General features: G+C 39.8%; 3 protein-coding genes and 2 long non-coding RNA genes across 10 annotated transcripts; 3 read left to right on the forward strand and 2 right to left on the reverse strand.

Moving 5' to 3' along the window:
- Window positions 1-3,526: 3,526 nt before the first annotated feature.
- LOC141933224 (uncharacterized) lies at window positions 3,527-8,114 on the forward strand. The gene is made up of 2 exons (XR_012626041.1): window positions 3,527-5,869; window positions 7,125-8,114. It is a non-coding gene; the product is annotated as an uncharacterized LOC141933224 (long non-coding RNA).
- A 17,346-nt stretch (window positions 8,115-25,460) lies between these two features.
- On the reverse strand, window positions 25,461-29,060 carry LOC141933227 (uncharacterized). The gene is made up of 2 exons (XR_012626043.1): window positions 28,942-29,060; window positions 25,461-27,461 (listed from the first exon to the last, which is right to left on the reverse strand). It is a non-coding gene; the product is annotated as an uncharacterized LOC141933227 (long non-coding RNA).
- Window positions 29,061-41,277: 12,217 nt separating this feature from the next.
- On the forward strand, window positions 41,278-134,627 carry ROCK1 (Rho associated coiled-coil containing protein kinase 1). 2 transcript variants are annotated; one of them, XM_074821089.1, is made up of 33 exons: window positions 41,278-41,417; window positions 71,829-71,910; window positions 75,637-75,737; window positions 76,574-76,711; window positions 77,936-78,111; window positions 81,491-81,575; window positions 83,418-83,562; window positions 83,848-83,986; window positions 85,183-85,274; window positions 85,463-85,622; window positions 88,217-88,283; window positions 92,335-92,423; window positions 94,008-94,056; window positions 94,634-94,769; window positions 95,224-95,315; window positions 95,444-95,690; window positions 98,811-98,917; window positions 100,022-100,172; window positions 101,067-101,227; window positions 102,059-102,243; window positions 102,879-102,948; window positions 104,350-104,444; window positions 106,282-106,447; window positions 107,743-107,836; window positions 110,706-110,794; window positions 111,129-111,317; window positions 111,840-112,005; window positions 119,746-119,816; window positions 124,255-124,343; window positions 125,758-125,836; window positions 125,956-126,217; window positions 127,000-127,207; window positions 133,096-134,627. In XM_074821089.1, the coding sequence occupies exons 1-33, from the start codon at window positions 41,325-41,327 to the stop codon at window positions 133,097-133,099; spliced, it is 4,077 nt and encodes a 1,358-aa protein (XP_074677190.1). In that variant the 5' UTR covers window positions 41,278-41,324; the 3' UTR covers window positions 133,100-134,627. The 2 variants fall into 2 exon arrangements, 1 of the variants encoding a protein (XP_074677190.1); XR_012622878.1 differs by lacking the exons at window positions 125,758-125,836; window positions 125,956-126,217; window positions 127,000-127,207; window positions 133,096-134,627 and adding an exon at window positions 119,187-119,235.
- Window positions 134,628-139,829: 5,202 nt separating this feature from the next.
- Window positions 139,830-160,792, forward strand: USP14 (ubiquitin specific peptidase 14). 4 transcript variants are annotated; one of them, XM_074821128.1, is made up of 16 exons: window positions 139,830-140,075; window positions 142,688-142,833; window positions 143,479-143,511; window positions 145,301-145,405; window positions 147,655-147,758; window positions 149,856-149,914; window positions 151,826-151,956; window positions 152,263-152,349; window positions 153,115-153,194; window positions 154,740-154,854; window positions 156,151-156,216; window positions 156,546-156,638; window positions 157,575-157,703; window positions 158,762-158,822; window positions 159,829-159,936; window positions 160,062-160,792. In XM_074821128.1, the coding sequence occupies exons 1-16, from the start codon at window positions 140,060-140,062 to the stop codon at window positions 160,211-160,213; spliced, it is 1,485 nt and encodes a 494-aa protein (XP_074677229.1). In that variant the 5' UTR covers window positions 139,830-140,059; the 3' UTR covers window positions 160,214-160,792. The 4 variants fall into 4 exon arrangements, with proteins under 4 accessions (XP_074677229.1, XP_074677238.1, XP_074677247.1 ...); XM_074821137.1 differs by having other exon boundaries at window positions 152,263-152,343; XM_074821157.1 differs by lacking the exon at window positions 139,830-140,075 and adding an exon at window positions 140,099-140,495.
- Window positions 160,793-163,149: 2,357 nt separating this feature from the next.
- THOC1 (THO complex subunit 1) lies at window positions 163,150-185,915 on the reverse strand. 2 transcript variants are annotated; one of them, XM_074821106.1, is made up of 22 exons: window positions 185,791-185,915; window positions 184,778-184,851; window positions 184,612-184,672; window positions 183,835-183,901; window positions 182,640-182,758; window positions 181,331-181,379; window positions 180,724-180,819; window positions 180,348-180,430; window positions 179,777-179,850; window positions 179,067-179,175; window positions 177,833-177,964; window positions 176,400-176,500; window positions 174,479-174,545; window positions 174,263-174,313; window positions 173,584-173,654; window positions 172,123-172,146; window positions 171,606-171,701; window positions 170,644-170,709; window positions 167,621-167,704; window positions 167,243-167,390; window positions 165,612-165,690; window positions 163,150-163,623 (listed from the first exon to the last, which is right to left on the reverse strand). In XM_074821106.1, the coding sequence occupies exons 1-22, from the start codon at window positions 185,881-185,883 to the stop codon at window positions 163,328-163,330; spliced, it is 2,040 nt and encodes a 679-aa protein (XP_074677207.1). In that variant the 5' UTR covers window positions 185,884-185,915; the 3' UTR covers window positions 163,150-163,327. The 2 variants fall into 2 exon arrangements, with proteins under 2 accessions (XP_074677207.1, XP_074677216.1); XM_074821115.1 differs by lacking the exon at window positions 172,123-172,146.
- Between the last annotated feature and the right edge of the window lie 19,472 nt (window positions 185,916-205,387).

Below are 205,387 nucleotides of genomic sequence, written 5' to 3' on the forward strand. Positions count from 1 at the left end.
GGTCTTTTATGATTCATTATACCTTTATCCCTTTATTATTGTGGTGTGAATTATTCTTTCCCTAGTTGTAATACTGCAAAGTTGTATTGTGTCTGTTTAACATTGACGCATCTGTGAAACATGTACTATCTAAATACTTAAGCGCTATTCCCTAAAAAGCGTTTATTCTAAATGGATGAAACATGTGGATAGGATGAAATGGGAAGCAGTGCTGGAGATGGGGAGCTGAAGTACATGAAATTAAATGCTTTTAATGCAGACCCTCTGAGGAAGAGCTAGGAACTGAATTTAGATCTCCTGATGCTCAGATATTGCTGTAATTTCAATGTCATTATATCTAAGCTTTCTTATCTCTGTTCTTTTACTGAAATGTTCTTAAAATACATATTTTGGCATCAGTGTTTTTAGCATGAAAATTTAGCACACCTCCTGCAAAAAAAATTGATAGTGCACAGTAAGATGAAAGAGACAGTGTTTCTTACAACTAGTCAGAACACACTTGCTTTATCTTTCTATTACTCACTCCACAGAAATTGATCAACTAATCAGCCAGCTTTCCTGGAAGTTCAGCAGTGGCACATAATCAGTGGCACACATATACTTTCTATTCCTTCTTGATTTTGATTGGGTTTTGCAGAATGACCACTGTTATGAGATAATAATTTCCCCAAAAGAAACAGACAGTTGTATAAAAGTCCTGGAGCTAATCGCTAGAATCTTAATTGCCCTGAGTGTAGAAACTATTGCCAGATTCTCAATTTTTTTAGAACTTTCTATAAAATACTTGATATTGCAATGTCAGCTCTTGTTTACAGGTTGGCATCTGTACTTCATCTATCATGCAAGACACGTTAGGATGCCGTTCTCTTTGCTAAGCAGTATGCCCTTAACAGCAGACTCTATGCCAGCAAAAGGGAAAATGCATTACCCTGCCTAAATCAAAGGTATTCTTTGAACAGGAAGAACTTCTGGCACCTGTATAACTGCGCTGCATGAGAGACTGTCTAACAGTGTTTCTCTTTATAATTTTCTAAATAATTTGTGAAATTCAATTTTGTTTCAGATAAGGCAGTGCAAAGGACTACCCTTTTTTAGTGCTATCAGAGCTACTGTGAAAAAGTAACTTCTGTGTTAAGGAAAACTCTGTAAGCTAGCATATGCCAAAGCTGAGACTCTACATAGTTTTTATGGGTTTTTTTTCCTTGTATGAATTTTGATTTCATAATTCATTTTCAGAATTCCCTAATCTTTCAGTGGAATCCTTTTTAGTAACTAATCTGTGCATTACTTGGGACTATGGCTGATTGAAATGAATCATACAGTGTGAATTCAGGTTTTATGATTGAGCCTGGTTTTTATACACCATGGAATCAGCACAGTCCATTTTGACCTCTTTCAATGGGAAGATACGTTCTGATTTTTTTACTACATAGTAAAAATGTTATCAATACTCCATCATTTTTAAAAGGAAAATTAAAAGCATGGTAACTGATTGCTTTAAATGATTCAAGAAGAGTTTTCAGATTGTAGTTGGATTTGTTCATTTTAACTAGATTATAAAGAATTTCCATGTGTCTTTGAAAGCATGGGTAGGACACTCATGAGATCTGTAGATCTGAGGGCTTTTTCCCTCCAGGGATATCTAGATATAGGTTAGTCTTTTGTTCATCAGGAGCTATTATAAAAAAAATAATTTTGCCATGGCTAATTAGGTAATTGTGTGTAATAAAAAGGAATACTACCTTCTGTTTAAATGTTTTTGAAGTGCAAGACCATATGAAAAACAACCTCAACAAAATGGAAAAGTATGCATAGTACTGACTGTTCTATAAAATACTCAGCTATACTCTGGTTCTTTCACCCTCCCCTGGGTTGCCTCCTCAGAGACACCACTGAAACTGAGGTCCATTACCCCTAAATGACATGTCTCCATTGCCAAACACATAATCTAATCAAATTGTTGTATAGCCTAGAGTGAAATAGTCCTTTTAAATAGGGCTTACTTACAGAGGAGGTAGTCTTGCCTAACTTTAAATTGTCTAAAATTTGAGCTCTAATCTATCTTTATTTATAGACAGTGAAAATAATTTGGCAGCTCCAGCAGGCAGTTTCATCCCATTCTTAAATGAAGACCTTCAAAAGGCAACCCTTCTCGCCTCGTTCTCCTCATTGACTTTTGAAGGAGCATAGAGACCTAGATTAGACTGTACACCATCAACACTGGGTGAACTCGGTCCCTCTCCTTGTGATCACCCAATCACTTACCACAGGGATATAAAAAAAAAATCCCTCCACTGTTCCCATTTGACATGCCCAACAGAACCACTCACAGGCATTTTAAGTCCCCTGGTTTGTTAGTCATACACAGGAAAAGGACAAGTGGCAGTTTCATATAAGCAATTAAATTTAGAGCTTACAAAGGTGGGTTTTTCATGGCACTGACATGGTTTGATGAGTGAAGCTCAATGGAAAAAGTTTTTTAAATTCCAGATTTGCAATGTTTCCTGTAGCTGTTATCAATAAGAGCAGTGAATCTCAGCAAAGTCAGTATGTCAGTGCTGGCTGATGTTTGTTGGGATATTTATTCTGATCTCGGCTGGGGAATGGCAGTGAATTCACTCACTACTTTATTTTTGCTGCCTTTTTATTACATAGTTATTTGCTCTTCATAAGAGGTGCTGCTCATGAGCTAACAAGAATGTTAACAATAGCAGAGAAAATGGCCCTGAATCCATATCGCAGACAAGCCATGGAAATTGGGCATTTTAAAGGTGAAAAACAGACATCTTGCAATTAGAGTACCCATGGCCTTAGTGTAATATTTGTAGTGCAAGGCATTTTTAGTGTTTTTAAAATTGCTTTACATTTTTTCACTACCTAGAATCTATGGAGGTTTATCTATCTAGGGTATCAAACTTTCATCTTGATTTGTGACTTTGTTTTGGTTTTTCCAGAAAGTCATAGATGTGTTTGAGCTTTTGGGGTTTTTATAAATGGAAAATAATTTTTGAGGTGAGGTGGGTAAGACTGCACAAGCCCTAACCATTCTTGGTTTTGTCACTGTTGCCTTTACACAGTCAAAATTCCTACTTAAAGCAGCTTATGGTAAATTCCCCAGGTTTGTGTAGCTGCCAGAACTAACAGTCACTCCCCTCACAGTTTTCCTGCCAGGTCCACACGCATCATGGTAGACCAGACTTTATCCTAATGAAAAGCTTAGCTGCTAAGTTAGTCCAGCATTCACTGTATCTTAACAGGCTCAAGTTCTGTCAACAGCAGATCTCTTAGTCCTGCGGAGGCAAATCTCTGAGCCTACAGAGCTATCTTCTCTCCTATTTATAAATTCCCCATCTTCTCCAAAAGAATTTATGGAGGTATGTGAATGCAGAGATGGCTTGGCTCAGTTCTCTCAAAGCATAGAAAGAAAAGTAGGTGTGTGCTGTGGGGTGTGACCTGCCAGCTGGCTTTTCCACACTGAAGGTTTCCCACAGAGCTTCAAAACACCTCTAATAGCCACCACGCCTCCCTTGGGCAGCTTCTAGGGTCTTGGTGTTGAGCTGTCTTAACCTGCACTCCGCAGGTGTGCAGACAGAATGTTAAAGCTACTCATCTCCCAGCCGTTTCTCTTTTTTCTGAAAGAAAAGAAAAAAAAATCCAAACAAGTTAAATGCTGCAGTATCTATATGCCTACAAAACTCCTTGCAAAAATACATTTGTATATGAGTTGTAATGTATTAATTACAGATACTTTTGTCTAACTACCCCCCTTCTTTTTCTTTCTCTGTGTGTAACTTTCCTGGGAGATTAATTTAGATTAATGTCTCCTTAGGCTACTGGTTTTAATACTGAGTTACATTCATCTAGGTGTCAGGGAAGTTGATTGTTTTGTCAAGATTATTATCATTTGCTGTCTTTCACTATATTACCATCTCTCCAGCATATGATACTACGAAACGCACAGTGAGTTATGTTTGCTAACAACTTGCTCTACAGCTTTTGCATTTCTGCGGGTCTTCTGGTGGCATCAGTGAAGGTGGAGGATTCCTACTTGCATTTTGAAAGCAATCTGGGCTGGGATTTGTCAGCAGGGAAGGCTGCTGCGCTAACCCCCCCGCATCGCTTCACCTTGGAACCCGCAACAGCCAATATATAGCCCCCAGTCCCAGCTCAGACAGGGTTGGATCCTCATGACTGCAACGTGACGTTTCAGGTCATGTTTTATTTACATACTGGTTTTTTTGTACAGGTTTCTCGGTACCTCCTGCCAGTTAAACAGACAGGATTGTGATTGCTGTCAGGAGGGAAGGAAACCTGCCTGCTTGCACTGCAGGTTAGAAACAGTTCCAAAACCAGCTACTGTCCAGTCAGCCCAAAAAAGAAAGAAAATCTTGAGGGCTACAAAAACTGGATTCATTCAAGCTGTGGTTTATTTTTAACACAAAAATTGTTAATCTCCATTAATTTCCATTGTTACGTGTTTACTGCATAGAATGGTCCATGTCCCAGCAGCTCCAGAGAAGGGGTAGGTCCAGGTTATGCAGAACAAATCCCTCTGGGTTTTCTAGTTTCTTGACAAGAGTCTTTCTTCATCTGAAGTAACAAAAAGCCAGCTAAGTCTCTTACTGTGTTCGCTCATGACACTTAGCAGTCTATGAACTTGACATAAAATATTAGACCACATAAACTGCTTCCAGAGCAGTGTTTTCAGGTCAGTAATTCTATGTGTATGGTATCTCTGCCCTCATTTGCTTTCTTTTTTTTTGTTTTGTTTGTTTTGTTTTCCCTTAGCTCTTGAGGAATCGTTTTCCTTATAGGCAAATTCAGCTTTACGTAACATTTTGTAGTTGAAAGTCAGAAGATTTCTCTTGGGTTTTGACACCCAAAAATTAAAACAAGACATACTGCTGTCTGGCTCAGCAGGAACCTCCTCAAGAGACCACCTGAGAATAACACTTTTCCTAAAGTATCAGATGTGCTGTGTGGCTCTAGCTGTGGACAACTTTTATTGTTGCCAGACATCTATACTCTTGGTGCTTGGGTCCTGTCTACATCTGCTGCAGAAAGTTGAATATTATGTAAAAGTAAACTTGAAAATCACAAGACTTTGAACTTTTCAATTTCAAACTAAGTTGAGGGTAGGAGGAAAAGCCTGTCACTTGTGAGTGGAAGACTTGAAGAAGGAGTCCAGTGCTGTCAGCAAGCCAGAGCTGAAAGCAGACGGGTATTAGGAATGGTTTATAAAATCCTTCAAGAGATGCTACTAGAGACAGACCAGAAATTACTAAAACTGACTTGAGAAGATGGACATGAAATGGAAACACATAAACACAATGATCATTAAACTACTGCTCAAAACAGAGTCTACTTTGACTTCATCAAACACTTTGGTCAACTACCTGGTCATTTAGCTGCCCACTGACTGGGAGAACAATGTTGCTACTCAAATCTTATCTGGTTTCACTGGAGACAAGTTGCTGAGCAACCAGTTAGACCGAGAGCACGCTGAAGAATGTAAATGCCATCTCCCTGCAAAGAAGTCTGTCCTTCATCACATCACCACCAAGCGTACTGCCTTCTCCTGTAAACACCAGTTGACACATGCCTATCAGGGAACAAGAAGGAAAATTCCGCCACGATGTTAGGGAAAAAAAAGCCTTTCAAGCACTTGTTGCCCAGAGGGACTGAGGAATATCCATCCTTGGGCATATTTACAACTTGACTGGAAAAGACCCTGACCAGCATGTGCTAACTCGGCCCCGTTCTGAGCAGGGTGCTGGAGCAGGTGCTCTCCAGCAATCCCTTTTTTCTGTCATCAGTGGATAGATAGCAGCTGCGTACTGGCTCAGTAAAAAAGAACGGACATTTTTAGGTACTTTTAACTTCCCAGTAACATAAGCTGTCCTGCTGTAGCTAACATGAAAAAAAATAATACGATGGTGAGGTGTTAAGATGCAGGTAGCTTCCATACATGTAAACCTGCACACAGGGACACATGCAAGTGCTGATGTTAGATGCTCTGCGGGAAAGCATTCCAACAGCAAAATATAAGGGTGGAGGGAGGGGTGCTTGAGGTTGAAGAAACCCTTGGAAAAAGCATGAATTCTTGTTGACAGATTTTGTTTCCAAGATGCTTGAATTGAGACCCAGTAGCAAACTGAGCTCTGAATTACTGGCAGGTAATATAACCAGCTGGTTGCACAACTCAGTTACACGGTAAACCCTTTCTTTCTGCACCTGCTTTCCAAGAAGTGCCAGATGGATGAAATACATTCTCCTGAATGGGGGAAACTCCATCAAGTCATTTAGTCTAGTATTTTCAGAAGTCCAGTAAAAGAAATGGTCTTGCATTTACCCTCAGAAACGTATAAGGTTTTCCTGTTTAAGATAACTATTTAGAGGACATAATTCTGTCCCCAGTCACAGGGAAGAAGTATGCAAACCTTGACCTCAAAGGTATTTACTTCCATCTATGAGAAAAATTCAGTTATGTTAAATTATTTCAGTTCCAGGAAAATAATACCTGATAACTAACAGAAAACAATCTTTCAAATATAAAAAGCTCTGCTTTCACGAATGTTATCATTCTGGTCACTATGTCACACCATTTTCTTGTCTATAAGTGAAGTCCCTGGAGCATTAGGAGCTCTTTCTCATGTGCTCTGGGTCTAACACAGCAAAATGAGACCGACCTCTCCCCCCACTAATGTGGCAACATCCTCCCTGACCCGAGTCTAGAAGAACTAGATCCAGCATTTCAGCATAATGGCAAGATTAGTGCCAAATCCCAAAATACTGTAACTTCATTAGCCCAACCTAAGACTCCCTTGTCTGTATGTCTGAAGATTACATTACCCCTTTAGGTGCCCTTTCAGTGGTACCAACTGCTGTCCCCCTCTTTTCTGAGTCTTTTACAGAGCCACAGCTTCCAAGTATAGTTTCCCATCTTACTACTGTGGCCTTCATTCTGTGTTCTTAGATACATAGCTTCATGTTTACCTGTAATAAAGTAATGTATTATATGCTTGCTTTCTGTTTACCACCTGATTACGTGAGTGACCTATTCTAATTTCTGTTCCTCTGATCTGTTGCAATATGATGAATTTATGTTTTCTTCTGTATCACAGATCGAAATGGAAAATAGCCAGGAGACAATCCAGGTGAGCTCCACCAGTTAACACCCCTGCACAATGGATGATACTGAACAATGATTGTTTAGCATTGAGACTAGCAATTGAGTTAACCACTGGATTTTGAAGTATCTGGTATATTAATTTGCTGTAACCTCTCAATCAAAGAACCGTGCAAAACTAAAGCCTCATGCTTTATAGTAGTTTTATATGAAAATAACTGCCTTTGTGGATTAAGGTCTTAGTCTTCTGAAAATGGTACCAGATTATCTCAGCAAAATCTACTTTCTGTAAATCCATGTCAGTTGACATAAATAACGTACTTCCTTTTATTTTGGTATTTATTAACACAGTCATTTTGGGCAGCATGCATTTCAGGGTATGGACTTCCATCAGGCCCATAGCCAGAAGAATCCAGACAATGTCAGGCTACAGGCCGGACACACAGCGTGAATTGCCCAGGTTGTTCTGTACACCTTTCAAAATACTGTTCCAACGTGAACTTCTTTCCCACCCCCTGGAGATCCCCTGGACTTCCAGTTCTTCTGAAAGTGAGTTTTAGTGACTCAAAGCACTCTTCTGTCAGCTCTTAGAAAGTTCTGGGATGATAACAATACACATTTTCTGATGTTAAGATGTCTGGTATCAGTGGCTGGTTTTTAGAGCCTTTTGAGGCACCTACTGTTTCCTCCGCAGTAATGACACCACTTGCTTTTTTTCCCAAATACAGAACTGGGGTATTTATTGAAATTCCTAAAATAAGTCCACTGCCAACCTTTGTTCATCTCATGGTTTATACTGTGCATAGGTAAAAATCCCAGGCAACCTTGAGTCAAAACTGAGAGTTTTAACAAATCCCCTTGAAGCGTTTTCTAACTAGACCACAGTTATGTTGGTTGAAGCTTCTCACCTGTCTACTCACTGATGGCATCTCTACTGCTCCTATATAGTAATTAATACATTATTAAAATCACTTTGTTCCTGTAATTTTAGAGCTGCATTTTTCTCAAATGGTTATTATTCATAGTTCTGCTGCTCTTCATCTCTGCAGCATCCTTGCGCTTCTGTAGTTCTACATGACAGCGGGCTTTTCCTGGCTGCCCACAAGCCATCCCTTCTCCTGTGTGCTGCTTGTCATTCTCTCCTTTCTGTGGAAATCTTTACTTACCCTCCAAAGAGTTTTGGTTTTGATCAGCACAGCCTTAGTGTGGGAGACATATTAAAGTGTTTGTACAGTGCTCCAAGGGGAGGCCCTTGGGAGCCAGGAGGGGGGCCAGTAATGCAGAAGAATGCAACTTTGCAATGGCGAGGACCTGCAGGAGGAAGAGACTTCCCCCAAAGCCTGAGGTGCCCTTGCAGAACTGCTTCACCACTCTGCAGACTGAAGAGGAAAGACCCGTCACATCAGGAGAGACACTGGAGCTGAATAAGGCAGCCCGGTCTGCTCCCCGTATAACAACCAGCACAGCTAAGAAGAGGTGACAGGTGATAGTAGTAGGGGATTCTCATCTGAGAGGTACAGAGGCACCCATCTGCTGACCTGACGCACTCCCTAGAGAGGCGTGCTGCTTACGGGGGTCTCGTATCAGGAATGTCACCGAGAGACTACCGAGCCTCGTACAGTCTGCTGACTATTGTCCACTGCTGTTGTTTCACATGGGCACCAATGATACAGCCAGGAGCAGTCTGAGGAGTATTGGGAAGGTTTACAGAGTCCTGGGAGCAGCGATAAGGGTCTCTGGAGCTCAGGTAGTTTTTTCATCAATCCTCCCAGTCAAAGGGAAGGGGTTTGAAAAGACCAGTTGAATCTGGCAAATCAACAGTTGGTTATAGGACTGGTGTCACAGCCAGGGGTTCAGCTGCTTAGACCATGGGACTCGCCTTCAGAAACCTGGTCTACTGAGGGCTGATGGGGTCCATCTGTCAGAGAAGGGGAAGATCATCTTTGGCCATTGGCTTGCCAAGCTGGTGAAGAGGGCTTTAAACTAAGGTTTCAGTGGGGAACCTCAATCCATCCCACTCCTACCAGCTTGATGCCAGTGCCAGCAATAGATGCCCAGAGCCTGGAGAGGGGTCACAGGTCAGCAGGAGAGCACCTGAGGAGCAGCACAAAGGAATTCCAGACAGTAAGCTTCATCGGGGGCCCAATTTAAATGCCTCTATGCAAATGCATGTAGCATGGGGAGTAAACATGAGGAGTTAGAGACATGCACACACCCGCAGGGCTACGATCTTACTGGCATCACGGAGACATCGTGGGATGGCCCCTATGACTGGAGTGTTGGAATGGGGTGATAGAGGCTCTTTAGGAAGGACAGGCAGGGGAGATGAGGAGAGGGGGCTGCCCTCTATGTCAATGACCAGTTGGAGTGCATGGAGCTCTGCCTGGGGATGGATGAAGAGCCGACCAAGAGCTTAGGAGTCAGGATTAAAGGGAAGGGAGGGACAGGAGACATTATAGTGGGGTCTGCTACAGGCCACCTGACCAGGAAGACTGAGTGGACGAGGCCCTCTATAGACAGACAGGAGCAGACTCACGTTCACAAGCCCTGGTCCTCATGGGGGACTTCAACCATCCCAATATCTGTTGGAGGGACAACACAGCAGGACATAAGCAATCCAGGAGGTTCCCAGAATGCACTGATGATAAACTCCTTCTCCAAGTGATAGAGAAGCCAATGAGAAGAGGTGCTGTGCTGGATGTTGTTCTCACCAACAAGGAGGGGCTGGTGGGGAGTGTGAAGCTCAAGGGCAGCCTTGGCTGCAGTGACCATGAAATGGTAGAGTTCAAGATCCTTAAGGCAGTGAGGACACACAGCAAGCTTGCTATCCTGGACTTCAGAAGAGCAGACTTTGGCCTCTCCAGGGATCTGCTTGGCAGAGTAGCATGGGATAAAGCCCTGGAGGGAAGACGAGCCCAAGAAAGCTGGATGATATTCAAGGATCACCTCCTCCAAGCTCAGGAGTGATGCATCCTGGCAAAGTGGAAGTCAGACAAAAGTGCCAGGAGGCCTGCATGGATGAACAAGTTGCTCCTGGACAAACTCAAACCCAAAAAAGGAAGCCTACAGAAGGTGGAAGCAAGGATGGGTAGCCTGGAAGGGATACAGAGAAATTGTCCGAGCATCCAGGGATCAGGTTAGGAAGGCCAAAGCCCTGATAGAATTAAATCTGGCCATCATCAAGGGCAACAAGAAGAGCTTCTACAGGTACATCAGTGGTAAAAGGAAGACTAGGGAAAATGTGGGCCCCCTCTGGAAGGAAACAGGAGACTTGGTTACCTGGGATGTGGGGAAGGCTGAGGTACTCAATGACTTTTTTTCCTCAGTCTTCACCGGCAAGGGCTCCAGCAACACCACCCAAGTCACAGAAGGCAAAATCAGGGACTGGGAGAGTGAAGAACTGCCCACTGTGGGAGATGATCAGGTTGGAGACCATCTAAGGAACCTGAAGGTACACAAGTCCATGATGAGATGCACCCACAGGCCCTGAGGTAACTGGCGGATGAAGTGGCTAAGCCACTATACATCATATTTGAGAAGTCATGGCAATCCAGTGAAGTTCCTGCTGACTGGAAAAGGAGAAACATAACCCCCATTTTTAAAAAGGGAAAAAAGGAAGACCCAGGGAATTACAGACCAGTCAGTCTCACCTGTGTCCAGCAAAATCATGGAGCGGATCCTCCCAGAAACTATGCTAGGGCACATGGAAAATGAGGAGGTGATTGCTGACAGCCAACATGGCTTCAGTAAGGGCAAATTGTGCCTGACAAATTTGGTGGCCTTCTATGGTGGGGTTACACTATTGGTGGATAAGGGAAGAGTAACTGACATCATCTACCTGGACTTGTGCAAAGCATTTGTCACTGTCCCGCATGGCATTCTTGTCTCTAAATTGGAGAGACATGGATTTGATGGATGGACCACTCAGTGGTTAAGGAATTGGCTGGATGGTTGCACTCAAATAGTTGCAGTCAACAGCTCAATGTCCAAGTGGAAAGCAGTGATGAGTGGCGTTCCTCAGGGGTTGGTATTGGGACCAGCGCTGTTTAACATCTTTGTTGGTGACATGGATAGTGGGATTGAGTGCACCCTCAGCAAGTTTGCTGACAACACCAAGCTGTGTGGTGCAGCTGACACACTGGAGGGAAGGGATGCCATCCAGAGGGACCTTGACAGGCTTGAGAGGTGGGCCTGTGTGAACCTCATGAAGTTCAACAAGGCCAAGTGCAAGGTCCTGCACATGTGTCAGGGCAATCCCAAGCACAAATACAGGCTGGGTGATGAGTGGATTGAGAGCAGCCCTGCAGAGGACTTGGGGGTATTAGTGGATGGAAAACTGACTACAAGCCAGCAATGTGCACTCACAGCCCAGAAAGCCAACCATATTCTGGACTGCATCAAGAGAAGTGTGGTCAGCAGGTCGAGGGAGGGGATTCTCCCCCTCTACTCCACTCTGGTGAGACCCCACCTGGAGTACTGTGTCCAGCTCTCGGGCCCCCAGCATAAGAAGGTCATGGACCTTTTGGAGAGAGTCCAGGGGAGGCCATGAAGATGACTGGGGGCTGGAGCACCTCCTTTATGAGGACAGGCTGAGAGAGTTGGGGTTGTTCAGCCTGGAGAAGAGAAGGCTCCAAGGAGACCTTATAGCGGCCTTCCAGTACTTAAAGGGGGCCTACAGGAAAGATGGGGAGGGACTCTTCATCAGGGAGTGTAGGGATAGGATGAAGGGTAGCAGTTTTAAACTGCAAGAGGGTAGATTTAGACTAGATATAAGGAAGAAATTCTTTACCATGAGGGTGGTGAGGCACTGGAACAGGTTGCCCAGAGAAGCTGTGGATGTCCCCTCCCTGGCAGTGTTCAAGGCCAGGTTGGACGGGGCTTTGAGCAACCTGGTCTAGTGGAAGGTGTCCCTGCCCATGGCAGGGGGTTGGAACTAGATGATCTTTAAGGTCCCTTCCAACCCAAACCTTTCTAGGATTCTGTGATCCCTCGGCGGTACCTGCCACTCCCTGCGAGCCCGGCTGTACCCCCACCGCCCGGTGTCCCGGGGGAAAGGGACGGGGGTCATCGGGGATTCAGTTCCACATGCAAGCAGCACCAAGGACGTTATCCTCCCACGAAACGTTTCCTCCGCGCCTAAAAACATATTCCCCGCCCCCCGCCGCCAATATCGAATTTTTTTTTAGTAGATTTTCCCAGCTCCCCACATGCGTCAACGCCTCACAACCAACCCACCCCCCCACCCCCCCGACGCGTCACCGCTCCGCCGACTCACCCGCCCCGCGCGCGCAGCCCGGCCGGGCCCTGCGGCGGGACCCGCGCAGCCGCAGCGCCGCCTAGCGGCGCCCGCACGCCATGTCCCTCCGCGGGCGGTCCGGTCCCGGGGCGGGGGGGGAGCTGGGTGGGTGCCGACCCCCTCCCGCTGACGGCTCCGTGCAGCCCCCCAGACCCGCCTGCCTGTGCCGCGGTGGGGCAGAGGCCCGGCGCACAGGTGACCGGGCTGCCGGCGGCGCTGACTGCTCTGCGAGGCTGCCGTGTGGGCTGCCGTCACCCCGGGAGCCGCGGGGGCCCAGCTGCTGCCTAGCAAAGGTGGTACCGCTTCTGCTGAAGGTGAGGAGAGCCGTGGCATTGACGGGAGTGAGTTTCATTCCCCTGAAGAAGCTGGTTGCACTCACCCCCGCGGGGGTTGCCGCAGGAGCGTCCTGGCCGCTGCTCGTGGGTTCCCCGAACAGAGCTCCACTGTGGGGACACGCGCCTTCGCTGGGCCCAGTCCTCCCTTGACCCCCCAGCTGCCTTGTCCTGCTCCCTGGCTTTCATCACTGCAAATTTATCACCTTTTCCCTGGATTATACGGCCCTGTCCTGGAGCACTGTTGTAAAATTTAAGCAGTTCTTACTTTCTCTGCTACACAGATAAGTAATTCTTTTCCTTTCTGTTTAGACCCTTGCCTCGCTAGTTTGTTCCTTCCCTGTCCGGGCCAACCCTGGTGATAGTAAATGTCTGTGTGTGGACTCCTGGACTAGTATCTCCAAGTGAAAGGGTGTGAAATGGATGGACATCTGATGGATGGAGAAGGTGAGAGGGCAGTGTCAGTGGAAGGCGATGGTCTGCAGGTGAAATCTCTGGCCTGCTGGAGAATGTGACAGTGACCACATTGTTTCTCATCAGCTGAAGTCCCTTGTCATTCAAGTCAAAGTATGCCACAATATAGCAACAGCAAATGCTGCCTGAGAAGACCCTCTGAACCTGATCATGAAAGGCGCCTGTGTGTGTCTGGGGGAACATCTCTTCTCCTGAGATCTGTCCAAATGACACAACAATGTGACATCAAGCTACAGCTCATTTTATAGCTGCTGGTACACTAAGGTCAGTTCATGGGAGAAATGCAGGTTGAGCCTAACTTCTCTTCACCAAGAGCTTAAGATAAAGTGTGCTTGATGGTACACGCGGGTGTGTGTGCACACCCCGTTCAGGATAGGGTGGAACCAGGATGTTGCCTGCCCAAGAACGCAAGGCTGCCTCTTGGCAAAGCACACAACCCCTGGCAACGTGCCCAGAAAACCGGAGCACCCCACAAAAGAAATAAACAAACAAAAAAAAAGGCAAGCAGAAAAGAGCTCTCAAACAGGCTTCCTTACTTGGGCCAGAGGCAGGTTATTTAATTTTTTTTTACATTGAAGTCCTCCTGTAAGCAACACCCAAGGAACGAGAAGGCACTGCCTGCCTACCCTTCTCCCCTGTGGCCGCATCTCCTCGGACAGTCCACTTATCACTCTTGAATCTCTCTTTTTTCCTGATAAGAGATCATTTAGGTCCAAACAAAGGGAAGTCTGCCTTCAAGTTCCCAATCTACCCACTTTGGATCCAGGCTGTCTCCTCAGGAACCAGAAGCACTCTACTGCATCAGGCCATCTGTTCCCGACGCTAGACTTCTTGTAGTCACACTTAAAAGCTTTGCTCCCGCACCGCTCCAGTCTCTTTGGTGTCCACCCTGCGATATCTGCATGGAAATGGCATTGTAAACTTCATCATGATGTACGCTGCCATGTGTCCTGCTCCTCAGCTGAGTCCGAGCTGGATTTTGGCAGATGGGGCTAGGGAAATACGAAGGGTGCACGTGACTTCTAGTGTGCCTCTTTACTGACAGAAACCCAGCTTTGGCTCTGTGATCGTCTCTTCACCATCTTCATCATATGAGGACGGAGACAAAGGGTGAATGCAAAAGAAGAGGTCCAAAGCAGAGCGTGCAAGGCATCTGAGGCAAAGTGGAGTAGGTAGCTGGGAAGGGCTGCAGTACAGAGATTAAAGAGGCTCTGACTTGAACCTCCAGTTGAAGGACATCAGTGACTAGTAACAGTGACCTGGAGATGAAAAAATGACAAATCAAGAACTGGCTGATGAAATTTGTTCTGACAGTATCAGAACAAGCCCAAGATCCACCTGCACAAAGTTAACATTGTTTCAAACAGAATTCAGCTAAAATCAGGATTTTTTTACCAAAATGTTTTACAGCATGTGACTGCAAACTTCTGATCTGATACTGGAAGTCCTAAAGCCAAATTTACCGTGTCCCCAAACTACAGCTCCTTGAAATATCCTCAACTTGTTTCTTTGCATATTTCTCATCTGACTGGTGGTCTGGCACTATTTAGGTTATACAATTCAAAATAGCCATTGCCTGAGGTGACTGGATTTTCAGGGAAGTGTTTCATATAGGGTCTAGCTGCAGTCTTTGTACATGACAAACAGTCCACATTGAGCTACTTGATCGTACCGATTAGGGTCATTCAAGAAATGTAATTATAGCACAATATTTAAGCTACTTTTTTAGTAACAAAATTCAAAAATTAAAATTTAGAAATACTTGAAAAGGTAAAGGAAGAAAAAAAGATTATGGCACTAGTTTTTTTTTTTTTTTCCCCTTTAGCAGGAGAGTAACAGACTTTAGCTTTCCCAGTAACAGACACAAAATGAACAATTAACCTTTATGTTGCACTTTTCAACCACAGATTTTGAAGTATTTAACAAAAGTGCTCAAGTCTCACTAGCAGAAAAAATGAATCAAACCCAGTGGAATTACTTGCTGCAGCTCTGCCAAAGAGGCAAAAGCAGAATTAAATACTATTAACTGTCTTGCTCTTAATTCTCTGTACTAACTCTCACTGCTGTAAACTGTGTTATGTATACTCCAGACAGAAAGGTGAAAAAATGCTCTCTATGCACTTAAGACCCTAGTGAGGATCAAAACATATTACTACATTAATCAAATGGCACCGCATAAATCAAATGCACCGTTCCTTTTTAGAAGTTATCTTCAGCATTTTAAAAACATGTAATAAATCTATATTTGACTGAGCCTTTAAAAATTATTATTTATCATAGTTTATATACTGCAGACATTTGTTTATAAAGGAAAAGGGATTTTTGCTGAAAGGGTTCTGCATGTTCTGGTCAACTCGTGGAAATCTCAGGAACACTGGAGAAGGCTCCCTTTGGTTTTGTCAACACCAACATGAGGAGCTACTGTAAGTTGTAGCTACAGGGTATTCCTTCCTGGTATACTCTTCCAGACCACTGAGGTCTTTTTACTTCAACTCCTTATACCTGGGTTTTTCTCCTAGAAACAATGCATGGTCAGTGCTGTGTAAGTTAAAATATCATTAAACATTTCTGTGATTTAGTAAGGCAACACATTTCCTGACAACTGAGGAACTGTGCACATTTCAGAGGGCACTGCTCAACTATTTGGATGGCCTGAGACTAAAGATTTACTAGTGTCCGGTCTGTCCACTGATTGCACTCTACAATTACATCACGAAGAAGCTCATTTCTCAAGGACTTTGCAACATCACTGCAGTGTACCAAAGTAACTTCTGTTCTGTTATCAATGGGACAAAAATGCTCTAACTAGAAAATGTTTGTAACATTTCACAGCATCTAATACAAATAGCAGATTTCTGAAGTGTCGAGTTGACTTAGTTGGAAGATATTTAAGCCTCAGGACTTGGTCTTGGGTCCACTGTTGATACTAGCAAATGCTTTGAAGGTAGGGAAAGGAGTGCCTTATTGTTATAATTGCTGTCCTTTGGCTGAAATACTTAAACAAATTGCATTTTCGTCTGCTGAGAGCTGTTTATCCCAACGTAAATGTAGATACAAACAAACAGAAGATAGCTGGTGTTTTCAAAGCCTGAATGTCTATCCCAGCTTCCCCAGTTTGGCTCTCAAACTACAGAGGCCAAGCCTTTCCAGTTCCAAACTATCATTACTTCACTCAGTTGGAAGCCTCTTAGGATTTGTTTGAGGTTTTTTAATGCCATTCCCTTACTCAAAAACTATTGAAAAAAATGAATCTACCCTATGACTTGCCAGGAGGATGGCCAATAACTTTTAGATAAATGTGAAGTGAGACCCCGTTGATATCAGCAGACCTGAGCGACAGCTGACAGATCAAGAAAGGGCAGAGTTTCACTCCAAGGGACTTTATCTGTGAGCTGGCCGGTACTCAAAGGTGTGAATTCAGGCTGGGAGTCCATCCTTCAGCTAAACACATTGTAATGGCAAGGACAGCCTACCTATCTATGCTTGGGTTTTTCACTGTTTTGGGGTTGTTTGGACATTGGTATAAAATGTATGATCTAAAAATCACCTAACACACTAGCTCATAAAACATTTGTTCTATGAAGCACGTCTAACTGTCCAATACAAAACAGTCAGGAAACAAGGATCTGTTCTACTCATGTTAAATATTCAAGGGGGTCATGCTGCTGGAATGTGGCTTTTCCCCCCCTAAATCTGAAGACTTTGAGCTATATGTTATTAGGGAAAGGCTTTGGAGTTCTCAGCACCGATGGTAATGCCAGAAAAAGCTTGTACACTGTGTGGCTCATAGCCTCCTGCTGCTGAAAGGTGTTTGTAGCTCCTGTCAGTCTCCTGTTGACACTAGCTATCGAGTGACAGTCATTATTTAGCAAAACCTAGTCCTGCACTAGTTATAAATACTGAGCAAATGCATAGCTGAATTTCTGATAGTGTTTCTCTTCCCTCATTAATATTCTTGTACACCTCTGAGACCGCTACTGCTACATATTTTTTCAGTTTGTTCTTTCTTGCAAGGAAAAGCTTACCTTTTCATTTATAACCTCTTTTCAACAATAATAACATGATGAAAGCTTTTACTGGAAAAGAACAAAGAGTTAATTCTTTTCTGGCTGGCCCCAAGTGACCCCTTGTTCCCACTGCCTTTGAAATGACTGGAGTTTGCTTAGCCTGAAAAATTACAGCTATAGGAAAAGTTATGCTTCACTGATCTATTTTAAAAAGGAACAGCAGAATTTTAAAAATAGAAACCCCATTTTTTTTTTCTGACTGTGGCATCTCCAACCCAAGTATGTTGATGCAATTTCCAAAGCACTAAGAAATGTCTTAGGTCACATTTAAGTCAAGTCAGCCAAATACAGGATCAGTGAAAAAATGAGTTGTTCATCTGGTCTGGAATGAGATCTTTCTTCCCATCATTCTTAGTTATAAAGATATCTTTTGTGTGGTTGAAGCTAAATTTAAGCCCAGGCTGAGTGCATTTGTGTACTATCTATGCGTGTTTTATGCATCAGCAGCACACTGCGTTACTAGTAGTCTACATACATAATTAGGGCTTTATGATCTTTGAAGTCAGTTAATACAAAGATTTACATATTTGCAGCAATAAAAGTCTGGGAAGTAATAGGAAAAGATGTTTCTTAGAGCTACAGTCTGATTCTCCTTTGACTTGTGTTGGTTTGGCTCCATTGTCTTCAGTGGAGTTAATCCTCACCCTGATTTGAGCACCAGAAGAAGAGAAGATGAAAATCCATCCCTGAATGTATGCCTAGGGAGGTCTGCTTTTATAGAGCTTGCTTTTCTTTCAGATCATAGCCCTGCGCAGGGGGAAGCACCAAAAGAGAGCGCAGACTGTGCCATGGAAATTAAACCGTGCAACATGGTTCTTCCACCGAACAACTCACTGCAGCATCTTCAAGACGGGGACTGAGCCTGGCTCTGCCCTGACGAGCAGCTCCCGAAGGGGCCGGTTTGCCCGGGGGGCTCCTGCCTGCTCCCTGGTGATGCTCCACCAGGCAGGCGGGAGGGAGGTCACTCGTGGGCGCAAGACTGAAAGTCACAGTCAGAGAAGTGTGGATTGAATGAAGGAAATGGTAAGGTGAAAACATACCGATTTAACATGTGCATTGCTATTTTGTAAAGAACCGTAAAGGCTTTTTCTTTCTTTGCCAAAGCATTCAGCTACTGCAATAGGATTTAAAAGTAAAATTAGTTGAACTTTAACAGATCTATAGTAGCAGTTAACTAGCAAAGGAAAGTCCATGTCTAGCTATTTCCTGCTGCTATAATGTTTTGATAATAACGGTACACAAAGACTTGTTTTGTTTAGCATGCGCCATATTATTGCATTTCAGACAAAGTCTTGATTCTCTAACACCAAGACAAAGTCTCAATTCTCTCTGTTTGAGACAAAACCCCAGGATGAAATATATGGGTTTGAATCGTCCCAAACTACAGAGGAGTAAGGAATTAGATTAGCATCAATTTCTGCTTCTAGCTACAGTGAAAACAAAGATAAGGCAAATATATATTTTCTAATTGAAGGAACAAATTTAAGAAAAATGTTGTTCCTCATCATTCTCTGTCTAATTATGAAATCAGAAAAATGAAAATATTCTTCCCATTCTCTGCACACACACCCTATCCCAGGCAGAGCTGTCCTTTCTGTGCTGAGATTTGCTTTCCTACACTAGCAAGTTTCCCTTCAAGAGCTCACAGGCATGGAGAGCAGCTTTGTTTACCACCCCCAGGTGCAAACCTCATTAACTAATGTTTACTTCTTTTGTGTTTTCAGCTTTCAGTAATGAGCCGGGTTAATGGATAGTGAAGATGGTAGTGGTGGGGAGAATGGTTAAGGAAAATTCAGGAGCTGGTTTTACATCTTTCAGTTTTACAGGCTCATAGGCAAAATGGCTATCAGCCATTTAGCTATACCCCCCAAAAAAAAAGAAACAACCCTTGGAGATGATGAACCTCCTACATAGGTTTTGGTTTGTTTGTTTTTTTCAGTATGGTGGGAAACAAAGCACAGCCAACCCTCCGACTTTTTGCAAGTTATAAATACTGTAAAAAATTCTACTTTTGACACCGGAAAATGCTTTCTCCTGTTTTCAGACTGACTCCAGATGCTGATGTACTTAGTACAGAGTGCAAATAACCCAACTGGAATGAAAAAGGTAATTGGGTTTGCGTTGGTCTGTCAATATTCCTAAGGGACAGACTGTTCAGCCTGCCAAGTTTGCTCTGCTGATGCACGCATAGCAGAGCATGAACTTAAACTGACTGGAGATTCCCACAGTAGATTCTCCCTGGTGAATAGGGGATCTCTGCTGCTGTAATCTGGTGGAGGTGGTGCAATTGCTTCTACCCTAGTTGTTCCCCCATGTCCCACAATATCAGGAGGCAGGCTGAATGTTTGCCTTGAAAAGAAAGAAAAGGTTGTGGTAGAACTGAGTTTTTCTGCACCAGATTTTCCCCTGACTCAAACCCCATTTTCAAAGGGCAAAATATTATCTTATTCCTAGGCTCTTCTGTACTTCTCACTATTATAATATCTGGGAGCTTCACATATACATATATTTATCTTTCTAATATACTAGTGACGTGAAGGATTGTCATCCCTATATGTGAAACAAAACATGGGGATCAAACCAGAAAGTTTCTTTTAACTTTGGATGAGAGGTCTTGGACAGTTAGGAGTGGACTTGGCTATTTTATACTTTAAATAGCTATGTATTTGACTAACCACTGTCCCTCATTTAAGATAGTTCCATGAAAAGGGATCTCCATGTACCATAGTAGCAATGTCCCTCTCAAACACAGGAGCAAGTCAGTGCCCATAGCAGAGCAGACATACAAGACACGTGTGAGAGAAGACGCGACTATGGCCGATGTTCAGGGCATGTTGGAAATATATGAAAGAAAAGCAGAAGAGACGGGAGAATCTGCGAGATGAAGCAACAAGGGAATATTCGATCCTGTGGTCGGAGGAAACCAGGGAATGTGTCTCTAGGGAAAACTGAAATTAAGAGCCTCTTCAGCTGAGCTCTGGGTGACAGGAGCTGGTGGGGACAAGCAAAGGAACTGCGTCCTGCTGTTTGTCTTCTGCTGTGTCTGAGGAAACAGTCTTGTAACTTGCCACATTAAGGCACAAGTCCACAGACAGAAGCATCAGGCTCCCAATTGGAAAGGCAGGCCCTGACAGCAGCTGCCAGTGCACAACAGGTCTGATGATAGGTGGGTTGGATCCACGGCGTATACACTGTGAAGCTGGCATAGACAGGCCCAGCAAATCTTATATGTCAGATTTAAAACTGGGAGGGCTCAAAAAATGCAAGCATGGGGAGTCAGGATCCTTTGCGCATGCAGGTCAGAGTTACCTTTACACATGTGCCATGCCCAGGGCTACTTAGCTGGGCTCCCCTTCCTGTGCTCTCCTGCTGTTGCTGGCATCAAGTGTCTTGCTGAGGAATCTGGCCTGGCCGGTGGCAAGCTGTAGTTTCCCTCATGGTCCACTGTGAGGACCTGGGGTTTCACCATGGGTGGTAGTATTTGTGATGAGTAAGGAACCTGGCAGATATGCAGAAACCAGTCCTGATGAACCAGAGCCCAAGCCACTTCACCCAGTGTAAGCAGGACTAGTTGGCCCAAGCCACCCAGTGTCCCTGCAAAGAAGACAGGCAAGACTGAAAAAGAGCTGAGGGCAAGCAGGAGGAGGCCAGACACCCAGAGAACGGCAAGTCTAAGTGCCAACAGCTGAGCCCTGAGACCTTCTGAGCACAGGCAGATACAGGTCTCGTTGCTGCACCTCTTCCTTCACTGCTTCTCCATGAATGAAGGACACTTGTTCTGGCACCAGCACAGCTAGGACCAGAAACCACAATTAGAGACCTTCCTCTGCAGGTATCCATAGGGGTCCTCTGCTCATATCTCAAAGCAGTGACATGGTGGTGGCAAGAAGGCGATCAGCTCCGGCTGTGCATAAGCATGCTGTGCAGCAGCACCTGGAAGTAAATGACAGAGTGCCCTAGGCAGGGTGGGATATGTGTATGAAGAAGGCCAGACCATGCAGTGGCCTGGCCCTGTGGAGATCCCTGTGTGTAAGGGACTTTGGGCAGGGGTACTTTGGGCATGGTAAGAGGACCATGTAACAAAGAGAGCAGATTTCCAAGGGTCCTGGGTGTGAGGTGGCCACTCTGTGGGGCTCAGCATGCCCATCCCAGTCTGACAGCCATAGCAGCTGTGGGATCTGCTGGTACTCCCATGCCTCAGGCAGCCATCACCTCCAGTGAGAAACAGGGAAATGGGAGAGGCAAATGAGAGAGAAAGGGGTAAACAGTATTTTGCTCAAACTAAAGTGGTAAATGTTCTTGCTCAGCAGTTGTTCTCAACCACCCCAGTGTCCCAAGCTAAGCTCCCTTCAGAAGAAGCTTGTCTACACAGAAACTGACCCAAGCCAGCATCTTCTGTAAGAGAGAGCAAAGAGAAGATCAGGATGGGAGAGCAGACAAATTTATCCCTTTTCAGGCTGTGTTCCTCAGATTTTGTTGCTCATCCTCAGTTCAGCCCAAGGGAATAGTCACCAATGGTATTTTCCTCACCTTGTACAGTTCAGGAAGACAGCATTTGGGTCTCAAGCCTTTGGTGATTCCTCTGAGGGTGGATGTATACTTTCCCAAAACAAGGATTCTTCCTCCCTAGGAAAGCAAAGCCAGCAGTCCAAATCAGAGTTAGAGAATCAAATATATTTACATAAACTACATAACACCTTATAATAATAAAACAAATAATGAATGCAATTTATGATTGGGTAAGTTATAATAATAAAATATGAACTATTTATGCAAACCAAAATTCTTCACCTCCCAGAGGCAAGTATTTAGTGCATGGAGAAAATCTTTTGAGGTGCACAATGGGGCTGACAGCGAGCAGCAGCTCCACACCTTTCCCCAGGAAGGTATAAGAGGAGGATAGGCCAGAAAATCTGGAAGCACATCAAGAAGTTTTCCCAGATGTTAGTGTGGGTTACTGTGCCCTGGCTATTATCCCCAGCTCCCGGCAGAGTTGCTGGTCACCATGCCCCAATATGCAGGTTATTGTTTCCAGTTTCTGTTGTGCATTACTGTGCTTTGCTGCCGCAGTCGCTTCTTCCCCCCTCCCACATGAATTGCTGCAGAGTAAGGAGAAAGGCAGCAGCCCAGAAGTGGGCAAAATAAAAGGCAGACAAGGAGCCTTGTGGCCTGCCTGCTTTCTTTTTCTTCTCTCTCTAAGCCAGAAAGTTCCTCAGCATGAGCAAGCCAAAATGTCACTTGGCACCAGTACCAAAAATAAATGTCAGTATTTTCCCTGGCAGTTAGAAACAAAATGTTTCCAAGTGTTCAAGGAGATTTTTCTCTTGCATGAGGATGGCCTCCCAGTTGTGTAGGTTCCTCACCAGTCACCCTTTCTGCTGGCTGTGCATCCCTCCCTGTCCTTATCTCGATTCCCAAGCCTTTTCTTTATTTTCTCCTTCCCAGTGCTGGGGGGGGGGAAGGGAGCATTGAGCAGCTGCATGGTGCTGAGTTGCCCTCTGAGCTCAAATCATGGCAGTAGGTGAGCGGGGTTTTCCTCCTCTGCTCTTGCAGCAGGGGAGCCCTGAGAACTGCCCTGATGCTGGGGGTAAAGGTGCTGCCTGGTACGTGCTCCCCACGGGGTGCTGAACGCAGGAGTGTGCATGCAGACAGGGAAGGGCAGGCGCAGCAATGTCGCCTGCTTCATAAAGCCACCCCGAGCTCCTTGGTCACTATGGGGTACACTTACACAAACTACAGCAGGCTAATGTGATTCAGACTAATCAGAGGAGACAATTTACAGTCCTGTGTCTTTTGAATGCTGCAGAAAGAAAGAAAAGCCTTATGGCAAGTTGGAGCAGCCTGTGAAGTGTAGCAGGATAAATACCTCCTTGCAGGCAGCAGTCGAAACAAAAACAGGATCAGCAGCTGCTTTCCCCACCTCACAACTTGTCCAGCCTACTCCAGGTTGAGCTCCAGGCTGCTGCCAGGTTCTTTTGCTTTGCAGGAAAATGCTTAACAGTTTCATCAATGGAGATCACTGGACAGCATCCTTTGGAGACACACAGGGATTTCAGGAACCAGTAGCAGTTATGGAAGGGCCATGACATGACTATTACTTCTCATCATCGATACAGATGTACAGAGCTTTGAAGTACACACTATTTTTAGGTATCTGGATGTATTCCTGATGAAGATTCAGCTTTCAACCACTACAGTAATTCTTCTGTTTTGATATCTTTATTTTTTCTCAACATTATTGTTATTTGATCTTACATTTGTTTCCAAGAACTCTGTCTAGGAATATCATAGTAAACATAACAGTATCTTCAGCAAAGAAAGTAATTCATGTATCTCATCCTGGATCATTTTTTTCTGTGTAGTTTAATACAGAGAGCAAACTAAACCAATCATGGATATAGGCTGTGGATGAACCTTAGCTACCAAATTTTATTTCAGAATAATATTGGTAGGAAATTGAGATTATCACAGGAAAAGGATGTGACATTTTACTGGTGCCCATGGGAAATGCTGATCACCTACATGCCTCAGTAATCCAGCGTATGTGTGATAGCTCTTGAGTAATTCTGAGTATTCCCTTTGCAGTCTAATCTTTTTCAGCCAAAAGCAGAATCCAAGTCCATATGTACAATTTCCACAGTAACAACTGCAACAAATCAGATGTTTTAGCATATGCTTAGAAGGAGTCTTCTCAGTCTGGTGGAAAGGAGAAATATCAGAGAGAAAGGTCATATCACCCACCAGTGGACAACAGTTACTTGGCTGGTATGAGGCTAGTGCTCCCTCTGTGATCAGCAGATCTATGCAGATAGCAATTAGTGTGGTCAGAATTTTCTTAATATCTGGGAAGAAATGCTAACTATCAAAGAGAGAAAATTTTCTGTCCTATATGGAGAAATATTTCTTCTCATTATGTACGCTACTCAGCACTGGGGTGATGAATAGCAGGCTTGCTTAGTAGAAGTCAGATGAGAAGAGTCTTCTATGCTTGCGAGTAGCTTAAGTCTTTTTAATGAACTGTTGACTGACCTCTTTGCTTCAGAAAACAGTAAACAAAGTCACCTTTCATTTGTTGGCTCTTACATCTGGAGTTGAGAGGTGACAAATGACATCTTGTAACTTGCAAGATGCAAGGTTTGCAACTTGCAGATTTCCATGCAAAGACTGTGAAACACAGCCTTTGAGTTGTTTTACACAAGGAGGACTTCACTGTGTTACGTGAGACTGTCTCCATGATGCAACGTGACATTTTCAAAACTGGGAAGAGTTATACAAAATTACATGCTCCTCTAGAGTCTGAGTTAGTTTCAAGCCGCAGTTTACCTTGGAGCCTTGTACTAACTCCACATATGGAAGCTATGGAGTTACGCTTCCTATCTCTGCAGCAATCCTACCAATAGCTACTACTTGCAAGCAGATGAGATTTTAATTTCTCTCAGTGCTACTCACTATTGCACATTCAGCTAAGACAAGCAGTCTTTGCAGCTGTCATAACTTTCATTCCACAATGAAACTGAGGAGACGTTTGTTAAGCATCAAACTCCAGTGCTTGGGACAACTAACATCTTGGCAAGTCTCCTGCAGCAATATCTGGTGGACAGTCATTAGTATATCAAATTATGCATGCTTGCAATTTGATCTTGACCAACGCAATTTCCTTTCCTTCTTTAGGAATTCTTTCACTGCCTTTATGCCCAAGGGATAGATGGAGAAGATAGCTGTACACAAACTGCTTCAGCTGTGAAGCTAATACTGAAAAGATAATTCTACTTCTGTTTATAGTGATACTCTGCTCTACAAAGCCTATCTTAACATTCTGTGAAATTCAGCATTAAAAAACCCACAGGAAAATGTACTGGCCCTTTTTATAGTTTATGGCCTATATGAGAGACAATGGCTTATCTGTGGCAGAGAGGCAATATGACACGCAGAGCGTTGTCATTTGGTAGGATTTGCATCCTATAATTTAGCACTATTTAAGCATTTAAGAAAGCAGATTTGAATTAGCTGACTGTGGAAATTTATATCTTAACTCTATAAGCAATTTCAAGGGGCAGGAGAGCACACAGACAGGTTTGCCTCTGTCCCAAGTTACAGAGCACTTTAGAGTTCAGATTATACAGGCCAGGGTAATCTTATTAAATCAAAAAAAGGAAACTTCTAAGGAAGCAAGTAGAGCTTTATTTTCAATAAAAACATTCTGCTTTAGATTATTAGTCATACTTGTATGATATCTGTAGAAATATTTTTTTAGGTATTTGGGAAATTTGACATCTTTTGGGAAGTTTAACATCTCTGTTGTTTTCGGCAGACCTTTGTTAAGTCAAAGTCATTCATCTCAGAGACAAAATTTTTCCTGTGTTCTGTGAATTTCTGTGTGAGATTCATTGAAATGGCAACATTTCTCTTGTTCATTTCTTCAGGAAAGGCCAAGGCAGTCTGCCAATATAGTAGTTGGACAACATCATCGTTTTAAGGACCTGAGTTCTCACTGACACTAAAACAGTAACAGGCAATGGAGCATTAGAAGAAACTGTACAGCAAAAGCAGGATGAAATTTCTGGATCAGATTTAATAGAGAAGAGGGATAGGAAGGTTTAGTAAGGTAGAGGAAACAAAACCTGATTTCTAATAATCAGTCTTCCAGCTCCAAGATCTGGATCAAATCACTCCTACTTATGCCTGACATCATACCTCCACTCAAAAGTTGACAAAATAAATGCCTGCAATGACAGCATGTGTTACTGAATAAAAGGCAAGAATCTGTGCTTTTCTATACATGTCGCAGAAGGCTACTGTCCTCTAGTTTTTTCTCCCTAGAAAACAAGCTAGGACATCTGATTCCCTGTGCCCTAGTCATTAGTGTCATTTAAGCTACAGCATCAGTTCCTGATACATTAGAAAACGGCAGATTTAAGACTCTCTGGGTAATCTTCTTTTGTCCCTGCCCATGTGCATATGTTTTCTTACAAACCCTTCCATGATACAGCCATATTTTAGACTTTCCCACAGGATGCATGCCTCATTCTGTACAACACAGGATAATCACACCCAGTGGCAGAAATAAATTAGCATAGCAATCTTAATCTGGTATTTCCTAATTTTCCTAATTTCCTCATCCTTCAATGTTCAGCTGCGCTAATCTAAACAATGCTCTTTTAACGTAATTTTTTAATGTTATTTAAATATATGTATGTGCATTTGTGTATCTCTCCATCTATCTGGATCTGTTAATGTATTGGTAAACACAAAAGAAAAAGATAAAAGTTGTTTGTTTTTAATTCTTTCGGAACCGTTTGATCTCTCCTCGCTTGTTTTAGCAGCTGCCTGACTGTTTTTCTTCGTATGTAAACTTCAAAGTCAATCAGAGGTCAAAACTCTGGACAAAGACAGAATAACGAAAACAATGGTGACTGGCGTATGTGATGGGAAGAAGCGGAGGAACTGGGTTGTAGAATATTGCCTGTTTCTGGACTCGGCGGGGGGGAAATTATCTACCTCTTGGACATAACTTTTCTTGATCTGAGCATTTGATGTAGTTGTCAAGGCCTGTATACTTGCCTGGAAATGTATCTCACAGAGAAATGAAGGGTACAGTCATGTACTGGAGAACTTGACATTCTCTGGCTATTCTTGGTTCAAGCAATCTGGAAATAGCTTAATGGATTACTGTAAAAATGCTGGAGAAAAACAGCCTTTTACTGCTTTCTGTTGAATGCAGAGGGCTTCAGGGGTGGGTATAAGTTTTGATTTCCAACTTGCTATTTGCTATTTCTGGTTGTAGGAAAATCAAAGGAAAGGCAAACCCCAGAGAGGCAGCTTCTGTAGCAGAGTAACGTGGAGCATTTTCTGTAGGCATGTGCAGTCATGGTACGGGATGTGTCTTGAGTTCAAGCTTTGTTTTTTTTCCTTCGGGAGAACATCTGCCTTTCCCTCCTCCATCCGTCTGCGGAATCAGGCCCCTGCTTGTGCAGAGCCCGGCAAAGGGCCACGAGCAAGAGAGAGTCCCCGAGGCAGGGGGTTGTAGCAATGCAACTTGCCTGGCAGCTGGTAAAACAGCCTACAGAAATTGGGAACACCTTAGTGATTCACACATCCTCGCAGCAGCTCCTGCCAGCGGAGCTGCTGGAGAGGCCCCAGCAGAGGCAGAGGTGGATTTCATCCTAGAGAGAGAGAGAGAGAGAGAGAGACAGACTTATATATAAGGCCATGGCAAATCCTCAGATTTTGTGTGGAGATTGTGGGAATTTGATTTGGGACTGATATGGGAAAAATGACCTACAAGTATCATCTGTTCTGCAAAAAATAGTCTTTTCCAGTTTAACCAACAAAGAGGATGGAAATGGGACCAGTGTCACCCTGTCTGTGGAGTGCAACTCCCTCAGTCTTCCTTGCTTTCATAAGTTGTGGACACCTTCTGCTTTTCCTACAGAAGGTTTCAAAATATGTGATCTGTATCATATGGGCCAGAACCAGGCATCCTGGAAGGCATAAATATAGGAGGACCCTTGTTAGTGTAAATCATGACCAATATTTCTGGGAGTCTGAAAATGCCAAAGCAAACCTGATGACCCTTCTGCAGGGTACTGGTGTCAAAAACATCAATTACAATATAATTTAAATTATTTCAAGTATTTCCCTCAAAGATATTAGCTTGTATCTGCCCAGGTTCTAGTTAAACTAAAATCCAGGCTGTGAACCCTGGGGCTGTGAGCTGTGCTGAGCGACGCTGCTCTTGGAGTCTCAGGGAAGACACTTTCTTGCTCAGGGAAGCAGATGAGCTTTTCTCAGCTGCATGAATAACAGGGAGAGGTGTAGCCTGCCTCTGGGTGGGAAAGAAGCTGTAACTGGGCTTCCTTGTGGCTTGTGGGATGGTAAATGACTATAAGAGTAACAGGAGGAAATGTTACAGGCCTGCCTGGCTGGCGTGATAGGAAGAGCACACCTTTCTCCTACTATGGGCTTCCCTGAAAGGACTAAGAAGAGTTTCAGACTTGAAACTGCTCCTAATTCAAGGAATATATTTAACATGTGGCTTACTGTCCCTTGCTAACATGACTAGAAGCAAAATAATTCTCTGCAACTTTTCTTTCAGCAACCATTTCTACACAGTTGAAGGCCATTTAACATCATGCTTTCCCTTAATTAGCTTTCTACCAGTTTTTGTTTTAGCTGAGAGTGTTAATTTTCACATCAGTTTCAATGAGTTTTCCAAGAATTAAAACTTTACTTACTTTCTCTTTAGTGACTATTCATCACAAATCTGCCTAATCTTTACCATTAACACCAAAGTGAAGAAGAAGAAAAAAAAAAAACAGCAGGAAGTTGGTGTGAGAAAAGAAAGAAAAAGTGTGAAGTATCTCTGGGAAAAGCCACATAGGAAAGCCATATAAGTGCTGTAAAGAGAAGCTAAAGGGATGCAGGAGAGACCAGCTGGGAAACAAAAATGGAGAGGCTGCTGGAGAAAAGCAGGCTGTGGGAGGAAGGGGAAGCGGGAGCAGAAATAGGAGCTGGGAGATTATGTTTGGTCTTTAAGCAGAGGGTGAGGAGCTTGAAGTAAGGAGTTAAGAGGCAGGAAGGAAGCCAGTGAAGGCAAATAAAGAGTGGAGGGCGATATAGTTTATATAGTGAGAAAAAGATTACTTGAGCGGTAGAGCTGAGCATCGTGTCCTGGTGGTCTGCATAAAGTATAATCAGCTTGAAGCAGTAGTCGTGATTCTTCAGGAGACGACCTAGAAAAGAATATGTGGCTTAGTTTTCATCCTTTTTTAACCCAGGGTCTCTCCATATAAAGGATGAGCATTGTGTTGCCCTGAGCACTAAGTGGAGTGTATTGTGTTTTGTGCATTGTCATTGATTCTAAATGCCTTTTGTGTTTTGGGGCTCTGAAAACAAAGGTCAAGTACTAGCAAATTCTGTTTTCTGTGAGAGATTTAATTAAATCCTAAGGATAAAGGCAGACTACTAGAAACAGCTATTGAGTGTGGAAGATGTGTAAATTTGCATTACCATTTCTCAATATAAGTTTGTACATAGCTTTGTAATTTGTTTTTTGAGCAATGACAGGTGAATAAACATTAAAAAAATCAAGATAAGTCTTACAGATGTTATTTTCTGCATGTAAGGTAATTGTCCAATACAGGCTTGGAAAGAGATGCTAGGAGACAGAGTGAGGAAGCACATGAGGTAGGATGGTACAATTTCTGAATATAGTTTTGGTCCTAGTAATTTAGTGAGTGTAAATTGTAGGGCTTGAAATGGACTGGGATGCCTAAGATATTTTTATCCTTTATGGACAATAGCAGCAAACCAGAGGGTTTCAGCAATTAATATAGTACACTGCTAATCACAACTTCGTCATGAATAATCTGAGTAAATTGCCCGGGTAACTGTCCTGTGGAAGGCTCAGGAGTCACTGAGTGGAAAATATTTTTCACTTGTTCAATATTGAGACATTATTGTATTAGCCTACTATGCTTTCGAGTGTTTGAATTTTGCCATACCAGCCCATTTTTTTGCTTGTTTAAATAACAAGAAATGAAAGAACAGATTAAGAAAAGCCAAGTTATTGAAACTAAATGCAGTTACTTTACTGACAGGTAGAAACCAAGAGATACCACATAGCTTCTCCACTTCAACACACACTGATGCTTCCATTTAGCAGGTGATAAAGAAGGAATTCTTGTTCAGCTGGTGATAAGGCAGCATGGATCTGCCTCTGAAGTAAAGAGGATCATCTTATAAATCTATCCATGTTATTACATGAAGTTGGGAAGATAGAGAGGATGAAGTCATACGTCTATGGGAGCAAGAAACCATCCAGTTTACCCATAGTTTTGAAACTATGTATGAATAATGCAGCTCCTTCTCCCAGCGTAGGATTCAATGTACAGGAAAAGTCTCACAGACGGTGGGTCTAAAATCAGACAAATCAGAATATGCCATAAGCGAGGAAAGGCTGGGGTCCCAGAGGTGTGGAGCAGATCATGTTCCAGTGCCCCAAGTCTCTCTGGAGGATTACCCTTCAAGAGCAGAGCTTCAACTCTCTGAAGATGTGAGGAGGAACATATTTCACAGGGGGGCAGCCCCCGTGGCAGCCAGGCCTGCATGTAGGCCTTTGGGGGTCACAATGAACCCATTACATTTTACCTGGAAGCTAATCAACAGGCAGTGCAGACCCGTTAGCCCCTCTCTGTTTCACTAAGATGTTCTCTCTAATAAATAAGCTGTTGTGCTGTGCTAGGGTGGTCTCCCATGCTTCCCACACGGCTCTGCTCTGTGCAGAGACATCTTGCAGACATCCATGCCGGCAGACATGACTCATTTTGGGGAGTCTGAGTATGGGGTTTTGCAATAGTCTGATCAGGACATGAAAAAAGACAGTAACAAAGCGAGTGCTCAGACGTACAAGGCACCCCAGCACGTACCCATAGACGCTAGAGAGGTGACTGCTGTGAAATGATCTGCCTGCTGCTGGGGCTGGGGTGGGGGGATTAAAACCTCCACCCAGATGAGAAGAATGGTGGCTAATAGCTGATCATCTCCCCCACTGCACAAGACAAATCTTTCTTTCCTAATTTTCCCATGGTGTGGCGTTACCTCCAGTACATTGCAGACGGCTCCTGCTCGGACTCGGTCCAGTCTCAACAAGCCCGAATGAAAGACTGAATTGCATGGCTCATGTCAAACGAAAGGGGGGGACTTCAAGTTGGCAAGACACAGAGTGCACACCCTTCTGGTAGGAGATGCTCTGAATGCAGGTTTGCAAAACTGATTTAAAGACGGTTGCAGTTACTGCTGTCTGAGTGATAAGACTGTGATGTTTCAGTGCCTTTTGGGAATGAGTCAAGGAAATAGTAACAGCTAACCAAAAATACTCATGTGGTCATCAAATAGTAGAAATATTGGCCACAAGACATTCTTGCCATATTTACCCGCGGTGCAGATAACATCAGTGACCACTGACTGTTATAATTGCATGATTTTTTATAATTGGATGGATTTCTATTTGCAATTCCTATATTCAAATTACTGAAACTACAAGTACCATCTCCAAACTATTACAGAGTCCGGGCTTGTTTTAGTGAAAAAAGTCTTGTGTTTTGAAGTAGTTTCCAGCACTGCTTTGTGCTGGCCATGCCATCATTTTATACTCCTATGAAGGTAGGAGCATCATGCTGCCTGCGCCGTAAAATGCCCACAGCAATTCAGACCACGTCCACACTGTGTTCGACAGATGTGATGGCGTAATCCATCTGGCTGAGGAACAGCTGCACGAAGCTGCGGCAACATGGGCTTCAGGGCCTGGGCAAGTAACATGATGGTTAGTGGAGGCTCATTTTGCCACTGTGGATACATCAGCTAGCCGGCTAGAAACGGGCAAGTCTGAAGATGCAGAGTTGTACATCCCTTTTCTACACGCCCATTAACAGGCAAAAGGACAAACTTCTGGTCTTACAACCTGGGGCTAGTAGGCAGCTCAGGTTTGGGGTAAGAGGGTGCAACTGCTGCGACTTCAGCCAGCTGGATTACACCATCATGTCTGCCAGCATGCTGTGGACATGGTCTGAGTCGCTGAGGGCATTTTATAGTGCAGGCAGTATTATGTTGCCACCTTCATAGGAGTATAAAATGATGGTATGGCCACCACAAAAGAGTACTGGGAACTACATAAAATTAGGTAAACAAAAGATATTTTCATTAAAACAAACCCAAACTCCATAGTAATTTGGACATAGCACTTGTAGTTTCAATAATTTGTTTAAAAGCACTTACTCTGCTTCTGAATTATTCCATAGTTTCACAAAAGTTTGGTGTACAAAGAGGGGTGATTGCAGAGGTGTAATAATGTAACTCTTTACAAACACTGCTTTTGCATATGCATTTTCACAGCTATGTTTTCATTTTATGAGACTCTTGAGGGACAGCTTTGCTCGCCACGCTACCTTTTGTTTCTATGGTAAAGGTGCTAGAACACTGTCAGGAAGCAATTTTGCAAGCATTCATACAGCCACGGGCCATGAATGAGTCAATCACCTTGTACTTTTTTTAATGCAGTGCTTTACAGAGCGGCCTCATCTGTTCTTATGGTGCACTATGATATGTTAGGAGTGTCACTACAAATCTCCTGTAAAGGGCAAACATGAATTTTCAGGAGGTGGCAGCACAAGGCTTGGACACAGGATTTTAAATGTAATTCTGACCTTTAAAAATCCTCACTCTGACACAGTCACTCCAGAAAGAAGAGATTACAGATGAAATGTAAGACACACGAAACCAAGCTCATATAAATATTTTAGACTGTTTCTAAGGAATTTTTTTTTCTTTCTACTTGCTTCCTCCTTATTTCCAAGCTCACAATAATGCCTTTCATCCACACACCCATCCACCCCACATACTCAATGCACAGTTACGCTTAGAGGGAAATCCCACAGTTCATTATCAGGTCTAATAATACCCCTAACAGAGCTTGCTGTGGATTTTGCATTGTGCACAGACTGTGCTGGGTTCGCAGGTCCAGATTCTCTGCTGGGCTGAAACCCTGCTCAGTGGGGAAAGAGTTTGTCGTGCCGCTAACCATGCTGGAAGCTCTCTTAACCTGTGCCAGGCACCAGTGCTTGCTCAGAGGCAGTTGAGGATGATCCTGCCATTCTCCAGTCCTGGTGGATGAGCTGTATTTGACTCTGCAGAAGAAGTAGGCTGAATTGGTTCTTTTTTCCCCTCTGCCTAAAAACTCACCATCGAGAGGTATTACTTTGGGTGTACCACACTTCTGAAATGGATCTCAGCAAGAGACCTGTTCCCGACATTTAGTTTGTCCCTTTGTCAGGTTATTTTTGCTCTCATCAAATTAGGAGTCTGTGGGCCCTCAATTTCAGACCAGTTCAAGGCAGTACTGCTGACTTGAAGTAATCAGCATAATAATGTGGTAAAACTGATATAAAATTGCCACCTTCTGAGTATTAAGAGTTGAATTACCCAACAGACCCATACAGCATTTTGCAACAAGAAATAGGAAGTTTAGTGTCTTTTATATTTTGAGGAGGGGAGAGAAGAAAGAAATTAACCCTTTGATTCTAGACCTGAGAAAGAGCTTGCTCATACTTTCAAACATGTAGTTTTCTTTCTCTGATCACACCTATAAAACTTCCGTTTGTGGGTTTTGGGTTGTTATGACCAAATGAAAACGGAATTATAATAAAAATAAAATTTGAATCCTCTCTGTCCTCTAAGACTAGACTCTCAAAGCTTACAGGTGTGCCCTATGAGTAGTAGAGATCTACAAACATAACAACAGTGGTAGTTTGGTGTAAAATAACTGTTAGTCGATCGTCTAGTGGCATGAGATTAACAGAAGAATTTGAAAATATACTGAGTGTGAACAAAATCACTAATTCAGCTTCTGTGATTTATAAAACCCACCAAAAATTACTAAGATGGCTCATTTATAATTCCTGCAGTTGCAATGAATTTGTATTCTTTGTTGATGACTAAAGTTTTTTAAATAATTTTTTTTAATATCTGGAAGATAGTCATATGAAACACATGGGTTTTAAAAAACTGCATATTTAGTGCCATTTGAGTGCTTTAAATGTAAGACAGAAGCCATATAAAATCACATGAAGATTCATGATATAAAAGTTGTCTATAACTTGTGTTGCAAAATTTTACACTGTCAAGAACGGCAACTTCTGCCATTCTGCCCAGAGAAGGACCATATAAAGCCTGCTCCGTTTATTCCAGCAAAGTTATGAAATGTGCCATTTAGAAGTTAATTATGTGTTAAAGTCTGAAACTGTTAAATATTTCCCAGGCCCAAGATAAAAACATGGCTTTTTATGGATTTGACATGGTCTTCAGCAGAGCAAAGCATTTACAGGGAGTGTAGATATTTAGAACAACGTACATAAAACCAAAGCCAGGAGAATCAAAGCTAGTTTACTTTTAAACTCAGCCCAGTTTACTTTTAACTTTTGTCTTCAGACGAACAACTATTTGAGTAAGGACTGCAGAACTAATCCAACCACAGAAAATGTGATATGTGTATGTGGAGGAAATAGGAGCAAGGTGGAATGGGAGAAATTTGTTCTGGGAGAGAGTGCTTAGGGTTAAGAACTGGAGAAAGAAGAAGAAAAATTCTTACTCTTGTAGGTGATTCATAGCTAACAAATTAATAGCAGAGCAGAATGTCAGATTCATGATAGCTTAATCTGCAAAGAGGTCTGTAATGATGGTAATCACTCTACTTATAACGTAAATAAAAAGACACAAATAATATATTATATATGTTTTATATCCTGACAGATGATACCATCGGGAGATTCATTTTTAGCTCTTGCTTTAATATACTCCTAACTTTCTGAAACCTTAATTTTTTTCAGGCTAATTTTTTCCATGGCTTTTCTTTGACTTAGAGTTGAGTTTGTTTGGGTTTTTGAAGATTTCAGGGAAGAAGTACTTGGGCCATTTTTAAGCTCTGGGATAGTGAAAATAAAAAGCTTTTTCCCAGGGTAAAAGAAGAATTTCTGGCATCTTAACATATTTTGTACCCACCAAGTGGCTTCAGTGGGAAAATAGTATTTGCCACGGAAATTGTCCTTATTGAGGTATGAAGCTTTCAGCATTCCAGTGGAATTTTGTTTTGATTTGATTTTAAATCACTTTGTGAGCTTCTGCCATACATTGGTCACAGGCTTTTTTTCTGCACTTTAAAAGCAAAGGGAGATTGCACTGTATATGCAATCGTGGTTGATACTGGCTTGAGTCATATGGTGACCAGATATTTATCCTGTGGATTGCTATCTACCTCTGGGCTTACAGCTCCCCTCCTTTCCAGATACAGCAAAAGTTACTCTGGGAGTGCCTACACTGCGCTGTTTATACAACCATGCCCTTGTCTGCTGGCAGCAAATGCATCTGTGTTTGCACTGGAGCAGACAATCCCATCCAGTTTACTTCCTCCCTTGCAACAGTTTGTTTTCAGACCTGACCCTCTCCATCAAACGAGTCTATTGCAAAAGTTCCAAAAGGTGATTTTTTTTTTGACTATTTCTAGCTCGTTCAAGAAAATGAAACAAAGATCTGTGTGCCCCATTTCTCATTCATCACTCACCACGTGCAGGCAGCAGGAGCAGTTTCTCCCCAGGGTTCCAGTGCTGGATGCAAATAAAAGTACCACAGTGCCTGAAAATGTGCTGTGCCGTAAGAGGAAACAGTAACTGCCCTTTGTCAAGAAGCTGGGATACACTAGAACATGCCATGTCATGTGTCAGGAGCCTCACGTCTTTATTAAAGCTAGTGACAAGCAGGAAATACATACATATATGGGTATGTGTATGTGTATGTGTATGTATATGCATATGCATATGCATATGTATGTATATGTATATGTTGCACCGTTTCAGCATTTACAGATGTTTGAAAGATACTACTTTTTTTGAGTACATCCATGACAAATTTTCTTTTTGTCTGATTATATCCAAATTTGTCTTCTCTTGCTAGTAATTATTTATTGCCTAGGTCATTGTTATTCTATTCTATTCTATTCTATTTTTATACTATTCTAGTTCCTACATTTTGCCTCATCCTGGAAGAACCAACATGCCTTTTCTCAGTGTAATAAATGATATGACTAATACATCACATTTCTTTCCTTTCTCTCTCCTCTTGGTAGAGCATTTTAATGTGTTCACTACTTGGAGCACCTTGCACCTCAAGCTTACAGTCTGTAATTCCTTGGGGAGTTTTTTCAGTGTGTATCTGAGCCCCCAGGGGAGGTGAGGGGGCTTCACTGCAGTCAACAGAGTGACTGTGGCTTTAAATCAGCTGCCTACAGCCAGCAGCATTCACCACCTAATGCAGCAGAGTTTTTTTAGATTTTGCAAGTACACAGAGGTCAATGTTGGTCTGACTTTATCATTACCTCAAGTCAGTTCAGGTATGTCTGCATGAGCAGCCATCATCCCATGCCTGAAGCAGGGAGCTTCTGCAAACAGCCTTTCTCTTGCACAGATGGGCTTTAACAATGGCAAAATGTTTTGCCCAAGGACTGGATTTGTTGACCACAGTCTTCATCTCAGAGCTTCAAGCAATACCGGCCTGTGCTATTAAGTGTCCAGAGGACCAGAGCTGAGGCAGACCTGAGCCGGTTTTGTATGGCAAAGAAGGAGAGGGTGGTGGACCAAAGGCAGGCTTAATGTAATGTGATTTAACTGCTGTAGGTTTCATGTTGACTAAATAGGAAGTTGAATGTGAAGGTAGATCACACATTACTAACTTGGCCTAATATGGTGAACAGGATACAGTCTCAGTTCTGCCTTGTGTAACTCTTCTGAAGTCAGTAGTTACATCAGAAGCTTGCATATCCTAGCCTGTTCTCTCATTCTGAGAGCGTATGCCTTTTAAAGATGCACACTCAGCAACCTAAAAAAATCTAGATGGCCTTTGACTTTATTACAAGCTCTTTCACTTAATTTTCTTAGCTTTTCACAAGAGGATGGGGGTAACAGTACCTGCTCAGAGTGGGCTGAGCTAATACTTGTCGAGTATTCCACTGCTCTTGTGTTTGTGCCATTTGCTCATTTCCTGAAATGGGCACTACTGAAACCTCTTACGATGCACAGTCTTATTACTCTGATGTACAAGAATACTATCTATGTGATAAACAATATTACATGTACTTTTTATAAGTATGGTATAATGTTTTAAAGGAAGACAATGTAGTAATTCTGCAGTTTACTGACTTTCTGTGTTTAATAGGAAATTGCAATCTCTGGCAAATAATCAGCTCTTAAGTCAGTGTCAGTTTGTCTTATTTGTATCACACTAAAAGCAAGAGCATTTAAATATCTTATAAAATAGGCAAGACAACATGGATATGAGGTCTATGATTCCTGTTTTATCCAGGCTTATAAGTCCATTTGTTTACCAAGCATGGACATAAGCTCACATAGAGACACTTTCAAGCATTAGACTACATGTTTTTGAAGAAAGAAAAAATTATCTTTCAGGCTTGCATGCTTGATCAGCTCAATGTTATCAGGTCATACATATGTTGAGTAGTTTCCATTTCACTCAACAAAAGCTAACTCAATTCCAAAATATGTGACACAACAAATGGAGGAAGAAGAAATTACACATTTTTAGTTTATTTGTTATCAGGAAGAAAACCCAAACTAAAACATTGTGTTCAATGCACTGATTGGTCACTTAGAATGGAACTTCATATGATTTCTAAGTGGCCAATGCTAGAAATATGCAAGTTCCTAATCATGTAGATACAAATAGTTCATGAAAACGTGCTTCAAGATCCAAGCACGTGAATGAGCGTTCACTGGATTAGAAACTATTACATTACACTCTTGAGTTACAAGATGAGCACTCTTATCACACCACACACTTAACCCATACTTGCTTTTAAAATTAAATTTATTTTCCTTTTTGCTCTTTGTAGCCTAAGCCTCCTTTTTCATTTTCAAAGCAGTACTCAAAGTTTCCTAGACAGCTGGGTGAAGTACCTCCCACACAAATTCTATCTGAGACAGACAGACAAGCACTTTTACTGCACTACAGTCGTGAGAAAAGCCCAGTCTGACAGACGTGTTTGAAACACACCGAGTTTGCATGCAGCTGAACACATATACAGCAGCTTCCCTCGCCACAAACACTGGAAGAGGTACTCGGGTGTACTGGTCTAGAGGCAAAATCCTTCGCTAGCAAGTAAACGTGTGAGGCTGGGCCTGTCTGATGCCCAGATCTCATATTTCAGTGAATTCTCCAAGCTGCCAAGCCAATGGGATGGCGCTTTTTTCCACCTACTGTGTTGAAGCTGGGCCAAAAGAAATGTAAAAAAAAGGACTGCAAAGATGCAAAGCGCAAGTGGAGAGTAAGACGAATGTAGCTTTGTGGCAGGGAGGCCTGAAGGGGATGGAAGAAGTTTTGCATTTCCAAGAGTACCTATATGTTTTCCCATAAGCATTAGATAAAACACACAAGCGGCATCAGGAGCACCGCACAGGACTTGTGTCACAACAGGGTGATCCTGCCCACTGAGCTGCAGATTCATGCTTCCTCTTCCTTACTCTATTACAGGCCTCATGAATTTTGCATCCTTTACAGCTAGGTGCTTTGAATCACCCTGCTGAGCCCTGGCATCATCCCTGTATATGTTTTAATGCCTAAAACAGGTGCCCAAGAGCACTGCAAATCAGGCTCCGTATCTCTAATGACAATTTGCTTCTTGTTTAATATGAGGACTATAAGAAGCGTTTTCTTTGTATTTTAGGAATTACTTGCTGCATCACATATGAAATGATCCCAAACCTACACCTTCTAGCTTGTGGAGTACACAAGATGTTCTCTTTGGACTGTGGTTGTTGAAATGGAACATCTGCATTTCAAGAGCGACCAAACCCTTCGAATCAAAGGGCTGTGGTAATAGCCAGCACAAAACGAGTGAAAGTAAACATGCGTGTAATGTTGTTGTAGCATGTATTTTTGCTTTAACCGTATATACTTCTCATTAGAAAACAAAAACAAAGATGCAGGCAGCTGTGGACAAGAAAAAGCTAAATGCAGAATTCTGTTTCTTTTTTTTTTTTTTTTTTTTTTTTTCTCTGAATAAAACAAGATAGCAAGTAGTGAATATCCAATATTGAATAGCTCAAATACCCTAGCACTTGGCAATAGATCATTTGTTTCTTAACCATGACTTTGAAAATAACTCATAGTGCTAGTGATTCAGGTTTGTTACTGGCAACTGTTCAATGATCAGAGATTAAGGACTTGACATTCTCCACATAATTTTTAGTAATCTTTGTAAAAATGCCATTGCCATTTCTAGAACTGTAAGGGGAAGTCACAAGAACTGAACCGGTACAGCAGCCTCTGTCCGAAATTATTTGAAAACATTACATTACTGGAGTTTCCTTATTTGAAGAAATGGTCCCTGCTGGAGTTTGAGAGTAAGGTTTAAACTGGAAACACCAAGACATACTGCACGGGTTACACGTTTAGTGCTGTATCTCTCTATTCTTCCTGAGTTAGGTGTGCTACCTTGCACAGGACATAAGCTGGAATGCTCAGGACTTGCGGTGCTGGGGCAGGCAGCCTCTCCTTCCCGGGGCACACAGGATCGCAGAGTGCTGAGGTTGGAAGGGACCTCTGGAGGTCAAGTTCTCCAGCCCCCCTGCTCAAGCAGGGCCATCTGCACTCGGCTGCCCGGGGCGCTGTCCGGCCGGCTTTTGAAGATCTCCACGGATGGAGAGCCCAGAAGCTCCCTGGGCACCCTGAGCTGGGTGACCCTCGCAGGCACCTGCAGCGAGCCGAGGCCCGTGGAGCGCGAAGCTGACGGCAGAGCCGGGCCCGCCGCGGTGGCGGGGCAGGGGGGACCCGTCCGCGCAGCTGCCCGCAGAGGAAGGAGCGGGCAGCTCTGAGGCGCCTGCGGACAGCCGGGGCGGCAACGTCCTCCCGCGGCGCTGCCCGACCCCCGTCTCCCACGGCCGCGTTCCCCAGAGCTGGCCCGTCGGCTCCGCGCACACCTCCGCCTGCGCGCAACGCCCGCCGGAGCCGCCACGAGGGGCGGGGAGGGTGCGGGGACACACACAAACACCACAGAGACAACGGGGACGCGGGACGCGGGGCGCGTTGGCCCCCGCCGCGCTGTCAAACCCGCCCACAGAGGGGCCGCGACCCGTTCCCAACGCGCCCCCCCGCCCCGGCAGCCCCTCCCGCCCCTTCCTCCCCGGGGCTCGCGGGTGCGGCGCGCGCGCGCCCCCTCCGACCGTTGAGCGGCGGCGGGTGAAAGCGGAGGTGGGGGGGCCAGAGAGGAGTGGCGGGCGCGCGCCCCCGCCTCGCGCGCATACCTCCCGCCTCCTCCCCCTGCCCCTCCCTGCCCGGACCGGGGCCGTTCGCTCTGCGCATGCGCTCTGCGCATCCGTCCCAGCCGCTCCCCCCCTCGACTGTTCAAACAGGAAGGCGGACATGTTGGTGTCTCTCGCAGGTTTCCTCACAGCCGCCGCCGCCGGACCTTACGCTCTCCCCTCCCCTTAAGCTACCTCCTTCCCTCCTCCTTCTCACGCTGCAACCTCGGGTCGGTCCTGAAGTGGTCTGGGCTGCCGTCCCGTACGTGAGGCGGAGGAACAGGGCGGGGGGGAGCGGAGCCGGCGTTGGCAGCGGCGGGAGGCAGCGAGGAGCCGCCGGCGGCCGCACAGTGAGGAGGAGGGAGGAAGAAAGATGCTGTTGCCGTCGCTCCGCCGCTGAAGTGACTCGTCCTCTGCCCGCGGGGGGCACTCGCCGCGGGGTCCGGGGCGGCCTGTGCGCGCAGCTGGCAGCCCTGCGCCCGCTCGGAGAGGAGAGGGGCAGCCTCATCCCCCAGCCCGCCCCGGGCTGCCTCGCCCTGTGCCCATGGAAGCGCCAGCCCCACGGCGCTGAGACACCGCCGAGAGGATTTTCCTTTTTTTTTTTTTTTCTCTCATTTCTGCCTTCTTGGTGTGCTTGCAGGCTTCCGCCCCCCCCCGCTTTTTTTTTTTTTTTTTTCCCCTCTGTTGTTGTTGCCTCTTCTGATTTTCCGGAAAGCTGCGCTTCGGAACCTGGCACCGACCCGCCGCCGCTCCTGCAGGACGAGGAGGAGGAACCGCTACGCTGGCTCCCAGGGCGGCTTCCCCGGCTGGGAAAATGCGGTTGCCGAGACGCTGGGGCCCGAGTAGAGGAGGGAGGGAGAGGAAACCTGCTCCTGCGGAGTTGTGAGCAGCCCAGGAAAGTGCGTGCGTGGAGAAGGGGGGAGAAGCAGCCTCGCCCCCCCCCCCCCCGCCGCGGACTCTCCTTCGGTTTTCTCTCCCCTTTGGCGGGGCAGTGTGGGGGACTTGGCCTCAGAGACTTCTGTGATTGAAGGAATTTTTCAGGAAGCGCTCCTCAGCCTGGTATAGGCTGTGTGGTTTCTCTTTTGTGCTCGCTTGTTCCTGTTTTTTTTTTACTTTTTCATTATTTTTAACTTTACTCTGGAATAAGGGAAACTTCTCTCCGGAAACATGTCGACGGGAGAAAGTTTTGAGTCTCGGTTTGAAAAAATCGACGTGACTTTAAAGGACCCCAAATCCGAGGTGAACGTGGACTGTTTGCTGGTGAGTAGGGAGCGCCGGTGGGCCCTCTGTCCCGTCTCCCCGAATTTCCTACCCTGTGGGACCGAATCTCGCAGTCCTGGCTGAGTCACCACTCTGCTTAACTCCGCGCGAGTGTTTTGTTTACTCAGCGTTGAGCTGAGGGTGCGTGAACGTCTCTGTGCAGGGAGAGCGGCTTTCATGCCAAGGAGGCGCCCGCCCGGTCCTGCCTCAGACTTGTCATCTCTCTCGCTTCATGCATCTTTCTCCTCTTCGCAGACTGTCATAAGGGGCGGTGGACACTTTGTACAAAGGCGTAATTCGTGAGTGCCAGTCCTGTGTGTGAGCAGAAGACTGTAAATAGCTTTGACATACCAATTCCCTCTTTAGCAACTATTTTTTTTGTGAGAGTGAGGTTCTCTTATCTTGTGGTTAAGCACTGCAGCACTGACTTCAGCCTGTTTATCGTAGACGTTTGCGAATGCTAACTAATCGTGTGTAAAACACAGCTCTAATATGCCCTTACAGGTGGGGAAGTAGTCATGGCAGGGGTTTAAATGCATTTTAGACTAGTAGGTGTGCTAGGCCTGGGGTAGAGGGCTGCTTGCTTATTGTTTTCCTACTTGATCATACCCGATGGTTCAGTGGATCTCTCCAGTGCTGTCATTCTTATATTGCATCATAAGAAAGAAAACCATACCACTTCCTGACAGAAAACCGACATCATTTGGTAGCTGCTTGACAAAAGTGGATGGTATTTTAGTACTGGTTATAAAAAGTACCTCAACGCAGTGTATGCCAAATCAAACTAATTCATTTGGGATGTGGCTGGATACTTGGATATGCCCAGAGGTGCCCTTCAATAGTAGCAAATTGTAATTTGTGCGTTTATGCTGAAGAGAATTTATTTTCTTTGTAGCAAGTGATAAAAGTTCTTCAGTGTATTTTTTTTTTTTCCCTGGCTTTGTGTTGTCAGAGAGGAGAACAAGTAAACCGGGTTTGTTCCTACTATGAACTCTGACATTTGGGATTGGGGGAGGAAGGGAGGTGTGGGGGTGGAGATAGCTCTTAATAGTCATTCATCCGCTGCATGGCTCTTAGCAGAAAGCTTGCCTGAGCATAGGGTGGTGGAGAGGTGAAAATCTAATGAAACAATCTGTACAAGTTCATGATATTGTGTACTCTTTTTTGGTTATTACTGATTTGTGAGTTTCTGAAGTGTTGACAGGTCAAACCTGCATCCCTGGGTAAAAGCGGAGCCTTGTAGATGTTGCTGCCACGGGGGAAAACAGCACTGCATCTTGCAGTTAACTTGCTTCTTTTGATCTAGTTTATATATCTGTCATCTTAGAACCACAGCTAATGAGAAGAGCTCTGATGCTTTGGATGTACTGTGTCAATTTTGATAAGACTACTGTAAAATCTGACATTTTTACACCCAGATTCTATTGATAGATGTCAGGACTATAGATCTGATTAAGAGTCCAGGGTTTTACATTAAAAAATGACTCAGTTTTCTAGTATGTGCTTTAATGCTGGCCATACTATGGCAACCTTCCTACAGTGATTGTAAGGAGGTTACAGGTATCAAACATGCAGTTGATAGTTTCTTTAACTGTCTTCTTAACCTTTCAATCAGTTTAAGAATTTGCCCCTCTTCAGTTATTTTAATTGTGATCTGGAGCTAAGCTGTAGTCAGTTTGGGAGTTAACTTGTTGGGATGCTTCCTGTCATGGTTGTGTAAAGTTTTAGAACATGTGTTTGCATCTCAGATCTTAAGAATGTCCTTTAAAGTGACAATTTTTTAGAAATCATCTGAGATTTTTGGGCATACCTTTGCGTATTCTTTTAAAGGCAGCTTCTTGTGGTATAGTCATCAGAATTGTGTGTGGTGTGTTTTTTTTAGCTAGCTCTAGTTACAGATACTATTAATTTAAGCTAATACCAATTAAAAAAGGAAGTGTTTCTTCTGAAGAAACAGCTGGTAGGTTAACTTTGTATGTGTTTGGTCACTCTTATCAACCTCTGTGTTGGCTCAACTTTTACTTTGTTTCTCTCATCCCGAGCTGGTTCTTGGTCTTTTCTCTAGAACTTAAGTATTCTAAAACTTTCTAAAGAGTTTAAATATTTTACACCAGTTCTCAGTGTGATGATTCATAGTACAAGCATCATTCTTGGCCCAAGGTACTCTTTATATATCCAATCCATTGATATGTGGATATGTTCTTAAGGAAGAAATGTTTAGGTGTAGGTGTAATTGATCTGCACTTAACATATCTTCTAAGATGAGCACCCTATTCCCCTCCCTGCAGCCCCCAGTTAGAGGGGAGACCTGTCAGACTCTATGCCTGCTACACTTAAAAAGATAATAAAATCATGTTTTTATGATCAGACTACATACAAAACGAATCCTTTTTTATAAAACCATTTAAAACCATTTTTTCGTTTGATTTAAAGTTGTTAGTTGATGATATTTATAATTGCTTTCACTTTTCCTGAGCAAAGGTGTTAGCTAACTGTGTATCTGAGTGGTATTATATGAATAACTGATACACAAACACTTTAAATTCGGCATCTGATATTCTATACATGTAGGCTTAAAATGCTTGAATTCCTTCAGATTCAAGAAGTATATTTTTTTTTTTGGCTGTGTGATGTCTCAGCAAGGCCCTTGGCTTCTCTTAGGATGGTTTTATCCTCTTAAGCTTTACTTTGTTTCTCTTCTATTCTTACTCTTCTTCCCCATCTGTTTGTAGCCCCTGTAGACTAAAAGGTGGACATGGAATAACCTTTAAACCAGTTTTGTAACCATTTTGGGTTTTGTTAGCTTCATAAGCTAGGTTCTGTATGCTTGAAACATTCTAAAGTTATATGTGAAGTAGTATGAGAACACTAAGAAAAGAAGATGGGGTGGGGAGAGGGGAGGCTAATAGAAAGGAAGGCATGTTACCGTTTCAGGAAGGTGTGGGAGAAGAGTGCTGACAACAGAGCAGGCGGAAAAGACACAGAGGACTATGTAACTTCAGTTTACATGCTGCAGGAAGGAAATTCATAAAGCTGAGGTGCAGGAGAGAGATGTGTTTATTTTGCCTGTTTTCTCTTACAGCTGTAGTAAAAACAGAGTAAGAAAACAGACTAAGTTGCAACTGTCTGTAACTAAATTTTTTTTGTTTCTTTTGGGCTTCATGTGCTTAATTTAGGACTAGGCTGGGAAATCATAGACAGGCTGTCTGTTTTGATGAGCCATGAGGAGGCCAGAGCCCAAGTTCTGTGTAAAGCATGTATCACAGCATAATGTAGTTCTTTTTCTCAAAATACTAGGTACTAGTTACTAGGAGTCCTACAGTCCTAAAAAGATCTAGTAAGACTGTGAAGGCTGTATTAGATAGGTAGTCACATTCTAGGGCGTGCAGTGATCAGATACTGGTGAATGCCATAGGTGTGCTAAGTAGAGCCAAAGGCAATATAAGTAACTAGCTATTAACTTGCGCTTAGTGTCTCATTACTGATATTAAGCAGTGGAAAGTGGTATTCAATGAGCATGCTTCTACGATTTCAGAATAAAAACAGATTTCTCGTTCCTCTGTGTTTCTTACTAAATCCTTGGGGTTTATGGGCTTCCAGTTTTTGGAGGGAGGGCTGTAACGGGTGAATGGATGGGGGCCATCTTGACCTGAAGCAGCCTATGGTTTTGATTCAAAAATAACCAGTAAATTTTCATGAAGATGCTTTTTGGTGCTTTCTCTGCTCTGATAATAACTCACAAAGAGTCTTTTCATGTTTTATATAGACACTTGAGTAACTCAGTTATTCAAGTACGTCGTCAATTACTTAAGTAGTTGATTTTTTTTTTTTTAAAACTTCAAACTCTTGATGGTCTTAATCTTCAAAGATGTCAGATGTTTCATTTGTTCAGCATTTTGGCTTCAAATTAACTGACTACAGTAAACACTGCCTATGACAAACTTGTTTTATCTAGTCTCAAGAGGTTTTCATTTTTGTTGCACCGAAAATACAGAGGTACAGAGCATGATTCACCTGTATTTCCTAGGTCTATTTCGTATTCAGCTAGAAGAATACATGTTCATCTGTCTTGCTTAGGAACAAAGTGAGATGATCTCATAATCTTTAGGATTTGGAGTTCTAAATCTCTTTGTCACTAGACCTCTTTTTCACTTCTGCTTAACTTGTTAGAAAGCACTTCTGAAGACCTTGTGGTTAGGGATTTGGTAAATAAATAAAATAAATAGAAAGTAAAGAATATAACTCGAAGTACCTGTACTTCAGGAGTTCTTATCTATCAAAATAACTGTTGAAAATCACCTTCATTGAAACCACATTAACTATACTCTTAGAATCTGAGTGATAAAACGCTGGAGAAACTTGGTATCTGAGAAGCTTATTTGTTTGCTGATGAAGCTCATGCATAGAAAAAGCAGAGTTTGAACACTTGCAGATTGTCAGCTTCAGAATGCTGTAAATTGTCTGGAGTATTCAAAGTAAGGGGAAATGTCATGACTGACTAAATCTCCTTGGGCACGTTTCTACCATTCTTTAGACCCAGGTGCAATGTCCTGCACTTGGGCTGGGACAGTCACCAATATCGGTACCGACTGGGTGTTGAATGGATTCAGAGCAGCCCTGCAGAGCAGGACTTGAGGATATTCTGAGAGAATATCTGAATATATCTTCTGACAGAGAGCCTTTTTACCAGGGCCTGTAGTTGCAAAACAAGAGTCAATGGTTTTAAACTGAAAGAGGGTAGATTTAGATTGGACATAAGAAGGAAGTTTTTTTACTATGAGGGTGGTAAGACACTGGAAGAGCTTTCCCAGAAATGTTGTAGATGCCCCCTCCCTGGAAGTGTTCAAAGTTGGGTTGAACAGGGCTTTGATTTAGTGAAAGATGTCTTGCCCATGGCCATGGAGGTGGGAACTGGATGATCTTTTAAACATCCCTCCCAACCCAAACCATTCTGTGATTCTGTAGTTAGATCTAACATAAGACTTCTGTCTGACCTAGAAGTATAATTCTGTGTCTCCAAGTTACTATAGCCAAGCTTTATATGCAAAACTGATTATAATTGCAGGTTAATATGCCTGCTCATCACTGAGAATTAGGAAATATATAGTTTGATGTGAAATTAATGATAAAATATGTACCTTGGTATGTTAATCAAAGGTAAAATGCAACTGTAAGTTGACTTTGGAAATGCAGTAACTTGGTGGATTCTCATTTCAGGTTGCACCTCTTGGAAGACTTAATATTCTGTAAGCCTTAAGAGAGTTAACAGTAGAGGTGGTGGGGCTGTCAAAATGTTAGCGTATTGTATGGTCCATTTTCTACAGGAATAGCAGTTAACTTAGCCAATTCTTCTGCTCATAAAACTAGAGGCTGTAGGAACATAATTATTTATTTTTCCTATAAAAAGTTTTAATCAAGAATGGTAATAGAAAGCTGATGTTAAGATACGTTTCAACAAGAGGAATAAAAAAAACCCCAAACCAAACTGTATAGTAGATTATAAATGTTCTTATCAAGTAAAAATATTTGTAAACAATGTTCTTTTCCCTGGCAACTGTGGAGTGTTTTGTTTTTTTGGGGGTGGTGGGAAGGAAGAGGGAAACACCTGGAATTTGTTTGCTGTACAAATTGAAAATCAACCTGTTGGTCTGTAAATCTTTGAGGACAATGATAGCTTCAGGAGCCACTTACTGAGAACTTGATAAATGTTTAGAAGCACTGTGAGCAGATGATATTGGTAGCCTCACAGTTGCTGTTAGTAGAATTCCCTAGGACATACTTTAGTACTACTTAAAAATAAAAAGGTTTTTTAGGTCTCTTACCAAGGAATACCAAGATATTTGTCTCAATACAGAATGTTTATCTTGAATTTGAGAGGTCCCAAAGCATGTTATTAAAAACTTCTATTTTTTTGTGGATATTGCTTGATGCTATTTATTGAAACTCCTTTGTCATCAAGAAATGGAAGTTCCAGATGGAGATACTGAAAAACTGAACTTCCTTCTCTGAGAATGAAATATGAGAATGGTTGAAAACTATTCTGTCTTTGCCTTAATTTGTCCAGTCATTCAAGCAGCAATAAAGCCAGAAGGATGACGAGACAATATTGGTAAAACTGTAAGCACTGTGCAGACAACACCCAGTTATAGCTCATTTAAAACAAATGCAAATAATACCATCTTTTAGCTTTCTCAGTAGTCTGCTGAAATAAACACCTGCATTAATGGTGGTTGAACAAGAGCTGAAGCTTGATCTTTGTAAAGAAGAAAAGTGGTTTGGAGCTGCTCTTGTCCATAGTGTTTTGCTCTGCTGAGATGATTTGATCTCCTGTGGAGTAATCTCTAGCCAGGTTTCTTCTTGGTCTTTTCAGTATTGATGGATATCCAGACAACATCAGCAGAGTATACCATGCTGTGGGGCAGCTTTAGTTACAGCAGTCTAGAGCCTGGCTAGACAAGCAGCAGTGGCTTGGCCTGGTTAGCTACCGTGTTGCTAGGGGAGAACCGGCACAGGAGCAGTACCAGCTTCTAACTGGAGCACAGGTCAAAGTCTACTCTGATACTCAAAATCTTGTAAAGGATTGGCTTTAACTGAAAGATTGCCACTCCCTGTAAATATTTATACAGTACAAACTGTCATGGGGACAGTATGTGAGATCTCTTTATTAATAAGTCCTAATTTAAATCCTACAGCGGATTTCTTCATCTCAGCTTTCCCTCTAAAATTTCTTGTATGCATTCATTTTTCTGTTTCTTTTATAGAGTTCAGAACTGTGTGAAAGTTTGTTATTGTTTTCAGTTACATGGTCTGAGGTGATGCAGAGACCTGATGCTTGGAAACCTCTGTAGAAAACACTACACAAAATAAGGCTTTATTTTGGACTGTAGGCTGGAACTACCTAAATGTGTTTCTAGCTTGTGTGTGTTTGAGCTACAGAGCTTATAATTGATCTGGAAACACAAGTGCAATGTGCACTTGTTTTTTCCTACAGATCTCAATGAGTCGTAATATTCACTTTAAAAAAATATAACTAAGAAATCCTTGAATTCTAATAGTTATGCAAATATTGAGTAATTATGTCTTTATCTTTTTTCTCATAAAAGCTGCATAGTACTCAGCTAGTGCTGCACTGTATTCTGGTGTATTAAATTCTAAGGTATGAATATATTCAGAGGAAAACTGATACTTCCTGATAAAGTCTATTGATGTTAGATATCCACACAGAAAATGCATTAATATGTGATGGCTGTTTCCCATGTAGTCACTGACTGCTATGAAAATATTGCTTCTATGGAGGTGAGGAGAGAGGAGACACTGCCTGTGGTAAAAGCTGAAGTGCAAGGTGTCGGTACAACAAGCACCGTCTTCCTCGAGTATGGATGCCAGAGTCCAGCGTGTTAATTCCACCATTGGGATCTAAGAGCACCTTTGTCTACAAGTGTGGAGTGACTATGTTAAGGTACTTGGGAGGGGAGGAAGCCTCTCCAGCTAAGAGCTGATAGGAGTGGATGGAGAAGATCCTCCAGGGAGGAGTGACGCTGAAGGCAGGACAGTGAGTTTGTGCTGGTTATACTTGCCCTGTGCCTTTTCACACATGCCAGATTGTGCAGAACAATACTAGACATGACATGAAGCTGTAGTTGAAAGTAGGGGTAATACTGATGCCTCATAACTTTGCCTTGGTATTATGCACTGCTGTCAGTGTTAGGGGTGGAATTGTAGAATTCCCTCATGAGTCCTTCTTATTATACCGATATATTATTATACTAATCTCTTCTTAGAAAGGAGCTTCAATTGTAGGCGTGCAGAGAACCCTGTCAGTATTAAGCTGAGAGAATTTACTTCCCCCCGTCGCAAAGAGGGAAGGTTCTTCTGCCACTTGAATCTACCTAGCAGTTTGCCTGTTGCTCTAATACATCCGTGAACTGCTGTCCTTCTCCTTAAACTCCAGTTACTACCAAGTTCATTGACAATTAAACAGTTGCCACCATACCAATGGTTTGTGGTGGTCTTGGGACCATTCAAACCTGCTATTACATACTATAAATTCTCTTTTGTAGGAATACAAGGCCAAAAATGGTGCCAGCCAAATGGTAGACTTACTAGGACTTGAAGTTTTTGCTCTGCTAGTATTGGCAACAATTGTCATGGCTTTTGAAACAGGGCCTATTGTTGCCAATGCTACCAGAGCAAAGATGGTGACAGAAATAACAAAATGCCCATTAAGGCCTGTGAAGTGAAAGCTCAACTACTGATGTGATTGTGTGTTTTGTTGAGTTGTTTTTTTAGTTTTGGTGGTGATTTGGGGTTTTTTTGTTGTGTGTTTTTTTTTTTTTTAAAGTACACTGAATTTGGAATTGGAGATGTCATTAAGAAGCTAGGCTCTCTCTGTAGAGAATAGATCAGTAGGCTTCCTGGAAAAGCTTTGTCTTCTGTCTTTTACTAAAGTGCTTGTGTCTATTTTCAGCCTTTCTCATACTCCACAAACATTTTTGTGCATATGGTTTCTGGACATAGCATGACCTTCAAGTGTTTGGAGATTCTTTTGGCTTGTAAAATCAGATGAAGAGATCCAGAATGAGTCACGTTGTGGTTCTGAAACAAGCTGTGAAGACTCATGTTAGGAAGACGATATTCAGGAGAATTCTGGGTTATGTATGTAAAGAATAGAGTTGTAACACAAAGAAGGTCTTTTATCAAGTAACTTGCACACTCAGAGTGGTTCACTGATTCCATTTAGCAGATTGGATTGGAGGAGTAGGGAAAGGACTAAAAGTCTCTCTTTTAATTCTTGATGAGTGTCGGGTCAGGAGTCTTTGAATTTCTCCTATTGTTTCTTTTCTGTCCTAAAATGCCTTCAGGCTCTCATAACAAAGCTTTTATCCTTCTTGATGTATACATAACACTATTTTCATCAGTAGTTTGCACTAGAGATGTAATCAAAGGTGCCACTTAGAGGAAAAATTGCTGTGTTATGATGCTGGAGCTGCAAGTGTAGATGTCTCTGGTGTAACTTTCTGCCTTCTGTACAGGGCAATTGATTTTTTGGCCAGCATTGGGAAAGAGTCGGGATGGCTGCATTGTTCTTGACCTTACCTTTTCTTTTGGTCATGACAACCTCCTCTTTGAGCTCCCAGCAAAGAAGGGAGTCAGATCAACTTCACCTTCACATAAGGAATAGTTTCTATCACAGTTCTTGATAAGTTTGTGGGAAAGAAGGGTCTGAGAACGATGAATTCTAAGGGAAAGAAAAAGGAATTTTTTTATATACCCTTTTTCACTGCAGTCTGGCAGCTCCTAGACATGGTTAGGAATAAAAGAAAAGATTGATTAAAACCTTGTATTTGCAGGTTGGGAAGTTTGTTCCCAAGTTTCTGATGTCCTGGGAGTAGAAACTTAATTTTTCAGTGTGAAGATTCAACCAGAATAGGCAGCTGAAGATTTTCCTTCAAATCAGGCTGTGTTGTGAGAGGTTGACTAACTGTATCAAAACAGGACGTCTTTCATTTCCTATCTTTCTTGTGTGTTTCAACATCAGCAAACCTACCTTCCAGTGGTGTTGCATTACTCCCATTTTGTGGGAGGAAATAAGTATCCAGTGAAGGTGTATTTTAGAAAAAAGTTGATGAAATAGTAAGCTTTCTCTGCAAGAGGAGTTATCAGTCAAGTCTTTACATTTAATTTAAAAAACTTGTCATACAAAGTGATGGGTTAGCAAAAGTGAAAAATATGGCTATGAGTTTTTGAAGAATTACTTTCAGAAGTAATCTGATGTTTTCACAAAATATATTTATTTTCTCAGAGGACTTGGAATCAATGTTTTTCATAACAATGGAAAAAGACAGTAATTTTTTAACAAGTAACTTGCAAGTTTGAGCTAAATCTCATACTTAAGATTAGACAATCTCCTGTAGATCTTGCTTGCCTTGGAATTGTGTCATGATAAACAAATGGTTTTCAGGTATAATGAAGTGCAGCTTATCCATCCTAGAGCTATAGAAATTAGATGTTTTATTGATTAAGCCTCCTTTCTTCATCTAGAAGTGGAAGCAGTGTTAACCAAAAGAGCTCATGCTTAAGTTGGGCAGGATACGTGTGTCCTCGGCTCTGCAAAACACAAGAATCAGTTTTTTAATACAGAAGGAGGATGTCTGTTATCAAGAGCTCATGTTCTTCCCTGTAGGTCGGTTAATTTCTGTGTCACTTCTACTGCAGAAGTAAAGAAGTAATCAGGTTCTGATAGGAAGAGGAGGAGTGACTAACTGGGCAGATGACAGAAGTAACTTTGTCAGTAATGCCAATCTGCTCTATTAGGCTCTCAAGGTAATTGCTAAACAGTGGATATTTGCCTACCATAAATTGCTTAAGAATTAATAGTTTTAAAAAAATAGCTTTAGCCTTTTGACTTTGAGATTGTGGAAAGTCGATCATTCCATTTATATACTTTATCTTGTCTGAGTACCAACCAAATCTCACCTGAAAAGACTGAGAAGTTGAAATCAAAGTTGGTGTGCCATATTATCCTCTTTTCTCCTCCTACTTAGTAAACGAAATCCCAACAAATAGGGAGCATCAGTGCATTGATGTATGTGGTCATTTTGTACTTTTGAATATTCCTAACTGCAGAACATAAAACAGATTTCACTTACAGGGTGGTGATAGGGTACAAGTACCAAAAAAAAAAAAAAAAAAATGCTCTTTGTGTAGAAGGAAGTCTTGTCTGTCCTTAAGATATAAATAAAAATACGAGGTTTGGAAAATGGGCAGAGAAATTAGGAAGATCATAATTAAAGATGATTTGGGGGTTGGAATTGTTTGCTTGGCCTATGGTGAGTTAAGTCAGGGCTTCCTGATTTCTTCAGGCTGTTTGTGAGACTGTTTTGAATTTCTATTTCCTGCATCTAAAATAAGGAAGTTGTTTTCCCCCCCCCCCCATGTCCATTTGTGGGTTTGATGGTGTAGAGACACAGGCTATTGTCTGTACTCTTTTTAAGAGTTAGGGAAATTTCACTGCTAGTACCATGGTGTATATGAAAAACAGACATCAAATTTCAAGCACATATGTGGCAAATGCCAGTGACAAAAAAAACTCCACAAGAAGACTTAAACTAAGTCGAAAGGAAGGTGTGAGTCTTTTTATAACATATCAGTGAAGATGCAGTGTTAAACTGTGCTATTTTAATATAAGCCATTACTTTCAGATTCTTAAATATTTTGAGTTTGGGTTGCATTTTCTTTAGTTACAGGTGTTCCCACAGATAAATAGGGAAAACTAATTCATCTGAATATAGACTTGAGACTGCAAGATATTATTTTTAAGAAAATCAGTTTCTCTGTGTATTAGTGTATATTAGTACATGAGCCTAAAAATTACTTTGCTTCAATATCATAAGTAAATTTTTACAATGCCTTAACTTTTTAGCATGGAAACTTTAATGTTCATTCTCTAACAAAGTCTCTAACTTTGCATAGACTGCATGGTAGGGATTTATTGTATTTTCTAGGGGGAAAATTGGAGCAAATTAAGAAGAGCCTAATGAAATTTGTTGCTTTTTATGGATAAAGTTCAGTCCTGCCTGCCTGTTTGAGCTCTGTTGTGCATGTATACAAAGCTGTTAAAATGATGTATGCATTTTAAACTGCAGTTAAACTGATGAACTACAGTGTCTGATGCTCAGCTGATACTGCTCAGTAGTATAACAAGAGGCTGTTCCTGTGTGCCATAGTTTCCAGTAGTGTAATCATTGGAGGAAAGGGGGAAAGATCACTAAAATGTTCCATTGACCTAAATAGTTTGAGGGTTGTAATAAATAAAGGTCATTAGTTCTCTGAAACAATTCTCGTTCTTGTTAGCCTTACCTATTGAGTAGGTAGTGGTTTACTATCTTAACAAATTCATGTGCAACTATTGCTTGCTCCTTTCTTCACTTCTGAAGGTGTGCTTCACAGGTTTCCAGAAAACCCTTTTTGTGAAAAGCTTTGTTAATCACTTGAGATCATCACTAAATAAATGAGTTGGCTAGAAAGAAAAGATTTATGTTCAGTACATTCATGGTACTTTTATATATATACACCCCCCCCCCCCCATATATGATGGAAAATATGAATCCTGACATGCATTTTTCTTTAAAATAAAAACCCCTGCAAATTCAAATGAAATACTCTAAGCTTCAGGGTAATAGATAGGAGTTTTTGTTTTCAATACTGTGAGATTACAATTTCCTACTCTAGATTTTGTTAGAAATATTCTCATCATAGTTACTTCTATATTCTGTGTGATGATACCCAGATGGCACAAGGAATTATCTGCATAAAGTTTGCTAATATGTAGTTGAGTTAGAGTGTTTTTTATATATGTGTGTGTGTGTGCATGTATATAAATGTCCTCTTCTAAAAATATATTGGAAAGTCACTTGGTGGTCAGTGCTTTTTACTCAGGCTGGCAACCTGACATAAGTGGGGTCTTCTAGGGATGGATACTGGGCCTCATACTGTTCAACATCTTCATAAATGATCTGGGTGATGGGATTGAAAACACCCTCACCAAGATTGGGTGAGGGGGACACTTCAGAAGGGAGGGAGAGTCATCTTGGAGACTTGGACAGGCTGGAACAGTGGGCAAGTAAGAACAAAGACAGGTGCAAAGTCCTGCACCTTAGACATAACCAAAGAGCCCAGTACAGGCTTGGATCTGTGTGGCTGGGCAGCAGCCTTGCTGACCTGGGGGTCCTGGTGGGCAACGAGCTGAATGTGAGTCAGTAGAGTTCTGCAGCAGCAACAAAGGCAAACTGGATCCTGGGCTGCATCCCCAGGGGTGTTACTAGCAGAAATGGAGATGTGAGTGTTGCACTCTGTGCTGGTCAGGCTGCACCTGGAATGCTGTGTCCAGTTCTGGTTCCTGGTTTAAGACACACGTAGACTGGAGGGGGTCTAAAGGAGTGTTGCAAAGATGATCAAAGGGCTGGAGAACCTGCATTGTGAGGGAAGACTGAAGGAGTCTCCCTGGAGAAGTCTTGGGGGGACCTCATCACAGTATTCCAGTACTTAAAGGGCATCTACAAAGAGGATGGAGGCTGTCTTTTCACAAGGACCTACATGGAGAAGGTGAGGAGCAGTGAGTACAAGTTGCACAGGCAGAGGTTTCATAGCTATAGAGGGAAGAAATTTTTTACGGTGAGAACAATCAATTGCTGTAACGATCTCCCCAGGGACACAGTAGAGTCCCCATCATTGGAGGTTTTCATCTCATCTAGGCTCCCTTTCCTATGAAGAAGTGGACCAGATGACCTTTCAAGGTGCCTTCCAACCAGGGCTCTTCTATGGTTCTGTGATTCTCAAGCTTTTGAGAAAATACCTGTACAGTCTTTCACTTGTTGGCTTTCCCTTTTTTCTAGCTTTGCTTTTAAAACATCAGTGAAATTCTTGAATCAGTGCAACAAGCTGTTTGCAGCAGTGCTGGTTAATGCACACAGTAATTAAATACACTGTATGTACAAACTGATTTCTCAGCTGTAGCTATCAAGGTCCTGTTTTCTGATGTGACACTACAGGATATGATACTGGTGCTGAGCAACACAGTGTTCATGTCATTTGTCTTGTAACATCAGATCCAGTCAGAATAAAAAAAAAAAGGAACAGACTTAAGGAGAAAAATCTTTAAATCTTACGATGTGAAGAAAACTCAACCACAGAATGCATACACAATGAATCTAGTTTCTAAATGGACAAAAAATCCCCTACTGTTAGGTATTATCTTAAATATTTTTCATCTTAAATGGCAACTATAAATTGCAATTATATCTGAATTTAAAAAAGAAAAATAGTAGGAAAAACAGCTTGTGTAGAGTTAATTTTTTCTCTTTGTGATATTTAATACCTTTCAAATGAAGATAAAATCCATCTGGAATGAGGATGATAAATATTCCCAAGATTTAAACCAGCAAATTCCAATTATCCGTTTTGGTTGGGAAAAGATCTCAACTAAGCTAAGAGAAACTTTCAAAATGATCAGGAGCTAGTAGGAGTTCTTACACATTCATGATGGCTTCAGGTGAGAAGTTGTTCAATTATTATATAACTCTCCAAATTAAGAATTAGCATGGAATAACGTTTTCAGTAAATCAGTAATTTTTTTTAATTTTATAAGCATATTTTATATATTTTTATTTTAAAAATTCAGTAATTATTTTTCAGGAGTATGGCAGTAATACAGATAATTTGGATTATGAAAGATTGTTACCATTACAGTCAACTGTGGCCAAGCAATAGTTAAGTTTTACAGCATAAAGTTACACAGTTTATTTGGGCATAAAATCATTACTTCAAGTACTCTTACCAATATGTTTTCAAAAGATAACTGTGGTTGGTTGAATCTGGTATCTTTCTGATGGAGCCCTGAGAATGGAGGAAAAAAAAAAAGTGCAGAATGTGCTCTGATTCCAAGTGTATTTTTTTCTCAACCGATTATTATTCTGAAATACATCTTAAAAGTGCCAGAGATTCATTTTAGAATTTCATTTTTACAGTCAGACAGGTGTTAGGGTGATCTGTAGCAACAATCCCCAGGTTGGTGTCCATCAAGAGTGAGGCCACAGTCTTGCTGCAATAGCATCTTGTCTCTGTTTTGTAAATAAGTGTCTAATACAGCTACTGCCCTTGTGCTGTGTGCAGTAGCTGTAGTACTTGGTTATCTGCCTTTTAAAATTTACCTTCCTTTTGAGTTTTTTGGGGTGGAAAGGCCGTTAGCATGTCTGATAGCAAGAGATGTTTTAGGTGAAACAAAAATGCATCAGAAAAACTCAGTGGAAAGAGCAAATCAAATTCCAGATAATGCTTTTGGTCTTTTCTCGGTTGCAGTTATGTAAGCTGTTGGCATCCTCCATTCACTTTTTGAAGAAAGTAGCTGATCCAACATCTGCTGTGCCAAATGGGCAAATTTAAGCACTTCTACTGTGGTGTGGCAAAAAAAAGAGGTTAAATCAGGATATCTTATAGTCATCCTTTTACCATCAACTTTCTGTTTGTATTTCAACTAGTTCGGAATACAGTTTGTTGGTAGCTGAACTGAAAATATAAGCCACATTTATCTTTTAAGACACTTAAAGGTATGCATTTTCCATTTTACGGAAAGCAGCAAATTTGTTCTGAGGATGGGATAAGAAATGTAAGCTATAATATCTTACTATTGGCTTTGCCTTTAAGATCTTACTGCTGGCTTTGCTATACTTATCGATGGCTTTGGCATTTTGGTAATTAAAAATCAAAATATGTTTTTGACATGCTTATGATACTGAACAGTGTTTGGAACCAGAGTGAGTTGGGTTATAGGATCTTCAGAAGATTTTTCCGTTGTTAAGATTAACTTTTATGTGGAAACAGTGTGTGAGAATTAGGACTCCTCCACTCAACTCTTTTTCTGAATTTTCTTGCTCTTGTCTTCTGGACAGCCATGAACTTCTATATTGATTTTCAGAAGGAATAACTTGGCTGTTCATAGATGGGTTTAGTTTGACTCAACATTAACCTTCTGCTACATTCTTATTGTCTTAGATCAATATGTTCAAAAAAGAGGTATAGTCAATGATATAATGAGTGATAGAGGAATCTTTCAATCTGCATTCTCACTTATAAAACCAGGCTTTTAAATTAATCTGTTAAACTGGAGTAAGTGTCATTTTATCTTCCAGAAAATAAATGGATTAAGAGATTTTTCAATGAGGTAAGATTGTATAAGGGTTGAGATTTGTCATGTCATAGTTTGATAGGTGAGAAAGGGACAAAATTATTAAGAAAGTACCAGTTCACATGCTTATCCTTTAAATCCAAATTGGAATGAACAAGAAAGCTAGCTCTAAACATTTCAATATGATAAAATCTTAAAGTTGATCTGCAGTGATTCAAAAAAGAGAGGAAATTCAGTTCTTTATTTGTTCCAAGTCATACAATGTGATATCTTGACTAAAGCAAGTAAGGACCGTTTTGAGTGTTTTACATGGTAGTTATTAGATGAAATGCTGCATTACTTGTCTTCTCTGAAGACTTTGTCTTAAGCATAGAGCTTTGTATCATAAACTAGTTGTAATTTTTCAAGTGCAAAAGAGCGTGTGTGTCTGTTGCAGTTTTTGGTCCTTACTTCTCCTGCCAAACAAACAATTTTAAAAATGTGAATCAAAATGAAAGCGATAGGTCAGGTTTTTTGATTATCTTTAAGGATTGTTTTTTTGGGATGTGTAAATGTATGTATATGGAATGTGTACACACATACTTGCTGCTGCTCGATGTTTCCAAATGCCAAGTGGTTGTTTTTTTCCTTTTCTAAATCAAATTGCTTATCTCTAATTCAGAGTCTAGTTAACTTTAATAAAAGAGCTTACTTCAGTGTCACTGCGTTTTGTTCGAATACTACAGAAGATGTAACTGTTTTCTTAATTTCCTCTTAAGTCTCTGAGGCTAGGTAAATATGTTCAGTTATAAAATGACCATGGTTGGTAACAAGCATCTGTTTCCAAGATGACTGTTTACACGCGATTATTTATGTAGTTCTTCAGAAACTGACTCTGTGGTCCATCAGGGACTTCTGTAAAGTGAAGTGCAGGATATCTGACAAAAGTGTAACTCTGAATTCTTGAGATGATACTACTGCTCTGTAATTACGTTCTGGAATATCACTTGTTGATATTTTGTAGTATTTAGAACCTGCTTTACTGGGTGTTTCACAAACATAGATTTTACATGAATGGGAAGTAGCAGATAGTACCTGACCTGACTGGACATGGCTTTCGAACTACTGGTTATATATATATATATACACACACATATATATACGCACACAAGATATCACTAGTCCATTAGTTCATGTAGATTTCTAAGAAAGCAGTGCTTTTTTATGGCTGTTTTTTTTTTTAAGTTGGATGCTGGAAAAATGCTTTTATAAAACAAATGCTGTGAAGAAAAGTCGTATAGGAGTCAAACTTAGCTCTTCATTAGGTTTTATTTTTTAGAAAAGATGTTTTCATCAGCTTTGCTCTCTGCTTAGTGAGAAACTAAATGACAGCTACTCAAAATGGTCTGTATGATGGAGGAACAGAAAATATAATGTTAGTGTGCTCTGATTTGTTTCATGGCAGGCTTTTATGGCGTGACAAAAGTATTGCTTGCCCTCATCTCCTGTAGTGATTAAGTTAATCAGCCCGAGCTCAGCCTTGCTCCCTTGTAAGGACAGGCAGGAGAGACTTTGACAAGATTCCACGGTAGTGGCAATAGTCCAGACAAGCCTGGCTCTCTTTCCTCTTGGGCTAAGACTTGTTTTCTCCCCTCTTCTAAATCCAAAAGAAAATCATGCCTTTGGAGGACATATATCAATCTACTGCATCCTCTTGGGGTGGGGGGATGTTTTTCCCAAGTTCTGAAGGATTATGTAGGAAGAATAGTATTAGGGAAGAGTCGACTTACTCTTTCATATCAATGTAGCTGGCAAAGTTGCTGGAAGAGTTGTTTTTCAACTGTTTCTTAGTGTTTTAGTATTTTTCATCCCCATGATAACAATATATAAGTTTAGTGAAAATACCCACTCTTCTAAAAGTTGAATACCCCTGTTTTACGAAGTTCTGCTGTCTGTGTCTCATGCTTGAGCAACTGTATTTGAAATGTTGGGACATATTTTGTTTTTTGGTATATGAAGTCAATGGCTTTAGTTTTCCTCATGCTTGAGTCTCGAGGCTTGAAAGGAACATAGAAAAACTTACTTGCATATCCCTAAACAAACTTGCGAACCTAATAAATCACAAAATCTCTGGGCCCTTTTGAAATTAAAAGTGTTGGATCCTACTAATGAATTTATAATTCTTCCTCTGGTGTTGAAATACTGTACTTGAAAATCCCAGGTAGACCAACTTGTATTGTTGCAGTGTTACATATGATAAAATCCTTACTGATTATCATGGGAGAAACTTGCAACTGGAAAAAGCCACCCATGGGCAGCTTTGATTGTTCTGTCATTTCGGTACTTGAATATGGAACCGTGATTTAATGTAGGTTTTTGATTTTTGTAGTTACACCTCTCTTTTTTTTTTTTTTTACATGCATTCAAGATTTTAGTCATGACTGTACTATGGTGTCAGAAAGGGTAAAAAGAGTGCTTAGAAGAGATTGGTTTTAAATACTGTTGAAGTATTTCTTGACCTGAAAGTAGTCACTATTAGTGTCTTGAAAATACTTAAACATCCAGTATTAATTAAAAATTGTGTTACTAATGGCATTGTCTGTACACATTATCACTTATTCTTCAGGTAGATTTTGAAAAAGAGAGCATACCTCTATCACGCCTTTACTTTTAGTCTCTTAAAGGTAGTGGGTAGAAGCATGTTGTTGTAGGTCAGTTTATAAATTTAATGGATTGGATTCTGGAATCTGAAAACAATTTATTAGCAGAAGTGCTTTGCTCTATATTAGCAGTGCAAATCCCTGAAAAATGTGAAAAACTTGCTGTTTTGTTCCTGTTAGTAACAAAATCCTGTCAGTTCTGAAGAATCTTAGTACTTGGCAGTAGAAGTAACTTGTCTATATCTAAAATAATTCTCACGGAATTTTTATTACCTTTTTAAAAACACATTACTCTAAAATCATTCTAGTGGCTACATTCATCATGGAAAAAAGAATAAATATAGAAAAACATTGGGTTTATGTATACATAAATTTTCTATTTTATTAAAAGTGAAGTTTTTCTTTTAATCAATACATGAAAATAGTCCATGGGCTTATCTAGAGTTTGCATTATGAAACTGCATAATGATGCACAAATTCTTAAGTAGTGTTAAGTTCTTGTTTAGTTGCATATTTCAAATATCTGTTTGACGTGTGATTGCTTGTGATGGAATGTTTATTGCAGAAATGTAGCTAGAGCTCTGACAGGCGATTTCACAATCGGAGAAGCTTCTCAGAGTTGGTACTCTGCTTGTGTTGTGCTCAATTTTCCCTATTTTTTTTTTTTCTTGAAGACTGTGGGTTGCGTGTGATACTAAAGAAAGGCATATAACTTTACGAATTACTATTTCAGTTTCTACGAAGTGTTTTTCGTATAATTCTTTCCTAACCTTCATTTTTGGACTTCTGTCATGGCTATTCACCTCTAATTGAAAAGTGTTTTGACTTGTTCCAGAGTTTTAGGGAAGAATTTCTCTTTTTGTGGGGGGGTGGAGGAGATTTTTGCAGTGTTTCCAGACTGCTGGAAAAATTATGATGTTCTCACTCGTTCTTGGAAAGTTAGTCAATTAATTGTCTGCTCTCTGTTAAAAAATTAAGTACTTTTTTTGTCTTTGTCTCAGTTTGTCTAGCCTATGACTCCAGTCACTGTGTTTTTTTGTGGTCTAGATGGTATTACTAGTAATAAAAGGGTTTTTTTTTTCCTTTGATACAGCTTTTCGGAGAGGTTTTCTAAAGCATAGTTATTGAACTAATATAATTGCTAGAGACTGACTTGCCAAGGCTTAAGATAGAACTTGCCTTTTTATTATTTTGTAGCTTATTTTTTATATCTATAGTTAACACACAGTTTTGTTTGCAGTAAACATAATCTAGGTCAGGTGACAACAGGTACTATATGGCTGATGAGGTATTGTTGCTTTATAGAAAAATTAGTTGACTTTCCACTGATTTACTATGTTGCAAACTTTGCCGGTAGTGTTTTCTGGGGTTTTGTTGGGGTTTTTTGTGTTTTTTTTTTTTTAATTTTTCATAGCAGAGATAATGCTTTTCAGACAAAGGTATAGTGGGGAACCTAGAAGCAGCAATTTAAGCTATTGATCAGAGAACTTTTTTCTTATCATAATGTCTTAAGCTAAGAGATCTAAAGTTGCTTTGCATATTAAACAGCTTTTACAAGAGTGAATGCACTGTTATTTATGTTGTTTGTAATAATGTGTTATGTTTCTTCTTGTGAACATGTTGGTATCTTGCTAATTCCTGTCTTGTCCAACTACTAAAGCTTTCTGTGTGAAGTCTGGCTTTGTGGATACCTGCCTGGAAAAAATCTGAGAGGCAGACAGCAATTTCCCAAGCAGCAAATGTGGAGGGTGTTCTGTTTCCTTTCCTAAATACCACTGTTTCTTAATAGAGTTGTGCAGTTGCTTTCCTTCCATTGAAGTCTTTACCTGATTCCTTGCAGTCTGCTGCCCAAAGAAGCTTAAGACTTTTGAGCTGGGACTGGAACAGTTTCTTTATTCTTTCGTATCTCTGATCTGTCTGTCTTGTGTACCATTTTATTGAAGGGAAGTTACGTACCAGTATTTGCAACCACAGTGTTAATTTTTACCTATCTTACTTTTGCTTTCTAGTGAATGTTCCTTAGAGTGTTGACTCCCGTTGGTCTAGATTGGTAGTTTTAAGTGTGTGTGTTCAAAATGAAGATGTTAGGACTTCTAAACCAGAAGCGGTAGATCTGTATGTGCTGCCTGTGGTTGGATCTGTCCTCCCAGAATAACTAAGAAAGCTGTGGGGACCTCAGAGGACTTTGATGTAATTTACAAGTGAGATTTGGTGCCTTTTTTTAAAAAAACCCTTCTTAATTAGTTACTTTACATTTTAGGTGAGGGAACAGGAGTTGCCTTATATTTTTAGTGCATATGATAACTTTGAGAACTTGAAATGATGTGAGGTCACTTTTTTCCCCCCACGAGGTATTTCTGTGGATAGTGTTACCCTGCTCTGTGTCAGGCTGGCTGCTCATCTCCAGTTGCAGTTGTTACAGTAGCTGGGAACTCTAGACCTGTGAGGCACTTCTAATGCCAAGTGCTGAAGTTGCTGTGGTATGCTGCTTCCATGGTGATAAACATCAGTCAGTTCTTTAACTACCAGTACTCTCTCTTCTTTTAACGCTATTTAAATATATATGCTTTAAGTGTACTTGCGTTCAACACATTTAATAGAGTTTTATTGAAAAGGGCAGTTTTAAGCTGTATTTATGCTTTTATTTAAATATAATATAGCTTGATAAATCATTTAAACCTAAAGTACAGCATCTCTTTTCTTATTTTCTACACATGAAAATACAAGAATCTATGTAGCCCTCCAGACAGTTATACAACTGGTCTAGTCTTTTTTATGTAAGGTATTCTGTTGATGGCAGAATGAGCTGCATTTGGTATAGAAGCTTTGTAGTTTGTAAAACTTGCCCACTGAGCATATCAACCCATGCAAGTGAAACTTTTTTTAAGGAAAATAAGCTGCAAATATCCAGAGATCTCACTTGCTGCGAAATGAAATACTATAATTTGTCTGAATAGCAATCAGCTTTTGCTGCTGTTCCACATCTCCCTGAACTATTTTCAGTATCTATTTACATTATCTGTTGTATCTGTTTCTGCATAAATTTTACTGAAATTCTTGGTGATATTTTGGTCTATAGTCTCTACCTTCCTTGAATACACCGCTCTCTTATCTGATAGTTGTTCTTAAAGCTGTAATATTAAATGGAATTAATTCTAATGCTAAATTGAATTAATAAAACACTGATGTAATAAATTGAAGTTTGGATGTAAAGACTATTAACCACAATAAAATATCCTAGACTAGTGAGATCACTGTTGTGATACAGTGTTAGAAGCTTGAGTCTGGAGGGGAAGAAAAACCCTGCTGAAATACCTTGTGTGGAATGCATTGTCAGAGAATGTGAACTTGCCGTAATTTTAAGCATAAAATAGTGCCTTGAATAGATGTCATTCAGAACAGATCTATGGATCCAAGCTTCCTGCATCTAGTCAGTGGACAGAGAGGCGCTCTGGTGTAAAGGAACTGTGACTTGCCCTCAGTTTCAGCGGAAGCCTGAGGCTTGTAGGTTCTCTGAATTATATGTGTACTGTATACTGACAGTGCTCTTGCATGCTTACTGTCTATGAGTTGATTTCACAGATTTGCACTGCCTTTTATTTTAGCTTATTTTAGGAGATGTTTCAGGTAGCAAGATTCATTGCTGCAGTGGAAAACCAGCAACACCTGGAAAAAAATATGTGCCTGTGAAAGGTATACATTCAAGTAGTAATACTATCTGTAGACTTGTGCCTGAGGCTTCCTTCAGTGCTAATATGCATTTTAACATTATTGAGAGTTCTATGGGCTCTGTTGTTAGTGACAGTGTGTATTTTGGGGTGTGTGTGTATTGGTATATATTGATATTATAATTTACTGAGTCATGTAGTAAGTGTATATTCTAGGAATTTGTCAGCAAAAATGTTGAACCGTTGATGTTTGAACAGAATGCAAGTACATGTAACTACACAGAATGTGATATGGATGAAGTTTGCAACTACGCATGGAATAAAAGACTGAAATGAAAGCAATAATCCATACTGCTTTCAATAATCCTGCCTTGAGGTTTCAAGATCTCCTTATTAAGATTTTCAGTCTTTTATTGAGTTAAACTCTTAGCTCTCTACTGAGTTAAAAAAAATCACCTTTGGGAAGGGCTATGTATTTAACCTAAATTTGCAAAAGCTCTTTGAGTATTGCAAGATACTAAGAAGTAACGAGCTCTGTAGAATTGTATCATGCTGTCAACAAGAATGGGTGATGAATCAAGTACCTTGTACTCAGGCTCATATATCAGTTTGTAGACTTTGCCTAGTCTAACAATGTAATGAAAATTCTTCAGTGAAGTGTCTTAACTCTGTCTACATTGATGTGTCTGCTTTAAAGATGAAGTCCTAAATGGCAGTTTTCTGTTCTATGGACAGCAAAATAAATGAATGTGATTAATTTAAAACTAGGTAGAGGCATCTTTTGTGTACTTGATTGGAGATAGATAAATGTAGCACTATTGGCACTGGCCTGAAAGTTGGTTTTCAAACAGTGTTCTTGCCTGAAACTAGTGAGTTATATCGATCTATTTAGTACTTGCTTCTCAGGTAAACTTACACTTGCTCATTTAATTACCAAAAAAACCTAATGTATTAATGTTGGGCATCAGAGAAAAGTCCTGTGTATGTTTTTCTTTGCCAGTGAAGTGGCAGTAGGGTATTCCCCAGAACAGTAAGTATCAAAGGGGGGGTCCAAGGTTTTCTTGCGTCAGTCAATAGTGTCAAAAAAAGTCTGTTCTTGTCACAAAGGAGTAATGGTTGCTGTGGATCTGCAAGGCTGGAAAACATGATTCATGCAAAGCTAAGCCTTATAATGAGGTCTTCTTGTCACTTGCTCCACTGGTGGGGAGTTAAAGAATAATTCATTGTAGGAACTACCTTTATGCAAACCAAAAGCATAGCTTGGTGTTGTAGATGAAATTGTTTAGATTGGAAAGGACCTCTTTAGATCTAGTCCAACACCTTTGCTCAAGCAGGGTCAGCTAGAGCAGGCTGCCCCAGGCAGGACCATGTCCAGTCAGGCTTTGAATATCTCCACCTCTCTGGGCAACCTGCATTTGACAGCCTTCACAGTAAAAATGTATTCTTGTGCTCAGATGAAATCTCATGGTTTTAATTTGTGCCCATTACCTCTTATTCTGTCAGTAGACACCATTGAGAAGAGTCTAGCTTCATCTTCTTCATTCCCACCCATTTTATACACATGGGTAAGATTTGCCCCTTGAGCCTTCTCTTCCCCAGGCTGAACAGCCCCAGCTCCCTCAGCCTCATAGTATGAGAGATGCTCCAGTCCCTTAATCATCTTCATGGCCCTTTGATGAACTGGCTCCAGTATGCCCATGTCTGTCTTGTACTGGAGAGCCCAACACTGGACACAGCACTGCAGGTGTGGCCTCACCAGTGCTGAGTAGAGGGGAAGGATCACCTCCCTCAACCTGCTGGCAGTGCTTTGCCTAATGCAGACAAAGATGCTGTTAACTGCCTTTGCTCTGAGGGCACATTGCTGGCTCATGGTCATTTTGTTGTCTGTGAGGACCCAAGGTCCTTCTTGGCAGAGCTGCTTTCCAGCTGGTCAGCCGTTGCTGCAGCATGTACTGCTTGCCGGGGCTGTTCCTCTCCAGCTGCAGGATTTGGCATTTCATTTTTTTGAACTTCACGAGATTCTTCTCTGCCAATTTCTCCAGCCTCTCCAGGTCCCTTTGACAATTCAAAGATATGATAATTCAAATGATTTCAAAGAAACTTCTCATTTTTATTTTTTTAAATGATTGTGGTATTACTTTTCATGTATGTTTGAAAATAAGATATAATAACTAGCTTCTCACTTAGAGGACTTAAATAGGCTCAGTATTGGTGGTTGACTGCAGAGGTCACTTATGACAGGGTATTATGACAAATTATGATGAACACAAGAAAATCAAGATCCATCAGGTTTGTTGATTTAAAGTATGGAGGGAAGTTTTAGTACTACAGAAATAATTAGAAAATGGCTACAATACAAGGAATTAAAATATGGATAGTTAGAGTTGTAGACCATAAGACTCACTTTGGTCTCTCCAAAAAAGGAAAAGTACCAAAGACTTTAAATGGGTAACTGCCAGTTGATCCAAGGAATGCAAATTTTGTATGCTGGTAATACCCATTAAGGGTTTCTTTTAGTTCTTTGAATGCTAGATAAATAGTAAACAAGTGTCTCAATAATAAAGTTTCAGCTGAATTTAATACATCTTTATTTATCATGTGCTTCTGCTAGATGACATTACATCATAATGAAATGTGTATGAAGTAGAAAATTCTAAGATGCTGTAACTGTACCCTGATAATGTAGATAATATACTATATTTTTTACTTTTTATCACTTATGACTCCTGAGATAATATTTTGTTGAATTGAAGTTGCTTGATGGAGTATATTTTGAAATATCTTAACAGTAAATTTCACTATAAATTGTATTAATATTAATTCATACATCTGAATAAAAACAGCATTACATAATTGTAGTGAGTTTTGAGATTAATATAGTTACAGGGTGAGGCAGTCCATTGTAGTCATGGTAGGACTGACACTTTGATGCATTAAAACTTTGGAAATAGATATAGGCCAAAATGTGGGGAAAAAAAATGCAACTGATATGGGGTTGCTTAAGTCAAGCTGAAGAAAATCAGTACATTTTAAAGGAATCTAATGAAAAGAAGTTAGCATAACAGCCTGAGAAATTTGGTGCGAATAGATTGTGTAATTAATATGTACGTTAATGTTAACTTTTATGTTACTGCATTCTATATTTTTAGAAAAACTAAAGGGAAAGTAAAGGAAAAGGCTGTTGCAGAAATCTTTCTGCACATTTCTTCATAAAGAATCCTAGAGGAGTTTCCGTACTGGAATCCTTTTTGCCGTGTTCTTGCTGGAGGATCTCTGTCAAGCTAAAGCGGTAACAGAAAAGTTTTTTTGGACAAAATGACACAAACAGTAAGGTTGCTGAGACTGCTTGATATTTATCCATCTTTTTTGCACCCGATTGTGTCTCCTTAAGGCAGGAAGTGTGTGTATAAGCTTAGTGTTTATCTACATTAGTGCTTAAAACTGTTTTGACAACAGTAGTAAGGAAGGTGGTAAATAGCTTTTTTTTTTCCTATTGAAGAAAAAAATCTTGTGTGAAGAAAAAATCTTGTGATCTAAATTGGTGAATAATGGTTAATTAGTGATGATAGAGTAGTAAAAATTAAAGCTATCAACAGAACAAATTAATATTCATTGGTGCCTGGGTGATTAAAAGTCGTAGGTGAAATTGAGCACTGAATGTTGAGTGAGTGCATGGGAGAAAAACCTCTCATCTTGATGTGTTGTTGAATATTGAACTAGCTGTGATTTATAGTACCTAGTTTTGTGAAAGAATCAATTGAGTACACAGTGCCTATAAAAATTAACCAGATATTTCAGTTAACTTAAAATTTAATGCAGAACCGGAAACATTGTACTACATTGTGTACCTAGGTGTGCTCACAACTTAAATACTATTTGCAGTTTCCCCTGCTGATTCAAAAAGCATTTAGTAGAAATAAAAAAGCACCAGAGGATGGTGGTGGTGGGAATTGGAATAGGTTTCATACAAGGATGATTGGAAGAGAGATGACCAAGGGAGAAATGATGGAAGTGTGTAAACCTATGTCTTGGGGCAGGTGGATGAAGAGTCATTGTTTGTTTTGTGACTGAAGAATTGAAAGCTCAAAATGAGTTACACTTTCATATAACTAGTAGGTGGTAGAACTTGTGTCTGTATGATGCTGTAAATGCAAAAGATTAAAACATACACAGAAGATGTTTAGACAAAATCACCGAAGAAAATTCTGGCTAGAGCTGTTAACTGTGACAGTGCCATTTCTGGCTCACAAATACACAAGAGCAGTACTACTATGTGCTGGACTTGTTCATATCCTCTTCTCTAAACACCCTTATCATCATCTCCAGAGGCAGTATATGCGTCCAGCCTGACCTTTGATTTTACTCCATATAGCTATTCTTTTGAAATTTTTGGGTGTGGTGTATTAATGAACAAAATGAAAATGACAGAATATGTGGAAATGTTAGTTTTGTATGGAAGAAGTCTCTGCACATTGAAATGGCTCTCTAGTATGCCTTTTCTTAATTTCAGGATAAATTGAGGTAGTTTAAATAGATTATGAAGCTATTGATGATTTCATTAAATGAACGTGATATAGGAAAGACTATATCAGACCGTGAAACTGTTTGAGTAAAGAACTTCAGAAAGGAAGTTTTTCCCGTTTTTTTTAATCACCTCTGACATACTGTTAATGTGTAAGATTTAAGTTGTAGTCATATATTTGCTTTTATAAACCAAGTAATTTTAGTAATCTAACTTAACTATTAACATAAAAGGAAAATGTCTGTGTAGACCTTAAAGCTAAACAGGAAAATTGTTCTGTAATGACAGAATAAGGTAGAATTTAGCGTTAGCTGAAAATACCTCTAAACTACAATACGTGGTTCTAAGAAGTACGGAATGTGCTGTATTTAAGGAAGATACAAACTAAAAAATATGTTGAACTCATCCATCATAATCCATCACAAAAATGAGGCCTGCTTATTTTAATAAAGCATATTAAACTATTGGATATATGGCTGCCTATTAATGTCTTGGTGTCCTTCCTCTTTAAGAGGAGGAGGGTATGGCTTCTATAGGTCTTGAAGGAAAGGTGTTGCTTCCTTTCTGTATTAAGAAAAAAGATGGCATATTGAAAGATTGAGCAAGATGGTAACAAGAAAGCTGAGAGATGAGTTATCTCTGCAGCCATCAACAATAATGATTGTGTATCATTTCATTTGGCCTTTACCCTTTTTCTCTTAACCATTATTGCTAAAACTCTAGTATATTCCCGTCTTTGATCTGCACCACTTTTAACTGACATTGCCTTCCCGCTGTTGAGCTTGTGTGCTCCTCCTCCTTGTTTGTTCACCAGTGACACCACTTGAAATAGCCATGCTTCTGTGTTTCCCTTGGTACTGGGACAGCTTGCATCATTTGCAGGTTCTTCTGGTTTAGCTAATATAAGTGAAATGAAAAGGCTATTCCATGTTTTATGTTAAACACCAGGTATCCCAAATATTTTACTTTGATTATTCATGATTCTCTAAAATTACCTTAAACTTAGTCTTGTATTTGCAGTTCACTGTTAAAAGAATACCATGCTATTGTTTCTTCAGAAACTTACTTCAGTTAAAGAAAATAATGATTTTAAGAGTGAAGGATTTACAAGTCTCTTAATTATAGGGAAACCACTCCACCCCTACCTTTTTTTTTTTCAATGAAAGTTTTGAACTAGGATAGTTTATTCTCTGGATACTGTAGCAAAGGGGAGCTGATTCTTGAAGGAACCCTTTAAATAAGCAACTCTTGGCATGCAGCTTCCTTAGATGTTGTTTGCATGATTTCGAAGTGTGATATAAAATGAATGCAAGATCAATGGCTTGAATTTGTATTTCAAAGGGGTTTTTTGTTAAGTGTTTTACTTGAAAGAGTTCATATCTAAGATCTGAAAGGCAATGTTTCCATGGTGAATTCTGAATTAAACAGTATTGAAATTTGCTTTTGCCTGTTAAAAGTGAATATTATACTGTTATTCATCATTATTTTAAAGCTTTAAAAAAAACTCACAACAAAATACTGAACATGCCTGACAGACCAATGAAACCATGACACTTTCTGTACTTCTTGCTTTTTTTGCATAGACATACTTTTTCTTTCAAAATATTAAAATATGATACAAAAGTAAGATTCATGATAAAAATTTGTAAGTATTCCTGTTTGTCCTATATTGTTGTATTCAGTGTTTAAATTCTCCCCTCCGCTAAAGACTGAATTTTGGCTTTTGAAGCAAACCTTGAAATGAAGTAGGTAATTGCACTGCCCCAGAGCAAACCAGGATTTTGAGAATTTTATTATGTTTCTGCTTGATGTGTGGAAAAGTTTTCTGTGTTAACTGTGACCCTGGACAAGTTGATTGACTCAACAGATTTGAGGGCTTAAGGTCAGAGTGGACCCCGAACTTCGGCAATTCATCCCCATCACTCGTCTGCTTCTAAAAATCCCTGGATGTGACCTACGGCCTCATAGGTGTTCTTTGCTTCCTGCTTCTCACAGCAGTAGCTGTGCACTCTGTACTGCTGTATAAGCAGCTATCTGTTGAATTTACCAAAGAATTGAAATTCTTTAGTGGATTTCCTGGATATTTGCTTCAGAAAGGTGTCTTTTAGTAGGTTACAAAGTACTTCTTGTGAAGTTGTGCTTACCCTGCATAGCTTTATTTCTACACCTGAGTCCAAGTTGTTGGCCTATTACTGTCTTATTTGTATTACTGACCCATTAAATGTTTTTTCGTTGTCATTTGCTTTCCTTTCTCATCATCAGTGTAAGTCCAAAAAGGTGATCATTATTTAAGTGCTATGAAAATACTGTGATGCTTTTCTTGATTCTTGTAATTTTTATTTTTACTTTTCTTAGTTCAAACTAAGCTGTTGTATGGAGAGGGAACTTAAAACAGGAATGCTTTTATGAAATGAACAAATTGAATAACATCCAGCCTTTAAAGTAATTCTGATTATCCTTGTAGTTTTACTTCCTTACCCTGTTTTCAAATTATAGCATGATTTTACTGTATATTCTCATTATATCTGAAGTAAATAATTTCTATGTCACTTCAAAAGTGAGGACTGCAAGCCCAGAAATAATTTTGATTTTGATATAATTTGATGTTTTTAATAGTTTAAAATGTCCTATAGACTGAGGGGAGGAAAAATAGGTTTGAATATGAAGTGAGGAATCAAAGACCAGTGTTCTTAATCTAGATTAACTATGTTCTTTAACATATATTCCTGGAAAATAAACTCTCAGAAAGCTTATATTCTAGCTTTTCTTCAGACCTAGTTGCTTAATGGATGTAGTGGTCAGAGATTGATGGATCAACTTTCAGTCCTGTTATTGTATAGTTTTATAAAAGCTGAAAACGGTCAAATTAGGTCCAATCAGATTTGAACTGATCAGATCAAAGATACGTTTGGTCTAGTATTTCTCTCCCAAAAGGTCAATAACAGCATGGACATGTAGTTATGAATTGAACAAGTAAATAGTAGTACTTCCATGGCGTGCTTTGTTGACATCCATCAATAGGTATTTTATGACCTTCTCTGTTTTTGCAGTTGCTATATAAACATTACCTAGTTGAGAAAGAAGACTCTCTAATGCTATTTGATTCTTTGTGATATAATTCCCTAGGATACGTGATCATTTTTCATTTGATACCGTTATCTGTGGTTTTCAACCAAAATATACCTGGTTTAGTTTTTGTCTGAGAAGATGCAATCCACTGAAGAATTATGTATATCTGTTGTAAAATTTAGACTTAAAGTTTAAGTCAGGAAGTTTATGGCACTTAACAAGACCTTAAAACTATCTTCTTTGTTGTTGTATTTTTCTGGGTTTTTCTGGTGTTTTTTGATTTGGTTTTGTTCTTACAGGTGTATTCTGTTGTAGTAATGCCAGATGGGCTTGTGGCCGTTCATTCCTAGATTTAAGTTAGAATATATAAAGCCAATATCTTGTTCATGAAAATTCCCCCTGAATTCAGTGAATAAAATGTGGGGGTTGACTCTTGGAATTAAATGACCATCATTGTCCTGTTTTGCCAGTTGCCACCTAAGTGCCTACTGTATGATATGTTGTGACTTTTTAACATTATTGAACTTCATTAGAAATGCTATTTGTTCTTTTCATATTTGAAAAAAAGTATTTTTTTTCATTTAAATGTGGAGTTAATTCATAGAAGTATATTTGTTTTGGGGTGGATGGAAATTAAGTTTTGAAGTGTCCAATGGAAGTGGAGGAGGAGCTGATGTTTCATGTAACTGCTGAGTCGTTAAATAAATGTGAATGATTTCGTTTGTATGGAAAATTTATAGGGATGACTGTTTTTATCTTGTCTCTTCAGTTAGAAGCATGTGTAAATATTTTTCCAAACACTTAATTTTGCTTGTTGGGTTTTTTTTCCAGGATGGATTAGATGCTTTGGTATATGACTTGGATTTTCCTGCCTTAAGAAAAAACAAAAACATTGATAACTTCTTAAACAGGTGTAAGTATTTAATGTTTCAGTTACTAAATAACAATAGACTGTAAATACCAGCAAAAATAAAAAATAAAAGTGGTTCTAGCTCTTTGAAAGGCAACTAGGGATTTGGGGTGCATAAAGTTTTTGGGTGCAAGTTGTTTAAAAAGTCTGATTATTTATTTCCCAGTGAGAACTGACAGCTACCTACACAAATCTAATCCCCAGCAATTGCATGTCTGTGTTTGTTGCCACTGTAAATGACATTGTTTTCAGTGGCACAAAGCCTTTTAAGAGAAAGGCCTATTATCTTTCTTCTTAGCAACCCTCTGGATTCCTATAACTTGCTTTGTAATTTCATGTACTAATATATCACAAGCAATTAACAGTAAAATGACATGTATAAAATGTCAAGAAATCATATTAAAAATTTGTTCACTGACAGACTGGAGCATGTGTTTTGTAGACCCATTTTTTCAGTATAAAAGGCCTCTTTTCAAGATCCCATGAAATTCTTGTACTGCATAGCTGCTGTATTTACTTGTAAATGCAGCTGATGTGTCTGCAGAATTCTTCTCTGTATTTAGCCTATGTTTTTCCACTGCCAGATTTCCTGCAGATTCTGCTCTGTAATGATATTTTAAATTAATAAAGTTGATTTTTTTCTAATAAAAGTCATAGTTCCATAATTCTCATAAATTAAAAAAACCAAACAAAAAAGGCATTTAAGAGTGATGTCTTTTCTAAAGGCTGCCAAAGTGATAAATTTTGGAAATCATGGAAGAGGTGTTTGCAGATTCAAGACATGCTTCTGCCTGTGGACTGAATGGGCAAGCCTTGAAATTAATTTAATGTTATTAGATTTTTACAGGCTTAAGCGTCTCAATTAAATGTTGTAATAAGTGGCTTTTGTGGCAAATATAAAATAATTTGACTAAAATAATTTTTGTCTTTGCTTCATTTAAATTTATGGTTTTGTTTCTGTTTCCAAGGTGGTGTTAAATAGTTTACTTGGTGCAACTGTAAGCAATGACAGTGAATTTGTGGGATGTATTTTATATTATTCCCTGTTTGTGGGAATATGTTAGTCCACTAGATCTAGTTGGTGGCTTATGTGCAAGTAAGCTGGTTGTTGAAAGGCCTAAGTCCAAATGTTTTGTTTAACTTTTCACAGTTCAAGCTATATTTGATACCATACACTGTGTAATATGCACATTTTGTATACTCAGTTATTGACAGACAAGGTGTGGTGAACCTCTTGGAGAAAAGAGAAGTTGTATTAGGCAAAGGAAATACTCATTGTAAGAGATAACTTGAATGTAGTTTCTGTAAATAGTGAAATCATTAGTGAGTCTCAGCTTCACTTTTGCAGTTGGGGCTGAGCAAAGGAAAAGAAAACTTACATTTGCAGTCTGATAATGAATATCTTGTAGGTATGAATTATATACTGTGTAAGATGTGACCTGAAGTAATATGAAGGTGGAGAACAGACTGTATTATTTCACCTCAAACTGCCTTTAGAACAGTAGTCTTGCTGTGTGTGTTGAGATACGAAAGCAAGCTGTGGATGTGTGAGTAGTGGCCTTAGAGGGAACTGTGAGGTCTGGTTTGTCTTGAATTTCTATTTTTAAAAAAAAAGACATGTAGGAAGATTTTCATGTTTATTTTAGTTCTAATAGAAAACTGCTTAAAATATGTTTTTGCAGTATTAGCTGTCCAAATAGTTTGCACCATTATTCTAGAACTTTAAAAATAAACGTAGAGATTGCCAATAAAATGGGGGTTTACTTACCTTATTTTATAGACTGATTGCTCTGTGATCCAGTCCTTATCCCCTCTTATTTTTCTCTGCTTTACACTGTATATTTGTGGACCCTCCAAAACCAGCTTGTACTGCTGAAGGTTGAGGGTTATTTTTGCAAATGTAGAACCTTATTTATTATCAGCTATATAGAATTAAAGGAATAAAGGAATCGGTATTCAAGGTGGTTGAGTACCCTGCTTTTCAGCAGGGACTAGGTTTATTTCAAGAGAGCATGTAAGCTTATAATCAAACTTCAGGGCAAGCGGTCTTTTGCCGTGGGAGCTATCCCACCTGTTCACACAGGGTAAGCTGGCTGGGTCCTCCACTGTTAGTGAGAGATGAGGAACTGCCTATTTAAATATGTTGCAGCCTAATAAACCTTGTTTAACAGATCTTAGTATACAGAGGTCAAATTTTTAACACTTGTTACTGTAACATACTGCCTGAAGATAATCAAGTGTTAGTAGGTCTCTCAAGCAGTAAATTGCAATTTGCAGCTGCTCACAAGTCTGGTTTACATTATTCAAAAATCCATAGTTTAGATTGTTCTTCAGATGTATTTTCCTTAATTCTGTTTTGGCCACAGGTGAGGCTTGTGATTGAAAATCCTCTAAAGCATTCAGATTATGCCTAGCTTTCTTTTGCACTGTTGTCAAGATTTTTTTCATTCAGAAGTGGTGGATCTCCTGTTGTGAGATTACTAGGCAGTAAGTTAACAATAACTAGAAAATTGTTGTCATGAGAAAGGCTGCATTTTAGTTTTGTGCAGTCTTACTTATCCTCCACTACAGGTCAGTTTTCACCAGGGCAAATAAGGCAATGCATTATTTCTCAGAATTACTGAATACTTTGATCTTTGTGTGAAATAACTTGTCAGAATTTACAATTTTAGTATAATTTATTTAAATCACCTAATGGTATGCTGCATTGTAAAGGGATGGCTCTACATTAGACAGTAAAGTCACAGAGTATGTATTCAAACAAAGCCAAATTTGTTCCTTTTGTGGGAATAAAATCTTACTGAATTTTAATTGTATGTATGCTGCTTTTGTTTTAGATAATGGCCAGAGTAGGTAGAAAACTCATGGTAATTTTCTGTTGTCTGCCTCATTTTTTTTAAAACATGAACTTTAAAAATTACATTTCTCCTCCTTTTTTCTCCCTGTCCTTACTGCTTTGTAAACTTTGCTTTTAGGCCTAGAATATTATTTTTGAAAAAAAATAAATTATGCAAAAATATTTTAATTAGAAGCATATCTGTTTTGGATGTTCCTTGCCTTTAGAAATACTGAAGCATGAAGCTTTTCCATGTAATCTCATGCCAGTGTTGACCCACATGGATTAAAATAGACTGTTTTAATCTTTGACCAAATTTGGAATTAGAATATCTGCCCACTGGGAGTTTGTAAATTATTGTAGTTTATAGAATGACAGGTTTATATAAATAATTGCCATGATTCCCACTGCATGTTTTAAACTGAAATCTACTTTTTTGATTATTAGGAATAATAAAAGTGCAGAAAAGTGAAAGCTCACTCTTTTAAAAATAGATTCTTCAAGTTTCTTGTATGCGTACTTTATGATATTTTCTCAGCTCTGTTGCATATTTATCCAGAAGTAATCTTTTTATACTGATCAACTTACAATCATGCTGGATATGACATGTTTGCATAGGGTTTTTTTGCAGGTGGTTATTTTAAAGAAATTCCCAAATTAACATCTCTGGTAATTTGATTGCACGGTAGAGTTATTGCGTTATGTTTGTCAGGTTTTGGTTACTATGGTAATGAGAATGAGGTCATGCATTCTGCAGAGGTTTCCAATAGGAAGGTAGGTTCAAAAGGATGTCCCTTCTTTAAGCAGCACATCTTCCAATAAGTATGAAAAAATGAAATGGGATGAATGGGTTTTATTGATTGTATATAAAACATGAATTTTGTTTTACATAGATAAAGACACGGTAAATAAAATGAGAGATCTGCGCATGAAAGCTGAAGATTATGAAGTAGTGAAGGTGATCGGTAGAGGGGCATTTGGAGAGGTTCAGCTGGTAAGTGATGTTTCTGTTCGTACATTAGAATGTATTCTGTAGTATTTGCTTGTGTGGCTATTTCTGAATACAGTGTTCGGAAGATGCAGTCTTATAATACTATAAGCCTTTAGCTCAGTGAAATTTTGTTTCTTTCTATCCCGTGGAAATGTTTGAGACCTGTCATATTTGAGTGCTGTCAAAGTATGCAAGTACTTGTTTTGCATTGTAGTCATGCTTATCTTTTAAAATAAAACCGAATGCGTATTCCTTGTAATCAAGGAAATTAGCCTTTGCCGCTGTATGCGTGGACACTTGAACAAATGTTCAGGACCAGAAGAATTCCTGCCAGTTCAGGGGCCACACCAGATTTCTGTGGTCATAGTTCTCACAGATGAAAGATGTAATATGTTGTTTGTGATAGATTAGCAACCAGGCTTGTACATGCTGCTTTATTAAATGGAGAACTGGTGGGAGAAACTAGAAATATGGCAGCAAGTATACATGTCTGCTGATGAACTCTGGAAAATGTTTATAGCTTTAACTTTGTGGTATTTAACTGATGCCAGTATTTATTCTTTTAAAGACACATACCTGCACATTATAAAGCAACTGCTACACCTATGGACTTCTATATTGAATAGTTCTAGCAAGTGTTTTAAGAGCAGTGTATATACTGTCAGATAATGCAATGTAATTATTCTGTACACCTACAGTATATAATTCCTTATAAAAATGTGAAAAGTCTTATAAAACTTGTCGAATACTGATTTGGGTAAAGTAATATATTCGGTGGTGCTCTTCATATGTTAATGTGGCAAACTAATGTGTTCTGTATGTCACATTTGTCTTCATAGGTAAGGCATAAATCCTCAAGGAGAGTGTACGCTATGAAGCTTCTGAGCAAATTTGAGATGATAAAAAGATCAGATTCTGCATTCTTCTGGGAAGAAAGGGATATTATGGCCTTTGCTAACAGTCCCTGGGTTGTTCAGGTAAAGTGAAATTCTTTCAAAAATATTGACATTATAGAATAGTTTCGTTACAACACTGTGTGACTTGGAATTACACGTTTTCACTTTTAGCTTTTCAAAGTCCCTTTTTGGTTGTTTTGGTCTGTTAGAGAACTACATTATTAACATTAAGAATGCTATACACAACAAATAGCAGGTATCGCACTTGATTCAAAACTGCATTTTGTCATAACATATACAAGATAAGTCTTCTGTTTATTGTTAAAACTTTGCCAGATACATACTGGTGAGCCTGCGCTGTAGTAGTTGTTTGCGGCATCCAGCATACCAGAAGGGTGTGCTTAAGACACAGCTTCTGTATATTCTGATTTGTGTGTGTATATTTGACTGCAAATTACACCGGCTCTGGTTATTTTTTCCTCATTTCAGTGTTATCACTGACAATTTTTTGGGAAGCATTGCTGCCTTTGAAGTTATAAGGAGTGTGCCTGAAGCAATCATCATGCATTGTGCGTGCAGATGTTAACTTGTTCATTTAAACTGTTCTTACCTTTAAGCATGTAATTCTTTTGCTAGGTTAGAATTTAAGAAAATCATTCAAGATTTACCTGGGTCAAATAGGTAACTACATTACTATCTGTCTGGGAGTGATTGTCCAGAATAGTACTTGTGTGATTTCCAGAAAGTTTTAAGTTAAGAAACTTAAATCTGCTTGCACTGCTCATGTTGAACAGAGCATCGACAACTGTAAGGGAAATATTTTTACTTAATTGTTTAAAATATAGTTTCACTTTCTATACAGTAAATACATTGACAATAGAGTAATGTTTAGTGATAACAGAAATAGAATTGGGCAGATGTTTGTAATACAGTAGTTTCATGTTTACCTATTTGTCAACTAGCATCCCAGTGCGTAAAGAAGCATTTTGTCCTCTTATACAATGAGCATTCTTTGAAATGATCTCAAAATTTATTGCACCAAATTCACTGATCTTAATTTGTAACCAGGACTCTACTCCTTCCATTGTAATACAAAAAGATGGAATATCTGGCTGAAATCTACTCTAGAGATTAATTCCTTTTTAGGAGGGCTGCTGGATGATGCAAAGTTGCTGCAGTAGTTACAGCAATTCTGTTACTCTGTAAATCAGTTTGCGCAGAAATTCCTTTGATTTCCAACAAGTGAAAGATCAAAGATAACTGGAACACTCAGTGACTTGTTTTTTGTTTATTTGTTTTTTACAGTTATTTTATGCATTCCAAGATGACCGTTACCTTTACATGGTGATGGAATACATGCCTGGTGGGGACCTCGTGAATTTAATGAGCAACTATGATGTTCCGGAGAAATGGGCAAGATTTTATACTGCTGAAGTTGTACTTGCATTAGATGCAATTCACTCAATGGGTTTTATACACAGGTGAAAAAGAAAAAAGTGTTGCTACATAGTGTTGTTTTATTCCTGGTGTTGCCAGAATGACTTCAGTAACTGTTTAGGCAGTTTTAAAATTTATGATGTCACTTCCTCGTTATTATTTCATAATTACTCCATCTTGCAACTTCAGAGGTTCTTACCATCAGAAACTACAGGTCTTAGGTGATACAGTCAAAGTAAAGGTTTTCAGCAGGCTGATGTTCCTCAGTTTGGGGAGAAATAAAATGGTCCCACTTTACCAAGAAGATACAATAACTAAAGTGGTATGAACATGTTGGCCCCAAAGTGGTTCTTTTCTTTTGATTAGAAAAAGCTGGTTTGGGAATTTGATAGCAGTAGTATCCACTGTTAGGAATTAATTCTCTGCTCTGCATTTGAAGCCTCAGTGACCAATTAAACAAGAATCTGTGAACAACGTGAGGAAAATCTCCCAGCCACATGTTTTCTTGTTATAGGCAAGATGGAAAATTGAGTTGCAAAGCAAAGGGACTTCGCTTAGTTTCATATTATGTAGTTGCCCTGAAGTGAAATGTAGTCAGTTCTCAGGTTGAGAAGTTTTCTTTTTGATAATTGAACTTTTATCTGTTGTTAGCTTTTAATTGTATTAACTAGGAGTAGAAGAATAATTTTTTCAACAGAAAATACAGGAGTAGTTTAGGAAGACATAGTATATAAATTCTCAATTTGTAATTAGGCCAGAAGATCAGTGTTAACACGTAAGCTTTTTCAAAAAAGCAAAGTAAAACTACTAATCATTTGCTTGAGTAGGATCTAGAGCATCATTAATTATGTAGCTGTGCTATGTCTAATGAATAAATTATCTGACTGAACGAACCATTTATACATGTGTACTGCAAGCTTTAGAAAGCAGGCATGGGAAGTTGCCAGCAGCACAGCGAGTTGTTTCTTTTTTTTTTTTTTCCTGAAAACTTAGATTATTTTGACACGAGCAGATTTTTTAAAATTTATTTTCCCCTGGACTTAGTCTGTTGAAATCTGAGTGAAAGGAAACCGATGAAAATGTGGGCCCACTGCTTAATGGATCGGGGACGTAGTGACAAAGGACATGGAAACTGCTGAGGCTGCTGCCTTTGCCTTCATTGATAAGGTCTACTTTCAGGCCTCTTGGGTCCCTGTGCCTAGTGGCATAGGTTGGGAGAGTCAAGTGTTACTGTGGCAGAGGAAGATTAAGCTGAGTGCCAGTTATGCAGACTGGACATACACACATCTAAGGCACCAGGTGGTATGTACCAGGAGTTGTGAGGGAGCTGGCCAGTATCCTTATGATACTGCTCTGTCACCTTTGAAAGGCTGCGGTAATTGTGAGATTCTTGGTGACTGGAAAGAAGCAAATGGCACACCCATCTTGCCCCAATAAGGGCAAGGAGGGCAGGATCAGGGGAACTGCAGGCTGGTCAGACTAAGGGCAGTCTTCGGGAATCTTACAGAGTAAGTTCTCAGGAAACCATTTCTAAGCACAAGGATGGGAAGGTGGTTTGGAACAGCCTGCATGGATTTACCAAGGGTAAAACATGCCTTATCAACCCAGTTGCCTTCTGTGAGATGATCGGCTCCCCTGATGGCGGGGAGAGCAGCGTGTGTTGTTTGTCTTGACTTTGGCAAGGTTTTTGATGTAGCCAGATTGGAATGATACAGTTTGAATAGGTAGAACAAGGGGTTGTGCTCAGTAGTACAGTGTCCAGCCAACAGTCAGCTACTGGTGGTTCCTCAGAGGGTTGACACTGGGGTCAGCACTATGTTTTCATTCACAACATGGACAGTGTTCAGATGAGAGAGAAAGCATCAGTCATCAGCTGCCCAGCAGGACTTTATAGAAAAGGTGGAGCCAGACTTGAAGTTGCACACTGAAGAGATGAAAGGTGATGGATGACACAAGTTGCAGCAAGGGAATATCTAACTACTCATTAGGAAATACTTTTTCACTATGAGGGCATTCAAACAGTGGAAGAGAGTTCTAGAGAGGTTGTGGAATCTCCATCCTTGAAAAAAATCCAAACTTGACTGTATTTGACCCTGAGGAACCTAATATAACTTCAGAGATGAATCTAACTTTGTTAGCTGTACTTTGACCAGGCAGTTAACTAGGGGTCTTACAAAAATTCCTCCCAACCAAAACTATTCTGTGAGTATACTATTACATTTCCGCTGCACTTTATTTGACTGTTGTGGCCAGAGTTCTACTTTGAGGTCCCAGAAATATACTTTCTCCTGAAATTCATGTCATGCTTTCTTGATAATTGTTTCCTACTATTATTCTGCTTCAGTATATTTAATAACACTAGATGTGCTGAGCTTTACCAGTTACTTTGTGAAAACTTCTTTTCTATAAAGGAAGTACTTTGTAGAAAAGGGCATAAGGCAGTACTCCTTTTGAGCCGTGGAAAAATATCTGTTCATGTTAATATAATTCTGAAAATGACATCCATTTGTTCCCTTAAAATAGAAGTGGTACAGAGAAGAAGCTGTGTTTTCAAGGTCTGTTTGAGATAGCTAACTCAGAACCACAATGTTGGGTTTTTTCTGTAGCCAGATCCTAGCAGAGGGGTACTTCAACCAGTGAGTGTTTTTTAGCTCTGGGGCTCCCAGCATAAGACAGACATGGACCTGTTGGAGCAACTCCAGAGGAAGGCCACAAAGATGATCAGGGGGCAGGAGCACCTCCCCTGTGAGGACAGGCTGAGAGAGTTCGGGTGGTTCAGCCTAGAGAAGAAAAGGCTCTGAGGAGACCTTAGAGCAGCCTTCCAGTACGTAAAGGAGGCCTACAAGAAAGCTGTAGAGGGACTTTTTACAAGGGCATGTAATCATAGGATGAGGGGTAGTGGCTTTAAACTGAAAGAGGGTAGATTTAGATTAGGTATAAGGAAAAAATTCTTTACCATGAGGGTGGCGAGACACTGGAACAGGTTGCCCAGAGAAGCTGTGGATGCCCCCTCCCTGGCAGTGTTCAAGGCCAGGTTGGACGGGGCTTTGAGCAACCTGGTCTAGTGGAAGGTGTCCTGCCCATGGCAGGGGGGTTGGAACTAGAGGATCTTTAAGGTCCTTTCCAACACAAACCATTCTAGGATTCTATCATAACTTGAGGTTCAAGATTAATGTGCAATTTGTTAAATTTGGTGACTTAAGTCCATATTCCCACATACACTATAATTTTTTAAAATATTGTGGTTCAGCAGTCTGTGTTGGACATGATACTTAGAGAAATCAGAAAAAAAATGGAGGAAATAGTGGTGCTTCCATGTTGGTGTTTTTCCTTGCAATATTGCATCTGAAAAATAGTTGACTTTTATTCTTTTCATAAGTTAAGTTGATTTATTTTTAAAAAAATGTATTTTTCTTCTTTCAGAGATGTGAAGCCTGATAATATGCTGCTAGATAAAGCTGGTCATTTAAAACTAGCAGATTTTGGTACTTGTATGAAGATGAACAAGGTAAACATGTTTTTAATTTTGCTTTTTTCTTCGTGAAAGGAAGACATAGTTAAGTGAAAAGAAAATATACTGAAAACTATTTAGCTAGATGAGAAGAGTTGAAAGTTCTACTCTGTTCCCGTTACTATTCTTTATGCGTCGTATTCAATGACAATATAGAATGTGGAAATGGTTCTTGAAGTAGGGACTGTATCAACTTCTATACCGTTTCCTAAAGAAGCTTTCCTAAGTCCAGTCTTCAGTTGTTTCTAGATCCTCTGGATTATTTCTTTAAGTCTTTGGTTACAAAAAGTTAATGCAAAGAAGAGAGATTATTTTTACATAGTGTGTCAGTAATGGAAGAATCAAAACTGATGTACCAGTTGCTGAATCCCAATTGTACTTTTGCTAACATAGCAAAGAGCAAATGGGAAGGAAACAGGTTAAAGAATGTCATAGGATCACTTATTTTGTTAAAATATATCCAGAGGACACTAAAAAAAATATTTTGCAACAGTATGTCATGTACTGTGAGGCACTTCTGTTCCATATACAAAACTGGTTTGTGTCAGCTTGCACATATATATGAGGAAAACAACATGAAATACATGGTACTTAATAGAGTCTGTGTAATATGTACATTGTGTTCTCAACATATTGCAGGAGCTTTGAATAAATCACTGTATTTAGCTGCTTTGCCATAAATAAAAGGCACCAATGAAAACCAAGTGCACATTATGTGTACAAATTCAAGGAGTTACCTCAAGTCACAAACAGTGCACTTGAGTGGAATAGCTGACACAGAACTTGGCTTTATTTTGACTTAATGCAGATTTATCCTTGACTGTGTTCCTAACAATGAGGAATTTTGAAATACAGAGAAATATTATCCTAGTGTTTAAGCTGTAAGTGCCAAAAAAGAAAAGAAAAACTGTTACAGAACTTTGCTGTGTGTTAGCATTACTGAAGTAAGCTTGTGTCAACACCACCTTAGATTTTGTGCTGTTCTAAAGGCTAGCTGAGAAGACTAGGCTCAAGACTAGGGTACCTCTGGTCTTTCAAAAGAGAAAGGTTACTCTATAGGAGAGAAACTGCTCAGCATAGGAGCATAATTTAGTTGCATTCTGGATTTGCTGCATATGCAACACTGGTTTTATATTTGTTGCATAAAAATATATAACTACATAAATATAAGTGTTTCTACTGACCCACTTCTAGGAACGGCATGGGATTATTTCAGAAGTGCTTGAATGGCACTGGAAAGGGGTGTGTGGTTGCAGCTTCAGCTTTCTGCATGCCAGCTCCAGCGTGACTGATCTCTGTTCTGCCAGTTCTTTTTCAGGAGTGTGAGGAACGTCAAATGTTCTTCTCACCTGTTACTTTTAGAAGTCTGTCTACTTAAAGGCCTTGTCTACATTTAGTCTTCCTGACGTTAAGTGTATTGGGTTGGAGGCAGAAAACTTGCACTTTGGCGGATCCTGTCAGCAAAATTCCTGATGTTGACCCATTTATGCTAACAGAGGAGCTTTCCCTGTTCATGGTACATCCTGTCAAGTATATGACACATTCATATTGGCAGGAGCAGGAGAGGCTGTGCAGTGTTTACAGGGCCTAGATGCAATTCTGACAACTTCTTGGGTATTAACTGAGGCTTTTAAAGTAACTTTCACTGTTTGTCAACTCTGGTGCTTTGTTCTGGATTTAGCAGTTTTGAATTTTAAAATGTTAAAATACCCATTCAAAAAAGAATGTTTGAAAGTTGATGTTGATCTGTTGATGTTGCTTAGGCTGCATAAACTCTTGGAAATGGCTTGCAATTTTGGATCTTACACTTGGGCCTGGCTGTTTTCCTCCTCTTTGTAGGAAGGTATGGTACGATGTGATACGGCTGTGGGAACACCAGACTATATCTCTCCTGAAGTATTGAAGTCTCAGGGTGGTGATGGTTACTATGGGCGAGAATGTGACTGGTGGTCAGTTGGAGTCTTTTTGTATGAGATGCTTGTAGGTGAGTAGTAGGATAATCAGAACTGACTACACTACTTACTAGCCTCCATGTTAAAATCACTGTTTAACACTTTAATTTATTACTCTTCTGACATAAACTGTGGTTTACTGATTCTGATACTTACAGAGTATGTTTTAGAAATATTCTGGCATGGTTATCAAATGTTTGTCCTTGCCTCTTGTCCACTTAGTTGCTTACATTGTTGCATATGTCATTCAAGTATTATAAATCAAATCTACAATACTTATTATCTGCTTTTTAATTTTTACATTGCTGCTTTTTCAGGTGATACACCTTTTTATGCAGATTCTTTGGTTGGAACATACAGTAAGATTATGAACCATAAGAACTCTCTTACTTTCCCTGATGACAATGAGATTTCTAAAGAGGCAAAAAACCTTATTTGTGCTTTTTTAACAGATAGGTAAGATTTAAGAGAATTTCTTCTCACGTTGAAAGAACATATATGTATATATTTGTTTTGTGTGGGTTTCTAAACTGCTCAAGAGAAGTGAAACTCTTATTGTCTTGCTGTGAATGCAGTGTGACTCTGTTCCCATAGTTTGGTGGTGTTCTGATCTCTGAATGCACTTCTGTTAGTTGAATGTTCTTCATAGCAATTGGACTTTATTCTTCTATGAACTACAGCAATGTAAGAAACTTAGCCTCTTGCTTAAAGTAGAGAAAGGCTGTTTTAACTTGTTGGTCAAGAATGTTTTAGAACCTCAGTCTAAATCTTCAAGTACTTTGTCTACTCTGAAGTAGCATTTTGTCTAACCTGAAGTAGTAGTTACTAACTGATGTTACTGTGACCTGGACAGGCAGTAGCACCAGTTTCATCTTCTCCAGTCTCAGTATTTCGGAGAGGAGTCACCAATGGTTGCTGCTGCGCTTTGTGGTGGTAGCATGTATATGGGGAAAGGCAAGTGCTGCTACCATGGGTACATCTACCTTGTAAATTTAGTTTGAATATGAAGTGTTACTCCTTAGTAACAGCTACTGTTAAATTGGTCTGTGTTGCACAGTGGTGAGGGGCATGCAAAATGGATTCCTTTTGGATGAAGCTAAAGCAAAAGATGCGTTTCAAGAGTGCCTCTAATGTACTCACAGCTCTTAGTGGGCATTCAGGATCAGGGTAGAGTCAGGCCCCAGGAAGCCCATCTGAAATGTTGGTGTCAGGTCTGTTTCGCTTTGAGAGTACAGTCCTGTTGTACCCATGCTACTTAATAATATAAGCATAACCTTTGCCTGAGAACTGGTGTTAGGAAGGAGGGGCCTATTGCATTTGCTGGGCTTCATGCAATTTGAACAACAGCATGAACTCCTAGAAAAATTGGAACCTAGCTGCTGCTTGGCAGCTGCCTAGCCAGCCTGTGATGGTGGAAACAGTAGCAACAGGGCTTCTTATACACAAGACTTAAAACCAGACTGCGTTCTGAAATGTAGCTGCTGTGCTCCTTATAGATATTGTCATAAGAAAACTTTGAGATGTGTCTACTTTTTACCTTAGTTGGAGAAGTAATTTTTTGTCTTTGTTGTTAGATTATGCCTTAAAATGAGTCTTTCCTTCAGAATAATTTATGTGACGTCCCATGTTTAACCAAAACACTTTTTTAACAGGGAAGTGAGGCTAGGACGAAATGGGGTAGAAGAAATTAAACGACATCTTTTCTTCAAAAATGATCAGTGGGCTTGGGAAACTCTCAGAGACAGTAAGTATAATGCTTTTCTTGGAGACAGTAATCTGGCTTACTTATGTATCATGTTAGCAAAAGGACTGTTGTATTTTTTTAAATTGAATTTAAAGTTTTATTTATGCTGTATTGTACCAAGGAAAGAGGTTTCTTAGTCACTTGAGTAATACAATGATTATTAACATACTCTTCTGCTTTTTTCCTAGCTGTAGCACCAGTTGTGCCTGACTTAAGTAGTGACATTGACACTAGTAATTTTGATGATCTGGAAGAAGACAAAGGGGAGGAAGAAACATTTCCCATACCAAAAGCATTTGTGGGCAACCAGCTTCCTTTTGTAGGATTTACATACTACAGCAACCGTCGGTATGTATGCAGAAAGCAAGCTGACTCTTACCAACCAGTATTTATATACAAGCCTTTCAGATTCTTATTAACGATTCAGAATACTAATAAATTATACTCTTTTCACACTTTGATAATGATAACCAGTACTGTTAGTCATCAGTATTTTAAAATATCACACTGAATTTGTGAATGTCTTATTCTGCATTAAGAATATTATCTAGTGATGCTGCAAAAGGTAAGCAAGAAAAATTCACTGTTGCTGCTTCTAGGCAGAGCTGCCTGCAGAGCACTGAATTATATATGTCGTGAATCAGGGATATGAATGTCACTTTGTTTTACTGTGGGTTACTGTTGGTGAGTTGTATATAAAGATTCCTTATTTACATCAGTGTTTTAGCATGTCATATATTAAACCTTGGTTTACTAGAAATAAAATATCTTTTACTTGCCTGTTACCTGCTTCATAATTTTTCTTTTTTTTTTCAAAGTACTCATCTACTGCAGAGTGAGATTGTGATGCCTCACAGTTTTCACTGTTGCTTAGAAGATTTGAAACTACATCAGTTAAAATTATATTAACTCATACTTTCAACAGTTATTATTATTGTAGGCACTATGGATAGCTATATCTACATTAAAAAAATCTCGAAGAAAAAACCTTTTCTTACTTTGAAAGCTGCTTTTAATTGTGGTGGGTGTCAGTCAGGCTTAAAATGGGCTAAAACTTCTAGTAGACCGTGTCAGAGACTGCTAGTTTTAATAGCATTTCTGGATAGGAAAGCCTTAAAGGAAATAAATCTGTTTTTCGCCCTTGCATAGAAGAGGAACCACTTTTCCAAGCCTGTGGTGAAATTCTTTCCATCTCTGCAAAGAGTTGGATTTGTTGTGGCTTATTGCATAGTAAGGCGTAGAAGGACTTGCAAGCTTTGCATACAGTTTGTGTGAATTCAGCAGTTCAGGAATTTCACCTAACTGTTCTGATCTTAGTCTATAATTTTAAAAAGTCTTAATTTTTGCCTTGCAGAAAGATTTTGAAATATCAAGAAGGTGAAGTAGCATACAGAAACTTGTTAATAACAGAATTTCTTCTCTCCCCCTCTTCCTTCTTGGGGAACAGTTATCAGGAATTTAACAAACTCTAAGTGGTTGTGTTTTGCTGTTGTTGAAGAACTCTGCTACTAAATATTATCATAACTTTGTTGCCTACTAGAACTAAAATGTTGTCCTAGAATTGAATTTTGTCCCATAATACCCTGCTGGCGTGATAGTGTTGAAAAATCTAAAGTGACCATTCATACTTGCTAAACCTGTAATCCTAATTTTATTCCCTTTTTGTATTGAAAATAGTTCAAACATTTAAAAAATGGCACATTTAGAAAAAAGTTGCCTTCAGTTTCATCTTATGTATGCTGGAGAGTTTAAAGAAACAAATCTAGGAAGATAATGTGACTTCTGTGTTTAAAGGAAGTAGTGCAGTGTTTTAGCATAGAATACTTTCTACAGCTGTAATCTCAATGATTGTAAACTAGGAAATATGGTTATTTATTATTGAACTTTACCTATAACACAGGTTTCAGCATATTAGCTGAGAACACTTTGCAGCCCTGACTGGCTTGTTCTCTGCATTCTGATGGAGCTGGTGCTGTGCCTGTTTAAATACCACTTTCTCACTGCCCAATAGCCCTGGTGTGCAAAATATGGTGGCAGCTTTTACTCAAGACAGCAAGCCCCTTTCTGTAGGAAACTGTACCATTTCCTCTTTGTCATTTGATTGTCTGAAAGCAGTCTTGATGTTTAATTTGACCATGGTTTGGAGAGGTCTTTGGTTTTTACCCTCCTTGGTCTTTTGGAGAGGCTCTTGTATATGTGAAAATATGCATGTGAAACAAAAAAACTGATGTGTCCATCTTCCACAGTTCATGTGTTGGAGAGTTTTTTCTCACATAATCTGATGCAGTTAGAGATGCTTTACACCTCTCTAGATCAGTTGTCAGGCCAAGAATATCACATCAAATACTAAAGGAATTTGAAGACAGTAATTTGTATTTGTTTACCTGACTTCTTAGAATCACGACAAAGAAATTTGTGGTATTTTTAGAAAACACTTACGTAAAATAAGAACACTGGCTTCAGGGTAAAACTTTTTGTGTGTGGAACTCTTAATAACTTTGTTGGAAGTTACACAATTTCTGCAGAGTTCACTTCATTGCTGCTACTTGCTGCATAAGTGCCTGAGTAAATATTTATGGGATGAAAGCCAATGAGAGTGTTGTAACCATGGAAAGCAAAGATTTTTTTTTAATGGTTATTTAAAAAAAAAGAAAAATAGTTGTATTAGTGTTTGGCAGAAATCCTTTTTTTGGAGGTCTTCTACTGTAGCTTTCTACTTTACCCTTTACAATAAATGATGCAAGTTTTTCAATTAAATGTGTTTAAATCTTAAAGCATAATAATCAGATTTTTTTCATTTCTGTATTTATGTTTCTATTCGGTTATCCACATTTTGGAGCAGAAAATCCAGGGGTTATGTTTTAGGATGACTGTATTCTATTTTTTTCATAACCTTGCTTTTAAACAACTCTTAAAATAAGACTTTTAAAATGTTGTTACAGGTATTTAGCTGTCTCTGCAGAAAATTCCAATGATAACAGAACAGGCTCCAGTGTGGACAAAAGTGTGGTATGTCTCATTGATTTTCGGCTGTGTTGAATCCTAGTAAAGAATCTATTGCATATATGGGAATAAACCGAGTTCTAAATGTCTCAGATCGTTAGTGTTTGGAATATGGGAAATCAATGCATAAATTTTAACTGTTTAGTATGGCCTGCCTATTAAAGTTAGTGGAAAAACAGAATTTTAGTTCTTCATGTAAGATTGGTTTTCCTGAATTGGGATAAAATAGCTGAAACTGCATACTCTTTTTGTAGAACTGGATTCACAGTTTTTATATTTAGAAATATCAGTGTTTCTGCAGTGTTTTTAGAGTGCCTTATTGATCCCAGGTGTACGCTGGCTTTGTGGCAACCATGGAGTCTGGACGTGAGTGTGATGGGAAGCTTTTGGGTTTTCCAGCAACCTGCCAGTTTAACTCTGGAGCTGGACTTCCTCTGAACTAAGTGGGAGGTGGCAAGATCATGTACCAAGCTTGGGTATTCTGCTCCTTCCCAAGGGTGTCCCACAAGCTATTGGGAACTGGGGCATTGAGGATCTGCATTTATAGAGCAGTTCACCTAGCAAGAAGTTTTCAGGAATTCTTTCAGTTACTGCTTCCCAAACTTCTTTGCAGTCAGGTTTCCAGCAAGGGTACACAGAGGTGTTGGAAGCAAGGCCTGCTTGGATTCTGTGTAAGTTCTGGTGTAAATCAAGCTATTCCCTTAGAATGGTTTGGTATTTTACGAATTACATTCTTTCCAGAAGAAAACACTGTCAAAAAGTTGATAATTGAAAGAAATCTTGTTGTCTTTGTGATTTACTTGCCTAGTATTTTGTTCTGTGACGTTTTCTTTACAGAGTAGAAGTGAAGCAGCTGTAGATGTATGTTCCTTTTTCTCTTAAACTTGCAATAGAAAGGTTTTGATAGTACATGGTATTACCCAGAGAAAATTTGTAAAGGGCAAGGGAACCGACTAGGTACTTTACTGAGCTAACTGAATTTATAAGCATTGAAGTGTCTTGTTTTCTTTATGTATGTTGATGCATTCCATAAATTTTGTTTTCCTCACAAGCATTTGGCTGTTGATATGGTAAAATTAAAATCAGAGACAGACTTCCAAATAATTGCTGGTACTTAAAGCTGTGTGCTGGCCTTTGGTTGACTTTGAAGAGAGTTACTGAATGGACTTGGCATAATTAGTGGGATACAGGCACATGCATGTAGTTAACCCTCAAGAGTCCTGTCTGTAATTGTCAGGTGTATTTGAATGTCTTGTGATTTTAACAGTTTTGGGAGGTGAAGCTCTGGAAAGGTATGAGTGATATAGAGAGGTTTCAAAAAATGTTAAGTCTTTACTACAAGGTGTTTTTACCCCACAGTTCTTTCTCAGCTGTTTTTCTTTCATTACATGCTGCAATGAAAACGGTAATGTTGACACATGGTTAGCAAATGAATTAGTTCTGGAAGTATAACACAGGATGTTACCTGGTCTGTCTGTGTTTTGGCACAGTATTGAGTGTCTTCTGGGAGGGACTTGAGTGCCAGAAATTTCCAAGAAATTAATTGTGTTTTGCAAGTGTGTAAAACTTCACAGAATTAGTCTATGGAGTCGGACAAAAACGGAATTTAGTGTCCTTTCACTGAATTTCAAACCTCTTTGAAGATTTGATTATTTACTTTGGTTTACTGCTACCATAACCACTGGTAAACAGTTCAGATATTAAGAAAGACGAGATGAACAGATTCTTTTGCACTGGGTCTTCGGTTTTCTTGATGGTTCAGGGTGCAGAACCAGACACACTAAGTTGTGGTGATAAAAAAAAAAGTATGGCAGGTCCAGAGGGAGTTTTCTTGGCTTCTCTGCTGTAGGCGGACTTTTCCATAGTCCTTTCCTCCCCCACCTCCTACTCAAAATGGAAACTGAGAAAAAACCAAAACATGAAGAAATGCTTTTATACTGAGTTAATTGTAACTCAGGATTTTCTTAAGGTATTATTTAGTCTATCAGATTGTGCAAAACTTCTCTGGAAGCCTGTTGTCTCATACTAATGTAATTAGACTGTTCAGCAAGCTTAGATAGGCCCCTTGGGGTACACCACTATAAAAACATCCAGAGACAGAAAGAAGAGACGACAGAGGTCCAACCTAGTAGGAGTCAGTACAGAAACGGGTCATTTGCCAGATGTCTTTTTGGACCTGTTCCTTATCTATCCCATTTAGTTCCCATATGCAGCCTGTCTGGAAGGGCTATAAAATGAATAACCAAGAAATGGAAGAGCAATTATAGTGAAACTTCTTTACCCTTTATTTTTGTGCGTTAGCTGTGGTCCCTTTTTACTAAAGTGAGAGCTAGCCTTTAAATAGTCTTACTTCTTTCTTTATTTCTTGGTAGTTCATACCAAGGAGATAAATGTGTTGTGTACTGGTCCTCCTTCATTTTTCCTCAAAGTTGAGATTTAGAGGCCATCTCTGTGGTTTTTGACTACACCCCTTGTCTCGTTCACATCGTGTTATGTTGTATGTCACACCAGTAATCGGTTTTCCAGAACTGTTCGAAGTGCTGAGAATTCTATTTCTTCCAGTATTTTCTTGCTCTCTCAAGGCTTGTGATAGATAGTGGTAAATGTATAGAACAGAGTGGTGAATATACAATATACATAGTTTCTGGTTAGTCCCCAGTGTCCTCTTCCTCTGAAAACTTCAGAGCAGCTTAAGAAAATGGAAGAAAGAAAAAGGAGAAAATGAGAAAGGATCTCCAGTTCTTGAGAGCACCTGAGTGCTCCATACTTTATTTCTAACTCAATGGGAAGGAGAACAGATTGAAAGTAGAAAGTAAGAAAAATGCCTGCCTGGAAGTAGGCAAAAATAATCTTGCCTATAGCTTTCTCATTTAATATGGATAAGGCATGCTATAATTTGTCTCCAAACTGAAATCTTCGTTTAGGACTGTATAGAGGGCAGTCCTTGTCGAGAACACTTACTGTTGCTCTCAAAGAATGGAGACAAGTGTAATTTGTCTCCTCTTCATGATCTTAGTGAGTAATGCTAGTTTCTCTAAGCATATTTTATAGGGAAAGGAAAAGAGGAAGAGTCAGATGTAGGAGGAACTGTTTTGTTGCTGCTCTTTCTGGGATGATTGTGCCCGAGGAGCCAGGCAATTGTCAGATTTTGATGTTAAAACAAGGAACAAGAAAACAAAGGGTCAGAACCACTTGAATATGTGGCTTTAAAGAGAGTCTAGATTAGGACTGTAATTCTTCTCTATGCAGTATTGAGTGTTCAGGGAAATGTGGGAAAGCTAAATAAGGCAGAAATATTGACAAGATCAGCAAAAAGATTTAAGAGTGAATCAGCACGGGGTTGACTTAATGAGCTTCCTCGAAGCTGACACCATCTTGTTGTTAATGAGGATTTTGCTGAAGTTGGAGTGGGATTACTATGCCCAGAGATCCAGTAGAGGTAGATATCATGAAAAGAATGAATTTCTGAATTTATTTTGCTGGCAAACAGTACATGCTATACAGTCATGTTCTGTAGTAACATCTGAAGTTAGTACAGTGCTAGCTGTAAAAATGATCTCTGACTAAATAGATGTTAGGAGCATCCTTGCCCCATTGCTAATAACTGACAGGCCTGGTTTTGCTTCCTGAACTTGAGAGCTCGAAGGTGTGTTGCAAAAGACATGTGGTGGGTCATGCTAGAAAAAATAAATTTTGAGACTAAGTAAAATGATTTCTTATATCTTTGCAGTGATATCTTTAGTCTGATTCTAAAGATACCTAAAAGAAGGAGGATTTGACTTAGCTTAGCCCTGTGAATTTTGATGGAACTATTCAGAACCCTAAAATTTTTTGTGCCTACAAATGACAAAACTGCATAATATTAAAGCTGTTTCTTGTAATTAACTTGTTTAGATTGGGGGGGGGGGGGGGAATTGCATTTAAATAAGCTAAAAATCTAGTTTTTAGATGTAATTAAGCTGTGATGCAACATAAGCAGCACTGAATATTCTGAAATACTTTTTTGAAGTTTTTAAATTTAATGCGTGTTCTTTCATGTACCAATACATATTTAAAGCTGGAAAATATGCAGAAGATGATCTATGAGTTGGAAGAACAACTACATAATGAAATGCAGTTGAAAGATGAAATGGAGCAAAAGTGCAGGTGAGACTTTGAACTTTAATTGTTTACATAATTTAAATACATCTAACACTTCAGTTCTGTTTTACTGCTTAGGGATTACCAGAATAACATGAAGAATAGTACTGTAGTTCTCCAAGGGAGTTCCAGGCACAGGTTTAAGTCATTCTAAAAAATAATTAAATAGTTTTCTTGAATATAGTGTGAAGAAAATGTTTTGATTTCATTGGCACCCATGTAACACACATTCTTTCTGAACAGTTGAATGTTTGAGTTTACCTGATATCTCTGAATTCAGATGTTTTATTGGACTGAGGTACACCATGGTCATGCTGATAGTTTTAAAAAACATTAAATACTGTATATACAGCATATATTGGATTATAAAAATTAACTGTCTGGTTTCTAAATACATGGTAGTTGTTGGAAAACCACATTCCTTTTTTCCAGTGACTGATGCATAAGAACAACTATTTGCTTTCTAAAGTTTTGTTTCTACCATGTTGAAGTAGCAGCTATGTGAGAATTTACCTCTTTCTTGCAGCTACGCTTCTGAACAAAGAGTTGGGATTCTTCTTTTCTGATAATCAAAAATTTCTACTCAGATTCATGCAAACTAAATTCCCCTTCATTTAGCTTTGTTTGAAGTCTTTTCCTGAAGGCTTAAATAAAGCCAGGAGTCCACACTTGGTATAGGCTCTAGGAGAAATTTAGGCTTGTGAATTAGGACCATAGTGTGTAGCTGTACAAGCTACTTATGTGGGAACTGGTAGCCAAAATGGTCTGGTGGGAATTTAGACTGTGACACTGTCCCTTAAATACAGTCTCACTGTTCACACGTTCTGATAACTTTCCACAAGCAGGACATACATTGCTTGAAAGATAATATTCTTCCTGCAGTACTACTGAAGTTGTCGGAGCACAACAGGGTGTCCTCTGATATGCCATAACATCTATTGCAGAGTTAGTAGATAGGATATATTGCTGTAAATGCTTCTTATTGTACCTGCCAGGTAACATTGTCTGGGTCCTTTTTGTTATCTCTCTGAAGAGGGATAGCTAGCTACAAAAATGCAATGGATGTGTCAATGTTACTGCCAGTTAACTGAGGTTTTACTATGCACTTAAACTCACATTCTCTATAGTACTACATTCTAATATATTGCTTCAACGTGAGACTTTCAAATAATATTGTTCAAATATGTTTTTCTATAGTAGGGAGCTGTCTGCTGTTGAATTAATGAACCATTTTAGATATTTAGGAAGTTCACAACTAGAGGAAGTTTAGCAGTTTGCCAGGGTATTCTAATTTTAAGGATAACCTGTTGTGTACATACACTGTCTTTACATTTGCAGATTAAGGGAGAAAATATGGCACCTAAAGTTTTGCATATATAATCTGCAGCGAAGTTGATAAATACTTAATGTATTTTACAAATTATTTCCAATGATTGATTGTTTTCTTCAATTTCAGGTGTTTATTACAAAATAGCGTTAGCTAAACTATAAATATTCACTTTAGTAACAGTCCCAAATTATTTCACTAGAAAACACTGTGTAATGTATTCTCCTCAAATATTACTTAAATGAGTTTGTTTTATTTTTTAGATCTTCGAACATAAAGCTAGACAAGATAATGAAAGAACTGGATGAAGAGGTAATTTTTTTCCTCACTGAAGCCTTCTTAGTTGGGTAAAGAATGTGGATAGTACTTTCATGATTTAAGATATTTCTTCTGTGACTAAAAAAATCATTCTGAATTTAAATTTGAGACCAAACCATCACATTTTAATATGTAGCACTGGGAGATACTTTTTTATTTGTACACATTTTTAAAAACTTCTTCCTCCTGCAAGCCATGCTGAATTCTGTTTCTTCTGCTAAATGTTTTGCCTACTCTCACTCACCTCAATTTCTCTGGAGTTTCTCAAAATCAGTTACACTAAAAATTCATGTACAGATGATTTTCTGTTGAGTCCTTATGTTGTCTCTTAATAATAATTTTAATAGTTCCTTACATATAATCATGTTAATGATGACTTTTCTAGTAATTTCACAAATTTGTCATGTATAACTTAAAAAAAGGCATCTTTTCGAAAACCTTTTCAAGGAACCCAGAAACTCATTCATGGGAAATGATGCATCCATTTCCTTGATGAATTAGTTGCAGAGATACTGGTTGAGGGATCATTCCTTAAAAAATAAATAGAAAATACCAATGCTTTTAATTTTAGGGAAATCAAAGAAAGAACTTGGAATCAACAGTGTCTCAGATTGAGAAGGAAAAGATGGTATTACAACATAAGATAAATGACTACCAAAGAAAAATTGAACAAGAGAATGAAAAAAGACGGAATGTAGAAAACGAAGGTATGCCGTGTTGTTCAAACATTGACACTGATGAGGTATATGAGGTGCTTTGGGGAATAATTTACTACCTTAGTGCCTTAAGTGCTATGCAACTTTAAAGGGATCATTTCAAATAATGGGCACAAGTTTTGAATTAATTTTTATTTGAACACAATATTTTTGTCTTATTATTGTCTTATGTTCTCTACAGTGTGAATTGTTGTTCTGCAAGCACAGAATTTGACTAAAAATGTATGTAAGAAGAGAAATTCAACAAAAGACCTATTATATACCAAGGATTTGCTTGACTCTGTGTGTGTAAAACAAACAAACAAAAACAACAACCAAAGCAAAAAAAAAAAACCCCATAAGAAACTAATAACCAAAAGAGCCCCAAACAAACCAAAGCTAAAACCAAACCTCAAAATCTAAGGATTTTTTAATCTGATGTATTAATAGTGTAATTTCTCTTTAGTGTCCACGCTAAAAGATCAGATGGAAGACTTGAAAAAAATCAGCCAGCATTCACAAATTACAAATGAGAAGATAACACAATTACAAAAACAAGTATGTTGCTTCTGTTCATTGTCTTTCTTATTTCTTAGATTTGAGAAGCAGTATCAAGCATTCAGATATAACAAAACTGGTCCCAATAATTTTTATATTTTAGAATCTTGTCTGTTTTATTTTAACAGCTAGAAGAAGCAAATGATTTGCTGAGGACAGAATCGGATACAGCAGCAAGACTGAGAAAGGGTAACACAGAAATGAGCAAGTCATTAAGTCAGGTAGAATCACTGAATAGAGAACTGCAAGAAAGGTGTAGAGTTCTAGAAAGCACGAAACTGCAGGTGGAGAAAGATTATTACCAACTGCAAGCAGCTTTGGAGTCGGAACGAAGGGACAGAAGTCATGGATCTGAAATGATTGGAGAACTACAGGGTAATTCTTCTGCATTTATACTTTACCAAAAAACTTGTGATAACCCTACTTTATTAAATAAAGTACAGTTACATAAAGGGAGGAAGCCAACCTGCAAAATGAGTGTGACTTAATTGAACAATTTCTGAAGATTTGAATCTTCCTTCCTGACTATGTCTGAGCAGCTCTTGGGAGGGAGAGTATCAAAATCAAAGGGTGGGAAACACTGATTATAGTGGCTGCCCTGCTAAAAATATGAAAAACTGATACAGTGCTAGAGAAGACACAACACTCTGTCTTGCTGCCTTGGTTCAGTAGCTAAGTTGATGTACCCTGCACTTCTTCCATTGGTGAAGAAAACCATTTTGTTGTTAAATTGCATTTGTTTTCTTTATGATGCTTCTATGTTACTTTATAAGCAGGATGAAGAGCATAGTAAGGGATGTGGATGTGGAATCCTTTTTCTCAGGATGCTTGGAGCTTTTTACCATTTGTACTCCTGATTCTTCATACTAGAAACTATTCAGATACATTAGTTCATGACTCTGCCTATGCTAATGGATCTGGCCTTTTAATTTCTCATTTTAAACCATCTGTCTGTAGTACTGAAAATAATTTTCCATGAGGCACAATCTTTTCTTGAGGACTTTTGGGTGGTTTTGGTTTAAGGTAAACTTTGCTAGCACAAAGAAAGAACTATCAAGAATCAAGTTGCCTATTTACTGTGCTTCAAAGTTCCTCTGAAATGACTGAATGTAGTTTGATTCAGCCTGCAAGCAGGATGTACAAATGGCATGAGAAGACTGTCTGTGCACTTCAAAATGTGTTTTTGACCACATCCAACTCAGCAGCCTACAGGAAAAGGTTCTTTTTCTGGAGGGTGTAGGGTTAAGGTGCTTTGCTGGTATATACCCAAGTAGTTTTATGTAATTCAAATAGAATCACAGCATCATCTAGGTTGGAAAAGATCTTGAAGATCATCTAGTCCAACCATTGACCTAACACTGACCATTAACAACTACACCATATCCCTCAGCGCTATGTTGACCCTACTCTTAAACACCTCCAGGGATGGGGACTCCACCACTTCCCTGGGCAGCCCATTCCAACGCCCAACAACCCGTTCTGTAAAGAAATACTGCCTAATATCTAGTTTAAACCTTTCCTGGTGCAGCTTGAGGCCATTACCTCTTGTCCTATCATTTATTACTTAGAGACTCATCCCCAGCTCTCTGCAACCTCCTTTCAGGTAGTTGTAGAGGGCGATGAGGTCTCCCCTCAGCCTCCTCTTCTCCAGACTAAACAACCCCAGTTCCCTCAGCCGCTCCTCGTACGACATGTGCTCCAGACCCTTCACCAGCTTCGTTGCCCCTCTTTGGACATGCTTGTGTAATTCAATGTCCTTTTTGTAGTGAGGGGCCCAAAACTGAACACAGTAATCGAGGTGTGGCCTCACCAGTGCCGAGTACAGGGGCAAGATCACTTCCCTGTCCCTGCTGGCCACGCTATTTCTGATACAAGCCAGGATACCACTGGCCTTCTTGGCCACCTGGGCACACTGCTGGCTCATGTTCATCTGACTGTCAGTCATCACCCCCAGGTCCCTCTCTGACTGGCAGCTCTCCAGCCACTCCTCCCCAAGCCTGTAGCGCTGCTGGGGGTTGTTGTGGCCCAAGTGCAGCACCCGGCATTTGGCCTTATTGAAACTCCTACAGTTGGCCTTAGCCCATCGCTCCAGCCTGTCCAGGTCTCTCTGCAGAGCCTCCCTACCCTCGAGCAGGTCAACACTCCCACCTAACCTGGTGTCATCTACAAACTTACTGAGGGTGCACTCGATCCCCTTGTCTAGATCATCAATAAAGATGTTAAACAGGAGTGGCCCCAAAACCGAGCCCTGGGGGACACCACTCATGACCGGCCGCCAACTGGATTTAACTCCATTCACCACAACTCATACAGCTCATACAGCTGTTTTTAGAAGCACCTTTAAAATGAATGAGAAGAGCATAAGATTTAGGAAGACTTTATCTTCATCTATCTCATAGTTTTACATATTGCCAGGATGTCTCTTTAGTTCATAATTAAGTGAAGCAGGCTGTACTGTAGACAGCTGTATTTGAATTGATAGGTATATTTTTGTATACTGTATTTAAGGTATTAAGTGTAATACAGAGTAATCAAAGATTTTTTTAATGTATTTATTTTAAAGGAGCTAATGCAAATTCCACAGTCTAGAAATATACACTACTACTTTGACATGTGCATATATATACACACAGGCACTACTATGGCTTTAGGGGATACCTTATTGTGGCCTTCCGGTACTAAAAGAGGGCTTATCAGAAAGACAGACTTTTTACCAGGGCCTGTAGTGACAGGACAAGGGACAATAGTTTTAACTGAAAGACAGTAAATTTCTATAAGATAAAAGAAAGAAATTTTCGAGGGTGGTGAGACACTGGAACAGGTTGCCCAGAGAAGCTGTGGATGTCCCCTCCCTGGCAGTGTTCAAGGCCAGGTTGGATGGGGCTTTGAGCCACCTGGTCTAGTGGAAAGTGTGCCTGCCTATGGCAGGGGGGTTGGAACTAGATGGTCTTTAAAGTGCCTTCCAACCCAAACCATTCTGTGATTCTACTTACTATTTAGTGTAACCTTCCAGTGCCACACAGGGTGTTGTGGTAGATGCTGTGGGGGACGGGGAATAGTTCTTTATCCATGGCAGAGCACTAGAGTCACAGTTAGGTGAATACATATTGTATTAATACTTGTAGATCCATTTGAGACTGACTTTCTGTGTAATATGCCTTATCTACATACTAGTGTAGTTAACATCAGAAAAGGTGCTTGTTGCATAGCACAGCAGAACTTGGATTAGTGGAAGAAATTTAGCATATTAGATATTGGGAGTGATGGAAGGCAGGTAGCAAGTTTTGCATGTGATTGTTTTTTGTGAATTGATACTAATAGCATGCATAAAGAGTGGCTAAAAATTAGTTTCCTTTATAATGTACAACCTTTGCGTATCTGAAAAATTTGAAGGTGTAAATATTTTAGGGGCCCAGAAATCAGTGTAAAGGTTGAAAAGCTTATTGATTTAAATTGAGTAACTAATATTGAAGGGTATTTAATTTCTTATGGCAGTTCGGATTACAACTTTACAAGAAGAAGTAAAAAACGTTAAAAACAATCTCGAAAGAGTGGAAGCAGAAAGAAAACAAGCACAGGATATGCTTAATCATTCAGAAAAGGTATGGTAAAATGATGTTGAGGCTAATGTTCTTTGTCAGCTCTTGACTATTTTCAAACAGTATTTATTTATGTTGCTAAATCCTGTGTTCTTGCCCTAAATCAGTCTTCTGTTAAAATGATTAACTAAATAGTGCTAATTTACAATCTTATCAGGATGGTAGGTCTCAGAGTCCTCAGGTAGTTCTTACTTGTAGCTTTGGATGTAAAATTCACGTTTGTCATTCACTATCACTAATTCAAGGATCCAACCCTTCTGCCAGTAGCAAGTAATTTTTGTTCTGCCTGTCTAACTCACTGCAGAGACTTGCCTCCTGAAAATCTATGAATTGAACTTTTTAAAACCCTGAAATTTAAATTTGTTTTTACGGGATTTAATTTGACTGGATGAATGCCAGACCTTTTGATCAATTTTGGAGCTGAACCGTTTCAATTTTTTTCTTCCTTCCTTCCTAAAGAATGGTAGCAGCATGTTCTCCTAACATCTCTAATCCTGCCCCAAGATGGAAAAACAAGTAGAGTAAAAGGAAATCCTGCATGCTTTTTCCAGATAGGCTACATAGTTAATTCTGTTTTGAGGCCAGGTAAAGACTTGCTGTGCTGTGTGGTCTATCCAAATAAACCAGAGATATGACTATCTGTGAGGGAAGGTGCAAGCAGTTACCGTTCTCACTTGGTGTTATGTGAAGCAGCAATCCACAGGCAAGTCCCTGTCTCTCAAAGCTCATCTCCAGTGCTTGTTTCATCCCAGCAGTGAAATAACAGAATTGCATCCAGGTAACAATAGTTCAGATTCCTCTGTGCTCTAGTGTTGGTGGTGGATTAGTTGTATGTTTCCAATTTAGGTGACTACTAATCATTCAAGCTGAGAAGGTTCTATTTACCTTACAAATTTATAAACTACTGAAAAAGGTTAATGAAGTTTTCTCCAGAGCACTGAGTACAGTTTTTGTCTGTTACCATTCTTTATTAAGCATGGAAAATAACATTGATTATTTCTTTTTAACAAAAAGTTAACACTAAAAAAAGGGAAGAAAGGAACCATGACTCCCTCAGATGTTATAGAAATATTATAGAAATCTGGTAACTTTTTTCCTTATCTCTAGGAAAAGAATAATTTAGAGATAGATTTGAACTACAAACTCAAATCATTACAAGACCGGTTAGAACAGGAAGTAAATGAACACAAAGTGACTAAAGCTCGATTAACTGACAAACATCAGTCAATAGAGGAGGCAAGATCAGTTGCAATGTGTGGTAAGTGTTTCATGCAAGTTTCAGGTAAATACATAATAAAAGATATTTTGATCATCATATCTTAAAACACAATATCTTATAATGTAGTACTCTTGTACAAGTGCTTAATCCCTTGTATAAATGCACATCAAAATCTTAAAACTTGAAAACTACACATTTTAAGTTAGTTTCTCTGACATGGTACTTGTACCATAAAAATTGCATTCTTTTTTAATGTTTTGAATATCTTACTGCGTTCGCAGTTCAAAACCTTCTTTGGCTTCTAAAATGCTATTGAATCTTGACATTCTGGCTAATGCTAAATGGAATTGAAAGAATGCATTATCCAGACAGACGTCTTGGAGCATTTATTCCTGTGTAACTGCATTAAAAATACCGGTGTTGTATTAGGCTTGTCTGAAGTGATGAAGTTTCTTTTACAGATATATATTCATGAATCAAAGATGTGTCTTGATAGCTTAAATAAATACATCAAATTTTCTTCGTGAAGATAATTGGTACCTAAATGTGTAGTTTGTAACTTTTCAGAAAGTAACATGAATGATAGCATTTCTTTTCTTTTGCTCTACTATCCATTCATGGAAATGAAACTTTGCCTTTATTTCATAATGATTACTGTATTTTTTATTTCTTTCACTATTTATCTTTCAGTTGTCACGATAATATTCCAGTGCTTTGAATGCAAATTGGAATTATATTTCTTTTTTAGTGTTTCTTGTAACAATGCTAGGAATTTTTTACTCGGTAATCAGTCCATCTTAACAGCAGAAGAGCTTAAATAGCTGAAAAAAGGGTCTGAAGAATATTAGGATATTTAAGACTGTGTTTACAGAAGCGTTCTTGCAGATGCTACATATTCATTTTTGTTGTTTTTCTTTCCTTAATCTTGTTTAGAAATGGAAAAAAAAGTGAAGGAAGAAAGGGCAGCAAGAGAAAAGGCAGAAAATCGTATAGTTCAAGCTGAAAAGCAGTGTTCCATGCTGGACTTTGACCTGAAGCAATCTCAGCAGAAACTGGAACACCTTCTTGAGCAAAAGGAGAGACTGGAAGAGGAAGTAAGTAAAACATTCACCACTAACAGTTTTCTGTAAATAAAAAACTGTAGTTGCACTGAGAAATTGAAAATTAAGTTCACTTACACTGAGTTTCTTGCGTAATACATCTCTCAGTAGAACTCAAGACAGTTGTTGGCTTAAATAGTGTTAGGTAATTTCCGCTTCTTTCTTAGCTCTTGGATATCTTACATATTTGACCCCTCAATTAATATAATGCAATTTTTTGTGTTCCCTTTTCTATTTTTAAAGGAAAAACTTGCTTGTAAATTTGACTGTGTAGTCTTGATTGGTTTGGATGGTTTGCAGTTCTGAGTTTGCATTCTCCAGAAAAGCATTTGGTCAAGGAAATGCAATTAGAATACTCAGTGTTAAAACTAGGTGCAGGACATTGGGAATGAAGGTTATAACACCTTCCTTAGGGGTCACGACTTGTGTAAATCAGTTTTTATATAGCTGGTAGGCTGCAGGTTTTTTTAGGGTGAGAATATTTGAAATCCACAGAGAGGTTTGCAGGACCTTTCAGCAGACAATTTGCGTTTCTTCCATTGTTGCCTTTAAGATAAAACACATTTGGAACTTTGAAATAAGCTAAGTATGGGGAAGCTTTATCATCATGCAGTGTCATATCAGTACGTTCTGTAAGGGCAACAGCTTTCTATAAGATTATTGCACTGAAGTGTTTGGAGATTTAGGGTTATTTTTATGTATTATACAACGTGTAGCATCAAGGTAACAGTGTTTGACGTAAAATAATCCATACGTGAAACACTTTCAACCACATGCAACTAGTTATTCAACAAATGCTCCTAAATTGAAATATTTCTCACTTAGGTAAGGAATCTAACACTTCAGCTAGAACAAGAGACGAACAAGCGAATAATGGCACAGAATGACTTAAAGGCGCAAGCTTTTGAAGCAGATAACTTAAAGGGTTCTGAGAAGCAGCTGAAACAGGAAATCAATACGTTGTTGGAAGCAAAGAGATTACTGGAATTTGAGTTGGCTCAACTTGCTAAGTAAGTAAAAACCTGAAGTAAAATGGAAAAAGTTGCTTAATTATATGTGTACTGTTTTGCCTGTTCCTATTAGTGAAAAGCTCTCTGGTGCATAGGCATTTTTTCCAAAACTAAAAGAATATTTTTAGCTGCATGTTATGATTTCTTATGTAGCCTTCAGTGTTGGAATATTTTTGTTATGAGCTATGATGCAGAACTGGTTTTGGCTCATCATCCTATGTCAAGGCATATATATATATATATATATATATATATATATATATATGAGACTTTCAGTTTTACTGCATGGGAGTCAACAGCTTTTTTCCCCCCTTTACCTGATGCTTTTTCTTAACGTTTCTTAAGCTGACTGAAGACTTTTTTCATTAATTAGGCTTCGATCATATCTTCCTTCAGCTGACTTAACATTTCTCCATTTAGAGTACTTATTGTCTTCTAAATTGCTTACTGAAACAACCATCAGGATAGAATAAGGAGTATAATCAAATCAGAATTTTAGGATACAGCAAACTGTCAGTCTTTGTGAAATAATATGTGTGCAAATGTGAGATCTTCGTAGGATGCTATTCTGGTTAGAAACAGTCATTTGTTAGTAGTTGACTTTTTATGTGTTTTCCTTTTTTATTTCTTTAAAGACAGTACAGAGGAAATGAAGGTCAAATGCGTGAGCTTCAGGATCAGCTTGAGGCTGAGCAGTATTTTTCGGTAAGACTTGTGAAGAATTGTGAGTACTATGTTTTGACATTAAATCATTGAACAGCAAATAGTTTGACATATTAAAATTTTTTAAATGTAAATAACCTGGCATAAATCAGCAATTCACAAAATCCTGCTTGAAATACAAACCGTGAACAAAAAAATTAGAGAACGTTAGATAGTCTATCTAGTGTGTTGCTTTGTAGTTACTTGACAAATCTTATATATTAAATTGACTAACTCTTACCTGAATTGTTCATCAGAGTAGTTCCTATCTTGAGGTTGGGAAAGAGACAGTTTTCTGACATAATTGCAAACTTTGTAGAGAGTTCAAAATCTCCATACATACTGGAATATATTTCATGCTATTGATCTACCATAAGTATATTTAAAAGCCGTAGATCCAGTAGCATTCTGCACATATTCCTCATCAATCTAAAAAGATACCTTCTCTGTATCTGAGTCCCTGAAGAGCCTTATTCAGTACTCCAGGTAGCCAAAGTGTTTACTGCATAGGTTTAGTTTAATCTGTTTCATTTCTGTGAAAAGAAACAATAGCATGAGATGCTCTATAACAGCTCTATGAACTTTGCATACATTTGTGACTATGGACAGTTTCATTTCACTTTGGGAAGTGCTTTTTAAATTCGGTTCTTCCTTGGAGGGGCAATAAAAATGTTTGTGTTTTACTAAACTGCGTATGATTGTACTTTCAATATGTGTTACAGATTTTTGTGCATTTCTGTAACATACTACTAATAAGAAGATCCAGAGTATTGTTTTATTCTTAGTTTTTTTTTCCACTAGCATGTAGTTCAAATAGGACATTCCTCATTCAGTCTGGATATTTAGCAAAAGTACTTTAGAAGATCAAATTTTAACTTTCAGAATTACTAGTGGTGTTAATAACAATATAGTTAGTAGAACAGAAGTAATTCACATAAATCAGACCTCTTGAATCAGTTAAGACAAAGTCAGTCTGTACCCAAAAACCTTACAGTTTAAGAGAAAAGATACATGGATACAAAAAGAATACAACAGGTGGAATTATAGGACAGTATTAGGCTTTTTTGACTAATGTTTGAGACAGTGATGCTACAAGAGGATGCAGTTTTGTCCTGTTGTCAGCAAGAGACCTGCTCAGCTGTGTCCCAGTGCCTTCCTTCCCTTTTGTCAGCAGGTGTGTTTGTACAACTATGTAGGAAACCAGATTAGAAAATCGAAAACTAACCTGGTCGCATCTATTCCCTACATAAGGGAGACTGGAAAGGAGCATCTCAGACAGGCAGGAAGGAGGAAATTCCATTAAAGAGAGTACTGGCATGTGTTGGGGTTTGAGAGATTCAAACCAATTAAGAATTTCACAATGGAATTTGAGTAATAATTATTTTTTTATGCTTTCTTTTACAGACACTTTACAAAACTCAGGTTAAGGAACTGAAAGAAGAAATTGATGAAAAGAATAAAGAAACTCAAAGAAAAATGCAGGAATTGCAGAATGAAAAGTATGTCCACTGTGTTTCTCAAATAGATATAAGTTTTTCCATATGGTCTCACTCATTAAGATTTTGAATCAGATTTAAAATGTTTCGTATCTTCAGAAAAAAGACAGGTCTCTCAGTTGTTCCATAACCCCTTATAAGATGGCAAATACATAGGATGTTACCTATGCTGACTGACAAAGCCAAATATGGTTATTTGTATTTGCTTTGGACTCTTATTTGTAATGTCTGGAAGAAGAATGATGGCTTCTGAGAATTTAGGAAGATGCAAAATTTTGAAAAAGCATTCTAATTTGTGGTAATCATCTTGCTTGTGTAACAGCTTTTTTTATTTGACTATATGATCTTGATAATTGCTTGGTATATTTCTATAGCCAATAAAATAGTTTGAGAAAAAGATAAAGTACTTTGAATTATAAGTTTAGTAAGCTTCTGATTACAGCAAAACCAATTAATCCAACAATGGTTAATTGTGATATACTATTTTCTAAGATAGCAAATAGACGTTTAAGCTTATTTTCCCTATTTATTAATTTATTTAATATATATTCTGAAGGAGATTGCAGCCTTATGCATGAAGCAGAGGTTCTCTCTTCTAAAGTCTGGGTCTCTTGGTCTACTTGAGCATCAGCACTGCAAAACAATCTAGAGGGAGAAGGTTGTGTAGTGTTCATGATGCATTTCAGTGAGCTAAGAAAGGGAGAAAGAAAAGACGCTGTCCTAATAAATACACTGTAGGAGGAAAATACCTGTCGATGCAAAGTTGTTCAGGAGTAAGATCCAACCTGAAAAAAGGGGGGGACAAGGTAGGAGAGACTTCCTTTATTCCTCTTCTGTTTTTTTCCTTTTTCTCTTTTCTTCCTTATTTTTATGGATTCATCTTACTGTATTTCCTCACTGCTCTCCACAATCTTTCATGTTCATCATAAACGTTTTCTTCACCTGGATACAACTATAGGAATTGTGACAACTCTTGAGTACACTTCAACAGTTACCTTTTTACAGTAGAGGCCTGTATCCACTACAGGTGTACCAAATCAGTGGACCCCATAGTAATACATATTTCATTGCATAAATATTTTTATTTTGCAGTGCAGGAAGGGCATCTGTCATGAGCCCGTGCTACAGTAATTTATTGCCACTTCTATCTCAGCATGCTGTGGGCTGTGTCACATGTTCCTGGGTACATCTGACTCGTGGGTGCTAGACTGGCCACTGTGCTTTATGTGGGTTTCTTTGCAGGCAAATACATAAGAGCTCTCCCTGTACTCCAAGCAACAGCAAGGAAGTTTGGCTTGTATGCTGAACTGATTAGAACTTGTGTATATATTGAGATATTTGCACCTAAGTTAATGCCCCCTGCCTCTCAAGCTGTAGATAGAATTTGCAAGTCTTTCTGCAAAAGGTTGCGTAGACATAACCACTGTATGTTTTCAGAAACTTTATTGTTCAAACAGTCTTGAACACACATCTTCATGAGCAGTGATCTTGTGTGAAGAGGTAGCTAATACTGATAGGGTTAAGTATCTTTTGATGGACCACACTGTACATACAATTTAATTTTATTTTTTATTCCTCAAAGGCAGGAGGATTTGACACTTGTTTCCTAAGGGTTGGTGTTTCATGGATGATTGATATTTTAATTGAATTGTAGTAAGCTTGCTGCTGTAGCTTGTGTGGTCCATTGAAAGATACGAGTGTACAGAGTGTGGTTTTGTAAATGTTGTTTTTCTTAAACTAAGATAATGACAATTAGCTGAGTGGTATCATTTGGGTTTGTTTTCCTGAAAACTTCAAATGTTTTGCATAGGAGAACAAAATCTTAATGTCCTTTTTACAGAGAAACACTCACTACCCAGTTGGATTTAGCTGAAACCAAGGCTGAGTCAGAACGGTTGGCACGAGCACTCCTTGAAGAACAGTATTTTGAACTAAGTCAGGAAAGCAAAAAAGCAGCATCAAGACACAGGCAAGAAATGACTGATAAGGACAGCATCATAAGAAGGGTAAATTACTCTGCTGTAATTAATACCTATATGTATCTTCCAGCTGGAAACAGAAATGTATGTTTTCATTTTAATTTAGAAAGTCTTTTTGTGATCGTAAGTGATAACTATTTAAGTATCTAAGTTTTGGACTCAGTTGGAACCTTAAATATTTAAATCCCATCATGTGAACTGCCAAAGAAATGCAGACTTGATGAATCTGAGGTGAAGCCATAGCATAGTTATTTTATCATTATTGTTTTCTCCCATTTAGCATCAGCTGTGCAGATATTCTTAAGAATCCTGGGGGTGTAAAACTTCAGTAAAACTCTAGGTGTAACTGAACCTGTATCAGCTGCTCAAAGCTTTCTGTTAGCACTACCGTGGATATTACATCTCTGTGTAAAGATAGTGGAAGTAGTGTTTGTTACACATGTTTTGTTTTATAAGCTTGAAATCTCCAGAATGCCACTGTTCCTTAAGAAGCATTCAGAAGACTGTCTCTCTGTGGCATTGAAGGAATACCTTCTTGCCAATATGTTGTTGGTTTCAAACATTCTGGTAATTTTGTCAGACAGTTCAATACACAACCATTTTTATAGGCTTCAAACAAAACCTTTTTTCAGGAATGCAGTTATGTCTGGTTTTTAATACATATTTGTTAAGTGGTTAGCAAAGTGATCCTGACTGTGGCAGCTAACATATTCAAAGTGTAATGGTTCCCCTTTCCATTTTTTTTTGCGAACCTATGTACATATTTTCCTATGTATGCTTTGACTTAGACCAAATGTAGTTTTAATTTTATGCTTATACCTCTTTTTATGGTATATGACAACTATTTAGCAGCAGATGCCGGGAATCTGCTCTAGCCTTGAATGCTGGAGTTGTCATCTATCAGCTGCTTTTCTGTCTGGATTCAGGGCATCAGGCCTCTAGGTACTACTACTTCCAAAGTACTACAAATTAACTGAAAATTGACACATTTGATAACTGACAATCTAATTTTGCTTAAATTGAGTTTTTAGTTATATACTACAGTGTTGTCAGTTCTGCAAAGATCATTTAAGAAAAAAAAATTCTTTCTGGGACAGGTTTATTTTCAGCCTTCTGGTAAATCAAGACAGCTTAGAAGAAAAGTACCATTTTTTAAAAACTCAGGTTTGAAAAGTAAGCAGATTTTTTTGTATATAATCTGAGGAAGGCATTCCAAGTAAATGGCTGTTATAGATTTAAGGGTATTTAAAATAATAGTATTATAAATATTTTTAGAATTTATGGCAAGTTTTTTATTTTAAAATGTGTTTGTTTTCATTTAGCTGGAAGAAACTAATAACACATTAACCAAAGATGTTGATTTAATAACAAAGGAAAATTCAGAGATCAGTGAAAAAATTAAGAAACAGGAGGAAGGTATGTCATATTTGGAGTTTTAATTCATCTGTTATGAAGCACAATTGACTTTGAAGCATATGTGGCAAAATGGAAAATGAGAGAAGACATTGCTATTTATCTTCCCTATTGTTTTGGGCTTGATGAAAAATAATACAAGTCATTGTTTTAATTTTGAAAATATATCTTTCATGTAAATTGCATCCATTTTTAGAAAGGGTAGAAAGGAGGACCCTCAGAACTACTGACCTGTCAGCCTCACCTCTGTGCCTGGGTAGGTGATGAAACAGATACTCCTAGGAGCTGTGCTAAGGCACATGGAGGACAGGGAGGTGGTTCGAGACAGCCAGCACATCTTCACCAAGGGCAGGTCCTGCCTGACCAACCTAGTGGCCTTCTGTGATGGAGTGACTGCATCAATGGACAAGGGACGAGCTACAGATGTCATCTGTCTGGACTTCTGTAAGGCCTTTGACATTGTCCCCCAGAACATCCTCTGTAAATCAGAGAGAGATGGATTTGATGGATGTTTGGTGGATGTGGAATAGGTTGGATGGTCGCATCCAGAGGGAAGTGGTCAATGGCTTGATGTCCAGATGGGTATCGGTGACAAGTGGTGTCCCTCAGGGGTCCGCATTAGGACCAGCGCTGCTTAATACCTTCATCAGTGACAGAGACAGTGGGATTGAGTGCACCCTCAGCAAGTTTGCAAACAACACCACATAGCTTGGTGTTGTTGCCACTCCTGAGGGATGGTATGGCATCTGGAAGGACCTGGACAAGCTCAAGAAGTGGGCCTGTGTGAACCTCATGAGGCTCAACAAGGCTGAGTGCAAGGTCCTGCACATGGGTCGTGGCAATCCCCAATATCAGTACAGACTGGAAAAGGAACAGATGAAGAGCAGCGCTGCTGAGAAGGACTTGGGGGTGCTGGTGGATGAAAAAGCTGGACATGAGCTGGCAGTGTGTGCTTGCAGCCCAAAAAGCCAACCGTATTCGGGACTGTGTCAAGAGAAGTGTGGCTGGCGTTGAGGGAGGTGATTCTCCCCTTCTACTCCATGCTCATGAAACCCCACCTGGAGTACTGTGTCCAGCTCCAGGGTCCACAGTACAAGAAAGACATGGACCTGTTGGAGTGAGTCCAGAGGAGGCCACAAAGATGATCAGAGGGCTGGAACACCTCCCTTACGAAGACAGGCTGAGAGAGTTGGGGCTGTTCAGCCTAGAGAAGAGAAGGCTCCGGGGAGACCTTATTGCAGCTTTCCAGTACTTAAAGGGGGCCTACAGGAAAGATGGGGAGGAACTCTTTTATCAGGGAGTGTAGTGATAGAACGAGGGGTAATGGTTTTAAATTAAAAGAGGTCAGATTCAGACTAGATGTAAAGAAGAAATTTTTTACAATGAGGGTGGTGAAACACTGGAACAGGTTGCCCAGAGAGGTGGTAGATGCCCCCTCCCTGGCAGTGTTCAAGGCCAGGTTGAATGGGGCTCTGAGCAACCTGATCTAGTTGAAGATGTCCCTCCTTATTGCAGGGGAGTTGGACTTAGATGACCTTTAAAGGTCCCTTTCAACTCAAACTGTTCTATGATTCTAAATTGCCACTCCTTCTACTGTATTGCTTCTATTTCTATGCACTGCCTTTATTGTTGAAAACAATTAAAACCTCAGCTGTAGCAGGTAAGAAAAAGTGAGTTTCTGCTCACACTGCTTCTTCACTTGTTTTAAAACAAGTTAATGCTAAGTTCCTGGAGGCATGGTCAGGAATGCCTGTCCAGTACAGCTCATCCATATATTGTCTGTCTAACCCGCTTCTCCCAGCCATGCCCTTGTGTGTATGGAAGTTAAGGAAAAGTATTTCACTCATTTCTTATTACACACAATGTATTTATTAAAGTTTTTGTTTCTATCTCCAGTATTTACAGTAGATCAGTATCAGTATTTCAATTTCCTTAAGATCTCACTTAGATTCAGGATCTAAGTTGTGATCTCATGCGTATCAGTGGAGTAGCATTCTATTTACGCACATTCTAACTATATGGGATGTTACTTTATTCAGTTTACTCCCATGGTTTTGCATTTGACTAAGCATTATAAAATTGGAATGCGTGCTTTACTATCTGTTGACTATGAGAGTAAAGGCCTTATTGATTGTGTTGCCAGTGTTGTTGCAAACACTGTGTAGGCAGGAAGGCATACTAAAATATTTTCCTTTAGTTCTGCATTTCCATAATAGTCGGGATTGGGTTAGCAAGCAGTTGTCAGTATTTTTTAGTTTATGGAGTTTATTACTTTCAAATACTTGAAAATTGTTCTTTAACTGTTTGTAGTTTTGATGGAGAAATCCTTATCAGTGAAATGTATACTTCCAGAAACTTTGGGAACAAATCAGCAGACTGATAGAAAAGACTGGTAGAATTGAGTAACTGGTGTGTGAGAGAGGAGTGGGGGGGAATGTAACAGTCATTCCTTGTTTAAAGAAACCCTTTTCCCCCATGTTTTCTTTATGCCTGACTTGAGAATCTCTACTGAATGTGAATCCAGTCATAACAGTCTCATTTTCTGTGTGGGGACTGACTTAATTTTTGGTACTGCAGAAATACTTTTGGTAGTGCAAACACAAAGGAAGTGGGGCAACAAACAGTCATCGCCAGGAAACAAAAATACATATGTTGGCTTTAGTATTTCATTTTGGTGCCTTTGTCATATATCCTTCTGGTAACTTTCTGTCATTAAAGAAGCACTAAACTGGTAACCTTTACACTGCAAACTGTATTTTGCACATTAAGTGACATGAGTAAAAAAAAAAAGTTACGCAATTGTAGAGGTGATTAAGCTTAGAAATATTTACCTTGTCCTAAAATCCCTCAAAGCTGAATATTATTTTAACAGAATACAAAACGAAAAAAGAGGAGGAAATCAATAATATTAGAATGCATTATGAGAAGAGTATTAACACTGAAAGAACTCTGAAGACACAGGTATAACTCTTTATGCAATTTAATAACAATAATCACTTTGCATATCAGATATCTCTTCAGTTTGCTTTTTGTGCAACTAACTCTTTAGTTCCTTTGAGATTAACTTATATTAACCATGACATATAACATGCATTGTTGATATTTACAGTTGAAAGAAAAAATTTTGATGCTGTGTACTTTTCAGTATTACTTCTATCGTGCATTAAGGGCCATTTATGCTGATGAAGGTTTTTTTTTATTTAAATCCTGTAATTAGAGGAACTTGGAACGTTTGTATGAAACATGCTTGCGTATATAATTTTTCTTACTGGTTTTCTTTTCTCTTTCACAACAGGCTGTCAACAAACTGGCTGAGATAATGAATCGGAAGGATTTTAAAATAGACAGAAAGAAAGCTAACATGCAAGATTTGAGGAAGAAAGAGAAGGAAAATCGAAAGCTCCAATTAGAGCTTAATCAAGAAAAAGAGAAATTTAATCAGATGGTAGTGAAATACCAAAAGGAGCTCAATGAAATGCAAGCGGTAAAATAATCTTAATTTTTTTTTTTGTCACATTGTGGAATTGTCTCTGCAGGAAAAATGTATAGCTCCTAGTTTACTTGAAAAAACAACAAGTTCTGTTTCAGATGTTCTAGGCTACAGAATTTTAGTGAGGCAGAGAACTTGACAAGTGTGCAGCTGTGCTTGTCATTCATTTCCCCTTTCTAAATTCTTAACTGTGGAAGTTACTGATATATTATGAAGACTAAAAATCTGAATACTGTGTAGCATACTATCTATGCAGTTTATTTCACTGGTAGGTGGTCTCCTTTTCAAAGCAAATGGTAATTTAATGGATTAATCACTGTTTTGTACTTGAATGCATTGCTGGATCTTTGATATTTTTTTCCAAGGCTGAACAAACACTTCTATAATAATTTATGCTAATGCTGTCAAAATTATCTAGAGATATTTAAAAAAATTGTAATGAGTTTTGTTTTTAGAATATTTTGCTGCGATATTCTTGATATCAAAGTAACTATGCACGTGTATATATAAATACAGCAACTGGCAGAAGAATCTACATACAGGAATGAGCTCCAGATGCAGCTGGATAGTAAAGAGAGTGACATAGAACAACTTCGAAGGAAAATTTTGGACCTCCAGCAAGGAATGGATTCTACCAGTGTTGCTAGTCTCCAGCCAGATGAAACAGATGGAAATCTTTCAGGTAAGAGAAAAGCATGTTTGAACCACTTGATTTTGTGTATACATACAGTTTTGGAAGCTATTGTTTCAAACAAGTTACTGCCTTTTAAAGTCTTCTGGCTGTCTCTTTCTATATCACATCTCCACTTCCTTTTTTTTTTTTTTTGCTTTTATTTCATAGTTTATCTGCTTATACTTCTTAATTTCTTCTCATATCACTCCTCCCACTGTATGGCTTGGCATTAGCATCTTTATCCACTTCCGTGGAAAAAATATCCTTACATTTGCTACTGTTCACATATCGTGAATAAAAGTGCAGTGTCCAGTGAACAGAATACAGGGCCAGCACTTCCACAACATCATGATTGTATTTTAGATCTTGAATGCAAAATTGTCTTTACCTTGTTTATTCTTATTCACAGTCATGTAGCACCTTTGTGACAAGGCAATAATTGCCCATGGGAAAAATGACTGTAGGAATTTCCATAATGCATTTATGGTTTTATGGTACTCTGATTTAGCAGATTAAAAGAAGAACAAATAATACAGTGTAGTGTGCTATTTCCATGTAGTGTCAGCTCCAGGCACTGTATTTTGAGACCTACTGTTACACTGGTTAGTGATTTCACCCTCCCCAATGATTGAAAAGTGTAATCAGTACTTTTGTGAGATCCACTCCTGTGTCTCTAGATACAGGAAAAAACATTTAGTGGTAACAAGCTGTGCTTAACAACCTCCATATGATGGAGCTAGGTTTATTTTTTGTATAGTTCAGTAATTTTTATAATTCATCATGAAATTCTTAATAAATGCTTGTCTTACATGCTTGTTTTACAGATTTACAGTCTGATTTTTATTATAGAAAAATACATTCAAACATAAAAAATAGAATTCTGTTTTGGGTATTTTAAGACTTCAGTGGAGGGGTGATCAGGTAAAAGTGAATAGAATCATGTTAGGTGTTTCTTTTCCTGTTAATGCACTTCGTGCTGCTCAGATTGCCCCATTGTAAAGTTTTTCCAGGGGTCTTGAAGTCAATGAAATTTCAGCTAGGTTACAAGACTTAGTATATGTTTTTATTTAGTTAGTACTTTCTGTCTCTGCTTTTGTGTCCTGTCTTCCCCTAATATATTTTTAGATTTTCTTTTTTAGCTAATATTTAAATTAATTCTGTTCTAGAACAGCTTTTCATTCAGATGATAGTCTTTTCTTTCATAACTTCCATTCTGTTCAAGAAGCCTTTTGCCCTCTGAAGTCTGATCTGTAAAACCCTCAGGTAATCGCCATCTTGTAAAATAAATGTCTATTTTACTTCTTTTGAAAACATCTTCTGGGCCAAACTTCCATCAAAACTCAGTATTGGGAATTCTTAATTGCTACTAGATTGGCAAAGGAACTTTTTTTTTCTTAGCTGTCACCTGCTAGGAACTCTGTCTGATATTTCTGAACTGTCAGTATTTCTCAGGATTTTTTCTCTTAGATACTGATTCTCAGTGTATTCCATTTAATTGTGGTAAAAAAGAAATTAGCAGGAGTTTTACTTATTAAAAAAATTCCCCTTCAAATTACTATTTGGAATCAAGCTTTATGTTTGACAGTGTCTCCTAAATGAAGAACACTGTAGTTCATAATTTTTTCACTGAAAATTTCTGAACTTCTGTAAATTGAGAGCTTAATTTTTTTTCTGCAAGAAAGCAACTAGATAAAAGGATAGTTTTGAACTTCCTCACTTTCCTCCTCAGCCATTTTCAGCATAATGACTGTTGTGTATTACACTGAAAACATCCAGTGCCCCCATCTGGGCATAGGCACTTTCCCTGTTTTTTTCTTAAGGGCAATAGTTTGTCAATATGACCCTGTTGTCTCTTACATCTTGGAAAGACTGTAGGAGTAAGCTCTTTCTTTGTCTGCCTCATTAAGGTATGTTATTTTCAGTTTTACTTCTGGAGACGTGTGTAGTCAGGCTTCTGGCTGTATGACCTGCCACTTCAATTTTGGGGCAGAGATTTCGGTATGTCCAAGACCTTTTCAAATCAGCTGTAACTCTTCCATTGTTAATTAGAACATCACAATTACTTGAAGTTTTTGTGGTATTCGTCTTCTATACTCATGACCCCTCTATTTCTTTTTTCCTCGCCTTTCACTTCTCTTCTTTTTTGTGCTTTTCTCTACACGTCTCTGATTTTTTTTTTTTAACTGCAGTTGTGCTGCTGGTGCTCCTGTGTCATACAGGTAGGACCTCTAATACATATTATTAGGACTTCTCTAGATTTAGATCATGTTCCTACATGCTGCTTTTTTTTTTTTTTTTGAGTGAGGCTCTGAGTTGATCAAGATCTGAGTAAGAAGCCATATAGGTAATTAAAAGATTAAGTGACATTGGTGTAGTCAGATTTCACACATTTGTCAAGGAGCCAAGCAGAGGGCAGAAAATGAGTGCACTACCATCATAAGGAGGGGAAAAAAAAGCCTGTCTTCAAAGTAGAAATAACCCGTGCCACAGAAAGAAGAAATTATCCAGCATGTAGTTATTTTTCTGCAAACCAAGTAATTAGTCTTCAAAACAGAAGGTGGCATGCCACAGCAGTTCATTTGCTACAATTCAGTTGTATGAAATTGTTTGTCTTCAACTGTGCTAAGTTCCTATCACTTGTATAGCCCACACACAGACATCAATCAGAGCACCTTGAATAGCATCTTGTCTAAGAGGTGGGTCTGATGAGTAGTCAATAGGATTCTCTAGCTGATGCATCTGTTCTTAAGGCAAAGACATTCCTTAAAAAATATTTAAGGCAAATAAGCGGTAGAATTACTAAATAAGTAATTATAGCATGATTTATTCAGTTTCCTGTCACAGTGAAAACATCACTAGGGAAAAAATGAAAACAAAAAATAATGTAAACATGTATTAAAAGAATGATTCCATGGTCTCAATTCTGGTGATGGGCAGTCTCTGATTTAATTGAGAAAAAACTTGTTATGAAATGCCGTGATAGTAATGTTGACAGAATTCCTGAGACCCCTGTGTCTCGGGCATTTTCCGCTGTCCTCCTGCATGGCAGAGAGGTTCAGGCTATGGGGTAGTGTCTTGTCTGATCAGAGAGCTTAGGTTACCAGCCACCGGAGAGGCTACAAGAGTAGAATTCATAACTTACAGGAAGAGCATCTTGTAAAATTTTGGGGTCAGAAGGCTTTGCAATCTTTAAGTAAACTCAAGGTAATAGTAAAATGAATTCCTAATACTCAGAAATAAGGGAAAATTTTCTGTGTTTGGAGGTAGATACAGAGAAATCCCATGGTAACACACCTTATAGCTGCATCTCACTTGGAGGTGGTTCCTCTCTGTCGTTGAACTAAATACCCCCTCAAGTTCTGGTAGCTCCCAGGGCAATTTACACTCTCCCAAGGTAGGTATTGGCTCGTTTAGACAGTCCAGGCTGTTCTCAGGCTTTTGCTTCACCAGATGGGAAAGATCATGATGTGGAGGAAAGTCTTCCTTGTGTTCAGTTATAGGCATTTTTTGTAAGTCTGACTCCTGATTATTGATTCAGATAGCACCTCATGTCTCAGTTGATGTAGAGTCCTTGCTGAAACAGCTGAAATACTTGCTTTTTAATGATGCGTTTGGAATGCCTCTTCCTCCTGGCTAGACTTAGGAAGTTGTAATACTTATATGATTGTAAACAGAGTTCTTTGTCAAGACAAAACATAATGAGGAACTTAAGGGTTTTTTCCTGTTATAGGGCCCTTAACCTATTGTGAATTAATTCTTTTCATCTGATTGGCAAGATAATTTAAGAATTGAGCTGTCCTACAGGCTTAACTGCAGCACATAGTATTTTACACTGTATGTTATAAATCATCTTTTATACAAAGATAGGATGGAATAGTAAATGTGGACCATTTAAGCCAACTTTTTTTTTGGAATATGGGACACAGATATAGCTTTCTCAAATACCTACAAGTACCCATCACCTGAATAAACCTCAAAGCAAGATCCAGCCAGCAATCCTTGTTGAGGTCCACATGAAATTACAACAAGACAGTCTGAGGAAGGAGAGACTCAAATGGGAAGGACGGACTGGAAAGAATTAGCACAGTGGCATCTTCAGGTTTTTGGTTACTATGGAAGAGTGTGAGGAGTAGGAATTCTTGAACATTGGAAAGAGATGCTTTACTGCTCATGAAGGTGCCTATATTAGCTCTAAAACAACAAAACTGCTTCATGAGTCAGTACAGTCATGGTTGTCTTGTGTGATTTTATTGAAGATTTACTGTTAGAACTCACATTTATCGTACTGGATCATGATGAATCCTGGCAATATGGATACTAACCATGAAGAAGTTTAGAGTGCAAATCCACATTTTAATATATATTCAGAGATAATTGTAAGATCTGTAGCCTTCATGGAATTCTTTCTTCATATTCTGTTTGGGTCCAGCTAGCCATCGGGTATTTTTGAGGCCTATCTTGGATTTTCTGGATTGGAAATGCAAAGTATCTATTCTGGGATTCTTTCCAAAATACAGGCAAGTTGTCAGGCAATAGTTGTGAGCCTGTTTTTAAGACAGGAATGGAAGATTCTTTTTCATAGTCTGGATACCCCATATTTTCTTAATTGCTTAATCGGAACACTCATAAATATTATTCTTTTGGATCAAATATTTGTGAAATCGCCAGATGAGCATTTGCAGTTGTGCTAGCTAACTCTGTCAAGGGAAATTAAAATGCACTATAAATATTACTTGAGACAAACCTTTGTGGCAAGGTTGGAATGAAAGGGCTCATCTACCCTTTCAAGAGTACATTTGGTTCCAGACAAATGTTAGCTTTGTTGAAAAGGAGTACATTCAGAAACTGTTATTTTCAACTGCAAGATGTTATTCACGGCTCAGAAATCATCTCTCATGCAAATAGAATTTGCTCACTAAAATAGATTTATAGTGGACAGAAAAGAATGTCAAACAATTTATTTGTAATAGCTCATCCACTTTTTACTTCCTTTGAAATTTCTTTCAGAACATGCTGTAGTAGAAATGACTTAGAAAAAACTACTCACACTGTCCCTATAAGCAACATAGTACCTGCTGCATCTTTTACAGTTTATCATTATTGGATCTTTCCAGATTTTCATATACCACATTTTCCACAAGTGCATGCTTATTCCTTTTGAATCAGTCACAGAATCACAGAATGGTTTGGGTTGGAAGGGACCTGAAAGATCATCTAGTTCCAACCCCCTGCCATGGGCAGGGACACCTTCCACTAGACCAGGTTGCTCAAAGCCCCGTCCAGCCTGGCCTTGAACACTGCCAGGGAGGGGGCATCCACAGCTTCTCTGGGCAACCTGTTCCAGTGCCTCACCACCCTCATAGGGAAGAATTTCTTCCTTATACCTAATCTAAATCTACCCTCTTTCAGTTTAAAACCATTACCCCTCATCCTATCCCTACACTCTCAGATGAAGAGTCCCTCCCCATCTTTCCTGTAGGCCCCCTTTAAGTACTGGAAGGCCGCTATAAGGTCTCCTTGGAGCTTTCTCTTCTCCAGGCTGAACAACCCCAACTCTCTCAGCCTGTCCTCATAAGGGAGGTGCTCCTGCCCCCTGATGATCTTTGTGGGCCTCCTCTGGACCTACTCAAGCAGGTCCATGTCTTTCCTGTGCTGAGGGCCCCAGAGCTGGCCACAGTACTCCAGATGGGGTTTCATGAGCATGGAGTAGAAGGGGAGAATCACCTCCCTTGACACTTCCTTTGGTGCAGGCCAGGATACGGCTGGCTTTCTGGGCTGCAAAAGCACATTGCTGGGTCATACTGAGTTTCTCATCAACAAACACCCCCAAGTTCTTTTCCACAGGGCTGCTCTCAGTCCACTCATTGCCCAGCCTGTGTCTGTGCTTGGGATTGCCCCACCCCATGTGCAGGACCTTGCATTTGGAGGACCTTGCATATAGTTGTCCTTACTATATTCCTTTTGAATTGCAGTTGTTTGTACTATGTTAATAGCAATTAATCACTTTTTTTGCAATGGAGGACTTGAGTTTTAGGATATTTCTAAAAGCGGAAGAAGATTCTCTTGATGTAAAAACTAAACAAAATATTCAAAACAGGGCAAGCACTATCTGTGATGCCTGTAGACATGAAGGAAATAGAATTCCTTTTTCAAAGCTACTGAATATCAAGAATTGGCCAGGGGTCGGGGGGGGGGGGGGTGGGGGGGAAATCCCACCCCCCACAATTCTTATGCAGATATGAGAGGCAGGGAAATGCCAAGTTCCTTCGTGTTTCCAGGAAGGTTTTTTACTGGAATGAGTTCTGCTAACATTCCTTTCTTCCAATCAGAATTTCAATAGTTCAGTGGTCCCCCAATATTTTGAAGTTTATTCTGTGTGGAGGAATGTTAGGAAATGATTCTATATTTTTTAAGTGTAGTCCACTTCTAAATATTATATGCTGTAAGGCTAGTGTGGGAGAGGGTTTTTTATGCCTAATTTTAATGCCTTGTACAAGGCTAGGCTGTCAGTCTCGCTGTAATTTTATGTAACAAAGTGTATGGACAAGATCTTTTATATGTTTGGATGTATCTTCAGGGCTTGGTGGGATACACCTCACATAGTTATCCCTGAAGGATAAAAGGGACCAGTAGCTCCTTACATAAATATTTGTGAAGAATGTTTCAGCAAATTTTAACTTAAATGTTTTTGAATTTTTCAGTGCTGTTAGTTAAATTTATTGAAATGAATGCATACATTAGCTATTGGCTATATTTCTGTACTCTGACGATTTTTTTTACAAATCACATTTTTTACGGTCATTTAAAAAAATTTACAACATTTTTCTCAATTGTGAAATAAATTCATAGTTATGAAGTGCAATTTTGATTACTTCATTCTCACATACACAAAATTGTGAGACTTTTTACCATGTCATTTCAGATCAGTGGAATCAGGATAGCTTCACACTGCTATTACCTGGCTTCATAGTTTTAAAAATATCTATCAACAGTATCAGTTAGCTGGAGGGCTTTTTTAAAATCTGTGATTCATATTAGGCAGAATGCTAATTTTCTTGTGATGCTTCTTTGTACCATTGTTAAATTATATCAGTAGTTTCATGGTAGGAAAACACATTATTACATTACACTTTGGAAAATTGTCCACTGAAAATTTAATAAAATGCTTGTCTTCTATTCTTTATATCTAGTTGATCCTTCCTGCATTCCTTATTTATTTATCTCCTATGCTTATCTTCTGTGAGTAATGGGACACCCATGTAGCTTTGCTTGCTCTTGCGCGCTCTCCTTTTTTTTGTTTCCCTTGGAAAATATGGATCTGGTTTGTTTTACTTGCTGCATCTCCTGCTGAGTATTTTCATATAGCCCCTCTGAATGTTAAATTATGTTTATATTGAAAATCTCTTAATCATCCTCCATTTAAACTGTAACGCACTTTCAAAGCAAAGTCTGTGCCTGGCTCTTTGCAAACTATTTACAGTGTTAGATGTTGGCCTCAAGGAAAACAGCTTCACTTTATTTTGCAGTAACTGTATAATCAAATATTAGCTTGTGATGAAGCATGAGTAAATGCTTATATCTTCATTGTATTTAGCTGTGCTTTTTATTCTGCTTTGCTGAATAGGTAATTGCCTATTACTGCATGTAGTACATCTTCCTTTCTAGTAATAGTTTGCTTTTGTGCTATTCTGCTTTATTACTGCAAATACATAAAACTATTCAATATGCTTTTTTTAAAAAAAATAACAGAATCAAGACTTGAAGGTTGGCTTTCAATACCAAACAAAGGAAATATAAAGCGGCATGGCTGGAAGAAACAGGTACAAATGGATTTTTTTTTTTTCTTCCTTCTCTCCCTTGGAAAGGTTTTAGGCAGATGGTGAATTGGGTTTAGAGCTTAGTTTTAAGAAAAACAAAATAGAGTAATTTAGTGTCTGTCCGTTACTTTATTGGAAAAAAACCTGAAACAAACCAACAAGAAAATTCAAATTCAGTATGAATTCTGTAGTAAGAACACTGTGCAAATTTATGACAGGTGGGTGAAGAAATGCTTTACAGTGGGCATCTTGGAACCATTAAAAATCCCATTTCTCTTCTGAGTAAGCATCTTTATAATCCTGTTGCTGAAAAATAAGCTCTTTGTGCCCCTTGATGGCAGAGAGTAGGGAATACCACACCTGAATGTTCTGAAGGCCATGGAAGAGTACATCTCACTATAACTTGCCACGCATGATTTCCAAGGATACTTCTGTCTCCCTCACTTCTAAAATGGGCAGTCTGTCTTGAAAAGAACTGGTTTACTCTCGGAAACTGGATCTCTGTGCTGGAATTCCCACTCTAAACAAAGCAGTAGTGTTTGGCCTCTGCAGAGGTTGTGATCTGGTTCTTTGAAACATCAGATGTTCAAATTGAGGTGCCTAGAAGCTTAGAACCACTTTCTGATTATGTTTTCTGGCTTTCCAGTTCCCCTCTTTGAACATCCTTCAGTACAACAAATTGCAAAAGTGAACATGGTCACTAGAATTTTGTAAATTTGCAAGCAAGTTGTATGAAATAGATTATTTGCCTGCATCTTCCTTACTTACAAAGAGCAGTATTGAAAATTATTCAGGTTATTCATGACACTTTAAGCATAACTTTCTGATTTCTGCTGAGAGGTCCTTCTCAGATACTTGTGTATACATTCACATTCTACAAGTGTTAGAAGTGGTTCCTACAAAATTTAAAGGAGGATTTAATTCCTGTCAAAGAAGCACTGAAGTGTTTCTATTGGGCCTTTAGCTGCTGAACTCCTTCTTTGAAGTACACCATTTTTCAGTTGGCTAACATGACCTTCTTTATAGAATTTAAGTGTTTTGAGTTCCTGACCTGCCTATTTTTACCTTAATATCAGACCTTCTCAGTGATGTGTCTGTAAATTAAAACTGCCACCTATTCTAGCTTGCAGAGAGTGAGCATTAAGCTCTGCCTTACTTCAACTAGTGGCTGCTTAGTGTATTCTCCCAGACTCTCCAACGAGGGGCAGTGTGAACAAGTGCCATATTGAAAATGCTTGCTTACTACAGTTTGGAACCTGGGGATTGCTACAGATACCTCAAACCTTTCCAGCTGGTTTCTGGTCTCTTTGCATTTGACTTTGTCTCCCTATTAGCAAACGTGCGGGAAATCTACAGGTAAGGTCAAGAATGTTCTTGGTGCCGTATTTGAGTCAAATGCCAGTAGTGTTTGAAGGGTCTTCGGGTGTCTCACAAAACACATCTATTTGTAAATCTGTTGCACAACTTGTTCTGTTTGATAGCTAAGGCTGCTTGACTCCTGTTGTTCCAGAATTGATTCTCCAGGTTGCTGTCAGACTTCTGACAGTGTCTACAAACAGAAGGATCTGTGCCTAGGCACAGGTCGTGTAGCTTTATTTTGCTCTGGATTATCTAAAATACTGTATCATTTTCCTGTCAGAATACCTCCAGCAGCCTTTTCTGGTTGTCTTCTAGAAATGGAGATTATTCTTGCATCCTCTGATGATAAGATTTTAAACTTCTGATAAATACAGCTTCTCTAGTGAAAGACTGTATCTGAGCTTCTTTAGGCATGCCCAGTATAGGCATATTTAGTTCCCTCAAGATATTTTAGGCAGTTACTTCATTCCTACTTTCCTAGTTTGAATAATAGTTCTTGCACTTAGAAGGAATTTGAGCTACAGATTGATGCCTCTGTCATAAAATGAGGCATGCTGATAAGATTCCTTAAACTAGCTGAGGTTCAAACCAGTGAGACACAGTAGTGAGGGGCCATGTTGACTTACATGTGTGTTCTGCTGGCTGAATTGTACTGCATCTGAAACAAATTGGCTTGCAGTCAGCGTCCTCAGGTACTTCTGTTGCAAATTCTTCTGTGCTTTCAGTTTTGGGGTTGGTGGGAGGTATGCAACATCAAATATAGGCATGCCCAGATTAATTTAAAGGGAAAGCAAAATTGCATTAGCAGTGAAGTTGGATTGATGCCTGAGTTGTTATAACTTGAGCTGCTGCATTTCTGACTCAGATGTCAGTAGCACTGAGGTTTTTGCCCCATGCCCTCAGAATCATTTAGCTTGAGTTAGAAAGGGGTAAGTGTGGAAAGCTCATTTGAGAATAAACATTTGAGTTACACCCCAAGCTAACACTGAAATGTGGGTTAGCCAAGTGGAGATGATAAAATACCCTTCAAAAACCACTGTAGAACAGAACTACTTTCAGATTTTTTTTGTACGTTCACAACAGGATATCGAGGCTGTTGTACGTAACTCTTGTGAGGTTCAATGGTTCTTTCACCAAGAGTTGTATACAGCATGATAACTGAATTCCATTGCAGTCATAATTTGCATTTGTTATAGTAGTCATTTTAAGGCCTTCCTCCTGTCTGTGAAAGGCAGAGGTGCATACTTCAAAGACAAAGAAGGCATTAGCTTTCTGTTGAAATAAATCAAAGCAATTCAAGCAGACTCTTTTTCTTCAGTGGGGAAAATCACAAGAGGCCCACATTACAACTTAGTAGCTATTCAGGTTGATCAGGCTTTCTATTAATGAACCTTGACTGAGGGACTGAAAGCCCTTTTAGTTAGGGGGAAAAACATCCTTTGTGGTTTTTTTAGATGCATCTCAGTAACTGAGATGTACAACTGTAGCACGCAGGTTGTGTAACACATTTTAAAAACACTGTTCTATAAACTTGTTAACATTCATTTTCAGGTTTTGCGGTCAGACTCAGTCCTGTGTAATGAGGAGGTTCAACCTCCTCTTGTGGGAGGAGTAAACACCATTTACTTCCACTGTCAGTACCTGCATTGTGCAGAAACCCATTCAGTTACCTACAAGTAATTGGAATTCAAGATGAACTGTTTGTGTATTCGCTCTTGTTTTCTGTTCTCTCCCCTGCTTCTGGGTTGTATTACACCTAAATCTGGAGCTCAGTATAGACAGAGCAGTCAGTCTACCTCTTTTTAATCCTCTTAGTACCTCATACTTTCTAATATGTTGTTTCTAAAACATTTGAAACTGCAGGGGAGGGAACTGCCACAGCTGTCACTGAGCTTATGCTTACGGGCAGCTTTAGCAAAGACATTGAACTGGCAGCTCCCGGTGAAGAGCAACAGGCAGCGAATTCTAAGCCTTGAACTCACTGGGAAGTGCTTAGGTTAGAGGTGTTTGATCTTAACTGGCCTCTGGGCTACAAAACTTTTCTGAGTAGCTTGCTTTGCTTTTCATGTCATATGAGCACGTTTGTAATTCTTTGTGACAGTGAGCAGCACTGGAACAGTGTCTGTATACTTTAGGCTGAGGACAGCAACATCCTTGGGCTTTTTGGTGCGGGAGGGTGGACACTGCAGGCATACTTAGCATTTGAGAATTCTCTTGGAAATGAGGCCTGCAGTCCACCCCTGCTCTAAAACTCACAGTGCCTTCCCAGTAGCTCTTGTTTATTCCTCAGAATCCCATGCATTCCACTTTTTTCAGTGGTATGGGATAGGTGTAATATATTAATGGTCAGATTTTGAGCAAGAACTTTTAAAACACTTAGGGGGAAAAAACTGCTCAACGCATTACCAAATGTTTCTGTTCTTTAACATCTCTACCACCCTGGAAAAAAACTCAGTGGTTTGACCTTTAAAGTGACACATAGCAAAATAATGTTCTTTTCTCCTCCTTTGCAAACCTTTCCCTTACTGTCTCGATGTGTTCCTAGATTTGGAATGTACACCAGACCTCTGTTTCTGCTGATTCATGTGGGCTCTCTATTTTACTAGTCCATTAAATTGAAAGAGTGGGAAGTAATTAGCTGGAGTGGTGAGAATCTCTTCTACCCTACCAGCAGTTTGGTGCAAAGTATCAGTGAGTCCTGCAAGTCTCTAGAACTAGAGAAGCTGTTTACAACTTTATCAATAAGTGATAGATTCTGCACCCCAGGAGTTTCTCAGTGATATGGCAATTTTCATAGTATCACACCAGTAGCAGCTGAAATTTTTGAGTTTGTGTACAAACAGACTTCTAGAGTCATCACAAGCATTTTGGGGTGCTCCAGTGACAATACACAGTCACTGCAGCTGTAGCATTGTGCAGCTGTCAGTAGTGTAGCTGCCTGCATGATGATTTAAGTACTCCTAATATTAGTTTAAAAACCTTAATTTATTCAGGCTTTTTATGTGCACATGGGAGTACAGTAGGATAAATATTGCTTTTTAAAAATGCAACTTTAACTAGATTTTACCCTTTCTTTCCTCAGTATGTTGTGGTGAGCAGTAAAAAGATACTGTTCTACAATGACGAAAAGGACAAGGACCAGTCTAATCCATCCATGGTACTAGATATAGAGTAAGTAAAGTTACTGTTAGTTTTGGATACAAATGGGCAAAAGAGCATTGTGTGAGATAACTGATAACAACTTAAGAAGCTTGGAATCAAAATTCCATAAATAATTTTAAATTTCCTGCACTAGTTGGAAAATGTCTGTTTATCTGTGTTTCAGGGTGATGTTAAGATACTACTTTTTCTTTGTCCTACTATTGCATTGCTAAAAGTGAAAAAGTTAAATACACAATAGTGTGGTACTGTCTGTGGTTGCTGGTGCGAATTTACAGAAATGAAGAGCCTTGTCTTGTTATGACAAAGAAGGGTCAGAGACAGCAGAACCCACATATTGTGCCATCTCTTTTTATGATTCAATATAATTGTGATTAGTGTATTCAGGGTGATTAGTGTGATTCAGTGTTTTTTTCCAGCTACTTCAACAGCTGCTTTCTAAAGCACGGCATGACAGTTATGGGGTAGATAGGGAACTGGCTGTCTCATTTTAGTTCTCATACCCTTGCTTCATACCTTTTTTCATGCTGTCTGAGAAAGGATCAGTGTTGATCAAGCCCAAAGCATTTCTAACTTTTCCAGCTGGTTTTTGTTTAGAGTGACAAAATAAATGAATTGTGATCCCTTTACATTTGTTATACATGAGAAAAATTGTGTCAAATATCACTGAAGCCCATTGCAGATACATGACTGAGTGTGATGTTTGAACAGCTGATGGACATTATGGGACCTTATAGAGTAGTAATTGAAAAAAGGTTTTAAAATTCATGAATAGGTCTATCAGTGACTAACAAATACAGTGGTCTGGAAGGAATCTCAAACTCAGGAAGTGCTTAAGCTGCCAATTGCTCATAACCAGGAAAAGAGTTATTTTCTCTGAGCTGTTTCTTACTCTCTTTTCATAAACATCTGTTACGGCAACTGTTGAAAACAGGATGTTGGGATAGACGGGCTTACAGTCTTGACCCAGTATAAGATGTTCTGGGTTGCCTCTTGTGATGTTCTGGCACTGATTGCTAATCAACTGATAACATGATTTAGGAGAAAAACTAGTGAGTAGTGCTATACTTCATATGGTTACTTCCATCCAGGGTTATCAATGAGCTTTTCCAATAATAATCACTTAAACTTCCCAGTGGTCTGGGAGAGAATTTGAAAGCCTTTTTCACAGGTAAATTTACCATGGTGGATCTCGAACCCATTGTAAGATAACCGTCTCTTCATGCTATGAAATGTTTCGGTCGTATTTGGGTACACAAGATCTATATGGTTTATGAATTAATTCCTAAAATCATTTTGCAGCCTGGAAGTGTATCATATTGCTTGCATAAGCAAGATTTATAAGAACTTCAAAGTACTTTGATAACTGTGTTAAAAACATACATAGCCTTTTATAATTCTCTGATCTATGTTTCTTCTAATCTAGTAAGCTGTTCCATGTCCGGCCTGTAACTCAAGGAGATGTATATAGAGCTGAAACTGAAGAAATTCCTAAAATATTCCAGGTAAAAAGAAGTGTATTCAAATTTCTATTTAACATTCTTGAAGAAGGTCGACAGCTTCTTTGAAAAGTGTATAAAAATGCCTAGTGCTTCAACAATAACACAGGAGTATTATTTTTCAGATTCTCTATGCTAATGAGGGGGAATGCAGGAAGGATTTGGAGGTAGAACCAGTACAGCCAGCAGAGAAGACAAATTTTCTAAATCACAAAGGCCATGAATTTATTCCAACGTTATACCACTTTCCAGCCAACTGTGAGGCCTGTGCCAAACCTCTTTGGCATGTCTTTAAACCCCCTGCTGCCCTGGAATGTCGAAGATGCCATGTGAAGTGCCACAGAGACCACCTGGATAAAAAGGAGGAATTAATTGCACCATGCAAAGGTATACTTACGTTTTTTTGCATTTGGTACTCTCTGCGTGGTTTAGCCTAAACTAAACATGCTAAACTATTGGAAGCAAATAAAAGCACTTTAGTTTAAACGTTTTCTACTCTTCAGTTCTATGATTTTTAGATGTGAAAGGTGCTATTAAAATAACAGACTGTTAACACTACTTATGAAGAGGCAGCTGTGGCAAGCCTCTATAGGGAGGTCTTTGCTGGTGTAACTGATGTGGCTCTGCTGAGGGCCCTGGGAGCACAAAGGGTCCCTGGAGGTCTGTACCCAAGGACTGGGCAGCTCCTTGGTTCCCAGGCCGTTCTCTCTGTACTGACACATGGCCCATGTTAGGGACCGTGCAGTGGCCGCATTACCAAGCTGTGCAAAGACCTTGCAGAGTGGTTCTTCAGCCTCTTCACTGATGGGAGTAAAGGTTTCCTCTCTGTGCTCCTGTGGAGTGGAGTGTTTGGGGTGTGTACTCTGGAACTCGGCCATAAGACACCCGTACAATTTCCAGTTTATTAGGGCTGCAATTAGTATAAGTTTTCTTATTTCCTGAATGTTACCGTTAGACTCAAGAATCTTAATGCAGAGCAACAAATATGGAAAGAAACTATATTCATAATTCCCCCTGCTGTTTGTTGTCTTCCAAAAATATATGAACAAATGCAATACAAGCATGTATATAGGTGCCATTGTTGTTTCCAGTGGCATACGTGGTATGTCATAATTCTTATTTTGATAATGAGTCCTAGTTTTTGCTGAATCATCTTCTTCCTCTTACAGTGAGTTACGATGTAACTTCAGCAAGAGATATGCTGTTATTGGCATCCTGTCAAGATGAACAGAAGAAATGGGTGACTCATTTAGTAAAAAAGATCCCTAAGACACCGCCATCTACTTTTGTTCGTGCTTCTCCTAGAACTATGTCTACAAGATCCTCAGCAAATCAGTCATTCCGAAAAGTTGTTAAAAATACTTCTGGAAAAACTAGGTGAGAAATAAAACTACAAAAGCTACAGAGCTTTTTACCTAAAATAATCTCTGTTTATAAATTCTATTTAATGTGAAATTGTGCAAGAATTCCATAGTTGAGACTGCTGAACTGCTGATCTAAATCTCTGCTCAAATCCTGAAGGAAGGAAGGAACAGACAGAATTCTCCTGCTATTGTGGTAGATTTATCAGTTCTTCAGATTTGGAAAGGTACTGTAGAGGTGGCAGTGCATGGCCTGCCAATGCATGTGAGGGAGCTGGTTGCATTTTTTCCTGTTTAACAGCAAGGCTCAGCAGATACATCTGCAACGGCATTTAACTGCAAGAATGATCCACATAGTCATTCGTGGATGGACTCATAGAGCTTGCATAAGCTAGGAGCCTTCTGCAAATGGGGGGGAAGCGAGAAATGTGTAGATTCTCAGTGTGTTGTTCTACCATTTCTTTTGGTGTGAAGCAGCTTAAGTATTAATTCCGTTCTTTCTCCCTGGTTACTCATTCCCTGTCTCCTAGCCCAGCAGTTGTGTTTGTAAACTGTTTGTGACCCTATGCATTAACCAGGGCAAGGTTTAAAATACACTTTCTTTAATGCTAGGTTACTGTAAGCTCATGTTTGGCTTCCTGCATTAGCTTCCTCATAAAATATGAGTGTTCATTTCCCCAAAAAGAACTGATTGGGTCAACAGTATGAAATGGAAAGTAGTATCTCGGTAGGGAGTGTCTTCCTAGATTGGGCTACCAAAGAAAAAGTCCTGCAAACATTCCTTGCATGAAGTGCAATAAAAGCAAACTTTTACATGTAAAGAAACACTGGGTATATTGTGAAACATCCTCCTGCAGAGGAGAGTAGGGAAAAAATCTGAAAGATACAAAGGGTGCTGATTTTCTTGTCCCCATAATTAAAACATAAGCAATCATAGTTTTGAGACACTAATATATTCAGTGAAGGCCCTCTACATAATCTCATCCCAGAAAATTACTTTAGGACTCGAATACAAAGCTGTCAATATAAAAAAAAAAAAAAACAGTGATGTTGCAGGCAATTTTGTGTTAGAGATAATAATCAATGCAACAGCACGAGAAGGACACGAAAAGAAATCTGTGACCAGCAGTTAAGAACATTTAGCTGTGCTGGAGTATTTGGGGGAGAAGTTGTATTCACCAACACTGAAAAACTCTGTTTGCCAGTTACAGTTGAAATGGCAGGAACATAACCGAATCACGATGTGATTTTCCATTTTTCAACACCGGTGCTTAAGCAAACTGAAGTTGTGAAACACGGAAACACTTCTGATTTGTGGGGAGATTTCCTGGGAAGTGGGCAGTTTTTCCTTACAGTCTTCACTGTAGAAGTCTGTTGAAAACAAGGGTGAGTGCAGTGGAAAAGCACACAGTGATAAATCTGAGTTAAGAAGAATGACTGTAAAATCAGAATTTCCTTACAGAATAGTAGCATCTTCAGTATTGTACCAAATAAAGACAAATTGGTAATTGGTAATTGCTAATTTCAGGGGGTTTCAGTCATGTTTGTTATGTACTTACATGGTGTGTACTTGTTCAATAGAATGTTGTTAAACTTTTGTCTACAAAATGTCCATTTCTCCCAACTTCCAAGAGCTTTTATAAAGCTTCACAGTGTTTCCAAACTTATTTTTCCTTCAGTCCTCAATTTTCCAAGATTTACTGAAAAATGTTAGACCCCCTCCATAGGCTTTAGCCAGATCTTTTAAGACTTTTGGATATAGATTACACCTGCTGATTTTAAAATATGCATCATTAATAGCTGTTGTTTAACATCATCTTTATTTACAGTAGGACAGTTGAAGTACGTCTGTGATTGAGAAAAGTATGAAGTGCTTTTATGTATTGTATGATATATTTATTTCAACAATAATCAGGATTCTAGAAACCAGTTATCAAAGGGAGACCTTTTAAACAGGCAGATGGAGGTGGTAGAATTACTTAGAGCTGGTTAAAGAGCTCTGTTACTAATTAGTAAGACTTTTCAGTGAGTCTTGGACCACCTAAGACTGAAAGAAAAAGCATATATCATGTTGATACTTAAAAGGATTAGGTGGAATGATTTTGATACTAAATGGTCATCCCACCATAAATTCTGGGGAAAAAACCCTCAGAACTGATAATGTAAAATTAATTAATATAGTTTTAAAAGAGTTTTTAAAATGTGACACTGAAATAATGCTAGTGAACGTTGCTTAATGAAAAAGATGTCAAATTAACTGAGAATCTTTTGATGAGGTAGCATTCTTGGACAGTAAAGAAAACCAACCAACTCGCCCCAGACCAACCAACCAACCAGCCAGTGGAGTTGGAGTTATTTTAATACACCATTTACATCTATCGTTAAGCAGTATTAATTGGAATAATCTAAAACAACACTTGGAAGTTCATAGTCCTGATTATAGATTTTAGAAATCATCCTCTGCTATTGAGCATACAGGTTCTTCCCTTCCCCTGCAGGACCTTACCCGTATAGAGTTCACTTTGTAAAGATAGTGTATACTTCTTTATTTCACATTTAGATCTTTATAGAGTTGTAGATTTTCTTTTCCAAAAGGCTCTTTGAATTGTATTCTGAGTATGTTTTCCATTTGTCCTTGTGAGGTTCGCTGGTAGCTATAATAACCAGATTTTTTTTTTAAAGTTCTTTTACAATGTTTGTTTCCAATTTCTGGGAGGGTCTTCAGATGTGCTGTACTGCATTTACTGTAGTATACCTCACACTAGGGTGTGGAGGGGGAATTTGCTTGTTAGTGTACACACAATTTAAAAAAAAAAAGGGAGTAAAAGTTAAAAACCTACTATAGGCAAAACAGCTGTGGTATTCAGATGTCTTACAGCTGCTAGCTTTTCAATAGATTTTTTTTTTCACCATAACCGTGTGATTTTTCTCAAGTTTTGCTTTCAAGATCTTAACTTTTTTCCAGGCATTTTAGAGTTAATTGGAAAAGTACAGAAGCTTTCACCCATACTCTTTTATGGGAGCAAATCCATTTCTTAAATCGATGCATTGATTCTTCTTCACTCTTGTTTTAATAGAATGCTGGCTTGAGGTTGCCTTTAGCAAGAACAAGTTTGCAGCTAATCTCGAATGAACAGATTTACATGTTTGAAAATTTACAGAAACTCTTGAAGGAATAGATCTGTTTGGGAGATCAGTTCTTCAGACAATTTCTGTTGTTAATCCTTATTGGCATTTGTCGCATGAGAGCATTAGAGAATTACAGAAATACACAAGTATTGAATGGGAACTTTTTTAAAAATAAGAAACACCATCTTTAAAGGTCTTTTTTTTAAGATCCTAGAGATACAATGAGCCTGATAGCTCACCAGCACCAGGAGGAGGAGAGCTGCACATTCCTGTGCTTTACCTTGTGTCAGCTCACGCTTCACAGATTACCACTGTAAACTGAACTGTTTTTTAGCAGAGAATTAATCCAGGAATGTTTTCACTAAAGTGAATCCAAAAACCCCAAAGGATAATAACAAAAAAAACCCCAACAGTAACCTCACAGAAGAAAAACATGTGGTATTCTGTTGGGTTAGGAAGTTGCAGTGGTTCATGGAAGGGTACAGAAAGCACCAACTCTGTCTCAAGAATGGGAGGGAGAAGGTGGTGGTCTTGCCCTAGTGAAGTATCAGGTCAGATCAGCTGTTCAGAATACTGCAGCCTTGGGTTTTCTCCATCTGCCCTAGTGTACGGCCTCTGTTCACACCTTTCTCCATCACCCAGTGGGATCTTCCATCTTCTTGGGAAGAAATAAAGCTCTTAAGTTTTCCGCCAGTTCAGAAGTTAGTACCTGTATGGTATCTTATCTCTTTAACTTGAATTTTTCTAACAGACTGTGATGTGAATCAAACAGTTAACATTTATCTTACTCCTTTAGACTGAGCCCAAATCCATCAGTGAGTTTGACAAAATTAGTATTTGCCCTTAGAAATGTTGCTTCTTAATGATGTTTAATACCGACATAGCTTCCTAGAACGTATAATTAATTTACAGCAAACTGTTTTAAGGCTGCATGTTATAGGCACTGAGCATGGAGGAAGAAGCATATTGAGCGTAAGTCGTTTAGAGAGGCACAGTACTTGACCTGCGAGAGTGCTAGGGATGTGTGTGCTGCCAGCTTGTCCTGCTGCATGGAGATGTGTGCAGGAGGCAGGGGGCATCCCCCCGCACCTCGCTGATGCTTGAGGAGCTGCTCAGGTGGCTTTGTGGCGTGCTCTGTCCCCATCGGACAGCTGCCACTGGGTTGACTGGAATGTAGTGGGGCTTGCATGGCGCCTGCAGAGCAATGCAAGTGAATAATGAAAAGATGCAGAGTTACACAGAGCAAATAAGCATTAGAAAAAGGTCTTCTCATTCAATCTATTCTACTGCAGATGTTTTTGTGACTTTCTCAGACAAATTTGATGTTAGTTGGGACTATGAACTAGACAGTTACTGCTGTGATGTAGTAAGACCAGCCTGTGCCTTGATACCACTACATATTCTATCGTGTATGTTTAGAAAGAAGAGGCATTGGATTTATTTTAGAAAAATTCACTTCTGATGTGCCCAATGTTTAAGTTTAGATTATTAAATAAATTTACAATGGATCTTAAATACTGATCACTTAACTGGTGATTGCACAGTAGCTGAGCTACTCTGACAGGCTGTTGCTGTCTGATTTTTTTCCCTCTCTGTCTTCCTTCCCTGCTCTTCTGTTATTGGATCCTGTGTAAGTGCTTGAAATGAAACATTTTGGAACCTTCCATGAAGGTTCACAATTCAGTTTCCTGACTGTCAAAGAAATGTAGGCTTATTTTGCTGAGGTAGTGAGTGGAATCAGCCCCCTGAGATTGCAATGATTGCCAAAGCTGAGGACGGGTAAGTAGGAGGGTGCTCCCCTGGGGTCAGGAGGGTGATAGTGGAGGAACAGCGCTGCTCTGAACTCCAGACACTGCACCCTGCAGTTCTCATCCTGACCTCTTTACCTAGACGTGGGAGTAAGAGAAGCAGTGGTGATTCTTACAGGACATGTGTTTCGATTATACTAAGTGAGAATTGTTGTCTTGTCAGACAGTATAGCAGAACTTGATCTTCGGTGAGCAGGCATTAACTGTTTTGTCGAATGGATACAGACTTTTTAACACATGCTTTAAGACATTTTGGTAAATTTAATTTAGCCACCTTAACTGATCCACCTTTCTTTGCAGTTGATAGGCAGCACTTGATTGACTGCATGGAGAGGTGTATCAGACCCATTAAAAGGAGCTTCACGTTCATCTTAAGTTCTATTCCTCATTTTAATAACTTCTCACTCGTAAATACGAATCGGAACTTCACGATGAACGTGCTAGCGTTTGCAGTACTGCTTCTAGATCTGAAACTATGCTTCATGTATATCAGCACAGTTGAGGTATTTTGTTTTAATATATTTGGACTTGGGCACCTCATGAAGTTAATGCAGGTTTAAAAGAGAACGAAAACAAAAAAACAAAACTCCAGTGCATCAGATGAGCTCTGGTGACTGCATGTGTGTGCTCTTAGCCCGATAGGGAGCCTTTTCTCATCCTGCAAGTGGAAGAGGGTCACCTTGCATTTGCCATGAACATAACCATGATTGTTTACTCTTAATGGTTTACTTGTAAAGTTGCATAATATTATCATCTCTGTGTTCATTTATTGTTGTTTGAAATTAAGAACAGTTTGTGGATGATTGTGAAAGTATAATCTTAGTATTGTACCTTGTAAATTGAAAAAATATTTTGTTAATGTAAGAGAAAGTATTTTCTTCACTGAAGCTCTTGGCAAACATGCACTAGTGTTACGAAGCTAATTTTTATATTTGTTATTAATTGTCTGTTGTCTTCCTTGTTGCAGCTAACCACGTGTACAGTGCTTAATGGAATCTCATGGGATGCGGTCTGAGAAACAGGGCTTTTTTTAACCACACAGAGCAGTGCAGACGGGCTGTTGTTCCTTTCAACGTAACTATCACAGGCTTCAGGGTTAAGATTGCTATTACTGTCTCCTCCTTGCTTTGGCACAAAAGCACGCTGAGGGTGTTTAATTGCGGGTTTGCCTAAAGGTAGATTAGATTAATTATTACTATGTAATGCAAGTTAAAGCAAAAAAAGCTTAGCTAGGTGTATTAAAAAAAAAAAGGTGCTGCCTTTTTGGATTTAAAAAAAAAAAAAAGCCTGTCAATCATGATGAAATGCAGCCAACTTTCTTCATATCAGTGAAAGAAAAGGACTGTTTACCCTGTGAAGGGGATATTTATGTCAAGATGAGCATACGAAACGGAGTAGAGGAGGAAGGTTTCTCAATGAGAAGGACTGCAATTGCTTTCAAGACTCAAAGTTGTGCTCTTGAAGACTGCAGAACTAGCTTAAAAATGAAGCCTTATCACTTGAACTTCAGTGCCTTCACTGCAGAGTTCTTAACAGCCTTAATGCTAACCACCCACTATGGAATGGATCAAAGTGTTAAATGTTTTGCATTATGCTTTACAAAATACTGATTCAGCAGGTTTGTAAAGGGGGGAAAACAAGTAAATTGCCTTTAATCTATGCATTTTTTGCCAAGCCATACTGAATTATTTTACTATTAGAGGCATTAGAAACTAACAGTAAAAAGAACCACCGAGTTTGGAAGCATATTTTGGGGTACATCATTTCTGTAACTGTATAATGTATTGCCTTACAATTTTAAGTGATAACGTACATTAAGTTAACAAACATTTAAGAAATATATGCACTGTTTGAACTGTAAATTATTTTTAGAACACTTTTACTGGGTTTTACATTGTCCTTTTAGTGCCTTAATTTGAGGTAATTGTATTATTGCCATGTCAATAAATGTAGAAACCTAAAACTAAACAAAGGAAACCTCTAAAAAACTATCGCGTATCAGTGGTTTTTAGTGAATTTTAATTGGTTGAAGTATTGTAGATGCTAGATGCATTTTCTAAATTAAGTACAACCTTTGAATGAGAATTCCTCTTACAAAGAAAGACTGATTCTGGTTCATAAGCCAAAAGATGCATGGGCAATGCAAAAAAAAAAAGCATATCACGCAAAAAGCTCTGAGTAATTCAGGAATTTCAGTAAATGCTGTCAGACTCTTGCTTTGTAGCAGGAATACATTCATGATATGGGCAGTATGGTTTTATTTTATTTTATTTCTTAACCAAATACCTCCTCAGTAATTTATAATGGCTTTGCAGTTGTGTATTAAATAAGAAGCACTGGAAAACTGATTCGTCCTTAGGACGATTTGCATGTTTCAAGTGGTATTGAAAGCCGCACTGATGGATATGTAATAATAAACATATCTGTTATTAATATGGTAATGACTCTGTGCTCATTTAATGAGAAATAAAGTAATTTATGGAAAGACCCTTTTGAAAATGACTGGCATGGTGTTTTCTCCTGACTGCAGTTTATACACCTTTCTGAAGCATTCAGACATTGCAACTTCCTAGTAAAAGGTGCATTTGCAACACCTAGGGGACTCTATAAACATTTTTTTACTCTTCTGTGTGAATAAGTAAATAGCATATTTAATAATTTTTTTCATTCCCTCCTTCTGGCCTGCTGTAGTAGCCTAATTTGTATTTATTGGTCAATACCACTCTGAGCTTGCCTTGTGATTGCTTCATCCTTCATGATGCAGGTTTGGAGCTTCAGAAATCCCACTTATTTGGGGCAGGGGGAAAACCCTGTTCAAAAGCCACAAAACTGTGGGGTGGTTTTTGTTGCTGGGGCTTTTGGGGTTGGTTGGTTTTTCTTCTCTTTTTTTTTTTTTTTACAACAGCCTGTGCATCCTATGAAACTAGCTGTCAGTAAATCTCCCTGGGTAATCTGCCAAGGCCTGTAGAACAAGGGAGTAGTAAGGACAAATTACATGAGAAGGATTGTACGCCCTTTGAAGGTCACAAAGCTGGGAAGTACAGACAAATAGAAGCAGGTGACGTGGTAATTCCAGAAAATTCCTGTATCAGAAATGTCAGTAACTTCAACACTGTGGCTGGAGCACACTAAAGACCACCTTCCAGATTGCCAGCCATATTGACTGTCAGTTTGCCAAGCAAGGTAGGTGATAATTAGGACTTGTTTTACTCTCCTATCACATACCCAGAGTGGAAATAATATAGTAAAATGATTAAAAGTAACTTAAACATTATTGTAGGAAATTTAGCAATAGAAAAGGCCTATGGTCAGGTCATTCTCCAGCCCCAGATTAGGTTTTGGATTGATTTTCTGCTTTCCTTTATGTGTAACTGGCTACCTCTCCTGGCTCAAAAACTCTTACTTGAATAATTTCTTAATCAAAAAAAAGTCATCTTTTGTAGTTCTGTATTTTATGAACCTGAAAAATAGCATAAAAACTATTATGAATAGATAATGACTAGTGGGAAGAGGGAAGGATGTTAGAAAAAATGGGTTTGATCTACAGATTGGTACATACTACATTTCCATAGCTTTTTAGCAATGCTGAAAGTCTGCAATTATTTTTCAGTGCTGATTTTGCTTGGGAAAGAAGCAGTGGACATAATGAAGTGTAAAATTACATTGACTTGTGTATCTGGGATAAGTTGCAACTATAAAATGCTGTAATAATAGTCTAGACAAGCAAATTACAGTCTGTGTGTTCTGGTGTACTGATGCTGGCACTTGTTTACTGTAAACAAGGTGTCCATCTACAGGAATAGCTGTACTTTGAATAACAAATTCAGCTAAAGGTTTCTACTCTTAAGTAATGCCTATGATATCAACTGTGCAAATAGATATTTCAGGGGAAAAAATATTATTAAACTTCTAGCCAGCATCAGTTTTACCATCCATAAAAAAGTCATCGGTATGCTGCCATGTTCACTACAGCTTCACTTTTTCCATCTCTGGCCTCCTTATGTTGCTTAGCCTTTACCCTTGTCGCTAACGATTCCTCGAATAGCAACATTTTGCCTACACTCATCTAACACAGTACCAGAGAGTCATCAAGAGATGTGAATGGTAAGGTAGGAAGAGCTAGCATAAATCAACCTGGGTTCGTTTGTATTGGTGAAGCTGGAGTTTTACACTGAGAAATTGAGAAGTCCAGATTCTTTCATGATCATTTTTTGTTGATTTGCCTCCACCTTTTTTCCATTTTCTATTACCGTATTAGGTTGAAAGTTCAGTAACAGTGGTAGAACGCAAAAATCTGTTCTTTTTCATTCCCTCTCCAAGCCTTCTGATTCCTGCTGAAGAAAACAGGAAAAGATAAGAGGAGCTAATTGTAGCAAAACAGCCTGGGTAATAAGAAAAGGATTTGGCCTCTCCCACAAGCAGGATTTAGTAGCAGCCACCAAGGCTGTAGCCAGAGGCAAGTCAGGAGTCACAGGGTGAGAGGAGCGGCAGCAGGTTCTGAGCTTCCATCTGAGCCGGTGACCTCTACTGGGAATTTTCTATGTACTAGTTACAAACAGAAAAAATGTAAATGGCATTTTGCTTGTTTTCCTTCCCCCAGGTGTACATTCATAGTGACCCAGAATGAAGAACATTTGAAAACCGTTGAAATGGAACAGGTAACGCTGAACAGTGTGTTACCTTAAACATCTCCCAGATTGCTACATTTTTCTTTACCCTGCCATTACGTTTTCTGTATCATCTATTAGTACAAGTCACACCTTACTGACACTGCTTTTTTCAGCGTGTAGTTGCTGTGAGATAGGGATCGACTGTAGCAGTGGCTTTTCAGGTTGGGTGTGCCTGGGCTGGGCCATGCCCCGGGCCCCTACGTCAGCTCTGGGAGCCGCCACTGCCTGGTGCAGCCATGGTGGGTCTCTGTCTGGGCCTCGCTTGGACCCCAACGGTGCTGGGGAGATCCTGCATGCCAGAGTTTTGTTCAAGTATTATGTTCCTGTTCCTTGTTTTCTGTGCGGATTCATTTGGAGACAGTCAAGGTTTGCAGTGCAGGAAAGTGGAAAGCTTACCTCATGAAAAAGAACTTTTCTTTAAACAGTTGAAGCACTGTAACATATTAGGACCGTGGAAAATCAGACCTAAAGCTCTTAAAACAAGGATTATTTTGAGTTTAATATGCAGGGCAATTATTTGTAAGTCATGTGATGTGTGATTTGATCCTACCTGTGCTGTGAATACACGCTCATTAAAATGCTTAAAGCCTAAAGATACATAGAAAGGTTCCCAAGAACATTAATCCCTGTAGAAAATAAAATGTATGTTAATAAATGCACCTGCTAATATATTGGATGAGGACAACACATCTTCCCCTTTAAAGAAAAAAGAAACGTAAATGCAGTATCATAATTCCTGAGACTTGATTATTTAAAATAAAACCTACCACCTTTGTTCTATCATGGGCATCACCAGGGTGCCTAAAGCACATCTTGCGAAGGGGCTTGCCTTGCTTCCCCCCGCCTTTTGCTGTATCACTGCGCCTGCTTGTACCGTCTGAGGGTCACTTACTACTTCTGCTCCTCAGGAGTGAGCCACAGGAGATTTCACAGAGTCAAAGCCTTTTGTGAACAGATCTGGACTTGCTCTGACCCATCTCCCAGCATTAAGAAATCCTGACAGGCCTGTTGGCCTGCACACGGTGTTGTGCTAACGACACAGCCCTGACTTTTGGATCTAAGCTGCCTTGCATCCCGCCAGCTGGGGATGGGAAGCAGCCGCGCTCTGGTGGCCCCACAAGTCCACAGAGACACAGCCGGGGCAGGCAGCTCCACTGTCCCCCTGCCCCCGTGACCCAGCCCGGGGTTCCCTTAGGGCTTGTCATCACAAAGAAAAAAAGATGCATTTAATAATGTTTCACCAATCTTTTATAATTTTAATGTCATCAAGGTAATCTGTACTTCATATTTCTACATCAGGTTACACTCTTTGTCTCTATACTCCTTACATCAGTTTGTGTAAGGTTCAAGGAAACCAGCATCTACTGATCTCCTCCTTAAGGAAAAAGGCACAAAGCTGTTATGGCAGGAAGAGGCCTACACGATCGTGGCGGAAAGAAGATAGAGGTAGTGGTTCTTCACCTTGTGGAGGTTGGGAACGGTTTTCCTGCAGATACAAACCCCCGATGGCCTGCGACTGCCTGAGACCTGAACCATTAAGGGTTACTCTGAAGGGAAGGATGTATATTCAGTGCCACTTCAGACCACAGAGCATTCAATTTTCACTTAGGAGTCATGAATAAATGGCCTCTACATAGGTCACTGTTGGTATTAAGAACAAACAGCTAGACTGGAGATATCCTGCACTTAAGACTCAGGGGCAGACAGCTACGATCTGCCCTCACTTGAATAGATGTTCTGCAGGATCTCACCCCGAAACTGGATTAAAGCTTTTCTAGAAAGCTCCTTTAAGCAAATCAAAGTAACAGATGATTCATCACCCTTGCTGGTAAACTTTAATAACAGTTAAACAGCCTTAGTAATTGCAAACTCCATCTTAATTCAAGATCCAGCTTAATTTCAGCATAGGATCCACTGGAGCTTCTCTGTGAAATGTAATCCTTGTTCCTCAAAACTTCCTTTCATGTCTAGGAGCCTACACTGGACAATAAAATCAACTTCCATTCTTCTTCTCCACAACAAACTGAAAAGAGGGCAATTTCTGAGCCTTCCATCATAAGGATTGTTTGCAAGCCTGGGATTATTTTTACGGCCATTTTGTATATCCTTCTTCAACTGTTTGGAACTGAAAATCACATCTGGCCAGCAGCATGTTTTTCAAGGAAAGATCCTTTCTGTTTTGGGTGTCACTTCTACAGCAAAAGCAGGGCCACAGTGCAAACGCAGACAACCAAACGGTGGCAGAAACTCTTAAAGCTGCAGCTGTTGGCTTTCTAGAGGTGCTAGCTAGGAGGGGTCTGAGGAAAGGATGTTTCTTTCTGGCATTCTCTTCCTTTTTGTATGTTTAAGCACTGCTTTAGTTTCTTTAATCACAGCCTAATACTAAGAGCTTTTGCAGAAGCAGTTGAGACTCATGTCTCCACATCTACAGTTTTTAGTGTCTTTAAAATTGTTTTTCATTGTTCTGAAGGCTGCTGGCCATTGGCATCACACTCACCCTTCAGTGCTCCTTATGTGTTATCTATCACCAAGTCTTAAAATAATTGCTGGTAGATTAGTCATCCCCCCCTCCCTTAATAAAGTTCTTCCGTTGACAATCTTTTCTCTTACTCCCCGTTTTCCTATAACCCAAAACGTATTTCACCCCCACCAGCCTTTTCTTTTTTTCATGCCCGCCGCCTTTGTGCAACCCCGGCTGTTGGGCAGTCCCCCACCACGCCCACAGACCCGTCTCAGCCCTTCAGCACTCCGCCCTCCCCGCCGATGCTCCGGTTCCCGCCCGTTGCGGGGAGCGGGCCCCCCACCCGCACCCCTTACGCGGCGGCTCCGCGCCCGGTTCGCACGCAGCAGGTTTAGCCGCTCCTGGGCTTTTTCCTGGCGGTTTCTCTTCTCCGGTCCGAAGGGCAGCACCCCTCCGCCCCGCTCCCTCGGGCCCTCTCAGCCGTTACCGGCCGCGCCGCCCGCCCCACCCTCCCGCCGCGCGGCCCCCGCCACGCCCCGCCCCGCCCTTCCGGCGGTGCGCGCGCAGCCCGCCCCGCTTCCGGCGAGCGGGCCCCGCTTGCAGCGTCATCCTGAGGGGCCGGTTTGAATGAGACCCCGAGGCAGGGAGGGCGGGAGAGAGGGACGCGCCGGAGCCGCCGCTGCCGCCATCGCCCGCCCGCTCGCTCTCTCTCTTCGCTAACGTCGCTCCCCGCCGCCCTTCCGCTTCCCCGCCGCCACCGCGCTCTCCCAGGACACGGCGCGCCGCCCGCCTCCTCCGCCATGCCGCTCTTCTCAGGTGAGCCGGCCCCGCCGCCCGCGCCCGGCCGCACCGGGGGAGTGGGGAGCGTAGCGCGGCGCCTACGGGTGCTGTTGCCTCAGCGACGAGCCCTTCTGGGTGGCCCCACCGCCCCCCGTCAGACCCTTCCCGCCGTCGCGCGGGTGGAGGCGGGCGGTGCCTCCTGAGGGGCAGCGGGAGGCTCCTCTGGCGGCCCTGCCGCTGGCGATGGGCGAGGGGAGGCCCGGCCCAGGGCGGCCCCGTGAGCTCCCTGGGAGGTGCGGCCCGGCCCGGGAGGCGGCCTGGCCCGCTGGGGCGAGGGGAGAGCGCTGTTGGTGGCCGGGAGGGCCCTTTCGGGAAGGCTCGGTCCTGCGAACGGGTGTCGTACGCCCATCGCGTGCGATCGTACCTCGGCGTTGCGCTTTCTCGGTTTGTACTAAGGTGAGTGTTGCTGTCAAGTGAGCCGTGATTCTGCATCCGCGCCTCTAAATTTATTTGGGTGCATGCACCTCCGCTGTTTTAAATCTATTTTTTCCTAGTTAAAACCAGAGGAGTTAAAATTTTCTTAAATTGCATTGCATCCCACTCGCCCTCCTTGCCGTGAAGCAAAGTTTCTAGCGAAGACTGCAGTGACACTTCTAGGACCAGTTACTGGCTTGTTTATGTTTCACAGGTCTGGCCTCTCGGGGCTTCTTAGTATGTGAGGAACAGGTTGCAGAAGGCCTCAGTATACACTTGTGGACCTGTTTCTCCGCTATTTTAATTGTGCTTGGCAAACTGGGATCCTGATGTCAGTATAACAGGACTTCTCCTGAATTCTAGGGCATCTGTATAAGCTGTGTTTTCTGTTCAGTGTGGAAAATACGTCCTTCCTTTTTCTAGTTTCCATTCTTTTCAAATTAACAATTTTCTCTTCTAGTTTGGAAACTTTTGGTTTGCAATCTCTGAAGACTATCATGCTCTTCAGTATCCTCCTTTCGAGTGCTGAGTTGTCAAAACCAGTGGCACGGCAGATTAATAATTGCTAATTATTTTGCATGTTTAGTGGTGGATGCATGACTGTTCAAAAATGCAAAATTTAAAAGACTGTGCAGCTGACTTTTGTCGTTGACTGAGTGGGTTGTCTTCCCAGAAAATGGGAAAAGACTTGTGCTTGGTAGATCTTAAATGTGTTTTTTAAAAAATCAGAAGGTTGGGCAAATCAGAAGGTACTTTTTGCTAGAAATACCGAAAAGCCGGTCATTTGAGTTGCTTTGTAGGCTAATTTAGACTGAGCTTTGGTTATTCTTCCTTATTACCCATCACAAGCATGGCATACATCTGAAATCTGAACCTTCTTGGAAGGTTTTTTTAAATAACAACTTTTAAGGATGTTGTGTTAGAAAAAAACCCTAGAGTTGCTGTAGTATGTTTACTTAAAACCAAAGCACAGGCAGAAGGAAGGATATGGTTTTCTTAAAAATACACTATTTCAGCCACTTACTGTGCATTATATTTTGCAGATTTTCAGCAAAAGTGCAGCATGCTAAAGTAGCCTTGTGTACCTATGATAGTGATTGGAAGTGATCACAGATGTGTAACTGTTCTTTAGAAACACTGTTTATTCCAGGTATTTTTGTCTGCTCTTGGTTAGTGCTGGCTTTACCAAAGCGAAGCTAACGTGCCTCTGTGTCGTTCTGCCTAATGTTTCTGCTGGCGATCCTATTTCCAGAGTCAAGAGTTACATTTTGCGTGACCAAATTTCACTTCTTAATTCCAGTCCTGCACCTATACAGGGGTCAGGGCTTCTGGAGCTGCAAATGCAAATACATTTTAAAATAACTTCCCATGTATTCTGCCATATTTTGCTTTGTCTTTTCATTTCCAATTCATTGTTCACCCACCAAACCTAGCCAAATCTAGTGATGTGCACAGAAGCCATCCACAGAAGGCGACTCCTTAGCCCTTGTGCTGTTGTCTGTGTTCGCACGCAGGTATGTTGTTTGTGTGAACGCTGTCAAAACTGAGGAGGGTAGCAGTGATGGTGTTGTAAATGGCGCTGTGAGGTTAATTTTCCATTGAGAGGAAGCAAGAGGTCTGTTATTTTATGGGTCTTGTCTTGATGGATGCTTACCTCCCCATTTAGCTCCACGTGAATGATACTGGTAGGCAAAACTACAGCTGTCAGTTTCCTTGCTTTTAAAGAACATGGTATTGTTTGCTGTTGAAGGAGCACGGAAATGCTATGGAAAACTGAACTGGAATCGCACATATGGACTTCCTTTGGAAATTTGTTTGCAATCAACAGTGCCAAGAGATTGAGAGAGTTGCTTTCGAGCTGCTTTTGTGAAGATTTGCCCAAAGAATTTGTGATGCTGTTACACACATTTATCACTTGTAAAGTTTCCCGGTATATGTGTTGATTATTATTGTTTTATAGGATATTTTTAGACTTGTTGGAAACAGCATGTTCTGATGACTGAGACACCTTGTAGAAAAAGTGTCCTTTAGCTTGATTACTAACAAGTTTTAAGAGTTAAAACTGAATGTTTTGAGATAGTGTAAGGTCTGAAATTTGAAATACTGGGTTGATCATGGTAATTATGTTCTTGTATATTAGGAAATAATCTAGTTTCAAAACATTTTATTTGCAGTTAACGTGAAATGGGGAAAAGAGAAATTTGATGGTGTGGAGCTTAACACCGATGAACCTCCAATGGTCTTCAAAGCCCAGTTGTTTGCACTGACTGGAGTTCAGCCAGCTAGACAGAAGGTTATGGTTAAAGGAGGAACTCTGAAGGTAAAAATCCATGTTTTTTTCATATTATTTCTAACTTTACTACATTATAACATAACGAGCAATGACTATATTTCTGAGTGTTCCTTCAGAAGATCTTTCATTGTATGTGTTAAACTGACTACACTTCTCAGAAATAATTCTGTATGATTCATTGCCTACTACTAGAAAATAATAGTGAAAGGTTGTTGCTAAATGGTTGGGAGATACACTGCTGTTTTTAAACACTTCTTCACTCTTTTATACCAAACACTACTCTGCTTGGTGTTGTTTTTTTTTTCTCCGTTCCTTTTTAATGTTCAGAATCTGAATGCAATTTTTTGCTTTTTAGCTTGTTTGAGAGAAGTTTCTCCGGCGCTACTTCACTGGGGGCTTACTGGTGTAGTGCGATACAGGCAACTTTCCTACAAAAAGTTGTTTGCATCTAAGCAGTGTTGAACAATAGATGAAGAACTTCATTGATGATGATGAACTTGGCTGCTTTTTATTTTAGTCAGACAAGTCTTGATGATGTGTAAATAGTTAATATTAAATCTTGGATGAAACACAATTGTATATTTAGCAATATGTGATTAATATTAATGAAGGTGCTTGCTTGTCTTTTGCTGCAATATAATTAACTTGTCTTTTATTTCATTTCAAATACAGGATGATGACTGGGGGAACATAAAAATAAAGAATGTAAGTTCTGAGGAATAACTAAATTTTACCAGTTTGGTTTTTATTTTGGCATTTAAAGTAAAATTTAAAGTTCTTGCTGTTTCTGTTTGAATGGGTAACACTTCCTTAAAAATCAGACCTTGATGAAAAATAATTTTATATTTGTCATACCTAAGCATTCTTACAAAGTTCTCACCATTGATTTGTAAAAAAACCTTTTTTGGCATCAGTAGGGAAATTACACCATCTTCCTGAAGTACTTGGGAGCATTTCCGTCCGTCCTTCTTTCCGTCCGTCCTTCTTTCCGTCCGTCCTTCTTTCCGTCCGTCCTTCTTTCCGTCCGTCCTTCTTTCCGTCCGTCCTTCTTTCCGTCCGTCCTTCTTTCCGTCCGTCCTTCTTTCCGTCCGTCCTTCTTTCCGTCCGTCCTTCTTTCCGTCCGTCCTTCTTTCCGTCCGTCCTTCTTTCCGTCCGTCCTTCTTTCCGTCCGTCCTTCTTTCCGTCCGTCCTTCTTTCCGTCCGTCCTTCTTTCCGTCCGTCCTTCTTTCCGTCCGTCCTTCTTTCCGTCCGTCCTTCTTTCCGTCCGTCCTTCTTTCCGTCCGTCCTTCTTTCCGTCCGTCCTTCTTTCCGTCCGTCCTTCTTTCCGTCCGTCCTTCTTTCCGTCCGTCCTTCTTTCCGTCCGTCCTTCTTTCCGTCCGTCCTTCTTTCCGTCCGTCCTTCTTTCCGTCCGTCCTTCTTTCCGTCCGTCCTTCTTTCCGTCCGTCCTTCTTTCCGTCCGTCCTTCTTTCCGTCCGTCCTTCTTTCCGTCCGTCCTTCTTTCCGTCCGTCCTTCTTTCCGTCCGTCCTTCTTTCCGTCCGTCCTTCTTTCCGTCCGTCCTTTTCCTTAACAGTGTATTTTTCAGGGCACCAGATAACCATTTTCTCCCCCTTTGATAGATCTTATTGTGTAGAGCCACTGTGTTGAGTGCTGAAAAATTCCTTTTCCTTATGCTAGTCCAGCAAGCATGGTTAACTTGATTGCTCCCCCCCCCCCCCCCCCCGAATGTTAGTCCCGATGCTAAACTGACAAGGTAATTTTGGTTATTTTTCACTTCTCAATTAATTTAATGTCCTCAGAACTTGCCAGACCAAAGGATGGCATTTCCCTTCCCTCTTCCTTTTCAGGTGGAAAAAAACCCATTCCCAGCTCAGAGCTGTGGTCCTCATTATTGCCCACATCTGTGTGAAGTGTTTCCCCAGATTCTAGGCTAAAGATGAGGGATGTTTTTGTTGGTTGTTTAGAGAATTCTGAATTTGAGAACTTGAGACTGTGTCATTTGAGAAGCTCAAACATTGCAGCTTCTTTCAAATCAGAATTATGCTGTTTGGTTGTCCTTGGTTCCAAGGTATTTTCTAAGTCTTAAGGGAAAGAGGAATATTTGCACTGAAGTGTCAAAGATGCTCGATCCCTAGTGGTTCATCAGGAAGGGAGCTTTCTGAACACTTCACATTGGGGTATTCCATAAATCTTAAATCTAGCCCGATTGGAATCTTGCGTTATCAGCTGCTGGCAAGCTCACCGGGCTCAGTGGAAATGTCTAGCACAGATAATACTGTGGAATTGTTCTCAGTAAGTACTTTCTAGACAGCGAGAAAGTTAAGGTATACCCTTAAGAAACAACAGTGCGTTATCAGCTCTGTAAACTAAGAGAAAGATTGTGTTTATTTTGGGGGAAATAGCTGAAATATGTCAAGAGCTTAATGATTTTATTTATTTTTTTAAGCTGAAATAACTGCCTTTAAATACTTATTACAATTTTTATTGTGTTTCCAGGGGATGACCTTATTAATGATGGGTTCTGCAGATGCGCTCCCGGAAGAGCCAATTGCTCGACCTGTCTTTGTAGAAGACATGACAGAGGAGCAGTTGGCTTCAGCTGTAAGCATATTTCAAACTTTGGTTTCTTGTAAACCTTTGAATAATGGCAAGTTTTAAAAATACTTGCAGTTGCTTAAAAGTGAATTTTGAAACTGTAATGTCTATTTAGCATTGTCGTGGTTTAACCCCAGCCAGCAACTGAGCATGACACTGCTGCTTGCTCGCTCCTCCCCCTCCCAGTGGGATGGGCAGAAGAGTTGGGAAAAGAAGTAAAACTCGTGGGTTGAGATGAGAATGGTTTAATAACTAAAATAAAATATTATTATAATAATTGTAGTGAAAGGGAATATAATAAAAAAAGGAGAGAGAAATACAACCCAAGAAAAGACAAGTGATGCACAGTGCAATTACTCACCACCCGCCGACTGATTCCCGAGCAGCGACCTGCCCCTCCCAGCCAGCCCCCTCAGTTTATAGACTGAACACGATGTCCTATGGTACGGAATAGCCCTTTGGCTAGTCCAGGTCAGCTGTCCTGGCCACGCTTCCTCCTAGCTGCTTGTGCACCTGCTCGCTGGCAGAGCACAGGAAACTGAAAAATCCTTAACTTAGAATAAGCACTACTTAGCAACAACTATAACATCAGTGTGTTATCAGCATTATTCTCACACTACATCGGAAACGCAGCACTGTGTCAGCTACTAGGAAGAAAGTTTCACAGCCAAAACCAGAACAAGCATTCATAGCTCCTGAAAGAAATGCAAATTTACGTTGATGACCCAGTGGCAGTAGTGATGAGAAGTCTGGAATTTAATTTAAAAGTCATATAACTAGTGCTGTTTTTTCTTTAAGCAGGCAGCTTAGTAAATTTTCTAAAAATAGCGTTGATGATGTTTTTAAAGACAAACCCATATTGCCCTTGCTGTATTAGTGTCCTGAACTTTGCCTGAATAAGGGCTCTTAGATGTGCAAAATTGTTTCCTGCCTCCTTCATATCTGTGAAGGGAAACTAGTTTTTGTTTGGGGTGGGGTGTGTTTGGGGTTTTGTTTGTCCTTGCTAGTAGTATTAGGTAAACTTTTCTTTCTGAAAAATGAAAATAAGTTTGACATTTCGTGGCATAGATTATGTGTTTTCCTTTATGGGAAGAGTATAATTAATCTATTTTTTAAAATGAAGTACTTCTGTTTGAGTTGTTTCCTTTTTTACAATTTGAAAGGCTTAATTTTCTGATCAGTCATTTGAACTAGGAGCTCTTTGTCATACTTAAAACAGTTGCACAATTGTTGTCAACTGTGCATGCAGAATAGGGATACTTCTATGCATGTCTGTGTGAAAATGGATCGGTAGTTTAGGGCTGGTTTTGTGCTTCAGTATTTAATGCTTTCCATGGCACTAGCAGATGAGGGATGTTTATGTATTTCTTGACTAACCCTATACACAGACTTTGAGATAGATGAGGGGCAAACAGGGAGACAATTCAATGTCAGGTAACATTTTGAAAAAGTTGGCCCCATTGCATTTCTCTGATTCAGATTTTGTTACAAGTCAAAATTCAGTTGTCTGTACGTGTATTCATTAAAAATGGAATACACAGCTAAATAAATTATCTTTTCCTAAAATAAGTACATGGTATTGGTATACAGTACTGCTTTAGTTTCATTAAACTACATGCTTTTCCCTGACAACCACTCAAATATGCAAGATTAAAAGTTAAGAATAAAAAAACAAAACTGCTATTATATTGTGATTTATAGTTGTTTTTGAAACTGGTTAGTTTAATTACTAGTTGGCCTTCACATTTGTCAAAACTTTAGAAATTCATAAGTTGTCTGAAAGGATCAAATTAATGATCTGTTGCAGACTTCTGGAGAGGAGTTTATATAATGCTTCTGTTTCTAACTATGAACTTCATCACATTTGGAGTTTTAGTGAAAACTGATTTTAATTAGAACAAATGTATTCATGTGGAAATTTCACGGAAATAGAATTTTAAGGTCAAAACTAGAATGAGATTATAATTGAACTTTCTGAGTGACTGCCTGCTTGAAGAATATGTTCATTAAACTAAACATGCACAGGAAAAACCACAAAGCATTCCTGAATGTCCTCTAAAAGCACCGACTGGTGAAATGATTAATATGATCAGAAAATGGATCAGGGAAACTTCATAAAGTTTGACGGAACATTCCAGATTTTACACATCTCTGATCATTCCTTTTCTTAGAATTTGATGTGAAATTATAGCATTTATACAAAAATGGTTGCACATCTCTCAGACTTTGAAGCACCCTTGTAAATTTTTTGGTAGATGGAGTTACCATGTGGATTGACAAACCTTGGCAACACTTGTTACATGAATGCTACGGTTCAGTGTATCCGCTCAGTGCCAGAAGTGAAAGAGGCCCTTAAAAGGTAGGATTCAGTACAAAAATACCATGACTAAAACATTTTCTTTAGCTTAGGAAATAGATATTTTGTGGAACGATCGTCTTAATACTGGTATGGATTACCATAACAATCTGTTATTTAAATCTATTCAAGATTAGCATAATGATCGATTAAAGTTTATCCTGTGACTGTGTTAGTCTGTACTTTTTAAAGAACATAAGACTATGTATTTGTTGGAACTGGCCTTTAGTGGGAGAGAATGTGTTTTGTCTAGTTAAAAAATAGTTCCTATCAAGAATTGTTTAAAATGCTTAAACAAGTTACTGAACTCCTAACCCTGTTTGCTGGTGTTAGTTTCTATGGTCTTGTTCTGTAGAAAATAAATGTATGGGAGTCCTTTGAGGAATGGTGGGGGTTTTTTTGATGGCTTTATTGCACAATGTGTTTTCAGCTATGAAATTCTGATGTTACCAACGTTTGGTACTTGGAGGTACAGTTGGAAGCTCTGAGATAGGACCATGGGTGTTACTGTGCAGCAAACCAGAATAAGCTGGAGTTACTGTCATGTAGATGTGTAGGGAACAGGAGACGTGCCCTTATGGAATTTGTTTCATTTGTTATGATGTAGAATAACATTTCTGAATTTTTTTTGTTGTTATTCTGGACTGAAATGTCAAAATGGGCAGGTTTTTTGGTGAGAAATCCACAAGAAACTTGGAAATCATGAAGGCTAGATTAAAGAAGAATACATGGCAATGTAAGCTTGAACTTGTCCTCCAGATAAATTATAATGAGAGAACCATCAGTATTTTAAAAATGTGATCATCAGGTAGAGCATTGCCGTCTTGGGGTTAATGTAATTCCTTCAAAATATGCTGCTTTCTTGATACCTCGGTACCCAACTGGATATATGTTACTGTAAACGCTAGTTATTAAGTAGTTATAATTTTTTTTTCATTCTGTTAGCAGGTGAACTTTAATTATTTAGCACTGAGAACTATTTGTGAAGTACAGAAACTGTTTTAAAGCTTTGTCTTGTTTTTCAGTGTTGTCATTTTAGGAAAGTCTCATTATTTCCATGTAAAGGACTCTGAGTTACTGCACTGAATCAGAGTATTTGACATATTTAACATACCAAATGTCAAAATGTACCCTATGAAACTGGCAGACTGCAATACAAGATGTGGCCTTATTGTCTGTGGGAAGTCAGATTCGCAGCCTCTGCTTTCCCCTGGAGACTTAGCCTTTATTTGGTCTTCCTGACTTGATGAGTGTGGAAGGGTATATGGCAGTAGGAGAGAGGTGAAAGGACTCACATGGGAAAGCTTACTATTATGGCTTCATTTCTCACCAGCTGCTTCATTGATCTCTGCAAGGGTATTCCCTGTTTTGTAGCATGTCAGGGGGAAAGTTTCCTGCTCATCATCTAGCAATGGACAGAATTTTTCAAGTTCGGTCGGAGATTAAAGAATGCATGAGATCCTCCTTTTGCTTGAAGGCTTGTATATGCTTAGAAGAGGCCATTCTGTTCCTCATGCAGGTGGTAAATTAAGAAATCATTCAGAGAAGAGTGGTAAGTTCTAGTAATACAGGTGGACTCCCATACTTTTTAAGTGTAGGAAATATCTCCCCAAGAAAAACATCTTGCTCTTGCTGTTTTGCTTCTGCTGTGGAGGCAAGAAGCAAGCCTGCCCTCCATATCCATGCATTTTTTCTGCCTCTATCCTTGAAAATGATTTTTTCCTTGTATCTGAAAAAGCAAATGTTTCAGAAATGGGGTAGCTTCTATTAAGACTTTTTCTCAGTTCCTTTAAAAACAGATTGAGTCTTTGAGGCAACTGGATTAAGGAAGCAGCAGGGATGTATCCAGACTTCTCAGTCTGCATTTATTTATTGTCTCACAGATGCCAGTTTTCCTTTGTTTCCATGCAGTGCTTGCAAAATAGCTGAGACTTTGAGGCAAGTTTGAGTAAATCTTATCTTTGGTTACTTCTGTTTTGGTGATTGATTTCTTTTGATACATTTGAATACATCTAGGTGCTGCCTGCTTTATGATTTAAAAACCTGTCTGCTCTTCTCGATTTTGTTTAATTGCATACAGATCATTTTCTTCTCTTTTAGGTATGGTGGTGCCTTAAGAGCTTCAGGAGAAATGGCCTCTGCTCAATACATTACTGCAGGTTGGTGTTTAGAGTAGAACAGAGGGTTTTAGGCTAGTGTGTGATTTCCTGCTAAATGCAGATGAAAATTGCAGTTAGAGCGCTGCGTATTTTTCTTTAGCGCATACACCTTAGAAATTTCAGATCTGCTAGCAGTGGAGGATTCATTTTGCTACGTCGTTAATATCTTTAAAGGTTATTCTGACTGTGGCTGCAAAGCATACATCTCTGCGTATTACCCAGCTGCACACTAGGAAAAATATATTCAAGTGTGATCTAGGCTTAGATAGAAATCATTCCTCTCTCAACTGCTTTTTGTGTAGGCATAAAGTAATTGGAACTTCCTAAAGCAGACTCCATCCATCTGTTGATTTGATCATTTTGTGTAGAAGTATTTTATTGTGCAGTTGTTTCACTTAATGTCAGGCTAGCGCCATAATCCTAGAATATGTATTTCATTGATTTTTATTTTTTTTTAATGTGATTTATTGGCTGAGCATTATTGTTAAGGTGGTATCTGATGCTTTATCAGTGGTCTTAGCCTTTACCCTAAAGATCCAGTTTTCATAACTGAAATAGAAAGTAGTGTCTTCAAAAGGAAAGTTACTCTTTGTTGTGATCTGGGTGCTCACAGTATGGGAGCTCATGATGGCCCCGTATCCTCAAGTTCTAACTAGAATTCTAGTTAGACCCCTTACACTTGAACAAGGGTACTACTTGTCCACTTTTTCTTTTTTTTACTCTATTTCATTGCCCCACTAAGATGCTGGGCCAGGACACTGAGATTTCTACCAGTCCATTTAAGGAAAAACAAAACAATATAAGGAAGGAAAGGTCCAGTTTGTGGGTATGCCTGCTGATCGAATTTTGGGGTGGTAAGTTCAATGGTTACTCTGTACAACCATGCCTGCCCCTCCCCTTTCACTGCCTTTACTTCGTGTCCCTTGTGTTCTTTTTAAGGTGACAGCTCTGCTTTTTAGGAATCTTAATAGTTTAAGTAATTTGTAGTCAATTCTTTGATGCTGAGCTGGTCAAGAACTCCTGCATGACACTTATGGCATTTTTTTTTTTTAATTGCTGTGTCATATCAGTTGTCCCTCTTATCAAGGTGAGTGAAGATACTTCTTAAAGAGAGGAAGCAACTGACCTTGGTTCCCTGTAATCTTGCCTATATTTACTTTTTCAGGAGTATCATTCATTAGTCTCTCCACTTGTAAATTAATGACCTTGCAGACTGTTGCCTACCTCACAGGATGGTTGTGAGGTTTAACATGTGTCTCTGAAGTGATTTGTGGATTTAAAATGTTGTAACCTGGGTAAATAAGGCATAGATAGTAGTGTGTCTGGAGCAAAAAAGAAAGCCATGTGTATTGTCATGCAATCAGTAGCATTCATTGAACTGCACATAGTTATGAACTCTCTGCACGTATGCATACACATACTTGTTTTCCTGGGTCTTAAATTAAGCATGAGTATTTTCTAGATATTTTAGTTGGGAAAAATGAAAGTTTTTCCCCAGTAGGTGAAGCTTAAGCTGCTCTGGGGGACTGATTGTGAGTGCCTTCTGGTTTCTCTAGGTGTAGTCCTCTTTTGGAAACACTGTTCCTCAGATGTGTTTCAAATGAAATCTTAACTGCTCAAAAATGTTTGGGTTTTTTTTTTCTTCTCTGTTAGCAGCCAGGAAAGACAAGGCACTGTGTGCCATGCTCTCAGAATTGTCATCTTTACGCTTGAAAAGTCATGTTCACAAATGAGATCTTAGGTGCACCTGTTATGCCTCCTGGAAAATTTGGTCCTGCTTTGGAAAGATCAAATTGGACACTGTTAAATGATCAGTCTTTAAATGTTGCTACTGTTTTACTATTCTTTTTAAACTTCCTACCATGTTTTAATTGTTTTTCCACTTCTCAAAGCATTCACTTTTTCTTCAAGCTCTTAGAGACTTGTTTGATTCCATGGATAAAACTTCCTCCAGTATCCCACCTATCATTCTCCTGCAGTTTTTACATATGGCCTTCCCACAGTTTGCAGAGAAAGGTGATCAAGGCCAGTACCTTCAACAGGTAAAGACCGATTACTAGCTTTTTGTTTAAAAATTCTATAGTATGTTGGAAGTTGAGAACAAGAATATTTAAGAACTTTCCTTCTCCTATGAAAATAATTAATCCCAGTAAAGTGTTTGCTTTTCTATCACGTAGAAAAGTTGAATGCAATTATCAAGTGCTAGCTTTGAAAATGTATGGTGGAATAGGGAGAAATTCTTAATTAAGGAATCCTTACATCTGGTTTTATAGTGTAAAGATCGATGGGTTTAATATTACAAAATCATAATGCTACTAGTCAGATTTAATGTTCTGTGCCTTTCCTAGGATGCCAATGAGTGCTGGGTGCAGATGATGAGGGTACTACAGCAGAAGCTGGAAGGCATAGAAGGTGATACAGTTATGGAGGTAATTGTAGTCTTACTCTAACCAGAGTTAGGATTTATAATATTGTACTTGTGATTGACACACTTTTTGCTAAGGATTATCAGTTTTGTGAGTTCTTTAACATGTGTCTATAGTCCAGTAAGTGAAATTGCTTTCTGATGTGTCTGATGAGCATAACGCTGCCTATGTCCTGTCAGCTGCGCTATGGAGTGAGCCATAGGAATACTTTCCCTTTGGGCTTTATAAGGCCTGTGTTGGACCAGGGTGGTGGTGAGTGTAAGTATGTAGCAGCTGCCACTGGTAACCTGTGAATTTAGCACATAAGAACTTTTTTTCTGAAAAAAGTGTGCTACAGCATTCTTGGCTACAAGAACGCTATTTCAAACATAACTAGCTTAATCAACCTGATAAGAAATTACTTAAAGTTTTTCCCAAGACTTTACCAGACTGACTGTCTTCTTTCTCTGTAAACTGTTTTCTGGAGAGTCTTGGCAGTGGAAAAAATCTGATAGACTAAAATTTAAGACAGATTTAAGTTGGGGGGCAGGGAGGTGTGAGCTTTTGATTGAAATCTTGCTTGCTAATATGCTTCGAGGTGGCTTTAACAGCATGCTATAGATGCATTTGTTTTGAAACTTTTGTGCTGTGTAAGGAGACTGACTAGGAGAAAATGCATCTGTAGAAAGGTGGAGGAATAGGCTTTGAAGAATTTAAATTGGGTTATTTCGTCTGTAAAGAAGACTGTCTTTACATGCTATTTAAAGTTACATCATAAGAGAATTTGTTTTACAGACAGACTCTGGAGCTACAGCAGCATCATCTAAAAAGAAGAGTTTAATTGATCAGTTCTTCAGCATTGAATTTGAAACAGCGTATCCTAAAGACTAAGGCAAGACATAAAGAATGGTAGTAATTCCACATTTTAGCAGTTGAATGCAGAGAGGATGAAAAGCATTATTCAGAATAATATAGAAAATACTGGGGTGTGTTGGGAAAGAGGGGGAATGATGTACTGCAGAAGTACACAGAAGTTGAAGTTAATGTTGGATATACTTTGAGAGAGAGGATGTTGTGGGGAGGAAAAATGGTAATGGAAATCTATAGAAAAAACCTCCCTGAATTTAAATACCAGATTTCTTTTCCAGAGAAGATTGCCAGTTATCTGCCTCAAGGGTGCTGACATGTTTTATCCAAATAAAAGTAATTATCATCCTGAATAGCCTTTTTTGGCTTGTAAGGGAGTGTTGCTCATGTGCATGTTTAGTATGCCAAGCATAAAAGGTAGCTTGGTTGATTATTTTTTTTTTAAGAAATAAATTAGATGCACACTGTTAGATGAGTAAGAAACTAATGCAGCTGACAACTTTCTAGTAGCTTTTTTTTATAGCAAGAACAGAAAGCGTATGACCTCATGGGGGGCACATCTCATGCCAAGTATTACTCTTTTCCTGCTTCTCCACCCCAAAATCTTGGCTGTTGTGAAACTGACCAGCACTTTTAGAAAGTATTATACTCTGCCTTTTGCTTGTCTGAAATAAGGAAACATCCCCTCAAATGAGATACTGTATCTCACAGCTTGATAGTAATGAAGAGTAAAGGCCTTTTTTAAGGTGAGAGCCATGCATCTCTGTCCCTGTATTGTGATGTTTGTTATCCCTGAAATAGCTGGGAGGAGCAAAATGAGTAGCTAAGAGGAATGCTGCACAGGCCAATGGCAGGAGGAAGAGGCTTCGTAGAAAAGTCATGCTGCAAGGCTTCGAAGTGTGATTGTGGCAGCATTTGTAGAATAGATGCATTCAGAGCAGTCAGAAAAATATCTAGTTAGAAGGAAGTGGATGAGAAAAAAGGATTGGGGTAGAAGTATGGAAAAAAAGAGGTTGGACAGAGTGATTAGAAGAATGTGTAGAAAATAATGAAGAAATGGACTTCATTTCAGTGAAGAGGACTGATAGAAGGCAGATAAAGCAGGCTGTGCATGTTGAAAGAAATTAGAAGTCTGGCCAGCAGCAGGAATAGAACAACTTTTATTAATTGTAAGCAACAATGGAGCATAATGTTGCAGGAAGACTTCATAACTTGGTATTGGCAGCCAGTTATTATGATCAGTGTTCTGGGGGTTGGAGGAGGGAGGGGGAAGAAAGAGCAAAGCAGGCCTCACAAGCTTAAATGGTGATTAAAAACTTGTTTTACTTTTTTTGGTATGTTGTTTGCCTCAGCTACCACTTGTCATTAGACATGAAGGAACAGATTGGTTAGAAGGAAGGGCCGTTTCAAATCTCTTTTTGTACTATGAGAAGTAAAAGTACTGCTGATGCACAAGCACAGGATTATCTTAAACTACTGTGCTCTTCAGCATGTTTTCACTAGAGCACTAGTTCAGCTCTTGGTGCATGATGGTTTTCCTTAATTTTGTGAAGCATGAAATGTACAGAAGCTGAAGAAGAAGAAGTAACTAAAGGAAAGGAGAATCTGCTTCAACTCAGCTGCTTTATCAATCAAGAAGTGAAATACCTGTTTACAGGACTAAAATTGGTAAGCCATTACAACTTCTATTTAATTGAAATTCTAAATGATCTGTGTTTTTACTCTATCACATGGAATAGACATCTGCTGTCCAAGCTTTACAAAGTTCCAAGACTTTTTTTTTTTTTTTTTGGTGTTTGATGGGAAGATGGCAGTGAAAATGACTTGCATGTTAATGTAAAGCAGGCTTCAACAAAGTGTTTTCTTGACCGTGATGTGGTCTTCCCCATGCAGGTAACCAAGTGCAAGCCAATTTGCTACTTGTTTGTTCAGCTGGCTTTCACTTGAGACTGAGCAGTATCATGGTTTAAGCATGCTGTAAATTGTTTCCCAAAAGTCAGTTTTAAAATAGGGTGGCATTTTTGTTGCTAAGAAAAAAAAAAACAGATGATGGAACAATTAAATTTCATTTACAGATTTTGAAGGGGGTGTTATTTTCCATGACAGAACATCATCTTTAAACCGTTTATTTAAGTAGAACTTCTTAAAGGTCTGTGCTTTTTGTATATATATTTTTAAGTTTTCAGGTTTTTTTGGAGAATCTGAAGGAGCAGGGAGAGGAGCTACTACAAAACCTTTGTAGTAACTGCTCTTGCAGAGTATTTGTGTAAGAGCAGGGATGGAGGCAGTGGTCTGGTTTGTACAGGACTAGACCAAGTTGTATGGTTCTCGGATAGTCTTTGTATTTGCTTTTTCTTTTTTGACAGAATTTAGAAGGAAATGTAAGATAAAATAGTTAATGCTCACAAATGAAAAAGATTACAAAAAAAGAAAGCTCACTTTCAGGCCTGAAAAGGTCTTCTAGAATTCTTATCGCTGGATTGTCTGTAGCATGAGTCACAACACTAACAGCCAGGCCACTTCAGGGAATTTGGAAGGGTCGCAGGAAGCAGAGTACCATCACGTGTCTCCTTATATGCAGCTCTGTCTGCTTTAGACTGAGAGCTGAGAAATGTGCAAATATTCCCGTCACAAGAAACTTCAGACTCTCTTTAGCTGTGTTCCAGGTGTGACGTGACACATTCATAACCAAATACAGTTGCAAGTTCTACTCCTGTAGAATTAAACTTTCTGCAGAGAGAAACTTAGTGTTGTCAGGGCTCAGGAATGAGCCTGGAGGTGAACAAATGAATGGGCATGGTCTTTCTGCCAGGGAATTTCAAAATTCTGTGTGTCGTAATGGCTGATAGCAACAGAAGAGATCAGCAGAACAAGATGTAGTTTATGGTTTGTTTATCCATGCTGTGCTTTTCTTTAAGCTGAGTTTTATGATAAACGATGTGTTATTAACTTTTTTTTTAACAGCGTCTTCAAGAGGAAATCACCAAACTCTCTCCAACACTGCAGAGAAATGCACTCTATATCAAATCTGTGAGTGGTACTTCTGGTGCTCTCTTTATGATTCTTTTAACTGTTGTCAATTTTCTGTCCCAAAACACAAAGTTATTGCTGCAACAGCATTTGATTATGTTTATAAAGCATCTGAATATCCTCTACCAAGAAATTTAAGACCAGTTAAAAATTACTTCTTTGAGTACACTACTATCCAGAGCTTCAAAATAAGAGGCCTTGTTATATTTCTGTGTGTTTGTGTACAGGTATGTTCCCAGAATAGCCTGTAATTTAGGATGAGCAGTGTTTAAGGTGTAAAAGATGTGCGAATATCTAAAGTAATAGCTTTCTGTGTATTTTTCTTCTAGTCTAAAATTAGTCGCTTGCCAGCGTACCTGACTATTCAGATGGTTAGATTTTTTTACAAAGAGAAAGAATCAGTGAATGCCAAAGTTCTTAAGGTAAGTTTTCTGGATTGAAGTTTGAATTCCTCTTCATGCTTTTCAATCAGTTTTTATTATAGGTAGATAACTAATACTTGAAGACTGTTTGCTAAACTGTTTGCTTTTAAGCTGTGTTTTAGAATATTAACAGTGCAGTTTCTTTGCTTAAGTACAAAGCAGCTTTGTTTGTGATGATGATGTGTGGCAAACTATACTACCAAAATAGACTGGGGGAGGAGGTAAGGGGCAGAAGTGAATTTGTTCCTATGCTGTTAGAATGGTTTTTTTGTCTCTTCACCAGTCGTTCAGAGGAGAATGTTTCATTAAGGAGAGGACCATGCTTTCAGTCACTGGGTGGTGTTGTAAGGTTAATGAGAAATGTTTATGCTAACAAACACTTCCTGTATTAGTTATGTGAATTGTCTGGCTTTCTGATTTACAAATGCAAGAACCAGCTGCAAACAGCTAAATGTTCTGGTTTTGCTTTCTGTTGGCCTTGGCTGATAGACCTCCTAGGCTGCCCAGGGAGCATCGGGATAGACGATGCCCGTTCCTTACAAGAGGAGCAAGGGAATAAAGATTGAAGGCACGTGTTAACTATTTTAGAAGATTGTTTGGATAACACAAATTGACATTTTTGCGAGTGTACAGTCATTCTACAGCATTTTTTCCTTAGGCCTGCATAGGTATTTCTGTAATATAAAAGTATGACAGCTAATAATAAAGAATCTGAATATTTATACTGAATATAGTAATTTATAATTGTTTATAATGAAACAGACACTCTTCTGTGAAAGTATTTAGCCCTTCAGGTAAGTACTGTCAGCAACACTTCAGTGGATCAATGTGATGAGAGTTGCATTTAATTGGACTTGGTGTTGTCTTCCCATGGGAGAATGCTTTGATGTGGAGTACCAAATTATGCTAATATTCTTCATGCTTTTTACTTCCTAGGATGTTAAATTTCCTCTTATGTTGGATGTGTATGAGCTGTGTACGCCAGACCTTCAGGAAAAAATGGTTTCTTACCGATCAAAATTCAAAGATCTAGAAGACAAAAAAGTAAATCAACAGCCAAAGAATGTAAGTCTTCTGTCAATTTCATGGATGTTTTGATTAAATAAGTCATACATCTGAAATTGGGGTACCAGTAAAGATTAGAGAAGACTTGATTTCCTTAAACGTATTGTTCTCTTATTTAGCATTCAAACTCCTTGGCATTGAGCTTTAGATCTTTTGTGTGTATTTGGTATGACTGCCTGGTGAGAAACGGTAAATGCTGTAGACAAACACATTGCTTACATTTTTATTTCAAAATGTATTAAAATGTAGTGCTTCTGCTTACTAGTGTTATGCGTAAAGGTTTTCTGTGAATAACACAAAATTATTCTTTTCAAACATTACTGCTTGCTGGTGGGTCACTTGTTCAGTGGAGTATAGGTTGCTATTTCCTGCTCACCAACTGGAAAGGGTTGTACGAGGGAGTACTGTGTGTCTGACTGATATGTTCTAGTGAGCTAAAAGACTATACACTAAAAACTGGGTAATGGTTTCATCTCCTACCTTGTCTACATATTCTAAAACTGACTTGCCTTTCTTTAATGAAGAAAAAAGTAAATGAGCTAAAACTGTACTGTTTTAGCCAATTTTTTTAAAGTTTGCTACCCTTTTCCTGGCCTAACTGCTGGCAGTTTCATTTAAACATTTGAATAAGGCTTGCATCTCTCTTTACACAGTTAGGAGCAAGGGAAGAGTGTTATTTTAAAAGAGAAGGTATTGGCACTTTGAGATCTTTCTCTGGTATTTTCTTGTTGTCACTTCTGCTGCTAGCAAGTCCTTAACAAGGAATAAAATCTTCAATTGTAGAATTGTTTTTGCGCTCCAAACTGTAAATCTGGCGTGTAAACAGACTAGGCAATGTGTGCTAAAATGGTTACATACTTGCTTTAAAGAGTGGTCTTGTTTAGATGAGGCTGTTGGATGTCTGGCTAGAAATAAGGTAATGGAACTTGTTTCAAGGTGAACGAAAAATATTTAGGCTTAGGAACATCTTTAAATGAATGGAGAGTTGGTATTTGGTCTGATTGTGCTAAAGCTTTCTCAAAACCATTCTACATTAATTTGCATATTCTGTTCTTTAGTCTAGTAAAAGTGATGGTGCACAGAAAGAAGTTAAATATGAACCATTTTCTTTTCCTGATGGTGAGTACGGGGAAGTAAATCTGTTTTAAAGTAACTTTCTGTTTACTCATGTTTAAGTGGAACTGATGGTGGCATATTCTGAAAACCCTGGTTATTTTTAATGCCTTTGAAAATTAATTTTCAGAAACTGACAGAAATTTAAGGAATGGAAGGATTAGGCAAGTCAAAATGCTTTTGAGATAGTCAAAGACAATTGTCACCATCTGACAAGTTGATGATACATAGAAGACATGTGCATCAAAAGACATTTTTATGTAATGTGCATTTGTTTTGTACACTTCCTTGTCAGTGGGTGGTAGAAAGCCGAAATCAAAACAAAAACTTAAACTGGACTTTTAAAACTGCTGTGGTGGCACTTCTGTTGCCTTAATTTGGGGGGCTTTGGGGGGTGAATGCTTAGGGCATTCAAGCTCCAATGTTAAAGACACTGTGCAGAAATTATTTTGGAGGTCTTGTTTACCCAAATTCGTTACCATTCCATGCTTCTGGGGTTTGTGTGAGAAGTCGGGGGGGCATTGACTGACTCGAGAGCACAGTGGAAACAGGAGAGTCTGGAGTGTTGGCGACTGTGACACCCTGCTTGGTATGTTCAGAATTAGCCTGTTTTTTCCACTGAAAAATCAAATGGCATCATTGAAGTAATGGCAGAGCGGTTGAGCTGCTGTACCCGAGTAGTCTCAGCAGCATGGCGGTGCAGCCTGGCTCAGCATGGTCATGGCTCACCCTGAATGCAGCAGCTGCTGGTGCGTGAAGGAGGTATTGAGCTTTGCATTCTATCTGGGTTATGTATTTATGGTGTGAAAACAGGCACCATTCTCAGTTTCCTGAGGGACTATCCTGGCTGAAAGCTGCTGCTCTTAGTCGCAGTGATTTAGAACTGTGCTGTAAAGGGGGTTTTACACAGCGACAGTGGCTACTGCATTGTTGGTTTATGTGCTGCTAAAAATGCTTTTTAAAACCATTCATGTAAGACTTGCCTAACTCTTTTTTTTTCCTCTTCCTGCAGATATTGGTTCTAATAACTGTGGCTATTATGACCTGCAGGCAGTGCTAACACATCAAGGCAGATCAAGTTCCTCTGGGCATTATGTGTCTTGGGTTAAAAGGAAACAAGGTAAAAAAAAGTAATAAATTATAGCACCATTAACCACCCTTCACAGCTTCCCTCATTAAAGGGGCTGTTAAGCATGTTTCAATTTTTATGTACTTAAATTACAAGTAATCTTCTTCTTCTTCCAGATGAATGGATTAAATTTGATGATGACAAAGTCAGCATTGTTACACCTGAAGATATTTTGAGGTTATCTGGGGGTGGAGACTGGCATATAGCTTATGTTCTACTCTACGGGCCTCGCAGAATTGAAGTAATTGAAGACGAAGCTGAACAGTAGTCTTCAGTTTTAGTCATTCTGCCTAGGTGTGAAATAAATGTTGATTACTGATCACTTCTTTAACCCCAGAGCTTTAGCAAGTGGATAAATAATTTCTTCAAACCTTTTCATGTGAAGAGGGATGTTGTTTTAAAACTGATCCATGTACCAATTTGTCACTGCTGGACTGGATTGCCCACTGTGGTGGTGACAATACTTAAAATAGCTTTAATGTCTTGCAGAAGATTAATTTTTTTTAAATGAGCCTCTTCCCTGCCCCCCCCTCCCCCAATGTCATCAAGTATTTATTACACACCTATTCTCACATTTGTTACTCTTGCATGGTTTATACCACAGTTCAGTAGCTGTCCATCCTTTGCCTTACCTGGCAGTTTTGTTAGGAAGGTAGAAGAGAAACACTTGCCTTGTCGCGTAACTCAGCGCTGCTGCCCATAGCCAACAGCCATGGCTACAGTCAAGTATTTGTCCAGCCTGACCTGCTGATTCAGTCTGTTCTGTTGCTGGCATCTCATGACTTCAGAATAAATTGTGATCAACAATGTGTCTCCATTAAAAAAAAATTCATGTCTGGGTAGCATAGCTAGTATGTGTTTGTTTTCACTTCTTGGGCCACCATGTTGAATGTCTTAAAGCAGTCATGTAATAAAGCCACTTTTTTTGAAGCTGTAGGGATTTAGCTCCTGGCAGTAGATAAGTGGTGGCTGCAAAAACAGGCTTTGCTTTCTTAAAGGTAACTTCTGTTCCGTCCCCTCAGAGTGCAGCAGCTGTACGCTGTGGGTGGGAGGCTGCAGTTAAAAAGTATTTCTGTGTTGGCTACAGCCAGGAAAGTGCTGGGCTATCCACAGAGCTCTGCCTTGCTGTAGAGGAGCTGATTTTTGATGTGTCCCAGTCCCTTCCCTGTTCAGGTGAAACAGCTCCCAGTCTGTCTTCACTAACAGTGACCATGGGGAGAGTTTAACTGTGCCTGGCTTGCTCAGAAAGGGCCCCCCTCACCCTCCCATGGGGACAGGGGCTGCAGCTGTGCCCTTCCCAGGGCCTTTTTCTGCCTTACCAGGTGCACTGATGGTTGTTGCTCTGCCTCCCTCGCTGCACAGCTTCCCAAAGGATGAGGCAGGTATTTCATTAAATGTTGGATGGTGGCAAGTTCCACCTGTTAAAGAATCCTCAATGCAGCAGAGGTTCTTTTCCTGTGTAGCCCACAGAAATAGTACAGGTGCTTGTTGTGCCTCCTGTTTGTTGAGGAGACACACACAGGGCCTGTGCCTGGTTGCTGCGTTGTGGAACTGTCCTGCCAGGTGTGGGCCTGTGATCAGTGTTTCCTCTCTTAGAGCTGCTGTTGGCAGTTGAGAAGAGCCTTCTCTTCCGAACAGTTACATGACCCTACACCTACAAAATAATATAATCTTATTACTGGTCACAGCCCACTAGTTATAAAAAAAGGTTAACTATTTTTCCTTCACAGAAAGTGTTCTGCCCCCTTTTTCTCCTGCTCTTCCTTTTTCTGGATTTTGAGATGCGTGTATCTCAGTGTGACAACTATATTACAACTTGTATTACTGGGACAAGATACACTTAATTTAGCAGCTGGGACACTGAAAACCCCTTGAAGGAGCAGCAGCAGTCACTGCACAGGCCTACAGGCCTGCCCCTCTCCACTTCTAGTGGAGGTCCTTCACAGTTTGTCAAACCCTTCAGTTACACACTGGGGCCTTGGGTCAGTGAGGGGGATTCTCAGTCAGGATCTCCCCACAGGGGTCTAATTCCAAGCCTGTTTGAAGGCCAGAGGACTGATGAGGTCATACTTGTTGGATGATGCAGAAAAAAAAAAATTAGTACTCCTCCACACCCAAGACAAGACTGCGCTGCTGCTGGCTCAGAGAAAGGGATCACCGCTAAACCCAGGGGCCAGCTCAGTGCCCAAGACTCCTGCCTTGAACACGAGCACTGAGATAATGGTTCACACCTGAAGCATCAAGGCTGTAACTGGCCGGACAGTCACTGTCGTCATGGCCATCCTCAGCCCTGGCTCATCCCCACACTCCTCCGGTCACAACATGCTTGAGTCCCTTTGCAATCAAAATCATTACATTTTCGACATTGTACCAAATCATACTTGCAGCAGGAGGCAGGGGGGAGCAGGCACAAAGCCCATCATGGAACACACCTCCAAGCCAGCAGCAAACCACCCTGGAAATTCACAGGTATGCTTGTAAAACTGAAACAGTACCCTGCAGAGGAAAGTTCTGTGATAATGTGGTTTGCCAAACACTCAGCAATTAGATTTCACTGCATGACACAAATTCCACAAGAAATAGCCACAAAACAAGTTGTAGCTCCACCACCACCACAGTCTCTTGCTTTCTGAGGGGAAACAGATCCCCCTACATGCAACAGCCAGCCATGTCATTAAAATGAAACCAACTGTCATGTCACAGTGCACTGGGACAAGAAAATTATCTTGTTTATCGTGACTCAGGGGAGTTCCTACACAGCCAAACATATGCAGAGGCTAAAGTTAATAATTACTAATAAAACAAAGCATGGAAACCCCCATAATTATTGACTGTCAAGGTCTAGAGAACCATTTCAGCAGGAGAGCAGGCTGACCACAACACCCCTCCAAGGGCACCGGTTCATTGAGTACTACAACCTGGATCTCTACCACAACCCCAGCGTTTTCTTAACAGTTGAATCACTTGCGAACAGGTACATTTTGATGGCCTAGAGCTCCCCACCCCCAAGTGATGACTTAGAAGTCCTTCACAGCCACCCACACACTGAGAAACCAGAGACAGCGGGCAGTTACAGCAACAGGAGTGACCCGAGCCCTGCTGCTGCCAACCCCTGACCACAGCGCACACAGAAAGCTGCCCTTGCTCTCCCTCCTCCCTTTTACACTTCTACCATCCTTTTCTCAGAAAATGTGGACAACTGAACAGTATTATTAAAAAGTTTTATCACTTACTGAACATAAAATACCTATCAAAAATCAATTATCTAGCAACAACAATTAACAACAACAAAACAAACAGTCACAATTAACAACAGCCGCCAGAAGAGTCACCAGTAACAACCACCACCACACCCCAATGACAGGTCAGGATCTGAAGGGAGTTAGCTGCTGCTCTCAGTATCGTTGGTCAGGCTTTCCGCGAGGTCACTTAGCCCGGCTTTGTTCAGTGCAGTGATCAGGTTCTCAGGGGTCGCGTGGGCGCCCTCCTGATCCTGCCAGGCCACCAGCAGCTGCTTGGCTCTCATCTTCATGTCCTCGCTGTCAGACTCGATCTGGCGTATATCAGAATCCTTCATTTCCAAGTAGGGGGCCAAGGCCTTCCACTGCTCCCCAAGCCTGTTTGCAAATGACTCGATTTGTTCGCCCGACATGACTTTGTCCCGTTGTGCCTCTGGACCTGGGCAGGGGGGAGAAAAAGAGAAAGAAAGAATCTGTGAGACACAAGGAATGTCTCCAGATACGCAAATAACTCTTCCCTGATCTCCATTTTAAATCTTCTATTTATTTACTACCAGACTGACTTACACCTTTCCTTTAGTTGTAAAAACCTTCTCAAGAGCTGTGAGAACAGAGATTTTTACAGATGTATTACCTGGGTTTCAACAGGAATGTCCCTTATTGCCCATGATAAAGAAAACCTTGGTTTTTATGTTATCTCTTGTTTGACTGAGAGAGAATTGCTGAAGCTTTAAGTACATCAGAACTGCCTCCTCCAAACGAAAACAAGGATTTTGACAGGCAGCCGGAAATTTTCAATATGTGAGTCAACTATAATAATAAAACACAGAGCAATCTTTAATATTTAACTGTCTTTTGGACTTATTTTAGTCACTTTACATGGAGTTAACTCAGGTAAAAAATCGTTTGCTTCCCTTTAACTGAGTTACTAAAGCCTCATGTTCCTATTAGCAGCAGGACTGTGAACAGGATAGTAACTTCAATATGTAGTGAGTACTTTAAGGAATTTTTAATCATTCTGGCATCAAGATAAAGAACATGGAATACTGTGCTCTGCTGAGAAGCCAAACACTGCAGGGATTGCACAGGTGGGTTTGCATATTTATCACTTATCATGGTCTATAATATATGGCTTACCACCTATGCTTATTTCACACTGTTCTAAAGAAAAAAACCCCTAAAGACTGAATTACTTGCACATATTAAAAATTAAGAATATGATTAATTTCTAAGTATCTCGCCCTCATGCCCCCTGAGGAGCCAGTGGGCATGGAGTGGAAGCTTCAGCTCTCTCCAGGGCTTATCAGTCACGCTCATTTGTCTGAACTAAAGAGGGGAAAGAATGGAAGATCATGAACGACAAAACAACAGAAGCACCCACATCACTTCCATTATTTCTAAGCACAACAGTGTATAGCGGACCACAGTGCTCTTGTCTTTGCTTTAAGACAAGATTTAAAGAAAGGTGTAAATTCAACACAGTGAAGCTCCAAAGGCTGTTTCAGGCAGTGTTAAGCTGAAACGAAGAGGACTTCTTCACTACTGGCAAGGAGGCTGTGGAAAAGGTCAGGTACTGATGGAAAAGGGCAACACAAGCGAGATTCAGAGGCCCACAGGCAGCTTCCCACCAACAGAAAAATCTTTCAACAAAGTTGCCAGCAGTATTGGGTGTGTGGTTTCCCCGCCCTGCACCCCCCACCTGCTCAAGCTGGCTCCAAGAGCCAGCATGCAGGGATACAACATGCAAGGGAGAAGGTGCTGCGAGATGACGGTGTGAATGAGGATCGAAGGCAGCAGGCTCAGACACAGGGGACAGGGAAGGACACTGCGGAGCACAGCGTACCGGGGTACAGGCAAGAGACAAAAATGGAAGGACTGGTTCATGGAGAGGAATGAACAAGAGATGATGCTTGTCAGGAAGGCTCTTCTCAGAGAGGCTTTTGCCTTTAGGATATTTTAAGTGAGGAAATAAAGATCTCAGAATATATCAATTTCTGAAGTCTCATGACTACCCACTCCAGCTGGGGCTACAGGGAGGCACTTACCCATGGCAATTAAAGGGAAAAAACCCAGGAAAGCGGGGTGAGGAACACTCGGGTAGGTTTTTACACAGCAATGCTGGCATTTTAGCTACAAATGCCTGCTAACACTGTAAACATACACCACGTAGCAGAAAAAGTGGAAGAGGTTCCTAATGAAAGGGCTAATCAAACAAGTTGGGTGCTTTCAGCACTGCAGGCCACGAGACCAAGAGGTTACTACTGGTGCCCTGTGTCCTGAAAAGGCTGCACTGTTTGGTACAAATACGGGTTCAAGCCAGAAGCACTGGGGTAACCTGGGCCGGTGACCCTCAGTAGAAATGCTGTTAAAACACAGCTTCAACAATACACATCAAGAGAGAAAAGGCTGAGAACATGCAAATCTTACTTTCATTGTTTTCCTTTAATAAAGCATCATTATCTTCCTCATCTTCATCTTCACCTGTTTTTATTTCTTCAGAAGGAGGCTACAATGAGAGAACTAAACATCACTGGATGAACTTTATATTTAAAGAGAAATTTTACAGCTCTGTCTCTGGAATGTGTGTTAAAATGGAAAACCTGACATGATCCCATGAGAATTAAAAATCCCCCGGAGTCTCCTATATCCGAAACACCAGTAACAAGTGTTCTAATAAAACACAGTACGAACTAAAAACCCTAATGAAAGGATCCACTGACTTTACTATGAAAAGGAGTGAATCCTGTGATTACAACCAAGCATTACATATCAAGCTTTATTACTTACTTTAAAAAAAAAACCAAAACCAACCAACTTTCTATGAGACTACCACTGATGAACATTCTTAAAAAAAAAATTCTTCTTCACTAATTCCATTCCTCACTCAGGAATTCCTCTAAGTTTTCTGTACTTTCAAACTTCTTAAAGGTGGCAAACAAATATGCAAACAACACACTTTCCACTCTGATTTAGCTACTGATCAGCCACGATGAACAAAAGGCTTCCCCTTTGCTCACATTTCAATCACAGGCCTTATGTACGTATTTGTTTCTTGCCATAACATTTGGTATATGACAGTAGTACCATCAGGAATAAAAGCGATACCTTAATATATTGTTCTCATATATATACACCTTATATATACTTTCTCTTATATATATACACACCTTAATATATTAAGCAGCTTTCCCCTGCCACTATTTTTTCTAAAATTGCTATTAGCATCTAGTTAACCCTGATGGCTGAACAAACAAAAAGCGCTGTATGTTACAGTCCAACCTTTACACCTCAGTGGTTTCACATGACAGACAAGGTCTCAAATACAGAAGCACATGTTCATATCCAGAAGAAATTGCTGGGTTGTGTGTTAGCTCAAAGGTTTAGCAAATGCTGCCTTCCCCAGCTGTTAGTCTCTCATCACTGTGTATAAAGAGATCTGAAAGACCCCTCTCCCTGGCCTCAGATCTGTACTGCTGAATATGCAAAGGGCTAATGCCTTAAATTTACAGCTCCACAAGGCCTATTTGTCTTTACATATTTTAAAAGTCAGGGAGCTGATACAAGAGCTCTGGTAAATGCTGCTGTAAAGTTTTGGTAACGCTTCAGCTGCACAGCCTACCCCTTTACTACAGGCTTCCATCCCAGTAGCCACAGCTACCGATATTCATGAGCCCTAACACCAGCTGACACTGTCAATGAAAGTGGTCTGCACTGCAATGTGGAACCCAAACAGCTGGGTACAAATATATTCCTGTACTAACCCCACAAAAAAACCCTGGGATTGCCACAGCTGTTTGTTCACAGAATACAAGGCAGAGCTCAGCAGTTACTTGCTTAGTCAATGTTACTCACAGTTTAGTGTTACTGGGGTCTTCATCAATTACACCAATTTTACTTGCAATTTTTACTTTACAAGCTTTTTTTTTTTTGCTCTTTTTTTTTTTTGCTCTTTTTTTTTTTTTTTCCCCCTCCCTCTCCATGTACCAAATGGACTGCAGAGAGACAAGCAGGAAGTCAAATGAATTCAGCATTTATTACTATAGGATGATATTACTTACAGGCAGCTCCTTGGCTAATTTGATTACCATGTTTTCTAGATATTCAGGTAAACTCTTGAACTGCTGGTTTGTTGGCTGAAAGAAGTGGGGACTTCTGCGTGCTAGAAGTCTTAATGCTCTCCAGCCATAGTTAGAATTGTTCACAGCCCTATAATAAAATACAAGTTTGGTTGGTAATAGTCTGTCATCTGTAAAAGCACAGAAAAAGACCCGAGTCATTTCCTAATTAATATAATTCTGTCCAAAATTATAAAGATTTTTGTACATTACTGGAGTCTTATACAGATACTACCAAGAATACAAAGAACAGTGTTTTCTTTAACAATCCAAACATGAAAGAGATCAAAATAAAGTGAAACAGAACAAAGACTGACATACTTATACTTATTCTCAACCATGTTTTCAGGATCTGCTTGTTCAATAGCTTCTTCAAAAAATTCCTCCAATGTTGGCATATATTCCCTAAAAAATAAAATGAGCTTAATACTCCTCAAAATCTACCCTAAAATAGCTGGTTTTTAGTTCCTTCATACACATCTCAAGCTTATCAACAGAAGAAGAACAACCCCCAAAATCAACCTACTCAAATTTAACAATTGCAAGTAAGAAAAGAATCTGTTTGATACATGTTGCTATAAATTTATTTACTGCATAACCACTGAAACACACCAGTAGTCATTAGCACTGCCTATTATACATATTCAAACCTTCTACCATACTATAAAGTGACATGAACATTTGTCAGCAGTATTTGGTGAAAAAGGACTACAGGACATAAGAATTTTGGCAAGAAGGAAATGAGACTTTCATAAAAATACCCGTAACAACTGACTGGCTGTGTTCGAAACATGCTGCCACTTGCACGACTCACAAGACCTCCGGAATCCAAAATGGTTGTTAGTTTTGTGCAATCTGACAGGACAGGATAAGTAAAACATGGCCTCTTTACCCACCCCCAGCTCCATTTCAGTTTCATTTGCTATCAGAGAAAGCTAAACTACTATTACTCCTTAATTTCAATTATTTATGTCATTAGTTTTAGAGGGGGAAAAAAATACTAGGCAGCTTAATGTTGTACTTAATGATCCCATCTTAGTGGCTCCCCAACTTGCTTAAACACATTCATTTCACCTCCCATGGTGATCCCTGCACCTTCTGCTCTGCTGAAAGTACTTCAAGTTAAAGCACATTCAATACAGGTCTAAAGTCTACAGATATCAGGAGAAATTAATTTATCTGAAGTGGACTGGAAAAGCATCTGAACTCCTGGGCTCAGAGAGGTGTGATCAGTGGCATGAAGTCCAGCTGGAGGGCAGTCACTAGCGTATGCCAGGGCTCGGTACCGGGGCCAGCACTATCCAGCACCTTCCTTACTGACAATGGGACAGAGTGCACCCTCAGCAAGTTTGCAGACAATGTACAACTGGGAGGAGTGGTTGATAGACCAGAGGATTGTGCTGCCATTCAGAGGGACCTCGATAGACTGGAGGAATTGGTTGACGGGAACCTCGTGCAGTTCAGGGAAGGGAAATGCCAAGTCCTGCCCCTGGGGAAGAACAAGCCCAGGCACCAGTACATGCCGGGGGTTGACTGGCTGGGGAGCAGCTTTGCAGGAAAGGTCTTGGTGGACACCACCACGAACATGAGCTAGCAATGCACCCTTCTGGTAAAGGCGGCCAGCAGCACCCTGGGCTGCATTAGGAAGAGAGGTGCCAACAGGTCAAGGGAAATGATCCTTCGCTTCTATTCAGCACTGGTGAGATACATCTGGAGTGCTGGGTCCAGTTCCAGGCCGCCCAACGCAAGAGACACAGGTCCATGCAAAAGGCTGCGCATGGACAGGAGAGGCTGGGAAGCTAGGACTGGTTAACCTGGAGAAAAGAAGACTTGGGGGAAGTAAGGAAGAGAGTCAGCCTCCATGCTACTCAGTGAAAGTACAAGCAGCAGCTTGAAATACTGGAAATTCAACTTAAGCATCAGAAAAACACCCCACTTTTCTGTGAGGGTGGTCAAACACTGGAACAGGTTGCCCAGGAAGGTTGCAAAACTTTGACTCTCAGAGAGACATTCAAAACCTGACTGGAGAAGGTCCTAGGCGACTTGCTCGAGTTGACCTGGCTTTGAGCAAGGGGGTGGACTGGGTGATCTCTAGAGGTCCCTTCCAACCTCAGCTTTTCTGTGATTTAAAAGACAATATTTATGGTTTGTAGGGGATATACTAAAAAGGCAACTGACGTTTCTGCTCTTAGAACAGCTAGCAGTTGCTTCTGAAAGGTATTCAAACCAGTACATAAGGAACATGACCTAAAAAAATAACAGAAATAATAATCACAGGGATCAGGACAGCTTGCTCCTTTGAAGGCCACAAGCAAGAAATACAGATCGCTTAAGAGCTGTAGGTTACTGTGAGCCAAGATTATCATTGTGCAACGCAAGCTCATAATGATCTGTATTTCTCCTACCTAATGTTTGACAGAGACACATCTGCTTCTACAAGGGAACGCAGTAATCAGTTGGGGCGGGGCGGGGGAAGCACACTGGTCTATAAATTCGCTTTAATTTTGGTTTGAAAAACGTGTTTTGCCCAGGAAAGCAGTGCCCCATGCATGTTTAAGTGTAGTATTACCACTGGAACCAAAGTCAGCATCTTAAAAACCCATCTGATTTGAATCCTGCTATATTATCCCAAGAAGAGTTATCTAAAAAGAAGACAGGTAGAAAAGCACCTCTCCCCAGGCACACAGCCTTTACAGCCACTACTAGCAAAGTTCTCTTTGGGAACTGCCCCATTCCTTTTTCAAATTTTCATACTAGGTATCACGTCTGCACAGAGAGGGATTACACTATATTTAACAAATAGAAAGTTATATAGCAAAGTACATTTTCAGTATTTCCTACAATTGTGCAAGCAGAAGGGATAACCAATAATTGTATTTTTCTGCATCTGCACCACTACAAGATCTGGTATGCACTGAAACAATGCCTGCTAGCCAATTTCCTCTTATCTAGTATTGTTCAAAGCACATGTGTGCTTGAAAATCACAGCCGAACTGCATACTAACTTCATTACAGCCAGACCTGGCAACCTTCCTTTATTATACAAGGTAATTAACTATGCAATCACACTCTACAAAATGGGAGTTTCCATCTGGTTTTTCACTTAGACTTTACTAAGCAATGAAAATTACTGACAGCATAAACATTAGTGAAGAAAACTGTAAGGAGATTTCATGACAAAGATTCATACAACCAACCTTCCTCAAGACACCCAGTGAAATGGCATACCATGTAAAACCATCTTACAAACCTTCCTTATGCCAATTTTGTAATAACTGTAATTTTGTGTGTAATTAGTGTGCTGAAAGTTAGCTTTAGATGGTGACGTACCATTTTTAACCTACCTGCTCTCAGATTTACAAGCTTCCATGTTATCAGGACATAAATTCCAAAGGCGGGTCAGTTCCTCACTGAAAAAAAAAGAGAAGCATAAGCTCCACATTCACCATTCTACCATTCCACGTGCCATCATTCACCAAAGGCACACACGTGAAACAATGCTACAGAAAGTCTCACCCCAGAGCCTTTATAATAAAGCATACCATACAAACTTTGTGATACATACATATTAGGAATTGCCACAAGTGACAGAAATCTAATCTGATGTTGCAAATTAGGAAAATTAGGTATTAAATTTCTATTTCTATAATCTCTTGCTAATCTATGGTCAGAAACTGTAACAAACTTTTTCCAAACTAGCTAAGGTCAGGCTATTTTGCATTGATAAATGAAATAATTTATCACTTTCTTCTTCAGAAGGGACATTTTACTAAACATTCAGTACAAGGTCTTGAAGCTCAAGACAAGGTCAAAATTTCCACATCTAGGATGGGTGAACTGTTACAATGAAAAGACTATCATTCCTCCTAAAGAAGGAAGTAGAAAAATGCAGCACTTGGTATGTCCTCTCCAATAAAATTGCCATATTTTCATGATACTAAGAAGGATTCTTTGCCCCAGGGATAAAATACCACTGGGTGTTATTTTAAAACCCATGTCATTTTAACCAAAAACATAAAGATGACAAAAGTATAAAAACTGATCCGATGAGTACAAACCACTGATTTTCAGCCTGTAACTTAGAGACTATTTAAAAGGGATCTAACAAGAGATGACTATACAGAAAGGAAGGCAACTGCATGTTTTAAAGGAACTGATTTGTCTGTTTTTTCCTGGCAGTTCTAAAGTGAGGAAGTTTGAAAATTACTAAAAAAATAGTCAGTGGTAAAATAAAGGCCACAAAACCCCCCAAACCAACTAACCAACCAAAAGCCAGAAACCCTGTATTGAAAAAAATCCAACATACTTCCCCATAAGGATTTTTTTGTTTGGTCCTTTTCCTAAGAAGTCCTCTGGCGCTGGCCTCTTTCTCACAGGCCTCATTGGCTTAGAATCAGGAGGTCTAAAGGGAAAGAAAAAAAGCTTTTTAATATTAAACCAGTAATATTTAAAGAACAAAAATAAGTCATTTCACTTCAGCTGATGCCAAATTAAATCATAATGAAAGTATTCAGAAGGACTGGGATTCTAGGAGTGGAAGGAGGGAGGGGTGGAAAGAGGAGAAAAAAAGTAAAGTAAGGATAAAGAAAAGGATTTGCCAGACACCAAAATTAATTCACTCACAAATTTAAAGGTCTATCAAGAGTCCCAATCTAGAAAAAGCAGCAAATCACATTTATTCCAGCAGCACATACTAAATATGATCTACGCTGCTGCTGGGATCATCTGTTCTATGATTGCAAGTTCTCTTTCCCCGGGTGCACCTGATTTGATGGGATCAGAGAATGGAGATCCCAGACCACTGAGGTTAGGGTAAGACCTACCCAAGCTGAAACTCTGGCTGAGATCTAAAGGAGGAGACAGAACATTTATAAGTCAAATTTTGTAATTTTCCTTCCCCCTCCCAGCCATAGTAATTTCTTTCTTCTCACAGCCCCCCTTCCTTTTTTGCAAACAGATGAAGTCATGAAGAAGTGGCTTCACCTGATCTCTCCATAAAAGGAAATATGCAAAGAGATAATGACCCAGCTGCTCTTTACCATGAAGAGGCTAGTCTGTGTGTAGAATAAATAAGGATGGAAGAGGAACGTTTGGTCACCAACTCAAGATAGTCAAGTAGACATATGGAGTTAGTTAGTAACTAATTACACGGGAAACCTTTCAATGGTGAAAGACACCTAATCATGATTTCCTTTCAGGTAAGTGATTGCCACCATGTGGCAAACCTAGTAAGATACATAAGAGGAGAACTGTTACACAAAATTCCAGGTACACTGCCCCACCAAAGCCGTAACGCCAAAGGCTTCATTAGAGGTAATCCAAAGTGGTATGTGGTAGTCAGGCACTAACTTCTTCAATCTAGGGTCTGGTGAAGGCAGGAGGGGAGACAACATGCTTCAGTCTCCTCAGTCACTGGATCCTTGGTATTAAGAGAACAAAACGTTGCCATGGGACAGCAAGGAATGCTCTCCTGAGACCCCGTACATGCATAACCACTGCTTTGCTAACATAATCATAGAATCATCTAGGTTGGAAAAGACCTTGAAGATCATCTAGTCCAACCATTGACCTAACACTGACAGTTCCCAACTACACCATATCCCTCAACGCTATGTCGACCCTACTCTTAAACACCTCCAGGGATGGGGACTCCACCACTGCCCTGGGCAGCTCATTCCAACGCCCAACAACCTGTTCTGTAAAGAAATGCTTCCTAATATCCAGTCTAAACCTTCCCTGGCGCAACTTGAGGCCATTACCTCTTGTCCTATCGCTTATTACTTGGTTAAAGAGACTCATCCCCAGCTCTCTGCAACCTCCTTTCAGGTAGTTGTAGAGGGCGATGAGGTCTCCCCTCAGCCTCCTCTTCTCCAGACTAAACAACCCCAGTTCCCTCAGCCGCTCCTCGTACGACATGTGCTCCAGACCCTTCACCAGCTTCGTTGCCCTTCTCTGGACACGCTCCAGTAATTCAATGTCCTTTTTGTAGTGAGGGGCCCAAAACTGAACACAGTAACCGAGGTGTGGCCTCACCAGTGCCGAGTACAGGGGCAAGATTACTTCCCTGTCCCTGCTGGCCACGCTATTGCTGATACAAGCAATAATAATAAAGCCTTAAGACTTCTGGTAGAAATCTAGGAGCCTTCTGCACATACAGAGGGACATTCAACTATACAAATCTCAAAGCTGTGTGAATCATTAGTGTTCACATGCATTGTGAGTGCATATTCTGAAGCTGAACCACCATTTCAAATAAGCAGCAGCAAGCTTTACTTCACAGTTACCTTTCTTTCACGAAGCTTGGGCAGCCCTCATTTTTCCATGAGTTCCAGTTTTCTTCAGTATTTAATATATGCTAGACAGACATAATATTGCACACTATTAGGGTAATAATCACCTTCAGAGCTGACTCCAAAGTTTTCAATTGAGCTATTACAGAGAAAGCTTTGTTACTCTGTATTTCAGCAACTATTTTGAAGGTCATCAGTATAACCTTAAGCAGCTGGTTTAGCTTATTCAAAACCAGTATATTTCCTCTCCAATAACTGTGGGAAAGGCTTTATTTCTCCTTCCCTAAACAAGAAAATAGATGCAGCTAAAGTAAAGGAAAAGAGGAAAGCAAGACGACAGCTTTTTTATTTTAATTCCACTTGCATCTTATATCCTTGGACAAAGGCTTTTTAAAAATACTTTTTTTTTTCCTACTAACCAGCATCTCCGGTGTGTACACATGCATGTATATGCACATTTCCATTTCTCCCCAGGAGAAGGAAGAAAAGCACATTAATGAAAACACGGGAAAAATATCACTATGAAATAAAAAGACATTACGAGACCTTTTTTACTGAAGTAAGATGTCACACCTGAGAGAACTTTTACCTATGTTCCAAAAGTTAGTTTAAACTGATACTGCTTTTTTACACTCTGTACAGACTTTGTTCAGACAGGCACCAAAGTACTTACCTCTACCATTTTCGAGAATCTTTCTCCATCTGGCGGATTTTCTGAAAGAAGCTATGATTGGAGGGAGGAAAAAAAAAAGTTATTTTTGCATTATATTTGTAGCAGAATACATAGAAAAAAATCCAAATAAAATGGTAGTTACAAAGGTCACTGATACAATATCATATGATAAATATTTTTCCATGTAATTTTTACGGAAGTATCTACTATACCAACCTGGTAAACCGCTTTTGTAGTATCTTCAATCCAAAGAGACTGTTCATCTGTTAGAACATAGTTTGAACTGGAATGGAAAAAAACCAAAAACCCAACAAAAAGAAGTGTCATTATATCTTTTTTTTTTTTTTAGAGAGTTTACTATACATCAAAATAGTGCTGAGGACACATCATTTACAATACATACTTTCTGAGGGTTGTTAGAGGGGATCTGAAGAAAGTAACTTGAATGTGCTCTGGTCTGGTCCCATGGACTGACCACTGATTAGTTTGTGGAGTTAAATAGATGTGCTTGTGGAATATATTTTCAGGTTTAGCTTCATCCAATAGGAAGTTAATTTGCATGATTCAAGATCACACCAAAGCACAGCAAATGGGCATAATGAAAAGACTTACTGAAAAAACCCAAACTTCTCCTAACCCCAGCCAAAGCACTGCTGTAGGCAAACCACAGCAAAAGAAACAATCTACCAGCTGTATACAGAACACAGATCTCAAATATCTCAAAACATATATTCTATATAGCATAAACCGAAGTCATTAAACAAGTCGCTTGGGACATCTAGAATTATAATGCAATTGGTAAGTAGAAGTGAAAAGAAAAGAACACAGAAATAAATCTATCATGGCTCACTTCATTCCCAAAGAGACCAGAACTTTTTTTTTTTAAACACATTAAAAATCAGATGAGAATCTAATCTTTGTTTTTCACTGTTTCAAGAACAACCCATTTGAAGCATAACCATTAACATTCCATTTACAGTGTTCAAAAGGAATATAACACCAATCAATTTTTATGAAGCACTAGGTAGCTTAAATAGCAAATAAACCTGATAACTGCTAAGTCAAAAAGATGAGAAAGACTTTTAGAAATAGCTTCTCTTAGTTAATAGGATATTAAAAAACTCATCTTTTTTTAAGGAAGGGAATAATTAGTAGTATTTTACAACTGCACCAAGTGTTATGGTACACCATTTATATGACATACCATCCTTACCCACTGATAAATGAGTGCTTTTAACAAACACTAATAAACTGTCATTGAAATGACTGCCTACCACCTCTACAGGACTGAACTGCAATTTAAGACTTGAATTCTATTCCTTCTCTGCCAACAGACTGCCTTGGTAAATAATCTATAGAACAAGGGTAATGATCCTAATCTAGTTTGCAAAGTTCTCTGAGATCTGTTTATAAAAAGCAGTATATTGCAGGTGAAAGACAGATGCTTTAAATGTTAAGCATTATGTGCACAGACAGTCAAGGGCACAGGAATGAACAGAGAGGTAGGATTTTCTTCAGCATAACGTTAGAGAGTAGAAGACGACAGGGTTTTGTTCTGTCCCATTAATTTACAAAAGCAATAATCACAATTGTTATTTCTTGTTATTTTAGACAGGAATCTGTAGCACACTAGGAAAATACAAATCAGCAACCAGTGCCACATCACAAAGTCAATACAGATTAAAAATGATGCCACATAAAAGCAGTTTGTATTGGTCTAACAGCTTGAAGCGGCCAGAGAGAAACTCCTTCTCTCTCATGGCTGACACTCACCTTAAGCAAGCTTTAGTAGCCTCTCCTTCTGAGCCCCCACTAAACTCACCAATCTGACAGAAAACTAACTTTGCAAACATGAGCAGATTGGTTCAGTAAACTACACAAGTTTGACTGAGTCTAATCAACACCAGAGCCATGGCAAGGGAGGGCAGAGTCAGGCAGAGACGACTGGAGAAAGGCAAGAATGAGACCTTCGCTCTCCTGCTGTAAAATAACTTCAGACACATCCCATACTTCCCAATCCAAGGCTCTGCAAGTGTCACAAGAACCTTAGAACAAGTAGACAAACTTTTAAAATATTTTGGTTTATCTCCAAGTTCATAGCTCCCCATCTCCAAAACTCAAATTATTTCCACGTTACCTTTTGAATTTGACTTGTCCCTTTAGATACTGAAATAGTATTAGGTACTGCAACAAGATGTGACGGCGAAAGTTACTGTCACTCAGCTGTAAATCCATCAGCTAAACAACAACAAAAAAGAATTACCCATTAAAGAGACTAAACATGCATAAGTGAAAAAATCCAACAAATGTTTTCAGATAAACTCCATGGAGACTGTTTTTACAAGATGATGGTAAGTCACTACAGAAGCTCTATTCAGTATCACCTGTACTTCCAGGACAGCACTTTATAACATACTAAATGGGTAAATTGTCATCTAGCGAAATTTAGGAAAGAGTATCAAAATTTCTAATGAAGTCAATGTTTAAAAACATGAGGAACTGCTTGTAAAAGTATCCTTAGATTTTCAACTAGTTTTATACTGCTGGATTTAACAACATTCACTCTGAAGTGAACAAGAATTTGGAGAAACAAATATTCAAGTAGTTCAGTAACTGAAGGACAGCTCGCTCCCTTCTCCTATAAACTACTGGCTATAACATAAGGATTTGGCAACCACAGAAGCACTCACTCTCATCGACACTTGCACAGTGATAGCACTGCCTGGTTTCTACCCTATGTGCCGCAGCATGACAGATCATACAAAGGGAACATTTGAAGATTCTTTAAAGAAAGAGGCCTTTGACTACTGGGTATTAATTAGGCAGCCGGTTCTGTATCTTCTATACCATGTTATTTTAACATTGTCAATACACAGATCAAAGGCTTATGATGAATTTACCTACACTTCTATCCCAGAAAAAGAAAACTCATGCTGCACTGAGACTTGCTTTCTGTCATCTACTAATACATGCATTTAAAAATTAAAGTTACATATTATTCCAAAATGAATACAACAATTTTAGGATCCAATAGAGTGCTGTATTTTTGACTTAACATCAACGGAATTAAAAATTCTCAAGATCTTTTTCAAAGCAATTTTAAACGAGACCATTATGAGGTAGAAAATACAGTTAGCACATCATCAGCCAAGTTTTTAAAATGTAATTCTAAAGGCAATAAAAAAGTAACAGATCTTTAAATATTTACTCTTTTAACTTCCTTAAATGTAACAATACAAATCAAATGCAGTAAATAAATGTCAGCTTTACTGCACTCTTATTCCAGAAGTCCCTGAATCATCAATTAACAGAGGCAATCCACAAAGAAAGAATAAAATAAAAAAGAATAGAATAAATCTATCTAAATAAAGTGATCCAACAAGGTAACAGGATGTAACAACAATATAACCCAGAGAAACTGTGGAGTCTCTGTGGAGACATTCGAAACGCAACTGGGCACAGCACTGATCACCCTCCTCCAGCCAAAAGCTTTGAACAGGGAGGCTGAACTAGACACAGGTTCCTTCTGTCCTCAACTTGTCTGCAATGCTGAGAAAAGAAACCACATACCTTTTCACTAGTTAGGAATTTTGCAAAATATACATGTTCTCCTCCTGTTTTTAGTTCTTCCAACTTTTTTCGGGAAGCCTGAGTGTCATCCAGTTTGTAACTTTTGAAAACAGCCAAAACTTCTTCTGAGTACTACAAAACAGAGTTATTTACCACATGAAAATAATATAAAAAAATTTGTAGAGTGTGGTTAGAGCACTACACTAGACTTAGTGCCAAGCAAGTAAAATAATTTGTAAACTTGCTATCAGTCAGTCAAAACGACCTGTTTGCAACCAATATGTAGAGCTTCTCTGAACACCACAAATGACAGTGAAAGTGTTATCTATCATTTCAGAACATCTAATCATTTGGAGTATTTAAAATACGCTAAAAACCAGTGTTATGGGTTGTGAACAGTGCACTATTGCTTTGTTGATTAGATAGTATGAAGGAAAAAGGTCCACATGACAATAATGCTATATTCAAACTCAATTTAAGTTGTTCACTAATACACAAAGAACGGTCCATAAGCGATAGTTAAATTTTCAGTGCTGCTCTTGAAATCAATTCAGCAGTAATGCAGAAAAACAAACATTTTATTTGAATGTAGACCTCATTAACTAGATTTGCATCAGAATGTCTGAGCAGATGTTACCACTTATTACCAGAACATGGAGAACAAAAATTAAAAAAAAAAAAAAAAAAAAACAGGCTCCTTGCTATTAAATAAACACCAAGTGGCAAACTGTGAAGAAACAGTAGCTTAGCAATAAATCGTCTTCAACATTCATACTAAGCAAAATTGAAACAATCAAAGGAGATGTTCAAGTCACTGCTTCTATAAAGAGATTAGAAACCACTGGGATCAATATTTCTATTCAAAAGTAAGATCTAAGACTAGGTAGGAAGAACTATTTATCTTCTGGGTAGAAAAAAAACCCCAAACCCACAAGTTCTGCTTTTCACAGCTTATAACTCACAAAACAGGTACTTCTGACATTATTGCAACATATGAAGTCTTTCTGCTATTGACTCACACAAGTTTTATTAAGGAATTTACTGTACATCTTACTACACTGTTTACCATCAAAGGCTCACTTCAGAAAACAGCAAAATGCACTTCCTCATGCACTATTACTTTTCAGTGGCATTAGTGCTTGAACTGTTCTATGCTCATGAAGTCACTCTCCTACTCATGTAGAAGGTGTTTTTTTACTTAGGCTGAATGGTTGAAAACACAAAGTCAGATTACCTTAAGAAAAGTTTTCCATGAGACCTTCTCATAGCACTGCACAGGATTTCTAAAATAATCTTGAAGCGACCAGAATTTTCTATAAAGGTTATAATCTATTGGAATGGAACTGGGGAAAAAATAAAAAAACAATATTGAAAGCAATATATTAAATTCAAGTCCACTCAGGAACGTGCAATCCCAAAATATCATTCCTTTTTTAAGTGAAATGAGTCAATAGTGAGCCCTGACAGAGAAATCTGTAATCCAGAATTTGTCCCTAAAAGAGTTTTCCATACAGTTCTATTGTTACTTTCTCACCATAAAAGCAAAAACAGTAATAAGAAAGGATCTTACAAGTTTTTCACTATCTGGGGAATGCAGAGCAGCACAGCTTTTTCTCCTAAAAGCATATACACCATGTCCTTAGAATTCCTGAATACATTTCACCAGAACAAGTTTTGTCAAGATAATTGGGAAAATTGTCAAAAAGAGAGAATAGCAGCAGTTCTCAACCAGGGTACTCAATTTTTTCAAATAATCTGTATATGTCTTTCTCTTCCAGGCAACTCCACTTAAACAGACTAAGGCACTGCTAGGTTGTATCTAATCCTGAGAGGGCAAGCGATAAGTAGAATTCCGAATACAACATTTAAGGATATTTTCCAAACAGCTCTTTACTTTCTCTTTATAAAGTTTTGTTTCAACTTTTAAAATTGCTGTGAGCTCACCAACTTGTTGGTGCTTCATCATCTCCCATTTCACCTTCTTCTACATCCATTCCTTCTTCCCTCTCCTCAATGTGCTAATAGGAAAAAATAATTTAGAAATTGTACAAATGGCACTACAGTTTGCATATAGTTTTCAGTGTTAAATATTCTGTTACACTTCATATCAGAAAGCTTAAGCTGGTAATTCAAAAGATCTCTACAGTATTACTCCAGCAAAACACACAACGAATTCCTGTCTTAACACCTTACTACACTTTGCAATGGTAGCCAGACTTCTCTTGAAAAAAGCTGAAGGAACAGCTCTATCCTCTGTATACTGTGGGGAAAACTTAGTACAGTAAGTGACAGCACTTGTCCCTCACAATCAAATCAACTTTTCTCTCCTCAAAGTCTGCACAATTTAATGTACCGGCTAACATGACCATCTCCAGAATCAGCACCTTAGTCTGAGTGAGGGACAACCAGATTATGAACATACATTTCCAAATATTAAGCACAGTAGAACACTTTTGTGCAAACAATCTAACATGTTTACTGCAGAATGAGTGAAGAATGATACAGGAATTTTCACCTTTTGTCCTAGAGTACTCTCATGTTCGTTGGTATTGAAAACAGTGACATTTTCCAGGTTAAACTGACTCTGCAAGTTAAGTCCTGTGAAAAACAAAGGGTTAGTCTTAGAAGCTGTGAAGTTCATAAGTCTGTTCACTCAGTCTTTTACAAGATGCTGATATTAAATTCTCATAAACAGCATTCAAAACTTGTGTTTGAAATCACAACAAATGGAAGTCACTTACAGTATCAAGGGTAGAGACAAGAACTAAAATACAAGTGCAAAGTGATTTTCTCCAACTGGGTTTGGTCTGCAGCCATCATAAACTTAAAAGATTCAGCATATTTAATCCTTATTAGATGTTAAGTGTGATGAAATGCAAAAAAACCCTCACCTGACTTTTCTGAAAGTGGAAATAATCTAGCCAAGAACAGCTGAATTCTTCCACAGAAGACTGTGTTTTGTGACTTAGATAATCTTCTTAGGAGGTCTAAATATTGCAAAGGTAAAGAATATTAGCATTTATCCTTCTTTCAATTTCTCATGCACTAGAATTCAAGACTTGTTAATTACATGACCTACAGAGCTAATGAAAGGACGCTAGGATTTGTACATTTAAATGCGAGTAACTTCCTCAGACCAGCCACATTCTTTCCAAATGCATTCTACCAAGTCTCTTAACACCTTCAACATCAATAAAAAATAAGTTCAAATGAATCCTACTCAAATATACAGCCCCTGATTTGGGCCTTGTCATTGCTGAGGAATAAGTTATTTCTCAGATGTTCTTCAACAACCTCCACTGATGAAGAGACTTCCCTAAGGTCAGAATGACTTTTACATTAGTCAGCAAGACTCATGAATGTCCGCTAAGAGCGATCTGCCTTTTATTACTTATTGAACACATGTGAATTTAAATCAAATTACTAAACCCACTTTCATTTGCTGAGAGAGGGAGTTCCTTTAATTTCCCACCACTCCCCTGAAAAACTACAACTCACCATTGCACATTCGTAGCAAGTAATTTTTCCCTGCAGAGTAAAATGTATTCTGAAACAGAGCAAAGGTATTTATATCATTAAGAGATCACAAAACCTTCCTAGCAGTTTTAATGGAATTGCAAGTTGTGAGTAAGAGTCATTCCTACTGTAACTCTAAACTTGAGTTTTCCCTTAAATAAGAGGCAGGTTTCACAAAAAGGCAACATAAAATAAGCAGTCCCACAAATTCCAAGAAAGCATAAATCACAACATTTAAATCCAGCCTCCATACAGAAAACCCATTTGTGACAACAAACTGTGAGACCAGCATCCACTTTTTTTCCTGGAACATACTAATTTTATCACTCATTGCCTTTATTATTCCATACATTATTTATACACATAAGCAAAGAGCATGCACAGAAGATTTAGAGCATTCACAGTACTAGTAATTTGGCAGCAATAGAAGGAAATTGATAGATGCTTGAATTAGTGATAAAGAAGAGTTTGTGAATGTATCAGGGGACACAATGTTATGTGAAACAGAACATCCTGAATGAATGCTTATGGGAGATAGTCCTGGTCAGGAAAACAGAGAAACTGGAATGCTTTTCTGGTGTTACCTATAGAGTTGCTGACACTTGTGTTCCTGGTACTACTGACAAAGAGCAAACCAAGGACACTGGGATCAAAGATTTCTTATAATCTTGGAATAAAATGCTGGCAGTTAGGACTTCTGCCTGAGACCCTGAATTCCCTCTTTAATTAACAGCACTTGCAGCACAAGAAGCTCAGCAGCCTGTCACAGCAGCTCTTCTGCTACAGCACCACGGCACAGCAAAGAGCACAAAACCCTCACAGAGGCCTCAAAACACTGACTGCTCCTCAAGCGCAAAAATATTTTAGGGCAACATATTCACCATTGCTACAGTTCTGTAATGGAAAGCTCATTAAGGAAGTGACCAAGAAGACTTCTGTCCCTGCAAACTGGAGTTGGAGGAATCTCCTGCAGCTGGGGAAGAAGCTGAATAATAAGTCAAGAGAGAAGCTACTCATACAAATTATGCATTAGAAGTTAAATTTCCAGTTTCTAAACATGACAAACATTGTATACTGTAGAGAAAGAAGTTAGAAATAAAACATCAAAATTATGATTTTATTATTAATTTTCTGACCTCTGCTGCCCAGACATCTTTAAGCCTCAAAACAAAATGTACTCAATGCTACTATTGCAATGCAAACAGATACAAAGAGAGTTAAAAACTGTAAAAATGGTTCAGGTAGACAGAAACTTTGGCACAACTGTATCACATTTTGGAAAAATACCTACCGATTTCCACGTAGCAACATTCTTCTCCACAAAAGTGAAAATTTTGTCACACTGATCCAAAGGCAGGCAATCCAGAACATCCCCCAGAAGCACAAAAGGTGTTGATGCAGTGCAGATACCTGAGGAACAGGGAACATTTTATTCAGCAAATTCAAACTGAAATGCAATAAAGGGGCATGGCAGTTGAGGGACATTACGTTTAAAAAAAGAAAAGAATAAAAAAGTTCTCCTGGGTTCCTACAAATCCTGACAAAAAGTTTGGGCTAAAGTGTTAACTTCCATTAAAGCTATTTATATATGTACACATATGCAGATGAGCTTTACAAGAGCTCTGCACTAATGTAAAACAAATAAGCGATAACTGTTCCAAAAACCTCAAAGTCTGAAACAACTTCCCGTCTCCTTGCAGACTGCAAGTGAACTCTCAAACTTCTAAATCCACAGTTATTACACTACACACACCCATGAAGTTTGAGAGTGTTTTCTTCAAGTAAAGCACCACTAAAGCAGCACTCCAAGTCTGTCCACCCATGCCCTGTAGTTTGGTAGTGCCTGTGTTCCTCCATAATCACAGGTCTTGTTATTCCACAGTTCATAAAAACACATATGTAGTTGACCCATACTTACTAAAACAAACAAGTATTTGATGTGTAATGTGAACAAATAAACAAAGGGAAGAGCATGAAAGCCTCTTCAGGAGAGATCAGCACACTGATTTCTGACACAAAAGACAGTTACAGAAACAGCATCAAGTATCTACAAAACAGCCGTGTGCTGATAGGTCAGTACTGGGACAGGAGCACAGATATTCAGAAGTTATTTCTGGCTCTGCCAGCAACTGACAGAGAAACCTACAAATCATTTAACCTCTCTGCCTCAGTGGTCCCATCTCGGAAATGATGATGGGAGACTCGAAGCGTTTTACAGTGGTGGACAAAGATAGAAAATGCTAATTATGTTGCAACCTAAACCATGCATCTTCCTCTATTACAAAAAAAAAAGATTTCAATTAATTACAATATACTTCATTCCTCTTGTGAAACACACAATAACCACGAGCATAAGGGCCACATACTATCAAAGCTAACCGCTGTAGATGACTTAGGAAAAAAAAAAAAAAAAAAAAAATCAAGATTTTAAAATTCCCCTGAATGGTCCCTAAAACTGCCAAGAGATTTGAAAGAAAGATGCTCACCTTCTGTAACTCCATTAATAGCAAGAGAAATAATTGCCAGGAGATTTTCACATGGAGCTTTGTTTATCTAAACAAACAAAACAGTGTTAAACTTCTCTATTCTGACCTAAGTTTATCTAACAAAACTAAAATTCTTGTTTCCAAGTAGGCAAGTTTAAAACAAATATTGATGTTCAGCTTCCCAAAACTTCAAACAATCTATTAAATCAGACCTGTTAGTTAACTATAGGAAATTTTTACTGATTGCGCAAGATTTCTTGACTGCTTCCAGCCATTAAAGACTCTGTAACACCTACTGCATAGACCCCTGAACATTAACATCCCACATTCAGCATTCATTCAAGTAACACCAACAAAGATTATTTGATGCCTTTCATTATTCTTCTCAGCCAACAGGCAGCTTTGTTATATGTTAGTAGCAGATAACCCACTCCACCCCACTCTTAAAGTATAGTTGTAGAATAATGCATATTTATGAACTAGAATTTTTAAGGCGTGGCAGACGTTCATAAGCATTACAAAGAACTGCTGAAAAAGGCTAAGTCAACACCTCTTGCTACAGTGTGGTATCTGTAAAATACTGCCATTCTGTCCTACCTACCAATCTCCTTTATCATCTATATTCAATCTTAATTAGGTAACTTTTACACAATTCATGCTTTTAATAAACAGTATTTCCTTATACTAAAGTAAGTTGCTGTTAAATTAATATATAAACTTACAAATAGAAATTTGAGCTTTATCAAGAGATAAACCGTAGCAGTTTAAAGTACTTACTATTTCTTCTTCTACAATAACTCTAAAAGCTTGATCCAAGGTACACTTCTTTTCATTTTCACTGCAAATGCAAACATTGCACATCAGTTAATAACAAATACTAGGGACAAGATTACTAAAAGTTATCTCAATAGGCACCTTTTAAAATCAAGCAACATTTACCTACCTCCCAGGAATCTGGTTAAATGCGTTCAACAGTGGCTTGATACTTTTGTTATTCAGAGCCTCTCTGGTGGACGTCTACCAAAATGTAAAGAAAGAGAAGTCACAAAACCAGTACAAAACCAGAAGGATCTCCTCCTTCCTCTGACAGCAGACAGAAATACTAAGGCATCTATTTGCCACACACCATGTGTTTATTTACAAAGAGAACTTTGTAATGAGTAGGGCAAATAACAAGTGCCTAGGAAATTAGGCATGTGAGACAGTAGAGCACCAGACCTCAAAGCTGGGCTAACAGTGTGGTGAAAATAGTATTTCTAAGTGAAACACGGAGGAATACACTGTTGTGATCGATGCTGCATCTACGACAGTCTCAAGTCCCCCACACACAACTTTACCTGCCTCACAGGCACGTCAGAGTGGTTTGGAACATGACACCTGATAACAACATGGTGTGAAAGATTACTATATCCTGTAACGAAAGCCACCTAATGGAGCAAGTGCCTCTGCCTCGACCCCTTCTGCGCAAATCCCATCCCCCTGCCCAACAAACCAGGCTGCAAGAGGTGGGATCCAGAGGCCTAGGTACGCATTCAGCCCCACCTGCCCTGGCAACGGAGAAGCGAGAGGCGCAAAAGAGACAAGCGCGACAAGCTACGGACGTTTTGTTGCGGCGGTTACACCGTAATTTTAATTTTATTTACGTTAATTTTAGTTAACTAAACAGCAGAACCTCCCCTTGGCGAGCTAGGCTGAGCCGGTACGAAGCCCTATCCCCAAACTTTACGTTGCCCTGCCCTGAAGGCTCGCTAAAGGAGAGCCCGAGGGCCTCCTCAAGGGGAGCTCCGGCCGGGCCTGCGGAAGGGTCGGGGGGCGGGCGGCGCCCGCCGAAGCAGAGCCCTACCCCGGTGCGCAGGCGCAGTCTGCCTCCTGCCCGGTCCCCCTCCACGCGGTAGCGAGGGAGAGGAGCCTCCATCGCCTCCATCCCCGCCCGCCCACGCTCGTGCCCGGCCTCACCGTGAAGCGGAGCCGCGCCTCGGGCAGGCTGAAGAGCGGCGGCGACATTGCTCCAACGGAACGACGCTCAGCGGCGCGCGCCGATGACGCCATGCTCCCCCCAACGGCTCTACCCCCACAGCTCTGCCAACGTCCCCACAGGCCCCGCCTCCTCCGTCCCGCCCCAGCCTCGCTCTCGCCTCCCGCCGGAGCGCGCGCTCGGGCGCATGCCCGGGGGGCGGCCGCTGTGGAGAAGGCGGGAGAGGGGAAGGAAGCGGCAGCCCCCCGCGTTTGATTGTAGGCTGCCGCCGAAGATAATGGCTTTAAAAGGTTAACGTGTGGGGGAGTGACGGATGTGGAGGGGGGGTCTTCTTGACCTATAGGCATAATTGTTAGTATTACAATGAGAGTAGTTCAGCTAAGGATACATGGACCTTGAGTTTGCTTGCCAAGTTGGCAATGTACCCTTTTCAAGATCTAATTGCTCCAGGATTGTCCTTGCTCAAGGAAGGCTATTTACTTCTCTTCTGATTAGGGATGCCTTTGGCTTTAACATACACAAAGAACACCTTTCTAGATCTCAGCATAGTATTGCTACATTGTTCTAAAAGTTCAACCTTCAACAACCGCAAAGCCACAATCCACCACCATCTTCAAAGTATCACTGAAGGAAGAATCATAAGGAATTTTTATATTGTAGTAAAATCACCTCAGTGCTAACAGTTCACAGGTTGAACAATATTCTACAGATACCTCCTGAGTCTCTTTTAATGGAAGCTTAATCATTGCTTCACTGGCAAATGTCCTACAAAAATAAATGTTTATTGTGAAATTCATAATTTTGTCTGGCCCATCTCCTTTAAAGACCACTTTTTCTAGCTAGCCTAAATAATGGTGGTTCCCAAACTCGGCTGTTTGACAGTTCATTTCCAGGCTTGGGATGCCTTGTCTTCCATTCTCATGTCCAAGCTTGCAGCTATGATTTGGGAACCCTTGCTGTGTGGTGTTCAGCCATAAATCCCTCCCAAATATATTCCTCATCAGCCTTCTCCTAGGACTCTCAAGGGCACCGCAAAACTGACTGGAGATACTGTTTTCTCCCACCACTTCTCGATCCTGCTTTACCTTTTGCTGTCAAAGCAAAAGGATTTGACTCACCTTCCTTTCCTGCTGGAAAAAAACACCCCAAACCAAACACAAAATCCCACCCCACCTTTTCTCTTACCAGTGTTGAAATTCCTTAAGCAATCACCGTTACTAAAAAACCACCGATGGCTGAACCTGCCCAACCGGTCTAAGTCTGTCTAGACCATCACCGTGTTCCTGGGTGTGTGACTGCCCTTAAATCTAAATTCCTCCACACAGCGCATCTGTGTTGCAACATTGAGTGGATTTCTTTGACCCCTGGAAGACAAAGCTATGTTCTTTGATGAAGGTAGGCTTCTTCCTCTCGTATGTAGAGATGTGCCGATCCCAATTCACTGGGCGAGGAGCACTGGTCTGCCAGAAACCCTGGGGGCTCTGCGAGGGGAGGATCTCTTAACGCATGTGTGCTGGTTTTGGCTGGGCTAGAGTTAATTTTCATCATAGTAGCTAGCAGGGGGCTATGTTTTGGATTTGTGCTGGAAACAGTGTGGATAATTCAGGGATGTTTTTGTTATTGCTGAGCAGTGCTTACACACAGTCAAGGCTTTTTCTGCTTCTCACCCCACCCCACCAGTGAGTAGGCTGGGGGTACACAAGAAGTTGGGAGGGGACAGCTGACCCTAACTGACCAAAGAGATACCCCATACCATATGATGTCATGCTCAGCACATGAAGCTGGGGGAAGAAGAAGGAAGGGGGGAATGTCCGGGGTGATGAAGTGTATTTTCCCAAGTCACCATCATGCGTGATGGAGCCCTGCTTTCCTGGAGATGGCTGAACACCTGCTGGCCCATGGGAAGTGGTGAATGAATTCCTTGTTTTGCTTTGCTTGCATGAGTGGCTTTTGCTTTACTTATTAAACTGTCTTTATCTCAACCCACAAATTTTCTCACTTTTACGCTTCTGAGTCTCCCCCCCACCCCACTGGCGGGGAGTGAATGAGTGGCTGTGTGGTGCTTAGTTGTCAGCTGGGGTTAAAACCACGTCAGCATGCGGTATTCTTTCTCAGCACCCTTTGACCATCCTTTTCTAGCCACTTTGGGTTGTGATTCCCCAAGCAGCTGAACCACTAGTTTTTTACCACCAAACGGAGAAGTGCACTTAGATCCTGTTCCGCTGGAGATGACTCCTAATGGCACAGACTCTGACCTTGTCGGAATTATTGTGACATCCCACTGAGGTCCCATATTATTTCTATCTGAAGAGGTTACTGTATCTCTAGCAAAAAATATGTAGTTCCTACAAGAAAATATAGTACATTATGAAAAGTGCAATTTTGCTGGAAATATTTCTGTGTTGCTTTTTTTTTTTTTTAAATTGAGAAAATCATGCACAATTTTAGATGGATTTAAATCTGAAAAATTTGGCTATCATTTCATTTTTGGCTTTCGTTTATTGGTTTTGGTTTTGTTGTTTTTTAAAACCTCTCCTTGCCCTTCAATTCCCTTCTCTTTTTCCCCACAAACCCCCCAATAATTTTAAATAAGAAAAGCATTGTCTCATTTAGTTGGAATTTATTTGGAAATTCCCCCCTCTCCCCAGTATATAATAGAGCAGAAGTTTGTCACGAATTATCCAGTTTTCAAATTGAAAATAGCTTTTTAAGCCTCAACCTGTTCTACTTTACAGTTGGAAATACAAGGAGGAGTTCAGGTACCTGAAGAAAGGTGCCCAGTGCCCTGTTAAACATCCATGGGTACGGGACACCTCTACACAGAGCTGACAGATGAGAATGTGAGCCATGAGACCTGCATCCTTCTGAAGCAGCAGCTGGAGGCTGGGCTTGACACCCTTCCACATCTAAACCAGCACTAGAGACCTGAATTGCATCCACAGGGGTTAAGGTAGGATTCATCTCTCTGCCCCGTAGATGTCTATGCTGAGCTTGTCCTTTGTGCTTCATGGGGAGAGGGAGGCTTCAGCTCATCTCTCAGGGATGAGTTATCTCAGCTTAAAGCATCTGGGTTAAGGCAGGGGGGAAATATGACCCTGCCAATGCCTGTTTCTCTGCATTCACCACAATGATCTGATTTAGACAACTAAATTTAGGTGAGATGAATCTTACCTCAGGTGACGTAATTTTTCCTTTTCAGATGATATGCATGAAGACAGCCCAGGGATGACACTATGCAAAACATGTAGGAAATATGTACAGAAAATTGTTTTGCTGAATAGCATGGAAGATATTTTCATTTTCTTGTGTCCCTTCCTACTTTTGCTGTCAGGAGAAGCTGGTTCAAATACAAATGAGTTCATCCCATAACTTTTTCTTAGCTAAATCTCATGGTAAGCACAATGGTCACCTGTCTTTTTCACACAGCTATGATGGCTTCCTGGGAAGGCTGGAGGAGATGTTTCTTATTTCTGTTGACCTCACCATCCTCACCAGCACATGAACAACTTGCAGAGGCCAGAGTCCCATAAGCAATATATTTCCTCACCTAGGTATGGTACCATGCTGAGAACAGTAACAACATGTTAGCCTAACAATACTGAGGAAACTCCCAGTGAAGCAGGAACATTGCTTCTGAGTTTCTGAGTTACAAATGACCACTTTTTGTGGAGGAGCATTGTCTTCAGATGAACTACAAATTGGCTGTTTTTTGAGCAAGAACACTGCTTTCAGTTGAGTTTCAAGTCATCATTTTTTGTCCCAGGAAATAGAAATATTGGCCATTTTTAAGTTGCTGTATTGGTCTGCACTGCAGATACCTAACCAGCCAGTTGGTCTTTTCTCCTCTTAACTCTCCTTCTTTAGTAGTCATTTATCTTTTAAATCACTAGGAGAGTGTGAGGAATTCAGCTCACCACTGAAGCCCTCCATGTCGTGGATCTTGCTCTTTTCCAGTCCCGTAACCTTGGGCTTTGGACAGTTGTGCTCTCTGAAGCACAAGTGCAGGCAGCCCTCCTGCCCATCCCTGGCGCTTCGCATGAGTATTTCAGCGGTTGTATTCTGCTGTTGTCTCTGAATCTCTGAAGGCAACATGCTCAGCTGGGGTGTCCCCGAGTTATGGCATGCAGTGCTCCAGTATATGCTTTGATTTCTATTAACAGGCTAAGAGCATTTCTGCATCCAGCTTTGTGGACTGGAGGCTCCACCTTTTCTCCACTGGGCACCAGCAGTCTGGGAAGAGCCCTTAGTGCCTTGCTGACAGAGAGGATGGCCCATACACTTTGGGTTGAGCTGGCTGGGTCAGCGCGTTAGCTCACCTGAGCCTGCCCATGGTCTCTGCAGGCTCTGCTGTTTATGTGTTCATTGCTCCCAGAATCCCTTCCAGCAGCTGAGCCGCCTGGGCCAAAGCAGTGTGGGGTCAAGTGTGCATTTTGGAGGGTAGGTGTAGGAGGCAGCAGGAAACCATTCAATCAGCAAAGTTGCTTGCAAGGCGAGGGTCTGACCAGAATTATTGGGAGCATTAGACGATGTTTGCTGTTGCCAAGTTTTCCTTGGTTTTTGTTTGTGTGTAAGGTAAAGGACTGCCGTGGCTTCAGCCTGTGTTTTCATTCAGTGAACTGAGAGAAAGCCAAGCCCAAAGGTGGTTTCCCAGGTCTCCTAAGCATGCTGTTTGGTGCCTGGCCAAAAAGCCCAGGTACTGCCAAACTCTTGTTCATAGGTGGGAAAAAGCTCAAACATCCAATATCCTGTTCATATTGGAGGAGGCAAATAATATTAAAATTAAATTTATTACTATTAAAAGCAAACATTTAAAATAACATATGACAGGATAGATGGGAGTATGTTTTTGTGTGGTGTGGCTGTAGTTAGTTTTTGCACCGGGAGAGGGAAGTGTTTGCCCAGGAAATGAAGGTACAGAGTGAGGGACAGCTTGGCCTGCTCTGGGGCTGGCACCGATGCTGCTCCGCTAATGGGGAGCTGGGAGCGTGCCGCCAGCCCCGAATTTGTCACTTCATCTATAATTGAAACCATTGTTTGACACTGCCTAAAAAACGCGGGATATGTCAGTGTCATGCCAATTCATTTCAAATCGTGGGGAAAGGGACTTCATAACACTGAAAATAAACTCCTCATGATTTGTCATTTTGAATGCCTCACCTGCATATACTATGAGACATGCTGAATATTATTCAGTCAGGCTTGGAAGAAAGTTTGCTTGTTTTTTTACAAGTCTTTTTCACTATTTCTCGTCTCTTACTTTGACAAATTAAACCATATTATCAGCTGAATAAAGGGCCATTCTAAATAAATCATTTGAGCTTATTCTAGCCCCACCTCTTGCTGTATGAAAGAAAAACAGAGAAGAGCTCTCTGAATAGGTTAAAAAAAAGGCTTTTAAACTTTAGTTTAGTAGAAAGTTTAGTTTAGTAGAAAGCCAATTACAAGTGTCCTAAGGAGATTAATGCCAAAGTAAATGAAGTCTTTTTAGAATACAAATATTCCTTAAGCAAGACTGATGTTGTATGTGAACAGAGAGTAGGACTGCAAACATGATGAAAAGCAGTACAGTATAATCGTTAGTGAGTATAGCATCGACAAAGACATTTTTTTCCTGGGGTAGGAACAGATAAAGAGGAAGAACAATGTTGCCACTGTGATTCAATAACATTTTATAGCCACCTCTTGCTTGATACTGAGTATGTCCTCTGTATTTAGAACAGTGTTTGTTACTTTCTCATAGGTCTCTTGCCCAGGGGGGGTCAATGCTGAGCTGTTAGTGCTTGTGTTGGGGTATCAACAAATGAGCCTAGCAAGCTGGCTGCAGTGACTGAAGAAGTTAGCACCCCAGCAGTTGCTGTGCACCCCCGGCAGAGATTATTATTCTACAGCAATGCCAGCAGCATGTCACTTCTGCTTGCCACTTGGTGTTGCCACAGTGCAAAAGCTGACAATGTTGCTTAAAGCCATCTTCATCAACTATTTAACAGAGATGCCAAACTGTGCACTGGACTGGCAGACAAAAACTGCTCTCTGTTTTGGGGATCAGAAAGTCAATCAGAGGAGTAATGCTGCATATCTGGAAGGCAGTAATAAATTAAAATGCCACAATTGTTCTGGATGTGAAGAGGAGTCATGTTAGAAAAGTACAGCATCGATTAGGCTATGTCTTCTAGTATGTACTAGGTGGGAAGCTAAGGGAGGAACAAACGAGTTAGTATTACTTTCTTTGAAACTATTGTAAGCAAAATCAGTTTTCAGCCCAGATTTAAACACTATCACCAGCTGAAAGCCCAGATGGATGAAAGCAATTAACCACAGCAGTATCTCAGAACATCTCTGTGCTCAGGGGGCAGTTGACAGTACAGAGATCGTATTACCTTATGTCAATAGGTTGTGTAGTTAGAATTAAAAAAAACTTCACCTAATCTGGATGCTATCTTTCTGAATAAAATCCTGTCCCAAGACCAAATTGAGTTTCCATTTTAACTTCTACCATTCCTACAGAAGAGTATACCTGGAGCTCTGATAGCCTCCCATCTGTAATGGCATTAGTGCTTGGTGCTTCTTTCTCCTTCCTTTGTTGCCCTCCCTCGTGCCCAAGGGCTCTTCTTTTCAACCCTCTTCCTGCCTGGACAAGGTTGCACAACATTCACTGTAGAAGGACTGGCATGAAAGGTGGGTAAATTGCCTTATTAGCCTAGTTTAAGTAGCTTACCTGTTATTTCCAAACCAGTCATGGGAAGTTGCACAGGATACTTTCATCTTTTAAACAATTATGAATACAAGCTGTACTACCTTTGGTACTTAATTTTTAGGTGGCATCCCGCCAGCCACTTTAGTTTGTTTCTGACTGTGAGATACAATTAATAATGTGTGGACTGATGAAGGAGAAATTTGATTAACACAAAAAATAGCCCCTCAGGAAAATTTAAATTACATTTTTTAAAAGTGTATAACAGAGACCCTTTCTACCTTTTATGAGTATGTTACACTTTTCACCAGAGCATACATATAACTTTTAGGTTTGTTACATCTCATGATGATTTTCTGCTGCATTTAATACTTTCTGGTTTCTTCTTGATTTTCTGAATAAATTTCTGGGGAATATATGATCCCATTCTGTCATGCCAGTTACAGGAGAAACGTTTCACCAATATTTTTTGGTGGCGTTTTTCAAATAACTTGGTAAGGGTACCTAGAAAGGGTTCATTTACCCGTATTCACCTAGAAGACTGTTTCACAGATAAATCTGAGAATAGCTGATTTTCCTACTCCTCACCTTGCATCTGGGACATGGGACTTACTAGCACAGTTGTCCTAGAATACTGCCACTCTGCATATAGATGGAAATATGGTCACAAATGGCAATGGGTGTGTGACGGTCCGATGAAACTATAGTTAATGTCTCAACTATCTGGTAGAGAACTTTAGCAAAAGAAATTATTTCTATGGAAATGCTGAGGCTGAGCAGGTAATGGCATGGAGGCATGGCTGTCCTGCAGAGGTGGGACCACACTTTTCAGAGGTGGAACTTCCCTATTTTGAGCAACTCCGTAAAGAGCCAATAGAGAAGCTGTTTTCATGACACCTGTGCCAAAAGGAAAGGTCAAACAACGGTCACACCTGCAGGGAGGGAGGAGTAACTCCCCAATGACCCCCAAGCCCACTGACTCATTTCCAGAAGAATCTGAAGGTACTGTACATGTACCAAAAGCAAGGAGAATTCTAGAAGTATAAACTATGCATGTTGCCTAACTAGCCTAATGAGTACAAGTGCCCACCCAGAGAAGGGGCAAGGAATTATAAAAGGATGCAAGTCAAAGCCCTGGGTGGCTACGCCCCACTGGGCTGGCTGGACCAACGATGGAACCAGGACTGGTGAAATCTTCCTTTTTGTCTTTCTCTCTTTTCCTCTCTCCCCTTTTCTCTCCCATTCTTATTCTGTATGCCCACATATATGGCAAGGCTTGTCGGGTCATGTTTAAGGCTTATCAGGGCATGTTATAAGGTCTGCCACTAGTTGGTATAAGTTTAATGCCTATTGCAGAGGTTGCAAAGATTACTGACAAAGTTTCATGCCAATTATCTGTTGTGAGCAAATAAAAATTGAGTTTTTTGAATTGAAGTATTGGTAGTGTCATTTCACCTTAATCCTGACCTGGGAATTGGCGAATCTGAGTTGTCATCCCGAGAAATTGGGATGTGACAGGGTCACCCACTAATGACTTTAATGATCAAGATTTAATGATCAAGACCAGGGTTTTGACCTTAGAATAGAATAAAAATGGAAGCTGAGAGCATGAAGTATGCTCTTGCAGCATGCTAAAGACACTTAATGGGCTGATTCTGCCCAAACTAGAATCCATTGTCTCCATCTACATTGAGCCAAAAAAACTGTACTATTCTAACAAGAGAGGATGATCAGACAACACACTGCAGCTGAATACCTGAAAAGGCCCAAAACCCAGGAGCTGAATGAATCCCTTTTCCGTCATTGTTTCTGCGTGGTGAGCTAGGAAAAAGGACTTTTTTTGGCCCGTGTCTAAAACTTTGCACTATTTCTATATGTTTTATTGTTATCATCATAATTATCAACATACACAATTTTTGTATGCAAATATTAATATTCCATAGAAATAAAAGTCCATGAAATGTTTTCAAATAGTATTATTTGCTACCTTTATATATCTCTTTTGTATTTGGCTAATTTATCATCAAGATATGGGTGTCTTGAGTATCAGTTTACAAAAGTGGTTACCATATATTGTTTATTTTATCCCAATGCAGAGAACATGTGTCATTTTTGTTGCCAAAAGAATTTATTAAATTCATATCTCTGTGCCACTAATACTGCAGAAATCTGGCTTTTTTCAAAAGCAGAGTGTCACATGTCTGTCTGCTATTTGCAATAATTGTGCTATCAACAGCTCCCTCCCTCAACCAGTAATATTTTTTGGATTATAACCTAATAACATTACTGTGAGTTCAGCAGAGAACTTGGCTTAGTTAGACATTTTTTAGCTAGAATTTCCTTGCAACATACCTCTCATTTTGAGCATACTCTGATATGGAACCCCTTTAATTTTATTCACAAGTGCTTTATAATGTCAGGCTTAGTTATTAAAGAATGCAGGAAGGCATTTTCTGAACCACATACCTATGTTTCTATACCACAAGTGCCTGGGGTTACTTCTTTACTTTCACATCTGCCATTGGTATGAATTCTGAAGTATTCTGTTGTTCTGTGATTATGCTGCTGAAAAATGATACCATTTTTGCAGATTCAGTTCTTGTGGATTGTACTACTGAAGCTCATTCTTTCCTCGTCATCCTCTTTTTGACCTTCATTGTTAATATTCAGGTAAAATACAGCTCTGCCCAGAGAACTTGAAGTCTAGTTCAAACATACACATAAAAAATTACAAATGCCAGTGGCAGAGGTAGGCAACTAGTGCCAATTGTAAGATTTTGCAAATGAGCTTTTCTTTGAGGATAAATTTGAAGTGAGAGAACAAAGCCACTCAGCACTCCAGGCTTGGGGTGGGATGGAAGAAGACAGAAAAGTGAGAATCCCAGGAAGAAGAGAGTGGGAGTTAGTAAGATGTAACAAGGAAGCAGTGTCAGAGCCATGAAGACCTGGAAGATGAGCTTGGCCTCAATGGAGAGGGAGAGAAGGAACCCTTGGAGGAATAGAAGAGAAGCTAAAAGCAGGGAGAGCCCATCTTAGCTCGACCATTCAGCCTGCTTTGCCCTGAAATGGAAGAAAACCACCATGCTGTAAATGTTTATCCTTTGGCTGCCCAGTAGCTCTGTGTGGGGTGCTTGGTTAATGAGGAAATGATCCCTAACCGGTGTTTAGTCCAGTCCAAACAACCTCTTACTGTCACATGCATAGGCAAAAGGAAAAGAAGGAATCAACTCTTGTAGTTCAAGCTACAGAAATACAATCTGGAAGAGCCCTGCTGAGGCTGTGTAGCAGGAATTCATCCAAACATCTTCCCAAACCAAGGCAAACTATCTGGGCAAAGTCTTTAGATCAGAAGCTGTTGCTCTGTCAGCTGCTGCTTCTCTTCTGTGCTTTAGCACAGGACACAATTTAGGAGAAGGATCCTCTAGCTTAGGTGCTGCATCATCTCTATGTGCTGGTCTCATGTGTTGGTTTTCCCCAGCAAAGAATGAAGAAAAGAAAGAATGGAAAAACATGATTTTGAAGACAGACTCTGTTAAATATGTTAAAATAGGTAAGGTCTACAGCTAACAATTTCATTAAGATACACCAAAAAAACCCATGGGGAGGGCCAGAAGAGGAATTATCAAACTGTGAGTCACATCTCCTGGCTCACTTCACTAGTATGTCTCTTTCTACTTCATCTGTTTTTCTTATATTGTAAAAAACGTAAGGTCTCCATGCCTAAATGGAGGTTTGTAAAGTACCTTGCACTTTGTGGACCTGTGTTTCACCTCAGCCTGCTGCTCTCCAAATGTCATTCTAGATTGTTTGTGTGGGGGGGTCTTGTGTCACCCTCTCGATGGATTGTGGCTGGAAACTGCCAGCTTACAGCAACTGATGACATTCTTTAAGAGCCGGCTGAAGACAAAGTGGAAAATCCAGTTGTGTCCATGTGTAAATTCTAACTAGGGCATGTGTCATTGATAAACTTTGCTATCAGGGCTCTCTGTTATACTTTATTTATATCAACTTAAAGCCTGAAAGAATGTCGCCTTGGCTGCCTTTCAAAACATGAAAGCTGAGCATATGTGGATTCATTGAAAGGGAAATTAGTCACTCTTATTGCTTTAGAGAATCCAATCACTTTAAAATCCCTGCAACATCAATATGCCTCCCCATGAAATAAACGCCCCAGAGGATTTCTTGTTTTGAACATTGTCTTAGTGCAACTGACTGTCTAACTACTAAAGCACAGTTCCCCTACTGAAGTATGGAGAAGTGTCTGGAAGTATGGCTTGTTCAATCAAAACATCTGAACAGACTTGGAATCATCACAGTGTTTACATTTTTGTCAGTTATCTCCAAGTGCTCACTGCTAGTAGAAGCCGCCTTTTTCCAGGCAGCCTCACATGTCATGCAGTACTGGAAAGAGCTGAAGGAGAGACCCACTTTCTTTTAACACTGCAATTAGTAGCAAACCTGAAGCTGTTTACTCTCACCCTCACATGCACATGCATCCACACATTCTTTCCTTAGCTTCGCCAAGGTGAGATGTTTCTCTAGATGTAAGAAGTCATTACAGGCCCAGAAGATCAAGTGTTATTGCCGTGGTGCAACCCACTATGGTGATGCAATCCAGCTCCTTTCTAAGGGCTCCTCATACTCCGTATAACCATGACGTGATAAGCAGGTTGCTGGGACTCTGTTTTGGAAAGTCTTCCCAGTCTCCCAGCAGGTGAATCAGACTAAGTGGTGACAAATGACCAAAGAGAACAGCGTAACACCCACAATGGCAAAATGGCTTTGGTTGATAGCAGAGGTCTCTCTGGCTCTGAGGCTGCTCCAGAGATCTCCCTAGTCTCCACTGGGGAGAGTGGCAAACTCTCTTCCCAGTGGGGAAACTCTGCCCAGTGGGGAGGGACCTCTGGGGTCCCTCCTAGATGAAGAGCCTTGAATCTAAGCTCTTGGGCATCACTCCTGTGAAAGATGTGGGAATGGCAGGCTCAGACGTATTGAGAGGAAAGAACGTGAGGGGTAAAAGACCTACGAAGTTGTGTTCCCTTGTATATCTCATAACTAGCTCTGTTCCTTCAGTAAGGCCCAGATCTTAGGAGCCTAGGCGAGAAGCACAGCCTTCCTGAGTACCCCATCTGATAAAGCCAAGGGTGATTCAGGTTTTGGGTGGGATGAGTGATGCTGTGGTGATCTGTTGTCCTTACAGAGAACCTAGCCTAAGTAGGCTTCTCTCTTAGGCACTCAGTTAAGTACCCTAAATTAGGTGGGATGGATCTGGATAACAGAAATAACTTAATGATATTCTCTATTTCTCTCATGCTGTGTTCCTAACTGGCAAGTGGAGCAGACTAGCATACTGGCAGGATGATTTTCATTCATTGCACACACCCACACTTCCTTCAAGCTGCAGCCTAGCTAAATTGACTTGCTCAAGATAATCTCAGATCTGCTGCTTTTCCAGATGGCTGCTTGCTTTAGATGATTCTTACAAAAGTAAAGAAAAATCTGATCAGTCTACTCACTTTCTCTGGGACTTGGTCCTGGTCTTGAGACAGAATTTCTCATGAAAACTGATAGAAAACTGCATGTATCAAGAGATATATCTAGCACTGTAGTACCTGGTGTGTCACTGTGATTTCTCTCCTTGGTTAGGTGGTTCCCCAGAGTCTCTCACAAGTGTGGGTTCTTTGTGTATTCACAATCATATTACTCACAATTTCAGTTTCCTCACAACGTTTGGTATTGGCTTCTTACTTTTCTTCATAATGAGACTTTAATTCTCTAACTATTCTAATATTTCAGCATAGTTACCAGCCACTGGATTTTTTATTGTTGAGGAATTTCACAATTGTGTAATTAAAATGAGAGGGTTTGTGTGGCAGCATAAGAAGCTCTGAGTCACTGAGCTGTTGTTTTGGATTTTAAACCAATCGTTTGAGCTTGTGCTCAGGGCTGTGATAGCAACAGCTTCATAAAAGCAATTCAGGAACAAGGTTTCACTAGGTCACTGTTACAGTCTGCTGAGGTTTTTGCTTTGCTCAGAGAAAGCCCCCAGCTGAGGAAGCTGAAAAGTTAATGCCTGCAACTAAGAGTCTGAAGCAAACCAGCAAACATTTAAGTAGCATCTGAGGCATGGAGGCAGCTCCAAAGAACAATTCCTAGACAAGTTCCTGTGCATTGCTGGACCTGGTAGCTGGGTAAGCAGCTGAAGGAGAGCACGTGGAAGAGTTCCCCTGGCTCCTGGGGGAAGAACAAGTTGGAGAGGGACTGGAAGTAGTTTCACTTTCTTTACTTGCCCTTTACTCTAACTGCCAATTTAAATGATACTGTGGCACATTTCCTTCTTGTTTTCAAGTTGTTTTTCTCTCACTTCAGAGTAGGTAGAAGAAAATGAGGATCTCATTACATGGAGAAATACATGCAAAGAGCCACCAAATACACAGTCCACTGAAAAAAAGTGAAAAATACGTTTCTCCCTGATTTCTTTAAAGTAGGATTAGTAACCTGAGGTGCCCCTGTGCTTCACAGCAGCAGGGATGCTCAGATAACAGTGTGGTTTCTAACCTGAAGATAAAATATCCAAATGACAAAAAGTAAAATCTGACTACAGCTTTCTATCAATCACATCTTTTCTTGTTATATATAACTTACCTACTTAAATTTCACATGCAAATTACTTCTCTGGGGTACCCAAGGGAATGGTAATAACTTACCAAAGTATTCACCTGAAGGTTCCTAAGATTATTCAGCTATCTATTACACTCTAGGTAGACTATGTAGAGCCACAGGGGGCCTTTCTTTAAAACTGAGGGCTGGAAGAGTAATTTCAGTTTCAGCAGCAGCCAGCAGGGCCACCCTTTTGCAGCAGCTCTGGATCTAAAAATTTTTAAAACCTCTGTGTCTCCTTCACATGAGACAAGGGTAAATCAGAGAGAGAGGTGTTGCAAGAAAGGCCATCTGAAGCAGAGCAAAGAGGACACACAAGTCTTATCCCCGCTTTTTAAGCAGGGAGCATTTGGCACAGGGGAACCCAAGAGGTGCTGGTAAGATCTTCCTGGAGTAGTGGTGATGCTGTTGCAGCTAGTCAGTGTTGCCATATCTCACTGCTCCTGCGCCCCTGTTTTCACAGATAAAGGCCGGTAGATCCTGCCTTAGTTCTACAGCGTACATGGCAATAATGAAAGTTCATGGTTTTCTATACAGATAGCATAACATTTTTGCAGAAGGGGGGGGTAAGGTCTATTGCAAAGAGTTCTTCTCCTAAATCCAACCCCATTACTTCTGTCTACCCACTCAGGATAGGCTCTTCATTCATTGCCTTATTTAAGGAGAAGCTGTAATTGGCTTGGTCAGCTGCTGTCTGTTTGGTAAATGAGGCACACGGGAGTTTGAGTTAGTTGATTACAAATATCTGGTAAACTAGTGGAATTTTCTGGGTGTTTGTATTTCTAGGCCATCTTCCAGCTCACTTTCTCAAAGTATTTTGCAGGTGTTCTTGCGGGAATACTCACAAAACCTTCCTTTGGTTGGCAAATTTCATCAGCATCTGTGTGGTGAACAGTGAGAGAAACAGGGGTAAAAAGTCATTTAGACATTGATCAATGGGACCAGTGATCTGTTTAAAGCCAAGCAGAAATTTAAGTGATTTACCACACTGGGCCTTCAAATCTTTGCCAAATGTCATCCAGAAATTTGATGATAGTACCCATATCTCCTACATCTCTGCCAAGCTCAGGCTTTAACTATTATAGCAAACTACTGTTTAATTTAATAAAAAAAATTCAATAAGCTTGGAAGAAAAATGAACTGGTTTTGTGATAAACTGCTGCACACAGAAATCTTGTGTGACAGCAGTACAAGATGGGACTCAATCTGGTTGACTCCCCTGGAGAAAGGACCCTAGAGACTGAGTGTGTTTGCAGAGAATCTGTGAAATAGAGGGATGGATGTCTTCTGGGTAAATCCTCTGTTGTCAGGCTACAGAATTTTTAAAATAAGAGGCAAATTTCACCTGATTTCCTGAAAGGTGAAAAACATTAAGATATCTCTAGCTTCTGTTCCCTAAACCGCAATGGCATTCAGTAATTCCCTATTAGGCATGGTACAGCCTATTTTAAAATCAGTACTTTGTTAACATTAAAGTATGTGTTCTGATGCAAGGTTGTTCTACACTAGTTTGGAAGAAAGTAAAAGGTAAATGTCAATGAGCAGGACAAAAGAAGCCAATATTCTTGGCAAGTTTTGTTTCCTGGGGCAGCCAGGCTGTCTGCCCTACAGAGTGTAATGCAAACCTCAGAGTGACCATGCTGCCTTCAGCTAGATCAACCTGAATTACCCCTAACAATGCCCTTAAATACCACAGTGTCTTTAAGTTTTTGAATGTTCAGGAAGAAGAGTACTTGTTGTGAGGCTGGTTCATCAAGAACCGATGGCCTAGGAGTCGGTCTGCTGGGTCTAAGTTGGGGTGCCTTTCCTTCCACCTACATCTCTCTAGTTACAAGGGTAACCTGATTTCTCAATTTGCTAGTGAAATGAATATAATTCTGAATTGCCCCCCTTTTCTTCTTCCCAAAAGGAAGAAAGATGCTTTCCTTGCTCACCCCATAGTGTCTATTAAGAGTCCTGGAACACATTTTACCACTGTCATTTTTCCTGTACTGCTGCATGGTGACACTCAGAGTTGCTCACAACCACAGTATGAGCACCACTAAAAAAAACTGCTTCTCCAGCAAATTCAAGAGCTGAAGTGCTACACTCACCACAATGCTCTTCTCTAAGTTTTTTCTTCCCTCTCTGGTTGGCATGTAAATGATATAATTTGGCCTGCTATATTAATTGCAAGATTAGAAGCCAACTTGAAAATCCTTTAGCTGATGTTTTAATTAATATTTTTTCAAGTGCACAGTCTTCATGCTCTAGAATTTAATCTATTTATGCCATTATACTCTATTATCAGAACAAAACTAAACCAGGCCATGGTTGTCTATGGTGCTGCATGGCACTAGTAGTGTGTTTGCCAGGCACTCTCTGATGTCACCTAAACACAGGTACTGGATGCTGTGGGGTAGCTGAGATGTTCACACAAGGGTGGCATATATGACACAGCCCAAGACCATACACTTGGCAGCAGGAGAAGATGGCCCTGAGCACTAAGCACCTATGAGTAAGTGCCTGAATAAATCTCTCGTTCTCTGGGTTTGTTTTCTCAGTCATCAATCTCTTTTGAACAGAAGCAGTGACTCTGATTTTGCCCTTCCACTGGTATTACACTGTTGTGACCCCTCAGATGTGTCATCTCACATGGAGGAGAAGCACATGGTGCATGCTCCTTTCCAGTGCCTGTACAGCCCTGATCACACTGACAATAAATAACAAGAAATAATATATTTTCCTTAAATTCTACTTGTCACATATTTTGGCTAATGATCAAGGAATTAACCTGCTCTATGTTTGTTGGTTTTTTTTTTTTTTTTTCAGCAGTTCATATCCTTCACCTGGTTTCTTCATCTTCCTTTTAATATGTTCAAAAATTAAGGCTGAACCTTGCAAGCTACCACATGTGCATTGGGAAGTGGCTGACCCAGTGCTTGCTGGGGTCCCTGGATATGAAAACACCTCTAGCTGCAGCATCAGCCATGGTGGGGGAGCTCCCCCCAACAACTATGGTGCAAGAGCCATGCACTTCTCAGCCAGCGGTTAAACTGTCTTGCTTTGGCTCTGGGAAGCTTTTTCTTGGCTCTCCACCAGTGGAAGGGCTGTCATCCCTCATCCCTTACCCACGGTGTGAGGAGCACGGGGCCCAGAGCGTGGCCAGAGTGCTGTGGGCGTCAGCTCCAGATGTAACAGTGCAGCCTGTTACATGGTGTAAGCTCTTTTTCACTCTCTCTCTGTGCTTGGAAAGAGAGCAATATTCCTGGCTTTTTTGCCTGGTTTCACAGCCATATATTCGTACAGGGTTTTTACCCTGGCTAGTGTGATTACAAAGGAAATGGTGCAGTAGCCCCTCAAATTGAGGGAAAAGAGCAAATCAAAACACACATAAGTCTCCTTAGCCAGAATTCCAACTACCACAGAGTTGGCAAAAATGCCATGCACGTGATTTTGCTGCATGTGAAAATGAAGGGAAGGGAAATGAAGAAATATACCACCATGTCATTTAAAAATGTGTACCTACAGAGTTGAAGCAACCACGAGTGATGCTGTGCAGATGGTTTTTCTTTTGCCAGGGAGAAGTGTAGTGGGACCAGACTCTTTTAATCTGTCATATATATAACCTAAGATTTACAGTTGGAATCAGACTTGAAAATGTAAATGGGTTTTCAATTGCAGAGTCTGCTCCATCATAATGGCTTTCATTCAAAGCTTTGTCTGGGTAGAACAACAGCTGTTCTGCCTGTGTTTTTTCTTGTTTTATTCTATTTTTAGACTTTTCTCATATGTAAAATGCCAGGAGATGGATGCAGACTGGGAGACCTCATGGTCATGTCTGCTAAATAAATAAAGTGCTCCCAGTGATACCTAAGTGAAACTGTTTAAGGAGTGTTCCTCTTTATCTAACATTGCAAAACACAGATGGAGAGGGCTGATTTCAGCTAATGAAGAGTTCTGACCAGGACTTTTGACCACCTTCCCACTCCTGACATGGCTAATCTGGATAAAATGGGATGCAGAGATCCAATCTGCCTTTGAAATTAGCTTTTTGCTTGAAATCACCTGCTGGTGACTGTTGAGAGTCCCCTAGAGGCTCCGAGATTTGCCCCTTGAAGTTAAAAACCGGGGAAAGCCAGTGGTCACTCATTTAAAAATTTAAAACCAGTTCAAGCTCTTGGATATTTGAAATTGAACTGTCTCTGTTGTTCATATTCCACAATTGTCTATGTGTTTTTTAAAACTAAACTAAATCCTTTTTGTTTCAATAATTCCTCTTTTTCAACATCTGTACATTTCTGCTGATGTTTATTATGATTATTAAAGATGCATGTTTGATTGTTCATAAAGTGCACCTGTTGAAATGTAGATACCAATGAGAGTTTAGTACGGAAGTAGGAGTTACAAGCCCAAATACTGTTGTGGACCTGTTTTCCACTGCAGACATTGTTTTGTTGCTTAGAGACCTTCTGTATATTCTTGCTTTAATCTTTCTTCCAAAGTCAAGCTCTGTACTTCTAATACAGCTGGAAAACTAGAAAATATTCTGTGTTTCAAAACTTGTGTAGGAGGAAAAGGACATGTAGGAAAAAACAACCAACCACCAAAACAAAAGCCCCAACCCAACTCCCTGGAGACCTGGAGCCACCAGGAATTTTTGTTTGTGCTGGGAAAGTAGTACATGACTTCAGGCACCAACTGAATGACACGCTTCTCTTGCAAGGCAAGGATGTATTCTTTTCATAACCGAGAGTGGGAATTGCAAGAACCATGACAGTGCCCTGGTTTCTGAGAAGAGAGCTCCTCTGTGGTTGATCTTACTAGAAACCACGATGAGAACATCAGGGTTCATTTTCCTCCTCAATTACTCTCCATCTGTTTATCTTCTCTATTTGTCCCTTTCTCTTTTTCTCTGCTCCATTTCTGTTCTCAACTCTTCTCTCTTTACCTTTTTTTCTCTCTTATCTCCCACAGTTTCTTTGAAACACCACAGGCATGCAGGGTTGCCCCTGCCCATCAGAAGATGGACTAGTGACAAGGCTGTACCTGTAGCTGTTTGCTTGCACAAGCAGATAGCACTAAGCTGTCTGCTGTTCAAATATCAGTTCATGCTGTTCTCACAGGCATTAATCCAGGAACACTATTTGCCTGCTAGAGTGGGATATTGCAATGCCAAGGGATGTTTGTCTGATTTCCACTTCCAGGCTTTTATTTTGACAATAAAAGAAAGTGGACAAAAACACATTCTTGTCATTCAGAAAAATAATTCATCATCTGTTTTATATGAGCATGGGTAATAGAGCTGGAATTAAGGAAATGTCATCTTTGCAATATGCCCAGACTTCTGAATGAGAGGGATTCCCGGACAAACTTCTTCCAAAGTTACATTTCAGACTTGCAACTTCCACCATCAGGACCTCTGGCAAGGCTGGCATGAGCATGACTGTGAATGCGGGGAGTTTGGAAGCAATTCTCAGAACCTGGAACCACACCAATGTCTGAGCTGCAGATTTTGCCTCAGGAAGACAGATAGATCAGAAAAAGTCAAAGTCACATGTTAATCTCTGAATTGGAGATTTTAATCTCCTGAAGATCAAGGGCCTACATCTGACCTGCACTTAGATACTGCTCTGGCATAAAACTAGAATAAGTGTGTTTAAGCTCAGACCTACAGACTAATTTCTCAAGTGCCTTATAAAACGGGCCACTACCTTATAAAAAGCCAAGCACTTCTAACCTACTCTAATTCAGCAGGAAACCATCCTCTACACCAGTTTTGTTGTTCCCTGCCCTCTAGCAGTACTAGCAAGAAAAGAATATGAAAACTTCCACCATTCAGCCAGAAGCCTGGCGTGTCTTCAGATAATCCCTTGTGGGGCTGGACAGTGGGACCAGAGCCAGACTCTGTCATCAGGGCTCCCCAGCTGGTCAGAGGGATATGTTTGTTCCCAACCATCCCTTACTTCCTCTCAAGATGAATGGCTCCACACTGACCACTGCAATTGCATGACGGTCCCAGGAGAGATGCTATTTAAGCTAAAGGATGCCACTGGAATGAGTAGAAATGTGTCTAAACTGGACACTGGTTCCTAATAGTTTTTGAAGAGCAGACAAAATGATTAATGTGGCAAGAAACCCCAAGTTATTTTTAGAGTAGAACTTGGTACATTTTTTTGAGGATTTATTTGAGTCAGTAGTCTCAGCAGCCCTCTAACCTGCTTTCCTCTGATCAAGGGGTCTCTCGG

Source organism: Strix aluco, chromosome 1, assembly GCF_031877795.1.
Source record: "Strix aluco isolate bStrAlu1 chromosome 1, bStrAlu1.hap1, whole genome shotgun sequence".
In the NCBI taxonomy this organism is placed as follows: Eukaryota; Metazoa; Chordata; class Aves; order Strigiformes; family Strigidae; genus Strix; species Strix aluco.

Excerpts from the sequence above, each read along its gene's own strand:
- ROCK1 (XM_074821089.1), top strand. The coding sequence starts at position 41,325 with ATGTCGACGGGAGAAAGTTTTGAGTCTCGGTTTGAAAAAATCGACGTG. Across the intron at positions 94,770-95,223 it reads ACGGAATGTAGAAAACGAAG|TGTCCACGCTAAAAGATCAG; the intron begins GTATGCCGTGTT and ends ATTTCTCTTTAG. Across the intron at positions 119,817-124,254 it reads GGCATGGCTGGAAGAAACAG|TATGTTGTGGTGAGCAGTAA; the intron begins GTACAAATGGAT and ends TTCTTTCCTCAG.
- THOC1 (XM_074821106.1), bottom strand. The coding sequence starts at position 185,883 with ATGGCGTCATCGGCGCGCGCCGCTGAGCGTCGTTCCGTTGGAGCAATG. Across the intron at positions 177,965-179,066 it reads CATGGAAAACTTTTCTTAAG|TACTCAGAAGAAGTTTTGGC; the intron begins GTAATCTGACTT and ends TCTGTTTTGTAG. Across the intron at positions 176,501-177,832 it reads AATTCCTAACTAGTGAAAAG|CTGATGGATTTACAGCTGAG; the intron begins GTATGTGGTTTC and ends GTTGTTGTTTAG.
- USP14 (XM_074821128.1), top strand. Across the intron at positions 147,759-149,855 it reads GTGAAAGAGGCCCTTAAAAG|GTATGGTGGTGCCTTAAGAG; the intron begins GTAGGATTCAGT and ends CTTCTCTTTTAG. Across the intron at positions 151,957-152,262 it reads AAGGCCAGTACCTTCAACAG|GATGCCAATGAGTGCTGGGT; the intron begins GTAAAGACCGAT and ends TGCCTTTCCTAG.